Source organism: Cyanistes caeruleus, unplaced genomic scaffold (assembly GCF_971803275.1).
Source record: "Cyanistes caeruleus unplaced genomic scaffold, bCyaCae1.hap1.1 HAP1_SCAFFOLD_100, whole genome shotgun sequence".
In the NCBI taxonomy this organism is placed as follows: domain Eukaryota; kingdom Metazoa; phylum Chordata; class Aves; order Passeriformes; family Paridae; genus Cyanistes; species Cyanistes caeruleus.
In genome coordinates, this window is record NW_028255902.1 from 630256 (window position 1) to 907112 (window position 276857).

General features: G+C 53.1%; 13 protein-coding genes and 3 long non-coding RNA genes across 23 annotated transcripts in view; 8 read left to right on the top strand and 8 right to left on the bottom strand.

Annotated features, from left to right (window-relative positions):
* Positions 1-279: 279 nt before the first annotated feature.
* LOC147646381 (uncharacterized) lies at positions 280-7708 on the bottom strand. Of its 6 annotated transcripts, XM_086873535.1 has the most exons (13): positions 7479-7695; positions 7051-7122; positions 6891-6962; positions 6198-6311; positions 5472-5543; positions 5022-5093; positions 4748-4819; positions 4559-4660; positions 4006-4113; positions 3650-3721; positions 3490-3561; positions 2800-2880; positions 1106-2171 (listed from the first exon to the last, which is right to left on the bottom strand). In XM_086873535.1, exons 1-13 carry the CDS (start codon positions 7573-7575, stop codon positions 2005-2007), a joined length of 1173 nt encoding a protein of 390 aa, XP_086729661.1. In that variant the 5' UTR covers positions 7576-7695; the 3' UTR covers positions 1106-2004. The 6 variants fall into 6 exon arrangements, 5 of the variants coding, with proteins under 5 accessions (XP_086729662.1, XP_086729663.1, XP_086729664.1 ...); XM_086873536.1 differs by lacking the exon at positions 6891-6962 and having other exon boundaries at positions 280-2171; XM_086873537.1 differs by lacking the exon at positions 4006-4113 and having other exon boundaries at positions 280-2171.
* Positions 7709-15171: 7463 nt separating this feature from the next.
* On the bottom strand, positions 15172-34605 carry LOC147646382 (serine/threonine-protein kinase pim-1-like). The gene is made up of 6 exons (XM_086873514.1): positions 34579-34605; positions 26598-26801; positions 26437-26487; positions 25866-26232; positions 15574-15750; positions 15172-15275 (listed from the first exon to the last, which is right to left on the bottom strand). Exons 1-6 carry the CDS (start codon positions 34603-34605, stop codon positions 15172-15174), a joined length of 930 nt encoding a protein of 309 aa, XP_086729640.1.
* Positions 23186-23802, bottom strand: LOC147646383 (uncharacterized). Its single transcript, XR_015281890.1, has 2 exons — positions 23672-23802; positions 23186-23385 (listed from the first exon to the last, which is right to left on the bottom strand). It is a non-coding gene; the product is annotated as an uncharacterized LOC147646383 (long non-coding RNA).
* A 1425-nt stretch (positions 34606-36030) lies between the features above and the next one.
* On the bottom strand, positions 36031-38350 carry LOC147646384 (olfactory receptor 14J1-like). The gene is made up of 2 exons (XM_086873550.1): positions 38095-38350; positions 36031-37037 (listed from the first exon to the last, which is right to left on the bottom strand). Exons 1-2 carry the CDS (start codon positions 38123-38125, stop codon positions 36049-36051), a joined length of 1020 nt encoding a protein of 339 aa, XP_086729676.1. The 5' UTR covers positions 38126-38350; the 3' UTR covers positions 36031-36048.
* A 7165-nt stretch (positions 38351-45515) lies between these two features.
* Positions 45516-159926, bottom strand: LOC147646385 (uncharacterized). The gene is given in 5 exon segments (XM_086873515.1): positions 45516-45941; positions 68369-69329; positions 126125-126880; positions 158893-159688; positions 159875-159926. Coding segments are annotated over 5 exon segments (2991 nt in total).
* Positions 56777-59650, top strand: LOC147646386 (uncharacterized). Its single transcript, XM_086873573.1, has 5 exons — positions 56777-56997; positions 57354-57425; positions 57514-57585; positions 58165-58272; positions 58927-59650. Exons 1-5 carry the CDS (start codon positions 56901-56903, stop codon positions 59022-59024), a joined length of 447 nt encoding a protein of 148 aa, XP_086729699.1. The 5' UTR covers positions 56777-56900; the 3' UTR covers positions 59025-59650.
* Positions 94736-108209, bottom strand: LOC147646387 (uncharacterized). Its single transcript, XR_015281892.1, has 2 exons — positions 104337-108209; positions 94736-97729 (listed from the first exon to the last, which is right to left on the bottom strand). It is a non-coding gene; the product is annotated as an uncharacterized LOC147646387 (long non-coding RNA).
* Positions 100385-109638, top strand: LOC111944447 (serine/threonine-protein kinase pim-3-like). Of its 2 annotated transcripts, XM_086873566.1 has the most exons (3): positions 102939-106115; positions 106518-106694; positions 106993-109638. In XM_086873566.1, the coding sequence occupies exons 1-3, from the start codon at positions 106052-106054 to the stop codon at positions 107094-107096; spliced, it is 345 nt and encodes a 114-aa protein (XP_086729692.1). In that variant the 5' UTR covers positions 102939-106051; the 3' UTR covers positions 107097-109638. The 2 variants fall into 2 exon arrangements, with proteins under 2 accessions (XP_086729691.1, XP_086729692.1); XM_086873565.1 differs by having other exon boundaries at positions 100385-106694.
* LOC147646388 (uncharacterized) lies at positions 118806-122408 on the top strand. Its single transcript, XM_086873532.1, has 2 exons — positions 118806-118860; positions 120313-122408. Exon 2 carries the CDS (start codon positions 120340-120342, stop codon positions 121582-121584), a length of 1245 nt encoding a protein of 414 aa, XP_086729658.1. The 5' UTR covers positions 118806-118860; positions 120313-120339; the 3' UTR covers positions 121585-122408.
* LOC147646389 (olfactory receptor 14J1-like) lies at positions 149401-151655 on the bottom strand. Its single transcript, XM_086873553.1, has 2 exons — positions 151508-151655; positions 149401-150406 (listed from the first exon to the last, which is right to left on the bottom strand). The coding sequence occupies exons 1-2, from the start codon at positions 151536-151538 to the stop codon at positions 149430-149432; spliced, it is 1008 nt and encodes a 335-aa protein (XP_086729679.1). The 5' UTR covers positions 151539-151655; the 3' UTR covers positions 149401-149429.
* Positions 159927-173614: 13688 nt separating the features above from the next.
* On the top strand, positions 173615-174547 carry LOC147646390 (olfactory receptor 14J1-like). Its single transcript, XM_086873558.1, has one exon. The coding sequence runs from the start codon at positions 173615-173617 to the stop codon at positions 174545-174547; it is 933 nt and encodes a 310-aa protein (XP_086729684.1).
* Positions 174548-182491: 7944 nt separating this feature from the next.
* LOC147646391 (uncharacterized) lies at positions 182492-183742 on the bottom strand. The gene is made up of 3 exons (XR_015281894.1): positions 183581-183742; positions 183172-183391; positions 182492-182625 (listed from the first exon to the last, which is right to left on the bottom strand). It is a non-coding gene; the product is annotated as an uncharacterized LOC147646391 (long non-coding RNA).
* A 7976-nt stretch (positions 183743-191718) lies between these two features.
* The window catches only part of LOC147646392 (uncharacterized), a 139308-nt gene continuing 54169 nt past the window's right edge, over positions 191719-276857 (top strand). The window contains exon 1 of the mRNA XM_086873543.1: positions 191719-191819. The gene's annotated coding sequence lies outside the window, so the exon portion shown is untranslated. The remainder of the gene's footprint in view (positions 191820-276857) is intronic.
* Positions 200132-214575, top strand: LOC147646393 (uncharacterized). 2 transcript variants are annotated; one of them, XM_086873530.1, is made up of 4 exons: positions 200132-200212; positions 204998-205151; positions 209401-209479; positions 209666-214575. In XM_086873530.1, exons 1-4 carry the CDS (start codon positions 200166-200168, stop codon positions 210670-210672), a joined length of 1287 nt encoding a protein of 428 aa, XP_086729656.1. In that variant the 5' UTR covers positions 200132-200165; the 3' UTR covers positions 210673-214575. The 2 variants fall into 2 exon arrangements, with proteins under 2 accessions (XP_086729656.1, XP_086729657.1); XM_086873531.1 differs by lacking the exon at positions 200132-200212 and adding an exon at positions 203399-203705.
* LOC147646394 (uncharacterized) lies at positions 215933-225211 on the top strand. Its single transcript, XM_086873570.1, has 6 exons — positions 215933-216534; positions 218711-219054; positions 219339-219410; positions 223141-223218; positions 224243-224408; positions 224939-225211. The coding sequence occupies exons 2-6, from the start codon at positions 218949-218951 to the stop codon at positions 225057-225059; spliced, it is 543 nt and encodes a 180-aa protein (XP_086729696.1). The 5' UTR covers positions 215933-216534; positions 218711-218948; the 3' UTR covers positions 225060-225211.
* LOC147646395 (uncharacterized) lies at positions 261792-268921 on the top strand. Its single transcript, XM_086873559.1, has 4 exons — positions 261792-261945; positions 263163-263316; positions 266978-267041; positions 267228-268921. The coding sequence occupies exons 3-4, from the start codon at positions 267020-267022 to the stop codon at positions 268064-268066; spliced, it is 861 nt and encodes a 286-aa protein (XP_086729685.1). The 5' UTR covers positions 261792-261945; positions 263163-263316; positions 266978-267019; the 3' UTR covers positions 268067-268921.

A 276857-nucleotide genomic window follows, 5' to 3' on the forward strand; every position in this document is an offset into this window, starting at 1 on the left:
TAAAGGCTAAGGTAATTGGGGAAGACTGTATTCTACAAACTGGAAAAAGATATAGAACCCTGGTGGGGCGGATGGCATGCAAAAGATATCTTATAATGAAGAATCTAGGAATTAAATGAGTTCCCCAAGAGCCCAACCAATATTGGTCCTTAGACAAGAGGGAAAAAGGGTGCATTCATCATGAAGGATATAACCTTTACGAATGTGCAGAAAAGGGGATCAATCCCTTCTGGGGAATTAGAAGCCTATCAAAGCATTGTTTTATAAATGCAAAGGCAATTTCGGGTTATATAAAAGAGAAATTTATTATAAAACAATAATAAATTCGAACAACGAGAAAAAACAACAATAAAATAAGCAGCGCAGCGCTGGGTGGACAGGGTCTATACACAAGGTATAGGTGCTCCCAAATCCACGCCTGAGAGTCACTTGGCCTGGGTTTTTATAGGAAGTTTGTGTCCCGAGGCCAAATTCCAAGCAGGCACCCTTCGCTAAGAGGTTCTTGATTGTTCGAAGAATAGATTTCCTGGCACCGGAGAATAGAGTCAATAGACGCTGGGCAGAGGCTCCTCATATGTAAAGAGGTCCAGGATGTCTTTTTGATATCATTTTGGTCCGGGCCATTAGGGTGGAGTGGTGGGACCCATCCTGGAGCCGATGGCTATCTCGGCTGGCTCCTCTTCCTTTGTCTAGTTTTTTTTCCACTTCTCCAACACAGGCGGGCAGGGCGGAGGAGCTCAGGTCCGGCGATATCTCGTCCGGGCCCGTTCTTTTGTTTGTTCCATGGCCTGGGCTGATGTGCCTGCTTGTGATCGTTATCTGGGGGTTTGGCTGCAATCTGTTGCCTCACGGAGGAGAATCACGACCAGATCCGGAGAAGGACTTATTCCCACTACATGTTGTATTTTATGCCATTGGAATCACATATATATATATTTTATTTATACCCTTTACGAATTTTTACTCATAGATTAATTTATTACAGCATAGTATTAAAACAAAAACTACTTTAGTTTGTATAACCCAAAGACTGCAAAAGATAGCTGGAGATGCCCCCTACATTCAGAAACTACCTTATCCAGATGAAGACAGCAGTGACCAGAACTCTGGGGGAGGAATTTATTGCATTTCTGTTATCAGGGAATGTAAATCTCGTTGGCGCCAAGAAGATTGATCTATTGGGAAGGGGGCAAGAGAAAACTAAACAGAAGAACACCAAAGATCCTAAGAAGAATGTATGAATATGCATGAGAATTTATGGATATGTAGTAGGATTCTGTTTTTAAGGGACAATCCTTTGTTAGTAAGGTGTGCTCTCTTGGCTGAATGCAGAGACACCTGGCCGTATCTATGTACTTTATTTTTAGCTCCGAATCATCTTTTTATTAAACCTTTAAATTCTATAAGAAAAATATGTGAACCTCATTTTTCACAACACTGAGCTGTTTGGCCGGACATCTGAAGCTGCAGAGGCGCTCCTGTAGAGAAAGAAAGTGGCTGAGGCCCCCAGCTGCCGCTGGCACACAGGGACCCTCCTGCACAGCAGGGCCCAGAGCTGCCAAGGCTCCCCAGCACGGCTGGAGCTGCTGGCACAGCTTGGCCCAGCTGGACAGCTGCCCCTCAAGGCCCTGGAGAGCAGGGGATGGCTCTGGGCAGGGTCCCTGGCCAGGAGCGGGCCCCAGAGCACCTCTGCCTTACAAGGGCAATCTCGTCCCCGCTCTTTCTCCTGCCCACCTTGCTTTGCCTCTGCCCGCTGCTCCTGGGGCTGCTCTTGGCCAGGCAGCCTCAGTGGCAGCCAGCACTGGCTGCAGCCCCAGCGGGCTCCCCAGGACAAGGCCCAGCAATTAAGAGGCCAATGAAAGCCCTGGGCAGCAGCAGAACTCTCAGCAGAGTGTTTTGGGCAACCAAGGACTAGCCACAGGTCTACAGCAGCTTCACTGGGAATGTTTCTATTCTACAATAACTTTCAAAAGAAGCTGTTTGAGGGAAAAATGAACGAAACACTCACCGTTTTGTCTTCCAGACATACCAGATTCCAACACAGCATAAAATGAAGACAAGCACCAAACAAAGCAGGCCTGCCATTAATTCTAGCCAACAGCGTGTTCCTTGACAGAAACCTCTTCCGATGCCCTTCTGGAAATTGGGAACACGTGTTGTGCTGGCTGCATCTGTGGGAGCAATGGGCAGCGTGAGCCCGTGCTGTGCTCCACTGCTGAGCTGGCAGCACGGTGGGTATGTCCAGGATATTCCCTGTTTCCCACAGAGCTGGGGCCTGAAGGCACCTTGCCAGCCCTTGGCACAGGCTGTGCCACCCAATAAAACCCAGAAAGCTGAGAGGAGAACCCAGGGACAGCACAGCTGCTTGGGCAGTGGCTCCTTCCAGGGACACGGTCCAAACCCATCCCTGAGCAGCCACTGCCACCCCTGACCCTCCCTGCTCTGTGACAGCTCCCCCAGCCCAAGGGGACAGAGCCAGGCCCTGTCAGGGGCCAGTGCAGCCCCTGCCCAGTTGGGAGCCAGGGCTGGCTGTGGCTCTGGGGTCATGGCAGGGCTCCCGCTCAGGGCTGCTCCTGTGCCTTGGGCCTCTGGATGCTTAGGGCCAGCTCCAGGAGCAGCTGCAGTGGGATGGACACTGGTGCAGGAATCCCGATTCCAGGGACTGGGAATGAGCTCCAGAGGCCTGGAAGCCGAGGCACCTCCAGCTTTGGCTGCTGCTCAGCCATGCAAGGAGGGGCCCTGTGGGAAGAGCTGCTGGCACACAGCCCCACCAAGGGCTGAGCCCAGCACAGCAATTACCTCCTGTGCCTGGGCCCGTGCCTGCAATTGCCTCCCTTCCTTCAAGAAATGCCGCCTTCCATAGAGCTTCTCTGTCCATCCCTTGAGAAAGGAAGAGGCACAGCTGGATCAGATGGAACCATCACATAGCAGGGAAGTGGCCTCTTCAGGAGGCAGTGCTTGTCAAAGACATGGAAGAGGATCAGGAAAAGGCCCAGGCTCTCTCTTGTCCAAACCACCACCTCTCCTGATCTGCTCAGAGACCAGGAAGTTGCAGAGGATCTCAAGGTGTGCATGGGCCATGGTGCAGTTTGGGCAGCCTGCCTGCTGATGCCAAATGCCTTCCTGCAGAGGCTGGGGAGAAACTGCATCCAGGCCAGGCTGGGAAACAGCCCTGCAGGGCTTGAAAGCAGCAGCAGGGCAGCGAGGCTGCCATGGATCCCTTCCCATGGTGCAGGGCATGGCATGTCCAGAAAAAAACCCTGACTGCTGAGTCTCAGGAAAGGCTGAGGGACATGGACCCACCACGCCCTTTGAGCAGTTCCTTCTCTATTTCTTTCAGGATGTGGTGTGACTCAAGTGATTCTTTCTGTCCTGTGGCTTTGTTCTTCCCTCTCGGAGGACCTTAACAAAAAATAGTTCCATTTCCCAGGAATGGATCCCAGAAAAGCAATGCTCAGCCTGTGGGTACGGCAGGGACACACCACTCACCCCTGCGATGGGAGCCGGGCTTGCGGGCAGTGATCAGCAAAGGAGCTGGGAAAGTCCTCCCTGCAGACACACCTGTAACTCAACAGCCACAGAAGCTTCTGTCACCTGGTTCCTACCAGGATGTCAATGATTATTCCTTGATGGGACACTGAGAACATACCTGCAGGAGGCTCCAAGGGCTTCAAAACTTTATCCAGCCAATCTAATGGAGAATCCTTCCTGGGAACCTCATCTGGAAGGGAGCACAGATCAGAACCATTCCATGGTGTGCTGGGATCGCCCTTCTGCCTTAGGGAACTGGGCACTGCCAGGGGGTTGGGTAAGACCATGAGAGCCAGATGTCAATGGACATGGAGGAAGCTGTAGAGGGGCCTGAAATGCTCTGGGCTGGCTCCTGGTCACTCTCAACACTCTTCCCATGCCCTGTGCAACATCCCTGAAGGGTGGGCGCTCCCCAGCAGCAGAGATGGCAGCTCAAGCCTCAGCAGGGCTCAGGCCCAGAGGCACAGCAATTACCTCCTGGGACTGTGCCTGGCATGGCCTCCCTTCCTGCAGCAGAGGCTGCCCATGAGCCACTGCTTCCTCTGGGAAACGCTGCCTTCAGCACAGCCTCTCCATCCACTTCTGCAGAAAGGGACAGCTGGATCAGATGGCAGCATTCCCCACTGGGGAGGTGGCATCTTCAGGAGGCAATGCTTCTCAAAGACTTGGTTAAGGACCAGGATATCATATCAACTTTTGGGATTGGCCAGGGCCCTCCTTTCTCCAAACAGCTGCCATTTCTGATCTACCCGGAGACCAGAGAATTCTACAAGATCTCAGGCTGTGCATGGCCCATGGTGCAGTTTGGACTCCCTGTCAGCTGATACCAAATGCCTTCCTGCAGAGGCTGGGGAGAAGCTGCAGCCAGGCCAGGCTGGGAAACAGCCCTGCAGGGCTTGAAAGCAGCAGCAGGGCAGCAAGGCTGCCATGGATCCCATCCTGCTGTGTTGGGCACTGCATGTCCAGATGTGCAGAGAAAGCCCCCGGCTGCTGAGTCTCAGGAGAAGGCTGAGGGACATGGACCCACCTTGTCCTTCCTGCAGAATTTTCTTCAGCATTTGCCTCATGGGTTTGGATGGCTCATGGGGTTTCATAACTCCTGTAGCTTTGGTATTTCCTCTTGGAGGACCTTAGAGCAAAATAATTCCATTTCCCAGGAATGGATCCCAGAATGCCAATGCTCAGCCTGTGGGGTCAGCAGGGACACACCACTCACCCCTGTGATGGGAGCCAGGCTTGTGTGCAGCAACCAACCCAGGAGCTGGGAGAGTCCTCCCTGCAGACACACCTGTAACTCAACAGCCACAGAAGCTTCTGTCATCTCTTCTGATCTGAACAGGCAGCACTGAGCCACAGGAGCGGTGAGAGGATCACACAGGGCAAGGGCACACACGTGCATGGCTCTGTCCTGGCACCTGCAGCGATGCTCTCCTGGCCAAGCCTTGGGCTCTGAGCTGGCAGCTCTCCCAGGGGGAAAGGCCTTCACCTACCCTCACCATCTTCCAGAGCCTCAGTCCTGGGCGTGGGTTGAGAAGCCAGATCACCTTCAGCAAGAGGCTTGGCTGAAAAAAAAGGTAGGACAGAACAGCTCTCGTGGCTCTGTAGGAGACCCTCAGGCTCCCTGGGGCTGGCAAAGGAGCCATGCAAGGCACAGCCCCGGGGCACAGCCCTGGGCCTGGCCCCTTCCCTCTCTGCTCCTCTCCGTGGCTGCACAGAGCACATGGAAGGAGACACTGGCATTGTACACGGGAAGAAGATTGACAGCTAAATGCTCCTTCTTCCCACTGGTAGTGACCTGTGGGATCCCTCAGGGCTCTAGAAGGGAGCAGGGCGAGGTTTCCAGAACCCAACAAGCCTGAGATTATGTTAAGAGATATGGCAAATGCTCTTGCCACCTTGTCATTTTGTGTTCTGTCAGTAAAGGGAATAGAAGAACTTGCCTCCAGCATTCTCCAAGATATTCAAAGTATCATTCAGTAGCACTTCCGAATAATTGAGGTTGAGTTCCAAATCTAGAAGGGAGCACAGATCAGAACTGTTTCCATGGTGTGCTGAGATCCCCTTCTACCTTAGGGAACGGGGCAGTGCAAAGGAGCTGTGCTAAGGCTGTGGGTGCCAGATGTCAGTGGACATGGCCACAGCTGCAGAGGGGCCTGGGGGCTCTGGGCTGGCTCCTGGTCACTCTCCACCCTCTTTGCAGGCCCTGTGCAGCATCCCTGGGAGAGGTGGCTGGAGCAGCCCAGGCTCCACTGGGGCCCTCTCTCTGCCACAGCTGAAAGAATTGTAAAAGCAATGGGGAAGAACTACAGCAGGCAGTGCCACAACTGTCCCTCAGGCCCTCCCTCCCTCCTGCCCACGTTCTGCTGGGACAGCTCTCCCATCCCATAGGGACTGGGCCAGGCTCTTTCAGGATACAGTGGAGCCTTGCCCTCCCCCTCTGCCTATTCCCCACCATGGGCACCCCTTTGCAGCTGCTGCCAGGATTTGGGACCTGTCTCCCGTGGAGGGACCCCAGCAGGACTGCTCAGTAGCCAAGTGCCCTGAGCCTGCTGGGGATAATTCCACTGGGCTGTGCTGGTCGTGTCCGGGCTGTGCCTGCACTGCCCAGCAGCAGAGATGGCAGCTCAAGCCTCAGCAGGGCTCAGGCCCAGGGGCACAGCAATTACCTCCTGGGACTGTGACTGTGCCTGGCATGGCCTCCCTTCCTGCAGCAGAGGCTGCCCATGGGCCACTGCTTCCTCCGGGAAATGCTGCCTTCAGCACAGCCTCTCCTTCCGTCTCTGGAGAAAGGAAGAGGGATACATGCATCAGGTGGGGCTGTTTGTTCCCCAACATGAAGGTGGCATCTTCAGGAGGCAATAGTTGTCAAAGATATGGGTAAGTTTCAGGAAGGCATCCAAACTTTGGAGCCAGGCCAGCCACATCTACCACAAGACTGGGAAATTGCAGGGGATTTCAGGGTGTGCATGGCCCATGCTGCAGTTTGGGCTTCCTGTCAGCTGATGCCAAATGCCTTCCTGCTGAGGCTGGGGAGAAGCTGCAGCCAGGCCAGGCTGAGAAACAGCCCTGCAGGCTGGGAAGGCAGCAGAGGGGCAGTGAGGCTGCCATGGATCCCTTCCTGCTGTGCCGGGCACGGCGTGTCCAGATGTGCAGAGAAAGCCCCCGGCTGCTGAGTGTCAGGAGAAGGCTGAGGGACATGGACCCACCACGGCGTCTCTCCAGATCACTCAGCCTCTTGTCTCCTGTAGGTTTGTTCCTCCCTCTAGGAGGATCTTAACAGAAAGTATTTCCATTTCAGATGAATGGATCCCACAGAACCAGGGCTCAGCCTGTGGGATCAGCAGGGACACACCACTCACCCCTGTGATGGGAGCTGGGCTTGCGTGCAGCAACCAGAAAAGGAGCTTGAAATGTCCTCGCTGCAGACACACCTGTAACTCAACAGCCACAGCAGCTTCTGTCACCTGCTTCCTGCCAGGGTGTCAGTGTTTATTCCTTGTTGGGACAGTGAGAACATACCTGCATGGGGCTCCAGAGGCAGAAAATCTTCATGAAGCCAAGCTGCTGGAGAAGCCTTCCTACCACCCTCATCTGGAAGGAAGCACAGATCAGAACCATTCCATGGTGTGCTGGGAACCCCTTCTGCCTTAGGGAACTGGGCACTGCAAAGGGGTCAGGTAAGGCCATGGGAGCCAAATGTCAATGGACATGGCCAAAGCTGCAGAGGGGCCTGGGGAGCTCTGGGCTGGCTCTGGTCACTCTCCACCCTCTTTGCAGGCCCTGTGCAACATCCCTGGAAGGGCAGTGGGACCAGCCCAGGGCCCCTGAGGCCTCTGTCCCTCCCATAGAGAAAACCCTCCCTTAAGCCCTGGGGAAAACCATCCCCAACACTTCCCAGGGAGAAGGGAGCACTGTCCTGGGAAAGGGGACTGAGGCCGCCGGCTCACCTGCTCGCCCTGCTCGCCACGGAGCAGCCTGGACAGCCCTGTCAGGCAGGGCCACTGCCAGGAGGAGCAGGAGGAGGAGGCGCAGAGCAAAGGCCATGGTGCCTTGCCCACTGCCAGTCCTGCAGCTCTTGCTGCCACCACTGTCCTGACACCGCTGTCCCAATGTCAGCACCGCTGCTGCCGCCGCCGCTGCTGCCACAACAGTCGTGGTCAAGGACTGACTGCTCGGTCCTTGTGGTGCTGGGCAACCACGGGGCTCTGGGACCTCTGTGACCTCAGAGCCTGCTGTCACCTCAGCCTGCTGTCACCCCAGAGCCTTCTGTGACCTCATGGCCTTAGATGTCTGCCCCAAGTGTACTCCCATCTGTACTAGAGGACTGCTCTGACTGTGAATCTTTGACTTCATCAAAGGGTCATTGCTAAACAAAACCTTGGTTTTGCCTGCTGACATTGCTGGACAGGCAGTGTCCCAGGAGATGCTCTTGATGGTTGCCTCTTTTCCTGGGCATGGCATTGGAGGAGGTCCAGGCCCAGGTGATGCCACTGAAGGAAATGTGCCCTCATCCCAGGGATGCTCAACACAGACTCCCCCAGCCCCTCGGGGCCCTGCCTCTGGTCACAGCAGCTCCTGCCTGGCTCCTGCCTGCCCACACCGTGGTCAGCCCTGCCTGCTCCTGGACATGGAGCTCAGCCAGGGCTGGTGCTGTGTGGGCTTTGCTGGTGGTACCAGCCGGACACTGGGGTGAGAGCTCCATCTCTTTATTGGAAGAGAAGAGCTGTGCTGGGCCCTGCCCTGGCAGGAGAGACCCACCTTCAGTCCAGGCCACAGAGCAGGGCGGGTCCCTTCAGGGACACAGGGCCTTGCTGTGGGTGGTGGCAGCATCTGCACAGCAGCAAGCTGGTAATGCAGCTGTGACAGGGACATCACGTATGGGCATGGAGATGTGAAATGTGTGGTGCAGGTGTCCCTGAGGGAGGTGTTTGGCCTTTCCTGTGAAGCTGCAGAGGGGAGCCTGTTGAGAGAGGAGATGGCTGAGGCCCCAGCTGCAGCTGGCACACAGGGACCCTCCTGCACACTGGGAGATTCTCACTGTGCTCAAAGTCTCCCTCTGAAGACTAAGAGCTGAATGTGGATGGGCTTAGCAGCTGATCTGCAGGCCAAACAATTGAGGTAGCAAAAGAAGAAATTGAGAAAATACAAGTTTATCCATAGCAAGGAAGAAAGCAAGGCAGTTAGCATGGAAACTAATAAAAAGGGATATAAGGGGTATTTGCAGTTGTAATAAATGGAATTGGTTCGTGCTAACTAAATTGTAACTGTTATTAAAGTTCTTATTAAAAACAATCAAGAATCAGTGTTACAAAGCAGATGTACCCCTTTGCAGATGTTACATGTCAAAATTAAGGTACAGGATGTAGTTTAGAAGATAAATGGTGTCTCAAGACCAAAATTGCCTTGAGATGGACCAAAATTAGAACAAATTTAGGCATTGGGCCTAAAGATTAGTAAACATAAAGCTAATTAATAGACTTACATAACACAATGCTCAGTATGTATGCACAAACCTGTAAGGTTATCCAAAGGACAACAAGGAAGAAGAGAAGCCTTCGCCAAAAGACCACCGAAAGAAGACTGAAGACCCCCTAACAACAAGTGAGGCATGTGCCGTGAAGAAAAGTGATGTAAAGTCAGAAAAACTTGAAATAGGAGGGAACTTAGAGGAAACATTAAGGAATATGTATAAGGATACAGTATATAAGTTTAGCTTGAAGTGCTTTGTTTTGAACTTGAGGCAGGGTGGGAAGCCTCTGTACCCTGGTCAGTTTTGCTTATGCTTTAATCATACTTAATTACTAGCAGATTATATATATACATTTTTATTTTTATTAGACTGTAGTATTTTACTAAACTGTATTCTTTTATACCACATTACTATTCAATTTAGTAAATTGTATTCATTTTTAATTAAACTGCCATTAACCCAAGGGACCTAGTTGTCAAAATTCTAATTTCATTTATAACAGTATTTTAAAAAGAAGGCTGTTACAACAACATTGGTATTTACCAAACATGACACAACATGAGCTATATTAACAAAGAAGGCCCCTTACGGTGACAACATTCTACTGTTCAAACTGTAAAACATCTTTGTGTACTGATCAGGGGGTAACGATTTACTATTTACAATCCTGACGCTGAATGTCTCCTTAGGAGGTCTGGTCAGGGAGAAGAATGAGCCCCTTGTGGGCTGCCCCTGTTTGGACAACCTGCTCCTCACCCCGAGCCTCAGCATGTCTGACATCGCCCACCTGGGACTGACATCCCAAAACATTGAAAACATTTCTCTTTATAATTTTTCTTCATAACTAAAATCTAATTAATTAATAAAAATAAAATTTTATTTTTATAATACAATTATTCTGTATTTTTATAACCTAATTTTTATATTTATATAAAAGAATTGTTACATTTTTAGCAACTAAAAACATTATCGGTCCTTGGTTCAAAGTAGCACATTTCCGTTCATTAATTAATTGACCACTATTTCTCCCTCTTTATGCTAATTATTCCTATTTTTAGTCCTTTGATCATCATTTTTATCATTTTCTCAGACAGGGTAAAAGGGACCACTTTGGGGTCCATGGGGACTTTTCTGGGGAACATTTGGGGCAGTTTTGGGTCTGGGGAGGGAATTTAGAGACAACCTGGGGGTCTGGAGGACACATGGGGAGCCGGGAGGGCACTTGGAGCGGCATTTAGGGATTCTGTGAGACAATTCGGGGTTCGGGGGAGCACTTTGGGGTCCAGGGGTTCACTTGGAGGTCAGGGAGGGGAATCTGGGGGCCCTTCGGGATCCGGGCGGGCACTTGGGGGGCTGTAACGGGGAATCTCTGGGTCGCGGGGGATGATGGGAGTTGTAGGCGCCGGTCTAATGAGGCTTAATGGGGCCGCGGAGCATCACGGGAGTTGGAGGCTCAGCGCCAATAGGTTCCGGTAAGGCGCGGGGCATGACGGGAGATGCAGTCCCGGCTGGAATAGCGCTCTATGGGGGCCGCGGAGCATGATGGGAGCTGTAGTCCCGGAAGTGGCTCCGAAGGCGCGTTCGGCGGTGTGGGGAAGCGCTTGGAGAAGACTTCTGCGTCCGAGCTGCAGGTGCTCTGGGCGAATGTACACGGCTCGGGAGCACTTGGGGGGAACCTGGGGAGCTGTGACCGGGCTCTTTAGGGCGCGGGGCATGGCAGGAGGTTTGGGTGCGGAACTGTGTTGTGGGATGATGGGAGATGAATTCCCAGCAGTGGCTGGAAGGGGAATCTGTGGGGTCGGGAGCATTCAGGGATCCAGGGACGCTTTGGGGGGCCTCGAACGGGTGCTGAGGGGGCACTCGGGGATCCTGAAGGGTCTGGGGGACACATGGGACATATGGGGGGCGATCCCGGGGTTCTGGGGAGTGCAGGGCATATTTCCAGTTCCTCACAACCTGGTCTCAATTGCCCCCTGCAGGCTCCTACTCACTGCCACTCTGATCCCAGTATGATCCCAGTATGATGTCAGTACACAGCCAGTGCAATCTCAGCCACTGCCAGGATGATCCCAGTATAAACCAGTCTCTGCCAGTGCTGCCACTCCTGGGATCCCCCAGCGCTCTCTGTGTTCCCCCCTCCCACATCTCCCCAGAGGAGCCCCAAGGGCTGGCAGTCCCCAGCCAGGGTCCCCAGCCAGCCCCAGGTTGGATCTGCAGCCCCCAATTTTCCCAGTTTCCCTCTCCTTTTCCCCGGGCCGGGTTCCCCCCGTCCCCAGCGGGTGGGAGCAGCGGAGAGCCCCGCGCTGCCCATCCCGACCTGTCCCGGCTCCATCCCCGCTCCTGCCGTGGGCTGTGAGGGGTTTGGGAACGGGGCACCGAGGGTGTCACTGCTCCTGGGGGAGGAGGTGGAGGGATGGAAGAAGGAGAGAGAGAAGGGATGGAAGTAGGAGAAGGAGGTGGGGTTAGGGAGGAAGAGGAGGAGGAAGGATGGAAGGGGAGGAGAGGGAGAAAAAGGAGGGACAAAGGAGGATCAGGGAAAGGAGAAGGAACCATAAGGTTGAGCACTCCTTGAATTCATAGCCCCCTCCTGTGGGATCATCACCCACCATCCCACAGGTGATGGGGGAGTGGGAGCTTTGCCCGGATATCCTGGGGGGGTCCCTGGGTTGGGTTTATTTTGCGGGGGGGGAATGTTTGGAGAATGTGGAACTCCAAAGCTGAGTGGAAAATGCCCCTTGGGGGGACATTGGGGGGTCTCACCATCCCTAAGTGGGGAAATGGAAACAGGGGGAACTTTTTGGATTCCTGGCACTCCCAGCAGCCTGGGGATGGTAGGGACTGAGCAGACAGGTTGTCCCCAGTACAAGCTTGACTCCCAGCAGCTGGGACAGGCGGGAACCCTTGAACCTTCTCTCCTTGAAGACAGGGGAGACTAGAGATGGGGAACTCCTGGGAGGCATTTTCAGAGCTGAATATTGGTGTTTTTTAGAGGTTTTATGGACCCCAGATGTCCGGTGACTTCTAGAGATGAGCTTGGACAGAGGGACCTGCAAACTCAATGTCCTCATCCCTTGTATTTCCTCAAACCAGGATTTCCCATTCCCAAACCTTGGCTGGATGGAGGAGGAGGCTGTGGAGAAGAGGAAGATGCCCCAGGACACCCAGGCAGGTGAGGAGGAAGTCAGTGCCCCTTTCCCCCTCTCTCCTGCTCCATCTCCCAGCCCAGCCTGGCCGCCAGCTGCAGGACAACCCCGCTGCCGACGCCGTCCTGCCGGGGACGCACTGGGGGGATCTCCTTCCCCTTCCCTCTGCCATGGAGGCAAATCCCATCCTCTCCTTGTCCTTCCTCCCCCAGACAAGGAGCTGAGGATGGAGACCAGGGAGGACAAATCCCCACAGGAGAAGCTCATGGAAGAGGCCGTTCTGAGCAGCTCCACGGCACAGGAATCCAATGGGGAGGAAAATCCCCAGAGATCCCACAGGAGGAGGGGCTCCAAACGCTGCCTAGGGTGCTCTGAGGAGGAAAGACCCACCCTGTGCCGGGAAGGCGGCCGGAGATCCAGCCGGGGCTCTGAGCTGGTGGTCCATGAGCAGCTTCAGGATGGGGAGAAGCCCTACAAGTGCTTGGAGTGTGGGAAGAGCTTCAGCCAGAGCAACAGCCTGATCTGTCACCAGATGATCCACACTGGGGAATGGGCCTATGAGTGTGAGGAATGTGGGAAGGGCTTCAGCTGGAGCTCCCAACTCATCATCTACCAGCGCATCCACACTGGGGAGAGGCCCTACGAGTGTCCCCAGTGTGGGAAGAGGTTTCAGAGGAGCTCCACTCTCCTCAGGCACCAGCGGATTCACAGAGATGAGAGGCCCTTCTGCTGCCCTGACTGTGGGGAGGGCTTCAAGCAGAACTACACCCTCATCACCCACCGGCGCATCCACACTGGGGAGAGGCCCTATGAGTGTGGGGAATGTGGGAAGAGCTTCAGCCGGAACTCCAGCCTGATCTGCCACCAGAGGATCCACACCGGGGAACAGCCCTATGAGTGTGAGAAATGTGGGATGACCTTCAGCCGGAGGTCCCATCTGACCATCCACCAGATGATCCACACTGGGGAGAGGCCCTATGAGTGTCCCGAGTGTGGGAAGAGGTTTCAGACCAGCTCCCATCTCCTCGAGCACCAGCGGATTCACACAGATGAGAGGCCCTTCCGCTGCCCCGACTGCAGGAAGGGCTTCAAGCACAACTCCCACCTCATCACCCACCGGCGCATCCACACTGGGGAGAGGCCCTTTGAGTGTGGGGAATGTGGGAAGAGCTTCAGCCGCAGCTCCAGCCTCAACACCCACAAACGCCTCCACACTGGGGAGACACCCTACGAGTGTCCCCTGTGTGGGAAGAGCTTCACCTGGAGAACTAGCTTGACCCAACACCAACGGCAGCACCAGTAAGGGAAGCTCTGCAAATGCCCCAAAGTACAGGAAGAGCTTTGTGCACTGCTCCAGCTTCATCCCCCCTTGGAAAATTCAAGTTTGGCAGAGACCTGGTGATCCATGTTCCCTGTGATCCATGCTGGGGAGACACCTGTACCTTTTCCTGCCTATGGCAATGACATGATGTGGGATCAAAGAACATGAGGGTCTGGCCATGGCCCTTTTGTTATATTCAATCCCATCTCAGGTCATTGCCAGGGGCAGGTGTTTGTGGTTAGGTGTCTTTTTTTTTTTTAATTCCGGATTGCCTGTGGAATTTTTACCCATTAGTTGTGGGGACAGCCTAACTGTGGGTAATTGCTGGGTGATTGACAAAAGACAAAGAGCTTGGCCGGGCCCAGGGAGGGAAGGGGGGCAGGAAAAGAGGAGAGCGGGGACAGTTTGGGGGGCTTTCTTCAGCTTTGGAGAAGGACACTTTGGGTGCAGAGATGCTGCGGTGGGGAGAAGGGAATTTCGCCATCACTCACACGGAGCTGCTGCTGCTTCTCCTTCTCCCCTCTTTGTTGGTGGCCTCGCACCCCCTGTCCTGCCGGGACGTGTGGCAGTGCCAGGCACCGCCGCGGAGCTGCTGATCCACCTCAGCCACCGGCCCAGGATCTCAGCTCATCCCTGCTGTTCCAGCTGAGTGTTCCTCAGAGCCCTGCAGGAGCACCGGGACTGCCCGCCCGAGGGGGTTTGTGAAACAAAGCCTCTCCTCCATCCCTTCTCGTCTCAGCCGAGAAAGCTGTCACGGGGCCCCTGGTTCTGTTTTCCTGTTAATGCTGTAGTTATTGTTGTTTGTTTGCCTGGTTATAAATACTAATAAAGAACTGTCATTCCTATCCTCAGATCTCTGCCTGAAAGCCCCTTGATTTCAGAATTATAATAATATAGAGGGAGGGGGTCTACGTTTTCATTCCAGGGGAGGCCCCTGCCCTCCCTGGCAGACACCTGTCTTCCAAAACAAAGACAGATGGGGAGTTTCTCCATCCTCCTTACCCTTGTGGGGCCAGCAGTGCTCTTGGTTCCTCATGCTCTTTTTGTGGGGCCTTTTGTGTCTGTGCCCCTCCAACTTAGGGGGACAGGGGATATTTGCTGCCCCCTTTCTGCTTCTGGGAAGCCTGTGCGGGCTCTTTGTCCCTCTCTGATTTGGGGGTTGCCAGTGTTGTCACCATCCTGGCAGCCCCCGGCCGCTCTATGCCCTCTGCCAGGCCACGGGTGTTCTCTGTCCCCTTGCAATTTGTGGGGCTGGCACAGGCACAATTCCCCTCCTCTTTGGGGGGGCTGGCAGTCTCCTCTTCCCCCTCTGACTTGGGGGATGCTCTGGGCTACATCCATCTCTTACTTTGGGTTGCCAGGTATTTATCTCCCTTCAGTTTGGGGGGCCTGGGGATAGTCTCCATCCTCCTCCAGTTTTGAGGGGCCTAGGAGTAGTCTCTGTCTCCCACCGATTTGGGGGGACTGGTGCAGGCTCCACCCCCCTCTGATTTTGAGGGACAACCTGGAGGAAAGGCACCAAAATCTTGACAAAGGCTGAGGGGAACGCTCTGATTACCCCTTTTGCTAAGAGGTTCCCTTAGCTGAAGTTGCTAACCAGGACAAAACTTCCAGGCCCGCAGTGGGTTTTGGGTTGTTTTATTTCCTGGGCCCTCAGTCCTGCGTGGGACACGGGAACTGGGTGCTGCAGAGGCTGCGCCAAGGCATCAGAAATGCCCGCCCAACACCCAAGGGTGGTAGAAGATCTGCTCCAGCACCGGCCGGTCCATGGGGTGCTTGGACAAACACCAGCGGATCAGATGTTGGCACTCTGGGGAGAGAAGGCAGAAAGCGGCGCTCACTTGCAGAAGGCTCCTGCCCAGCTGCTCCCGGCGCCTGCAGAAGCCGGGCCACGCTGCGTGTGCTGGGAGCTGCCCTTGGCGGGAGAGCGGCACGGCAGGACAAGCGTCCCCTCCTTCAGCCAAGCGTGCCACACCCAGCCTGCCACGGGCCACCTGCTGCAGCCGGCCCTTGAGGGCACATGGACGTTCCGTGGAGCTGCAGGAGGGCCGGGCTGGGCTGCGCGGTGCCACCTGCCAAAGCCTGCCTGCTTCAGGCCGCGTACCAACCTGGAGAGACCTCCTGCGGGAAGAAGAGCTGCCCCAACACGATGTCACGCTCGTTCTCGAAGGGCAGGAACCCGCACACCATCTCCAACAGCAGCACGCCCAGGGACCAGATGGTCGCCCCATTGCCGTGGTAGCAGCGCAGGCCGATCCACTCGGGCGGGCAGTACGTGCGTGTTCCTAGGGGAGACGGGCGGCGCTGCTCAGGCGCAGGCTGCTGCCTTCCAGAACCTGGCGCCAGCCTCCTGCCAGAGGCAGGGACTGCAGCTGTGGCCACAACTTCCCCCCAAGGCCTGCCCGCCTCCCCCTGACAATGGGCCAAAGCCAAGAATCCATTCTGCAAGGCTGAGAACGCCAGCGGAGCAGCCCAAGGCCTTGTGGGCCTGCCAAGCCGAGGAGCCGGGGCCCGGCTTTTGCAGCCCCTTTCTGTCGGCAGGGCCGGCAGCCGGCTCCTGGGGCACAGCACCTGCCCCGTGCCACAGGGCAGCCGGCAGTCGGCTGAATGCCGCACCCCACGGCCCAGGAGGGAATGGGGCTGTGCAGTGCCTGGCACTGGGAGCAGGGCCCGTGCTCTGGGCTCACCGGCAAACTGTGTGAAGGCCCGCTCCTGGAGGAAGGTGCCGCAACCGAAGTCGATGAGCTTCAGGTCCCCAGTGTCTGGGTTGACGAGGAGGTTCTCTGGCTTGATGTCCCTGTGCAGGACGCCACAAGCCGTGCAGTGCCATACGGCCTCTCTGAGGGATGGAGGCTGTTAGAGATAGCGGAGGCTCCTGGCACCATGGACGTTCTCTGACCGCCTGAGCTTCTTGCATGGATGGCGGGTCTTCTCTGCTGTGCCATCCTTGCAAGGCTTGAGGCTCTCCCAAGGATGGTCAATCTTGCTGAGAGCATCCTCCTGAAGGGATGGCAGCTTCTGGAGAAGCTGGGCGAGCCACAGCAGGGCAGGTGGCCTCACCTCATCAGCTTCTCCAGTTCTTTCCACCACGCCAGCCACATCCCAAAGAAGAGTGGCACAGATGTCCCATTGTGTGCCCAGTGCCGGATCATCACTTCCTGCAGCTCTTGGGCCACTGCCATGCAGGGACCGCAGCTGCAGGAGCTCTCCAGAGGGCTTGTGGGAGCACCTGGCTGCCAGAGAGGGGTCACCCGAAGCCTGGAGAACCTGGGAGCTGCAGGGGCTGCTCGGTTCCTCCATGGGCCTCTGGGCCTAACCCTGGGGCGCTTCCTCATCTGCCGCCTCCGTGGTTTCCAGTGGCCACCGGCCCAGCAGACAGCCACAGCAGCCAGCAGCAGGACAAGGGCAGCCATCAGGACGCCACCGTCAGCCATGGCTACGGCACGTCCCATGGCGACTGCACTGGCAGCTGCGGGGGCTGGCCCGGTTTATATAGGGCTGGCGCGGTGATGTCACAGTGCTGTGGCCAGGACAGCTGTGTGACATCACGGCCCTGCATCACACCAGCGCTCAGCCCCTTTGTGACATCACGGCCCCACCCAATTCAGGGATCACAGCCCTGGCTCATCCCTGAAGATGAACATGGCCTGGAAAAGCCTGGAAATCAGAACCGGAGCTCAGCCCCTTGCAATGAATCCTCCCCTGGAGCAAGTGGCAGCACATCAGGAAGAGTGCTGCTACCATCTGTGTCAAGCCCCGGCTCCGAGGACTCTGCAGTGGCACCAACTTCAAACTACCACTACCCTGTGCCAGAGAACATCCCCCAGAGACAAAGGGAGGTGAAGTTCCTCTGTCTCTGGGGAGCTCTCCTGAAATGGCTGGCGGGGACTGCAAGAGTTTTCTCATAGCAGCTCACCAACTTCTGCAGAGCCTCCATTCTAAATAAATCCGGATATTCCAAAGAGCGCTCATGGTTGTCCCACTGCTCTGGTTTTGACTGCCATGGGGTTCCTCTCTTCCCAAGAGCTGGCACGTGCTGGGTTTGGATTCAAGATGGGAATGCTGTGGTTCAGTCAGGAGTGGTTTGGTTTCTGCTGAGCAGGGCTTGCCCTCTTCAAGGACTTTGCAGTGTCCCTTGGTACAATGCGTGTTTTCCTCTGGGAAGGGAGGGGTGAGTGTTGAAGACAGAGGCAATAAATGCATTAGAAAACCTGCACTGTGTCTGTGTCCATGTTTGTCAGGTGACCATCCACATCCTGGAAGGGGACGATGTAATTTCTATAATTTCTTTTTTTAATGTATTAACAAATCAGTTTTTATTGTGCCTCACATTTTTGGCCACCTTCGTCTCCAGCTGAGCTTTCAGTGCACCAAATTTCTTGCTGAAGTGGCAAGAAGCATCTCTGTATTCTTCTCCTGATCTTCATTCCTTGTCCTCTACCCATCCCATCCCACCCCAGGGAGCAGGGACCTTCCTGGGGCAGATCCAGGAAGATATCCAGGACCATCCCTGCCTGGGATGGGTGCCAAGGAGATCCAGGAGGGTTCAGTGTCCAGCTCTAAGTCCTGGGACACCCTGTGCCGTGCTCCCAACAGCCCCGATTTTCAGGAAGGAGCCTCAGCAGTCACCTGACCATCCATGGATTTTTCTTCCAGGAATTCACTGTGGAGCTTGCTTCTGTTTTCCTGCTCTTTCTGAGCTCCTGTCAACATGGCATGGAGCTGGAAGAGGTGGAGAGGAGAAACGTCAGGAAGGAGAAGACAGAAGGAAATTGCTGGGAAAAGGGAGACACACACCCCTAACGGTGGCTGCAGAAAGCTCCACACACTCCAGCCTGCCCCAAAACCAGGGACAGCCCTGGCTAAAATCCAGGAGAAACAGTGCTGAGGATCCAAGGAATCCGAGCCATGATCTGTGTGGAGAGTGTCCCTGACAGGAGGAACGTGAATGGAACCACACGAGGCTGGGGCAGGAGGGTCAGAGCGAGCAGAGAAGGGGGGCCCATCAACATCCTAATTTACTGCTCCAGAGAAAGAAAAATTCCCAGCTTTAATTCCAAGGAGGATAATTTAATATCTCCTTGGCATCTGCAGATCTATGACCTGAATCCAGTCATGAGTTTCCTTCAGGTCTCCACCCTCGGGACCAGTTAAACAGATAGTGGGGTTAAACTCTTTCCCACTTGTTAAATCTGGATCCTCCCATTCCATGAGGGACTTTTAATTGTGTCCCTCAGAGAATCCTTCTGGAGTAGAAGTGCTGGTGTGAAATGAACGGGGACAGGGAGTGTTGGGTGAAGAACAGACTAATGTGATATGGGAATGTGCCTCGCTGGGGATCCATGCCAGCCGAATTTCACCCAGATAAAAAAGAGGCATTAAGTTCAAGCCTTGGGAATCATTTGTTTAAGTTGTGGCAAAGAGAAAGGGCTTATGGCAGTTAATATGATAATTGACTCACCCCTTATAAGGTTATGTTTCTAGAATGTTCCCGGTTCTCTCCCCTGATTGGTTGTTATTTGTTGCAGTATTTTGCATATTTCTAACCCCAGTTTGTGGTTGGAACCATGCCCTCAGGCTCTGCCCTCAGGCCTACCCTATGTATTTTTGTGTCTGCCCGTAGTCCTGGTCTTTGCAGTTTGTCCCTATACTGCGCACGGTTTATGGGCGTTGTCCTTATTTTATTTCTCATAAAAAGTGTTAATTTTAGGCAGACACAAACTCCATCATACCCTTTCATTTTATTTGCACCTCAATTCCCTGAAGTCAGAGAAACCTAAAGTTTTAAAGGTACTGGTTTTCAATGGGATAGGATCCATTTAATTCCCAGAAAGAGGCACAGAATTAGATTTGAATCCAAGTTCGGATTCAGCATGGGAATGTAGTGGACAGCACACCGATGGTTTCCATGTTGCTGAGCAGGGCTTGTCCTGTCCATGGACTTTGCAATCCCCTATTGGACAATCCATGTCCCATGCTCTGCCAGCAAGGAGGTGACACCATCACCGTTCCCCTCCTCATCCCCGTGTCCTATTTAGACAAGAATCTTCCTTCTCCTCTGCTCCAGAGGGTGCTCGAGTGCCCACAGGGAGCCCCTTCCTCGCTCCCGTGGAACTGGTGAGGGCTGGGGTGACGCAGGGCCGTGATGTCACAAAGGGGTTAAGCTCTGGTGTGATGCAGGGCCGTGATGTCACACAGCTGTCCTGCCCACAGCACTGTGACATCACTGCGCCAGCCCTATATAAACCGGGCCAGCCCCCGCAGCTGCCAGTGCAGTCGCCATGGGACGTGCCGTAGCCATGGGTGACGGTGGCGTCCTGATGGCTGCCCTTGTCCTGCTGCTGGCCGCTGTGGCTGTCTGCTGGGCCGGTGGCCACTGGAAACCATGGAGGCAGCAGACGAGGAAGCTCCCCAGGGTTAGGCCCAGAGGCCCATGGAGGAACCGAGCAGCCCCTGAGGCTCCCAGGTTCTCCAGGCCTCGGGCCACCCCTCGCCGGCGGCCAGGTGCTCCCGCAAGCCCCCTGGAGAGCTCCTGCAGCTGCAGTCCCTGCATGGCAGTGGCCCAAGAGCTGCAGGAAGTGATGATCCGGCACTGGGCACACAATGGGACATCTGTGCCGCTCTACTTTGGGATGTGGCTGGCGTTGTGGAAAGAACTGGAGAAGCTGATGAGGTGAGGCCACCTGCCCTGTTGTGGCTCGCCCAGCTTCTCCAGAAGCCGCTATCCCTTCAGGAGGATGCTCCCAGCAAGATTGACCTTGGGAGAGCCTCAAGCTATGCAAGGATGGCACGGCAGAGAAGACCCGCCATCCGTGCAAGAAGCTCAGGCGGTCAGAGAACGTCCATGGTGCCAGGAGCCTCCACTATCTCTAACAGCCTCCATCCCTCAGAGAGGCCGTATGGCACTGCACGGCTTGCGGCGTCCTGCACCGGGACATCAAGCCAGAGAACCTCCTCGTCAACCCAGACACTGGGGACCTGAAGCTCATCGACTTCGGTTGCGGCACCTTCCTCCAGGAGAGGGCCTTTGCACAGTTTGCCGGTGAGCCCAGAGCGCGGGCCCTGCTCCCAGTGCCAGGCACTGCACAGCCCCATTCCCTCCTGGGCCACGGGGTGCGGCATTCAGCTGGCTGCCGGCTGCCCTGTGGCACGGGGCAGGTGCTGTGCCCCAGGAGCCGGCTGCTGGCCCTGCCGACAGAAAGGGGCTGCAAAAGCCGGGCCCCGGCTCCTCGGCTTGGCAGGCCCACAAGGCCTTGGGCTGCTCCACTGGAGTTCTCAGCCTTGCAGAATGGTTTCTGGGCTTTGGCCCATTGTCAGGGGGAGGCGGGCAGGCCTTGGGGGGAAGTTGTGGCCACGGCTGCAGCCCCTGCCTCTGGCAGGAGGCTGGCGCCAGGCTCTGGAAGGCAGCAGCCTGCGCCTGAGCAGCGCCGCCCGTCTCCCCTAGGAACACGCACGTACTGCCCGCCCGAGTGGATTGGCCTGCACTGCTACCACGGCGATGGGGCGACCATCTGGTCCCTGGGCGTGCTGCTGTTGGAGATGGTGTGCGGGTTCCTGCCCTTCGAGAACGAGTGTGACACCGTGTTGGGGCAGCTCTTCTTCCCGCAGGAGGTCTCTCCAGGTTGGTACGCGGCCTGAAGCAGGCAGGCTTTGGCAGGTGGCACCGCGCAGCCCAGCCCGTTCCTCCCGCAGCTGCGCGGGACGTCCATGTGCCCTCAAGGGCCGGCTGCAGCAGGTGGCCCGTGGCAGGCTGGGTGTGGCACGCTTGGCTGAAGGAGGGGACGCTTGTCCTGCCGTGCCGCTCTCCCGCCAAGGGCAGCTCCCAGCACACGCAGCGTGGCCCGGCTTCTGCAGGCGCCAGGAGCAGCTGGGCAGGAGCCTCCTGCAAGTGAGCGCCGCTTTCTGCCTTCTCTCCCCAGAGTGCCAACATCTGATCCGCTGCTGTTTGTCCAAGCACCCCATGGACCGGCCGGTGCTGGAGCAGATCTTCTACCACCCTTGGGTGCTGGGCGGGCATTTCTGATGCCTTGGCGCAGCCTCTGCAGCACCCAGTTCCCGTGTCCCACGCAGGACTGAGGGCCCAGGAAATAAAACAACCCAAAACCCACTGCGGGCCTGGAAGTTTTGTCCTGGTTAGCAACTTCAGCTAAGGGAACCTCTTAGCAAAAGGGGTAATCAGAGAGTTCCCCTCAGACTTTGTCAAGCTTTTGGTGCCTTTCCTCCAGGTTGTCCCTCAAAATCAGAGGGGGGTGGAGCCTGCACCAGTTCCCTGCAAATCGGTGGGAGACAGAGACTTCTCCCAGGCCCCTCAAAGCTGGAGGAGGATGGAGGCGATCCCCGGGCCCCCCAAACTGAAGGGAGATAAATACCTGCCCCCCCCAAACTAAGAGATGGATGTAGCCTAGAGCATCCCCCAAGTCAGAGGGGGAAGAGGAGACTGCCAGCCACCCCAAAGAGGAGGGGAACTGTGCCTGTGCCAGCCCCACAAATTGCAAGGGGACAGAGAACACCCCTGGCCTGGCAAAGGACAAAGAGCAGCCGGGGGCTGCCAGGATGGTGACAACACTGGCAACCCCCAAATCAGAGAGGGACTAAGAGCCCGCACAGGCTTCCCAGAAGCAGAAAGGGGGCAGCAAATATCCCCTGTCCCCCTAAGTCCGAGGGGCACAGACACAAAAGGCCCCACAAAAAGAGCATGAGGAACCAAGAGCACTGCTGGCCCCACAAGGGTAAGGAGGATGGAGAAACTCCCCATCTGTCTTTGTTTTGGAAGACAGGTGTCAGCTAGGGAGGGCAGGGGCCTCCCCTGGAATGAAAATGTAGACCCCCTCCCTCTGAATTATTATAATTCTGAAATCAAGGGGCTTTCAGGCAGAGATCTGAGGATAGGAATGACAGTTCTTTATTAGTATTTATAACCAGGCAAACAAACAACAATAACTACAGCATTAGCAAGAAAACAGAACCAGGGACCCCGTGACAGCTTTCTCGACTGAGATGGGATGGAGGAGAGGCTTTGTTTCACAAACCCCCTCGGGCGGGCAGTCCCGGTGCTCCTGCAGGGCTCTGAGGAACACTCAGCTGGAACAGCAGGGATGAGCTGAGATCCTGGGCCGGTGGCTGAGGTGGATCAGCAGCTCCACGGCGGTGCCTGGCACTGCCACACATCCCGGCAGGACAGGGGGTGCGAGGCCACCAACAAAGAGGGGAGGAGGAGAAGCAGCAGCAGCTCCGTCTGGATGATGGTGAAATTCCCTTCTCCCCACCACAACAACTCTGTGCCCGAAGTGTCCTTCTCCAAAACTGAAGAAAGCCCACCAAACTGTCGCCACCCTCCTTTTTTTCCTGCCCCCTTCCCTCCTTGGTCCCGGCCAAACTCTTTGTCTTTTTTCAAGCACCCACCAAGTACCCACAGTTAGGTTTTCCCCCCAACTAATGGGTAAAAATCCTATGGGCAAGCCAGAAATAAAAAAGAAAGACACCTAACCCCCACCAGTCCCTGAGACTGGGGCTTGGCCTTCCTCGTGGAGAGGGGCATCAAGGAAGGCTGCAGTGTGATGGAGACTGTGATGGGCTGGAACTCACTGGGGGAAAGGAGGGAGCAGTTGTGAAGAAAAAGGCAGGTGGGGGAGAGAAGTGTTCAGAGAAGAGCTGAGCTACAGCTTGAGCAAGCTGAAAAATGTCATTTGGAGTCATCCCAGATGGATTTCATTTCAGAAGTTATGGAACAAGTTTAATTTTTGGGGGGTGTCGTGTTTTCCCTTGGAGGTGGACACTGTGCAGACTTGAGCTGCATTGCCAGAATGCTCAAGTCTCTGCTGCAGGTCACAGCGTTTCTTCTTTGGCTGATCCCGGCCCGGTGCTGAGCCCAGCAGAGCCCTGGCAGAGCCCAGAGCAGCCTCAGCATCCGCAGAGCCCGGCTGCAAGGAGAGAAAGCAGAAACCGCCCGTCAGCTGAAGGCTCCTGTCCCCTTGTCCCAGCCAGCCGCGGTGCCCAGGCCATGCTGGCCGTGCTCAGAGCTGGGCCCAAAGCTGCCCATCACTGCTGCCTTGGGGAGCAGAGCAGGAGGGCAGGACATGTGCCCAGCCTGCAGCCAGCCACGGCAGATCCAGCCCCTCAGCAGCTGCCCAGAGCGGGATGCTCCTGTGCCCGCTGCCATCTCCCAAAAGCTCTTGTCCCAGCCATGCCAAGGAGATGAGGACCCACCTCACACCATCCGCTGCCACAAGAAGAGCTGGTCCCAAACGATGTCCTCAGTCTTCTCCAAGGGCACGGCCCATCCACGCCACAGCTGGTTCCAAGCACTTCCTGATCCAGACTGGACCCCACCTAGAACGCTTCCTTTAGAAAAACAAACAACAAATTAATGAAAATAGGTTACAGACAAAAAGGGGAAACAAGAAAAATAGTAAAAAATCCTATGTCTGTCAGGAGCTTGAGGAAGGCCCAACGCCTACATTCTGGGGAAAAACCCACCCATGGGTGAGGGAAGCCCATGCTTTCTCCCTTTCCCCCTGCACTGTCCCCCAAAATCACGGTGATCCCAAAGCAAAGCAGGGGAGTGGAGCAGCCCAAGCCCTTCCTTGCCTGCACAGCAAAGCAGCCGTGCTCAGGTTCTGGAGTCCCACCTGTGCTCCTGCCATGGGGGTTTGTTTGTGTTGGGCTGGCTGCCCCAGCCCCAGCCCGGGGCACGGTGGGTGCTGGGGGCTGTTGGCAGGGCCAGGATCCCACTCCCATTTTGTAACCACCCCAGCCCACGTCCCCAGCCCTGCCAAAAACCAGCTGGGCAGCCACTGAGGAATCAGTTGCATCTGCCCCAGCAAAGGGGAAACCTTTGGTTCCCGGCCAATGCACAAATCTGGGAGCATCCACCTGGGTCTGGACTTACCTGAAAATTCCCTGTGGAGCCTGGCTTTGAAGAAGGTGCCAGAATCAAAGTCCATCATCGCCAGCTCCCGCTGGCCAGGTGCAGGAAGAGGTTGTCATCCTTGCTGCTGTCCTCCATGTCTCCAGCAGCAGCAGCAGCCCCACCTGGTGCAGCTTCTCCAGGGCCTCCTTCTTCCCTGGGGTGACACCAGGCTGTCAGGGTTCTGCCCAGGGCCCGGCTGTCAGTGAACCAGGACAGGCAAAACCAGCTCAGATGGTGCCCACCAGTGCTGGGCAGAGCAGCTCAGCTCCAGCACAAGGGCTGTGTGTTCCCATTCCATGACCCCAGTGCAGTGACACAGGCAGGACAAAAAAGTCTGGGTTTCTTTGCTGCTGATTGCCAGGGCATGTGTGGAGCTGTAACTTACCAGGTCCCTGCATCACTGTGCCCGTGGCTCTCTCCCTTCTTCTAGGGCTGATGAATATCCTGCATCCAGGGATCACAGGACAGGTCTTCTAATGAGGGCCTGTCCAAGGAGTTCAGGGATAAACACCACCTGATCAGAATCTGGCAGTCTGGGGAGAGAAACCACAAACCACTGGTCAGTTGGAGAAGGCTCCTGTCTGCTTTGCCCCACTATTCCCGTGCCCAGGCCACGCTGGATGTGCTCAGAGCTGGGCCTAAACTTTCCCATCAATTCTTTGTTTTGGAGGAGAGCAGGAGAGCAGGACATGTGCCACCTCCTCAGCAGCTGCCAGAGCGGGATGCTCACGAGCCCGCTGCTGTCTCCCAACACTGGTGTTCCCCCCGTGCCCAGAGATGAGGATCCACCTTGGGAGAGCCGTTGTGGCAGCGGGAGCTGGCCCCATCTGATGTTCCTGCCCCTCCTGAAAGGGTGCTCCCCGCAGACCATCTCGTGCAGCAGGATGCCCAGGGACCAGACGGTCGCTGCCTCGCCATGGTACCAGCCGAAGTCGTTCCATTCCGGGGGGCTGTATGACGGTGTTCCTATGGAATATGGATGGAGCTCATCAGGGGGATGCTGCTGCTCCCAGAGCCTGGCCCCAGCATCCCTGGGCATGTGGGGGCTGCCCCAGTGGCACACGGGGTGACCTGCTGCCCTCTCGCCAGCACCTGGGACTTGGGTACAAACCTGGGGTTGGAAAAGAAGCCACTGGTGTTGGAAGAGGGCAGCAGAAACCCTGGCAAGGCCTGACCATGACACACAAAGAGAAATACCCACTCCGTGCTGGGGAAAAACCATACCCACATCCTCCCTGCTGGCATTGCCCAAAAAATATTTTGAACCAAGGTAAACCAGGTGAGCAGAGCAGTCCAAGCCCATTCTCACCTGTACACCAAACCAGCAGGTGCACAGGTTCTGGCTCCCCCTCTCTGCTATCCCCATCCACGGGGGTTTTGTCAGTCTGGCTGCCCCAGCCCCAGCCCCAGTCCTGGGAGAATCCCCGCTGCCACACCCAGGTTGGGCCAGGAGATGCCAGGACCAGGATCACCACCCCTGTGTGGGCTCACCTGCAAATTGAGTGTAGGCTGTGTCCTGCAGGTAGGTGCCACAGCCGAAGTCGATCAGTTTTGCCTCGCCGGTGTCCAGGTCTACCAAGACGTTCTCAGGTTTGATATCTCGGTGCAGGACCCCGCAGCTGGTGCAGTGCCGCACGGCCGCCAGCACCTGCTGGAACAGCTCCCGCGCCTCTTCCTCGGACAGGAACCTCCGTGCCCGAATGAAACGTCGCAGGTCCTGACACCGCTCCGGGCGCTCCAGCACCATCACGATGGTGTTGGGGAGCTCAAACCATTCCAGCAGCTGCACCACACCGGGGAAGCCTGTGGACACCTTGTCCAGCAGCACTATCTCCAGGGGTGCGCTGGTGCCGTCGGGCTGCGGGAGGAGCACGGTGCCGTCAGTGGGGCTGAGGCCGTGCCAGGGCTCGGGGAGCCCTCAGCCAGCCCGGGATGCTCTGTGCCCTCCGCTGGCCCCACGCCCGCTCTCCCTCCAGGTGTCCTGGCGGCTCCCAGCCTGCCGGGCCCCGGCTCATCCCCGCCCGGCACGGCCCGGCTTCTGCCGCTGGCCCCGCTCACTCACCAGCTCGCCCCAGTGCCGGACGCGGTTCCGTGGCACCTTTTTGATGGCCACCTGCAAGCCAAAGGGAACAGCGGATTCAGCTCACCGCCCACCGTGTCCAGCCCCATCCTCCTCCTCCGCCCCCTCCTCCTCCTCCGCCCGCCGCCGGCCCCTCTGCTCACCGGGAGTCCGTCCGAGAGCCGAGTGGCCGCAAAAACTCTGCCAAAGCCGCCGCGCCCCAGCAGTGAACCCACTCGGTAGCGCTGCTGCAGGGCCTGCTGCGCCTTCCCTGGGGAAGAGACGCGGCCGTCAGTGCTCGGCCCGGGGCCAGGAACGGCCCCCGAGCGCTCCCCGAGCTCCCCGGGCCGGGCACCCGCAGGCGTTCCCTCATTGGAACGCGACAGCGGCGGAGCTCGGGCCGGGGAAGCCGCAGCGGAGGCGGCGGCAGCGGCCGCACCGCCTGTGTCCTCCGCGGGCCCCGGGAGGAGCCGGGGCCGGGGCCGGGGCCGGGGCCGGGGCCGGGGCCGGGGCCGGGGTCGGGGTCGGGGCCGCGGGCCGGCCAGGCGGAGCCAAAGGGCGGCAATGCCGCCCCAGCCCCTGGCACTGATGCCCGCCCAGCACAGCCAGAGGCAGGCGAAGAGGAGACCTCGGCGGGATGGGCGGGGACGGGGCCGGGGCAGCCCCACCCGGGGCCGGGGGCGGACCGGGGGCATGGCCCGGGTGGGCACGGGGAGAGGGAACCTGGAAGAGGAGGGGACACAGGAAAAGGGAGACCGGGAGAAGATGAGGGACAGTGGGAGAGGGAGAAGAGAGAGAGAGAATTGATAAATTTTCTGCTGTCGCTGCTTTCGCTGCCGCCGCCGCTGCTGCTGCTGCTGCTGCTGCCGCCGCTGCCGCTGCAACTGAAGCACCGGGGCCGTTTGTCCCCGTGTCCGTTTGTCCGTTGCCCGCTCGGCCCCGCCCCGAGCCCCGCGCTCCCCGGGCAGCCCCTGAGCCTGGCCAAACACGGCAACTTTGCCCTGCTGAGCCAAGAGCCAGAGTCTGGACTCCTGCACAGGGGCACAGCAATGCCCTTGGCTGCTGCTGTGCCTTGTCCCTGCTGAGGCTCAGACACCGTCTGAGCACATTCCCTGAATGCAGAATTTGTACCTGAGCCAAGCACTGCACTTGTGTCTCCAGCATTGCTTTCCAAGGAAAACAGGGCAAGGCAAACTGGCTATAGCTCAGGGTATTTTACAGGGTCTAAAACTTGCCAAGTCTCAGATCTTAGAGGTGAGAGCCATTTGGAATGAATGGGATGGAGAAACAGTGCAAGATGGAAAAGGGGAACATAAAAATAAATAGAGAAAAATAGAAAATAACATATTGTTCATTTCTTTGGATTTTATTTTCATTTCTTAAAAAAGCTGTTTCAATTTTCCCAGAATCTTCTCCCCAGTCCCGTCTGTTCTTTCCAAAAACCTGTCCTGGAGAACAAGGTGCAGCTCCCATCACAAGATGTGCCCCCAGCTGCAGCTTCTCTTGGCTTCCCACACTGTGAGTGCAGCACAACTCTTGAAGCAAAGCAGGACAAATGTTTGAAGAACTTGACAACTTGTTCTTTCTTTTCCTTGTGCACAGGGGAGTTGTGCCATTGGTGAGGTTTTCATTGTTCCTCTTCTACCCAAAGAAAACATGATGGGCTACCAGGAATTGTTGGGGAATACAAGCCTGGCTGAATGTGGAGAAAGAATCTCCAGAGCCTGCAGCCAGCAGTGGAGAGCTCATCATTCCAACAGCCCCATGGACATCTGGAAAGTGACCTGGAACATGAAGATGGGCTGACAGAGGGAGTTTGTTTCTGTGTTCAGTTGAGATGATTCTACATCTCTTGCAGTGGGAGAAATCAAGAGCACAATCAGTTGATGATAAGCAGCAGAACATGATAAGCTGGAGCTCTCAGTGGGTGAGAGAAAGAATGTGAAAAGGAGAAATGCAGGGAATGACTTGGTGAACTTTGTGTGTAAGAAGGGTCATTTTTTCCTAATAATTCCCAATTCATTCCCCTTGCTTTTATCCTTTTAACAAGGCCAATTGCATCTCAGATTCCCCAGGAAATGGGAACCCTGACCTTGTGGAGCTGCCTGAAAGGTGCCCTGTTCCTTTTTCTTCTGCTGCTCAGAAGAAACAATGAAGCGAGTTGGGAAGTTCTGGTTTTTCTTTCTCCTGGTGGATTTTTTCATTTTATTTGCCACTGCAGAGGCAATTTCTGTGATGGCCTCTGTCAGTTGATTCTATTTCAGCAGCAGCAGCAGCAGCAACAGGGCTGTGTTTGAACACTGCAAATGTGACCTGTGTGGCTTTAATTCTCCTTGACTTAGTGCTGAGGGACTTGGGAGCATTTTGATCTCTACTGATCATGATGCCTGAAACAAAAATCCTGAGTTTCCTGTGACAAAGCACAGTGGGTAGCACTGATTGAAAGAGGCAATTGCAGCTGTACTGCTAAAATTCAAGTGGCAAGCAGAAGAAGGGCAAGAGCAGCCGGGATCTACACTTGCCAAGGCCAGGGCACCAACAGCCTCCTGCTGTCACCTCAGGGTGAGTAAAACAGGGCTGAAAACAGCGCTGGAACCCGATCCTTTCTTCCTCTGAGGGCTGGCTGAGGGCAGCAGAGGCGGGCCCTGAGGAATCAGGGCTGTTTGCGGGGGATTGTTGCTGTAGTCCAGCATTGCCCTGGCAAAAGCCCTGGGAAGCCGAGGCAGGAGCAGGTGGGAAGGGCCGGCGCTGCTGCTGCTCGTGGCCGGGAGCCCCGGCCGGGCCGGGCCTGCGCCCGCTGCGCTGCGGCTGCTGCTGCTGCCAGAGCCGGGCGGGACTCGGGGACAGGGAATGGACACGGGGGGACAGCAAAGGCCTTGGGGGCTGCAGGGATGTTGGTGCTGGGGCCAGCACCAGCACAGAGCTTCAGCCCGCAATGAACCCCGAGGGAAACGCTGGGGAAAGGCTCCATTCAGCCTTTCTTTACTCGGCGCTGTGAAGGGACCGAAATAAAAGGAGAGTGTGCAGGGCCCGACCCCTTCTCCTTTGGGAGGAGCCCCTGGGGCTGTGAGGGGCCGTGAGGGGAAATGAGAGGTTTTACGGGGCCATGAGAGGTTCTGTGGGGCCATGAGGGGCTGTGAGGGGAAATGAGGGGCCATGAAGGGACGTGAGGGGCTGTGAGAGGTTCTGTGGGGCCATGAGAGGTTCTGTGGGGCCATGAGGGGCTGTGAGGGGCCATGAGGGGCTGTGAGGGGCCAAGAGACGTTCTATGGGGCCATGAGAGGTTCTATGGGGCCATGAGGGGCTGTGAGGGGCCATGAGGAGCCTCAGCCCTGGCAGGAGGGGTCCCACCATGTCCCCAGGGCAGAGCAGCCGTGAGGGGCCGCGAGTGCAGATGTGGCAGCAGAGCGGGCTTGGGGCACTTCTGGGAAGGGATGAGACCCTTCCCCAGCTCCAAATCACACCAAACACACCATTAAAAGGATTTTCCATCTTTAGAATCCACTGGCAACTTGGAAATGACTGTACAGTTTAATCACAGTGGGAAAAGCAAGGGAATTTTCCCAGTGAGAGACATCCAGCCATTTTTATTCATGTCTAAGATTTAAAAGTCTTGACAGTGAAAAGTAATACTAATAAATAATAATAACAACAAGAACAAGAAATAAAGCCCTGAATCCCAACAATCAGCTCAGAAACATGTTTTTGTTTGTAATAGATTAGTAGTAAAGAAATAAATGAAATAGATTTCATTTGTAATTCAGACATGTTTCATCCTTTTCCCAGTTTCTGGTCCCCTTTCTCCAGGGTCATTTCCTTTACTCACCCACTTCTAATAGGTAGAAGGGAGTTAAGCACACTGGAAAAGACAACAGCTCCTGTTTCCAAGGGAAGCAGCCACCACTCCAGGGAACCTGAATTGCCCCCAGGCTCGTGTGTGCACTTGAAGGGTGAGCAGGTGTTGGGGACAGAGATCTCAAACTCCTTCTAAGGCTGTGAGAAACCCACCAGTGGCAAAGTATCATTGTGGGTCAGCTCCTGCTGAAATTCCATTCCCCCACACCCTCCAAATGGGCAGGCAGGGCTGGGCTCTGGCAGGGTTCAGTTCTGAGTGCCTTGTGCTCCCTGGCATGGAAGTGATCCTATGAACTCTGGTACTGATGGATTGTGGAATGGCTGCTGAAGGAGGAGGGGGAATCTCAGCAGACAGGAAAGTCTCTTCTTCTCCCTTCTCCCTGCAGAACCCCCTCTCCAAAGAGAAATGCCTGTGCTGGGTTTCCATGGCACCCCTTCCCTCAGCCCAGTGTCTGAGCCACTGTGTGCTCTGCAGGACCAAAGCCAGAGGAGTCCCAATATCAGTCACCCCACGGTCCCCACACAGCAGGAGAAAGCACTGCTTGCAGTGGGGCTGCTGATCTGTGACCCGTCCTGGTTCCATCCACCCCACTCCTCTCAGCCACAGGCACCAGAAGGATCCCAGGAAAGCCACAGTGCTCTACCAGATGCCAGGAACACTCCCTGCTGTGGCCTCAGGGATGCTGGGTGACCTCGTGGATGAGGATCTGTGGCTGGTGATGGAATGTGTGGATGGAGGCCCTTGACAGGAGGTTGTTGGAGACCCGTGTGGGGCTGAAGGAGAGATGGCAGCTGTCAGTGGGGAGGGCAGGGACCCCGCTTGTGAGTCCATTGCCTTGGACACCCTCAGCCACAAGATGTCCAAGGAGTCACACAAGGCTTTGGCACTCTCAGCCTTCTTTCCCCCAAGTTCCTGCTTTCTGTACATTGACAGTAGAGAACCTTGCTTGTTTCTAGAACTAGAACAAAGATCCCAGATGGAACAATCCTTGCTGGTTTTAGTCAGAAGCATCAGTGACCAAAAGTTGTCTTTCCTTTGGTTTGGTCACATCTTTGTTCCTTCTCAGTGTTCAGGCTGGGCTGTGGGGTGTCCTCATTTGCTGCATTTTCTGAGTTCCTCTTGGATCCTTTGAGCAATAGGTTGTGCCCTCTGAGGATCCTCTGTGCTCCTTGGTGACCCAGGAGAACCTTCCAGGCGGTTTCTGGGGGAGCTGCTGCTGTGATGTCACAGGAACGTTGCCGTGTCCTTGTGGTGTTCCCGTTGCTGTGGGGCACAGAGGCCTCAGTGTCAGAGCGGCTCTGGGCACCTGCTCATTGCCTGAGGATCCTCCTGCCCGAGGCATTCTCAGCAGCCAGCCCAGCCCCTGACGGGTGTCCTTCTGTCCTGGCAGGGGGACAGACAGTCTGCAGATGTGTGCAGCACAGGCAAAATGATCCAGCAAGTGGTTGCTGCAGTTTGCACTCTGCACTCTGGGGCTTCTGATGGGTATTTTTTAACCCACTGGGCCCCTAAGTCGAGGATTTCCCCAGGTGCACCATATGTGCCTTTGGGATTGCTGTGGGCTTTCTGTTCTTCCTTTGGAACTGAGGTGATTTTGAAAGAAAATTGCCATTAGGATGCCATTTATTTGGGAAAGCTCTTGCCAACAACTTCTTAGAAAGGGGTTGTTTTTGGCCAGCAGGGTGTGCACAGCATTTGGAATGGAGCCTGGGGGGGTTCTGTTCCCCAAGAGGAGAGTCTGTGGCAGTGAACCCTGGCATTCCTCCCTCTGTTTGCTGATCCAGCCAAAAACTGGACACAGCCTTGTATTTTGTGCTGTTCTCTTGCTTGCTGTGTGATCCAAAAGGACTGTGGCTCCAGGAGGGAAGTTGTGAAAGCAAAATGCTCTCTTGGCATTGACTTGTTGTGTGGGATTTTCCAGCAGAGGCAGCTTTTTCTCCTAACAGCATCTGGTTCAGGTGAAGGTCACCTCACACATGGATACTGCACAGCTCCTTCTTCAGTGAGCAGGAAAGGAACCTTTGGTGTTCAGAGATCCCAGTTGTTCCCTTTCAACACCATCATGAGCCCAGTACGCTCCAGTATGATCCTTGTCACAAGGCAGCACTCCCAGGATGGTCCCAGTTGCCTCTGGCTAGATCAACCCAGTCAGTCCCAGTATGATGCCATTGGCTCCCAGCATGCTCCCAGTTGCTCCCAGTCACCCCCAGTATGGGGGATGATGTGCATGGTGTGTTCCCAGTCATTCTCAGATACTCCCAGTATGAGTCCAGCTACTCCCAGTATGATCCAAAATTGGATTGCTGGGAGGCCTCATGGAATCCTGGAGACCATTGTGACACTCTAGGGCCCCATGGAACCGTGGTGACACCAGGTTGGCTGGGAGTGTTGATGTGCTGCAGGGTAGGAGGGCTCTGCACAGGGAGCTGGACAGGCTGGATCCAGGGCCCAAACCCAACAAGGTGAGGTTTAACAAGTCCAAGTGCCGGGTCCTGCACTTTGGCCACAACAACCCCTGCAGGGCTACAGGCTGGGGACAGAGTGGCTGGACAGCAGCCAGGCAGAAAGGGAGCTGGGGCACTGATGGACAGCAGGCTGGGCATGAGCCAGCAGTGTGCCCAGGTGGCCAAGAAGGCCAATGGTTCCTGGCCTGGATCAGGAACAGTGTGGCAAGCAGGAGCAGGGCAGGGATTCCTCCCCTCTACTCTGCACTGGTTGGGCAGCACCTCGAGTGCTGTGTCCAGTTCTGGGCCCCCAATTTAGGAAGGCCATGGATGGGCTGGAGCGTGTCCAGAGAAGGGCAACAAGGCTGGTGAGGGGTCTGGAGCACAAGTCCTGTGAGGAGGAGCAGAGTGAGCTGGGGTTGTTTGTCCTGCAGAAGAGGAGGCTCAGGGGAGACCTCATCACTCTCTAGGAGTCCCTGACAGGAGGGTGCAGCCAGGTGGAGGTCAGGCTCTTTTCCCAGGGAACAGGGACAGGACAAGAGGACACAGTCTCTTAAGCTGCACCAGGGGATGTTTAGGCTGGACATGAGGAAATATTCTTCACAAAAAGGGTTATTGGTCATTGGAATGTGCTGCCCAGGGAGGTGGGTGAGTCACTGTCCCTGGAAGTGTTCAAGGAAAGACTGGATGTGGCACTCAGTGCCATGGCCTGGGTGACAAGGTGGTGTTGGGTCACAGGTTGGACTTGATGCTCTCCAAGGTCTTTTCCAGCCTGGTTGATTCTCTGATGATTGTGACCCTGCAGGGCCCTGGGGAAGCAAGGGGCCACTGTGACACTGTGGGGCCTGGTGGAACTCAGAGGGCCACAGTGACCCTGTGTCCCACATGGCACCACAGAGCCAAGGGGCCATGGTGACACCATGGGGCTACATGGAAGCACAGAGTCCACGGTGACCGTCGGGGTCCTCATTGAACCACAGAGGCCCCTGTGAGACTGCAGGGCCTTGTGGAACCATGCAGAGCATTGTGACAGAGCAGGACCTCGTGTCATGATCGGGCCATTGGGACACTGCAGGGCACCATGGAACCAAGGGGACATTGTGACTCTGGGAGGCCTCATGGAATCCTGGAGACCATTGTGACACTCTAGGGCCCCATGGAACCGTGGTGACACCAGGTTGGCTGGGAGTGTTGATGTGCTGCAGGGTAGGAGGGCTCTGCACAGGGAGCTGGACAGGCTGGATCCAGGGCCCAAACCCAACAAGGTGAGGTTTAACAAGTCCAAGTTCCAGGTCCTGCACTTCGGCCCAAACAACCCCTGCAGTGCTCCAGGCTGGGGACAGAGTGGCTGGACAGCAGCCAGGCAGAAAGGGAGCTGGGGCACTGATGGACAGCAGGCTGGGCATGAGCCAGCAGTGTGCCCAGGTGGCCAAGGAGGCCAATGGCTCCTGGCCTGGATCAGGAACAGTGTGGCAAGCAGGAGCAGGGCAGGGATTCCTCCCCTCTACTCTGCACTGGTTGGGCAGCACCTCGAGTGCTGTGTCCAGTTCTGGGCCCCCAATTTAGGAAGGCCATGGAGGGGCTGGAGCGTGTCCAGAGAAGGGCAACAAGGCTGGTGAGGGGTCTGGAGCACAAGTCCTGTAAGGAGCAGCTGAGGGAGCTGGGGTTGTTTATCCTGGAGGCTCAGGGAAGACAAGGTGTGTCAGTGTACAATTCGGACTTGATGATCTCCAAGGTCTTTTCCAACCTTGCTGATTCTGTGATTCTCTCAAACCACCCTTGCAGCAGGTGCAGGATGAACCCTGGGCCTCCTCTTCACAAGGTCCAGCAGCCCAGGTCCCTCACCTTCTCCACACAGGCCCCAAAGCCCATCCTGTCAGTCCTGCAGAGCCTCTCCAGCTCCTCCTCATTGCCCAGAACAGGGAGCCCCAGAGCCAGACACAGCAGCCCAGATGTGCCCCCCTGGCCTGTGCTGCCTCTGGCAAGGGAGCAGCACGAGGCCCTGCAGGACCCTGCAGACAATTCCTGAAGCACTTGTAGGATGATCCTGCTCCCCAGGGGACATTCCCGTGGTGCCAACTGGGGAACTGAAATGGGGAGTATGGCCAAAGAGGAAAGGGCAAACAGGGATGGGCTGTTAGCAGGGCAGGGAACAGGGGTGGGCAACAGGAAGAAATCTGGAGCAGGGAAGAGTAAAGAAAGCAAAGGTGAAGCAAAGGAAATGCTCAGGGCAGTTTGGGGGTGGCTGCCAGGCAGCCCTGGCTCTGAGCAACAACATCTGCAGTGGCACAGGAAACTCACAGCTCATGGGAACAAACTTTCTGTGTGACTTCAGAGGCCACGACAAACCTGAGTGGTTTCCCTCCCGTCCCCCAGCCCTGCCTGGCCCCAGGGGCTGATGGCATTTGTGCTCCCTCAGGTTCATCTCCCCACAGCAGCACCATGGGGGTGCTGACGCCTGCTCTGGGCAGTGCAAACAGGGGCTCCTGAGCCAGTGCTGCCGTGTCTGTGCCTGCAAGGATGCGGCACCTCTCTGAGCTGGGGGAGAGGCCAGGGCTGCACAGGGGGGATGTTGTTGGCAGCTCCATGAGGACGCTCTGGGACGCTGCCCTGGGGTGTCCAGCGCAGTGGGGATGGATCAGCCCCTGCTCTGCTGCTCCTTCCCGTCTCCCCCAGGGACCTTGCAGAGCCCCAGCCATGCTGTTTGCCCCCAGCCTGCCCACGGCCACCCTGGGGCTGCTCACGGGGGTTTTCTGTGCTGAGCTTTGGCCTGGCCGTGTTCTTGAGAGAGCCTGGGCAAGGAGCCTGGAGCCGCCAGGCCCTGCCCTGAGGCGTCAGCGCTGCCCCAGCAGTGCCCATGGCCTGTCCCTGCTGCAGCCCCGGCACTGCCACCCCCAGGGCTGTGCCCGGCCCCGAGAGCACTCAGGCCCTGCAGCAACACCAGGGCCAGGAGGGCAGCGGGGCAGTGGCACGGGAGCAGCACTGGCAGCACCAAGTGCTGCTGCTCCTGGGCACAGCTGCTGTGCCAGCACTGATCTGCCCCAGCTCTGCACACAGACACTGCTGCTGCAGCTCCAGAGAGGGGAACAAAAGGGGCATCTCTGGAGAAAACTGCTGGGAGATCCTTTATTTCATTTAAAGCCACCAAGGGCACAGCCCCTTATTGGCACAGTCTGTGGCCACAGTGGAGGTGAAGAGAGAAATAAAATGAGAAATGGCACAAACAATAACATTTCATTGTGCACAATATTAGAAAGTAAATTGAAGAAAAAGAACCTCCAACATTAAAACAAGAAGTATCAAAGTTGACTTTTATTACAAGTGATTTACAGAAATTGGCCAGCAGTTTAATGTTTTTTTAAACCATCCAGTCATCAATGTCCACACTGCAGCCTTGAGCTCCTGGTTCCTCAGGCTGTAGATGAGGGGGTTCAGGGCTGGAGGCACCACCGAGTACAGAACAGACAGTGCCAGATCCAGGGATGGGGAGGAGATGGAGGGGGGCTTCAGGTGAGCAAATGAGGCGGTGCAAATGAACAGGGAGAGCACGGCCAGGTGAGGGAGGCAGGTGGAAAAGGCTTTGTGCCGTCCCTGCTCAGAGGGGATCCTCAGCACAGCCCTGAAGATCTGCACATAGGAGAAAACAATGAACATAAAACAGCCAAATACCAAACAGACACTAACAGCAAGAAGCCCCAGTTCCCTAAAATAAGATTTGGAACAGGAGAGCTTGAGGATCTGGGGCACCTCACAGAAGAACTGGCCCAGGGCATTGCCATGGCACAGGGGCAGGGAAAATGTATTGGCTGTGTGCAGCAGTGAATAGAGAAAGGCACTGGCCCAGGCAGCTGCTGCTATGTGGGCACAAGCTCTGCTGCCCAGGAGGGTCCCGTAGTGCAGGGGTTTGCAGATGGACACGTAGCGGTCGTAGCACATGATGGTCAGCAGGGCAAGCTCTGATCCAAGGAAGAAGATAATCAGAAAAACCTGTGCAACACATCCTGTGTAGGAGATGTGCCTGGTGTCCCAGAGGGAATTGTGCATGGCTTTGGGCACAGTGGTGCAGATGCAGCCCAGGTCAGTGAGGGCCAGGTTGAGCAGGAAGAAGAACATGGGGCTGTGCAGGTGGTGGCTGCAGGCTACGGCGCTGACGATGAGGCCGTTGCCCAGGAGGGCAGCCAGGGAGATGCCCAGGAAGAGGCAGAAGTGCAGGAGCTGCAGCTGCCGCGTGTCTGCCAATGCCAGCAGGAGGAAGTGGCTGATGGAGCTGCTGTTGGACATTTGCTGTGGCTGCACATGGGGACCTGTTCATGAAAAAAAAGAGCAGTGACAAATCAGGAGAGGCTGGGACTCGCCCACCCTTGTTCCTGCTCTGGGAAAATCTTCACCCAGGTCCCTGACTGCGCTCCAGCTGTGCTGTCTGAGTGTGCCAGGAGCAGCCAGGCCTGTGCCTGGGGACTCTCCAGGAGCCATCCCTGCCCTGCTGCCCTGGGTTTGTGGCCATGTGACAGAGGGATATTCAGGATTTGTCAGGGGAATCACTCCTAAAGCAGAAGGCCTTGTTGCCATGTTTACTCCCACTTCTAAAGATATTGAGAGCAGGAAGAAATTTTAGGCATTCTTTCCCTGCCCACAAACCATTCTTGGTTCTCTGAGGTCAGAAATCCCCAGCATTTCAGCTGCACTCAGAATTTCCCACTGAGAGATGTGAGAGGCAAAGGATTCCCTGTGGCTTAGGGAAGATGAGGGGCTGGATGGGCTTGTTCCCAACTGCCCTGGGTTTGCACCTTTGGCTGGAATCAGAGCACAATCACACTCCTGTGTCACCCTGGCATAAACCAGACCCTGCCCAGAGCAGAGGGATCCCTGAATGTCTCACCCTCTCTAAAGGTCTCTGGGCAAGGTCTCAGCACCCCCCTCTGCCAAGGACACTCACGGCTCCCTTGGCAGAGCCAACAGCATTTCCTCAGCTGTGGCATCTCTGCCCTTCCCTGTGGGACATTCAGGGAACTCTGAGAGGCTCTGGCACAGATTTGCAGCCAGGAGGGCAGCTCAGAGCTTGGAAGGACACAGCAAGGAGATCCCCAGGTGTGCCCATGATGGGATCTCAGGGAGGGGGCTCAGCTCATTCCCCTTTCCCATGGACTGCTTTGCCCACAGCCCCACAGGTCACAGGGAAGCTGGGACACCCCATTCCCATGGACACACCTGCCTGGCAGCAATCCCAAGGGCAGGGCCTGACTCAGCTGCTGCAGATGCCAGAGCCTCCCTGAGAGCCCCAGGTACCAATGACAATATCAGAGCAGTGCATTTAGGCTGTTTAGGAGCCTCCCAGCAGAGAGACTGAGCACCCAAACTTACAATTCTGGCATCTCTGTAAATGTTCCAACATAACTTTGCTGTTCCTGGTGTGTCACTTTCAACTCAGAATGTTCTGTGATTCTGGGATTACAATTCCTCTTCTGCTTCTCTCATCCTGCTGTTGTCTATAATCAAAAGAGAAAAAAAACCCAAACCTTTGCAACAGTGTTAGAACAGTAAAGTAAAAACCAGACCTTTATTGGAAACTTCCAGGTGTCCCAGTGGGGTTGAGGCACACCCGGCCCCTTATTTCAACAATTTATTAAGATTGATTAATTAGGATATTTAACAGAAACATTCAATAGGAGATTCAGCTGCCCCAGTTACACACCCCAGGGTCAACCCATTGGAGTAGGTCGAAGGGTTTCTATGCCCCACTTTTTGTTATGACTGCTCACATTCTGGTTAAAAAACAAAATGCTCTTCTTGTAGCTCCTCTCCCTGATAATAAGACAATACAGTATTTCAGAAATCTATTTAGAAGATCAGATTATTGTTCTAAAATGTAAGAGTAAGGTTAGGAAACATATTAGAGTTAATTAAGGATAATAGTTGTCCTTAATTATAATATAAATGTAATATAATATAATATAATAGTATAGTATAGTATAGTATACTATACTATACTATACTATACTATACTATAGAATAATAGTTTAATAGAGTTAATTAAGAATTAAAATTTTATAATTACATAATAATAGTTTACAGATCTAAAAATATATTAAAAATGCATAAAAAGCAAAAAACTTTTTGTCATCATCACAACTTTCCCACCCTGCTTAAAGCAAGACATTGAAAATAGTCTCAGGAAAGCTCCTGATCTTTACAGCAATCCCAGGCTCACCTTCTTTTGGGAAGTGTCCTCTGGAGCTGTGCCCAGGCAGGACTGGAGCTGGGAGCAGCCCTGCCCCACACAGCCCCTCTCAGCAGGAGCCCCTGCCCTGCTCAGGGTGGCTCCTTCCCCCCACAGCTTCTCCCCAGCGCTGGGAGCAGCTCCCCGGGCCGGCTGAGAGCTGTCCCTGGCAGGCAGCAGAGTCCCTGCCCCAGCACAGCGCCCTGGGCTGCAGGACCCTGCTCTGCAGGACAGCCCTGGGCACCCCTGGCTGCTCTGCACAAGGGACAGGCAGAGAATGTACTCACAGAGTCTGTAGGCACTGGCATGTTCCAGCTTGAGGAGATGCCTCCAGGAGCTGCAGCTGCATTGTCCTGCAGCCAGAGGCTTCCTGTGTCAAGGGCTGGCAGGGATTCTGCCCCAGGCACTTCTCAGCACCTTCCCAGCCCTGACTGATTGAAGCTCTCTGTGCCTCTGGGCTGTGCCCAGGGTGGCTGCAGGCAGTGCCCCAGCCCTGCTGGGCTGGCAGAAGAGCTGCTCAGCAAGAGAAATGTGCTTTTGAAGCTCTTCTTGGTTTCCAGGAGCTGCCTCTGTGCCAGGAGACTGGCCCAGCTCAGCAGCACAGACACAGCAGCAGGACTTTAATGAGCCTCTTGGGGCTTTGTGCTGAGGCCCTGAACATCAGTCCCTGACAGGGAGGGGAAGAAAGCTCTCAAGAACTCCAAGTCAGAATCACACTCCAAAGTTTCTTTTCCATTTAATGGGTCCCACTGAGGGACATGACTGAGCAAGTGTCCCCAGGTCCCAGGCAGAGCAGAGAACTGGAGGCACTGATGACAGCTGGGGACAAAGAGAAGCCAAGGCTTGGTGCCCTGGGCCACAGCAGCCAATGCTGTGCCAGCAAGGGCTGTGAGGAGACACCTTGTCCTGAGGCCCTGGGGCCTCCTGGCACAGCCCCAGCAAGGCTGGCCACTGTCACCCCCTTGGCCTGCCCGCAGCATCCCCCCTAGCCCACATGCCAGTGGCCTCAGGGATCTGCTGGAAGGAGTCCCTGGGGAGCCTTGCTCAGGAATGGCCCTGGGGGCTCCTTCATGCTCCCAGGGACTGCAGCTTTTTCAAAGGACTTTGGCTTTTGCCTTGGAGTCTCTGAGAGCTTTGTGCAATCCTGGCCTCCAATTATCTGCTGTAATTAGTCCCTTGAGAGCCTTTGTCAGTAACAACACTCAGTGGGGCTCATTAATGCTTCAAGGTACTTCAGGTTCTTAAGGTACTTTCCTTTTTCCTTCCCACCCTGAGTCTCTGATTAGTTTGTGCAATCCTGGCCCCAATTATCTGCTTTAACGAGTCCCTTGGGAGCTTTGCATTGACACTCAGTGGGGCTCATCAATACTTTGAGATACTCAGGGCTTTTTCAGCTACTTTGGATTTTCCTTCCCACACTGAGTCTCTGGGAGGTTTTTGTGCAATCCTGGCCTCCAGTTCTCTCCTCCAAGGAGTCCATGAGGAGCCTGTGTTGGGGATGGGCCTCAGTGGCACCCATTAATGCCTGGAGACACTTTGGGTGTTTCCTCTGACTTGGACTCCTGGAAAGGTTTGTGCAATCTCCTCTCAGGCCCTGAGATTCAAGGGCTCAGCTCCAAATGCACCACGGGGCTCATTAGGATCAAGCAAATCCTCAAAAACCATGGCTGTGCCTTGATTTCCCTCTGGTCTGGTGCAGTTCTTAGGAAAGTTTCCTACAACAGTTACGGAGAAATAGTTCAAACAGCTTCTAGGAAATATGTATTCCTATTTTAAAGGGTGTCTTTTTTTCCTGTTCTCTTTAGAGCAAAGGTGATTGCAGCATTCAGTGATGGATATTGATCCAGGGTCTCTCCTAAGGAGGTGTGGCCAGGTCAGAGAAGCTGTGCCTTGAGGTCTGACCCAGTGGGGACAACCTTGCTCCACATTCCCCAGCCCCATCCTGTCTCTCCTCACTCTCCTGGGACCTGCTTTGCTCACAGAACTGGCTGCACTCAGGCAAAGAGGGGTTTTCCTTCTTTGATTTTAGCAATCTAAAACTGCTGAGTTTCCCCATGGAAAACAGACACCCCCCTCAAGTGTGTGCCAAGCCCAAGGTGCCACCAAGGAGGTTCCCCTTCCCCAAGGCAGAACCACACAAGGAATGTTTCAGACACACAGGGAGTTCTACAATAAACACAGCCCCAGAGTTGGCTGAAGGCAGAATTCGAGCAGCTGCTGAAGGACAGACAAGCTTTGAACTCCTTGCAGCTGAAAGCACCAAGTGGGTTGTTGGGAGGTGTGTGAGTGAGGCAAGAGTGAGGGAAGGGAAATGCAGAGAGCCCTGGAAGTGTTTCTGTGCAGACAGGCTGCTGCAAGGGCAGGGTTGGACTTCTCTGGGGGGAACTGTGAGGGAGGTCGGGGCAGAGTGACCTCCCCAGTGACCTCGAGATGTCACACAGCCACCTGGGATGTCACAGCCCACTCAGTGGTGTCACACAACCTGCTCTGGGAAGTCACACCACCATTCTGTGATGTCACATCTCTTCCTATATGCCACAAAACCACCTCGTGATGTCACATATCCTCCTGTGATATCACACAGCAATATTTGATGTCATAGTTCACTCTGTGATGTCACAGTTGGCACTGTGATGCCATACAACCTGTCCTGAGATGTCACATGGCTCTTCTGTGATGTCACTGCCCACTCCTGGATTTCATATCACAACCATGTGGTGTCACAGTCTGCTCAGTGATGTCACAACCCTCTCTGTGATGTTGTACATCTAAACTCTGGTGTCACAACCCTCTCTGTGACATTCTTTGTCTAACCTCTGGTGTCATAGTCCTCTCTGTGATATCACCACCCACTAAGTGATATCACCCAGACCATGCTGTGATGTCATGCAGCTACACTGCGGTGTCACCCCCTGCTTTCTGATGTCACACAGTCCCCTCTGTGATACCGTAGCTGCTCAGTGACCTCACACAACAAACTCTGTGATGTCACAGCCTCATCTGTGACCTCACACAGCCCACTCGGAGCTGTCACACAGCCCCTTTCTGACATCACAGCTGCTCTGGGGCTCCAGGACACAGCCACAGAGGTGCTGCTGGGACACAGCCCCCTCTGGCACATCCCACAGCCCCTGCCAGTGCTGAGCCCCTGGCAGCTCTGTCTGGGCCTGCTCTCTGTGTCCCTGAGCTGCCCTGGCAGGGCCCCAGCCCTGCTGGGCTGTGCTCAGGAGCTGCTCCTGGCCAGAGCTGTCTCTCTGCAGCGCTGCCCTTGCCAGGAGCTGCCTCTGGGCCAGGAGCCCGGCCCAGCTCAGCAGCACAGACACAGCACCAGCACTTTCATCACCCTCTCGGGCCTTTGGGGCTCTTGGCATCACACTCACTCCCTCAGAGTGTGCTCCAGAAACTCCTCAAGAGCTCCAAGTCAGATGGAAACACTGAAGTTTCTTGTAGTTGAAATGAGAGACACGAGTGAGAAAGCGTCCCCAGGTTCCAGGCAGAGCAGAAGACTGGAGGCCCTGATGGCAGCTGGGGACAAGCAAGGGAAAGGTGTCTGTGGTGCTGAGCAAAGCTGGATGTGTTTCAGGAATGCCAAGGGCCAAGGGCTGAGCCCCAGCCCCTGGCAAGGCAGATGCTGTCCCTCCCTCATTGCTCAGGGCTCTTCCCGGGCCACTGGCATGTGGGGATGTGCAATGCCAAGGGCAGCACCATGGGGCGGCCCCTGCCAGGCTGCTGAGCAGGGACAAGGAGGCAATGAGGCCCCAGGGCTGCCAGGGTCACTTGTCCCCTGCTGGCCTCAGGCCCAGGGCCAGCAGCCATGGCCAAAGGGCTGCACAAGTTGCCTCTGGCAGGGCCTTGCAGCTTCACAGCCCAGGGCCCTCAGCCTCTACCTGCTGCTTATGTGATGAGACCTCCAAACCGCATCCTGGATTTTTAGGTCTTCTCCATGGTCTGTAAAAATGGAAACACTGGTCAAAGTTATTTTCTACCATGTCTTGCATTGACAGGGATCAATATCATTAAGCTGAACAAGAATGGATTTAGATTTGTTAGAAGGAAGAAATGTTTTACAATCAGAGTGGCACAAAAATGCAACTGCTTTTCCAGAGAAATGGATGCCCCATCCCAGAAATGCTCCATGAGCAGGAGCTCTGTGCAACCTGACACAGTGAAAGCCCCTCCCCAAGGATGGAATTGCTGTTGTGTGGGTTCTCTGATGTGCTGGGTGCCCTCACAACCCTCCTGGCCAGAATGTCTGCTGAGGGCCAGCCAGGCTGCTGCAGTGGCACTGACCTCACAGCCATCACCATTGCAGCCATGTCCCCTGGGCCTGGCTCTCCCCTTTCCTCTGCCCCTGCCTTGTCTCTGCTGCCATGAAGAGTTGTTTCATTATTATCTTGTCCCCAAGGTGCTGGGGCCAATTGCTTCCCAGTCAGGCTCCTGGAGCAGCAGTGGCTTTTCAGAGCCCAGCCAGAAATGAGCCCTGAAGCAGCAGCTCTGCAGTGCTGGCCACCAGGCCGGGGTGCCAAGGGAGCCTTCTGGCCATGGCCTGGAAGCAGCTGCTGCTGCCAAGGTGCCTTTGGTGCCTCAGGCTGTCCCTGGCACAGCTCCCAGCACGGCACTCTGCACTTGTGCCCGAGCCCTTCCCTGGCTTGGGGCTGGCCTGGGGTTTTTCCTGCAGCGGGATCTGCCCTGGGCATGGCACAGGAAAGGCAGTTCCTGCTGGAGCAGGAGGCTGTGCCTGGAATGGGCTCAAACAACTCCAGCAAAGCCCTGTTCACCTCAAAATTGCTCCCTAGAGCACTGTAGTCTAATGATTGTTATAGCTCCTATACTGTGGAGTAAATAACTCTTTTTCTTTATTTACTCTGTGGTGTAAATAAATCTGTCTAATCATGCCAGAATCAGTCACAGTGGCATTTGTATAATTACATCTGATATTCCATTGTTAATCCTGTGGGGAAAATTGCATTACGGTTCAATTCCACCTGTCCAGTCTTTACACATAAGCCTTTGACAAACTCTGGGGCTGGGACTGGATCCAGCTGCTCCCAGTCTCCTCTCTTAGAAAGAATTTAAAAGCCTAGGAAGCTTGGAGGGGTTTGAGGATCCGTGGTGGCTGTTGGGTGTCATTTCTCCACCTCATGACTCAGCAGGAGTTTCTCCAATAAAGAAATAAAGCTTTTGCCTGAAGCTCCCACTCTGCCCATGGCAGGAAGCCCTGGGAGTGTCTGTGACATCCCGGCTCTTTGGCAGCCTGGGGACTCCTGGGATGTCACCGTGGAGCCCCCAGGAGTGTCTGTGACAGAGCGGTGCCTTTGCAGCCCAGGGTCCCCTGGGATGTCACCATGGAATTGCTGTGACTGTGTCTGAGCACACGGCTCTTCAGCATCCCCAGAAATCCCTGGGAGGTCTCTGTGGAGCCCCTGTCTCTGCCTGTGACATTCCGGTTCTTGAACAGCCTGGAGACTCTTGGAATGTCCCCATGGAACCCCTCTGAAGGCCTGTAACAAATGTGATCCTTGGTAGGCAACCAACAGCATGACCTGTTGCTATGGTCTGTTTCCATGGCAACCATCACAGCCCCTGTTGCTATGGTCAGTCCCTTGGCAGCTCCCCATGCCAGGGATGGTTGCCATGGACACCAGCTCAGGCCTGGAGCCAGAGCCTGTTGCCATGGCAACCATTTGCAGTCCCATCCCCAGGCTCATGGGATCCCAGAGCCACAGAATTGGCTGAGTTGGGAGGGAGCCATGGGGATCCTCCAGTCCAACTGCTGGCCCTGCACAGGACACCCCAACAATCCCAGCCTGGGCCTGGCAGCGCTGGCCAAACGCTGCTGGAGCTCAGCCAGCCCTGGAGCTGGGAGCCTTCCCTGGGGAGCCTGTTCAGCGCCCCAGCAGCCTCGTGGGAAGAACATTTTCTTCACATCCAGCCTAAACCTGCCCGCCTCAGCTCCAGCCACTCCCTCCACTCCTGTCCCTGGACACCAGAGGGAAGAGGTTCCCGCAGCCCCCAGCCAGGGACCCGCTCCCAAGGCTGCTGCCATGGCAACCAGGCCTGGCACCAGCTGGGATGCTCGGTTTCCACGGGCTGGGCTTCAGGAATGGCATTCCCAAAGATCCCAGGCTGGGATAAGAACAATTTATTGAGAACAGCAACAAGATAAGGCAAAAACAGGAACAGAAAAAATTTTGGTAACAGAAAGGATAAGACAAACCATTCACAGGGAAAACTAAAATACCACCATCTGACTCTTCCTGGACACGTATTTCCTCCTGCCTGGAAAGGACACCCTTCTCTGGTGAGAGAGAGGTAGTCCTTTTCCTGCCCCTGGCAATGACCTGAGATGGGATTAAATATAATGGACCATGATTACAGTCTCACATTCTTTGATCCCACATCATGACATTGCCATGGGCAGGAAAAGGTACAGGTGTCTTCCCAGCATGGATCACAGGGAACATGGATCACCAGGTCTCTTCCCAACATGGATCCTCCAAGGGTGGATGACGCTGGAGCAGTGCACAAAGCACTTCCTGCACTAGGGGCACTTGCAGGGCTTCCCTTACCGGTGCCTCCGTTGGTGTTTGGTCAAGTTAGAGCTCTGGGTGAAGCTCTTCCCACACTGGGTACACTTGTAGGGCCTCTCCCCAGTGTGGATGCGCCGGTGGGTGATGAGGGTGGAGTTGTATTTGAAGCCCTCCCCACAGTCAGGGCAGCGGAAGGGCCTCTCATCCGTGTGAATCCGCTGGTGCCTGAGGAGAGTGGAGCTGCTGTGAAACCTATTCCCACACTCAGGACACTCATAGGGCCTCTCCCCAGTGTGGATGCTCTGGTGGATGATGAGTTGGGAGCTGCAGCTGAAGCCCTTCCCACATTCCCCACACTCATAGGCCCATTCCCCAGTGTGGATCATCTGGTGGCGGATCAGGCTGTTGCTCTGGCTGAAGCTCTTCCCACACTCCAAGCACTTGTAGGGCTTCTCCCCATCCTGAAGCTGCTCATGGAGCACCAGCTCAGAGCCCCGGCTGGATCTCCAGCCGCCTTCCCGGCACAGGGTGGGTCTTTCCTCCTCAGAGCACCCTGGGATGGGTTTGGAGCCCCTCCTCCTGCGGGATCTCTGGGGATTTTCCTCCCCATTGGATTCCTGCACTGTGGAGCCGCTCAAAACAGCCTCTTCCATGAGGTTCTGCCGTGGGGATTTCTCCTCCCTGGTCTCCATCCTCAGCTCCTTGTCTGGGGGAGGAAGGACAAGGAGAGGATGGGATTTGCCTCCGTGCCAGAGGGAAGGGGAAGGAGATCCCCCCAGTGCGTCCCCGGCAGGACGGCTTCGGCAGCGGGGTTGTCCTGCAGCCAGGGGCCAGGCTGGGCTGGGAGATGGAGCAGGAGAGAGGGGGAAAGGGGCACTGACTTCCTCCTCACCTGCCTGGGTGTCCTGGGGCATCTTCCTCTTCCTCACAGCCTCCTTCTCCATCCAGCCAAGGTTTGGGATTGGGAAATCCTGGTTTGGGGAAAACAAGGAATGAGCACGTTGAGTTTGATGGTCCCTCTGTCCAAGCCCATCTCTAGAAGTCACCCGGGCTTCTGACGTGATTTAGTTTGAAAAGAGTTTGCTAAGGAAGGCAGAAATCACCACTGAAATAGATAAAAAATATAAGTATCCCATCCCCTCCGAATTATTATAATCTTGAAACCAAAGTGCTCTCAGGTAACAATATGGGAAAAGGAATATAAGTTCTTTACTAAAGAAAAGAAAATGAAAATGCAGCAGTACAAAAAAACCCCAACAAAACGAACAAAAAGCAACGCACCAACAGAGTCAGGACCTTACAGCCCATTTGTCAGGGTGCTGGTAGCAGTCTGATTAAATGGTGGCTGCAGTCCTCCTGGAGAAACAGATGTGGTTCTGTTGAAGCAATGATCCCATAGAAGATTGTAGCTTACCTCAGAAGTTCTGGTGCTGTAGATGGGTCTGGTCTCTCCTCTGGGAATCCAGTGGAGAAAGACTGCCTCTGGTGTTCTTATTCCATGATTATATCCAGTCAGGAATGCTTGGCTCCTCCCCCTGGCTGGAGCATCTCACAATGGGATGATGTCATTTTATCAGTCCTGCAGTGAGACTCAATGGCCCATTGACAGAAGATATCCCCCAGTTATGATGGATGGGTGGTGGAAGAGATAAAGAACACTGCCCCACCTGGTTTTAACAGCTGGCATTTACATTTACAGAATTTACAGAATTTACATTTTTTAGCATTTACAGAAGATATCCCCCAATTATGAGGGATGGGTGATGAAAGAGATAAAGAAAACTGCTCTACCTGGTTTTAACAGATGGTGATAGAATACATACTTTTGGTTACAACTTGCATTGCAACCCAAGATATGGGGTCCATATAAACCTCCCAAACACCAGGACTTAGCCCTGAAAATGCCTCCCAGGATTTCCCCATCTCTGGTCTCCCTCCTTTGGTGTTCAGGGGTTCCTCCCTGTCCCAGCTGCTGGGGTTCATGCTTGTACTGGGGATCCCCTGTCTACTCGGTCCCTGATCTCTTCAGGCTCCTGGGAGTGCCAGGAATCCAAAAAGTTCCCCCATTTTCACTCAGCTTTGGAGTTCTTCATTCTTCAAACATCCCCCCAAAAAAAACCCAATCCAGGGACACCCCAGAATATCTGGGCTGAGCTCCCCCTCCCCGGGCACTTCTGGGATGGGGGGTGATGATCCCACAGGTGGGGGCCTGTGAATTCAGGGAGTGCTTGACCTTGTGGTTCTTTCTCCTTTCCCTGATCCTCCTATGTCCCTCCTTCAGGCTGAAGAAGCTGCTCAAGGAGTCAGAAGCAAAACTCCAAGTCCCTTGGAGCTTCAATCAGCCCCACTGAGGGCAGGGACTGCCAAAGGCTCCCCAGGGACTGGTGAGAGCAGATCCTGGAGGCCAGGATTGCCGAGAGCCAAAGGCTCTGAGCAGGGAACTGCAATGCTGAGCCAGCCCTGGCTGGGTTGGTGGAAGCAGAAAGGCCAAGCCCTGAGCCCAGGCCTGGCCCAGCAGGGCCTGTCCCTCACGGGTGGCTCGGGGCTCTTTGTGGGGCAGTGAGATGTGAGGGGCAGCAAGGACAAATGCCATAAACCTGTGTGACACTCCAGATCCTTATGGAACCAAGGGGCCAGTGTGACACTATGGGAAGTTGTGAAACCAAGGGGATCGTTGTGGCACTCTTGGGCCCATGGAACCAAGGGACCATTGGGACAGTCTGAAGCCTTATGGAAACAAGAGGCCACTGTGAGCCTGCAGGGCTGTAACACCCCAGAACACTTCAATGCTGGTGGTAACCAAAGGTTCCTCTGCTTGAGTTTGGTGCACAAGAGAAACACCAACCAGATCTTCTCAACATGGACAGATGTAAAGAATATTCTTGGTAGGAAGGGACCCACAAGGACCATCAAGTCCAGCTCTTAAGATAATGGCCCACACAAGGATTGAACCCACAAACTCGGTGATGCTGGCACCATGCTCTGACCAACTGAGCTAAGAGGTCAAAATGACACAAAATTTAACTGACGAAATTCAGACAATCAAGGAACTATGGCAAAGGGTTTAATACAACATCCAACTGCACAAAGAACTCTTACCATAGCCTTAACTTTGCAATCTTAGCTCATTTAACCTAAAAAGTGTTAACCCTTAAGATTTTGGGTAACATTAAGATATCCAAAAATATTTCAGGTACGTAGGATAGGAAGGAGAATAAAAAGAGACCAGAAAGACAGAAGATCTACAGAAAAACACTTCCAGAATGATCCCAGTCACTCCCACTACAATCTCAGTCACCCCCAGTATGAGCTGTTGCACCCAGCCACCCCCAGTATGGTTCCAGTCACAGCCAGGCCCTCCCAGCATGATTCCAGTCATGGCCAGAGCGACTCCCTGTCACTCCCAGGATGGGCCCAGTTGTTCCCAGTCACCTCCAGCATGGTTCCAGTCCCAGCCAGCCCCTTTTCAGTCACTCCCAGTATGATCCCAGGTAGTTCCAGTAGGATCCCAGTATGGCCCAGCATGGGCACAGCTGCTTCCAGGATTATCCACTGTGGTTCCAGTTGTTCCCATTTACCTGCACTGTGGTTTCAGTCTCTCCCAGTCTATCCCAGTTGCTCTCAATCACTCCTCAGGTGTTTCCAGCCTGATCCCAGTTGCTCCCAGCCACTCCCAGTCACGCTGAGTGCAGTCCCAGTTGCTGCCAGTATGGTCCCAGTATTGCCCAGCATGGCCCAACTGCTCCCACTGTGATCCCAGTAGGATGCCAGTTACCCTCAGGATGGTTCCAGTTGCTCCCCGTTCCTCCCAGCGTGATTCCAGTTGCACCCAGTTGGCCCCAGTATAGTTCCAGTTGCTCCCCAGATGATCCCAGCTGCTCCCTGCATGGTCCCAGTCATGCCCAGCTGGAGTTGCCCCCAGTGTAGACCCAGTCACTCCCAGTTGCTCCCAGTTGTCCCCAGCATGGTTCCCATTGTTCCCAGTGTGTTCCCAGTCATCCCCAGTATGATCACAGACACTCCCAGTATATCCCAGCTGCCCTCAGCATGTCCATAGCCATTCCCAGACACTCCTAGTAATCCCAGTTAGGTGCTTGTTATCCCAGTATGATCTCAGGCCCAGTATATCCCAGTCGAACTGGGATTCACTCCCTGAATTCACAGCCCCCTCCCACCCGTGGGATCATCAGCCCCCCATCCCAAAGGTGACGAGGGAGGGGGAGCCCAGCCCAGATATCCTGGGGGGATCCCTGGGTTGGGTTTTTGGGGGTGATGATTAGAGAATGAAGAAAACCAAAGCTGAAAAGAAAATGCCCTTTGGGGGGACATTTGGGGTTCCCAGTGGCAGCTGCTGGCAGAGGCAGCCTGGAGGAGCAGAGCCCTGTGTCCCTGAGGACCCCAAAGTGGGGAGCCCAGAGAGGAGGAGCGCCATGATTCGAGGAACCCTCAATTGCATAGAGAGGGGCAGGGGGGACTCCTTGGTCCCCCTGCACCCCCAAGAAGGGAATAAGAGGAGCAGGGACCCTGGGACCCCAAAACCTTCCAGCATCCCTAAGTGGGGAGATCGAAATGGGAAGAACTTTTCAAATTCCTGGCACTCCCAGCAGCCTGAAGAGGTCAGGGACCGAGTAGAAGTGTGACCCCCAGTACAAGCATGACCCCCAGCAGCTGGGACAGGGGGGAACCCCTGAACACCAAAAGGGAGAGAACAGAAATGGAAAACTTCTGGAAAGCATTTTCAGGGCCAATTTTTGGTGGTGTACAATTTTTATGTACCCCATGTCTTGGGTTGCAATGCAAGATGTAACCAAAAGTATGTATTCTATCACCATGTTAAAAACTAGAGGAGCAGTTTTCTTTATCTCTTTCATCACCCATCCCTCATAACTGGGGGGATGTCATCTGTTAATGGGCCAGCTGTTAAAACCAGGTGAGGCAATGTTCTTTATCTCTTCCACCACCCATCCTTCCTCCAGGGGGATATCTTCTGTTAATGGGCCATTGAGTCTCACTGCAGGACTGATAAAATGACATCATCCCATTGTGAGATGCTCCAGCCAGGGGGAGGAACCAAGCATCCCAGTGACTCCCAGTCACTCCCACTACAATCTCAGTCACCCCCAGTATGAGCTGTTGTACCAGCCACCCCCAGTATGGTTCCAGTCACTCCCATATCCTTCCAGCATGATTCCAGTCATGGCCAGAGTGACTCCCTCTCACTCCCAAGATGGGCCCAGTTGTTCCCAGTCACCTCCAGCATGGTTCCAATCCCAGCCAGCACCTTTGCAGTCACCCCCAGTATGATCCCAGCTAGTTCCAGTAGGATCCCAGTATGACCCCAGCATGGGCACAGCTGCTCCCAGGATTATCCAGCATGGTTCCAGTTGTTCCCATTTACCTGCACTGTGGCTTCAGTCTCTCCCAGTCTATCCCAGTTGCTCTCAATCACTCCTCAGGTGTTTCCAGCCTGATCCCAGTTGCTCCCAGCCACTCCCAGTCACGCTGAGTGCAGTCCCAGTTGCTGCCAGTATGGTCCCAGTCTTGCCCAGCATGGCCCAGCTGCTGCCACTGTGATCCCAGTAGAATGCCAGTTACCCTCAGGATGGTTCCAGTTGCTCCCCGTTCCTCCCAGCGTGATTCCAGTTGCACCCAGTTGCCCCTAGTATAGTCTCAGTCACTTCCCAGATGATCCCAGCTGCTCCCAGCAAGGTTGCAGTCATGCCCAGCTGCCCCCAGTGTAGACCCAGTCACTCCCAGTTGCTCCCAGTTGTCCCCAGCATGGTTCCCATTGTTCCCAGTGTGTTCCCAGTCATCCCCAGTATGATCACAGACACTCCCAGTATATCCCAGCTGCCCTCAACATGTCCATAGCCATTCCCAGACAGTCCTTGTAATCCCAGTTAGGTGCTTGTTATCCCAGTATGATCTCAGGCCCAGCATATCCCAGTCAAGCTGGGATTCACTCCCTGAATTCACAGCCCCCCCCATCCATGGGATCAACACCCCCCTATCCCACAGGTTACGAGGGAGGGGGAGCTCGGCCCAGATATCCTGGGGGCTTCCTGGGTTGGGTTTTTGGGGATGATGATTGGAGAATGAAGAACACCAAGGCTGAGAAGAAAATGTCCTTTAGGGGGACATTTGGGGTTCCCAGTGGCAGCTGCCAGCAGCGGCAGCCTGGAGGAGCAGAGCCCTGTGTCCCTAAGGACCCCAAAGTGGGGAGCCCAGAGAGGAGGAGCGCCATGATTCGTGGGACCCTCAATTGCATAGAGAGGGGCAGGGGGGACTCCTTGGTCCCCCTGCACCCCCAAGAAGGGAATAAGAGGAGCAGGGACCCTGGGACCCCAAAAACTTCCTGCATCCCTAAGTGGGGAGATGGAAATGGGAGGAAGTTTTCAAATTCCTGGCACTCACAGCAGCAAGAAGAGGTCAGGGACCGAGTAGACAGGGGACCCACAGTACAAGTGTGACCCCCAGCAGCTGGGACAGGGGTGAAAGCCTGAACACCAAAAGGGAGAGACCAGAGATGGAACTGGAACTCCTGGGAGGCATTTTCAGGGCCAGATTTTGGTGGTGTAAAATTTTTATGGACCCCATGTCCTGGGTTGCAATGCAAGATGTAACCAAAAGTATGTATTCTATCACCATCTTTTAAAAACTAGTGGAGCAGTTTTCATTATCTCCTACATGACACATCCCTCATAACTGGGGGATGTCTTCTGTTAATGGGCCAGCTGTTAAAACCAGGTGGGGCAATGTTCTTTATCTCTTCCACCACCCATCCTTCCTCCAGGGAGATATCTTCTGTTAATGGGCCATTGAGTCTCACTGCAGGACTGATAAAATGACATCATCCCATTGTGAGATGCTCCAGCCAGGGGGAGGAGCCAAGCATTCCTGCATGAATATAATCAGAGCATCAAAGCACCACAGGCAGTCTTTCTCCACTAGATTCCAAGAGGAGAGACCAGACCCATCTACAGCACCAGAACTTCTGAGGTAAGCTACAATCTTCTATGGGATCATTGCTTCAACAGAACCACATCAGTCACTCCAGGAGGAATGCAGCCACCATTTAATCAGACTGCTACCAGCACCCTGACCAACAGGGTATCAGGTTGTATTCTGACTCTCTCAGAGTGCTGGTTTTTTGGTTTTTTTCTTTTGTACTGCTGCATTTTCATTTTTCTTCCTTTAGTAAAGAACTATTATTTCTATTCCTATATCTTTATCTGAGAGCATTTTGGTTTCAAGATTATAATAATTTGGAGAGGGTTGTTTCTTGAATTTTTATCAATTTCAATGGTGGTTTCTGCCTTCCTTAGCAAACACCTTTCCTTTCAAACCAAGACCCCCCAGATACCCAGCGACTTCTAGAGAGGGTCTTGGACAGAGGGACCTTCAAACTCAACGTGCTCATTCCTTGTTTTCTCCTAAACCAGGATTTCCCAATCTCAAATCTTGGCTGGATGGATGAGAAGGCTGCAAGGAAGAGGAAGATGCCCCAGAACACCCAGGCAGGTGAGGAGGAAGTCAGTGCCCCTTTCCCTCTCTCTCCTGCTCCATCTCCCAGCCCAGCCTGGCCCCCGGCTGCAGGACAACCCCGTTGCCGACGCCGTCCTGCCGGGGACGCACTGGGGGGATCTCCTTCCCCTTCCCTCTGGCACGGAGGCAAATCCCATCCTCTCCTTGTCCTTCCTCCCCCAGACAAGGAGCTGAGGATGGAGACCAGGGAGGACAAATCCCCACGGCAGAACCTCGTGGAAGTGGCCGCTTTGAGCAGCTCCACGGCACAGGAGTCAAGGAGGAAGGAAAAGTTTCAGAGATCCCGCAGGAGGAGGGGATCCAAACCCATCCCAGGGTGCTCTGAGGAGGAAAGACCCACCCTGTGCCGGGAAGGCGGGCAGAGATCCAGCCAGGGCTCTGAGCTGGTGGTCCATGAGCAGCTTCAGGATGGGGAGAAGCGCTACAAGTGCTTGGAGTGTGGGAAGAGCTTCAGCCAGAGCAACAGCCTAATCTGCCACCAGATGATCCACACTGGGGAATGGGCCTACGAGTGTGAGGAATGTGGGAAGGGCTTCAGCTGCAGCTCCCACCTCATCATCCACCAGCGCATCCACACTGGGGAGAGGCCCTATGAGTGTCCTGAGTGTGGGAAGAGGTTTCACAGCAGCTCCAATCTCCTCAGGCACCAGCGGATTCACACGGATGAGAGGCCCTTCCGCTGCCCTGACTGTGGGGAGGGCTTCAATCGAAACTCCACCCTCATCACCCACCGGCGCATCCACACTGGGGAGAGACCCTACAAGTGTGGGGAATGTGGGAAGAGCTTCAGCTGCAGCTCCCGCCTCAATACCCATAAACGTATCCACACTGGGGACAGGCCCTACGAGTGTCCCGAGTGTGGGAAGAGCTTTTCAGACAGGTCTAACTTGACCAGACACCAACGGAGGCACCAGTAAGGAAAGTCCAGCGAGTGCCCCAAGTGCAGGAAAAGCATTCCCCACAGCTCCAGCCTCATCCCCCCTTGGAGGACCGAGGTTAGGAGGAGACCTGGTGATCCATGTTCCCTGTGATCCATGCTGGGAAGACACCTGTACCTTTTCCTGCCCATGGCAAGGACATGGTGTGAGATTAAAGAACTTGAGAGTCTGACCATGGCCCTGTCATTATATTCAATCCCATTTCAGGTCATTACCAGGGGCAGGAAAAGGATTCCCTCTCTCTCACCAGAGGAGAAGGGTGTCCTTTCTTGGCAGGAGGAAATAAGTGGCAGGGAAGAGGGCATCCAGTAGTGTTGTCGTTTTCCCTGTAAATAGTTTGGTTTATCTCTTCTGTTACCAAAATTTTTCCTGTTCCTCTTTGTTCTTTATCCCGTTGTTGTTCTCAATAAAAAGTTCTTATCCCAGCCTGGGATCTTTGCCTTTTGTGCTTTCCATGGGAGGCGGGAGGGAAGGGAGCAGCAGCGCGGTTTTAGCAGGAGCAGGAAATTGGGGAATGCCATTCCTGAAGCCCAGCCCGTGGAAACCGAGCATCCCAGCTGGTGCCAGGCCTGGTTGCCATGGCAGCAGCCTTGGGAGCGGGTCCCTGGCTGGGGGCTGCAGGAACCTCTTCCCTCTGGTGCCCAGGGCCAGGAGTGGAGGGAGCGGCTGGAGCTGAGGCGGTGTCATGGGGTGACTTTACCTTTAAGGTTGTTTTGAGAGCTAAGGAAGTTGAAGTTGCTAGGGACTGATGGGAGCCTTTTGTCCTGACCAATTATTGGTCATTACTGGAATTGACAGCAGTTTTGACCATTGAAAAGTGAGATCAACTTGTGAACGCTACCTGAAGATGTAAAGCCAGAGTACTCTTGTCTCTCTTTGTTTTCTGGCTGTGAAAGGTAACAGAGCTCCAGGCCTCCCGTTCCCTGCCCGCCCATGCGGCTGGGTGGGGGCTGGGCTGAGCTGCCATGTCTCCCGGTCAGGAGATGGGGCCTGCGGGGCTTGCCCTGGGCTCTGGCCGGGCCAGGCCGGTTCCTGGCTCAGCTGCAGGTTTTGCTGTGACTGAATTCACCAGGGACTGCCGAGTGAAGAAAGAAAGGGGCTCTGAACCTGCGGCGAGCTGAGGCGGTGACTACACTTTCCAGAGCAGCCATGAGGAATCTTCTATCGAAGACAACTCCAGCCGCTGCTCCAGCAGAGATCACAGAACCACTTACAAAAGCCTGGGCAAGATTTTAACCCTTTCATTACCCAGATGAGACTTGCAGATTAATTTTTTTTATCCAGAGAAAGAAAAAGAGAGTAATCAACATGTAAAGAGACTTTATAAAACTATCGGAGACAGTAAAGAAAAGAATTAAGTTTCAGAAGGGGTAGAGAATAAGAAAATGCTTTGTGAGCTGAAATACCTTTCTCTTGAGGCTATGGGAATGGACAATAAGGTCTTGAAAAAACTCCTTCAATTCATGACACAGTATATGGGCAGGAATGGAGTGTTCAAAGTGTGAATTTTGAATAAAAAGTAGAGTGATTGTGGTGCGGTGAGGTGCTGGAACAGTGTGAAGCGAAAATTTGAGGCCTTGAGAGCCAATGAGAAAACTGTTTTCCAGTAGAGCTCACAAGGACAGATGAAGAAGACTTTTGCCTTTGAATAACTCATCCTTTAAATGCCATCCCTAGACTCATGGCCCATACACACCTCAGAGTGATGTGAAATGGGAGGAGTGAGCTCTGATAGCAGCATTTCTGGGCAGCTGACATCAGGGCAACAGAAAACTATAGCAGAAATAGTTTTCTTGTGAGAAACTCTATAGATTAGCAGAAAGAGACTTCTGTTTCTCTACAAAGACTGATAAAAAGACTCTAGCGAAAATAGGGACTGTTCTGGACACCAAAGTTCCAAGGTTCTTTGGTCTCTGTGTTGTCATGTGAACAAAAGAATGGTGGGTAGTAGGGGATAAAAGGAGTTTTATGGAAGTTTATTCTGGTGTTCTTATTCTTATATTTTGTCAATAAACTTTCTTTATTCCTTTTAAGTTTTAAGCCTGTTTTGCTCTTGTTCTAATCCGTATCTCACCGCAAAAAAGAAGTAATTTTTTTGTTAGTTTCTGGTTTAAAACCACGACACTGCATTACCAGCTTGCTGCTGTGCAGATGCTGCCACCACCCAAAGCAAGGCCCTGTGTCCCTGAAGGGACCCGCCCTGCTCTGTGGCCTGGACTGAAGGTGGGTCCCTCCTGCCAGGGCAGGGCCCAGCACAGCTCTTCTGTTCCAATAAAGAGATGGAGCTCTCACCCCAGTGTCTGGCTGGTACCACCAGCAAAGCCCACACAGCACCAGCCCTGGCTGAGCTCCATGTCCAGGAGCAGGCAGGGCTGACCACAGTGTGGGCAGGCAGGAGCCAGGCAGGGGCTGCTGTGACCAGAGGCAGGGCCCTGAGGGGCTGGGGGAGTCTGTGTTGAGCATCCCTGGGATGAGGGCACATTTCCTTCAGTGGCATCACCTGGGCCTGGACCTCCTCCAGTGCCATGCCCAGGAAAAGAGGCAACCATCAAGAGCATCTCCTGGGACAGCGCCTGACCAGCAATGTCAGCAGGCAAAACCAAGGTTTTGTTTAGCAATGACCTTTTGATGAAGTCAAAGATTCACAGTCAGAGCAGTCCTCTAGTACAGATGGGAGTACACTTGGGGCAGACATCTAAGGCCATGAGGTCACAGCAGCCTGTGGGGTGACAGCAGGCTGAGGTGACAGCAGGCTCTGAGGTCACAGAGGTCCCAGAGCCCCGTGGTTGCCCAGCACCACAAGGACCGAGCAGTCAGTCCTTGACCACGACTGTTGTGGCAGCAGCGGCGGCGGCAGCAGCGGTGCTGACATTGGGACAGCGGTGTCAGGACAGTGGTGGCAGCAAGAGCTGCAGGACTGGCAGTGGGCAAGGCACCATGGCCTTTGCTCTGCGCCTCCTCCTCCTGCTCCTCCTGGCAGTGGCCCTGCCTGACAGGGCTGCCCAGGCTGCTCCGTGGCGAGCAGGGCGAGCAGGTGAGCCGGCAGCCTCAGTCCCCTTTCCCGGGACAGTGCTCCCTTCTCCCTGGGAAGTGTTGGGGATGGTTTTCCCCAGGGCTTTAGGGATGGTTTTCTCTGTGGGAGGGACAGAGGCCTCAGGGGCCCTTGGCTGGTCCCACTGCCCTTCCAAGGATGTTGCACAGGGCCTGCAAAGAGGGTGGAGAGTGACCAGAGCCAGCCCAGAGCTCCCCAGGCCCCTCTGCAGCTTTGGCCATGTCCATTGACATCTGGCTCCCATGGCCTTCCCTGACCCCCTTGCAGTGCCCAGTTCCCTAAGGCAGAAGGGGGTCCCAGCACACCATGGAATGGTTCTGATTTGTGCTCCCTTCCAGATGAGGGTGGTAGGAAGGCTTCTCCAGCAGCTTGGCTTCATGAAGATTTCCTGCCTCTGGAGCCCCATGCAGGTATGTTCTCACTGTCCCAACAAGGAATAATCATTGACAACGTGGCAGGAACCAGGTGACAGAAGCTTCTGTGGCTGTTGAGTTACAGGTGTGTCTGCAGCGAGGACATTTCAAGCTCCTTTTCTGGTTGCTGCACGCAAGCCCAGCTCCCATCACAGGGGTGAGTGGTGTGTCCCTGCTGATCCCACAGGCTGAGCCCTGGTTCTGTGGGATCCATTCATCTGAAATGGAAATACTTTCCGTTAAGGTCCTCCTAGAGGGAGGAACAAACCTACAGGAGACAAGAGGCTGAGTAATCTGGAGAGACACCGTGGTGGGTCCATGTCCCTCAGCCTTCTCCTGAGACTCAGCAGCCAGGGGCTTTCTCTGCACATCTGGACATGCTGTGCCCGGCACAGCAGGAAGGGATCCATTTCAGACTCACTGCCCCTCTGCTGCTTTCACAGCCTGCAGGGCTGTTTCTCAGCCTGGCCTGGCTGCAGCTTCTCCCCAGCCTCTGCAGGAAGGCATTTGGCATCAGCTGACAGGAAGCCCAAACTGCAGCATGGGCCATGCACACCCTGAAATCCCCTGCAATTTCCCAGTCTTGTGGTAGATGTGGCTGGCCTGGCTCCAAAGTTTGGATGCCTTCCTGAAACTTATCCATATCTTTGACAACTATTGCCTCCTGAAGATGCCACCTTCATGTTGGGGAACAAATAGCCCCACCTGATGCATGTATCCCTCTTCCTTTCTCCAGAGACGGAAGGAGAGGCTGTGCTGAAGGCAGCGGTTCCCGGAGGAAGCAGTGGCTCATGGGCAGCCTCTGCTGCAGGAAGGGAGGCCATGCCAGGCACAGACCCAGGAGGTAATTGCTGTGCCCCTGGGCCTGAGCCCTGCTGAGGCTTGAGCTGCCATCTCTGCTGCTTGGCAGTGCAGGCACAGCCCGGACAAGACCAGCACAGCCCAGTGGAATTATCCCCAGCAGGTTCAGGGCACTTGGCTACTGAGCAGTCCTGCTGGGGTCCCTCCACGGGAGACAGGTCCCAAATCCTGGCAGCAGCTGCAAAGGGGTGCCCATGGTGGGGAATAGGCAGAGGGGGAGGGCAAGGCTCCACTGTATCCTGAAAGAGCCTGGCCCAGTCCCTATGGGATGGGAGAGCTGTCCCAGCAGAACGTGGGCAGGAGGGAGGGAGGGCCTGAGGGACAGTTGTGGCACTGCCTGCTGTAGATCTTCCCCACTGCTTTTACAGTTCTTTCAGCTGTGGCAGAGAGAGGGCCCCAGTGGGGCCTGGGCTGCTCCAGCCACCTCTCCCAGGGATGCTGCACAGGGCCTGCAAAGAGGGTGGAGAGTGACCAGGAGCCAGCCCAGAGCCCCCAGGCCCCTCTGCAGCTGTGGCCATGTCCACTGACATCTGGCACCCACAGCCTTAGCGCGACTCCCTTGCACTGCCCCGTTCCCTAAGGTAGAAGGGGATCTCGGAACACCATGGAAACAGTTCTGATCTGTGCTCCCTTCTAGATTTGGAACTCAACCTCAATTATTTGGAAGTGCTACTGAATGATACTTTGAATATCTTGGAGAATGCTGGAGGCAAGTTCTTCTATTCCCTTTACTGACAGAACACAAAATGACAAGGTGGCAAGAGCATTTGCCATATCTCTTAACATAATCTCAGGCTTGTTGGGTTCTGGAAACCTCGCCCTGCTCCCTTCTAGAGCCCTGAGGGATCCCACAGGTCACTACCAGTGGGAAGAAGGAGCATTTAGCTGTCAATCTTCTTCCCGTGTGTAATATCAGTGTCTCCTTCCATGTGCTCTGTGCAGCCACGGAGAGGAGCAGAGAGGGAAGGGGCCGGGCCCAGGGCTGTGCCCCGGGGCTGTGCCTTGCATGGCTCCTTTGCCAGCCCCAGGGAGCCTGAGGGTCTCCTACAGAGCCACGGGAGCTGTTCTGTCCTACCTTTTTTTTCAGCCAAGCCTCTTGCTGAAGGTGATCTGGCTTCTCAACCCACACCCAGGACTGAGGCTCTGGAAGATGGTGAGGGTAGGTGAAGGCCTTTCCCCCTGGGAGAGCTGCCAGCTCAGAGCCCAAGGCTTGGCCAGGAGAGCATCGCTGCAGGTGCCAGGACAGAGCCATGCACATGTGTGCCCTCGCCCTGTGTGATCCTCTCACCACTCCTGAGGCTCAGTGCTGCCTGTTCAGATCAGAAGAGATGACAGAAGCTTCTGTGGCTGTTGAGTTACAGGTGTGTCTGCAGGGAGGACTTTCCCAGCTCCTGGGTTGGTTGCTGCACACAAGCCTGACTCCCATCACAGGGGTGAGTGGTGTGTCCCTGCTGACCCCACAGGCTGAGCACTGGTTTTCTGGGATCCATTCCTGGGAAATGGAATTATTTTCCTCTAAGGTCCTCCAAGAGGAAATACCAAAGCTACAGGAGTTATGAAACCCCATGAGCCATCCAAACCCATGAGGCAAATGCTGAAGAAAATTCTGCAAGAAGGACAAGGTGGGTCCATGTCCCTCAGCCTTCTCCTGAGACTCAGCAGCCGGGGGCTTTCTCTGCATATCTGGACACGCTGTGCCCAACACAGCAGGAAGGGATCCATGGCAGCCTTGCTGCCCTGCTGCTGCTTTCATGCCCTGCAGGGCTGTTTCCCAGCCTGTCCTGGCTGCAGCTTCTCCCCAGCCTCAGCAGGAAGGCATTTGGTATCAGCTGACAGGGAGCCCAAACTGCACCATGGGCCATGCACACCCTGAGATCCCCTGCAATTTCCTGGTCTCAGGCTGGATCAGGTGTAGGGCCTGCTTGGAGGAGGGAGGGCCCTGGCCAGCCCCAATAACCTGGGTGTTTTCCTTGTCCTTATCCATGACTTTGACAAATATTGCCTCTTGAACATGCCACCTCCCCTGTGGGGAATGGTTCCATTTGATCCAGCTGTGGCTCTTCCTTTCTCCAGAGATGAACCCAAAGGCTGTGCTGAAGGCAGCGTTTCCCGGAGGAAGCAGTGGCTCATGGGCAGCCTCTGCTGCAGGAAGGGAGGCCATGCCAGGCACAGACCCAGGAGGTAATTGCTGTGTCTCTGGGCCTGAGCCCTGCTGAGGCTTGAGCTGCCATCTCTGCTGCTTGGCAGTGCCTGCCTTTCAGGGATTTTGCACAGAGCATGGAAAAGGTGTTGAGAATGTCCAGAGCCAATCCAGAGCTTTCCTCAGGCTCCTCTGCAGCTTTGGCCATATCCACTGACATCTGGCTCCCACAGCCTTACCTGACCCCCTTGCAGTGCCCCGTTCCCTAAGGCAGAAGGGGATCCCAGCACACCATGGAATGGTTCTGATCTGTGCTCCCTTCTAGATTTGGATCGTGACATGGAACATCTGGAAGTGGTGGTAGATGGTGGTTTGAAGACCTTGCCAGATGCTGGAGGCAAGTTCTCAATGTCCCTTTCTGCACAGAACAATCAGTGTCAAGGTGGCAAGAGCTCACTCACGTGCCATTTCCCTTGAGAGTCTGAAGGTTGATGGATTCTGGAAACCTCGCCCTGTCGTTCCGATTCGGAACGGCTTTAAAGAATGACAATGGACTCTCAAGGGAGTCACCACACGAGAATTCCTTAGTTTATTGCTTCAGCTCTGTCTTATAGACAGATACGTGGAAAAGTACAGAAAGGAAACTCTTATTGGTTAGCAAAGTATTACATCACTATCATTGGTCAGGGGCACTTTGCCCCCCTTGACTGTCTCCTGCAAGGAGAAACAACAGGCTGCAAAACAACACCTGCAAGGCTGTTTAGTATCTCTGAGAATTGTTTTAATTCTTTCTCATATTTTTCCCAGGCTATTTTCTCAGGCAGCCTGAGGAGCCATGCGGCCTGCAATTGTACAGGCACTGTGGTTCAGATTTAGCATCCATAACTCACCCTTTTCTGTTAAATAAAAAAGCAGTGTTTGTTCTATATTTTACTGGGCCCTTGTAGAATAAAGAACGAACACAGCTCAAGAAGTTTTTTGCTAGAACTTTGAATGGATGCTGATCTAGAATTAATTTAGAATTTTGGTTTATGTTTTGGTATTTAGGATTTGTTCTCTTTGCAAGGACTTGATGGTTGAGTCTAATATTTCTAATTCAGTGAATTAATACACACACTATACAAAACTATATACAACATTGTTAGTCTGTTCGAATTGACAGTCTAACATGTCAATAGAGTAGTTTGAAAGAACACCAAAGTGATAAAAACAATGCACAATGCAATTTATATGCAATTTATGCTGCTTTGATCCCCTCTTCTTATCCCGCTTTTTTTTTTTTTTTTTTTTTTTTTTTTTTTTTTTTTTCCAAATACAATTGAGGGATTTTTGAGGGATTTATAAAGTTTACATGGTTGCTGTTGTTGTTCATCGGGTTTGAACAGTAGTTCATGAATTTCAGGAAGGTTTAGGGAATTTGAAGTTACTATCTCTTCGTGGCTGGTTGTCAGTTTCGTAAACACAAAACTTGTCAGTTCTGTAAACACAAAACTTAAAAGATACAAACTGAGTGAGTAAATTTGGGTCCCGCAGGGACTGCAGGACGCTGGCACGGCTCAGGCCGCTGGAGTTGACAGACTTTGTCAAGGTATTTCTTTGGGTTGGTGCAGAAGGTCCCGGTGGAGTGGCCCGCCGTTGTCTTTCTTTCCCCCCGCCACTTTTATGGGTGCAGGGGGGCCGCTGCTAGAGTTCAGATCGGGAGCGCAGCACGGCAAGCGCTCTCTCTCTCTCCCGCGCCTCCCCGCTGGAGCGTGGGGGGAGCGCAGTGGGCGCAGGGCTAGCGCCTCCCGTGCACGCGCGGGGCGAGCGAGGTTCGCCGGCCCCCCCCGCGCTTTCTCGCGGGTGCTTCGGACGCGCAGGGGGGGCAATGCCTGCCACGGGCCTGGCCCCGGCCCCAGATTTGGGCTTGAGTTCGGGTTTTTTGGGGTTCTCGCGGCCGGCGGCGGCGGGCAGGCGCAGGGGGAAGGCGAGGCCGCTGCCTCCCCTCTCCCCGCCGCTCTTCCGCCCTCGGTCGGCCAGCGGCCGGCCGGACCACGGCTGGTGGCGGCGGGCAGGCGCAGGGGGAACGCGGTTGCTGTTTCCCCTCCCCCCGCCTCAGCGGCGGCAGCAGCCCGCCGCGCTCTGGATCCGCGCCTGGACTCCTTGGCGGCGGCGGCCCGCGCGCCGGGCGCGGGGGAGTTGAGCGCTGACTCTCTCTCTCTCCCCCGCCGCGCTGACGGGCCGCTGCGGGGATGTCTGCGTTTCTGTTTGCGGCACAGAAGGAAGAAGCTCGGACAGCGCGGAGGCGCTGGAGAAAGCAGGTTCTGCGGCGGCCGGCGGTGGCGCTTTTGGCGCCGGTGGAGGCTTTGCGGGTGGCACAGGCGGAGGCGGGCAGTCTCTGCTTTCCTGCCGCTTTCCCGTTGGCAAAGCTCGCGTGCCGAGCTCCGCGGATGGCGGCCGCTCAAACCTCTCTGGAGAGGGAGATCTCTGGGCCGCAGATTGCTCTCGCTCGCCGCTAAAGTCCTCCGAGGGTCCGGGCAGAGTTAAAAGAGCACTATGCAGCTCATCCACGGTTTCATCTCTCGGTCCCTTATCTTGTACAACGGAGGAACTTTCGGCATCAAAGTTTCTCCTCCCGGTTTCACTGTCCTCAGACTGGCTCCGTTTCAGCGCTTTAAAAAGCACTCCCCAAGTGGCTGCTAGGCTACACACGCTGATATCTCCGTTAATGAATTCTGACCATAAATGGTGCTCTATCGACAGCCAAAGTTCGAGATCAAAGGCATTGTCCATAGTTATATCAAAACCTTGCTCTTTCACCCACTGAAATAAAGCACGCATGGCATCTTCAGAAACACTGAGTCCCATGCGGGGCAGGGCATCTTGCCATGCAAGGTAGGCAAGCTGTTCATCAGCTGAAGTACAGTCCTTCATTATGAGGACTTTATCTTGGCGGCTCCACGAATGCAATTATGCACACGCTAACGGCTCGGACCCGGGAATTTTGAGCTCTGCTTCACCAAGATGGCCGTTCCAAACCCACTCACAGGCAGGCTCCACTATCCCGTTGGTTTTCAGAACCAGCTTCCTCTTGGAAAGCCCGGGAGAATTCCACTTACCCCTCTAGGGGGAAGGGCTGGCTTTTTCCCGCTCGCTGCTTACCCTCAGGGGATTAGCAGATCACGTCGGTTGCCTTCTGACCTCAGGGGTCGGCTGCAGTTTATGTCGGGTTACCGGACCTCAGGGGTCGGTTCACATCACGTCGGGGTCACCAGATGTCGTTCCGATTGGGAACGGCTTTAAAGAACGACAATGGACTCTCAAGGGAGTCACAACAGGAGAAATCCTTAGTTTATTGCTTCTGCTCTGTCTTATAGACAGATACGTGGAAAGTACAGAAAAGAAACTCTTATTGGTTAACAAAGTACTACATCACCATCATTGGTCAGGGGCACTTTGCCCCCCCGACTCTCTCCTGCAAGGAGAAACAACAGGCTGCAAAACAACACCTGCAAGGCTGTTTAGTATCTCTGAGAATTGTTTTAATTACTTCTCATTAATTTCTCAGGCTAGCCTTCAATCAGGCCTGAGAGCTATGTGGCCTGTAATAACTACAGGCACTCTGGTTCAGATTTAGCATCCATATTTGGTCACTCAGGAGCTGGTCTGGGGGCTCCAGAGGTGGGTGAGGAGCATTGCCTTTGGTGTGCCAGGGACTGGCAGACACTGCAGGGCTGGGATACAGGCTCTGGGGGGATTTGGGTTCCAGGGCAGTGCAGTGCTGGGGTTACAGGGCAGGACAAGGCTGGACCTGACCCTTCCTCCCCTTTGAAACACAAAATGTTTCCAGCCAACAATCTTCTCCAGTCTCTCACAACAGTCTCTCCTCCAGTCTCTCACAACAGGCAAAGCTGGAGGTGGAATCCCTATTTTGGTCATGGGCACCTGGCTGAGAAGGACAATGCTTTTCCATAGGAAGGAAAGAGGCACAGGGTTTGGAAAGCAAGTGAGAGCTGGACATCAGGAGGCCAAGGCTAGCCCAATTTGTCAGTAATGGCAGATTTTGTCTGGGAGCAGTCTTTGGATATAGCAGTCATTGGAATGTTGGAGGTGGAATCAAAATTTTGGCCATGGATGCTTGGAGAAGCAGGACAGTTTTTTCCTGTAGGAAGGAATTCACAGTACCTTAGTGAATTTAGTGTTTTAATAGCAGATGAGAAGAGACCCTCAACATGTCAAGGTCAGTTGGACCAGTCAGGAGGCCCCTGGGAGGCCAAAGCAGCCAGACCTGTTCTGTGTTCCCTTGATTTTATGAATCTCCATGGAGTCACAATGGACCCTTACTTCCATGGGGCCCTGGAGTGTCATAATGGTGCTGTGATTCCATGGGATCCTGCAGTGTCATAGTGGAGCATTGATTATAAGAAGACCTGCAGTGTCACAGTGGACTCTTGATTCCATGGAGTTCCACAGTGTCACAATGGCCTCAGGATCCATCAGGCCCTGCAGTGTCACAATGGTCCCAGCGATTCCATGAGGCCTTGCAGTGTCACAATGGTCTCTGTGGTCCCACAGGCCCCTCAATGTCACGTGACTCCTCTGTCCCATGAGGCCTGAAATGTCACAATGGACCTTGGCGGTTTGCAGTGTCACAAAGGTCTCCTCTGGCTCCACAGTGTCACCCTGGACCTTTGGTTCCATGCAGCCCTGCAGTGTCACAAAGGCCTCTTGGTTTCACGAGGCCCCACAGGATCCCAATGGTCCTCTTGGTTCTGTGGGGACCACAATGGTCTCACTGGTTCCATGAGGTCTCACAGTGTCACAATGCTTTGTTTATTTCATGGTGCCCCACAGTGTCACAGATGTCCCTTGGTTCCATGGGGCCCTGTGCTGGTGCATTCCCCCCTCCCCTTCTCAGGCCGCCCTGCCAGCTGAGAAATGCTCCTTGGGCCTGGGCCTTGGCCAACAGCCCCTGGGCTCAGCTCCTCTGCAGCTCATCAGAAACACTGTCTGCTCCCAGGCACTGCTGCTGCCCAAGCAGCTCCTGCTTGCTTCAGGAGCAGCCCTGGGAACTGTTTCTGTTCCCTCCGTGGCACAACATCCCTGTTCTCAGCCTTGCAAAGAAAGCTGTTGATGCCAAGTGCGGCCAGGATGAAACATTGCTGTGCCTGAAGCCCCTCTCTTGGGGCCCTACAAACAGCGCTCCAAAAGGAGCCCCTTGCAGCTCTCCTGGGCCAGCCACCTCCCTCGGAGTGGGGCCTCTGTGAGCCGGGAACTCTCCCGTTTGCTGCACTCGGGGCATCCCCGAACAAGGACGGAGCCTGGGCCGATCCCCCCACTCCTCCAGGCTCAGCCCTTGGCCCGCTGGGGAGATGCCAAAGCATCGGCAGGGAGCATTTCCCTGCTCTGCAGGGGAATTTCTCACAGCTGCCTTGCACTGCCTCTTTGTGTCTGTGTGCACACACCAGTGCTGTGCCCTGGCAAATGTGGCAGAAATGCTGCTCTGGGAGGGGCTGGAGTGCCTTGGAGATCTGAGTCAGGCAGGCCTGTGAGTGAGGGTAAGTCATGAGGTATAAGCTAAGTTAAATGCTGCGTAGTGTTCTTCTTTTGCTCCATTGTTATGTTTAATATAAATGATAAGCTAATTTAAATACTGTTTAGTATTATTCCTCTGCAAATTTGCTAAGTCATAGGTTATAAATTAGGTTAAATACAGTAAATGCTGTTGTTTTGCTAAATTGTGACATTTGAGGTTTCATTTAAGGTTAAGGTATAACTGAAGTCCTGTTAAGTTTGTGCTCTGTTAAGTGAGCCAACTCTGGGATGTTATCATGTGTTGCCATACAGCGGTACTGTGATGTCACAGAAGACTGTGATGTCAAAAATTCAACCCGTGATGTCACAGTCTGTTCTGTGATGTCACATGCTGGTCTGTCATTTCACAGAGCCACCTTCGATGATGGCAGTCTCTGCTCAATGGTCTCACACCATCCTTTATGATGCCAGAGTCAACTTCGTGATGTCATAACCCCATCAGTGATGTCACACAACCATCTCTGTGATGTCAGATACCCTGTAATGTCACAGCACATACTTTGACCTCACAACCAGGTCCATGATATCATACAGCCATGTCATGATGTCACAGCCTGATTACTGATGTCACAGAATCCCTTCTATGATGCCATAGCTGCTCAGTGACCTCACACAACAAACTCTGTGATGTCACAGCCCCATCTGTGACTTCACACAACCCACTCGGAACTGTCACACAGCCCCTTTCTGACATCACAGCTGCTCTGGGGCTCCAGGACACAGCCACAGAGGTGCTGCTGGGACACAGCCCCCTCTGGCACATCCCACAGCCCCTGCCAGTGCTGAGCCCCTGGCAGCTCTGTCTGGGCCTGCTCTCTGTGTCCCTGAGCTGCCCTGGCAGGGCCCCAGCCCTGCTGGGCTGTGCTCAGGAGCTGCTCCTGACCAGAGCTGTCTCCCTGCTGTGGTCTGTTCCCATGGCAACATCTGCCCCATTGTTATGGTCTGTTTCCATGACAACCATCACAACCCCTGTTGCTATGGTCAGTCCCTTGGCAGCTCCATGGAGACCCCATGCCAGGGGTGGTTGCCATGGATACCAGCTCAGGCCTGGAGCCAGAGCCCATTGCCATGGCAACCATTTGCAGTCCCATCCCCAGGCTCATGGGATCCCAGAGCCACAGAATTGGCTGAGTTGGGAGGGAGCCATGGGGATCTTCCAGTCCAACTGCTGTCCCTGCACAGGACACCCCAACAATCCCAGCCCGGGCCTGGCAGCGCTGGCCAAACGCTGCTGGAGCTCAGCCAGCCCTGGAGCTGGGAGCCTTCCCTGGGGAGCCTGTTCAGTGCCCCAGCAGCCTCGCGGGAAAAACCTTTTCCTCACATCCAGCCTAAACCTGCCCGCCTCAGCTCCAGCCACTCCCTCCACTCCTGTCCCTGGGCACCAGAGGGAAGAGGTTCCTGCAGCCCCCAGCCAGGGACCCGCTCCCAAGGCTGCTGCCATGGCAACCAGGCCTGGCACCAGCTGGGATGCTCGGTTTCCCCGGGCTGGGCTTCAGGAATGGCATTCCCCAATTTCCTGCTCCTGCTGAAACCGCGCTGCTGCTTGCTTCCCTCCCACCTCCCATGGAAAGCACAAAAGGCAAAGATCCCAGGCTGGGATAAGAACAATTTATTGAGAACAGCAACGGGATAAGGAACAAACAGACACAGAAACAATTTTGGTAACAGAAAGGATAAGACCATTCACAGGGAAAACTAAAACACCACTGACTCTTCCTGGACACGTATTTCCTCCTGCCAAGAAAGGACACCCTTCTCTGGTGAGAGAGAGAGTCCTTTTCCTGCTCCTGGCAATGACCTGAGATGGGACTGAATATAATGACAGGGTGTCATGGGGTAGCTTTACCTTTAAGACAGCTTGGAGGGAGAGGAAGTTGAAGCTGCTGGTGGCTGATGGGAGTTTTTCCTCCTGACCAATTATCGGTCATTTCCAAGAATTGACAGCAGATCTGACCATTAAAAAGTGAATTCAACTTGTAAACACCCCCTTAAGAAGTACAGACAGAATTCTCTTGCCCTCTCTGGTTTCCGGCATTTGAAGAGGTAACAAGGCTCTGTCTCGGCCTCCTCCCCCCTCTCCAGGCCGACCAGGCCGCGGTGGAGGGGGGAGGGGGAAGAGAAGCAGCGCTGGTCAGCCAAGTGTGGTTTTCAGTTTTTGTTGCATGGCCAGACCCTCACATTCTTTGATCCCACATTATGTCATTGCCACAGGCAGGAAAAGGTACAGGTGTCTTCCCAGTATGGATCACAGGGAACATGGATCACCAGGTCTCTGCCCAACGTCGGTCCTCCAAGGGGGGATGAAACTGGAGCAATGCACAAAGCTCTTCCTGCACTTGGGGCATTTACAGGGCTTCCCTTACTGGTGCCTCCGTTGGTGTCTGGCCAAGCTAGATTTGTCTGAGAAGCTCTTCCCACATTCCCCACACTTGTAGGGCCTCTCCCCAGTGTGGATGCGCCGGTGGGTGATGAGGGTGGAGTTTCGCTTGAAGCCCTCCCCACAGTCAGGGCAGCGGAAAGGCCTCTCATCCGTGTGAATCCGCTGGTGCAGGAGGAGAGTGAAGCTGGTCTGAAACCTCTTCCCACACTGGAGACACTCGTAGGGCCTCTCCCCTGTGTGGATGCGCTCGTGGATGATGAGGTGGGACCTCCGGCTGAAGGTCATCCCACATTGCCCACACTCATAGGGCCGATCTCCGGTGTGGATCCTCTGGTGGCTGATCAGGCTGGAGCTCTGGCTGAAGCTTTTCCCACATTCCCCACACTCATAGGGCCTCTCCCCAGTGTGGATGCGCCGGTGCCTGATGAGGTGGGAGTTTTGCTTGAAGCCCTCCCCACAGTCAGGGCAGCGGAAGGGCCTCTCATCCGTGTGAATCCGCTGGTGCACGAGGAGAGTGGAGCTGGTCTGAAACCTCTTCCCACACTCGGAACACTCGTAGGGCCTCTCCCCAGTGTGGATGTGCCAGTGCCTGAAGAGGTGGGAATTTTGCTTGAAGCCTTTCCTGCACTTGGGGCAGCGGAAGGGCCTCTCATCCGTGTGAATCCGCTGGTGCCTGAGGAGATGGGAGCTCCTCTGAAACCTCTTCCCACACTCGGGACACTCGTAGGGCCTCTCCCCAGTGTGGATGCGCTGGTGACGGATGAGTTGCGAGTTAAAGCTGAAGCCCTTCCCACATTCCCCACACTCGTAGGCCCATTCCCCAGTGTGGATCATCTGGTGGCAGATCAGTTTGGTGCTCGACCTGAAGCTCTTCCCACACTCCAAGCACTTGTAGGGCTTCTCCCCATCCTGAAGCTGCTCATGGACCACCAGCTCAGAGCCCTGGCTGGATCTCCGGCCACCTTCCCGGCACAGGGTGGGTCTTTCCTCCTCAGAGCACCCTGGGATGGGTTTGGAGCCCCTCCTCCGGCGGGATCTCCAGGGATTTTCCTCCCCATTGGGTTCCTGTGGTGTGGAGCTGCTCAAAATGGCCTCTTCCATGAGGTTCTGCCGTGGGGATTTGTCCTCCCTGGTCTCCATCCTCAGCTCCTTGTCTGGGGGAGCAAGGACAAGGAGAGGATGAGATTTGCCTCCGTGCCAGAGGGAAGGGGAAGGAGATCCCCCCAGCGCGTCCCCGGCAGGACGGCGTCGGCAGCGGGGTTGTCCTGCAGCCGGGGGCCAGGCTGGGCTGGGAGATGGAGCAGGAGAGAGGGGGAAAGGGGCACTGACTTCCTCCTCACCTGCCTGGGTGTCCTGGGGCATCTTCCTCTTCATCCCAGCTGCCCTCTCCATCTGGCCAAGGTTTGGGAATGAGAAATCCTTGTTTCCGGAAATATACAATGCATGAGTACATTGGGTTAGGGTGTTCCTCGTGATCAAGTTCATCTCTAGAAGTCACCGGGCATCTGGGGCCCATAAAAACCCCCCAAACACCAAAATTCAGCCCTGAAAATGCCTCCCAGGAGTTCCCCATCTCTGTTCTCTCCCAGTTGCGGTTTGGGGATTCCCCCCGTCCCAGCTGCTGGGGGTCAAGCTTGCACTGGGGTTCCTTTGTCTGCTCGGTCCCTGCCTACCCCAGGTTGCTGGGAGTGCCTGGAATCCAAAACGTTCCCCCCGTTTCCATCTCCTCATTTAGGAATGATGGGGCTTTTTGGATTCCTATGGTCCCTTATCCCCTTACTCTCTGCTTTGGGGTGCAGAAGGTCCAAGGAGTCCCCCCTGCCCCACTCCAGGCTGTTGAGGGTCCTTTGAATTGTGGCGCTCCCCCTCTCTGGGCTCCCCACTTTGGGGTCCTGGGAGTCACAGGGCTCTGCTCCCCCAGGCTGCCTCTGAGAGCAGCCGCCACCAGGACCCCCCAATGTCCCCCCAAGGGGCATTTTCTGCTTAGCTTTGGAGTTCTTCATTCTCCAAACATTCCCCCAGAAAAACTCAACCCAGGCACCCCCCAGGATATCTGGATCAAGCTCCCCCTCCCTGGTCATTGCTGGGATAGGGGGTGATGATCCCACGGGTGGGATCCCATGGGTGACAAGGGGCTGTGAATTCAGGGAGTGCTCGTCCTCATGTTTCCTCCTCCTTTCCATGATCCTCCTTTGTCCCTCCTCTTCTTCTTCCTCCCTAACGCCAGCTTCTTCTCCTACTTCCATCCCTTCTCTCTCTCCTTCTTCATCCCTCCTTTTCCATCCCTCTTCCTCCTCCCCCAGGAGCAGTGACACCCTCGGTGCCCCGTTCCCAAACCCCTCACAGCCCACGGCAGGAGCGGGGATGGAGCCGGGACAGGTCGGGATGGGCAGCGCGGGGCTCTCCGCTGCTCCCACCCGCTGGGGACGGGGGGAACCCGGCCCGGGGAAAAGGAGAGGGAAACTGGGAAAATTGGGGGCTGCAGATCCAACCTGGGGCTGGCTGGGGACCCTGGATGGGGACTGCCAGCCCTTGGGGCTCCTCTGGGGAGATGTGGGAGGGGGGAACACAGAGAGGGCTGGGGGATCCCAGGAGTGGCAGCACTGGCAGGAACTGGTTTGGACTGGGATCATCCTGTGATCACACTGGCAATGACTGGAACTGTATTGGATGTGTACTGACATCTGTATGATGTCACAACTTTATGATGTGTATTGACATCATACTGGGATCATACTGGGAGCAGCTGGGCCCATGCTGGGGGGGACTGGGATCCCACTGAGGGGACTGGAATCATACTGGGATTGACTGGGAGTGGCTGTGAACAACTGGGATCATGCTGAGAGCAACTGGGAGGAGCTGGGAATGACTGGGAGCGTGCTGGGGCTGACTGGGATATACTGGGAGAGACAGGGAGTCCCAGGGATCACACTGGAGGCTACTGGGGTCACACTGGCACTGCCAGGGAGCAACTGGGGGCCACTGGCCTCATACTGGGAGTGACTGGGATTAGACTGGGAGTGTGAAGGAAACTGGAAAATTGGGGAAAAAACGAAAAAAACCCCAGGATAAATTCAAGGAAAATGGAAGGGAAAATTCAGGGAAAAACCAGAAAAATATCAGGGTGAAATCCAAAAACATCAGGGGAAAATCAGGAAAAAATTGGGAAAAATTTGGGAAAAATGGGAAAATTTGAAAAAATTGGGGAAAACCAGGAAAAATTTGGGGGGGAAAAAAAGAGAAAACTCAAGGAAAAAATGGGGAAAAATTGGGGAAAAAAGTCAGGAAAAGAAAGTGGAAAAAAATTTGGGAAAAATCAGAAAAAATGGGGGAAAAATCAGGAAAAACCAGGGAAAATTGGAAAGAATATTGGGGAAATCAGGAAAAAAACTGGGAAAGAACTTGGAAAAATTGGGGAAGATCCATAAAAGAAAGAGGAATAAAATCTGGAAAGAAATAGGAAAAATCACAGGAAAAATCAGGTAAAAACTAGGAAAATTTGAGAAGAAATTGGGAAAAAGCTAGAAATGAATTGGAAAAGGAAAATAGAAAAATCAGAAAAAAGTGGGAAATACATGAAAAAAATTGTGAAAAATTGTGAGAAATCAAGGAAAATATCAGGAAAAGAAAGCCGAAAAGACCCTGGGAAAAATCAGGAAAAAATTAGGAAAAATACTGGAAAAATGAAGGAAAAACCAAAAATATTTGAGAAAAAAAATTGCAAAAAAATCTGGAAAATAATTGGGAAAAAATCAGAGAAAAAATGTGGAAAAAAAGGAAAATCACGGGAAAATCAGGGAAATGAAATGGAAAAGGATAAAAATATCTGGAAAAATCAGAAAAAAAATAATGAAAAAAAATCAGGAAAGAATTGAGGAAAACCAGAAAAATTAGGGAAAGGATAAGGGAAAAATCTGGAAAAAAATGGGAAAAAAAGGAAAAAACACAAAAATCAAGGAAAAGTTTGAGGAAAAAAAATGGGAAAAAATTGCAAAAAAAATCAGGAAAATAAAAAAAATTCATTGAAAATATTATGAAAAAAAATAAGGGAAAATCAGGAAAAATATTGAGAAAAAATTGGGTAAAATCAAGAAAAGAGAGGGAAGAAACCTGGAAAAAATCAGGAAAAATCAGTAAAAAAATTAGGAAATACAGGGAAAAATCAGGGACAAATTGTGAAAAAAATTGGGGAACGATGAGGAATAAATTGCGAAAAGAAGAGGGAAAAGTCAGGAAAAAATGGGGAAAAATCAAGAAAAAAATTTAGGAAAAGAATTGGGAAAAAACAGGGAAAAACCAGAAAAAGAAAGAGGAAGAAGACTGGGAAAAAACTGGGAAAAATCAAGGAAACAAATCAAGTTAAAAATCAGGAAAAGAAAGTGAGGGAAAAAACTTTGGAAAAATGGGAAAAAAATTGGGAAAAAACCAAGAAATATCAAGGAAACAAACAGGAAAAAATCAGGAAAAATTAGGAAAAAAAAGGGGAAATATTGGGACAAATCAGAGGGAAAAATCAGGAAAAAAATTTTAAAAATATTCGAGAAAAATTGTTTGAAAAATGAGGAAAAAAATCAGGAAAAGAAAAAGGGAATAAAACCTGAAAAAAATCAGGGAAAAAAATAAAAAAAAAAAAAAAATTGCAGGAAAATCAGGAAAAAAAAATGGGTAAAACAGGGGAAAAAATCGTGAAAAAAATGGGAAAAACCAGAAAAATTACAGAAAAATTGGAGAAAAAGTTGGGAAAAAGACAGAAAACTTTGGGAAAAGAAGAGGAAAAAATCAGGAAAAAATGGGGAAAAAATGGGAAAAATTCAGGGGGAAATGAGGGAAAAATCAGGAAAAAATAAGAAAAAAAACAAAGAGAGAAAAAAATTGGGGAAAATCAGGAAAAGAACAGGATGAAATCCCCCTATCCCATTTTTCCATGGAATTTTGGGAATTGCCTACCGCGGAGGTTGTAGAAGAATTTCCAGATCTGGGAATCCAGGGAGAGGCGAAAGGTGGAATTTCAGATGAGTTGGTCAAAATTTTTGGGAAGGTTGATAGCCTGGTCCTATTCCAGCTTCCAGAATGTTCAGATGAATCCCACACCTCCTTCCAGCTGGAAAGCATGGAAAAATCACGGGAAAGCTGTGATTCAAATTCATGGAGTTTTGCCCCCAAAGCACCCTTTTTTCCCACCAAAATTTCTATTTTTCCCCCAAATTTCAATTTTTGAGATAATTAAATGGCGAAGATAATGGGAAATGGGGAAAAATAAGATAGAAATTGAGGAAGAATGGGGAAAAGTTGGGGAAAATTAGAAAAATATGGGGGAAAAGTGAGAAAAATGGGAGGAAAAATGGAGCAAAATAGAGGAAAATGGGGAAAAATGGGGAAAAAATAGGGAAAAAATGGGATAAAAATAGGAAAAATTTGAGGAAAATGAGATGGAAATGGAGGAAAAATTGGGAAAAATGGGAGAAAGAAAGGGAAGAAAATTAGGATAAAATTGTGGAAAAATGAGATAAAACCAGGATAAAAATGGGGGGGGGGAATAAGGAAAACTGGGATAAAAATGGGAATAAAAATGGTAAAGACGAGGCAAAAATGGGGGAAAAATGGAAGAAAATGGGGAAAATAGGAGAGAACATGGGGAAAAAACTGGGAGGAAATGGAGCAAAAATAGGGTAAAATGGGGAAATAATAGATTAAAAACAGAAAAAAAAATGGGAAAAATAGGAAAACATGGGGAACGATTTGAGGAAAAATGGAGGAAAAATAGGAAAAAAATCAGAAAAACTGGGAAAAAATGAGGACAAATGAGATAAAAAAAGGGAAATTGAGGGAAAAAGGAAAAAAAAAGGGGAAAATTGGGGAAAAATAAAAAATAGGATAAAAATTGGGAAAATTGTTATGAAAATGGGATAAAATTAGAAAAAATAGAGCAAAAATGGGATAAAACTGTGGAAAATGGGATAAAATGGAGACAAATTGTACTCTAATAGGGAATGACTGGGAGTGATTTGGCTTATCGTGGGGGGCACAGGAAACTGGAGCCACACGGGGTGAGCAACTGGGCAATGCTGGGAGCAGCCACTGCCGGCACCGGGAGCCCCGAACCCCTTTCCCGGCCATGCCGGACCCGCATCCCCCCGGCCCCTTTGCCGGGGCTCTGCCGCCACCGCCACCGGGACCCCCCAAAAACACCTCCCGGGGACCCCCGGGGTGCCCCCGAGGGGCATCTGCGGCTCGGCTCTGGAGCCCTGCCATCCCCAAACATCCCCCCCAAAAACCCCAAAGCCAGGGAGCCCCGGGGTATTTGGGGCGAGCTCCCCCTCCCCGGGCACCTGCGGGATGGGGGGCGATGGTCCCGAAGGAGCTGCAGATGCAGAGAGCGGGGAGCGCAGGTGGAGCCTCCTCTGCCTGCTCCAGCTCTTCCTCCTCCTCTGTCCCTCCTCTTCCTCCTCCTCTGTCCCTCCTCTTCCTCCTCCTCTGTCCCTCCTCTGTCCCTGGGCGTGGTTCGGAGCCCTCGGGTGAGCGGGGCCGGGCCGGGACACGATGGGAAAGGGCTGGGTCCCCCCCAAACCGAGCTGGGGGCAGCGGAGCTTTGGGGGAACGATGGGAACGGGGCGGGACAGGGGAACAGGGGGAGGTGGGAGCACTGAGGGTCCCCCAGTTCACCCCAGGAGCCCCAAGCCCCGTCCCAGCCCCCCCAGTTCCCCCCGCAGCCCCGGCTGAGGGGGGCTCAGCCCAGGAGCCGCCGTCGTTCGGGGCTCCCCCGAGTGCAGGAACGGGAGAGTTCCCGGCTCGGGGAGGCCCCAGCACAGGAGGGGATCTTGTCCCTCTTCCAGGGCCTTTCAGGGTCTTCAGGCCCCTCTCAAGAGGAGTTTTTCTCTTTTTCAGGTTTTTTGGGGGGATCCCACCACTACAGGGGTGTTTTTTCCTCCCCATTTTAGGGTGTTTGTGCGGCCGCAGCCCCACAAGCCCCTTTTGAGGGGGGATCATGACGGCTTTAAGTGACATTTTTAGGGGTGTCCCCACCCCAAGCCCCTGTAGGGGATGTTTTGTCCCCCAGGGTGGATTTTGGGGGTTCTCTCTACCATGGCCGCTTTAAGGGCCCCCGGTGTTGTCGGGTCCCACTGTAACTCCTCTTAAAAGGGCAACACCGCTCCCGTTGGTTCCGGCAGTGGAGCCCGGGAGGGGTTGGGGGTCCCGGGAGGGGTTTGGGGGTACCTGGGTGATGCCGATGAAGGTGATGGGGTCCCCATGCTGGGTATAAACCTTGGTGAGGGGTTCCTGGGGATTTTCAGAAGTTCTGGGTGTTTTTGGGGCCACGGTGGTTTTTGGGGGGTTCCCAAGAGGGTTTACAGGAGTCCTGATGGGGGAATTTGGGCGATCCTGGGAGTGGAATTGGGGATCTCAAGGCTGTTTTGGGGAACCTGCTGGTAATGGACATGGGGACCCCATGCCAGGTATGAACCTTCTCAATATCTCTATGGGGTTTTGCTGTTTTGGGGAGTTTTTGGAGCATCCAGGAATGTGTTTGGGATCAGGGGAGGTTGGGGTGTCCCGGGGGCTTTGGGGGTTCTCGGCAGGTTTGGGGGTACCTGGGCAATGCGGGTGGCAGTGCTGGGGACCCCGTGCCGGGTTTGAACCTTCTCACTGCCCATGGGCAGCGTCAGCGTGTTCAGGGAGATCCTGGGGGGCCCGGGGGGTCACCCCAAATCCCAGGGACCCCAAATGCTGAGGGACCCCCCGAACTGCCCTCACCGCTGGATCTGCTGCAGGCAGGGGGGCACCAGCACTCGGCCCCCACCCTCCACCATCACAGGGGGGCTGTGGAAGAAATCTGGGGGTGCACGGACAGGTCGGGTGGGACCCCCAAAGTCCTGGGGGAGGGGATACGGGGGGACTTCCAGGAATTCCAGTTATCGGGGGATGAGAGGGGACCCAGGAAGAGTTTAGGGGGGCTGGATGGGTCCTGGGGGGGACCCCCAGGAGTCCTGTGGGGGGTGGGGAGGGCAAGGAACAGGGCAACCCCCAGGATGGGTTTGGAGAGGAACCGGATTGGGGCTCTCATGGCAGTGGGATGGGGAGATCTGCCCATGGAATTCTATGGGAATGGCATGGCAGTGAGATCCATCCACAGAATTCCCATGGGAATGGGACAGCAGCGGGATCCATCCATGGAGGTCCCGTGGGAATGGGATGATGTCTGAGATCCATCCATGGAATTTCCATGGGAATTCCCACATTCCCAAATTTTGCCTACCGAAATCCCACATTCCCATTCCCATATTCCCATGGGAATTCTGCCCTCCCCACCTTTACACTCCAGCGCCTCCCGCCCATATCTGACATATTTCTGGAGACATTCCCTGCAGCTGTGAGCCAGGGAATTTGTTAATCCCTCAGCCTGGATCGCAGGGATCCCCATGGCGATGCCACAGTTGCCATCGCAGCCCCACAGATCCCCCAGCCCCGGCTCCCCCCGCTCAGCCCCGCTCTGGCTGTGCCGCTGCTGCAGCATCTGCAGCTCCCCGCTGGCCCCGCCATTGGCGCCGCTCTTTGCTGCCCGCCAGTGGCAGCCCGAGGCTGCAGTGACGTCACCGGTCGCCGGGCAGATCCCGGCGGCGCAGGGCGGCCAAGGCGGAAGCGAAAGTGCCCGAGGGAGCGCGGGGGGAGGGGACGGGGCAATTCCAGGGAATTCCCCTGGATCCCCTCCCGGGATCCCCCGGGACCCTCCTCGGCCGCGCACTGCGGGACCCCCGGGACAAACTGGGCTGAACTCCCGGGCCCTGCGCCCAAACTCTGCCTGGAACCCGCCGGCTTCGGCCCAAAGCGGGGGAAGCCCCGGCATCCGCGGATCCCATTTTTCCTGCGGCTGCGGCTCCTCAGCCCCGGCGGAGCAGGAGCGGGCGCTGGGAGCCCGAGCCCCGATTCCCAATCTCCTTCTCGCTCTCTCTGCTGCTCTCTCCCTCTCCTCTGGGTGATCAGAAATGCCAGAGCGGCTGGAGAGCCCCGTGCCCAGCTCGGCTTTCCCTGGAAAGGGAGGCCTGGGGGTGCGGTGCCCCGGGATGGCCGGGAATGGGGCTCCGGGGGTCCCCGGGCTGACGGAACCGGGGGATCCAGGGGCTGCCAGGGGAGGATCCCCGGGAAAGGGGGTGCAGGGCGCTGTTGGTGCAGGAGAAGGGGGTGCAGGGGGCCCCGGAGCTGGGGAAGGAGATGCGGGGGGGTCCCAGGGCCCAGGAATGGGGATCCAAGGGGGTCCCAGGGGGGCTCCCCAAAGCCCCTCCCAGGGCACAGCAGGAGCTGGGTCAGGAGCTCTGGCAGAGACAAAAGGGGGTGAGCCCCACATGGGGGGGACATGGGGGAGTCACAGGCGCTCCCAGGGGGGGACACGACCCCCGGGGACCCCTCCTCACCTTCTCCCACGCACCCCAACAGAGCCCCTAAATGGATGAGCAGAGCTCGGTGACTGCAGTATGAAACTTGTTCAGTGGCACAGGAGGATTTAGAATTGAGGACAGGGGAAGGGTTTAATCCAGCCTCCTGTTTGAACAGCCTGGAGAGGGGGCTGGGAAGAAACCCATGCCTGCATTGAATTGAGAGAGATCCAGACCCGGGCTGGGAGAGATTTGAGACACACCCACCTTTGGACTTTGCTGTCCACAACACCCTGTCACATAAAGGTAAATCCTTACAAAAGAAAGGACTTGGAAAATCATGGTTTAGGACTTGTTATGTGGGCTTAGTGTAGCTAGCAGCTGGCCTGATAAGTTCCCAGGCAAAAACATCTTGAGAATGGAAAGTTTGTTAACATAACAAGCTATTCTTGGGGAGAAAAACAAGTGCACCTGTAGTAACAAGGGATCTGTCCCATGGGAATCAGTAGAAAAAGTATGAAAACATTGTTAGAGAGAAAAGTTTGGACTGACGTGTACACTCACCATTACCAACCAGTGAACTGAGTTCCCAACCAACTGGAATTAAGCACGGTGCCTTCTGATAACCATGTAAATATAAGCTGTGTGCAATAAAGCTTTGGCTATGGTGGAAGAAGAAACAGGTGTCATTGTCCATCTCTACTGCGACACACCCAAGCAGGACATCGGGTCCTGCCGAAGCAGTGGAAAGAAGCAGCTCTGGTGGCCAAGTGGCACGGCCCATTCCAAGTGTCCCTGAGCACAGAAACAGCCCCAGCACAGCTGAACACGGGGGGACCCCTCAGCCTCGGCTCAAGGGCTCTGCAGCCCCGCAGATTTGGATTTCCCGGCTGCAGCAGGAGGATGGGAGCCGCCCCTGAGCCTGCACTGAAGGCAAGGCAGCAGCAGCCAGGGCTCCCCAGCGGGGGAAGCCCCTGGGCCTGCCCACAGATCCTCTGCTGAAATCCTCGGCCTGGGCACCCTCCTTTGGCATCTCCAGCCCCTGCGGGACAATTCTGGCTGGCACTGCTGGAGCTTCAGGGCTTTCTGTGCCTGCCCTCGCCACAGCTGCTGGGGAAGGCACCGGGAGAATTCCACTCTGGCTCTCAATTACACTCACACTCTGGGCTGGCTGGGATTAGAGTATTGGAAAATAGACCAAGTATAAAATTATTTTTTATTTGATTTCTCCAGTCAGGCTTGGTTTGCATTTGCCTTGGGGAAAGGAATTTTCAAGGATTTTTTTACAGGATGTTCCACCACTCAGCAGAGATGAGCTTAACATCTCAACAGACTGGGAACAGCCCAAAAGATTCCCACAAAGACAACGACAATCAACAAAACATCAATACCCAGCAGCAAACATCAACCAACAAGTTGCACCTGACACTACCCCAGACACTGCCCTGGCACAGCTGGAGACACCTGGTCTGGAAAAGGCTGAGCAGGAAATCCAGGAGTGCAGACCTAATTCACATCAGAGACACAGAAATCCGGGTGCAACAGGAAACCAAACACTAAGGACTCCACAACTTGGAGACAATGAACACTAAATCAATGGATTTCTATGGGTTCAGACTGAATAAAGTTTAGGAAACATCTAGTAAAACTCACATGTCATGGAATGATTTTCTCTGCACATGCAGACTGTGTGTGGCTGAAATGATTCTGTTCAGAATCAAGTAATGCTTTATTTCTCTAATGATATTTTGGAGAGTTTTTGCTTTTCACAGTTTCAGTGAAAGGATTACACCATTAGAAGAATTTTTCGTAATAATTCTACTTTTCTGTTGTCAGTTCTGTTTGAGCCAGGGGTGTGATAATCAGTTTTTAGTCAGAGGAGAAGAAAAAGAAAATACTTGATTTCTTTCTAATTTTTGTTTTTATGTTTGTGTATGGCTCGTAGTGATGGCAACATTATGATATGGGTTTTTCCATGTTCACCTTTAAGCTGCATTTTGAAAAGTAGAAGAGTTTGAAAGGTGGCCCTTTAAAATGTAAAGAGTTAATAGAAAATTGTTAAAAAAAACCAACAAAGAAACAGCAGATGGGGGAGGGAGCCCTCCATGTGAGTCATCCCATGGCTGCCCTGGAAGAGAAGCTTCATTCCAGGCAGCCAGCAGAGGAGCTTTAGAAATGCAAATTAACACCCCTGGGGCAAAGCCTGGACAATGTACCAGGGTGTTCCTGCCTGGGGGAGGAATTGGGCTGAATTCCTCTGCCCCTCAGCCCAAGCTCTGCCTGCTGGCACAGATGGAATTTGCACAGCTAAAGGCAGAGCCAATAGTGAGGATATCTGACTCTGCAGCAGAAATTGGTTAAGCTAAAAAGGAAAACAGCTAATTGAGAATGTTGTGAAAACTTCACTATAAAAAATGGGGGAAAGTCATCCCAGTCCCCACCTTAACTTGTGCTCTCAATTTCTGTGTTATCTAGGGTGAATTAGAGCACTGGGGTTTTTTTGCTCCAAGTTAAGGGAAATTCGTTGGGAATCCAAGTATGTGCTGAATTAATTAGAGAAAAGCCAAAAATTGATGCAACCCTGGCTGGAGGGAGCACCCAAAAATGGGGAAAAGATGAATGGCCACCAGAACAAATCCTGCAACACCATGGACCAGGCCATGGGAACCCTAACAAATTCATATCAGGAGCCAGAGAACTAATTTATCCTTTCCATGGTATAATTAGATTACATGATGTCCTCAAAATAATACCCAACCAGACAGCTCCAGTTCCTGATTTTCTTCCCAACCAATCCACCCAGATGAGGAACACAACATTTCACCATGGGATGGGGTCAGATTATCTTTTAGCAGGAAAAGAAGGCAGAGTTTGTGGAAAGTTAAATGACTCAAACTGCTGTTGGCAAATAGATCACAAAGGAAAAGTGGAGAAACAGATAACAAAGGATATAAGAAAAGAGCTCATGTACTGGTCCAAACGTGGAAAGGATGGGCATGGGCAACATTTCTGTGGTTCCCTGGCAGACCATGGGTTAAACAAATGCAGTTTCTCCTCTTACGTTCTACAGCAACTCTCATCTTTTCACCATGCACACACCTTGCTGAGTGCAGCTCATTCAGCAGCTGAGCAAGGGGATGCAGGGGGCAGCCAGGCCTCCTGAGCCACAAACGGCTACAAAAGGACAGCGAATGAGGGCACTGAGAGCAATCCCAAAATCAAAGAACACCCAGGAAGAAAAAACAGAGCCAATGAGTGAATCTGCTTGCAGATAGGGCCAGGGACTTGTACATAAGGAAGCAATGGGAGAAAGCATCAGTTTCAGAAAATGTTACTAATTGACAAGGACCGCTGCTCTGACAAAGTCCCGCTAAATTCCTGAACTTCCAGAAGAGCAAAGACTTAACAGAGCCATCAATATCGGATGTTATACAAAAGTGGGGGGTACATATTAACCGGGACATGCAGGAGGCAGATGGGGAAGTCTGAACCTTCCGAGCACCTCCGCCAGTGGGGAAAGGGACAGGGACACGCGGCCGGGAAAATCAGGACAAAAACGAGGCCGCGTCCTCCAGCAGCTGGAGAGAGCGCACGGCAAATGCCCCATGGCCTCTCCCTTTGGGCAGCAATAAAGTCACTCTCACACCGCTCCTCGGGCTCCTTTGGCCACACAAACCTCTGGCGCCGGGAATTTTCCCGCCCAGCCCCGGGCACAGCGCAGCCACCTCCGGGCTACCGACACGAACCGGGACGAGCCAGCGCTGCTCCGGCACCGGCTCCTGCCGAGGCCCCAGCGGGAAGGAGACCGCGGGCAGCCGCTCCCGCAGCGCCCTCACGCCAGGGCCAACACGGGCCGGCCACGGCACAACCCACCCGCCACAGCCCCCTGCCGCTCCCTCCCGGGCCCGCAGCGAGCCCCGAGCCCCCGCAGAACCGAGCGCGGCTCCCACCTGCGATGGCTGGGGCCGCCTCCGAGCTCCGCCGCCGCCTCACCGGGCTCCGGCCGCTGCCGCCGCTGCCGGGCCCGCACAGACGCTCCGGCAATGGCGGCTCTCCTGTCCCACGGCCGCCCTGGGGGCGCCAGCGGGGCCGGGCTTGTCCCCGCTCTGCCCAATCAGCGCGCGACAGAGCCACGAGTGACGGCAGAAGCAGCCAATCGCAGCCAGCGGCGGGCTCTGCACACGGCACAGCCCCGCCCCGCGCTCTCAGGGCCCGCCCCGGGCTGTGTGAGGGGAAGGGCGGAGATGAGGAACAGGCCTGGAACGGGCCCGGCCCGAGCCGCCATTGAGCTCCAAACACAAAGTTCTCCGCAGCTCCCGGCCCGCCTTTCCCTGCCCTGGGTGTTCGGTGGCTCCGGCTCAGCGGGAAGCCCTGGAGCCTCACTTCTCTCACCTCTAATTAGGTGCCTCAGTGCATGGCTCGGATTTCCCCCAAAAAGGGAAAACTGCCTGAAGCCCCTGTGGATGAGTGGGGGAGGAGAGAGATTTCTGGCAGAAAACTCCAAAAACTCCGAGCAGGATCATGAGAAGTAAAGGAAGACCCTTAAAACCAGCTTCCCCACCCCTCCCTCCTCCCAGCTGTGCCTCCTCCCCCGGCAGTGCAGGGACACAGGGAATGGGGCCATGGTCACTTCATCCCCCGGGGCTTTTCCCGCTGCTCAGGGACAGGAGTCGTTCCCCTGCTGCACCCTGGGCTCTCTCCCACCGGAGACTTCTCCAGGAACTTCTCCAAGCTGAGTCCATCCCATGGGGAACAGCCCCTCACAGTGCTGCAGCGTGGGTCACTCTGCCGTGGGGTCAGTCCTTCTGAAAAGAACAGGCAAGGAGAGCAGCTCCTTTTTAATGCCTTTATTGAGGGCAGCTCTAGGTGGGGGATCTCGACCACTGCTGCTCCCAATGGATGACCCAGAGGAGGAGATGTTCAGCTTTGCCACATGGCAGAACTGGGGGTTCTGCCTTCAGGAGAGTCTCTAGGAACAACCTGCCTCATTGCAAATCTAGTGTAGTCATGCATAGCAAATGTTCTCTAGTTACAGCGATGAGGTCCGGAACATCAGTCAGCTGCTCAATGTTCTCCCTTGCTCCTCAGTGTAGTTTGGAGTCCTGTTTGTGCCCTGGCTCGCTGATTCTAGGGGTCTTTGAATGTTAATCCCACTTCCCCTGGGTGCTACCCCCATGGGAGTTGGGCTCATCTACACACTGGGTGCTGTCATCGGTGCCATGGGGGGTGCCGGGAGCAGCAGAGGCAATAGACAAGGCCAGGTGGCATTAACAAGGCTGGTACAACAACATTGGTATTTACCAAACATGACACAACATGAGCTATATTAACAAAGAAGGCCCCTTACGGTGACAACATTCTACTGTTCAAACTGTAAAACATCTTTGTGTACTGATCAGGAGGTCACGATTTGCTCTTTACAATCCTGATGCTGAATGTCTCCTGAGGAGGTCTGGTCAGGGAGAAGAATGAGCCCCTTGTGGGCTGCCCCTGTTTGGACAACCTGCTCCTCACCCCGAGCCTCAGCATGTCTGACATGGCCCAGCTGGGACTGACATCCCAAAGCATTGAGAACATTTATCAATTTTTGTTTATCATTAAAATCTAATTAATTTATAAAAATAAAATTTTACTTTTTATAATAATATTATTCTGTATTCTTATAACCTTGTTTTTGCATTTATATAAAAGAATTGATACCTTTTCAGGAACAAAAAACATTATTGTTCTCTGGCTCTAAGTACCACAATTGCCTTCATTAATTAACTGACTTCTATTTCTCCCTCTTTATGCCAATTACTCCTATTTTTAGCCCGTTAATCATAATTTTGAAATTATTCTCAGACAGGGTAAAAGGGGGCACTTTGGGGTCCATGGAGACTTTTCTGGGGAACATTTGGGGCAGCTTTGTGTCTGGGGAGGGAATTTAGAGAGAACTTGGGGGTCTGGAGGACACTTAGGGGAATCGAGTGCGCACTTGGAGGGGCATTTAGGGATTCTGTGGGACAATTCGGGGTCAGGGGGACACTTGGGGGTCAAGGGGGGGGAATCTGGGGACCCTTCAGGGTCCGAGCGGGCACTCGGGGGGCTGTAACAGGGAATCTGTGGGCCGCGGGGGATGATGGGAGCTGTAGGCGCCGGTATAATACGGTTTAAAGGTGCCGCGGAGCATCACGGGAGTTGTAGGCGCACCTCCAAAATCCCACAAAATTGTTCGTATGTCCTCAAAATCCCTCAAAATTAAAAAAAAACCCACAGAATTTCTTGAAAATTCTCAAAACCCTACGAAATCCAGAAACATCCCACAAAATCTCCACAAATTTCTACAAAATCTGAGAAAAATCCCTCTAAATTCTTCAAGTCTCCTCAATATCCCACAAAATTCCACAAAAATCCCACAAAATTCCAGAAACATCCCAAAAATTTCCCTAAATCTTCTTAAAACCCTACCAAATTCCAGAAACGTCCCACAAAAACTCCACAAATTTCCACACAATCTAAGAAAAATCTTTCAAAATTCTTCAAGTCTTCTCAAAATCCCACAAAATCCCAGAAAATTCCACAAACATCCCTCGAAATTCCACAAACATCCCACAAAATCTCCTCCAATTTTCATACAATCTACGAAAAATCTTTCAAAATTCTTCAAGTCTCCTCAAAATCCCTCAAAATTCCAGAATCATCCCTCAAAATTCCAGAAAAATACCACAAAATACCACAATCATCCTAACAAACTCTCTAAATCTTCTCAAAACCCTACCAAATTCCACAAACATCCCACAAAATTCCAGAAAAATCTTCTCAAAACCCTACCAAATTCCAGAAACTTCCCACAAAATCTTCACAAATTCAAACACAATCTAAGGAAATCTTCGCAAAATTCTTCTAGTATCCACAATTTCTCACCAAATTCCAGTATATTCCACAACATTCCAAAAAAACACACAAAATTCCAGAAACGTCCCACAAAATTCTTTACATGTCTCAAAATCCCACAGAATTCCAGAAAAGCATCACGAAATTGTGAAAAAACCCTCAAAATTCCCTTAACCTTCTCAAAACACTACCAAATTCCAGAAACATCCCACAAAATCTTTACAAATTTCCACACAATCTACGAAAAATCCCCCAAAATTCTTCATGTCTCCTCAAAATCCTTCAAAATTCCATGAAAATCCCACAAAATTCCACAAAAATCCCACAAAATTCCAGAAACATCCCACAAAATCTTTTCCAATTTCCATACAATCTAGGAAAAATTCCTCAAAATTCTTCAAGTCTCCTCAGTATCCCAAAAAAATCCTGAATCATCCCATAAAATTCTTTAAATTTTCTCAAAATCCCACAAAATTCTTGAAAAGCATCACAAAATAGTGAAAAAATCCCACAAAACGCCCTAAATCTTCTCAAACCCTACCAAATTCCAGAAAAATCCCACAAAATCTCCTCAAATTCCCCATATTTAAGAAAAATCCCTCAAAATTTTTCAAGTCTCCTCAATATCCCACAAATTTTCCAGGAAAAATCCCTCAAAATTCCCAAAACATCCCACAAAATCTCCACAAATTTCCACACAGTCTCGAAAAATAACTCAAAATTCTTCATATCGCCTCAAAACCCCTCAAAGTCTTAGAAAAATCTAACAAAATTATTTAAATTTTCTCAAAATCCCACAATATTCCAGAAACATCTCACAAAATCTCAACAAACTTCCACAAAATCCCAGAAAAATCCCTCAAAATTTTTCAAGTCTCTTCAAAATCCCACAAAAGTCTAGAGAATTCCACAACATTCCAAAAAAATCCCACAAAATTCCAGAAAAATCCCAGAAAAATGTTTACATTTTCTCAACATCCCACAAAATTCAATAAAAATCCCTCAAAATTCAAGATAATCCCAGAAAATTCAAGAAAAATCCCTTAAAATTACTTAAATTTTCTCAAAATCCCATTAAATTTCAGCAAAATTTCACGAAATTGCTGAAAAATTAAAAAAAACCCTAAATATTTTTAAAATCCTACCAAATTCCAGAAACATCTCACAAAATACCCTCAATATCCTGCAAAATTCCACAAAAATTCCATAAAATTCCACAAATATCTCACAAAATTCCAGTAAAATCTGATGAAATGGTTAGTGTTCAGGAACACACATAATCACGAATGATCATATGCAGGTGCTTTATTAAGAGATCTGGGTGTCAGGGGTACACATACCCAAATCTGACCCATCTTGGTTTTGGACTGAACATGTTTTATACTCTATCATTATATAACTCACATATTAATTACTAAACTTACATTGTTCTATTGTAAGCATTGTTTTTACCTAAGCATGGATTTCTCGTGATCCCCCCCAGCCCCCTAACATTGTTCCTCATGTTCTTTAAACAATAATTATATCCAATCACATCTAACAATTGTATCATGATCATCTACTGATTACACAGGTGCAGTTTGACCTGATCTTTAGCAAGTACAAGGCCTAACATTTCCCAGGGCCTACTTTTCCAAGGCCTTTCCAAACCTAACTTCCTTTCTAAGTCCCCGAATTTTCTAACATTTTGAGACCTTTTACTATCACTTACAGGACTTGTGCTCCAGACCCCTCACCAGCCTTGTTGCCCTTCTCTGGACACGCTCCAGCCCCTCCATGGCCTTCCTAAATTGGGGGCCCAGAACTGGACACAGCACTCGAGGTGCTGCCCAACCAGTGCAGAGTAGAGGGGAGGAATCCCTGCCCTGCTCCTGCTGGCCACATCATTCCTGATCCAGGCCAGGAGCCATTGGCCTCCTTGGCCACCTGGGCACACTGCTGGCTCATGCCCAGCCTGCTGTCCATCAGTGCCCCAGCTCCCTTTCTGCCTGGCTGCTGTCCAGCCACTCTGTCCCCAGCCTGTGACACTGCAGGGGTTGTTGTGGCCAAAGTGCAGGACCTGGAACTTGGACTTGTTAAACCTCACCTGGTTGGGTTTGGGCCCTGGATCCAGCCTGTCCAGCTCCCTGTGCAGAGCCCTCCTACCCTGCAGCACATCAACACTCCCAGGCAACCTGGTGTCACCACGGTTCCATGGGGCCCTAGAGTGTCACAATGGTCTCCAGGATTCCATGAGGCCTCCCAGCAACCCAATTTTGGATCATACTGGGAGTGACTGGACTCATACTGGGAGTATCTGAGAATGACTGGGAACACACCATGCACATCATCCCCCATACTGGGGGTGACTGGGAGCAACTGGGAGCACGCTGGGAGCCAATGGCATCATACTGGGACTGACTGGGTTGATCTAGCCAGAGGCAACTGGGACCATCCTGGGAGTGCTGCCATGTGACAAGGATCATACTGGAGCTTACTGGGCTCATGATGGTGTTGAAAGGGAACAGCTGGGATCTCTGAACACCAAAGGTTCCTTTCCTGCTCACTGAAGAAGGAGCTTCCCAGTATCCATGTGTGAGGTGACCTTCACCTGAACCAGATGCTGTTAGGAGAAAAAGCTGCCTCTGCTGGAAAATCCCACACAACAAGTCAATGCCAACAGAGCATTTTGCTTTCACAACTTCCCTCCATGAGCCACAGTCCTTTTGGATCACACAGCAAGCAAGAGAACAGCACAAAATACAAGGCTGTGTCCAGTTTTTGGCTGGATCAGCAAACAGAGGGAATGCCAGGTTTCACTGCCACAGACTCTCTTCTTGGGGAACAGAACCCCCCCAGGCTCCATTCCAAATACTGTGCACACCTTGCTGGCTACAAACAACCCCTTTTTTAAGAAGTTGTTGGCAGGAGCTTTCCCAAATAAATGGCATCTTAATGGCAATTTTCTTTCAAAATCACCTCAGTTCCAAAGGAAGAACAGAAAGCCCACAGCAATCCCAAAGGCACATATGGTGCACCTGGGGAAATCCTCGACTTAGGGGCCCAGTGGGTTAAAAAATACCCATCAGAAGCCACAGCGTGCAGAGTGCAAACTGCAGCAACCACTTGCTGGATCATTTTGGCTGTGCTGCACACATCTGCAGACTGTCTGTCCCCCTGCCAGGACAGAAGGACACCCATCAGGGGCTGGGCTGGCTGCTGAGAATGCCTCGGGCAGGAGGATCCTCAGGCAATGAGCAGGTGCCCAGAGCCGCTCTGACACTGAGGCCTCTGTGCCCCACAGCAACGGGAACACCACAAGGACACGGCAACGTTCCTGTGACATCACAGCAGCAGCTCCCCCAAAAACCGCCTGGAAGGTTCTCCTGGGTCACCAAGGAGCACAAAGGATCCTCCGAGGGCACAACCTATTGCTCAAGGGATCCAAGAGGAGCTCAGAAAATGCAGCAAATGAGGACACCCCACAGCCCAGCCTGAACACTGAGAAGGAACAAAGATGTGACCAAACCAATGGAAACACAACTTTTGGTCACTGATGCTTCTGACTAAAACCAGCAAGGCTTGTTCCATCTGGGACCTTTATTCTAGTTCTAGAAACAAGTAAGGTTCTCTACTGTCAATGTCCAGAAAGCAGGAACTTGGGGGAAAGAAGGCTGAGAGTGCCAAAGCCTTGTGTGACTCCTTGGACATCTTGTGGCTGAGGGTGTCCAAGGCAATGGACTCACAAGCGGGGTCCCTGCCCTCCCCACTGACAGCTGCCATCTCTCCTTCAGCCCCACACGTGTCTCCAACTACCTCCTGTCAAGGGCCTCCATCCACACATTCCATCAGCAGCCACAGATCCTCATCCACGAGGTCACCCAGCATCCCTGAGGCCACAGCAGGGAGTGCTCCTGGCATCTGGGAGAGCACTGTGGCTTTCCTGGGATCCTTCTGGTGCCTGTGGCTGAGAGGAGTGGGGTGGATGGAACCAGGACGGGTCACAGATCAGCAGCCCCACTGCAAGCAGTGCTTTCTCCTGCTGTGTGGGGACCGTGGGGTGACTGATATTGGGACTCCTCTGGCTTTGGTCCTGCAGAGCACACAGTGGCTCAGACACTGGGCTGAGGGAAGGGGTGCCATGGAAACCCAGCACAGGCATTTCTCTTTGGAGAGGGGGTTCTGCAGGGAGAAGGGAGAAGAAGAGACTTTCCTGTCTGCTGAGATTCCCCCTCCTCCTTCAGCAGCCATTCCACAATCCATCAGTACCAGAGTTCATAGGATCACTTCCATGCCAGGGAGCACAAGGCACTCAAAACTGAACCCTGCCAGAGCCCAGCCCTGCCTGCCCATTTGGAGGGTGTGGGGGAATGGAATTTCAGCAGGAGTTGACCCACAATGATACTTTGCCACTTGTGGGTTTCTCACAGCCTTAGAAGGAGTTTGAGATCTCTGTCCCCAACACCTGCTCACCCTTCAAGTGCACACACGAGCCTGGGGGCAATTCAGGTTCCCTGGAGTGGTGGCTGCTTCCCTTGGAAACAGGAGCTGTTGTCTTTTCCAGTGTGCTTAACTCCCTTCTACCTATTAGAAAGTGGGTGAGTAAAGGAAATTACCCTGGAGAAAGGGGACCAGAAACTGGGAAAAATGAAACATATCTAATTACAAATGACATCTCTTTCATTTATTTCTTTAGTACTAATCTATTACTACAAACAAAAACTTGTTTCTGAGGTGATTGTTGGGATTTGGGGCTTTATTTCTTTTTCTTGTTGTTATTATTATTTATTAGTATTACTTTTCATTGTTAAGACTTTTAAATCTTAGACATTAATAACAATGACTGGATGTCACTCACTGGGAAACTTCCCTTGCTTTTCTCACTGGGATTAAACTCTACAATCAACTCCAAGTTGCCAGTGGATTCTAAAGACAGGAAATCCTGTTAATGCTGGGTTTGGTGTGGTTTGGAGCTGGGGAAGGATCTCATCCCTTCCCAGAGGTGCCCCAAGCCCGCTCTGCTGCCACATCTGCACTTGTGGCCCCTCACGGCTGCTCTGCCCTGGGGACATGGTGGGACCCCTCCTGCCAGGGCTGAGGCTCCTCATGGCCCCTCACAGCCCCTCATGGCCCCATAGAACCTCTCATGGCCCCATAGAACCTCTCATGGCCCCATAGAACGTCTCTTGGCCCCTCACAGCCCCTCATGGCCCCTCACTACCCCTCATGGCCCCACAGAACCTCTCATGGCCCCACAGAACCTCTCATGGCCCCATAGAACCTCTCACAGCCCCTCATGTCCCTTCATGGCCCCTCATTTCCCCTCACAGCCCCACATGGCCCCATAGAACCTCTCATGGCCCCATAGAACCTCTCATGGCCCCATAGAACCTCTCATTTCCCCTCACGGCCCCTCACAGCCCCAGGGGCTCCTCCCAAAGGAGAAGGGGTCGGGCCCTGCTCACTCTCCTTTTATTTCGGTCCCTACACAGCGCCGAGTAAAGAAAGGCTGAATGGAGCCTTTCCCCAGCGTTTCCCTCGGGGTTCATTGCGGGCTGAAGCTCTGTGCTGGCGCTGGCCCCAGCACCAACATCCCTGCAGCCCCCAAGGCCTTTGCTGTCCCCCCGTGTCCATTCCCTGTCCCCGAGTCCCGCCCGGCTCTGGCAGCAGCAGCAGCCGCAGCGCAGCGGGCGCAGGCCCGGCCCGGCCGGGGCTCCCGGCCAGGAGCAGCAGCAGCGCCGGCCCTTCCCACCTGCTCCTGCCTCGGCTTCCCAGGGCTTTTGCCAGGGCAATGCTGGACTACAGCAACAATCCCCCGCAAACAGCCCTGATTCCTCAGGCCCGCCTCTGCTGCCCTCAGCCAGCCCTCAGAGGAAGAAAGGATCGGGTTCCAGCGCTGTTTTCAGCCCTGTTTTACTCACCCTGAGGTGACAGCAGGAGGCTGTTGGTGCCCTGGCCTTGGCAAGTGTAGATCCCAGCTGCTCTTCCCCTCTTCTGCTTGCCACTTGAATTTTAGCAGTACAGCTGCAATTGCCTCTTTCAATCAGTGCTACCCACTGTGCTTTTGTCACAGGGAACTCAGGATTTTTGTTTCAGGCATCATGATCAGTACAGATCAAAATGCTCCCAAGTCCCTGAGCACTAAGTCGAGGGGAATTAAAGCCACACAGGTCACATTTGCAGTGCTCAAACACAGCCCTGTTGCTGCTGCTGCTGCTGAAATAGAATCAACTGACAGAGGCCATCACAGAAATTGCCTCTGCAGTGGCAAATAAAATGAAAAAATCCACCAGGAGAAAGAAAAACCAGAACTTCCCAACTCGCTTCATTGTTTCTTCTGAGCAGCAGAAGAAAAAGGAACAGGGCACCTTTCAGGCAGCTCCACAAGCTCAGGGTTCTCATTTCCTGGGGAATCTGAGATGCAATTGGCCTTGTTAAAAGGATAAAAGCAAAGGGAATGAATTGGGAATTATTAGGAAAAAATGACCCTTCTTACACACAAAGTTCACCAAGTCATTCCCTGCATTTCTCCTTTTCACATTCTTTCTCTCATCCACTGAGAGCTCCAGCTCTGTGTGAGTAGGTGTCCAAGAGCTGAAGGGAACAGCATTTAGAAGCAGTTTCAGGATTTCTAGGCAGGAAAGGGAGCTGACAACCATCCACATAACTCACCATATTCGTCGGGATGGGCTGCTGGTTCTTTAGGAATATGGCACAATGGAGACATGAGACTTGGGATAATCCCAGCTCTCTGTGGATCTGTGCAAAGGTGGAGCAGCAGAAACACCTTGTGTCTTCTTTGGGAACACAAGGCCCAAGGAGCTGGGGTGGCAGAGCGTGGCCTGGGCTGGTGGCAGGTGAAGTCCCATTTCATGACATCCCGGAGTGGCACAGGACAAAGCTCCAAGCACCCACAGCCCCACGGAGGAAGTCCTTGGAGTGCTGCACATCCCATAGGAAAAGCTGCATTCACTCAGTCCATTGGCATTTATCACTTCCATTTGCAACACTTTAGGTCCAAGTTTCAAACTGCAAAATTTTTACACTCAAGATACAGTCATGAAGAACATGTATTTCAATTTCCTATTCCTTTAACTGCAGTGTAAAATATCTTGATATTGGAAATCATCCATAAAATCTGTAAAGGAAAGCAGCTAATGGATCCTTTCCACTAGCACGTGTACAAACTAAGGAACTAAAATCAAAGCTGAGTTCTCTTTTTCAAAAGATCAGTTACCTCTTTTGTACTCTAGAGTTATAGAAGATTTTTCACTACACATTTGGGGGTAATTTTTATCTTTTTTTTTTTTTCTTTTTTTCTTTTTTTCTTTTTTTTTTTTTGTTTGTTTGTTTACAGAAAGCATGTCCTAGAAAAGGCACGTCCTTTGCTCCTGGTTCCCGTGTGGAGCAGCTCCCTTCCCGCTGGCTGAGCTGCTCAGGCAGAGCCCGGCAGCTCCTGGCCCTGCAGGGCTGAGGCTTTTCCCCGTTGCTGGGCACAGACTGATGGAGCAGCACTGCTGAACACGGGCACACGCAGAGGGAGCAGAGCAGCTGCCTTTGCCCACCTGAAGCTCCAAGGCCAAACTCTGAGCAGGCATGGCTGCAAGAAACTCGCAGGCTCCCTGTTGGCTCTGCTGCCCCACTTGTGCCCGGCCCAGCTCTGCGGGAGGCAGAGGGAGAACAAGGGGCAGCTCCCTCCCAGCCCCAGCCCAGGGACCCCTCGAGGCAGCCCCGGGCCTTGGGCCACTGTCAGCACCCGCTGCTCCAGCCACCGCTTCTGCTGGCACTGACAGCAACAACCAAGCTGGGGCTGGTCCCCAGGGAGCAGCAGCAGTGCCTGGATCTGATCCCTCAGCCTGGGGCAGCCCCCTGGGGGAACAGAGGGCACAGCAAGAGGGACAAAACCAGGCAGGGGCAGAGACTGGGAAGAGCCAGAGCTGGGAGCAGCAACAGCTGCTTCATTGCACTCCTGGAGAAAGCTCTTGGCTGGCTCAAAGCACTGAAAGGTGTGAAAGGCAGAGAGGAGGCCACACCAAACAATGCTCCTGTTTTCACACCCTCCTGTAATAAATGGAAATGAACTAAATTATAACTATTTGGAAAGTTGTTATTATTAGAAGCAATCAAGGGAATTGGTGTTACAAGGCAGATGTACCCCTCTACAGATGTTACATGTTAAAATTAAGGTACTGAATGTAGTTTTGAGATAAGAAATGTCCTAAGACAAAATCGACCTTGACGTGGATAAAGTTGGAATGACTTTAGGTATAGGGCCCGAAAATTATAAAATATAAGACTAATTAGTGGAGCACAATGCTCACTTACATAACACAACACTTAGTACACACACGCAGCCTGTGAGGTTATCCAGAGGACAACGAGGATGAGTGTAAGCCTTCGTCCAAAAGACCACCAAATGAAGACTTAAGACCCCTTAGCACCAAGTGAAGCATGCACCATGAAGAATAGTGATGTAGAATTAAAGAATCAGAAATACGATGAGACTTACTGGAAACATGAATGAATATGTATAAGTATACAGTATATAAGTTTAGTTTGAATTGCTTTATTTCATATGTGAGGGGGTTGAGAAGCCCTCTCCATACCCCAGTCAGTTTTGCTTATGCTTTAATCATAATTACTGGCAAGCTATATTCATATATATATTCATATATATATATGCATATGTATATATATATATATATATATATATATATATGAATATATTCACTAAATTGTACTCTTTTACTAAATTGTATTCCTTCTGTATAAAATTGCTATTCAATCCACTAAATTGTATTCTTTTATTAAATTGGATTCTTGTATTCAATTCCCTAAACTGTATCATTTTTTTTTCTTGTTATTAAACTGCTGTTAACACAATAGCCCTAGCTGTCCAAATTTCAATTTCATTTATGACACTGCCCTTGGGTGAGTTACAGCCACAGCGAGAGGGAGGAGGAGATGATCCCACCCATGGCTGCTGCTGGCTCCAGACATTTGCTGAGATAAAGCTGAGCCAGAGCTTCAGCATCTCCCCCAAAATCACAGAATCACAGAATGCCTTGGCTTGGAAGAGACCTTAAAGTTCATCTCATTCCATCCCCTGCCATGGCAGGGACACCTTCCACTATCCCAGGCTGCTCCAAGCCCCATCCAACCTGGCCTTGGACACTTCCAGGGATCCAGGGGCAGCCACAGCTTCTCTGGGCAAGCTCTGATCTCTGCCCAGGTGAGCAGGGACAGGAGCCGAGGGAACGGCTGGAGCTGGGCCAGGGCAGGGCTGGGCTGGAGATGAGCAAAAGCTTCTTCCCCCGCAGGCGGCTGGGGCAGTGCCCAGGCTCCCCAGGGAATGGGCACGGCCCCGAGGCTGCCGCAGCTCCAGGAGCCTTTGGCCAGCGCTGCCAGGGATGCACAGGCTGCGATTGTTGGGGTGTCTGTGCAGGGCCGGGGGCTGCACTCCATGGTCCCAATGGGTCCCAGATGCCAGCTCAGCCCCTTGAGCAACTCTCACCCTTTGGCTCAGCCTTTGTGTCCCCTGGAGGCGCTGGCAGAGCTGATGGGGTGGGGCAGGAGCGGGGCAGCCCCAGCGTTCCCCTGGCAGTGACAGCACAGCCGGGCCAGCAGCCCCAGCGTTCCCCTGGCAGTGACAGCACAGCCGGGCCAGCAGCCCCAGCGTTCCCCTGGCAGTGACAGCACAGCCGGGCCAGCAGCCCCAGCGTTCCCCTGGCAGTGACAGCACAGCCGGGCCAGCAGCCCCAGCGTTCCCCTGGCAGTGACAGCACAGCCGGGCCAGCAGCCCCAGCGTTCCCCTGGCAGTGACAGCACAGCCGGGCCAGCAGCCCCAGCGTTCCCTCCCTGGAGACGCTCCAAGGGAAGCGGCCAGAGCCGCGTCCAGTCAGCGGAACTGAGCGGCCACTGAGCACCCCCGGCCTGGGCTGCTGTGGATTCCTCTGCACACAGCTCGGGGAAGGTGCCCTTGGCCACCCCCACAGTGCCACAGACAAGTGTCACACACAGTTACACAGCTCTGCCCACAGCTCACAGGGGGAGTTAATTTAAAGAAACAAACAAGCACAGCGCCGGGAAGGTCTTTGTGCACCTGTGATAAACATGCCAGGAGACCAGCTCCTTTTAAAAAGGCCTTTATTAAGCAGCACAGCTCTGGGGTGGGGGCCCGAGGGGTCGCGCACACCGCCACTGCTCCCACTGGACACCGCAGAAGAGGAGGATCCGTGCAGCTCTGTCACTAGGGCAGAGCTGGGCCTTCCTTCCTCACGGGAGTCCCCAGGAAGACTCGTTCTTTTGGGCTCGTAGTCTAGGCTGTCATCCCAGTTGAGTCTCCTCGAGGTTATGTCAGCCCCTGGAAAGAAGCCAGGGGACTCCTCTGGGTCTTCCTTGTTAGATGGTGCTGGTTTTATTCCTTCCCTTTTGCGTGGCTCGTTGTTTTGGGGTTTTTTCCAGTCTGGGTGCATCCCATAAGTCTCTGGTCTCTCTCGTTTGCATAAAAGTCAGTATGTCATCTTCCTCCTCAGGACGGTACAGCAACTCAGGGCAGGGGTACAATGCTGGCATGTGGGAGTCTAGGAGCAGTGGGGGCAGTGCCTGGCTGAACACAGAACAAGAAACACAGGGTACAGCAACTTGGGAGAGGGGGCAGGGCCTGGCTGAACAAGGAACAAGAAATATGGGGTACAGCAATTTGCAACAGGGGTACAAGGGTAAGTAAACCTGGGACAGGGGTACAAGGTAAGTAAGGGGTTTAGAAACAGCAACTGTAACATATTATTCTTAACAATATCCCCCCTCTTATATTTTGATCGGGCTCTAGCCCGCATCAACCATTAACTTCTGGCTCTTGGGAATATTTATCTCTTAATTCTCGATATTGCTCATATATTTCCCTGGCAGTTTTGTGCTCTCGATCCTGACTTTGAGTCTCCATTAACATGATCCTGGCCTGCTTCTTATCTTTTATTTCAGGGATCTGGATGCTTGCTTGTGACTACTGTGGTAGTCACTGTCTTGATTAGGCAGGGGAGTAAACAGGGTAGGAACAAGAAACTTGCAAATGCACAAACAGCAATAAAGACTATTTTTTTTTCCACCACCCTCCCTTGAAGGACCAAAGGTCATTCCACCAGTCTGAGTTCACCAGAGGAGTCCATTCCTGGGTGCCCACATAAGCTATCTTTCGTATTTCTTTCGAGATATTTTTGATTACCTCACTCTTATCATCTATCTCCAGGCAACATTCAGAGGAATTAAACTTTCCACAAATGCCTCCTTCATCTGCCAATAGGTAGTCCACCGCCAGCCGAATCTGATAGACTACAGCCCTGGTTTGTGCCAATTGTGTGCTGATGTGGTCTAAAGCAAGGGCAGTTCTGTTTGACACCACTTCTAATACTGCCTGGAGACGGATGATTCGGTTTAACATATAGACTGGGGTACGATACCCCCAGGATCCATCCTGGGCCCACGTGGCCGGTCCATATGTCTTAATTATTTCCTCAGGGGTCCAGATCTTCCCCTTCCATTTCTGATTGCTTCCTAGGTCCATTACATGCCTCCTCTTTCGACTGCCTTTTTTTAAGTCATCATACAAGGGGACTCCCAAGTATGACCCTGATTCCTTAGGTAGGAGGAAAAAAGCAGGCTTTATTATCCCTATTGTGCAGCTTCCTGCCCAATCTCCTGGGAGGTGGGTATAGGCAGTGCTCCCACAAATCCAAAATAAATACTCAGGGGCCTTCCAGAAAGTGTCCTGTGTGTCTGTAGGATGTTCCCAGTATTTTGAGAGTTCTCTTAACCCCCAAAAAGGGTTTATTCCTTTTTCTGCGCACTCATACAGTTTGTACCCCTCATGATAAATACACCCCCTTTCCTTTCTCCCAGTGGCCCAGTACCTGTTTGGTTCTTGGGGGATCCACCTGCTACCTGAGTCTTTCACCGTCAGGTATCTTTTGCAGGCCATTTTTCCCACAGGGGTTTTGTATCTTCTTCCTGTCCTTTTAATGCATTCTTCCCCAATCACTCTTGCTTTCAGATCCCATTGTTCCTGTCCCCTGTTCCCTGTCTGGGGTTTTTGCTCAGTTAATTTCCACCTTAGAATGTCTAAAGGTGCCAGGCTGATCCCTTCCCAGGGCCAAATATCTGACATCTGGGTGTTCCCACATACCCAACAATTGGTTAAGTTTAACTCTCTGCTGATTCTCTCCATCAGGTCAATGAATAGGTTCTTACCTCGTGTTTCATCCAGATCACCTTTCCTTATCTTCAATTGTTTTTCTTTTATTACATCATTCAGTCCCTCCTGTTCAAAGCAGAGCCAGGATTCTCCTACAGGGCATTCTCCAAGCAGACGTTGCCTAAATGAGGCAGTATTTCTAGTAATCCAATGTCTTTCCTTCCTCCTGACAGGTTTCCAATTTGGTGTGATCAAAACAGGTGGGATTGATGTTTGTGTGGACCCTCATCAGTGATCCTAGATCCTCTCCATCATATAGGGGATAGTAGCACTTTGTACATGCTTCTCCACTGTCCCCTATCCCAAGGCTCACCAGCTGGACCAACATCAGTCCACCTAAGAGTCCGGTATGAGCTAGTTTTGTTTTAGGGAGCTTCATGGCTCACCTTCCCTGTTAGCCTCGCCCGGTCTTGCCTCTTAGGTTTTTTTTTGGGGGATCAGGAGAGATGGTATGGTCCTTCTCCTCCCACCTTCTTCTTTAATTTAGTTGCCTTTTTGGAGAATGTCCTGTGGGAGAAGTTAATGGGTGGGGTTTTCATTCAACCAACTTTGCTAACATCAAAATATTTTACAGCAACAACCACAAGAACTTTAAGAACACTCCCACTTAAACCAACTCACTCAGCAGAGTTCTGCAGTCTGTGTTTATATTCTTTCTCTCTCAGTCTGTTTCTGGCTGCCTCTTAAGAGTCACTCTTAGACTGGTAGGATCTGTAATGGCAGTCCACTTGGGAGAATTCGTGGGGGATTTTTCTGTGCCTTGTCCACAGTCAGGAGGAGGTGATACCGGTCCTTTTACACGTGAGACGTGAGTCCACCCCTTTTCTTGGGTCCGAATAGCAGCGTGGGTCACCAGCAGAACCTGGAAGGGACCTTCAAATTTCGGGGTTAAGGGGGTGTCTTTCCAGGATTTAATCAATACCCAATCCCCCGGATTGATCTGGTGGATGTTTGTGTCAAGTGGGAAGGTTTGGGGGAGATATCCTCTCTTTCTTAGGTTATTTAGGGTCCTTCCAATTGTCTCTAGGTACTTTTTAGCTATTTCTTCCCCTTCTATATAATCTCCAGTGCTGTAAGGGGTCATTAGAAAGGGGAGCCCAAACATCATTTCATATGGGGAGGCACCAAGGTCAGATCGTGGCCTGGTTCTGATTCTCAGGAGGGCGAGAGGCAAACACTTTAACCAGTTCATCTGGGTCTCAGCTATTAGTTTTGTTAACACATTTTTCAATGTCTTGTTCATACGTTCCACCCAACCCGAACTCTGGGGGTGCCATGGAGTGTGCAGTCTCCACTTTATTCCTAGAGCCTTTACAATGGCCTGTAAGGCTTGGGAGGTGAAATGGGATCCCCTGTCTGAGTCAATGGTATTCACTAGCCCATATCTGGGGATAATACTTTCCAGTATTACCCGGGCGACTTCTTCTGCTGTCTCTTTTTTTGTGGGGAATGCCTCTACCCAATGGGTTAGATGGTCAACTATCACCAATAGGTGTTTATATCCTTGTATAGGAGGCATTTCTGTGAAGTCTACTTGCACACTCTGGAATGGTCTCATGGCTAACTCTCTTCCCCCAGGTTCAGCCTTTCTCATTACTTTCTGGTTTACCTTCTGGCATATTACACACCCCTTTGTTATGGCCTTTGCTAGATCATAAACTCCCAAGCATAGGTTTTCCCTCAGAAAATGATCACACAACCCTTGGGTTCCCCAATGAGTCAGTTCATGTATCTCATTTAATATTTTCCGGGCTAAGGCCTTGTTCAGAAACTTTCGCCCATCTGAGGTTAACATTCCCCTTGTTCCCCTTGAGACAGTTCTAATTTTTTTATTACTTCCCACTCTTTCTTGGTAAATATTGGTTCCTTCTTTCCGTCCTCTTCAGTTACTACCTCATCTAGTTTAAAAACTTTTACTGATTCCTTTGGATCTAAGGCCACTTCTTTAGCTGCTTGGTCAGCAAGTCGGTTCCCTCTGCTTTCTAAGGAGTCTCCCTTCTGATGCCCCTTCGTGTGGACCACTGCAATCTCTGTGGGTTTGGTCAAGGACTCTAATACTGATTTAATCAGCCCTTCATGTGCCAGGTTCTTCCCTTTGGAGTTCAGGTAGCCTCTCTCCTCCCAGATCTTACCAAAGGTATGGACTATCCCAAAGGCATACTTTGAATCTGTATAGATGGTTCCTTTTTCTCTCTCTAGCAAGTCCAGACCCCTCTTTAGAGCATGAACCTCACAGCACTGAGCTGACCAACTGGGGGGTAGTCTCCCTTTTTCTAGGACCTCTAGTTTTCCTTCCCCTACCTCTATGACCACTGCATTCCCTGAATATCTTTTCCCCTCCACCACCCTGGAGGAACCATCAGTAAATAGTACCTTCCCATAGGGCAGGGGTACATCTCCCAGATCCTCCCTCACTTTCGTTTGGAGATTTACCAATTCTAAGCAGTCATGTTCTAATTCAGGCAGAGGCTCCCGTGACAAAAATTGTGCCGGGTTCAGGCCCTTGGAGGTTACTAGCTCCAAATTGCTAGTATCCATTAGGATGACTTCATATTTTAATATCCTGGCATTTGTCAGCCACTGCTGAGCCTTTCGGCTCAGGATTGTTTTTAAGTCATGTGGCGTGTGGACTCTGATCTTACCCTGTAGGGTTAGCTTTTGGGCCTCTTCTATTAAAATGGCAGCAGCAGCTATTGATTGCACGCAGGTGGGCCACCCACGAGCTACTGGGTCCAGCAGTTTGGATAGATAGGCTATGGGCTTACGACATCCTCCCCATTCCTGGGTCAGAACCCCATATACAGTCCCTTCTTCAGAGTTGACAAACAAATCAAATTCTTTCTTTAGGTCAGGCAGGCTTAAAACTGGTGCTGTGGACAGCTTAACCTTCAGCTGATTTAATTGCACTTCATCTTCAGCTGTCTACCTTATGGGTTCACAATCAACTAGCTTTTCATAAAGAAACTTGATGCTCTGGGTATATTGTTCTATCCATAGTTTGCAATATCCAAAAAGGCCTAAGAGTTTTCTTATGTCTCTCTTTGTTTTTGGTGCAGGTATGGCTAGAATGCCTGATACTCTCTCTGGGCTCAGTTCCTTACTGCCCTGTCTTATTATGTGTCCCAAGTAAATGACTTTGGGCTCTACAAACTGTAATTTATTCCGGGACACCCTTAACCCTTTGGTCCCCAAGAAGTTTAACAGCCGCACACTGGTTTTTCTTACCCTGTCTTGATCTTCCCCTGATATCAAGAGATCATCAACATATTGTAAAATTTGGATGTCACCTTCGGGATCAAATTGGCTCAGTAATTCTTCTAACGCTTGCCCAAAAAGGTTCGGAGACTCTGTAAAGCCTTGAGGCAACCGAGTCCACCTTAGCTGTTGTTTTCTTTTCTTTTCAGGATATTCCCATTCAAAGGCAAACCAATCACGGCATTCTTCTGCTAGGGGACATGCCCAGAATGCATCCTTTAGATCGATAACTGTGAACCAAACATGTTCATTGGGTACTTGACTCAGGAGGGTGTATGGATTCGACACCACTGGGTGCCTGGTAACAGTCCTCTTATTCACTTCCCTCAGGTCTTGGACTAACCGGTACTTCCCTTCTGCTTTTTTAACAGCCAAAATCGGGGTGTTATGGGGGGACATGCATGGCTCTAAAATGCCTTCTGCCAGCAGGTGATCAATAACTGGGGCCAATCCTTTTCTGCTCTCTAGGGACATTGGGTACTGCCTGATCCTGATAGGAGGGGTTTTCTTCTGGATTTCAATCTTTATTGGGGAAATATCTAAATATCCAAACTTCCCTTCTTCCGCCCAAACCTCAGAGTTATTCTCTTCTATATCTTTGGTTGTTAGCTTCATCATATGGACCACCATTTTTCCGTTCACTGGTATTACTCCCACTCCCAGTTGTACCTGCAAGTCTCTTCCCAGCAAGTTAGTCTCTAAGTCTGGTAGGTACACAAAGTCTGCATAGCACTGCCGAGAATTTCCTTTCACTTCAACATTTTTTATCACAGGAGCCATGAAGGGTTTTCCCTCAGCTCCTGACACTTCACAAACTTTGTTGCTTAAAAACATTCCAGTTGGGAGCTTGTTCAAACTTGAACGGTCTGCTCCCGTGTCTGCTAAAAATTCTACTTCCTCACTCTGGGGACCTACCTCAAGGTTTACCAGGGGCTCTTCTCGGTGTTTCATCGGGTCCCCTATTACATATAGCCCCTGACACCCCTAATCACGACTTTCCTCTCCCCTTAAGATTTTCTCCATGACATCCTGCTCTCTAGCTATTTCCTCATCCAGGGATAATTTCTTGCAGTCTCTTTTGAGATGTCCAGTCTCTCCACAGTAGTAACACCTCCCACTCACTCGAGAGTTCCTAGGGTTGGTCCATGGAGACATAACCGATTTCTTCCTATCTCCCTCAAACTGGGACTTTGGCTTTCCATCACTTTGTTGATTCCTATCTGTCTGATCCTTGTCTGCCCTAACAATCTCCCGGGCCACCGCCACCGTGAGCTTTGTCCTTGTCTTCGTCTTCTCCTCTTCTCTCCTCAAGTAGACTTTTAGAGCTTCTTTTAATAGCTCATTGATCCCCTTTTCTTGCCAGTCCTCTAGTTTTTCAAGCTTCCTCCTGATATCAGGCCAGGACTTAGTCACAAACTGCACTTTTAATAACACCTGGCCCTCAGGGCTGTCAGGGTCTATGTTTGAATACAGCTGAAAATTTCTCCTCAACCTATTCAACCAGGTGGCTGGAGTCTCGTCCTTCTCCTGGGTCCCATCAAAGGCTAGTTTTGTGTTATTACCCCGGGGAACTGATTCCTTAATACCCTTCACTATTAGGGACCTGTAGTCCCTCATGTTCCGCCTTCCCTCCTCCCTGTTAGGATCCCACCCTGGATCTACTTGTGGGAGTTTATATTCTCCTGGGAGTCCTGATCTATTCTCCCTTTCCCAGATTCGTATCCCCGCAGTACGGATCATGGCTACCTCTTCAGGGTTAAATAAGATGTTTAAAATAGAGTTTAACTCCCCCCAGGTGTAAGTATTTGGACCCAGGAACTGGTCTACCTGGTTGGCTATCCCTACTGGGTCTTCAACTAAGTTCCCTAGCTCTTTCTTGAATCCCCGGACTTCTGAAGCTGTCAATGGGGCATTGACAGACCCTACCCCTCCAGCTACTCCTCCCATAGGGACTTCTCTCAGGGGAAGGAGCTTAGTTGTCTTAGATCGTGTGTGACAGTAGGGTCCATCTCCAAAATCTTGTTCTTGACTAGGGGTGGGAGTCCTAGGGAGCTGCTGGTTGTTAGGAGGAGGAGGATTGGTATTAAATTTGGGGGTACTCAGCTCCCAGTTGGGAGGGGGCAAAGGGACAGTACTAGGCGAGGGAGAAGAAACTTGGTCTGATGTAGGGGTTTCTGGAGGTAAGGGGGAGATAGGAAGTAGATTAGAAAGGACTGGGGCCACCAACGGTGGTGGGATTGAGGAAAAGGGTATCGGGATAGTAGAGGAAGCTGAAGATGTGGAGGGGGATTGGTTTGGGCAGAAAGGGTTTGAATCGGGTGTACAAGGGTTTTGTGGGGGTGATGCAGAAGGGGAAAAGGTCGGGGAATTGGGTGAAGAAGTCTGGGGTGCTGTTGGGTATGTAGGAGGAGGGGGTAGATGATCTAGGGGGTCCCATTTACTACCTGTTTCGCTAGCTTCTTTTTCTTGCTTCTTACTTTCTTTCCCTTCCCCCTTCTCTTCCTTCAACTTACATACTTTCACCATCTCTGTGTCTGCTCTTTGTTTCAGCCACAAGGCTGCATAACTGATCTCTTCTGGACTTGAGCCTCTTCTGGTTTTCAGATACTGGTACAGTTGGGAGCACATCCAAGGATCTTTAGTACCATACCAAGGCCACTGTCCTTGTATCTCTAGTTTGGGCCAGACCTCTATACAGTAATGGATCATCTTGATCCGGTCCAGGCCCTTGGTGGCCTCTTGTGCATCCCAGCAATTTAACATTTGCCCTAGTGGGCTATCGGGGGGAATGGTTCTGGTGGCCTCTTCATTCCCCTTGGGACTTACTCTCTTACTTAAACACTGTCCCATTGCTCCTCCTACCTCTGGACCTTCACTTAAAACTTACGGTGCCTTTTCCCGAATAAAACTGGAACTGACAGACAACACAACTTCCAACCAACTTAAAACTGGCTCTTACTTAAATTAAACTTTATAAAGGTGCTCCTACTCAAACTGAAAATTTCTAATGACGGACAACTAACCTTTCAAACCTCAACAAAAACTCACACTCTAGGAACTCACTCTCTCCTCCTTTCACACTAGGGAATGCACTCAATCTTCTCACACAAGAATCCACACCCTTTCTTACACTCGGCCGGCCTTCCACTCACACTTTGAATTTTCTGGGGCTTGCAGTCTCCGCTTGCCCCGGGGGTTAGGTCCCAGCGGGGCTTGCAGGTTCCGCTTGCCCCTCCCTACACCCCAATCCCGTTCCCCTCGCGCCTCGCCTCCCTGACCCCCTTGCCAGCGAAGACTATGAGCACTCCTGGGTCGACGTCGAGGGGACCCTAGCACTAGACGCTCCTGGGACCTTCCCCCGTCCCTGTCTCAGTGCCGTCCACAAGATTTGGTCAGCAGGGCTCACCCCAGAACCCCCTGCCCCTCCGCTCCCTGACTATCCCCCTTCCCCAGTGAGAATAGCTTCTGCGCGAGGGCTGACTGTAAGTGAGTGGTGGGAGAATTCCCCCTTGCCTCCTAGCCACTCCGCCCACCAGGGAATGGCTTCGGCTAAGGGATGCGTGAGTGTATTACTCTAGCTGCCTCGCCCGCCCGCGCAGACTACCTGCCCCTGTGCTCTCCGGCAGCAGGTTAACGACCTCCCTTCTCAGGAACCCCCTGAGCCGAGACTGAGCCGCGACAACTAGAGCCTTTCAGCACGTCCTGTATCACAGACCCTGGGAAGCGAGGGCCCTTCGCTGACCGCCTGGTGCCGGTAGGGCCTGGGGACCCCCAATTCCAATTCCCCGGTCAGGTCGTCTGAGTACCCAAGCGGGGGGGGTGTGTTCACTCACACCGAACCTAGGCACCCCCACACACCACCCCGGGAGTTACCTAGATTGCCTGCGTGTGACTCTCACTCACCTAGGCCTTCCACACGCCCGGAGCAGCCTAGGCCGTTTAGCCCTTTTCAGTAGAGGGGCCTACCCCTATGTGCGCCACTCACTCTCTTAGGTACCCTCTGCGCACTCAGAGGGGGGCTTTTATCCCCAGGAGACGCCTCACTCGTTTCTCTGGGCCCAAGTGAGCCTCTTTCGCTTCCTGCCGTTCCCGGCCAGCCCCCTCGCGGGAGTCCGGAACCGCGGTACTGGGCAGTCCGCACTCGCCCCGGGGGTCTGAGCTGCCAGCCCCCGTCTCACTCACACATCCACTCACTCGCCTCCTACTCCCGCCACCGGTGGCTTACCCAATCCGGCGCTCTTCTGCGATGTCAATCCCAGGCTGTTCTTCTGGGTCCGGTATAGCCAGCTGTCCCCCGGAGGCCCAATAGGGTGGGCGGCCGTCCCGTCCCTGGTCCTCTTCAGGGCGTGGCTATCCCGGACGAGCCCCCAAGCTGTGATAAACGGGCCAGGAGACCAGCTCCTTTTAAAAAGGCCTTTATTAAGCAGCACAGCTCTGGGGTGGGGGCCCGAGGGGTCGCGCACACCGCCACTGCTCCCACTGGACACCGCAGAAGAGGAGGATCCGTGCAGCTCTGTCACTAGGGCAGAGCTGGGCCTTCCTTCCTCACGGGAGTCCCCGGGAAGACTCATTCCTTAGGGCTCGTAGTCTAGGCTGTCATCCCAGTCGAGTCTCCTTGAGGTTATGTCGGCCCCTGGAAAGAAGCCAGGGGACTCCTCTGGGTCTTCCTTGTTAGATGGTGCTGGTTCTATTCCTTCCCTTTTGCGTGGCTCGTTGTTTTGGGGTTTTTTCCAGTCTGGGTGCATCCCATAAGTCTCTGGTCTCTCTTGTTTGCATAAAAGTCAGTATGTCATCTTCCTCCTCAGGACTGTACAGCAACTCGGGAAAGGGATACAGTGTTGGCATGTGGGAGTCTAGGGGCAGTGGGGGCAGTGCCTGGCTGAACAAGGAACAAGAAATACGGGGTACAGCAATTTGCGACAGGGGTACAAGGTAAGTAAACCTGGGACAGGGGTACAAGGTAAGTAAGGAGTTTACAAACAACAACTGTAACATATTATTCTTAACACTTCTCCTCTGCTCCAGAGGGTGCTCGAGTGCCCACAGGGAGCCCCTTCCTGGATCCCATGGAACGGGTGAGGGCTGGGGTGATGCAGGGCCGTGATGTCACAAAGGGGTTAAGCTCTGGTGTGATGCAGGGCCGTGATGTCACACAGCTGTCCTGGCCACAGCACTGTGACATCACCACGCCAGCCCTATATAAACCGGGCCAGCCCCCACAGCTGCCAGTGCAGTCGCCATGGGACGTGCCGTAGCCATGGGTGACGGTGGTGTCCTGATGCCTGCCCTTGTCCTGCTGCTGGCCGCTGTGGCTGGCTGCTGGGCCGGTGGCCACTGGCAACCACGGAGGCGGCAGACGAGGAAGCGCCCCAGGGTTAGGCCCAGAGGCCCATGGAGGAACCGAGCAGCCCCTGAGGCTCCCAGGTTCTCCAGGCCTCGGGCCACCCCTCGCCGGTGGCCAGGTGCTCCCGCAAGCCCTCTGGAGAGCTCCTGCAGCTGCGGTCCCTGCATGGCAGTGGCCCAAGAGCTGCAGGAAGGGATGATCCGGCACTGGGCACACAATGGGACATCTGTACCGCTCTACTTTGGGATGTGGCTGGTGTTGTGGAAAGAACTGGAGAAGCTGATGAGGTGAGGCCACCTGCCCTGCTGTGGCTCGCCCAGCTTCTCCAGAAGCCGCCATCCCTTCAGGAGCCTGCTCCCAGCAAGATTGACCATCCTTGGGAGAGCCTCAAGCCTTGCAAGGATGGCACAGCAGAGAAGACCCGCCGTCCGTGCAAGAAGCTCAGGCGGTCAGAGAACGTCCATGGTGCCAGAAGCCTCCACTATCTCTGACAGCCTCCATCCCTAAGAGAGGCCGTATGGCACTGCACAGCTTGCGGCGTCCTGCACCGGGACATCAAGCCAGAGAACCTCCTCGTCAACCCAGAGACTGGCGACATGAAGCTGATCGACTTCGGTTGCGGCACCTTCCTCCAGGAGCGGGCCTTCACACAGTGTGCCAGTGAGCCCAGAGCGCGGGCCCTGCTCCCAGTGCCAGGCACTGCACAGCCCCATTCCCTCCTGGGCCGCGGGGTGCGGCATTCAGCCGGCTGCCGGCTGCCCTGTGGCACGGGGCAGGTGCTGTGCCCCAGGAGCCGGCTGCCGGCCCTGCCGACAGAAAGGGGCTGCAAAAGCCGGGCCCTGGGTCCTCGGCTTGGCAGGCCCACACGGCCTTGGGCTGCTCCACTGGCGTTCTCAGCCTTGCAGAATGGATTCTTGGCTTTGGCCCATTGTCAGGGGGAGGCGGGCAGGCCTTGGGGGGAAGTTGTGGCCACGGCTGCAGCCCCTGCCTCTGGCAGGAGGCTGGCACCAGGCTCTGGAAGGCAGCAGCCTGCGCCTGAGCAGCGCCGCCCGTCTCCCCTAGGAACATGCACGTACTGCCCGCCCGAGTGGATTGGCCTGCGCTGCTACCACGGCGATGGGGCGACCATCTGGTCCCTGGGCGTGCTGCTGTTGGAGATGGTGTGCGGGTTCCTGCCCTTCGAGAACGAGCGTGACACCGTGTTGGGGCAGCTCTTCTTCCCGCAGGAGGTCTCTCCAGGTTGGTACGTGGCCTGAAGCAGGCAGGCTTTGGCAGGTGGCACCGCGCAGCCCAGCCCGGCCCTCCCGCAGCTGCGCGGGACGTCCATGTGCCCTCAAGGGCCGGCTGCAGCAGGTGGCCCGTGGCAGGCTGGGTGTGGCACGCTTGGCTGAAGGAGGGGACGCTTGTCCTGCCGTGCCGCTCTCCCGCCAAGGGCAGCTCCCAGCACACGCAGCGTGGCCCGGCTTCTGCAGGCACTGAGAGCAGCTGGGCAGGAGCCTTCTGCAAGTGAGCGCCGCTTTCTGCTTTCTCTCCCCAGAGTGCCAACATCTGATCCGCTGCTGTTTGTCCAAGCACCCCATGGACCGGCCGGTGCTGGAGCAGATCTTCTACCACCCTTGGGTGTTGGGCGGGCATTTCTGATGCCTTGGCGCAGCCTCTGCAGCACCCAGTTCCCGTGTCCCACGCAGGACTGAGGGCCCAGGAAATAAAACAACCCAAAACCCACTGCAGGCTGGCGAGTCTGGTCCTTGTTGGCAACTTCAGCTAAGGGAACCTCTTGGCAAAAGGGGTAATCAGAGTGTTCTCTTCAGCCTTTGTCAAGATTTTGGTGTCTTTCCTCCAGGTTGTCCCTCAAAATCAGAGGGGGGTGGAGCCTGCACCAGTCCCCCCAAATCGGTGGGAGGCAGAGACTTCTCCCAGGCCCCTCAAAACTGGAGGAGGATGGAGACAATCCCCGGGCCCCCCAAACTGAAGGGAGATAAATACCTGGCAACCCAAAATAAGAGATGGATGGAGCACACAGCATCCCCCAAGTCAGAGGGGGAAGGGGAGACTGCCAGGCCCCCCAAAGAGGAGGGGAATTGTGCCTGTGCCAGCCCCACAAATTGCAAGGGGACAGAGAACACCCCTGGCCTGGCAAAGGGCAAAGTGCGGCCGGGGGCTGGCGGGATGGTGACAACACTGGCACCCCCCAAATCAGAGAGGGACTAAGAGCCCACACAGGCTTCCCAGAAGCAGAAAGGGGGCAGCAAATATCCCCTGTCCCCCTAAGTCGGAGGGGCACAGACACAAATGGCTCCACAAAAAGAGCATGAGGAACCAAGAGCACTGCTGGCCCCACAAGGGTAAGGAGGATGGAGAAACTCCCCATCTGTCTTTGTTTTGGAAGACAGGTGTCTGCTAGGGAGGGCAGGGGCCTCCCCTGGAATGAAAATGTAGACCCCCTCCCTTGGAATTATTATAATTCTGATATCAAGGGGCTTTCAGGAAGAGATCTGGGGATAGGAATAACAGTTCTTTATTAGTATTTATAACCAGGCAAACAAACAACAATAACTTCAGCATTAACAAGAAAACTGAACCAGGGGGCCCTGTTACAACCTTCTCAGCTGAGACGGGAAGGGATGGAGGAGAGGCTTTGTTTTCACAAACCCCCTCGGGCGGGCAGTCCCGGTGCTCCTGCAGGGCTCTGAGGAACACTCAGCTGGAACAGCAGGGATGAGCTGAGATCCTGGGCCGGTGGCTGAGGTGGATCAGCAGCTCTGCGGCGGTGCCTGGCACTGCCACACGTCCCGGCAGGACAGGGGGTGTGAGGTCACCAACAAAGAGGGAAGAAGGAGAAGAAGCAGCAGCTCTTTGTGGGTGATGGCGAAATTCCCTTCTCCCCACCGCAGCAGCTCTGCACCCAATGTGTCCTTCTCTGAAGCTGAAGAAAGCCCCCCAAACTGTCCCCACCCTCTATTTTTCCTGCCCCCTTCCCCTCCTGGGCCTGGCCAAACTCTTTGTCTTTTGCCAAGCACCCACCAAATACCCACAGTTAGTGTCTTAATCCCTCTTAGCATAAACATTACCAATTAAATAAATGCAACTTCATGTTTAATTGCAGAAGTGGAAAAAATGTTCCAGAATTCTAAAACTACTTTGAAAAATATGTTATTAATATGGAAAAAGGGAAGAAACATTTGGGGATTACTTCCTACTAAAAATAATTCTAAATATTTCAAAAAATTTCTAATTTTTAAAAATAAAAAATAAAGATAACAAGGTGGGTTCCCCAAGCCCGGCTGCTGCCTGCCCAGCCAAGGCTGTGGCCAGCCAAGCAGCTGTGCCAGTGCTGGTGGTACCAGCCAGACCCCAGAGCAGAAGCCCAAAGGTGTTGCTCAAGCTCTGCCTTGGCAGGAGGGTCCTGCCTTCAGTCCTGTCCAGACACCAGGGCCAGCACTTTCAGGGACAGAGGGTCCTGGTCTGGGTGGTGGCCGCACAGCAATAAGCTGATAACGCAGCTTTGGCAAGGAAAACAGACACGGGCTTGGAGATGCAGGAAGAGAGGTGCAGTTCTCCCTGACTGAGTGTAGTGATTAACATTCACACTGTTATAAATGCATATCATATTATTGGCTTTTTGCAAATATTATAAGGAATGTTATATGTATAAGATTAGAAAATCTAGCTGTATTAATATGGTTTCCTTTATTTCTGTTATTGATGAAACCTAGAAATAATGGTATAATACATATATGTTAAGCTTTGGCATAGTATTAAAACAAAAACTACTTTAGTTTGTATAACCCAAAGACTGCAAAAGATAGCTGGAGATGCCCCCTACATTCAGAAACTATCTTATCCAGATGAAGACAGCAGTGACCAGAACTCTGGGGGAGGAATTTATTGCATTTCTGTTATCAGGAAATGTAAATCTCATTGGCGCAAAGAAGATTGATCTATTGGGAAGGGGGCAAGAGAAAACTAAACAGAAGAACACCAAAGATCCTAAGAAGAATGTATGAATATGCATGAGAATATATGGATATGTAGTAGGATTCTGTTTTTAAGGGACAATTCTTTGCCAGTAAGGTGTGCTCTCTTGGCTGAATGCAGAGACACCCAGCTGTATCTGTATACTTTACTTTATTTTTAGCTTCTAGTTATCTTTTCATTAAACCTTTAAATTCTATAAGAAAAATACGTGAACCTCATTTTTCACAACACTGAGCTGTTTGGCCGGACATCTGGAGGTGCAGAGGCGCTCCTGTGGAGAGAAGAGGTGGCTGAGGCCCCCAGCTGCCGCTGGCACACAGGGACCCTCCTGCACAGCAGGGCCCAGAGCTGCCAAGGCTCCCCAGCACGGCTGGAGCTGCTGGCACAGCTTGGCCCAGCTGGACAGCTGCCCCTCAAGGCCCTGGAGAGCAGGGGATGGCTCTGGGCAGGGTCCCTGGCCAGGAGCGGGCCCCAGAGCACCTCTGCCTGTCAAGGGCAATCTCGTCCCCGCTCTTTCTCCTGCCCACCTTGCTTTGCCTCTGCCCGCTGCTCCTGGGGCTGCTCTTGGCCAGGCAGCCTCAGTGGCAGCCAGCACTGGCTGCAGCCCCAGCGGGCTCCCCAGGACATGGCCCAGCAATTAAGAGGCCAATGGAAGGCCTGGGCAGCAGCAGAACTCTCAGCAGAGTTATTTGGACAACCAAGGACTATCCACAGGTCTACAGCAGCCTCACTGGGAATATTTCTATTCTACAATAACTTTCAAAAGAAGCTGTTTGAGGGAAAGATGAACGAAACACTCACTGTTTTCTCTTGCAGGCATACCAGATTCCAACACCGCATAAAATGAAGAAATGCACCAAACAAAGCAGGCCTGCCATTAATTCTAGCCAACAGCGTGTTCCTTGACAGAAACCTCTTCTGATGCCCTTCTGGGAATTGGGAACACGTGTTGTGCCAGCTGCATCTGTGGGAGCAATGGGCAGCGTGAGGCCTGTGCTGTGCTCCACGGCTGAGCTGCAGCACGGTGGGTATGTCCAGGATATTCCCTGTTTCCCCCAGAGCTGGGGCCTGCAGGCACCTTGTCAGCCCTTGGCACAGGCTGTGCCACCCAATAAAACCCAGAAAGCTGAGAGGAGAACCCAGGGACAGCACAGCTGCTTGGGCAGTGGCTCCTTCCAGGGACACGGTCCAAACCCATCCCTGAGCAGCCACTGCCACCCCTGACCCTCCCTGCTCTGTGACAGCTCCCCCAGCCCAAGGGGACAGAGCCAGGCCCTGTCAGGGGCCAGTGCAGCCCCTGCCCAGTTGGGAGCCAGGGCTGGCTGTGGCCCTGGGATCGCAGCAGGGCTCCCACTTGGGGCTGCTCCTGTGCCTTGGGCCTCTGGATGCTTAGGGCCAACTCTGGGAGCAGCTGCAGTGGGATGGACACTGGTGCACGAGTCCCATTTCCCAGGGGCTGGGAATGAGCTCCAGAGGCCTGGAAGCCGAGGCACCTCCAGCTTTGGCTGCTGCCAGGCTCTGCAAGGAGAGGCCCTGTGGGAAGAGCTGCTGGCACACAGCCCCACCGAGGGCTGAGCCCAGCACAGCAATTACCTCCTGTGCCTGGGCCCGTGCCTGCAATTGCCTCCCTTCCTTCAGGAAATGCCGCCTTCCATAGAGCCTCTCTGTCCATCCCTTGAGAAAGGAAGAGGCACAGCTGGATCAGATGGAACCATTACATAGCAGGGAAGTGGCCTCTTCAGGAGGCAGTGCTTGTCAAAGACATGGAAGAGAATCAGGAAAAGGCCCAGGCTCTCTCTTGTCCAAACCACCACCTCTCCTGATCTGCTCAGAGACCAGGAAGTTGCAGAGGATCTCAAGGTGTGCATGGGCCATGGTGCAGTTTGGGCAGCCTGTCTGCTGATGCCAAATGCCTTCCTGCAGAGGCTGGGCAGAAACTGCATCCAGGCCAGGCTGGGAAACAGCCCTGCAGGGCTTGAAAGCAGCAGCAGGGCAGCGAGGCTGCCATGGATCCCTTCCCATGGTGCAGGGCATGGCATGTCCAGAGAAAGCCCCTGACTGCAGAGTCTCAGGAAAGGCTGAGGGAAATGCACCCACCACGCCCTTTGAGCAGTTCCTTCTCTATTTCTTTCAGGATGTGGTGTGACTCAAGTGGTTCTTTCTGTCCTGTGGCTCTGTTCTTCCCTCTCGGAGGACCTTAACAAAAAATAGTTCCATTTCCCAGGAATGGATCCCAGAAAAGCAATGCTCAGCCTGTGGGTACGGCAGAGACACACCACTCACCCCTGAGATGGGAGCCGGGCTTGCGGGCAGTGATCAGCAAAGGATCTGGGAAAGTCCTCCCTGCAGACACACCTGTAACTCAACAGCCACAGAAGCTTCTGTCACCTGGTTCCTACCAGGTTGTCAATGATTATTCCTCGATGGGACACTGAGAACATACCTGCAGGAGGCTCCAAGGGCTTCAAAACTTTATGCAGCCAATCTAATGGAGAAACCTTTCTAGGAACCTCATCTGGAAGGGAACAGAGATGAGAACCTTTTTCAGGGTGTGCTGGGATCGCCCTTCTGCCTTAGGGGACTGGGCACTGCCAGGGGGTTGGGTAAGACCCTGGAAGCCAGATGTCAGTGGACATGGAGGAAGCTGTAGAGGGGCCTGAAATGCTCTGGGCTGGCTCCTGGTCACTCTCAACACTCTTCCCATGCCCTGTGCAACATCCCTCAAGGGTGGGCACTCCCCAGTAGCAGAGATGGCTGCTCAAGCCTCAGCAGGGCTCAGGCCCAGAAACACAGCAATTACCTCCTGGGACTGTGCCTGGCATGGCCTCCCTTCCTGCAGCAGAGGCTGCCCATGAGCCACTGCTTCCTCTGGGAAATGCTGCCTTCAGCACAGCCTCTCCATCCACTTCTGCAGAAAGGGACAGCTGGATCAGATGGCAGCATTCCCCACTGGGGAGGTGGCATCTTCAGGAGGCAATGCTTCTCAAAGACTTGGTTAAGGGCCAGGAAATCATATCAACTTTTGGGATTGGCCAGGGCCCTCCCTTCTCCAAACAGCTGCCATTTTTGGTCTACCCAGACACTGGGGAATCCTACAAGATCTCAGTGTGGGCATGGCCCGTGCTGCACTTTGGGCTGCCTGTCAGCTGATGCCAAATGCCTTCCTGCAGAGGCTGGGGAGAAGCTGCAGCCAGGCCAGGCTGGGAAACAGCCCTGCAGGGCTTGAAAGCAGTAGCGGGGCAGTGAGGCTGCCATGGATCCCTTCCCGCTGTGTTGGGCACTGCGTGTCCAGATGTGCAGAGAAAGCCCCTGGCTGCTGAGTGTCAGGAGAAGGCTGAGGGACATGGACCCACCTTGTCCTTCCTGCAGAATTTTCTTCAGCATTTGCCTCATGGGTTTGGATGGCTCATGGGGTTTCATAACTCCTGTAGCTTTGGTATTGCCTCTTGAAGGACCTTAGAGGAAAATAATTCCATTTCACAGGAATGGATCCCAGAATGCCAATGCTCAGCCTGTGGGGTCAGGAGGGACACACCACTCACCCCTGTGATGGGAGCCAGGCTTGTGTGCAGCAACCAGCCCAGGAGCTGGGAGAGTCCTCCCTGCAGACACACCTGTAACTCAACAGCCACAGAAGCTTCTGTCATCTCTTCTGATCTGAACAGGCAGCACTGAGCCTCAGGAGTGGTGAGAGGATCACACAGGGCGAGGGCACACATATGCATGGCTCTGTCCTGGCACCTGCAGCGATGCTCTCCTGGCCAAGCCTTGGGCTCTGAGCTGGCAGCTCTCCCAGGGGGAAAGGCCTTCACCTACCCTCACCATCTTCCAGAGCCTCAGTCCTGGGTGTGGGTTGGGAAGCCAGATCACCTTCAGCAAGAGGCTTGGCTGAAAAAAGAGGTAGGACAGAACAGCTCTCGTGGCTCTGTAGGAGACCCTCAGGCTCCCTGGGGCTGGCAAAGGAGCCATGCAAGGCACAGCCCCGGGACACAGCCCTGGGCCTGGCCCCTTCCCTCTCTGCTCTTCTCCGTGGCTGCACAGAGCACATGGAAGGAGACACTGGCATTGCACACGGGAAGAAGATTGACAGCTAAATGCTCCTTCTTCCCACTGGTAGTGACCTGTGGGATCACTCAGGGCTCTAGAAGGGAGCAGGGCGAGGTTTCTAGAACCCAACAAGCCTGAGATTATTTTAAGAGATATGGCATATGAGTGAGCTCTTGCCACCTTGTCATTTTGTGTTCTGTCAGTAAAGGGAATAGAAGAACTTGCCTCCAGCATTCTCCAAGATATTCAAAGTATCATTCAGTAGCACTTCCAAATAATTGAGGTTGAGTTCCAAATCTAGAAGGGAGCACAGATCAGAACAGTTTCCATGGTGTGCTGAGATCCCCTTCTACCTTAGGGAACCGGGCAGTGCAAAGGAGTCATGCTAAGGCTGTGGGTGCCAGATGTCAGTGGACATGGCCACAGCTGCAGAGGGGCCTGGGGGCTCTGGGCTGGCTCCTGGTCACTCTCCACCCTCTTTGCAGGCCCTGTGCAGCATTCCTGGGAGAGGTGGCTGGAGCAGCCCAGGCCCCACTGGGGCCCTCTCTCTGCCACAGCTGAAAGAATTGTAAAAGCAATGGGGAAGAACTACAGCAGGCAGTGGCACAACTGTCCCTCAGGCCCTCCCTCCCTCCTGCCCACGTTCTGCTGGGACAGCTCTCCCATCCCATAGGGACTGGGCCAGGCTCTTTCAGGATACAGTGGAGCCTTGCCCTCCCCCTCTGCCTATTCCCCACCATGGGCACCCCTTTGCAGCTGCTGCCAGGTTTTGGGACCTGTCTCCCATGGAGGGACCCCAGCAGGACTGCTCAGTAGCCAAGTGCCCTGAGCCTGCTGCGGATAATTCCACTGGGCTGTGCCGGTCTTGTCTGGGCTGTGCCTGCACTGCCAAGCAGCAGAGATGGCAGCTCAAGCCTCAGCAGGGCTCAGGCCCAGGGGCACAGCAATTACCTCCTGGGTCTGTGCCTGGCATGGCCTCCCTTCCTGCAGCAGAGGCTGCCCATGAGCCACTGCTTCCTCCGGGAAACGCTGCCTTCAGCACAGCCTTTGGGTTCATCTCTGGAGAAAGGAAGAGGGATACATGCATCAGGTGGGGCTGTTTGTTCCCCAGCATGAAGGTGGCATCTTCAGGAGGCAATAGTTGTCAAAGATATGGATAAGTTTCAGGAAGGCATCCAAACTTTGGAGCCAGGCCAGCCACATCTACCACAAGACTGGGAAATTGCAGGGGATTTCAGGGTGTGCATGGCCCGTGCTGCAGTTTGGGCTCCCTGTCAGCTGATGCCAAATGCCTTCCTGCAGAGGCTGGGGAGAAGCTGCAGCCAGGCCAGGCTGGGAAACAGCCCTGCAGGCTGTGAAAGCAGCAGAGGGGCAGCAAGGCTGCCATGGATCCCTTCCTGCTGTGCCGGGCACAGCGTGTCCAGATGTGCAGAGAAAGCCCCCGGCTGCTGAGTCTCAGGAGGAGGCTGAGGGACAGGGACCTACCACGGCGTCTCTCCAGATCACTCAGCCTCTTGTCTCCTGTAGGTTTGTTCTCCCCTCTAGGAGGACCTTAACAGAAAGCATTTCCATTTCAGATGAATGGATCCCACAGAACCAGGGCTCAGCCTGTGGGATCAGCAGGGACACACCACTCACCCCTGTGATGGGAGCTGGGCTTGCGTGCAGCAACCAGAAAAGGAGCTGGAAACATTCTCGCTGCAGACACACCTGTAACTCAACAGCCACAGCAGCTTCTGTCACCTGCTTCCTGCCAGGGTGTCAGTGTTTATTCCTTGTTGGGACAGTGAGAACATACCTGCATGGGGCTCCAGAGGCAGAAAATCTTCATGAAGCCAAGCTGCTGGAGAAGCCTTCCTACCACCCTCATCTGGAAGGGAGCACAGATCAGAACCATTCCATGGTGTGCTGGGACCCCCTTCTGCCTTAGGGAACTGGGCACTGCAAGGGGGTTGGGGAAGGCCATGGGAGCCAGATGTCAATGGACATGGCCAAAGCTGCAGAGGGGCCTGGGGAGCTCTGGGCTGGCTCTGGTCACTCTCCACCCTCTTTGCAGGCCCTGTGCAACATCCCTGGAAGGGCAGTGGGACCAGCCCAGGGCCCCTGAGGCCTCTGTCCCTCCCATAGAGAAAACCCTCCCTTAAGCCCTGGGGAAAACCATCCCCAACACTTCCCAGGGAGAAGGGAGCACTGTCCTGGGAAAGGGGACCGAGGCTGCCGGCTCACCTGCTCGCCCTGCTCGCCATGGAGCAGCCTGGGCAGCCCTGTCAGGCAGGGCCACTGCCAGGAGGAGCAGGAGGAGGAGGCGCAGTGCAAAGGCCATGGTGCCTTGCCTACTGCCAGTCCTGCAGCTCTTGCTGCCACCACTGTCCTGACACCGCTGTCCCAATGTCAGCACCGCTGCTGCCGCCGCCGCTGCTACCACAACAGTCGTGGTCAAGGACTGACTGCTCGGTCCTTGTGGTGCTGGGCAACCACGGGGCTCTGGGACCTCTGTGACCTCAGAGCCTGCTGTCACCTCAGCCTGCTGTCACCCCAGAGCCTTCTGTGACCTCATGGCCTTAAGTGTCCGCCCCAAGTGTACTCCCATCTGTACTAGAGGACTGCTCTGACTGTGAATCTTTGACTTCATCAAAGGGTCATTGCTAAACAAAACCTTGGTTTTGCCTGCTGACATTGCTGGACAGGCAGTGTCCCAGGAGATGCTCTTGATGGTTGCCTCTTTTCCTGGGCATGGCATTGGAGGAGGTCCAGGCCCAGGTGATGCCACTGAAGGAAATGTGCCCTCAGCCCAGGGATGCTCAACACAGACTCCCCCAGCCCCTCGGGGCCCTGCCTCTGGTCACAGCAGCCCCTGCCTGGCTCCTGCCTGCCCACACCGTGGTCAGCCCTGCCTGCTCCTGGACATGGAGCTCAGCCAGGGCTGGTGCTGTGTGGGCTTTGCTGGTGGTACCAGCCAGACACTGGGGTGAGAGCTCCATCTCTTTATTGGAACAGAAGAGCTGTGCTGGGCCCTGCCCTGGCAGGAGGGACCCACCTTCAGTCCAGGCCACAGAGCAGGGCGGGTCCCTTCAGGGACACAGGGCCTTGCTTTGGGTGGTGGCAGCATCTGCACAGCAGCAAGCTGGTAATGCAGCTGTGACAGGGACATCACGTACGGGCATGGAGATGTGAAATGTGTGGTGCAGGTGTCCCTGAGGGAGGTGTTGGCCTTTCCTGTGAAGCTGCAGAGGGGAACCTGTTGAGAGAGGAGATGGCTGAGGCCCCAGCTGCAGCTGGCACACAGGGACCCTCCTGCACACTGCGAGATTCTCACTGTGCTCAAAGTTTCCCTCTGAAGACTAAGAGCTGAATGTGGATGGGCTTAGCAGCTGATCTGCAGGCCAAACAATTGAGGTAGCAAAAGAAGAAATTGAGAAAATACAAGTTTATCCATAGCAAGGAAGAAAGCAAGGCAGTTAGCATGGAAACCAATAAAAAGGGATGTAAGGGGTATTTGCAGTTGTAATAAATGGAATTGGTTCGTGCTAACTAAATTGTAACTGTTATTAAAGTTCTTATTAGAAACAATCAAGAATCAGTGTTACAAAGCAGATGTACCCCTTTGTAGATGTTACATGTCAAAATTAAGGTACAGGATGTAGTTTAGAAGATAAATGGTGTCTCAAGACCAAAATTGCCTTGAGATGGACCAAAATTAGAACAAATTTAGGCATTGGGCCTAAAGATTAGTAAACATAAGGCTAATTAATAGACTTACATAACACAATGCTCAGTATGTATGCACAAACCTGTAAGGTTATCCAAAGGACAATCAGGAAGAAGAGAAGCCTTCGCCAAAAGACCACCAAAAGAAGACTGAAGACCCCCTAACAACAACTGAGGCATGTGCCGTGAAGAAAAGTGATGTAAAGTCAGAAAAACTTGAGATAGGAGGGAACTTAGAGGAAACATTAAGGAATATGTATAAGGATACAGTATATAAGTTTAGCTTGAAGTGCTTTGTTTTGAATGTGAGGCAGGGTGGGAAGCCTCTGTACCCTGTCCGGTTTTGCTTATGCTTTAATCATACTTAATTACTAGCAGATTATTTATATAAATTTTAATTTTTATTAAACTGTATTATTTTACTAAACTGTATTCTTTTATAACACATTACTATTCAATTTAGTAAATTGTATTCATTTTTAATTAAACTGCCATTAACCCAAGGGACCTAGTTGTCAAAATTCTAATTTCATTTATAACAATATTTTAACAAAGAAGGCTGTTACAACAACATTTGTATTTACCAAACATGACACAACATGAGCTATATTAACAAAGAAGGCCCCTTACGGTGACAACATTCTACTGCTCAAACTGTAAAACATCTTTGTGTACTGATCAGGGGGTAACGATTTACTCTTTACAATCCTGATGCTGAATGTCTCCTGAGGAGGTCTGGTCACAGAGAAGAACGAGCCCCTTGTGGGCTGCCCCTGTTTGGACAACCTGCTCCTCACCCCGAGCCTCAGCATGTCTGACATCGCCCACCTGGGACTGACATCCCAAAACATTGAGAACATTTCTCTTTATAATTTTTCTTTATAATTAAAATCTAATTAATTAATAAAAATAAAATTTTATTTTTATAATACTATTATTCTGTATTTTTATAACCTAATTTTTATATTTATATAAAAGAATTGCTACGTTTTTAGCAACTAAAAACATTATCGGTCCTTGGTTCAAAGTAGCACATTTCCTTTCATTAATTAATTGACCACTATTTCTCCCTCTTTATGCTAATTACACATATTTTTAGTCCTTTGATCATCATTTTTATCATTTTCTCAGACAGGGTAAAAGGGGCCACTTTGGGGTCCATGGGGACTTTTCTGAGGAACATTTGGGGCAGTTCTGGGTCGGGGGACGGAACTTAGAGAGAACTTGGGGGTCTGGAGGACACATGGGGAGCCGGGAGGGCATTTGGAGCGGCATTTAGGGATTCTGTGAGACAATTCGGCGTTCGGGGGAGCACTTGGAGGTCCAGGGGGGCACTTGGAGGCCAGGGAGGGGAATCTGGGGGCCCTTCGGGGTCCGGGCGGGCACTTGCGGGGCTGTAACGGGGAATCTCTGGGTCGCGGGGGATGATGGGAGTTGTAGGCGCCGGTATAATGAGGCTTAATGGCGCCGCGGAGCATCACGGGAGTTATAGGCGCAGCTCCAATAGGTTCCGGTAAGGCGCGGGGCATGACGGGAGATGAAGTCCCGCCCGGAATAGCGCTCTATGGGCGCCGCGGAGCATGATGGGAGCTGTAGTCCCGGAAGTGGCTCGGAAGGCGCGTTCGGCGGTGTGGGGAAGCGCTTGGAGAAGACTTCTGCGTCCGAGCTGCAGGTGCTCTGGGGCAATGTACACGGCTCGGGAGCACTTGGGGGGAACCTGGGGAGCTGTGACCGGGCTCTTTAGGTCGCGGGGCACGGCAGGAGGTTTGGGCGCGGAACTGTGTTGTGGGATGATGGGAGATGAATTCCCAGGAGTGGCTGGAAGGGGAATCTGTGGGGTCGGGAGCATTCAGCGATCCAGGGACACTTTGGGGGACCTCGAACGGGCGCTGAGGGGGCACTCGGGGATCCTGAAGGGTCTGGGGGACACATGGGACCTATGGGGGGCGATCCCGGGGTTCTGGGGAGTGCAGGGCATATTCGCAGTTCCTCACAGCCTGGTCTCAATTGCCCCCTGGAGGCTCCTACTGACTGCCAGTCTGATCCCAGTCTGATCCCAGTATGATCCCAGTATGATGTCAGTACACAGCCAGTGCAATCTCAGCCACTGCCAGGATGATCCCAGTACAAACCAGTCCCTGCCAGTGCTGCCACTCCTGGGATCCCCCAGCGCTCTCTGTGTTCCCCCCTCCCACATCTCCCCAGAGGAGCCCCAAGGGCTGGCAGTCCCCAGCCAGGGTCCCCAGCCAGCCCCAGGTTGGATCTGCAGCCCCCAATTTTCCCAGTTTCCCTCTCCTTTTCCCCGGGCCGGGTTCCCCCCGTCCCCAGCGGGTGGGAGCAGCGGAGAGCCCCGCGCTGCCCATCCCGACCTGTCCTGGCTCCATCCCCGCTCCTGCCGTGGGCTGTGAGGGGTTTGGGAACAGGGCACCGAGGGTGTCACTGCTCCTGGGGGAGGAGGGGGAGGGATGGAAGAGGAGGGATGAAGAAGGAGAGTGAGAGGGGATGGAAGTAGGAGCACGAGGTGGGGTTAGGGAGGAGGCGGATGAGGAGGGATGGAAGAGGAGGGACAAAGGAAGATCATAGAAAGGAGGAGGAAGCACGAGGTTGAGCACTCCCTGAATTCACAGCCCCCCAACCGTGGGATCATCACCCCCCATCCCAGAAATGACAGGAGAGGGGGAGCTTGGCCCAGATAACCTGGAGGGTTCCTGGGTTGGGTTTTTTCGTGGGTGATGTTTGAAGAATGAAGAACTAAAAAGCTGAGTGGAAAATGCCCCTTGGGGGGACACTGGGGGGTCCCAGCATCCCTAAGTGGGGAGGTCGAAACGGGAGGAACTTTTTGGATTCCTGGCACTTTCAGCAGGCTGGGGAGGGAAGGGACCGAGTAAACGGGGAACCCCCAGTACAAGCGTGACCCCCAGCAGCTGGGACAGGGGGGAACCCCTGAACACCAAAGGGGAGAGAGCAGAGACAGGGAACTCCTGGGAGATATTTTCAGGGCTGAATCTTGGTGTTTGAGGGGTTTATATGGGCACCAGCTGCCTAGTGACTTCTAAAGGTGGACTTGGAGAGAAGAAACCCCTTAATCGTATGTGCTTATGAATTGTATTTTTCCCCAAACCAGGATTTCCCATTCCCAGACCTTGGCCAGATGGAGAAGGAGGCTGTGAGGAAGAGGAAGATGCACCAGGACACCCCGACAGATGAGGAGGAAGTCAGTGCCTCTTTCCCCCTCTCTCCTGCTCCATCTCCCAGCCCAGCCTGGCCCCCGGCTGCAGGACAACCCCGCTGCCGACGCCGTCCTGCCGGGGACGCATTGGGGGGATCTCCTTCCCCTTCCCTCTGGCACGGAGGCAAATCCCATCCTCTCCTTGTCCTTCCTCCCCCAGACAAGGAGCTGAGGATGGAGACCAGGGAGGACAAATCCCCACGGCAGAACCTCATGGAAGAGGCCACTGTGAGCAGCTCTACGGTGCCGGAATCCAATGGGGAGGAAAATCCCCGGAGATCCCACAGGAGGAGGGGCTCCAAACCCATCCCAGGGTGCTCTGAGGAGGAAAGACCCACCCTGTGCCGGGAAGGCGGCCAGAGATCCAGCCAGGGCTCTGAGCTGGTGGTCCATGAGCAGCTTCAGGATGGGGAGAAGCCCTACAAGTGCTTGGAGTGTGGGAAGAGCTTCAGCCAGAGCAACAGCCTGATCCGCCACCAGATGATCCACACTGGGGAATGGGCCTACGAGTGTGGGCAATGTGGGAAGGGCTTCTACTGCAGCTCCAATCTCGTCCGTCACCAGCGCATCCACACTGGGGAGAGGCCCTACGAGTGTCCTGAGTGTGGGAAGAGTTTTCACAGCAGCTCCAAACTTGTCCTGCACCAGCGGATTCACACGGATGAGAGGCCCTTCTGCTGCCCCGACTGTGGGGAAGGCTTCAAGCAAAACTCCAACCTCATCACCCACCGGCGCATCCACACTGGGGAGAGGCCCTACAAGTGTGGGGAATGTGGGAAGAGCTTCAGAAACAGCTCTAACTTGATCATCCACCAGAGGATCCACACTGGGGAACGTCCCTATGAGTGTGGGGAGTGTGGAATGACCTTCAGCCAGAGGTCCCATCTGACCAAGCACCAGATGATCCACACTGGGGTGAGGCCCTATGAGTGTCCTGAGTGTGGGAAGAGGTTTCAGACCAGCTCAGATCTCCTCGTGCACCAGCGGATTCACACGGATGAGAGGCCCTTCCGCTGCCCCGACTGTGGGGAGGGCTTCAAGCACAACTCCACCCTCATCAGGCACCAGCGCATCCACACTGGGGAGAGGCCCTACGAGTGTCCCCAGTGTGGGAAGAGCTTCACCCAGAGCTCTCACTTGACCCAGCACCAACAGAGGCACCGGTAAGGGAAGCCCTGCGAGTGCCCCAAGTGCAGGAAGAGCTTCGTGCACTGCCCCAGCTCCATCCCCATCAGAGGACCCACGTTGGGCAGAGCTCTGATGACCCACGTTCCCAGTGATCTGTGTTGGGAACACACTGGGCTGGTGGTCATTTTATTTTAGTTCTGTCTCTTGATTCATCTTCATCCCTATAAAAGAGACAAAATTTGGGTAGAAGTCTACAAATTCGTCAAAGGCATCTAAAGCCTCACTTTTTACCAGTGCTTTAAGGGAATTTGGGATTCAAGTAGATACTTGGGAGGACTTGGGGATTGTGGGGGTATCTGTTGTAGTTTTCTCCATTTCTTGTCACTCAAAATGATGAGAGGGTTCAATCTGTCACCTCAAAACCACTCAATGCCACTGAATTCTACTCATTCCCACCCAGAATTCCTGGATTCCACAGCTTTTCAGGGTATGATGTCTTAAGTTTTAGCTTTCATATTTTTCATATTCTGCACTGCCTTGGATTGTAGTTTTGAACTTCCTATTAAGTGTTAGTGAGCTCTCTTCACAGAGTAGGTAGACAAAACAATTCCTTTTCTAGCTTCATACCAAGGACAATTGTTACAAGTTCCATGCCCAAGAGCATGAACAAGGGTGGACTGAAGAGAGAAAACAGGAAGGATGTGACTTCATCATCTGAAGCTGTAACTGGACAATGAACCCAAATATGCAGATGGACCTAAACTTCTGAAAATGTGAGACCTTGTGATCGCTTGTCCTGGCCTGGCTCTTGTACTGCCTATGGTGTATTTAAATCCTTCTAATAAACTTTATTCTTAACTCTCTTTGGGCTGTTCTAGGCCAGCCTTCTGAAGGCATCAGGTGGAATGGGGTTGGAAGGGGATTGGGTGAAGTGGGATGCAGATCAGGAGGGGTGAGATGGGCATTGGGTGGGGCAGGATGGGTGGGATGGAATTTAGGAGGTGTGAAATGTGGGAAATAGAGCTTGGGAAGACATTTTGCTGTCCAGCAGGGATGGGATGGGTTGGGGTTGGGATTGGGGAGGTGGGGTGCGGTCTGCAAATGAGACAGCCGAAATTTGGGGATGAGAAATGGACAGGGTGCCCATTACTGAGTGAGGTTTTGTGTGAGGTGCCCCTGCCCAGGGAGGCAAGGATTGAGTTTCAAATGAACACTATTAAAGTGAGAGGTGTGGGCAAGAGTGAATTCCATCCCTCTGCCTCAGAGGATGGGCCCTGTGAGCCCAGGAAGAAACTCCACCCTGGACCCCTCGTGGGGTGGCAGCCCAGGGATTTCTAATTGGGTTTGGGCCCCTGGGGTTTCTCCCTTGCTGTGTTCCCAGTGGTTCCTGACCTTGAACTCCACCCTGGTTCTCAAACCCCATCTCCCTGCCTCTGTTTGGGGCTGTCTCTGGATCTGAGTTTGTTCCTGAGCTGAATAAATGGTTTCCTGAGCAGAATCCCGTCTTGTTGGTGTCCCATGCCTGTTCCTGGCAACTGTGGCTTCCCTGGACATGATCCTGCAGCCTGGCCCCAGAATGCAAGACCTCACAAAATCAAGACCCCCCAGACCCCCCCAAAAATCAAAAAATTCCCTAAAATTTGCCAAATCCCCCGAAATTCCCTTAATTTCCATAAAATGCCCTTCTATTCACCCTCCGCTGCCTCCGCAGACGGTGCCTTGGGGACACCTCAAGGAATTTAGAGGGGGTCTCTCCTCCCCCGCCACCCCGAAAAACCTGCTGCTTTTGGGAAAAAAATTCCCCAAAATCCTTTGGATTTGTCATGGGGTAGCTTTACCTTTAAGACAGCTTAGAAAGAGGGGAAGTTGAAGCTGCTGGTGGCTGATGCGAGTTTTTCCTCCTGACCAATTATCAGTCATTTCCAAAAATTGACAGCAGATCTGACCATTAAAAAGTGAATTCAGCTTGTAAACACCCCCTTAAGAAGTACAGACAGAATTCTCTTGCTCTCTTTGGTTTCTGGCGTTTGAAGAGGTAACAGGCTCTGTCTCGGCCTCCTCCCCCCCTCTCCAGGCCGACCAGGCCGCGGGGTGGAGGGGGGGAGGGGGAACAGAAGCAGCGCTGGTCAGCCGAGCTTGGTTTTCAGTTTTTGCTGCTAGACTGAAACTTAACACCATGAACTCTTGCAGTTTTCTTAAAGCTTTTAATTCTTTTACTACCTGGATAAACATACAGATTACTCCTTTTCTCAGAAAGACAGAGAGAGAGACAATCAACATAGAGGAGACATCATAGAACTACCAAAAACAGTGAAGAAAAGAGTTAAGTTTAAATAAGAAAGAGAGAATAAGGAGATGCTTTACAGCTGAAATATCTTTCTGTTAAAGCTATGGAGATGGACAATAATAGTATAAAAGACTCCTTTAATTCATGATAAGAGTATTAGGAGGAATGAGATATTCAAAGTGTAACTTTTGAGCAAAAGAGAGAGAGTACTTGTGATACTGTGAGTTGCTGGAATTGAGTGAAGATTTTGAAGCTTTGGGGGGCAAAGAGAAAACTGTTTTCCAGGAAGGCTCACAGAGACAAATGAAGAAGACTTCTGCCTTTGAATAACTTATCCTTAAAAATAAGATTCCTAAACTCTGTGACCCATACACACCTCGGAGATGTGAAATGGGAGGAGAAGATCTAATGACAGATTTCCGGGCAGCTGGCATTAGAGAAATAGAAAACTATGACAAAAAATAGTTTTCTCGTGAGAAACTCTGTAAGTTAACAGAAAGAGACTTCTGTTTCTCTACAAAGACTGATGAAAAGACTGTAACCAGAATTGAGACTGTTTTTAACCACCAAAGTTCTAAAGTTATTTGTCTCTATGTTGTCATGTGTACAGAGAAATAGTTAAGATGTGGAAGATAAGGAGATTTTCTGAAAGTTTATTCTGGTGTTCTTATTCGTGTAGTTTGTTAATAAACTGTCTTTATTCCTTTTAAGTTTTAAGCCTGTTTTGCTCTTGTCCTAATCCATATCTCACAACAAGAAATAAGTAATTTTTTTAGTTACTGGTTTAAAACCACGACACAGGGCCAGGCTGCAGGATCATGACCAGGGAAGCCACAGTTACCAGGAACAGGCATGGGACACCAACAAGATGGGATTCTGCTCAGGAAACCATTTATTCAGCTCAGGAACAAAGTCAGATCCAGAGACAGCCCCAAACAGAGGCAGGGAGATGGGGTTTGACAACCAGGGTGGAGTTCAAGGTCAGGAACCACTGGGAACACAGCAAGGGAGAAACCCCAGGGGCCCAAACCCAATCAGAAATCCCTGGGCTGCCACCCCACAAGGGGTCCAGGGTGGAGTTTCTTCCTGGGCTCACAGGGCCCATCCTCTGAGGCAGAGGGATGGAATTCCCTCTTGCCCACACCTCTCACTTTAATGATATTCATTTGAAACTCAATCCTTGCCTCCCTGGGCAGGGGCACCTCACAGAAAAACTCACTCAGTAATGGGCACCCTGTCCATTTCTCATCCCCAGATTTCGGCTGTCTCATTTGTAGACCCCACCCCACCTCCCCAGTCCCAACCCCAACCCATCCCATCCCTGCTGGACATCAAGACCCCCTTCCCAAGCTCTATTTCCCACATTTCACACCTCCCAAACTCCATCCCACCCATCCTGCCCCACCCAATGCCCATCTCACCCCTCCTGATTTGCATCCCACTTCACCCAATCCCCTTCCAACCCCATTCCACCTGATGCCTTCAGAAGGCTGGCCTAGAACAGCCCAAAGAGAGTTAAGAATAAAGTTTATTAGAAGGATTTAAATACACCATGGGCAGTAAAAGAGCCAGGCCAGGACAAGCGATCACAAGGTCTCACATTTTTAGAAGTTTAGGTCCATCTGGATATTGGGGTTCATTGTCCCGTTACAGCTTCAGATGATGAAGTCACATCCTTCTTGTTTTCTCTCTTCAGTCCACCCTTGTTCATGCTTTTGGGCTTGAAACTTCTAACAAGTGTCCTTGGTATCAAGCTAGAAAAGGAATTGTTTTGTCTACCTACCCTGTGAAGAGAGCTCACTAACACTTAATAGGAAGTTCAAAACTAAAATCCAAGGCAGTGCAGAATATGAAAAATATGAAAGTTAAAACTTAAGACATCATACCCTGAGGAGCTGTGGAATCCAAGAATTCTGGGTGGGAATGAGTAGTTTTCAGTGGCATTGAGTGCTTTTGAGGTGAGATTGAACCCTCTCATCTCTTTGAGTGACAAGAAATGGAGAAAACTACAACAGATACCCCCACAATCCCCAAGTCCTCCCAAGTATCTACTTGAATCCCGAATTCCCTTAAAGCACTGGTAAAAAGTGAGGCTTTAGATGCCTTTGATGAATTTGTAGACTTTTACCCCAATTTTGTCTCTTTTATAGGGATGAAGATGAATCAAGAGATAGAACCAAAATAAAATGACCACCAGCCCAGTGTGTTCCCAACACAGATCACTGGGAACGTGGGTCATCAGAGCTCTGCCCAACGTGGGTCCTCTGATGGGGGATGGAGCTGGGGCAGTGCACGAAGCTCTTCCTGCACTGGGGGCACTCACAGGGCTCCGCTTACCGGTGCCTCTGCTGGTGTTCGGTCATGTGAGATCTCTGGGTGAAGCTCTTCCCACACTGGGGACACTCGTAGGGCCTCTCCCCAGTGTGGATGCGCCGGTGCCTGATGAGGGTGGAGTTTCGGTTGAAGCCCTTCCTGCACTCAGGGCAGCGGAAGGGCCTCTCATCCGTGTGAATCCGCTGGTGCACGAGGAGATCTGAGCTGGTCTGAAACCTCTTCCCACACTCAGGACACTCATAGGGCCTCTCCCCAGTGTGGATCATCTGGTGGTTGGTCAGATGGGACCTCTGGCTGAAGGTCATCCCACATTCCCCACACTCATAGGGACGCTCCCCAGTGTGGATCCTCTGGTGGATGATCAAGTTAGAGCTGTTTCTGAAGCTCTTCCCACATTCCCAACACTCATAGGGCTTCTCCCCAGTGTGGATGCGCAGATGGGTGACGAGGGCGGAGTTTTGCTTGAAGCCCTCCCCACAGTCAGGGCAGCGGAAGGGCCTCTCATCTGTGTGAATCCGCTGGTGCAGGACGAGATTGGAGCTGCTGTGAAACCTCTTCCCACACTCGGGACACTCATAGGCCCATTCCCCAGTGTGGATCATCTGGTGGCGGATCAGGCTGTTGCTCTGGCTGAAGCTCTTCCCACACTCCAAGCACTTGTAGGGCTTCTCCCCATCCTGAAGCTGCTCATGGACCACCAGCTCAGAGCCCTGGCTGGATCTCTGGCCGCCTTCCCGGCACAGGGTGGGTCTTTCCTCCTCAGAGCACCCTGGGATGGGTTTGGAGCCCCTCCTCCTGCAGGATCTCCTGGGATTTTCCTCCCCATTGGATTCCTGCATTGTGGTGCTGCTCAAAACGGCCTCTTCCACGAGGTTCTGCCGTGGGGATTTGTCCTCCCTGGTCTCCATCCTCAGCTCCTTGTCTGGGGGAGGAAGGACAAGGAGAGGATGGGATTTGCCTCCGTGCCAGAGGGAAGGGGAAGGAGATCCCCCCAGTGCGTCCCCGGCAGGACGGCGTCGGCAGCGGGGTTGTCCTGCAGCCGGGGGCCAGGCTGGGCTGGGAGATGGAGCAGGAGAGAGGGGGAAAGGGGCACTGACTTCCTCCTCACCTGCCTGGGTGTCCTGGGACATCTTCCTCTTCCTCACAGCCTCCTTCTCCATCTGGCCAAGGTCTGGGAATGGGAAATCCTGGTTTGGGGAAAAATACAATTCATAAGCACATACGATTAAGGGGTTTCCTCTCTCCAAGTCCACCTTTAGAAGTCACTAGGCAGCTGGTGCCCATATAAACCCCTCAAACACCAAGATTCACCCCTGTAAATGTCTCCCAGGAGTTCCCCATCTCTGCTCTCTCCCCTTTGGTGTTCAGGGGTTCCCCCCTGTCCCAGCTGCTGGGGGTCACACTTGTACTGGGGGTTCCCCGTTTACTCAGTCCCTTCCCTCCCCAGCCTGCTGGAAGTGCCAGGAATCCAAAAAGTTCCTCCCGTTTCGATCTCCCCACTTAGGGATGCTGGGACCTCCCAGTGTCCCCCCAAGGGGCATTTGCTGCTCAGCTTTGGAGTTCTTCATTCTCCAAACATCCCCCCAAAAAACCCAACCCAGGCACCCCCCAGGATATCTGGGCCGAGCTCCCCCTCCCTGGGCACCTGTGGGATGGGGGGTGGATGATCCCACGGGTGGGGGGCTCTGAATTCAGGGAGTGCTGGACTGGGATATACTGGGCATGACTGAGGTCATACTGAGATAACAAGCACCTGACTGGGATCACTGGGAGTGTCTGGGAATGCCTATGGACATGCTGAGGGCAACTGGGATATACTGGGAGTGTCTGTAACCATACTTGGGATGACTGGGAACACACTGGGAACAACAGGAACCATGCTGGGGACAACTGGGAGCGAGTGGGAGTGACTGGGACTAAACTGGGGGCAACTGGGAGGAACAGGGAGCAACTGGAATCATCCTGAGGGTAACTGGGATCACAGTGGCAGCAGCTGGGCCATGCTGGGCAAGACTGGGAGCATACTGGCAACAACTGGGACTGCACTCAGGGTGACTGGGAGTGGCTGGAAGCAACTGGGATCAGGCTGGAAGCACCTGAGGAGTGACTGAGAGCAACTGGGATATACTGGGAGAGACTGAAACCACAGTGCAGGTAAATGGGAGCAACTGGAACCACACTGGATAATCCTGGGAGCAGCTGTGCCCATGCTGGGTCATACTGGGATCCTACTGGAACTAGCTGGGATCATACTGGGGGTGACTGCAAAGGGGCTGGCTGTGACTGGAACCATACTGGAGGTGACTGGGAGCAACTGGGCCCATCCTGGGAGTGACAGGGAGTCACTCTGGCCATGACTGGAATCATGCTGGAAGGATCTGGGAGTGACTGGAACCATACTGGGGGTGGCTGGGTGCAACAGCTCATACTGGGAGTGACTGAGATTGTAGTGGGAGTGACTGGGATCATCCTGGAAGTGACTGGAACCATACTGGGAGTGACAATGGCTCCTACAGGGATAGCACTGGGAACCACTGGGATTACAGTGGGTGTGAATGGAACCTGACTGGGGGTTACTGGGAGCTACTGGGCCCATGCTGGGAGGAAAATGTGGACACATTGGGAGCAACTGGGATCAACTGGAAGGTACTGGAACCATGCTGAGGTGACTGAGACCACAGCTGGGATCATACTGGGAGGAAGTGGGAAAGACTGGGATCATTCTGAGGTAACCAGAACCTTACTGGGGCAACTGGGATATACTGGGAGTGTCTATAACCATACTGGGAACAACTGGAACCACAGTGGGAGAAACTGGGAGTGGGACTGTGCTGAGATGGACTGGGACTATTCCAGGGACAACTGGGATCATACTGATAGGAACTGGGAACAATTACAACCATTCTGGGATCACACTCAACTGGGATCATACTGGGATCCCAGTGGGAGCAGCTGGGTCCATGCTGGCTGAGACTGCGATCCCACTGAGGGTGACTGGAATCATACTGGGATTGACTGGGAGTGGCTGGGAACAACTGGGATCATGCTGAGAGCAACTGGGAGGAGCTGGGAATGACTGGGAGCGTGCTGGGGCTGACTGGGATATACTGGGAGAGACAGGGAGTCCCAGGGATCACACTGGAGGCTACTGGGGTCACACTGGCACTGCCAGGGAGCAACTGGGGGCCACTGGCCTCATACTGGGAGTGACTGGGATCAGACTGGGAGTGACTGGGATCAGACTGGGAGTTACTGGGATTAGACTGGGAGTTACTGGGATGATACTGGGAGTGGGAAAGAAACTGGAAAATTGGGGAAAAATGGAAAAAAACCCAGGATAAATTCAAGGAAAATGGAAGGGAAAATTCAGGGAAAAAGAAAAATATCAAGGTGAAATCAAAAAAAATTAAGGAAAAATCAGGAAAAAATTGGGAAAAATTTGGGAAAAACGGGAAAATTTGACAAAAAATTGGGGAAAACCAGGAAAAATTTGGGAAAAAAAAAGAGGAAACTGAAGAAAAAATTGTGAAAAATCAAGGAAAAAAAACAAGAAAAGAAAGTGCAAAAAAATGGGAAAAATCAGAAAAAAAATCAGGAAAAAATGGGGAAAAATCAGGAAAAAATAGGAAAATAAGGAAAAATCTGGAAAACACAGGAAAAATATAGGAAAAATATGGGGAAAACCAGGAATAAAACTGGGAAATAACTGGGAAAGGTCAGGAAAAAAATCAAGAAAACAAAGAGGAATAAAATCTAGGAAAAAATGGGAAATAATTAAAAAAAATTGGAAAAAAAACAGGAAAAAGCAGGGAAATTTGAGAAGAAATTGGGAGAACGCTAGGAAAAATTTGAGAAAAGAAGAGGGAAATATCAGGAAAAAGAAGGAAAAAATGGGAAAAGCATGAAAAAAATTGGGGAAAATTTGATAAAAATAAGGGAAAATATCAGGAAAAGAAAGACAAAAATCCCTGGGAAAAAAATCAGGAAAAAATTTGGAAAAATCAAAGAACAAACAGAAATACTTGAGAAAAATGTTGGAAAAAATCAGAAAAAAATTGTGAAAAAAGAAGAAAAATCAAAGGAAATAAGGGAAAAAAATCTGGAACAAAAAAAATCATAAAAAAACAATGAAAAAGAATCAGGAAAAAACTGGGAAAACCAGAAAAATTTGGGAAAGGAAAAGGGAAAAATCAGGGGGAAAAATGGGCAAAAAAACGGGAAAAACTGCAAAAATCAAGGAAAATTTTGAGAAAAGATTGGGAAAAAACTGAAAAAAAAATCAGGAAAAGAAAGAGAAAATATCAGGAAAAAAATCAGGAAAAATCAGGAACAAAATCTGAAAAATTGAGAAGTAAGAGGAAAGAAACCTAAAAAAATCATGAAAAATCAGTAAAAAAACTAGAAAATACAGGGAAATAATCAGGGAAAAACTATAAAAAAATTGGGGACTAACCAGGAAACAATTGGGAAAAGAAGAGGGGAAATCAGGAAAAAATGGGGGAAGAAATAGGGAAAAAATGGGTAAAAATGTGGAAAAAAAAGAGGAAGAAGACTGGGAAAAATTTGGGAAAAATTAAGGAAAAAATCAGGGAAAAAATGAGGAAAAGAGAATAGGGAAAAAAAACCCCACAGATAAATGGGAAAAAACTGGGAAAAAGCCAGGAAATATTTAGAAAAAAAAGGCAAAAGTCAGGAAAAATTAGAAAAAAATGGGGGGAAATTGGGACAAATCAGAGGGAAAATTCAGGAAAAAAATGGGAAAAAAATTTGAAAAAAATTATGAAAAATGAGAGAAAGATCAGGAAAAGAAAAAGTAAATGAAAACTGGAAAAATCAGAAAAAATAATGAAAAAAATTGTGGGAAAATCAGGGAAAAATTTGGGAAAAATCAGGGGAAAAAACAGAAAATGAGGGAAAAATTTAAGAAAAAGTAGGGGAAAATCCAGAAAAATTTGGGAAAAGAAGAGGGAAAAATCAAGGGAAATCAGGAAAAAATCAGGAAAATTTGAGAAAGAACTGGAAAAAAAACCAGGAAAAAAATTGGGAAAAAAAGAGGGGAAAATCAGGAAAAATGGGAAAAAAAGGAAAGAAAAAATTGGGAAAAAATTGGGAAAATATTAGGAAAATATTGGGAAAAATCGGGGGAAAAGTGAGGAATATAAAGAGGAAAATAATCTGGAAAGATCAGGAAAAAACAGGAAAAAAGGGGACAAAAACTGGGAAAAAAATAGGAAAAATCAGGAAAAAACCAGGATGGAATCCAACTATCCCATTTTTCCATGGAATTTTGGGAATTGCCTGCCTGGGAGGTTATGGAAGAATTTCCAGACCTGAGAATCCGGGGAGTGGGGAAAGGTGGAATTGCACCTTTGAGTGCTCCAGGTTTTTTGGAAGACTGATGGCTTGGTCCTCTTCCAGCTTCCAGAATATTGGAATGAATCCCACACCTCCTTCTGGCTGGAAATCATGGAAAAATCATGGAAAAATCATGGGAAAGCTGTGATTTAAATTCATGGAATTTTGCCACCAAAGCACCTTTTTTCCCACCAAAATTTCTATTTTTTTTCCCCAAATTTCAATTTTTGGGATAATTAAATGGGGAAGATAGGGAGAAATCGAGAAAAATAGGATAGAAATGGAGGAAGAATGTGGAAAAGTCGGGGGAAACTACAAAAATATGGGGGAAAACTGAGAAAAATGACAGGAAAAATGGAGCAAAAATGGGGGAAAATGGAGCCAAAATTAGGGAAAAAATTGGAAAAAAATAGGGAAAAATTGGGGAAAATGGGATGGAAATGGAGAAAAAATTGGGAAAAATGGGAGAAAGAAATGGAAAAAAACTGGGATAAAATTGTGGAAAAATGAGATAAAACCAGGATAAAAATGGGGAAAATAATGGGGAAAACTGAGGTAAAAACAGGAATAAAAATGGTAAAAATATTGCAAGAATGGTGGAAAATATGGAAGAAAATGGGAAAAACAGGAGAGAACATGGGGAAAAATGGAGCAAAAATATGGTAAAATGGGGAAATGGGAAAAAAAAATAGATTAAAAATAGAAAAAAATTGGGGGGAAAATAGGAAAACATGGGGAAAAAACTGAATAAGAGTGGAGGAAAAATAGGAAAAAAAAAAGGAAAAAATAGAGAAAACTGCGGAAAAATGAGATAAAAAAGGCAGAAATGGAGGAAAAAGGAAAAAAAATGAGGGAAAAGTTGGTGAAAAATAAAAAATAGGATAAAAATGACGAAAACTATATGGAAATAGGATAAAAATTAGGAAAATAGAGCAAAAATGGGATAAAAATGGGGAAAATTGGATAAAAATGTGGAAAAATGTGATAAAATGGAGACAAATTGTACTCTAATAGGGAATGACTGGGAGTGATTTGGCTTATCGTGGGGCGCAGAGGAAACTGGAGCCACACGGGGTGAGCAACTGGGCAATGCTGGGAGCAGCCACTGCCGGCACCGGGAGCCCCGAACCCCTTTCCCGGCCATGCCGGACCCGCATCCCCCCGGCCCCTTTGCCGGGGCTCTGCCGCCACCGCCACCGGGACCCCCCAAAAACACCTCCCGGGGACCCCCGGGGTGCCCCCGAGGGGCATCTGCGGCTCGGCTCTGGAGCCCTGCCATCCCCAAACATCCCCCCCAAAAACCCCAAAGCCAGGGAGCCCCGGGGTATTTGGGGCGAGCTCCCCCTCCCCGGGCACCTGCGGGATGGGGGGCGATGGTCCCGAAGGAGCTGCAGATGCAGAGAGCGGGGAGCGCAGGTGGAGCCTCCTCTGCCTGCTCCAGCTCTTCCTCCTCCTGCTCCTCCTCTTCCTCCTCCTCTGTCCCTCCTCTTCCTCCCCCTCTGTCCCTCCTCTGTCCCTGGGCGTGGTTCGGAGCCCTCGGGTGAGCGGGACCGGGCCGGGACACGATGGGAAAGGGCTGGGTCCCCCCCAAACCGAGCTGGGGACAGCGGAGGTTTGGGGGAACAATGGGAACGGGGCGGGACAGGGGAACAGGGGGAGGTGGGAGCACTGAGGGTCCCCCAGTTCACCCCAGGAGCCCCAAGCCCCGTCCCAGCCCCCCCAGTTCCCCCCGCAGCCCCGGCTGAGGGGGGCTCAGCCCAGGAGCCGCCGTCGTTCGGGGCTCCCCCGAGTGCAGGAACGGGAGAGTTCCCGGCTCGGGGAGGCCCCAGCACAGGAGGGGATCTTGTCCCTCTTCCAGGGCCCTTCAGGGTCTTCAGGCCCCTCTCAAGAGGAGTTTTTCTCTTTTTCAGGTTTTTTTGGGGGGGATCCCACCACTACAGGGGTGTTTTTTCCTCCCCATTTTAGGGTGTTTGTGCGGCCGCAGCCCCACAAGCCCCTTTTGAGGGGGGATCATGACGGCTTTAAGTGACATTTTTAGGGGTGTCCCCACCCCAAGCCCCTGTAGGGGATGTTTTGTCCCCCAGGGTGGATTTTGGGGGTTCTCTCTACCATGGCCGCTTTAAGGGCCCCCGGTGTTGTCGGGTCCCACTGTAACTCCTCTTAAAAGGGCAACACCGCTCCCGTTGGTTCCGGCAGTGGAGCCCGGGAGGGGTTGGGGGTCCCGGGAGGGGTTTGGGGGTACCTGGGTGATGCCGATGAAGGTGATGGGGTCCTCATGCTGGGTGCAAACCTTTGTGAGGGGTTCCTGGGGATTTTCAGAAGTTCTGGGTGTTTTTGGGGCCATGGTGGTTTTTTGGGAGTTCTCAAGGGGGTTTACAGGGGTCCTGATGGGGGAATTTGGGCGATCCCAGGGATGAAATTGGGGATCTCAAGGCTGTTTTGGGGAACCTGCTGGTGATGGACATGGGGAGCACATGCCAGGTATGAACCTTCTCAATGTCTGTATGGGGTTTTGCGGTTTTGGGGAGTTTTTGGAGCATCCAGGAATGTGTTTGGGATCAGGGGAGGTTGGGGCGTCCCGGGGGGTTTGGGGGTTCTCGGCAGGTTTGGGGGTACCTGGGCAATGCAGGTGGCAGTGCTGGGGACCCCGTGCCGGGTTTGAACCTTCTCACTGCCCATGGGCAGCGTCAGCGTGTTCAGGGAGATCCTGGGGGGCCCGGGGGGTCACCCCAAATCCCAGGGACCCCAAATGCTGAGGGACCCCCCGAACTGCCCTCACCGCTGGATCTGCTGCAGGCAGGGGGGCACCAGCACTCGGCCCCCACCCTCCACCATCACAGGGGGGCTGTGGAAGAAATCTGGGGGTGCAGGGACAGGTCGGGTGGGACCCCCAAAGTCCTGGGGGAGGGGACACGAGGGGACTCCCTTAAATTCCCATTGTGAGGGAATGAGGGGGAACCCAGGAAGAGTTTGGGGGGGGCTGAGTGGGTCATGGGGAGACCTCCCAAAAGTCTTGTAGGGGGTGGGAATGGCAAAGAACAGGGTGATCCCCAGGATGGGGTTGGGGGGAAACCAGACTGGGGCTCTCATGGCAATGGGATGGGAAGATCTGCCCATGGAATTCCATGGGAATGGCATGGCAGTGAGATACATCTACAGAGGTCCCATGGGAATGGGATGTCTGAGATCCATCCATGGAATTTCCATGGGAATTCCCACGTTCCCAAAATTTGTCCTCCCCGATCCCACATTCCCATTCCCATATTCCCATGGGAATTCTGCCCTCCCCACCTTTACACTCCAGCGCCACCCACCCATATCTGACATAGTTCCGGAGACATTCCCTGCAGCTGTGAGCCAGGGAATTTGTTAATCCCTCAGCCTGGATCTCAGGGATCCCCATGGCGGTGCCACCGTTGCCATCGCAGCCCCACAGATCCCCCAGCCCCGGCTCCCCCCGCTCAGCCCCGCTCTGGCTGTGCCGCTGCTGCAGCATCTGCAGCTCCCCGCTGGCCCCGTGCCGGTGCCGCTCCTTGTGCCGGCCCTGGCTATCCCAATATCCCAGCCCTGGCTATCCCAATATCCCAGCCCTGGCTATCCCAATATCCCAGCCCTGGCTATCCCAATATCCCAGCCCTGGCTATCCCAGTATCCCAGCCCTGGCTATCCCAATATCCCGGCCCTGGCTATCCCAATATCCCGGCCCTGGCTATCCCAATATCCCAGCCCTGGCTATCCCAATATCCCAGCCCTGGCTATCCCAAGATCCCAGCCCTGGCTAGCCCAAGATCCCAGCCCTGGCTATCCCAAGATCCCAGCCCTGGCTAGCCCAAGATCCCAGCCCTGGCTATCTCAATATCCCAGCCCTGGCTATCCCAATATCCCAGCCCTGGCTATCCCAAGATCCCAGCCCTGGCTATCCCAAGATCCCGGCTCGGCTCCGCCCGGCCCCGCTCGCTGCGGCGGCGCTGGAAGGGGATCCCAGCCAGGGACCCCATGGACATGGACTGCGGGAAGCCCGGGCCGGGCTCCGACAGCGCCGCGTGCAGGGAACGCAGGGAGAGGAGAACTGGGGGGACATTTGGAGATTTGGGATCGGGGGGTCACGGCTGAAGGAAAGGGGGAACGGGGAGAGCCGGGAAGGGCATTTGGGGATGCCAGGAGTGACAAGAGGGGAGGCTAGGGCTGGCTAGATGTGGCATGGCTGGAGTTCAGGGCGTTCCTGTACCCAGGAAAGGGAGCTCCAAGGGTCCCCGCTGTCCCCATTGCCAGGACAGGGCAGGGAAAGCCGGGATGGCTGGGAATAGGGGTCCCGGGTGTCCTGAGTGCTGAGGAAAGGAGGGGCTGGCTGCTGGGAGAGGCAGGAATAGGGGTCCGGGGGGTAAATGGGTCAAGGAGAAGGGGGCTCTGGGGGCTGCCAGAGGCGGGATGGCCGGGAAAGGGGTGCAGGCGTTCCTGGTGCCGGATAAGGGGGTGCAGGGTGGGACCCACGGCCGGGAATGGGGGTTCGGTGGGATGGCGGCGCCCAGGAATGGGGGTTTAGGGGCCCCTCGGCGCTCCGGAATGGGCGATCAAAGAGTCCCGGTGCCGGGGTCCCCCTCACCTCTCGCCGCCCCCCCGGGTGCGCCCCCGGCCCCAGCGCTGGAGCCATCGCGCTGCTCCGCTGCGGCCCCGCCCACAGCCCCGGCCCCGCCCCCAGAGCCGCCTCCGGCCCCGCCATTGGCGCCGCTCTTTGCTGCCCGCCAGTGGCAGCCCGAGGCTGCAGTGACGTCACCGGTCGCCGGGCAGATCCCGGCGGCGCAGGGCGGCCAAGGCGGAAGCGAAAGTGCCCGAGGGAGCGCGGGGGGAGGGGACGCGGCAATTCCAGGGAATTCCCCTGGATCCCCTCCCGGGATCCCCCGGGACCCTCCTCGGCCGCGCACTGCGGGACCCCCGGGACAAACTGGGCTGAACTCCCGGGCCCTGCGCCCAAACTCTGCCTGGAACCCGCCGGCTCCGGCCCAAAGCGGGGGAAGCCCCGGGATCCGCGGATCCCATTTTTCCTGCGGCTGCGGCTCCCCAGCCCCGGCGGAGCAGGAGCGGGCGCTGGGAGCCCGAGCCCCGATTCCCGATCTCCTTCTCTCTCTCTCTCTGCTGCTCTCTCCCTCTCCTTTGGGTGATCAGAAATGCCAGAGCGGCTGGAGAGCCCCGTGCCCAGCTCGGCTTTCCCTGGAAAGGGAGGCCTGGGGGTGCGGTGCCCCGGGATGGCCGGGAATGGGGCTCCGGGGGTCCCCGGGCTGACGGAACCGGGGGATCCAGGGGCTGCCAGGGGAGGATCCCCGGGAAAGGGGGTGCAGGGCGCTGTTGGTGCAGGAGAAGGGGGTGCAGGGGGTCCCGGAGCTGGGCAAGGAGATGCGGGGGGGTCCCAGGGCCCAGGAATGGGGATCCAAGGGGGTCCCAGGGGGGCTCCCCAAAGCCCCTCCCAGGGCACAGCAGGAGCTGGGTCAGGAGCTCTGGCAGAGACAAAAGGGGGTGAGCCCCGCATGGGGGGGACATGGGGGCGTCACAGGCGCTCCTGGGGGGGGACACGACCCCCGGGGACCCCTCCTCACCTTCTCCCACGCACCCCAACAGAGCCCCTAAATGGATGAGCAGAGCTCGGTGACTGCAGTATGAAACTTGTTCAGTGGCACAGGAGGATTTAGAATTGAGGACAGGGGAAGGGTTTAACCCAGCCTCCTGTTTGAACAGCCTGGAGAGGGGGCTGGGGAGAAACCCATGCCTGCATTGAATTGAGAGAGATCCAGACCCGGGCTGGGAGAGATTTGAGACACACCCACCTTTGGACTTTGCTGTCCACAACACCCTGTCACATAAAGGTAAAACCTTACAAAAGAAAGGACTTGGAAAATCATGGTTTAGGACTTGTTACGTGGGCTTAGTGTAGCTAGCAGCTGGCCTGATAAGTTCCCAGGCAAAAACATCTTGAGAATGAAAAGTTTGTTAACATAACAAACTATTCTTGGGGAGAAAAACAAGTGCACCTGTAGTAACAAGGGATCTGTCCCATGGGAATCAGTAGAAAAAGTATGTAAACATTGTTAGAGAGAAAAGTTTGGATTGACGTGTACACTCACCATTACCAACCAGTGAACTGAGTTCCCAACCAACTGGAATTAAGCACGGAGCCTTCTGATAACCATGTAAATATAAGCTGTGTGCAATAAAGCTTTGGCTATGGTGGAAGAAGAAACAGGTGTCATTGTCCATCTCTACTGCGACACACCCAAGCAGGACATCGGGTCCTGCCGAAGCAGTGGAAAGAAGCAGCTCTGGTGGCCAAGTGGCACGGCCCATTCCAAGTGTCCCTGAGCACAGAAACAGCCCCAGCACAGCTGAACACGGGGGGACCCCTCAGCCTCGGCTCAAGGGCTCTGCAGCCCCGCAGATTTGGATTTCCCGGCTGCAGCAGGAGGATGGGAGCCGCCCCTGAGCCTGCACTGAAGGCAAGGCAGCAGCAGCCAGGGCTCCCCAGCGGGGGAAGCCCCTGGGGCTGCCCACAGATCCTCTGCTGAAATCCTCGGCCTGGGCACCCTCCTTTGGCATCTCCAGCCCCTGCGGGACAATCCTGGCTGGCACTGCTGGAGCTTCAGGGCTTTCTGTGCCTGCCCTCGCCACAGCTGCTGGGGAAGGCACCGTGAGAATTCCACTCTGGCTCTCAATTACACTCACACTCTGGGCTGGCTGGGATTAGACTATTGGAAAATACACCAGGTGTAAAATTATTTTTTATTTGATTTCTCCAGTCAGGCTTGGTTTGCATTTGCCTTGGGAAAAGCAATTTTAAAGGGTTTTTCTTTTAAGGGATGTTCCACCTCTCAGCAGAGATGAACTTAACATCTCAACAGACTGGGAACAGCCCAAAAGATTCCCACAAAGACAACGACCATCAACAAAACATCAAGACCCCACAGCAAACATCAACCAACATCTACCCCAGACACTGCCCTGGCACAGCTGGAGACACCTGGTCTGGAAAAGGCTGAGCAGGAAATCCAGGAGTGCAGACCTAATTCACATCAGAGACACAGAAATCCGGGTGCAACAGGAAACCAAACACTAAGGACTCCACAACTTGGAAACAATGAACACTAAACCAATGAATTTCTATGGGTTCAGACTGCTTAAAGTTCAGGAAACATCTAGTAAAACTCACATGTCATGGAATGATTTTCTCTGCACATGCAGACTATGTGTGGTTGAAATGATTCTGTTCAGAATCAAGTCATGCCTTATTTCTCTAAAGACATTGTTGGAGAGTTTTTGCTTTTCACAGTTTCAGTGAAAGGATTACACCCTTAGAAGAATTTTTCGTAATAATTCTACTTTTCTATTGTCAGTTCTGTTTGGGCCAGGGGTGTGAGAATCAGTTTTTAGTCAGAGGAGAAGAAAACACTTGATTTCTTTCTAATTTTTGTTTTTATGATTGTGCGTGGCTCGTAGTGATGGCAACATTATGGTATGGGTTTTTCCATGTTCACCTTTAAGCTGCATTTTGAAAACCAGAAGACCTTGAAAGGAGGCCCTTTAAAATGTAAACAGTTAATAGAAAATTGTTTAAAAAAAACAACAAAGAAACAGCAGATGGGGGAGGGAGCCCTCCATGTGAGTCATCCCATGGCTGCCCTGGAAGAGAAGCTTCATTCCAGGCAGCCAGCAGAGGAGCTTTAGAAATGCAAATTAACACCTCTGGGGCAAAGCCTGGACAATGTACCAGGGTGTTCCTGCCTGGGGGAGGAATTGGGCTGAATTCCTCTGCCCCTCACCCCAAGCTCTGCCTGGGGGCACAGATGGAATTTGCACAGCTAAAGGCAGAGCCCATGGTGAGGATATCTGACTGCAGCAGAAATTGGTTAAGCTAAAAAGGAAAACTGCAAATGGACAATGTTGTGAAAATTCCACTATAAAAAATGGGGGAGAATCATCCCACTCCCCACCTCAACTTGTGCTCTCACTTTCTGTGTTATCTAGGGTGAATTAGAGCACTGGGGTTTTTTTGCTACCCCAAGCGAAATCAGTTGGGAATCCAAGTATGTGCTGATTTAATTAGAGAAAAGCCCTAAATTGATGCTGCCCTGACTGGAGGGAGCACCAAAAAATGGGGAAAAGATGAATGGCCACCAGAACAAATCCTGCAACACCATGGGCCAGCCCCTGGGAACCCTAATGAATTCATATCAGGAGCCAGAGAACCCATTTATCATTTCCATGGCATAATTAGATTACAGGATGTCTTCAAAATAATACCCAACCAGACAGCTCCAGTTCCTGACCTCCCAACCAATCCGCTCAGATGAGGAACACAACATTTCACCATGGGATGGGGTCACATTATCTTTTAGCAGGAAAAGGAGGCAGAGTTTGTGGAAAGTTAAATGACTCAAACTGCTGTTGGCAAACAGATCACGGAGGAAAAGTGGAGAAACAGATAACAAAGGATATAAGAAAAATGTAATGTACCGGTCCAAATGTGGAAAGGATGGGCATGGGCAACTTTTTTGTGGTTCCCTGGCAGACCATGGGTTAAACGAATGCAGTTTCTCCTCTTATGTTCTACAGCAACTCTCATCTTTTCACCATGCACACACCTTGCTGAGTGCAGCTCATTCAGCAGCTGAGCAAGGGGATGCAGGGGGCAGCCAGGCCTCCTGAGCCACAAACGGCTACAAAAGGACAGCGAATGAGGGCACTGAGAGCAATCCCAAAATCAAAGAACACCCAGGAAGAAAAAACAGAGTCAATGAGTGAATCTGCTTGCAGATAGGGCCAGGGACTTGCACATAAGGAAGCAATGGGAGAAAGCCTCAGTTTCAGAAAATGTTACTAATTGACAAGGACCGCTGCTCTGACAAAGTCCCGCTAAATTCCTGAACTTCCAGAAGAACAAAGACTTAACAGAGCCATCAATATCGGATGTTCTACAAAAGTGGTGGGTACATATTAACCGGGACATGCAGGAGGCAGATGGGGAAGTCTGAACCTTCCAAGCACCTCCGCCAGTGGGGAAAGGGACAGGGACACGCGGCCGGGAAAATCAGGACAAAAACGAGGCCGCGTCCTCCAGCAGCTGGAGAGAGCGCATGGCAAATGCCCCACGGCCTCTCCCTTTGGGCAGCAATAAAGTCACTCTCACACCGCTCCTCGGGCTCCTTTGGCCACACAAACCTCTGGCGCCGGGAATTTTCCCGCCCAGCCCCGGGCACAGCGCAGCCACCTCCGGGCTACCGACACGAAGCGGGACGAGCCAGCGCTGCTCCGGCACCGGCTCCTGCCGAGGCCCCAGCGGGAAGGAGACCGCGGGCAGCCGCTCCCGCAGCGCCCTCACGCCAGGGCCAACACGGGCCGGCCACGGCACAAGCCACCCGCCACAGCCCCCTGCCGCCCCCTCCCGGGCCCGCAGCGAGCCCCGAGCCCCCGCAGAACCGAGCGCGGCTCCCACCTGCGATGGCTGGGGCCGCCTCCGAGCTCCGCCGCCGCCTCACCGGGCTCCGGCCGCTGCCGCCGCTGTCCGGCCCGCACAGACGCTCCGGCAATGGCGGCTCTCCTGCCCCACGGCCGCCCTGGGGGCGCCAGCGGGGCCGGGCTTGTTCCCCCTCTGCCCAATCAGCGATCGCCAGAGCCACGAGTGACGGCAGCAGCAGCCAATCGCAGCCAGCGGCGGGCTCTGCACACGGCACAGCCCCGCCCCACGCTCTCAGGGCCCCCCGGGCTGTGTGAGGGGAAGGGCGGAGATGAGGAACAGGCCTGGAACGGGCCCGGCCCGAGCCGCCATGGAGCTCCAAACACAAACAAAGTTCTCCGCAGCTCCCGGCTCGCCTTTCCCTGCCCTGGGTGTTCGGTGGCTCCGGCTCAGCGGGAAGCCCTGGAGCCGCACTTCTCCCACCTCTAATTAGGTGCCTCAGTGCATCGCTCGGATTTCTCCCAAAAAGGAGAAAACTGCCCCAAATACCTGTGGATGAGTGGGGGAGGAGAGAGATTTCTGGCAGAAAATTCCAAAAACTCAGTGAAGGATCATGAGAAGTAAATTAATACCCCTAAAACCAGCTTCCCCCCACCCCTCCCTCCTCCCAGCTGTGCCTCCTACCCCGGCACTGCAGGTGCGGTGAATTAAAGGGCCAGGAGACCTTCTGCTCCCATTAACAAGCCTTTATTAGAGAGAACTGGGCCTAGAGGTGGGGACTCGGGGTGCACGCCGCCACTGCTCCCTGTGATCGATGTCGAGGATCACACAGGCCTGTTGTCATCCGCTGTCAGCAGGACCAGAGCCTCTGTCCCCGCCAGGATCACCCAGAGACTCTGTCTCAGGCTCGAAAGTCCAGGGGTGTCTTCCCTCTCAAGTCCTGCCCAGGTCATGGCAACCAGCTTGCTGGACTGGGATTGGCGCACCCTGTCTCCCCAGGTCCCCGCTGCCTCCACAGTGGGGTCCTGCAGATGTTCCCTGAGCGTGGCTCGTTGTCCAGGGCTGTCTTTGCTCCCAGGTGGTAATATGATTTTAATATGCACCCATGTGCAAGTCTTTATGGGAAATGGGGAAGTTCATCCTGGGCAGCAGCGGCTAAATTGCCTGACGGGTTGGAAGAGAATAAGGGATGGGGATACAAATGCAAGGATAAAACAAGTACGGACTTCTTAAGAGTGAACCTTTTTGGGACTTACAACACCAAAACCCCTTATCCAGGGACCTAAACTGGGATTGAAACATGAACATACAATTTGAACATTGGGATTTTTATTTATAACAATATCCCCCCTCTTTTAATTTGACCAGGCATCAGCCTGCGTCAACTTGTTGTTTCAGGCTCCTCGTAGTGAAACTTCTTTAGTCTTTGGTATTGGTCATATACCCTTTTTGCTGCTTTCCGCTCTGAACTTTCTAACATTAGGATCTTAGTTTTTCCCTTCTCTTGGGTTATTTCTAATGAGTTGTAGATCGTGCTGCTAGACTGTATTACTGAGGTAATCATTCTGATCAAACACAGGATGACACAGGGAAGAAACAACAGTCCTGCTAGTCCCGCTATACCAATGAATGCCATCTTTTTCCACCAGCCTGATTGGGGACTTTAGTCTCTGGGTTTCCTTCTTAAGGTTATTTTCAAGTCCTTGGTGTTGGGGACAACAGTCCAGTTAGAGAGATCTTTTTCAGAGTTGACTTCCCCATCTGGTGGTGCCACTGGTCCTTTAACTCGAGTCACGTGTGTCCACCCTTTTTCCCGGGTTCTCACAGCCGTATGTGTGGTGAGTTGAAATTGGTAGGGTCCTTCAAACTTTGGAGTGAGAGGAGAGTTAGCCCAAGATTTTACCAATACCCAATCCCCGGGGTTAATATGGTGTGTGTCTACCTCAAAGGGAGGAGTTTGAGGGAGATACCCTTTTTTCCTGAGGTTTTCTAAAGTTTTAACAACAGTTTCCAAATACCTCCTTGAGGTTTCTTCCCCTTCAGTATACTGGGCAGTGCGGTAAGGAGTAATTAGGAAGGGGAGTCCAAATAGCATTTCATAGGGGGATACCCATAAATCTGCTCGAGGTCGGGTTCTTATCTGTAATAAAGCCAGAGGAAGACATTTTATCCAATCTAATTTAGTCTCCAGAGTCAGCTTGGTTAAGGTCGTTTTTATGGTCTTATTCATCCGTTCTACCCGACCGGAGCTCTGGGGATGCCATGGGGTGTGTAACCTCCACTTTATCCCCAGGGCTTCAGTGGTTTCCTGGAGAACACGGGCAGTGAAATGGGGGCCTTGGTCCGAGTCTATGTTATTGATTAACCCATACCTGGGGACAATATGTTCCAAAAGTATTTTGACTACTACTCTCGCTGTTTCATTCCAAGTGGGAAAAGCCTCTGGCCAATGGGTCAGGTGATCTACGATCACTAGCAGGTGTTTGTATCCCTGTCCTAGAGGCATTTCTGTGAAATCAATTTACACATTTTGGAAGGGTCTCTCTGCTAGTTCCCTCCCCCCTGGTACGGGTTTCGTCATCACTCGTTGGTTTACCCTTTGACACGTTACACAGCCCTGAGTGATGGCCTTTGCTATATCATAAACCCCTATGCAGATGTTCTCCCTCAAGAAATGGTCACATAGACCCTGCGTCCCCCACTGTGTCAATTTGTGTATTTCATCCAATACCCTGCTGTTGCAGACCGCAACTCCAGGATCTCGTCCAGAGAAGCAGCAGGATTCTGGGGACCAGCATCAAACACCAACCGAGGTGGGCTCCCGTTCATGAAACCATTTATTCAGCATGGGAACAAAGTCAGGTCCAGAACAGAGAGCCCTGAACAGAGGCACAGCAGGGGTTTTTGAGGGACAGAACCCCCGAGGGTTTCCACCTTTGAGGGTGGAGTTCAGGGTCAGGGACCAGTAGAAGCACACCAAGGGAGAACCCTGCAGGGATTCAAACCCAATCAGAACACCTGGGCTGCCCTTCTCAAGGGGTTTGGGGTAGGACAATGTAACTCTTTGTCTCCCTGAGGCCGCTGCCACACCACTATAATATTTTTTTCCCCTGATCTATCATGCTGAGCACCATGCAAGGCTGTAGAGAGGTCAGGACAACCTCTGTTTTTAAAACTCTGCCCTGCAGCTATTCCTTACGGTGCTGTCAGCAGGGAAGACATTTTGTCTTCTAAAACCTTACTTCTGATAGTTTTTCCCATCTGAAAACTATCTGGGCCAGGGGCAGCACCCAGGGACCTGCCCTGCCTGGGGGAACTTATACCTGGATCTTATAACTAAGTATCAGAAACAAGGGCACACACTCTGTATTCCAGACTCCAACATTTTCTTCTTATTCTTAATTTTCCATGTTTTAAGTACTACTACGTCTTCATCTACTTCAGCTTCTACCTCTTCTTCCTAATATTCCTATTCTTATTCTTTATCATTTATTTGTTTCTGGAGGGTCTTATGCAGGTTTTGGGGGGGGGAGGGGTGTTGGGGTTTGGGGTTTTTTTCTTTTCTACTACTACTTCCTAAACACAACTTTCTTTTCTTTTGTTAGAACTGTGTGTGTTGCAGTCCAGCAGGCCGCCGTCGTGTCCTGGGAGCAACACCTCCTGTCTGTGTCCATTCCTCATGGCCAAAGTGCCCCAGGATCAGCATGGAGTCCTTTCCGGAGGAGAGGAAATGGCCTTGGAGTCCAGCAGGGAGGAGCTGGAGCCAGTGTCCCTGCAAAGGGCCAAGAGCCGTGTGGCTGTGGCCCTCGGGGACCCGGTGCAGGGGTGCCGCTGGCGGTGCCAGGCTGCCGCTGGGAGCCGATGACTTTCCAGGTGCCTTCCCGGCCGGACGATGGGCCGGGATGCGGCGCTGAGCCCCGGCAGCGAGGGTCCCCCTTCGGGTGCCGCTTTGGGCTGCCGTGTGCCCTCGGGGAGCTGCCCTGGGGGTGCCGCAGAGCGGCCGGGGCCGACTCGGCCCGCAGGGCCAGCGCAGGCCGGGGCAGCCCGTGCGGCTCCCTTGGGGCGCCGGGCAGGCCGCGGGGCAGCCGCCATCTGCAGCCCTGCACTGCTGGCAGCGGGCGCTGATCCTGTGGCTGTGCCGCCAGGCAGGGGCAGCGGAACAGCCCCCGCAGCCCCTGCAGCCCCCGCAGCGCCTGCAGTGCCCGCAGCTCCAACAGTGCCTGCCTCAAGAGCGAGCGGCCTTTCCTGTGGGGAAGCGGCTGCCCAGGAGAAGAGACATCTTCCACCGTGGCTTGGGCTGCCAGAGGGCCAGGCCCGGCACAGAGTTGCTCTTGCGGGCACAGCTCGGGCTCCTGGCACTCCACCCAAGCTTCTCGAGGGACAGGCAGCAGGATTCCCTCTTGGGCTAAATCTGCCAGTCTCTGCTGCCTGGCCTCTTCTCCTTCCTCGTGCAGCTCCAGGATGCTCACCTCATCCCAGTCATCGTCCTCCCGCTGCCAGGCCTTGAGCTGGCTGCACAGGATGTCGCAGTATTCCCTGCTGTCCTGAGCCAGCTCTCCATCACTGTCATCATTCCAGCTGGACCTGGAGGATTTTCTCTTTGCTTTGCCTCCAGTCACCTCCTGGCCATCCTGGCACAGCTCTTGCTTGCGGCAAGCTTCCCAGCCCAAGAGTGCCCGGCGGCTCGTGCCTTCTCCTGGGGACAGCCGCTGCTCAGGAGATTCTTCCCAATCTGAGAATTCCTGACAATGATCGCTGTCCGCCTGCCACGGCTCCTGCTCCCTGCACTCGTCCCAGTCGGAGACAACTGGGGAGGGCTCTTGCTCCCTGCCCTCATCCCAGTCCCGGAAATGCCAGTAGCTCCCCCATACTTGGACCAGCTCTTGCTCAAGGCCTTCATCCCACGCAGAGAGCTCCTGGCAGCTCTGGGCTTCTCCTGGGGACAGCTGTGGCTCAGTGCAGGCTTCCCCTGGAGTCCCTTGCTGGAACTTGTTCATTTCTCCTCGGCAGAGCTCTGTCTCTTCCTCAGCGCAGGACTCCACGGCTCCTCTCCTCCCTCTGCTTGCCCTCTCAGCCTCCTCCTGCTGCTCCCTCAAGGCCTGGGCTCTCTGTGAGCCGGGCCAGGGCCTGTGGGGCTGGGACTTGGGCTTCGCCTTCTCCTCCTCCGTGCCTGCAGTCCTCTGGCACACACAGGTACCTGGACACAGCCACTGTCCTGGGACTGACCCAGGCCCCACAAGCCCTTTATATACCCCCCAGCCGGGGCGGGGCTCTGCCATGTCACAATGGACTTTGGGCACCGCAAGGTCCCGCGTCACCACGGCCCCTGACGCACTGTGCCTGTGTCACAAAGGCCACCCCAGCACCCTGTGCCTGTGTCACAAAGGCCACCCCGGCACCCCGTGCCTGTGTCACAAAGGCCACCCCGGCACCCCATGCCTGTGTCACAAAGGCCACCCCGGCATCCCGTGCCTGTGTCACAAAGGCCACCCCGGCACCCCGTGCCTGTGTCCCAAAGCCACCCCAGCACCCCGTGCCTGTGTCACAAAGGCCACCCCGGCACCCCGTGCCTGTGTCACAAAGGCCACCCCGGCACCCCTTCAACAGCCCAAGGCACCAGGAGCGGCCTGGAGCAGCCCAGGCCTTGGGGGATTGCAGCCCCTTCTTCTGAGCCGCTCCTTCAAATGATCAGGAGTGGCTGGGGCCAAGTGAAGGTGCAAAAGGAGACCGTGTGTGTCTTCGTTTGAAAGACAGGGGCCTGCTAAGGGAGGCAGGAGGCTCCTTTGCAATGGAAAATGTAAACCCCCTCGCTCCCAATTATTATCCCTTTGAAAGGCACTCTCTGGCAAAGATAGGAGGACAGGAAGAACAGTTTGTGCTGCTTTTGCATGAATTGCTATTTGGTGAGCAGGGAAGAAGTCCCCATGGAAATGATTTTCCTGAGAGGAGCTGCTAAGCGAGAGCTGCCCCTGTGCCAAGCAAAATCCAAGAGCTGGCTAGCTGTGGGAACTGACTACCTATTAAAGCATTTAAAAAGCTGCATCCACCTCGGTGAGACTGACATTTTGCAGACAGGCAAGCCAGGGAAATCTCTCTTTTGCTTCCACCTTTGAGGAGGTACCCGGCTGCTGGTCGGGCCGGGCCCCGCTGCACTGCGGCCCTTGCAGTCGTGCTGACAGTGGCCACAACAATCCTTAAAGCTTCAGGGTCCCCTGATACCCGGGCAACCGAGGAGGAAATTAAAGGAGCGGGTTCGCTGGAGTCCCCAAAACCAACTGGAATAGGAAAATCAAGTAGGGATGAGACCCATAAAGCCTGCGCAGCACAGGAGCGAAGTGCAAAGACCAGGCCTAGGGGCAGACACAACAATATCTAGGGGAGGTGTGAGGGCGCAGTCTGAGGGCATGGGTCCAGACACAGACTGGGGTTAGAAAGATGCAAAATACTGTGACAAATTGCAACCAATCGGGGGAGAGATACAGGAAGATTCTAGAAACATAACTTTCAGTGGGGTGACTTGATGAACGTATGAATTGCCATCAAGCCTTTGGCAAGTGCTTCCCAAGGCTTGAACTCAAAGCCTGCTGCTTCAGGGCTGAAGTCTTTCTGGCCCTGTGTCCCAGAAGGGCTGAATCACACAGGCTCGGCCTGGCGGGGCCGGGCTGGCCCCAGCAGTGACCGGGTGGGGACGGGAGGCTGTGGGACCCCGGCTGAGGCTGGGCCGGACCACGGCTGCTCACACCTTGCCGAGCCTAAGCCGTGCCCCGCTGCCGGCCCCCGCTGAGCTGGAGTCCGCTGGGCTCCGGGAGGAGCTCCGGGTGGGTCCAGGCCCCCTCGGCCATGGCCTGTGCGGCACACGGTAATTGAAAGAAATTGTCCAGGAGACAAAACTCCTGTTTGATGCCTTTATTAGGATTCAGCTCTTGGGGTGGCGGGGGCCTGAGGGGTTGTTTGCATCACTGCCATTCCCACACTGTCAGCTCCAAGGAGGAGACACAATTCACCTTTGCAGCACACACTGCAGAGCTGGGGCTTCCGTCCTCATGAGAGTAGCCAGGGACCTGTCGTCCTGGTTTGCTGTCCAGGGCTGTCAGTCCTTTCCAGTCCTCTTAGGTCATGGTGATGCAGGAAGGTGGTTTCTAAGCAGGTTTAGTTGATGCAGGGAGATGATCTTGCATCATAGCTTGCTCGAATATGTTTCCTTGTCCTTTTATTCCTCTGTTAGCTCATTGTTTTGGTGTCCTGCATGACTTAGTTTGCATATTACTCGGTTACACAGCTTCCTGGGAGTTTCTTTGTTCTAGTGTGGCACAGTGACCATGGGAGTTGTCTGGTCCTGTGGCACACCTTTCTAATGGGTTGCTTTTGTTAGTTGGATTTAGCCCCCATGGGAGCAGCTCTGTTACAAGGTAGCAGGGAAGTAAGGGGAAAGGGTACAGGAATGTCTCATAAGAACCTTTAAAACACTTCAGAAACTGGTAAGTAATTAATTACAAATTAATTAATTAATTAATAAGTAATTACTAATAACCATCGGAGTAAACAAGGGGTACAAGGTTTACAAATGGGATAAGAATATTAACTGTACATAACTAAACACAGTATTTTATCCGGGGTGGATTTCTTGAGAGATTTTATTCATGACATGTGCCTGCAAGGATGCAGCACCTCTCTGAGCTGGGGGAGAGGCCAGGGCTGCACAGGGGGATGTTGTTGACAGCTCCATGAGGACGCTCTGGGACGCTGCCCTGGGGTGTCCAGCACAGTGGGGATGGATCAGCCCCTGCTCTGCTGCTCCTTCCCATCTCCCCCAGGGACCTTGCAGAGCCCCAGCCATGCTGTTTGCCCCCAGCCTGCCCACGGCCACCCTGGGGCTGCTGACGGGGGTTTTCTGTGCTGAGCTTTGGCCTGGCCGTGTTCTTGAGAGAGCCTGGGCAAGGAGCCTGGAGCCCCCAGGCCCTGCCCTGAGGCGTCAGCGCTGCCCCAGCAGTGCCCATGGCCTGTCCCTGCTGCAGCCCCAGCACTGCCACCCCCAGGGCTGTGCCCGGCCCCGAGAGCACTCAGGCCCTGCAGCAACACCAGGGCCAGGAGGGCAGCGGGGCAGTGGCACGGGAGCAGCACTGGCAACACCAAGTGCTGCTGCTCCTGGGCACAGCTGCTGTGCCAGCACTGATCTGCCCCCAGCTCTGCACACAGACACTGCTGCTGCAGCTCCAGAGAAGGGAACAAAAGGGGCATCTCTGGAGAAAACTTTGCTGGGAGATTCTTTAGTTCATTTAAAGCCAGCAAGAGCACAGCTTCTCATTGACACAGTCTGTGGCCTCAGGGAAGGTGAAGAGAAACAAAATGAGAAATGGCACAAAACAATGACATTTTATCGAAGACAATTTTAAAACATAAAACTAAGAAAAAGAACCTCCTAAATGAAACCACCAAGAAGTATCAAAGATAAGTTTTATTACAAGTTATTTACAGGAATTGGCCAGCAGTTAAATGTTTCTGAAACCATCCAGTCATCATTCTCCACACTGCAGCCTTGAGCTCCTGGTTCCTCAGGCTGTAGATGAGGGGGTTCAGGGCTGGAGGCACCACCGAGTACAGAACAGACACTGCCAGATCCAGGGATGGGGAGGAGATGGAGGGGGGCTTCAGGTGAGCAAATGTACCAGTGCTGATGAACAGGGAGACCACAGCCAGGTGAGGGAGGCAGGTGGAAAAGGCTTTGTGCCGTCCCTGCTCAGAGGGGATCCTCAGCACAGCCCTGAAGATCTGCACATAGGAGAAAATAATGAACAAAAAACAGACAAATACCAAACAGACACTGATTGCAATGAGCCCAAGTTCCCTAAGGTAGGCGTTTGAGCAGGAGAGCTTGAGGATCTGTGGGATTTCACAGAAGAACTGGCCCAGGGCATTGCCATGGCACAGGGGCAGGGAAAATGTATTGGCTGTTTGCATGAGAGCATTGAGAAAGCCACTGGCCCAGGCAGCTGCTGCCATGTGGGCACAAGCTCTGCTGCCCAGGAGGGTCCCGCAGTGCAGGGGTTTGCAGATGGACACGTAGCGGTCGTAGCACATGATGGTCAGGAGGGAAAACTCTGCTCCAAGGAAGAAGAGAAAGAAAAAGAGCTGTGCAGCACATCCTGTGTAGGAGATGTGTCTGGTGTCCCAGAGGGAATTGTGCATGGCTTTGGGCACAGTGGTGCAGATGGAGCCCAGGTCAGTGAGGGCCAGGTTGAGCAGGAAGAAGAACATGGGGCTGTGCAGGTGGTGGCTGCAGGCTACGGCGCTGATGATGAGGCCGTTGCCCAGGAGGGCAGCCAGGGAGATGCCCAGGAAGAGGCAGAAGTGCAGGAGCTGCAGCTGCCGCGTGTCTGCCAATGCCAGCAGGAGGAAGTGGCTGATGGAGCTGCTGTTGGACATTTGCTGTGGCTGCACATGGGGACCTGTTCATGGACAAAGGACAGTGGCAAGTCAGGAGAGGCTGCTTTGAGTCAAACCTGGGCCATTCCCTGTACACTGTCTAGCTGGGATTCACCCACTCTTGTTTCTGCTCTGGGAAAATCTTCACCCAGGTCCCTGACTGAGCTCCAGCTGTGCTGTCTGAGTGTGCCAGGAGCAGCCAGGCCTGTGTCTGGGGGCTCTCCAGGAGCCATCCCTGCCCTGCTGCCCTGGGTTTGTGGCCATGTGACAGAGGGAAAAAGCTGGATATTCAGGATTTGTCAGGGGAATCACTCCTAAAGCAGAAGGGCTTGGTAGCATCTGCACACACTTCTAAAGTATAGCAGGAGTTGGTTTTAGGAATTGTTTTACTGCCCACAAATCATTCCTGGTTCTCTGAGGTCAGAAATCCCCAGCATTTATGCTGCACTCAGAATTTCCCACTGAGAGATGTGAGAGGCAAAGGATTCCCTGTGGCTTAGGGAAGGTGAGGGGCTGGATGGGCTTGTTCCCAACTGCCCTGGGTTTGCACCTTTGGCTGGAATCAGAGCACAATCACACTCCTGTGTCACCCTGGCATAAACCAGACCCTGCCCAGAGCAGAGGGATCCCTGAATGTCTCACCCTCTCTAAAGGTCTGTGGGCAAGGTCTCAGCACCCCCCTCTGCCAAGGACACTCACAGCTCCCTTGGCAGAGCCAACAGCATTTCCTCAGCTGTGGCATCTCTGCCCTTCCCCGTGGGACATTCAGGGAACTCTGAGAGGCTCTGGCACAGATTTGCAGCCAGGAGGGCAGCTCAGAGCTTGGAAGGACACAGCAAGGAGATCCCCAGGTGTGCCCATGATGGGATCTCAGGGAGGGGGCTCAGCTCATTCCCCTTTGCCATGGACTGCTTTGCCCACAGCCCCACAGGTCACAGGGAAGCTGGGACACCCCATTCCCATGGACACACCTGCCTGGCAGCAATCCCAAGGGCAGGGCCTGACTCAGCTGCTGCAGATGCCAGAGCCTCCCTGAGAGCCCCAGATACCAATGACAATATCAGAGCAGTGCATTTAGACTGTTTAGGAGGCTCCCAGCAGAGAGACTGAGCACCCAAACTTACAATTCTGGCATCTCTGTAAATGTTCCAACATTACTTTGCTGATCCTGGTGTGTCCCCTTCAACTCAGAATGTTCTGTGATTCTGGGATTACAATTCCTCTTCTGCTTCTCTCATCCTGCTGTTGTCTATAATCAAAAGAGAAAAAAAACCCCAAACCTTTGCAACAGTGTTGGAACAGTAAAGTAAAAACCAGACCTTTATTGGAAACTTCCAGGTGTCCCAGTGGGGTTGAGGCACACCCGGCCCCTTATTTCAACAATTTATTAAGATTGATTAATTAGGATATTTAACAGAAACATTCAATAGGAGATTCAGCTGCCCCAGTTACACACCCCTGAGTCAACCCATTGGAGTAGGTCCAAGGGTGTCTTTGCCCCACTTTCTGTTATGACTGTTCATATTCTGGTTAAAAAACAAAATGTTCTTCTTGTAGCTCCTCTCCCTGATGATAAGACAATACAGTATTTCAGAAATCTACTTAGAAGATGAGATTATAGTTCTAAAATCTAAGAGTAAGGTTAGGAAACATATTAGAGTTAATTAAGAATAATAGTTGTCCTTAATTATAATATAAATGTAATATAATATAATATAATAGTATAGTATAGTATAGTATAGTATACTATACTATACTATACTATACTATACTATACAATACTATAGAATAATAGTTTAATAGAGTTAATTAAGAAAAAAAATTTATAATTACATGATAATAGTTTACTGATCTAAAAATATATTAAAAATGCATAAAAAGCAAAAAACTTTTTGCTATCATCTCAACTTTCCCACCCTGCTTAAAGAGAGAAATTGAACACAGTCTCAGGAAAGCTCCTGATCTTTACATCAATCCCAGGCTCACCTTCTTTTGGGAAGTGTCCTCTGGAGCTGTGCCCAGGCAGGACTGGAGCTGGGAGCAGCCCTGCCCCACACAGCCCCTCTCAGCAGCAGCCCCTGCCCTGCTCAGGGTGGCTCCTTCCCCCCACAGCTTCTCCCCAGCGCTGGGAGCAGCTCCCCGGGCCAGCTGAGAGCTGTCCCTGGCAGGCAGCAGAGTCCCTGCCCCAGCACAGCGCCCTGGGCTGCAGGACCCTGCTCTGCAGGACAGCCCTGGGCACCCCTGGCTGCTCTGCACAAGGGACAGGCAGAGAATGTACTCACAGAGTCTGTAGGCACTGGCATGTTCCAGCTTGAGGAGATGCCTCCAGGAGCTGCAGCTGCATTGTCCTGCAGCCAGAGGCTTCCTGTGCCAAGGGCTGGCAGGGATTCTGCCCCAGGCACTTCTCAGCACCTTCCCAGCCCTGACTGAATGAAGCTCTCTGTGCCTCTGGGCTGTGCCCAGGGTGGCTGCAGGCAGTGCCCCAGCCCTGCTGGGCTGGCAGAAGAGCTGCTCAGCAAGAGAAATGCGCTTTTGAAGCTCTTCTTGGTTTCCAGCAGCTGCCTCTGTGCCAGGAGCCCGGCCCAGCTCAGCAGCACAGACACAGCAGCAGGACTTTAATGAGCCTCTTGGGGCTTTGTGCTGAGGCCCTGAACATCAGTCCCTGACAGGGAGGGGAAGAAAGCTCTCAAGAACTCCAAGTCAGAATCCAACTCCAAAGTTTCTTTCAGTTTTAATGGGTCCCACTGAGGGATGTGACTGAGAAAGTGTCCCCAGGCCCCAGGCAGAGCAGAGAACTGGAGGCACTGATGACAGCTGGGGACAAAGAGAAGCCAAGGCTTGGTGCCCTGGGCCACAGCAGCCAAAGCTGTGCCAGCAAGGGCTGTGAGGAGACACCTTGTCCTGAGGCCCTGGGGCCTCCTGGCACAGCCCCAGCAAGGCTGGCCACTGTCACCCCCTTGGCCTGCCCTCAGCATCCCCCCTAGCCCACATGCCAGTGGCCTCAGGGATCTGCTGGAAGGAGTCCCTGGGGAGCCTTGCTCAGGAATGGCCCTGGGGGCTCCTTCATGCTCCAGGGACTGCAGCTTTTTCAAAGGACTTTGGCTTTTGCCTTGGAGTCTCTGAGAGCTTTGTGCAATCCTGGCCTCCAATTATCTGCTGTAATTAGTCCCTTGAGAGCCTTTGTCAGTAACAGCACTCAGTGGGGCTCATTAATGCTTCAAGGTACTTCAGTTATTTTAAGATACTTGCTATCTCCTTTTGATACAGACTCTAAAAGAAGTTTGTGCAATCCTGGCTCCAATTATCTGCTTTAACGAGTCCCTTGGGAGCTTTGCATTGACACTCAGTGGGGCTCATCAATACTTTGAGATACTCAGGGCTTTTTCAGCTACTTTGGATTTTCCTTCCCACACTGAGTCTCTGGGAGGTTTTTGTGCAATCCTGGCCTCCAGTTCTCTCCTCCAAGGAGTCCATGAGGAGCCTGTGTTGGGGATGGACCTCAGTGGGACCCATTAATGCCTCAAGAAACTTTGGGTTTTTCCTCTGACTTGGGCTCCTGGAAAGGTTTGTGCAATCTCCTCTCAGGCCCTGAGGTTCAAGGGCTCAGCTCCAAATGCACCCCGGGGCTCATTAGGATCAAGCAAATCCTAACAAACCATGGCTGTGCCTTGATTTCCCTCTGGTCTGGTGCAGTTCTTAGGAAAGTTTCCTACAACAGTTATGGAGAAATAGTTCAAAGAACTTCTAAGAAATAGGTATTCCTATTTTAAAGGTGTCTTTTTTTTTACTGTTCTCTTTAGAGCAGAGGTGATTGCAGCATTCAGTGATGGATATTGATCCAGGGTCTCTCCTAAGGAGGTCTGGCCAGGTCAGAGAAGCTGTGCCTTGAGGTCTGACCCAGTGGGGACAACCTTGCTCCACATTCCCCAGCCCCATCCTGTCTCTCCTCACTCCCCTGGGACCTGCTTTGCTCACAGAACTGGCTGCACTCAGGCAAAGAGGGGTTTTCCTTCTTTGATTTTAGCAATCTAAAACTGCTGAGTTTCCCCATGGAAAACAGACACCCTCCTCAAGTGTGTGCCAAGCCCAAGGTGCCACCAAGGAGGTTCCCCTTCCCCAAGGCAGAACCACACAAGGAATGTTTCAGACACACAGGGAGTTCCACAATAAACACAACCCCAGAGTTGGCTGAAGGCAGAATTAGAGCAGCTGCTGAAGGACAGACAAGCTTTGAACTCCTTGCAGCTGAAAGCACCAAGTGGGTTGTTGGGAGGTGTGTGAGTGAGGCAAGAGTGAGGGAAGGGAAATGCAGAGAGCCCTGGAAGTGTTTCTGTGCAGACAGGCTGCTGCAAGAGCAGTGTTGGACTTCTCTGGGGGGAACTGTGAAGGAGGTTGGGGCAGAGTGACCTCCCCAGTGACCTCGAGATGTCACACAGCCAACTGGGATGTCACAGCCCACTCAGTGATGTCACACAACCTGCCCTGGGATGTCACACCACCATTCTGTGATGTCACATCTCTTCCTATATGCCACAAAAACACCTTGTGATGTCACATAGCGTTCTGTGATGTCAAACAGCCACATTTGATGTCATTGTTCACTCTGTGATGTCACAGTTGGCACTTTGATGTCATACAACCTGTCCTGAGATGTCACATGGCTCTTCTATGATGTCACCGCCCACTCTAGGATTTCATATCACCACCATGTGGTGTCACAGTCTGCTCAGTGATGTCACAACCCTCTCTGTGATATTCTCTATCTAACCTCTGGTGTCACAGCCCTCTCTGTGATGTCACAACCCACTAAGTGATATCACCCAGACCACACTGTGATGTCATGCAGCCACACTGCGGTGTCACACCCTGCACTGTGATGTCACAGATCTCCTCTATGATACCGTAGCTGCTCTATGACCTCACACAACAAACTCTGGGATGTCACAGCCCCCTCTGTGACCTCACACAACCCACTCGGAGCTGTCACACAGCCCCTTTCTGACATCACAGCTGCTCTGGGGCTCCAGGACACAGCCACAGAGGTGCTGCTGTGACACAGCCCCCTCTGGCACATCCCACAGCCCCTGCCAGTGCTGAGCCCCTGGCAGCTCTGTCTGGGCCTGCTCTCTGTGTCCCTGAGCTGCCCTGGCAGGGCCCCAGCCCTGCTGGGCTGTGCTCAGGAGCTGCTCCTGGCCAGAGCTGTCTCTCTGCAGCGCTGCCCTTGCCAGGAGCTGCCTCTGGGCCAGGAGCCCGGCCCAGCTCAGCAGCACAGACACAGCACCAGCACTTTCATCACCCTCTTGGGCCTTTGGGGCTCTTGGCATCACACTCAGTCCCTCAGAGTGTGCTCCAGAAACTCCTCAGGAGCTCCAAGTCAGATGGAAACACTGAAGTTTCTTGTAGTTGAAATGAGAGACACGAGTGAGAAAGCGTCCCCAGGTTCCAGGCAGAGCAGAAGACTGGAGGCCCTGATGGCAGCTGGGGACAAGCAAGGGAAAGGTGTCTGTGGTGCTGAGCAAAGCTGGATGTGTTTCAGGAATGGCAAGGGCCAAGGGCTGAGCCCCAGCCCCTGGCAAGGCAGATGCTGTCCCTCCCTCATTGCTCAGGGCTCTTCCCGGGCCACTGGCATGTGGGGATGTGCAATGCCAAGGGCAGCACCATGGGGCGGCCCCTGCCAGGCTGCTGAGCAGGGACAAGGAGGCAATGAGGCCCCAGGGCTGCCAGGGTCACTTGTCCCCTGCTGGCCTCAGGCCCAGGGCCAGCAGCCATGGCCAAAGGGCTGCACAAGTTGCCTCTGGCAGGGCCTTGCAGCTGCACAGCCCAGAGCCCTCAGCCTCTACCTGCTGCTTATGTGATGAGGCCTCCAGACCCCATCCTGGGAGATTTTGGGTCTTCTCCATGGTCTGTGAAAATGGAAACACTGGTCAAAGTTATTTTCTACCAAATCTTGCATTGACAAGGATCAATATAATTAAACTGAAGGAGAATGGATTTAGATTTGTTAGAAGGAGAAAATATTTTACAATCAGAGCAGCACAAAACTGCAACTGCTTTTCCAGAGAAGTGGATGCCACATCCCAGGACTGCTCCAAGAGCAGGAGCTCTGTGCAACCTGACACAGTGAAAGCCTCTCCCCTCCCCAAGGATGGAATTGCTGTTGTGTGGGTTCTCTGATGTGCTGGGTGCCCTCACAACCCTCCTGGCCAGAATGTCTGCTGAGGGCCAGCCAGGCTGCTGCAGTGGCACTGACCTCACAGCCATCACCATTGCAGCCATGTCCCCTGGGCCTGGCTCTCCCCTTTCCTCTGCCCCTGCCTTGTCTCTGCTGCCATGAAGAGTTGTTTCATTATTATCCTGTCCCCAAGGTGCTGGGGCCAATTGCTTCCCAGTCAGGCTCCTGGAGCAGCAGTGGCTTTTCAGAGCCCAGCCAGAAATGAGCCCTGAAGCAGCAGCTCTGCAGCGCTGGCCACCAGGCCGGGGTGCCAAGGGAGCCCTCTGGCCATGGCCTGGAAGCAGCTGCTGCTGCCAAGGTGCCTTTGGTGCCTCAGGCTGTCCCTGGCACAGCTCCCAGCACGGCACTCTGCACTTGTGCCTGAGCCCTTCCCTGGCTTGGGGCTGGCCTGGGGCTTTTCCTGCAGCAGGATCTGCCCTGGCCATGGCACAGGAAAGGCAGTTCCTGCTGGAGCAGGAGGCTGTGCCTGGAATGGGCTCAAACAACTCCAGCAAAGCCCTGTTCACTTCAAAATTGTTTCCTAGGGCGCTATAGTCTAATAATTGTTATAGCTCCTGTCTGTCTAATCATTCCAGAATCAGTGACAGTAGTATTTGTATAAATATATCTGATATTCCATTGTTAATCCTGTGGGGAAAATTGCATTACGGTTCAATTCCACCTGTCCAATATTTACACATAAACCTTTAACAAACTCTGGGGCTGGGTTTGGATACAGCTGCTCCCAGTCTCCTCTCATAGAAAGAATTTCAAAGTCTAGGCAGCCTGAAGGGGTTTGAGGATCCATGGTGGCTGTTGGGTGTCATTTTTCCACCTCATGACACAGCAGGAGTTTCTCCAATAAAGAAATAAAGCTTTTGCCTGAAGCTCTCACTCTGCCCATGACAGGAAGCCCTGGGAGTGTCTGTGACATCCCGGCTCTTTGGCAGCCTGGGGACTCCTGGGATGTCACCGTGGAGCCCCCGGGAGTGTCTGTGGCAGAGCAGTGCCTTTGCAGCCCAGGGTCCCCTGGAATGTCACCATGGAATTGCTGTGACTGCGTCTGACCACACGGCTCTTCAGCATCCCCAGAAACCCCTGGGAGGTCTCTGTGGAGCCCCTGTCTCTGCCTGTGACATTCCAGCTCCTTAACAGCCTGGAGACTCTTGGAATGTCCCCATGGCGCCCTCTGAGGGCCTGTAACAAATCTGATCCTTGGTAGGCAACCATCACCAGCCCCTTGTTGTTATGTTCTGTTTCCATGGCAACCATCACCGGCCCCCTGTTGCTATGGTCAGTCCCTTGGCAGCTCCATGGAGACCCCATGCCATGGGTGGTTGCCATGGACACCAGCTCAGGCCTGGAGCCAGAGCCCGTTGCCATGGCAACCATTTACAGTCCCATCCCCAGGCTCATGGGATCCCAGAGCCACACAATTGGCTGAGTTGGGAGGGAGCCATGGGGATCCTCCAGTCCAACTGCTGGCCCTGCACAGGACACCCCAACAATCCCAGCCTGGGCCTGGCAGCGCTGGCCAAACACTGCTGGAGCTCAGCCAGCCCTGGAGCTGGGAGCCTTCCCTGGGGAGCCTGTTCAGTGCCCCAGCAGCCTCGGGGAAAAACCTTTTCCTCACATCCAGCCTAAACCTGCCCGCCTCAGCTCCAGCCGCTGCCTCCACTCCTGGCCCTGGGCACCAGAGGGAAGAGGTTCCCGCAGCCCCCAGCCAGGGACCCGCTCCCAAGGCTGCTGCCATGGCAACCAGGCCTGGCACCAGCTGGGATGCTCGGTTTCCATGGGCTGGGCTTCAGGAATGGCATTCCCCAATTTCCTGCTCCTGCTGAAACCGCGCTGCTGCTCGCTTCCCTCCCACCTGCCATGGAAAGCACAAAAGGCAAAGATCCCATGCTGGAATAAGAACAATTTATTGAGAACAGCAATGAGATAAGGCAAAAACAGGAACAGAAACAATTTTGGTAACAGAAAGGATAAGACAAACCATTCACAGGGAAAACTCAAACACCACCGACTGTTTCTTCCTGGACATGCATTTCCTCCTGCCAAGAAAGGACACTCTTCTCCTCTGGTCAGAGAGAGGGAGTCCTTTTCCGGCCCCTGGCAATGACCTGAGATGGGATTGAATATAATGACAGGGCCATGGCCAGACCCTCGCGTTCTTTGATCTCAAATCATGTCATTGCCATGAGCAGGTGTCTTCCCAGCATGGATCACAGGGAACATGGATCACCAGGTCTCTTCCCAATGTGGATTTTCCAAGGGTGGATGAAGCTGGAGCAGTGCACAAAGCTCTTCCTGCACTTAGGGCACTCGTAGGGCTTCCCTTACTGGTGCCTCCGTTGGTGCCTGGTCAAGTGAGATCTCTGGGTGAAGCTCTACCCACACTCGGGACACTCGTAGGGCCTCTCCCCAGTGTGGACACGTTTGTGGGTATTGAGGTTGGATCTCTGGCTGAAGCTCTTCCCACATTCCCCACACTCATAGGGCCTCTCCCCAGTGTGGATGCGCCGGTGCCTGATGAGGTCACAGTTTCGCTTGAATCCCTCCCCGCAGTCAGGGCGGCGGAAGGGCTTCTCATCCATGTGAATCGGCTGGTGACGGACGAGATTGGAGCTGCTGTGAAACCTCTTCCCACACTCAGAACATTCATAGGGCCTCTCCCCAGTGTGGATGCGCTGGTGGGTGATGAGTTGGGACTTCCAGGTGAAGCCCTTCCCACATTCCCCACACTCGTAGGCCCATTCCCCAGTGTGGATCATCTGGTGGCAGATCAGGCTGTTGCTCCGGCTGAAGCTCTTCCCACACTCCAAGCACTTGTAGGGCTTCTCCCCATTCTGAAGCTGCTCATGGACCACCAGCTCAGAGCCCCGGCTGGATCTCCGGCCGCCTTCCCGGCACAGGGTGGGTCTTTCCTCCTCAGAGCACCCTGGGATGGGTTTGGAGCCCCTCCTCCTGTGGGATCTCTGGGGATTTTCCTCCTCGTTGGATTCCTCCACTGTGGAGCTGCTCACAATGGCCTCTTCCACCAGGTTCTGCTGTGAGGATTTGTCCTCCCTGGTCTCCATCCTCAGCTCCTTGTCTGGGGGAGCAAGGACAAGGAGAGGATGGGATTTGCCTCCGTGCCAGAGGGAAGGGGAAGGAGATCCCCCCAGTGCGTCCCCGGCAGGAGGGCGTCGGCAGCGGGGTTGTCCTGCAGCCGGGGGCCCTGCTGGGCTGGGAGATGGAGCAGGAGAGAGGGGGAAAGGGGCACTGACTTCTTCCTCACCTGCCTGGGTGTTCTGGGGCATCTTCCTCTTCCTTGCAGCCTTCTCATCCATCCAGCCAAGGTTTGGGATGGGGAAATCCTGGTTCGGGAGAGAACAATGAATGAGCATGTTGAGTTTGAAGGTCCCTCTGTCTAAGTCCCTCTCTAGAACTCCCTGGGTATCTGGGAGGTCTTGGTTTGAAAGGAAAGGTGTTTGCTAAGGAAGGCAGAAACCACCATTGAAATTGATAAAAATTCAAGAAACAACCCTCTCCAAATTATTATAATCTTGAAATCAAAGTGCTCTCCGATAAAGATATAGGAATAGAAATAATAGTTCTTTACTAAAGGAAGAAAAATGAAAATGCAGCAGTACAAATGAAAAAAAAACCAAAAAAACAGCACTCTGAGAGAGTCAGAAAACAACCTGATATCCTGTTGGTCAGGGTGCTGGTAGCAGTCTGATTAAATGGTGGCTGCAGTCCTCCTGGAGAAACAGATGTGGTTCTGTTGAAGCAGTGATCCCATAGAAGATTGTAGCTTACCTCAAAAGTTCTGGTGCTGTCGATGGGTCTGGTCTCTCCTCTGGGAATCCAGTGGAGAAAGACTGCCTCTGGTGTTCTGATTCCCAGATTATATTCATGCAGGAATGCTTGGCTCCTCCCCCTGGGTGCAGCATCTCACAATGGGATGATGTCATTTTATCAGTCCTGCACTGAGACTCAATGGCCCATTACCAGAAGATATCCCCCTGGAGGGAGGATGCGTGGTGGAAGAGATAAAGAACATTGCCCCACCTGGTTTTAACAGCTGGCCCATTAACAGAAGATATCCCCCAGTTATGAGGGATGGGTGATGAAAGAGATAAAGAAAACTGCTCCTCTAGTTTTTAACAGATGGTGATAGAATACATGCTTTTGGTTGAATCTTGCATTGCAACCCAGGACATGGGGTACATAAAAATTTTACACCACCAAAATCTGGCCCTGAAAATGCCTCCCAGGAGTTCTAGTTCCATCTCTGTTCTCTCCCTTTTGGTGTTCAGGCTTTCACCCCTGTCCCAGCTCTGGGGGTCACACTTGTACTGTGGGTCCCCTGTCTACTCGGTCCCTGACCTCTTCTTGCTGCTGTGAGTGCCAGGAATTTGAAAACTTCCTCCCATTTCCATCTCCCCACTTAGGGATGCAGGAAGTTTTTGGGGTCCCATGGTCCCTGCTCCCCTTATTCCCTTCTTGGGGTTGCAGGGGGACCAAGGAGTCCCCCCTGCCCCTCTCTATGCAATTGAGGGTCCCATGAATCATGGTGCTCCTCCTCTCTGGGCTCCCCACTTTGGGGTCCTGGGGGACACAGGGCTCTGCTCCTCCAGGCTGCCTCTGCCAGCAGCTGCCACTGGGAACCCCAAATGTCCCCCTAAAGGACATTTTCTTCTCAGCCTTGGTGTTCTTCATTCTCCAATCATCACCCCCAAAAACCCAACCCAGGAAGCTCCCAGGATATCTGGGCTGAGCTCCCCCTCCCTGGTAACCTGTGGGATAGGGGGGGTGTTGATCCCATGGATGGGGGGGCTGTGAATTCAGGGAGTGAATCCCAGCTTGACTGGGATATGCTGGACCTGAGATCATACTGGGAGAACAAGCACCTAACTGGGATTACTAGGACTGTCTGGGAATGGCTATGGACATGTTGAGGGCAGCTAGGATATACTGGGAGTGTCTGTGATCATACTGGGGATGACTGAAAACACACTGGGAACAATGGGAACCATGCTGGGGACAACTGGGAACAACTGGGAGTGACTGGGTCTACACTGGAGGCAGCTGGGAATGACTGCAACCTTGCTGGGAGCAGCTGGGATCATCTGGGAAGCGACTGAGACTATACTAGGGGCAACTGGGTGCAACTGGAATCACGCTGGGAGGAACAGGGAGCAACTGGAACCATCCTGAGGGTAACTGGCATCCTACTGGGATCACAGTGGGAGCAGTTGGCCCATGCTGGGCAAAACTGGGACCATACTGGCAGCAACTGGGACTGGGAGTGTCTGGGAGCAACTGGGATCAGGCTGGAAGCACCTGAGGAGTGACTAGGAGGAACTGGGATAGACTGGAAGAAACTGAAACCACAGTGCAGGTAAATGGGAGCAACTGGAACCATGCTGGATAATCCTGGGAGCAGCTGTGCCCATGCTGGGGTCATACTGGGATCCTACTGGAACTAGCTGGGATCATACTGGGGGTGACTGCAAAGGTGCTGGCTGGGATTGGAACCATGCTGGAGGTGACTGGGAACAACTGGGCCCATCCTGGGAGTGACAGGGAGTCACTCTGGCCATGACTGGAATCATGCTGGAAGGATATGGGAGTGATTGGAACCATACTGGGGGTGACTGGGTGTAACAGCAAATACTGGAAGTGACTGAGATTGTAGTGGGAGTGACTGGGAGTCACTGGGATGCTTGGTTCCTCCCCCTGGGTGGAGCATCTCACAATGGGATGATGTCATTTTATCAGTCCTGCAGTGAGACTCAATGGCCCATTAACAGAAGATATCCCCCTGGAGGAAGGATGGGTGGTGGAAGAGATAAAGAACACTGCCCCACCTGGTTTTAACAGCTGGCCCATTAACAGAAGATATCCCCCCAGTTATCAGGGATGGGTGATGAAAGAGATAAAGAAAACTGCTCCTCTAGTTTTTAACATGGTGATAGAATACATACTTTTGGTTACATCTTGCATTGCAACCCAGGACATGGGGTCCATAAAAATTGTACACCACCAAAAATTGCCCCTGAAAATGCTTTCCAGAAGTTTTCCATTTCTGTTCTCTCCCTTTTGGTGTTCAGGGGTTCCCCCCTGTCCCAGCTGCTGGGGGGCATGCTTGTACTGGGGGTCACACTTCTACTCGGTCCCTGACCTCTTCAGGCTGCTGGGAGTGCCAGGTATTTGAAAAGTTCTTCCCATTTCGATCTCCCCACTTAGGGATGCAGGAAGTTTTTGGGGTCCCAGGGTCCCTACTCCCCTTATTCCCTTCTTGGGGGTGCAGGGGGACCAAGGAGTCCCCCCTGCCCCTCTCTATTTAATTGAGGGTCCCACGAATCATGGCGCTCCCCCTCTCTGGGCTCCCCACTTTGGGGTCCTCGGGGACACAGGGCTCTGCTCGTCCAGGCTGCCTCTGCCAGCAGCTGCCACTGGGAACCCCAAATGTCCCCCCAAAGGGCATTTTCTTTTCAGCTTTGGTTTTCTTCATTCTCTAATCATCACCCCCAAAAACCCAACCCAGGGACCCCCCCAGGATATCTGGGCCGGGGTTCCCCTCCCTCGTCACCTGTGGGATGGGGGGGTGATGATCCCATGGGTGGGAGGGGGCTGTGAATTCAGGGAGTGAATCCCAGTTTGACTGGGATATACTGGGCCTGAGATCATACTGGGATAGCAAGCACCTAACTGGGATTACTAGGAGTGTCTGGGAATGGCTATGGACATGCTGAGGGCAGCTGGCATATACTGGGAATGTCTGTGATCATACTGGGGATGACTGAAAACACACTGGGAACAATGGGAACCATGCTGGGGACAACTGGGAGCAACTGGGAGTGACAGGGTCTACACTGGGGGCAACTCCAGCTGGGCATAACTGGGACCATGATGGAAGCAGCTGGGATCATCTGGGGAGCAACTGGAACTATACTGGGGCCAACTGGGTGCAACTGGAATCACACTGGGAGGAACAGGGAGCAACTGGAACCATCCTGAGGGTAACTGGCATCCTACTGGGATCACAGTGGGAGCAGTTGGGCCATGCTGGGCAAGACTGGGACCATACTGGCAGCAACTGGGACTGCACTCAGCGTGACTGGGAGTGGCTGGGAGCAACTGGGATCAGGCTGGAAGCACCTGAGGAGTGATTGAGAGCAACTGGGATATACTGGGAGAGACTGAAACCACAGTGCAGGTAAATGGGAGCAACTGGAACCATGCTGGATAATCCTGGAAGCAGCTGTGCCCATGCTGGGGTCATACTGGGATCCTACTGGAACTAGCTGGGATCATACTGGAAGTGACCACAAAGGTGCTGGCTGGGACTGGAACCATACTGGAGGTGACTGGGAGCAACTGGCCCCATCCTGGGAGTGACAGGGAGTCACTCTGGCCATGACTGGAATCATACTGGGAGGGCCTGGGTGTGACTGGAACCATACTAGGGGTGGCTGGGTGCAACAGCTCATACTGGGGGTGACTGAGATTGTAGTGGGAGTGACTGGGATCATTCTGGAAGTGTTTTTCTGTAGATCTTCTGTCTTTCTGGTCTCTTTTTATTCTCCTTCCTATCCTACGTACCTGGAATATTTTTGGATATCTTAATGTTACCCGAAATCTTAAGGGTTAACACTTTTTAGGTTAAATGAGCTAAGTTTGCAAAGTTAAGGCTATGGTAAGAGTTCTTTGTGCAGTTGGATGTTGTATTAAACCCTTTGCCATAGTTCCTTGATTGTCTGTATTTCGTCAGTTAAATTTTGTGTCATTTTGACCTTTTAGCTCAGTTGGTCAGAGCATGGTGCCAGCATCACCGAGGTTGTGGGTTCAATCCTTGTGGGGCCATTATCTTAAGAGCTGGACTTGATGGTCCTTGTGGGTCCCTTCCTACCAAGAATATTCTTTGCATCTGTCCATGTTGAGAAGATCTGGTTGTTGTTTCTCCTGTGCACCAAATTCAAGCACAGGAACCTTTGGTTACCACCAGCATTGAAGTGTTCTGGGGTGTTACAGCCCTGCAGGCTCACAGTGGCCTCTTGTTTCCATAAGGACCCACAGTGTCCCACTGGTCCCTTGGTTCCATGGGCCCAAGAGTACCACAACGATCCCCTTGGTTCCACAACTTCCCACGGTGTCTCACTGACCCCTGGAGCCAAGGATCTGGAGTGTCACACAGGTTTATAGCATTTGTCCTTGCTGCCCCTCACATCCCACTGCCCCACAAAGAGCCCCGAGCCACCCCTGAGGGACAGGCCCTGCTGGGCCAGGCCTGGGCTCAGGGCTTGGCCTTTCTGCTTCCTCCAACCCAGCCAGGGCTTGCTCAGCATTGCAGTTCCCTGCTCAGAGCCTTTGGCTCTCGGCAATCCTGGCCTCCAGGATCTGCTCTCACCAGTCCCTGGGGAGCCTTTGGCAGTCCCTGCCCTCAGTGGGGCTGATTGATGCTCCAAGGGACTTGGAGTTTTGCTTCTGACTCCTTGAGCAGCTTCATCAGTTTGAAGGAGGGACAGAGGAGGATCAGGAAAAGGAGAAAGAACCACGAGGTCAAGCACTCCCTGAATTCACAGCCCCCCCAACTCTGGGATCATCACCCCCCATCCCACAGGTGACCGGGGAGGGGGAGATCAGACCAGATATCCTGGGGGGTCCCTGGGTTGGGTTTTTTTTAGGGGATGTTTGGAGAATGAAGAACTCCAAATATGAGTGGAAAATGCTCCTTGTGTGGATACTGGGGGGTCCCAGCATCCCTACGTGGGGTGATGGAATAGGGGGAACATTTCAAATTCCTGGCACTCCCAACAGTCTGAAGAGGTCAAGGACTGAGTAGACAGGGGACCCCCAGTACAAGCAGAACCCCAGAAGCTGGGACAGGAAGGAACCCCTGAACACCAAATGAGGGAGACCAGAGATGGGGAAATCCTAGGAGGCATTTTCAGGGCTAAATCTTGGTGTTTGGGAGGTTTTTATGGACCCCATGTCTTGGGTAGCAATGCAAGATGTAACCAAAAGTATGTATTCTATCACCATCTGTTAAAACCTGGTAGAGCAGTTTTCTTTATCTCTTTCATCACCCATCCCTCATAACTGGGGGATATCTTCTGTTAATGGGCCAGCTGTTAAAACCAGGTGGGGCAGTGTTCTTTATCTCTTCCACCACCCATCCTTCCTCCAGGGGGATATCTTGTTAATGGGCCATTGAGTCTCAGTGCAGGACTGATAAAATGACATCATCCCATTGTGAGATGCACCACCCAGGGGGAGGAGCCAAGCATTCCTGCATGGATATAATCTGGGAATCAGAACACCAGAGGCAGTCTTTCTCCATTGGATTCCCAGAGGAGAGACCATACCCATCTACAGCACGGGAACTTCTGAGGTAAGCTACAATCTCCTATGGGATCATTGCTTCAACAGAACCACATCAGTCACTCCAGGAGGACTGCAGCCACCATTTAATCAGACTGCTACCAGCACCCTGACCAACAGGGTGTCAGGTTGTATTCTGACTCTGTTGGTGGGTTGTTTATTTGTTGGGGTTTTTTTTGTACTGCTGCATTTTCATTTTCCTTTCTTTAGTAAAGAACTATTATTCCTGTTCCCAGATCATTACCTGAGAGCACTTTGATTTCAAGATTATAATAATTCGGAGGGGATGGGATGTTTACATTTTTATCAATTTAAATGGAGGTTTCTGCTTTCCTTAGCAAACACCTTTCCTTTCAAACCAAGGCACCGCAGATGCCCCGATGATTTCTAAATATGGACTTGGTAAGAAGTACCATCAGAGTCCATGTGCTCATTCCTTGTTTTCTCCTAAACCAGGATTTTCCAATCGCAAACCTTGGCTGGATGGAGAAGGAGGCTGTGAGGAAGAGGAAGATGCTCCAGGACACCCAGGCAGGTGAGGAGGAAGTCAGTGCCCCTTTCCCCCTCTCTCCTGCTCCATCTCCCAGCCCAGCCTGGCCCCCGGCTGCAGGACAACCCCGCTGCCGACGCCGTCCTGCCGGGGACGCACTGGGGGGATCTCCTTCCCCTTCCCTCTGGCACGGAGGCAAATCCCATCCTCTCCTTGTCCTTCCTCCCCCAGACCAGGAGCTGAGGATGGAGACCAGGGAGGACAAATCCCCACAGCAGAACCTCATGGACAAGGCTGTTTTGCACGGCTCCACAGCGCAGGAGTCAAGCATGGACGAAAATCCCCAGAGATCCCGCAGGAGGAGGGGCTCCAAACCCATCCCAGGGTGCTCTGAGGAGGAAAGACCCACCCTGTGCCAGGAAGGCGGCCGGAGATCCAGCCGGGGCTCTGAGCTGGTGGTCCATGAGAAGCTTCAGGATGGGGAGAAGCCCTACAAGTGCTTGGAGTGTGGGAAGAGCTTCAGCCAGAGCAACAGCCTGATCTGTCAACAGATGATCCACACTGGGGAATGGCCCTACGAGTGTGGGGAATGTGGGAAGGGCTTCAGCTGCAGCTCCCAACTCATCATCCACCAGCGCATCCACACTGGGGAGAGGCCCTACGAGTGTCCCGAGTGTGGGAAGAGGTTTCAGAGGAGCTCCGATGTTGTCCTGCAGCAGCTGATTCACACGGATGAGAAGCCCTTCCGCTGCCCCGACTGTGGGGAGGGCTTCAAGTACAACACCCACCTCATCAGGCACCGGCGCATCCACACTGGGGAGAGGCCCTACACATGTGCACAGTGTGGGAAGAGCTTCACCCGGAGCTCTAACTTGACCAGACCAACGGAAGCACCGGTTAGGGAAGCCCTGCGATTGGTTCAAGTGCAGGAAGAGCTTTGTGCACTGCTCCAGCTTCATCTCACATTGGAAGACTGACATTGGGAAGAGACGTGGTGATCCATGTTCCCTGTGATCCATGCTGGGAACACACCTGTACCTTTTCCTGCCCGTGGTAATGACATGATGTGGGATTAAAGAACATGAGAGTCTGGCCATGGTCCTGTCATTATATTCAATCCCATCTCAGGTCATTGCCAGGGGCAGGAAAAGGACTCCCTCTCTCTCACCAGAGTAGAAGGGTATCCTTTCTTGGCAGGAGGAAATGCATGTTCAGGAAGAAACAGTCAGTGGTGTGTTAGTTTTCCCTGTGAATGGTTTGTCTTATCCTTTCTGTTACAAAATTGTTTCTGTGTCTGTTTGTTCCTTATCCCGTTGCTGTTCTCAATAAATTGTTCTTATCCCAGCCTGGGATCTTTGCCTTTTCTGCTTTCCATGGGAGGTGGGAGGGAAGAGAGCAGCAGTGCGGTTTCAGCAGGAGAAGGAAATTGGGGAATGCCATTCCTGAAGCCCAGCCCGTGGAAACCGAGCATCCCAGCTGGTGCCAGGCCTGGTTGCCATGGCAGCAGCCTTGGGAGCGGGTCCCTGGCTGGGGGCTGCGGGAACCTCTTCCCTCTGGTGCCCAGGGACAGGAGTGGAGGGAGCGGCTGGAGCTGAGGCGGGCAGGTTTAGGCTGGATGTGAGGAAAAGGTTTTTCCCGCGAGGCTGCTGGGGCACTGAACAGGCTCCCCAGGGAAGGCTCCCAGCTCCAGGGCTGGCTGAGCTCCAGCAGCGTTTGGCCAGCGCTGCCAGGCCCAGGCTGGGATTGTTGGCGTGTCCTGTGCAGGGCCAGCAGTTGGACTGGAGGATCCCCATGGCTCCCTCCCAACTCAGCCAATTCTGTGGCTCTGGGATCCCATGAGCCTGGGGATGGGACTGCAAATGGTTGCCATGGCAACGGGCTCAGGCTCCAGGCCTGAGCTGGTGTCCATGGCAACCACCCCTGGCATGGGGTCTCCATGGAGCTGCCAAGGGACTGACCATAGCAACAGGGGCTGTGATGGTTGTCATGGAAACAGACCATAACAATGGGTCAGATGTTGCCATGGGAACAGACCACAGCAGGGAGACAGCTCTGGCCAGGAGCAGCTCCTGAGCACAGCCCAGCAGGGCTGGGGCCCTGCCAGGGCAGCTCAGGGACACAGAGAGCAGGCCCAGACAGAGCAGCCAGGGGCTCAGCACTGGCAGGGGCTGTGGGATGTGCCAGAGGGGGCTGTGTCACAGCAGCACCTCTGTGGCTGTGTCCTGGAGCCCCAGAGCAGCTGGGATGTCAGAAAGGGGCTGTGTGACAGCTCCGAGTGGGCTGTGTGAGGTCACAGAGGGGGCTGTGACATCACAGAGTTTGTTGTGTGAGGTCACTGAGCAGCTACGGTATCATAGAGTTGATCTGTGACATCACAGTGCAGGTTGTGATATTGTAGTGTGGCTGCATGACATCACAGCATGGTCTGGGTGATATCACTTAGTGGGTGGTGATATCAGAGAGAGGACTATGACACTAGAGGTTAGATAGAGAATATCACAGAGAGGGTTGTGACATCACTGAGCAGACTGTGACACCACATGGTTGTGATATGAAATCCAGGAGTGGGCAGTGACATCACAGAAGAGCCATGTGACATCTCAGGACAGGTTGTATGACATCACAGTGCTGACTGTGACATCACAGAGTGAACAATGACATCAAATGTTGCTGTGTGATATCACAGGAAGATATGTGACATCACAAGGTGGTTTTGTGGCATATAGGAAGAGATGTGACATCACATAAATGTGGTGTGACATCCCAGAGCAGGTTGTGTGACACCACTGAGTGGGCTGTGACATCACAGGTGGCTGTGTGACATCTCGAGGTCACTGGGGAGGTCACTCTGCCCCAACCTCCTTCACAGTTCCCCCCAGAGAAGTTCAACGCTGCCCTTGCAGCAGCCTGTCTGCACAGAAACACTTCCAGGGCTCTCTGCATTTCCCTTCCCTCACTCTTGCCTCACTCACACACCTCCCAACAACCCACTTGGTGCTTTCAGCTGCAAGGAGTTCAAAGCTTGTCTGTCCTTCAGCAGCTGCTCTAATTCTGCCTTCAGCCAACTCTGGGGTTGTGTTTATTGTAGAACTCCCTGTGTGTCTGAAACATTCCTTGTGTGGTTCTGCCTTGGGGAAGGGGAACCTCCTTGGTGGCACCTTGGCCTTGGCACACACTTGAGGAGGGTGTCTGTTTTCCATAGGGAAACTCAGCAGTTTTAGATTGCTAAAATCAAAGAAGGAAAACCCCTCTTTGCCTGAGTGCAGCCAGTTCTGTGAGCAAAGCAGGTCCCAGGAGAGTGAGGAGAGACAGGATGGGGCTGGGGAATGTGGAGCAAGGTTGTCCCCACTGGGTCAGCCCTCAAGGCACAGCTTCTCTGACCTGGCCAGACCTCCTTAGGAGAGACCCTGGATCAATATCCATCACTGAATGCTGCAATCACCTCTGCTCTAAAAAGAACAGTAAAAAAAAAGACACCTTTAAAATAGGAATACATATTTCTTAGAAGTTCTTTGAACTATTTCTCCATAAGTATTGTAGGAAACTTTCCTAAGAACTGCACCAGACCAGAGGGAAATCAAGGCACAGCCATGGTTTGTTAGGATTTGCTTGATCCTAATGAGCCCCGTGGTGCATTTGGAGCTGAGCCCTTGAATGTCAGGGCCTGAGAGGAGATTGCACAAACCTTTCCAAGAGTCAAGGTCAAGGAAAGACCCAAAGTGTCTCCAAGCATTAATGGGTGCCACTGAGGCCCATCCCCAGCACAGGCTCCTCATGGACTCCTTGGAGGAGAGAACTGGAGGCCAGGATTGCACAAAAACCTCCCAGAGACTCAGTGTGGGAAGGAAAATCCAAAGTAGCTGAAAAAGCCCTGAGTATCTCAAAGTATTGATGAGCCCCACTGAGTGTCAATGCAAAGCTCCCAAGGGACTCGTTAAAGCAGATAATTGGGGCCATGATTGCACAAACTTCTCTTAGAGTCTGTATCAAAAGGAGATAGCAAGTATCTTAAAATAATTGAAGTACCTTGAAGCCTTAATGAGCCCCACTGAGTGTTGTTACTGACAAAGCCTCTCAAGGGACTAATTACAGCAGATAATTGGAGGCCAGGATTGCACAAAGCTCTCAGAGACTTCAAAGCAAAAGCCAAAGTCCTTTGAAAAAGCTGCAGTCCCTGGGAGCATGAAGGAGCCCCCAGGGCCATTCTTGAGCAAGGCTCCCCAGGGACTCCTTCCAGCAGATCCCTGAGGCCACTGGCATGTGGGCTAGGGGGGATGCTGAGGGCAGGCCAAGGGGGTGACAGTGGCCAGCCTTGCTGGGGCTGTGCCAGGAGGCCCCAGGGCCTCAGGACAAGGTGTCTCCTCACAGCCCTTGCTGGCACAGCATTGGCTGCTGTGGCCCAGGGCACCAAGGCTTGGCTTCTCTTTGTCCCCAGCTGTCATCAGTGCCTCCAGTTCTCTGCTCTGCCTGGGGCCTGGGGACACTTTCTCAGTCACGTCCCTCAGTGGGACCCATTAAAAGTGAAAGAAACTTTGGAGTTGGATTCTGACTTGGAGTTCTTGAGAGCTTTCTTCCCCTCCCTGTCAGGGACTGATGTTCAGGGCCTCAGCACAAAGCCCCAAGAGGCTCATTAAAGTCCTGCTGCTGTGTCTGTGCTGCTGAGCTGGGCCACACTCCTGGCACAGAGGCAGCTCCTGGAAACCAAGAAGAGCTTCAAAAGCACATTTCTCTTGCTGAGCAGCTCTTCTGCCAGCCCAGCAGGGCTGGGGCACTGCCTGCAGCCACCCTGGGCACAGCCCAGAGGCACAGAGAGCTTCAATCAGTCAGGGCTGGGAAGGTGCTGAGAAGTGCCTGGGGCAGAATCCCTGCCAGCCCTTGGCACAGGAAGCCTCTGGCTGCAGGACAATGCAGCTGCAGCTCCTGGAGGCATCTCCTCAAGCTGGAACATGCCAGTGCCTACAGACTCTGTGAGTACATTCTCTGCCTGTCCCTTGTGCAGAGCAGCCAGGGGTGCCCAGGGCTGTCCTGCAGAGCAGGGTCCTGCAGCCCAGGGCGCTGTGCTGGGGCAGGGACTCTGCTGCCTGCCAGGGACAGCTCTCAGCCGGCCCGGGGAGCTGCTCCCAGCGCTGGGGAGAAGCTGTGGGGGGAAGGAGCCACCCTGAGCAGGGCAGGGGCTGCTGCTGAGAGGGGCTGTGTGGGGCAGGGCTGCTCCCAGCTCCAGACCTGCCTGGGCACAGCTCCAGAGGACACTTCCCAAAAGAAGGTGAGCCTGGGATTGATGTAAAGATCAGGAGCTTTCCTGAGACTATTTTCAATTTCTTTCTTCAAACAGGGTGGAAAAGTTGAGATGATGACAAAAAGATTTTTGCTTTTTATACATTTTTTTAACACATTTTTAGATCTGTAAACTATTATTATATAGTTACAAAATTTTAATCCTTTATTAACTCTATAAAATTACTAGTACATACTTATATAACTATTATCCTTAATTAAATCTAGCATGTTTCCTATATTTTCTCTTAGATTTTAGAACAATAATCTGATCTTCTAAATACATTTCTGAAATACTGTATTGTCTTATCATCAGGGACAGAAGCTACAAGAAGAGCATTTTGTTTTCTAACCAGAATGTGAGCAGTCATAACAAAAAGTGGGGCAAAGAAATCCTTGGACCTACTCCAATGGGTTGACTCAGGGGTGTGTAACTGGGGCAGCTGAATCTCCTATTGAATGTTTCTGTTAAATATCCTAATTAATCAACCTTAATAAATTGTTGAAATAAGGGGCCGGGTGTGCCTCAACCCCACTGGGACACCTGGAAGTTTCCAATAAAGGTCTGTTTCTTACTTTACTGTTCTAACACTGTTGCAAAGGTTTGGGGTTTTTTTCTCTTTTGATTATAGACAAGAGAGGGATGAGAGAAGCAGAAGAGGAATTGTAATCCCAGAATCACAGAACATTCTGAGTTGAAAGGGACACACCAGGAACAGCAAAGTAATGTTGGAACATTTACAGAGATGTCAGAATTGTAAGTTTGGGTGCTCAGTCTCTCTGCTAGGAGGCTCCTAAACAGCCTAAATGCACTGCTCTGATATTGTCATTGGTATCTGGGGCTCTCAGGGAGGCTCTGGCATCTGCAGCAGCTGAGTCAGGCCCTGCCCTTGGGATTGCTGCCAGGCAGGTGTGTCCATGGGAATGGGGTGTCCCAGCTTCCCTGTGACCTGTGGGGCTGTGGGCAAAGCAGTCCATGGCAAAGGGGAATGAGCTGAGCCCCTCCCTGAGATCCCATCATGGGCACACCTGGGGATCTCCTTGCTGTGTCCTTCCAAGCTCTGAGCTGCCCTCCTGGCTGCAAATCTGTGCCAGAGCCTCTCAGAGTTCCCTGAATGTCCCACGGGGAAGGGCAGAGATGCCACAGCTGAGGAAATGCTGTTGGCTCTGCCAAGGGAGCCGTGAGTGTCCTTGGCAGAGGGGGGTGCTGAGACCTTGCCCACAGACCTTTAGAGAGGGTGAGACATTCAGGGATCCCTCTGCTCTGGGCAGGGTCTGGTTTATGCCAGGGTGACAAAGGAGTGTGACTGTGCTCTGATTCCAGCCAAAGGTGCAAACCCAGGGCAGTTGGGAACAAGCCCATCCAGCCCCTCACCTTCCCTAAGCCACAGGGAATCCTTTGCCTCTCACATCTCTCAGTGGGAAATTCTGAGTGCAGCAGAAATGCTGGGGATTTCTGACCTCAGAGAACCAGGAATGATCTCTGGGCAGTAAAACAATTCCTAAAACCAACTCCTGCTATACTTTAGAAGTGTGTGTGCAGATGGCAACAAGCCCTTCTGCATTAGGAGTGATTCTTCTGACAAATCCTGAATTTCCAGCCTTGTCCCTCTCCTGCATGGCCACAAACCCAGGGCAGCAGGGCAGGGATGGCTCCTGGAGAGCCCCCAGGAACAGGCCTGGCTGCCCCCGGCACACTCAGACAGCACAGCTGGAGCTCAGTCAGGGACCTGGGTGAAGTTTTCCCAGAGCAGAAACAAGGGTGGGTGAGTCCTAGCGGGATAATCTACAGGGAATGGCCCAAGTTTGGCTCAAAGCAGCCTCTCCTGACTTGCCACTGTCCTTTGTCCATGAACAGGCCCCCAGGTGCAGCCACAGCAAATGTCCAACAGCAGCTCCAGCAGCCACTTCCTCCTGCTGGCATTGGCAGACACGCGGCAGCTGCAGCTCCTGCACTTCTGCCTCTTCCTGGGCATCTCCCTGGCTGCCCTCCTGGGCAACGGCCTCATCATCAGCGCCGTAGCCTGCAGCCACCACCTGCACAGCCCCATGTTCTTCTTCCTGCTCAACCTGGCCCTCACTGACCTGGGCTCCATCTGCACCACTGTGCCCAAAGCCATGCACAATTCCCTCTGGGACACCAGACACATCTCCTACACAGGATGTGCTGCACAAGTCTTTTTCTTTTTGTTCTTCATCTCAGCAGAATATTTCCTCCTGACCATCATGTGCTACGACCGCTACGTGTCCATCTGCAGACCCCTGCACTACGGGACCCTCCTGGGCAGCAGAGCTTGTGCCCACATGGCAGCAGCTGCCTGGGCCAGTGGCTTTCTCAATGCTCTCATGCACACAGCCAATACATTTTCCCTGCCCCTGTGCCAGGGCAATACCCTGGGCCAGTTCTTCTGTGAAATCCCACAGATCCTCAAGCTCTCCTGTTCACAATCAAACCTCCATGAACTTGAGCTCATTGCAGTTAGTTCCTGTTTAGCACTTGGCTGTTTTGTGTTCATTGTTTTCTCCTATGTGCAGATCTTCAGGGCTGTGCTGAGGATCCCCTCTGAGCAGGGACGACACAAAGCCTTTTCTACCTGCCTCCCTCACCTGGCCGTGCTCTCCCTGTTCCTCAGCACTGCCATATTTGCCTACCTGAAGCCCCCCTCCATCTCTTCCCCATCCCTGGATCTGGCAGTGTCAGTTCTGTACTCGGTGGTGCCTCCAGCCCTGAACCCCCTCATCTACAGCCTGAGGAACCAGGAGCTCAAGGCTGCAGTGTGGACACTGATGACTGGATGGTTTCAGAAACATTAAACTGCTGGCCAATTTCTGCAAATCACTTTTAATAAAAGTCATCTTGGAAAATTTCATTTTGGAAGTTCTTTTCCTTGTTTTCCTTGTTTTTACTTCCTTTATATTGTCCACAACAAAATATCATTATTTGTGCCATTTCTCATTTTGATTCTCTCTACCTTCCCTAGGGCTACAGACTGTGTCAATGAGGAGCTATGCTCTTGGTGTAAAGTTCCTGTAAAGGAACTAAAGGATCTCCCAGCAAAGTTTTCTCCAGAGAAAACTTTTTTCCCTTTTGTTCCCTTCTCTGGAGCTGCAGCAGCAGTGTCTGTGTGCAGAGCTGGGGGCAGATCAGTGCTGGCACAGCAGCTGTGCCCAGGAGCAGCAGCACTTGGTGTTGCCAGTGCTGCTCCCGTGCCACTGCCCCGCTGCCCTCCTGGCCCTGGTGTTGCTGCAGGGCCTGAGTGCTCTCGGGGCCGGGCACAGCCCTGGGGGTGGCAGTGCCGGGGCTGCAGCAGGGACAGGCCATGGGCACTGCTGGGGCAGCGCTGACGCCTCAGGGCAGGGCCTGGGGGCTCCAGGCTCCTTGCCCAGGCTCTCTCAAGAACACGGCCAGGCCAAAGCTCAGCACAGAAAACCCCCGTGAGCAGCCCAACCAGTGCTGAGCACAGGGGAAGAATCATTGCCCTGATCTTGCTGGCCACACTGTTCCTGATCCAGGCCAGGAGCCATTGGCCTCCTTGGCCACCTGGGCACACTGCTGGCTCATGCTCAGCCTGCTGTCCATCAGTGCCCCAGCTCCCTTTCTGCCTGGCTGCTGTCCAGCCACTCTGTCCCCAGCCTGTAGTACTGCAGGGGTTGTTGTGGACAAAATGCAGGACCTGGAACTTGGACTTGTTAAACCTCACCTTGTTGGGTTTGGGCCCTGGATCCAGCCTGTCCAGCTCCCTGTGCAGAGCCCTCCTACCCTGCAGCACATCAACACTCCCAGCCAACCTGGTGTCACCACGGTTCCATGGGGCCCTAGAGTGTCACAATGGTCTCCAGGATTCCATGAGGCCTCCCAGGGTCACAGTGTCCCTTTGGTTCCATGGAACCCCTTGGCATCACAAAGTCCCTTGGATCCTTGGGCCCCACAGTGTCACAATGGATCCTTGGTTCCCCAAGGCCCTGCAGTGTCTCAGTGGATCCTTGGTTCCATGAGGTCTCACAGTGCAGCAATGCTCTCCTTGGTTCCACAGTGTTACCATGGCCTCTTGGTCCCAAGGGCACCACAGTGTCAAACATGTTTCCTTCATTCCATGAGTCCCTGAGGAGCAACACTGTCCCCTTGGTTCCATGGGGCCCTGCAGTGTCCCAAGGGCCCCATCATGACACGAGGTCCTGCTCTGTCACAATGCTCTGCATGGTTCCACAAGGCCCTGCAGTGTCACAGGGGCCTCTTGGTTCCATGAGCCCAAGGAAGAGGTGGCCTCTGGAGTAGCAAAATTCATTAGCATTCTCCAGGTGGCTGAGGATCCGTCCTCCTTAGAACAGGAATGAACAGAAATGGGCACAGCTTTCTGGCTATCCCAGCTTTGGGATGGGCCCTGGGCCTGGAGCAGGAGCAGCTCCTGAGAGCCCCAAGACCGGGGCACTTGTGCTGTCCTGGGCAGATGAGATGGCAGGAGGGGCTGCAGAGCTCTCGGCACCTCAGGGAGAGGGGAGCAGGGCACCCAGGGAGCCTCCTTTTCCCTTGGCCAAGCACCTTCCCCCATGGCTGGGGCTGAGGCCTCTCTGAGCTGCAGCTGCTGCTGTGCCCTGCAGAGGGGCTGAGGCCGTGGGGCAGTGCCCAGAGCAGCCTGCCCTGAGCAGAGCTGTGGGGCCAGAGCCGGCTGGGCTGTGCTGGGGAGAGGCCCTGGCTGCTGCTGAGAGCTCAGGGCAGCTGGGACAGCTTGGAGGGAGCTGGGCTGGGCTCAGAGAGCCTGCCAGAGAAACCAGCAGTGTCCATCTCAGCCTGTGTGAGCGTGCAGGGGCAGGACTCAGCCCAGGCCTTGTGGGGCAGGGACAGCGCCTGCAGGGCAAGGGATTGAAAATAGGCAAGTGGCTGAGAGAGGAGGCTGCTCTGTGCCCTTGGTGGCATGAGCAGAGCAGGGAGGGGACCCAGGGCATTTGTCACCACCAGGTTCTGTCCCCAGGTGTTGGCAGCCCTGGCTGCTGACCCCAGGTTTGGCTTGTGCTGAGTTTGGCCGTGGCCCAGCTCCATCCTCCTGTGGGCTCAGGGCCTGTTGCTGGCCATGGCCAGCCCTGCCCAGCCTCTGTGCTGGCCCAGAGCCCGGCAGAGCCCGGGGCAGGGCTGTGTGTGCAGGCCCACAGGTGCCACGGGCTCTGCAGGAGCTGGGAGAGGCTGCCCAGCAGGGAGGCCATGGGGCACAGAGCCCCAGGGCTGCTGTGGGCACCACGGCACAGGGGCCGTGCCCACCTGCAGTGCTCCTGCCCTGGGCTGGGTCTGCACAGGGGCTGGGGCACCATGGCTGGGCCAGCGGGGCACAAAGGGGCCACGGAGCCGCTGCCAGGGCTGGCAGCAAGGCCAGGCACAGAAAAGGAATTGCTGTGCATGGCCTGTGCTGGCCAGGGCTGGCTGTGCCAAAGGCAGGGCTAAGCCTCTCTTGGTGCCTGCAGGAAAAGTCCAGAGCCCAAAGAGCCTCCATGGCTGTGCTGGAGACCAAGACCAGAGGAGGAAAATGCAGGGCTGCCACCAAGCAGTACCCTCGTCACCCAGACAACTCTCTCAAGGAGACATTTAAAAAGAATTACAATTTTTTGTGTCTTCTGAGTTGGATGCACTGCAGAAATACCAGCAAGAGATTCTGAGGAGCTCAAAACAACAACACAGCCTTTACTGGCAACTATAGAAAATCAGAGAAACTTTGACAAATGGTTTAATATGACAGTCAATAAACAAAAAACTTCTCAAAGCATTAACTTGGCCCATTCAACTCCACAAACTCTAAGCCTGTTCATTTTAAGTTTCTCAAAGTTTGCAAGAGGACAGAAATAGGAAACACAAAATGAAAGAAAGACAAAAAAGCCTTAGAGAAACACACACAGAGATACCAACTCCTGGATTCCAGCAGCATTCAGATAGAAATTCCAAGAGGAGGTAGGCTCAAGATGTGTGTTTGCCTTGTAGTCAGCCTTAAGTTCCCCTTGGTCTTCCTGGGCCCTTTCCCCAGGTGGGATTTCCGGTCATTTGGTCACTCAGGAGCTGGGCTGGGGGCTCCAGAGGTGGGTGTGGAGCATTGCCTTTGGTGTGCCAGGGACTGGCAGACACTGCAGGGCTGGGATAGAGGCTCTGGGGGGATTGGGGTTCCAGGGCAGTGCAGTGCTGGGGTTACAGGGCACGACAAGGCTGGACCTGACCCTTCCTCCCCTTTGAAACACAAATTGTTTCGAGCCAACAATCTCCTCCAGTGTCTCACAATAGGCAAAGCTGGAGGTGGAATTCCAATTTTGGTCATGGGCACCTGGCTGAGATGGACAATATTTTTCCATAGGAAGGAAAGCACAGAGACCCAGTGTCATGGAGTTACTTTACCTTTAAGGGAGTTGGAGTTGCTGGGAAGTGCTTGGAGTCTTTTCTCCTGACCAATTATCGGTCATTGCTGAGAATTGACAGCAGTTTAGGCCATTGAAAAGTGGGATCAACTTGTGAACCCTACTTTAAAATGTAAAAGCAGAGCTCTCTGGGTTCTCTTTGTTTCCTGGCTGTGGAGGGTGGCGGAGCTCCAGGCCTCCCGTCCCTGCCCAGGCCATGCGGCCGGGCGGGGATGGGGCCGGGCCTGCCCCGTCTCCCGGCCGGGAGATGGGGGGGCCTGGGGAAGGTTTTCTCCGGGCCAGGCCGAGCCGATCTCTGGCTCGGCTGCAGGTTTTGCTGTAACTAATTCACTAGAAACTGCCCAGTGAAGAAAGAGACAGGCCCTGGACTTGCAGCTGGTTAGAACAGCGACCACACGTTCTAGAGCAGCCATGAGGAACTTCCCATCGCAGACGGCTCCAGCTCCTGTTCGGCAGAGATCCCCAAACCATCTACAAAAGCCTGGGCAAGATTTTAACTCTTTCATTACCCAGATGAGACTTGCGGATTAATCTTTTTATCCAGAGAGAGAGAGAGAGTGATCAACATGAAAAGAGACTTTATAAACTACCAGTGACAGGAAAGAAAAGAAGCTTCAGGAAAGGTAGAGAATTAAGAAGATGCTTTAATTAAGCTGAAATATCTCCCTGTTAAAACTATGGAGATGGACAATGAAGTCTTGAAAAGAACTCCTTTAATTCATGATATAGGATCTAGAGAGGAATAGTGTTCAAAGTGTAAATTTGAGTAAAGAGTAATTATAGTATAGTGAAGTGCTGGGAGATTTGAAGCCTTGAGAGGCAATGAGAAAATGTTTTCTGGTGAAGCTCACAGAAACAGATGAAAAAGACTTTTTTTTTTTTTTTTTTGCCTTTGAATAACTTATCCTTAAAAATGCTATCTCTAGACTCATGGCCCATGCACACTTCAGAGTGATGTGAAAATGAGAGGAGTGAACTCTAATAATAGCAGCTCTGAGCAGCTAACATTAGGGCAATAGAAAACTATAACAAAAATAGTTTTCTTGTGAGAAATTCCATAAATTAACAGGAAGAAACTTCTGTTTCTCTATAAAGACTGGTGAAAAGACTAGCAAGAATTGAGACTGTTTTAACCATCAAAGTTCCAGAGTTTTTGTCTCTGTTGTCATGTGAATGGGGAAGTGGTGGGTAGATAGGGGATGGAAAGGTTTTTCTGGAGGTTTATTCTGGTGTTCTTATTATTGTGGTTTGTCAATAAACTTTCTTTTTTTTCCCTTTTAAGTTGTATGCCTGTTTTGCTCTTGTTCTAATCCATATCTCACAGCAAGAAGTAAGTAATTTTCTTAGTTATTGGTTTAAAACCACGACACTGTTCTTCATGGTGCATGCTTCACTTGTTGCTCAGGGGTCTTCAGTCTTCATTTGGTGGTCTTTTGACGAAGGCTTACACTCATCCTCGTTGTCCTCTGGATAACATCACAGGCTGTGCGTGTGTACTAAGTGTTGTGTTATGTAAGTAAGCATTGTACTCTACTAATTAGTCTTATATTTTATAATTTTCAGGCCCTATGCCTAAAGTTGTTCCAACTTTATCCATCTCAAGGTCGATTTTGTCTTAGGACATTCCTTATCTCAAAACTACATTCTGTACCTTAATTTTAACATGTAACATCTGTAGAGGGGTACATCTGCCTTGTAACACCAATTCCCTTGATTGCTTCTAATAAAAACTTTCCAAATAGTTATAATTTAGTTAGCATGAATCATTTCCATTTATTACAGGAGGGTGTGAAAACAGGAGCATTGTTTGGTGTGGCCTCCTCTCTGCCTTTGACACCTTTCAGTGCTTTGAGCCAGCCAAGAGCTTTCTCCAGGAGTGCAATGAAGCAGCTGTTGCTGCTCCCAGCTCTGGCTCTTCCCAGTCTCTGCCCCTGCCTGGTTTTGTCCCTCTTGCTGTGCCCTCTGTTCCCCCAGGGGGCTGCCCCAGGCTGAGGGATCAGATGCAGGCACTGCTGCTGCTCCCTGGGGACCAGCCCCAGTTTGGTTGTTGCTGTCAGTGCCAGCAGAAGCGGTGGCTGGAGCAGCGGGTGCTGACAGTGGCCCAAGGCCCGGGGCTGGAGGGGTCCCTGGGCTGGGGCTGGGAGGGAGCTGCCCCTTGTTCTCCCTCTGCCTCCCGCAGAGCTGGGCCGGGCACAAGTGGGGCAGCAGAGCCAACAGGGAGCCTGCGAGTCTCTTGCAGCCGTGCCTGCTCAGAGTTTGGCCTTGGAGCTTCAGGTGGGCAAAGGCAGCTGCTCTGCTCCCTCTGTGTGTGCCCGTGTTCAGCAGTGCTGCTCCATCAGTCTGTGCCCAGCAACGGGGAAAAGCCTCAGCCCTGCAGGGCCAGGAGCTGCCGGGCTCTGCCTGAGCAGCTCAGCCAGCGGGAAGGGAGCTGCTCCACACGGGAACCAGGAGCAAAGGACGTGCCTTTTCTAGGACATGCTTTCTGTAAAAAAACAACAACAACAACAACAAAAAAAACCAAAACAAAAACCTAAAAACCAGAAAAGAAAACATAAAAAAGAAATGAAAGATAAAAATTACCCTCAAATGTGTAGTGAAAAATCATCTATAACTCTGGAGTAATAAAGAGGTAACTGATCTTCTGAAAAAGAGAACTCAGCTTTGATTTTAGTTCCTTAGTTTGTACACGTGCTGGTGGAAAGGATCCATTAGCTGCCTTCCTTGACAGATTTGATGGATGTTTTCCAATATCAAGATATTTTACACTGCAATTAAAGGAATAGGAAATTGAAATACATGTTCTTCATGACTGTGTCTTGAGTGTAGAAATTTTGCAGTTTGAAACTTGGACCTAAAGTGTTGCAAATGGAAGTGATAAATCCCAATGGACTGAGTGAATGCAGCTTTTCCTATGGGATGTGCAGCACTCCAAGGACTTCCTCAGTGGGGCTGTGGCTGCTTGGAGCTTTGTCCTGTGCCACTCCGGGATGTCATGAAATGGGACTTCACCTGCCACCAGCCCAGGTCACGCTCTGCCACCCCAGCTCCTTGGACCTTGTGTTCCCAAAGAAGACACAAGATGTTTCTGCTGCTCCCCCTTTGCACAGATCCACAGAGAGCTGGGATTATCCCAAGTCTTGTGTCTCCATTGTGCCATATTCCTAAAGAACCAGCAGCCCATCCCGACGAATATGGTGAGTTATGTGGATGGTTGTCAGCTCCCTTTCCTGCCTAGAAATCCTGAAACTGCTTCTAAATGCTGTTCCCTTCAGCTCTTGGACACCTACTGACACAGAGCTGGGAAAAAAATGCCCTGGCCATGGCTTACAAGGTGAGTTCTGCCAAAGTTAGAGCTCTATCCATCCCTATCCTTTTAATATATCTCTACGTGGAGGTGTGCATGGATGTGTCTTGGATGGAAAGGAAGGAGTGTGCAAACAACGTGACTGACACTTTCACTCTCTGTGTTCATTCCATACTCATGGGTAGAAAGATATTATGGAAATCTTTGCAAGGACAGAGCTTCTGTCCATGGATACAGAGACATCCAAGAGCCCCTGGCACAGACAGACCCTTCTGTCCATGGATACAGAGACATCCAAGAGCCCCTGGCACAGACAGACATTGCTGTTCTTCAGCCAGTGACAGGATGAGTCCCTGAGACTGGGGCTTGGCCTTCCTCGTGGTGAGGGGCATCAAGGAAGGCTGCAGTGTGATGGAGACTGTGATGGGCTGAGAACTCACTGGGGGAAAGGAGGGAGCAGTTGTGAAGTAAAAGGCAGGTGTGGGGGACAGAACTGTTCAGAGAAGGGCTGAGCTACAGCTTGAGCAAGCTGAAAAATGTCATTTGGGGTCATCCCAGATGGATTTCATTTCAGAAGTTATGGAACAAGTTTAATTTTTGGGGGGTGTCATGTTTTCCCTTGGAGGTGGACACTGTGCAGACTTGAGCTGCATTGCCAAAATGCTCAAGTCTCTGCTGCAGGTCACAGCGTTTCTTCTTTGGCTGATCCCTGCCCGGTGCTGAGCCCAGCAGAGCCCTGGCAGAGCCCAGAGCAGCCTCAGCATCCGCAGAGCCCGGCTGCAAGGAGAGAAAGCAGAAACCGCCCGTCAGCTGAAGGCTCCTGTCCCCTTGTCCCAGCCAGCCGCGGTGCCCAGGCCATGCTGGCCGTGCTCAGAGCTGGGCCCAGAGCTGCCCATCACTGCTGCCTTGGGGAGCAGAGCAGGAGGGCAGGACATGTGCCCAGCCTGCAGCCAGCCACGGCAGATCCAGCCCCTCAGCAGCTGCCCAGAGCGGGATGCTCCTGTGCCCGCTGCCATCTCCCAAAAGCTCTTGTCCCAGCCATGCCAAGGAGATGAGGACCCACCTCACACCATCCGCTGCCACAAGAAAAGCTGGTCCCAAACGATGTCCTCAGTCTTCTCCAAGGGCACGGCCCATCCACGCCACAGCTGGTCCCAAGCACTTCCTGATCCAGACTGGACCCCACCTAGAACGCTTCCTTTAGAAAAACAAACAACAAATTAATGAAAATAGGTTACAGACAAAAAGGGGAAACAAGAAAAATGGTAAAAAATCTTATGTCTGTCAGGAGCTTGAGGAAGGCCCAACCCCTACATTCTAGGGAAAAACCCACCCATGGGTGAGAGAAGCCCATGCTTTCTCCCTTCCCCCTGCACTCTCCCCCAAAATCACGGTGATCCCAAAGCAAAGCAGGGGAGTGGAGCAGCCCAAGCCCTTCCTTGCCTGCACAGCAAAGCAGCCGTGCTCAGGTTCTGGAGTCCCACCTGTGCTCCTGCCATGGGGGTTTGTTTGTGTCGGGCTGGCTGCCCCAGCCCCAGCCTGGGGCACGGTGGGTGCTGGGGGCTGTTGGCAGGGCCAGGATCCCACTCCCATTTCGTAACCACCCCAGCCCACGTCCCCAGCCCTGCCAAAAACCAGCTGGGCAGCCACTGAGGAATCAGCTGCATCTGCCCCAGCAAAGGGGAAACCTTTGGTTGCCGGCCAATGCACAACTCTGGGAGCATCCCCCTGGGTCTGGACTTACCTGAAAATTCCCTGTGGAGCCTGGCTTTGAAGAAGGTGCCAGAATCAAAGTCCATCATCGCCAGCTCCCGCTGGCCAGGTGCAGGAAGAGGTTGTCATCCTTGCTGCTGTCCTCCATGTCTCCAGCAGCAGCAGCAGCAGCCCCACCTGGTACAGCTTCTCCAGGGGCTCCTTCTTCCCTGGGGTGACACCAGGCTGTCAGGATTCTGCCCAGGGCCCGGCTGTCAGTGAAGCAGGACAAGCAAAACCAGCTCAGATGGTGCCCACCAGTGCTGGGCAGAGCAGCTCAGCTCCAGCACAAGGGCTGTGTGTTCCCATTCCATGACCCCAGTGCAGTGACACAGGCAGGACAAAAAAGTCTGGGTTTCTTTGCTGCTGATTGCCAGGGCATGTGTGGAGCTGTAACTTACCAGGTCCCTGCATCACTGTGCCCGTGGCTCTCTCCCTTCTTCTAGGGCTGATGAATATCCTGCATCCAGGGATCACAGGACAGGTCTTCTAATGAGGGCCTGTCCAAGGAGTTCAGGGATAAACACCACCTGATCAGAATCTGGCAGTCTGGGGAGAGAAACCACAAACCACTGGTCAGTTGGAGAAGGCTCCTGTCTGCTTTGCCCCACTATTCCCATGCCCAGGCCACGCTGGATGTGCTCAGAGCTGGGCCTAAACTTTCCCATCAATTCTTTGTTTTGGAGGAGAGCAGGAGAGCAGGACATGTGCCACCTCCTCAGCAGCTGCCAGAGCGGGATGCTCACGAGCCCGCTGCTGTCTCCCAACACTGGTGTTCCCCCCGTGCCCAGAGATGAGCATCCACCTTGGGAGAGCCGTTGTGGCAGCGGGAGCTGGCCCCATCTGATGTTCCTGCCCCTCCTGAAAGGGTGCTCCCCGCAGACCATCTCGTGCAGCAGGATGCCCAGGGACCAGACGGTCGCTGCCTCGCCATGGTACCAGCCGAAGTCGTTCCATTCCGGGGGGCTGTATGACGGTGTTCCTATGGAATATGGATGGAGCTCATCAGGGGGATGCTGCTGCTCCCAGAGCCTGGCCCCAGCATCCCTGGGCATGTGGGGGCTGCCCCAGTGGCACACGGGGTGACCTGCTGCCCTCTCGCCAGCACCTGGGACTTGGGTACAAACCTGGGGTTGGAAAAGAAGCCACTGGTGCTGGAAGAGGGCAGCAGAAACCCTGGCAAGGCCCGACCATGACACACAAAGGGAAATACCCACTCAGTGCTGGGGAAAAACCATACCCACATCCTCCCTGCTGGCATTGCCCAAAAAATATCTTGAACCAAGACAAACCAGGTGAGCAGAGCAGTCCAAGCCCATTCTCACCTGTACACCAAACCAGCTGGTGCACAGGTTCTGGCTCCCCCTCTCTGCTACCCCCAACCATGGGGGTTTTGTCAGGCTGGCTGCCCCATCCCCAGCCCCAGTCCTGGGCAGAGTGGCAGGCAAAGGCTGCCAGCAGGGCTGGAAGATGGGTCCTCACCCAGCTCTGCTCAGAAGCAACTTGGCTGAAGACTCAGTGCTGTGACTGGCAGCCAAAGGGAGAATCCCTGCTGCCACACCCAGGTTGGGCCAGGAGATGCCAGGACCGGGAGCCTGCCCCTGTGTGGGCTCACCTGCAAATTGAGTGTAGGCTGTGTCCTGCAGGTAGGTGCCACAGCCGAAGTCAATCAGTTTTGCCTGGCCGGTGTCCAGGTCTACCAAGATGTTCTCAGGTTTTATATCTCGGTGCAGGACCCCGCAGCTGGTGCAGTGCCGCACGGCCGCCAGCACCTGCTGGAACAGCTCCCGCGCCTCTTCCTCGGACAGGAACCTCCGTGCCCGAATGAAACGTCGCAGGTCCTGACACCGCTCCGGGCGCTCCAGCACCATCACGATGGTGTTGGGGAGCTCAAACCATTCCAGCAGCTGCACCACACCGGGGAAGCCTGTGGACACCTTGTCCAGCAGCACTATCTCCAGGGGTGCGCTGGTGCCGTCGGGCTGCGGGAGGAGCACGGTGCCGTCAGTGGGGCTGAGGCCGTGCCAGGGCTCGGGAAGCCCTCAGCCAGCCCGGGATGCTCTGTGCCCTCCGCTGGCCCCACGCCCGCTCTCCCTGCAGGTGTCCTGGCGGCTCCCACCCTGCCGGGCCCCGGCTCATCCCCGCCCGGCACGGCCCGGCTTCTGCCGCTGGCCCCGCTCACTCACCAGCTCGCCCCAGTGCCGGACGCGGTTCCGTGGCACCTTTTTGATGGCCACCTGCAAGCCAAAGGGAACAGCGGATTCAGCTCACCGCCCACCGTGTCCAGCCCCATCCTCCTCCTCCGCCCCCTCCTCCTCCTCCGCCCGCCGCCGGCCCCTCTGCTCACCGGGAGTCCGTCCGAGAGCCGAGTGGCCGCAAAAACTCTGCCAAAGCCGCCGCGCCCCAGCAGTGAACCCACTCGGTAGCGCTGCTGCAGGGCCTGCTGCGCCTTCCCTGGGGAAGAGACGCGGCCGTCAGTGCTCGGCCCGGGGCCAGGAACGGCCCCCGAGCGCTCCCCGAGCTCCCCGGGCCGGGCACCCGCAGGCGTTCCCTCATTGGAACGCGACAGCGGCGGAGCTCGGGCCGGGGAAGCCGCAGCGGAGGCGGCGGCAGCGGCCGCACCGCCTGTGTCCTCCGCGGGCCCCGGGAGGAGCCGGGGCCGGGGCCGGGGCCGGGGCCGGGGCCGGGGCCGGGGCCGGGGCCGGGGCCGGGGCCGGGGCCGGGGTCGGGGCCGGGGTCGGGGTCGGGCCAGGCGGAGCCAAAGGGCAGCGATGCCGCCCCAGCCCCAGGCAATGATGCCCGCCCAGCAGCGCCAGCGCCAGCACAGCCAGAGCTGGGCGGAGGCGAGACCGCGGAGGGACGGCCGGGGACGGGGACGGGGCCGGGGCCGGGGCAGCCCCGCCCGGGGCCGGGGGCGGGCTGGGGGCATGGCCCGGGTGGGCACGGGGAGAGGGAACCTGGAAAAGAAGGGGACACAGGAAAAGGGAGATCAGGAGAGGATGCGGGACAGTGGGAGAGGGAGAGGAGAGACAGAAATCGATTAATTCTCTGCTTTCGCTGCTGCCGCCGCTGCCGCTGCTGCTGCTGCTGCCGCCGCTGCCGCTGCAACTGAAGCACCGGGGCCGTTTGTCCCCGTGTCCGTTTGTCCGTTGCCCGCTCGGCCCCGGCCCGAGCCCCGCGCTCCCCGGGCAGCCCCTGAGCCTGGCCAAACACGGCAACTTTGCCCTGCTGAGCCAAGAGCCAGAGTCTGGACTCCTGCACAGGGGCACAGCAATGCCCTTGGCTGCTGCTGTGCCTTGTCCCTGCTGAGGCTCAGACACCGTCTGAGCACATTCCCTGAATGCAGAATTTGTACCTGAGCCAAGCACTGCACTTGTGTCTCCAGCATTGCTGTCCAAGGAAAACAGGGCAAGGCAAACTGGCTATAGCTCAGGGTATTTTACAGTGTCTAAAACTTGCCAAGTCTCAGATCTTAGAGGTGAGAGCCATTTGGAATGAATGGGATGGAGAAACAGCGCAAGATGGAAAAGGGGAACATAAAAATAGAGAATAGAGAAAAAAAATAGAGAAAAATAGAAAAAAACATACTGTTCATTTCTTTGGATTTTATTTTCATTTCTTAAAAAAGCTGTTTCCATTTTCCCAGAATCTTCTCCCCAGTCCCGTCTGTTCTTTCCAAAAACCTGTCCTGGAGAACAAGGCGCAGCTCCTGTCACAAGATGTGCCCCCAGCTGCAGCTTCTCTTGGCTTCCCACACTGTGAGTGCAGCACAACTCTTGTAGCAAAGCAGGACAAATGTTTGAAGAACTTGACAACTTGTTCTTTCTTTTCCTTGTGCACAGGGGAGTTGTGCCATTGGTGAGGTTTTCATTGTTCCTCTTCTACCCAAAGAAAACATGATGGGCTACCAGGAATTGTTGGGGAATACAAGCCTGGCTGAATGTGGAGAAAGAATCTCCAGAGCCTGCAGCCAGCAGTGGAGAGCTCATCATTCCAACAGCCCCATGGACATCTGGAAAGTGATCTGGAACATGAAGATGGGCTGACAGAGGGAGTTTGTTTCTGTGTTCAGTTGAGATGATTCTACATCTCTTGCAGTGGGAGAAATCAAGAGCACAATCAGTTGATGATAAGCAGCAGAACATGATAAGCTGGAGCTCTCAGTGGATGAGAGAAAGAATGTGAAAAGGAGAAATGCAGGGAATGACTTGGTGAACTTTGTGTGTAAGAAGGGTCATTTTTTCCTAATAATTCCCAATTCATTCCCTTTGCTTTTATCCTTTTAACAAGGACAATTGCATCTCAGAATCCCAATGAAATGAGAACCCTGAGCTTGTGGAGCTGCCTGAAAGGTGCCCTGTTCCTTTTTCTTCTGCTGCTCAGAAGAAACAATGAAGCGAGTTGGGAAGTTCTGGTTTTTCTTTCTCCTGGTGGATTTTTTCATTTTATTTGCCACTGCAGAGGCAATTTCTGTGATGGCCTCTGTCAGTTGATTCTATTTCAGCAGCAGTAGCAGCAGCAACAGGGCTGTGTTTGGGCACTGCAAATGTGACCTGTGTGGCTTTAATTCCCCTTGACTTAGTGCTCAGGGACTTTGGAGCATTTTGATCTCTAGTGATCATGATGCCTGAAACAAAAATCCTGAGTTCCCTGTGACAAAGCACAGTGGGTAGCACTGATTGAAAGAGGCAATTGCAGCTGTACTGCTAAAATTCAAGTGGCAAGCAGAAGAAGGGCAAGAGCAGCCGGGATCTACAATTGCCAAGGCCAGGGCACCAACAGCCTCCTGCTGTCACCTCAGGGTGAGTAAAACAGGGCTGAAAACAGCGCTGGAACCCGATCCTTTCTTCCTCTGAGGGCTGGCTGAGGGCAGCAGAGGCGGGCCCTGAGGAATCAGGGCTGTTTGTGGGGGATTGTTGCTGTAGTCCAGCATTGCCCTGGCAAAAGCCCTGGGAAGCCGAGGCAGGAGCAGGTGGGAAGGGCCGGCGCTGCTGCTGCTCCTGGCCGGGAGCCCCGGCCGGGCCGGGCCTGCGCCCGCTGCGCTGCGGCTGCTGCTGCTGCCAGAGCCGGGCGGGACTCGGGGACAGGGAATGGACACGGGGGGACAGCAAAGGCCTTGGGGGCTGCAGGGATGTTAGTGCTGGGGCCAGCGCCAGCACAGAGCTTCAGCCCGCAATGAACCCCGAGGGAAACGCTGGCGAAAGGCTCCATTCAGCCTTTCTTTACTCGGCGCTGTGAAGGGACCGAAATAAAAGGAGAGTGAGCAGGGCCCGAGCCCTTCTCCTTTGGGAGGAGCCCCTGGGGCTGTGAGGGGCCGTGAGGGGAAATGAGAGGTTCTATGGGGCCATGAGAGGTTCTATGGGGCCATGTGGGGCTGTGAGGGGAAATGAGGGGCCATGAAGGGACATGAGGGGCTGTGAGGGGTTCTATGAGGCCATGAGAGGTTCTGTGGGGCCATGAGGGGTAGTGAGGGGCCATGAGGGGCTGTGAGGGGCCAAGAGATGTTCTATGGGGCCATGAGAGGTTCTGTGGGGTCATGAGGGGCTGTGAGGGGCCATGAGGGGCTGTGAGGGGCCAAGAAATGTTCTATGGGGCCATGAGAGGTTCTATGGGGCCATGAGGGGCTGTGAGGGGCCACGAGGAGCCTCAGCCCTGGCAGGAGGGGGTCCCACCATGTCCCCAGGGCAGAGCAGCCGTGAGGGGCCATGAGTGCAGATGTGGCAGCAGAGCGGGCTTGGGGCACCTCTGGGAAGGGATGAGACCCTTCCCCAGCTCCAAACCACACTAAACCCACCATTAAAAGGATTTCCTGTCTTTAGAATCCACTGGCAACTTGGAGTTGATTGTAGAGTTTAATCCCAGTGAGAAAAGCAAGGGAAGTTTCTCAGTGAGTGACATCCAGCCATTGTTATTAATGTCTAAGATTTAAAAGTCTTGACAGTGAAAAGTAATACTAATAAATAATAATAACAACAAGAACAAGAAATAAAGCCCTGAATCCCAACAATCAGCTCAGAAACATGTTTTTGTTTGTAATAGATTAGTACTAAAGAAATAAATGAAATAGATTTTATTTGTAATTCAGACATGTTTCATCTTTTTCAAAGGCTCTGGTCCCCTTCCTCCAGGGTCATTTCCTTTACTCACCCACTTTCTAATAGGTAGAAGGGAGTTAAGCACACTGGAAAAGACAACAGCTCCTGTTTCCAAGGGAAGCAGCCACCACTCCAGGGAACCTGAATTGCCCCCAGGCACGTGTGTGCACTTGAAGGGTGAGCAGGTGTTGGGGACAGAAATCTCAAACTCCTTCTAAGGCTGTGAGAAACCCACAAGTGGCAAAGTATCATTGTGAGTCAACTCCTGCTGAAATTCCATTCCCCCACACCCTCCAAATGGGCAGGCAGGGCTGGGCTCTGGCAGGGTTCAGTTTTGAGTGCCTTGTGCTCCCTGGCATGGAAGTGATCCTATGAACTCTGGTACTGATGGATTGTGGAATGGCTGCTGAAGGAGGAGGGGGAATCTCAGCAGACAGGAAAGTGTCTTCTTCTCCTTTCTCCCTGCAGAACCCCTCTCCAAAGAGAAATGCCTGTGCTGGGTTTCCATGGCACCCCTTCCCTCAGCCCAGTGTCTGAGCCACTGTGTGCTCTGCAGGAGCCAAAGCCAGAGGAGTCCCAATATCAGTCACCCCACGGTCCCCACACAGCAGGAGAAAGCACTGCTTGCAGTGGGGCTGCTGATCTGTGACCCGTCCTGGTTCCATCCACCCCACTCCTCTCAGCCACAGGCACCAGAAGGATCCCAGGAAAGCCACAGTGCTCTACCAGATGCCAGGAGCACTCCCTGCTGTGGCCTCAGGGATGCTGGGTGACCTCGTGGATGAGGATCTGTGGCTGCTGATGGAATGTGTGGATGGAGGCCCTTGACAGGAGGTTGTTGGAGACACGTGTGGGGCTGAAGGAGAGATGGCAGCTGTCAGTGGGGAGGGCAGGGACCCCGCTTGTGAGTCCATTGCCTTGGACACCCTCAGCCACAGGATGTCCAAGGAGTCACACAAGGCTTTGGCACTCTCAGCCTTCTTTCCCCCAAGTTCCTGCTTTCTGTACATTGACAGTAGAGAACCTTGCTTGTTTCTACAACTAGAACTAAGATCCCAGATGGAACAAGCCTTGCTGGTTTTAGTCAGAAGCATCAGTGACCAAAACTTGTGTTTCCTTTGGTTTGGTCACATCTTTGTTCCTTCTCAGTGTTCAGGCTGGGCTGTGGGGTGTCCTCATTTGCTGCATTTTCTGAGTTCCTCTTGGATCCCTTGAGCAATAGGTTGTGCCCTCGGAGGATCCTTTGTGCTCCTTGGTGACCCAGGAGAACCTTGCAGGCGGTTTTTGGGGGAGCTGCTGCTGTGATGTCACAGGAACGTTGCCGTGTCCTTGTGGTGTTCCCGTTGCTGTGGGGCACAGAGGCCTCAGTGTCAGAGCGGCTCTGGGCACCTGCTCATTGCCTGAGGATCCTCCTGCCCGAGGCATTCTCAGCAGCCAGCCCAGCCCCTGACGGGTGTCCTTCTGTCCTGGCAGGGGGACAGACAGTCTGCAGATGTGTGCAGCACAGGCAAAATGATCCAGCAAGTGGGTGCTGCAGGTTGCACTCTGCACTCTGGGGCTTCTGATGGGTATTTTTTAACTACTGGGCCCCTAAGTCGAGGATTTCCTCAGGTGCACCATATGTGCCTTTGGGATTGCTGTGGGCTTTCTGTTCTTCCTTTGGAACTGAGGTGATTTTGAAAGAAAATTGCCATTAAGATGCCATTTATTTGGGAGAGCTCCTGTCAACAACTTCTTAAAGAAGGGGTTGTTTGTAGCCAGCAGGGTGTGCACAGCATTTGAAATGGAGCCTGGGGGGGTTCTGTTCCCCAAGAGGAGAGTCTGTGGCAGTGAACCCTGGCATTCCTCCCTCCGTTTGCTGGTCCAGCCAAAAACTGGACACAGCCTTGTATTTTGTGCTGTTCTCTTGCTTGCTGTGTGATCCAAAAGGACTGTGGCTCCAGGAGGGAAGTTGTGAAAGCAAAATGCTCTCTTGGCATTGACTTGTTGTGTGGGATTTTCTAGCAGAGGCAGCTTTTTCTCCTAACAGCATCTGGTTCAGGTGAAGGTCCCCTCACACATGGATACTGGGAAGCTCCTTCTTCAGTGAGCAGGAAAGGAACCTTTGGTGTTCAGAGATCCCAGTTGTTCCCTTTCAACACCATCATGAGCCCAGTAAGCTCCAGTATGATCCTTGTCACAGGGCAGCACTCCCAGGATGGTCCCAGTTGCCTCTGGCTAGATCAACCCAGTCAGTCCCAGTATGATGCCATTGGCTCCCAGCATGCTCCCAGTTGCTCCCAGTCACCCCCAGTATGGGGGATGATGTGCATGGTGTGTTCCCAGTCATTCTCAGATACTCCCAGTATGAGTCCAGTCACTCCCAGTATGATCCAAAATTGGATTGCTGGGAGGCCTCATGGAATCCTGGAGACCATTGTGACACTCTAGGGCCCCATGGAACCGTGGTGACACCAGGTTGGCTGGGAGTGTTGATGTGCTGCAGGGTAGGAGGGCTCTGCACAGGGAGCTGGACAGGCTGGATCCAGGGCCCAAACCCAACAAGGTGAGGTTTAACAAGTCCAAGTTCCAGGTCCTGCACTTTGGCCCCAACAACCCCTGCAGTGCTACAGGCTGGGGACAGAGTGGCTGGACAGCAGCCAGGCAGAAATGGAGCTGGGGCACTGATGGACAGCAGGCTGGGCATGAGCCAGCAGTGTGCCCAGGTGGCCAAGGAGGCCAATGGCTCCTGGCCTGGATCAGGAATGATGTGGCCAGCAGGAGCAGGGCAGGGATTCCTCCCCTCTACTCTGCACTGGTTGGGCAGCACCTCGAGTGCTGTGTCCAGTTCTGGGCTCCCAATTTAGGAAGGCCATGGAGGGGCTGGAGCATGTCCAGAGAAGGGCAACAAGGCTGGTGAGGGGTCTGGAGCACAAGTCCTGTAAGTGACAGTAAAAGGTCTCAAAATGTTAGAAGATTCGGGGACTTAGAAAGGAAGTTAGGTTTGGAAAGGCCTTGGAAAAGTAGGCCCTGGGAAATGTTAGGCCTTGTACTTGCTAAAGATCAGGTGAAACTGCACCTGTGTAATCAGTATATGATCATGATACAATTGTTAGATATGATTGGATATAATTATTGTTTAAAGAACATGAGGAACAATGTTAGGGGGCTGGGGGGGATCACGAGAAATCCATGCTTAGGTAAAAACAATGCTTACAATAGAACAATGTAAATTTAGTAATTAATATGTGAGTTATATAATGATAGAGTATAAAAGATGTTCAGTCCAAAACCAAGATGGGTCAGATTTGGGTCTGTGTACCCCTGACACCCAGAGCTCTTAATAAAGCACCTGCATATGATCATTCGTGATTATGTGTGTTCCTGAACGCTAACCATTTCATCAGATTTTACTGGAATTTTGTGAGATATTTGTGGAATTTTATGGAATTTTTGTGGAATTTTGCAGGATATTGAGGGCATTTTGTGAGATGTTTCTGGAATTTGGTAGGATTTTGAAAATATTTAGGGTTTTTTTTTTAATTTTTCAGCAATTTCGTGAAATTTTGCTGAAATTTAATGGGATTTTGAGAAAATTTAAGTAATTTTAAGGGATTTTTCTTGAATTTTCTGGGATTATCTTGAAATTTGAGGGATTTTTATTGAATTTAGTGGGATGTTGAGAAAATGTAAACATTTTTTGGGGATTTTTCTGGAATTTTGTGGGATTTTTTTTGGAATGTTGTGGAATTCTCTGGACTTTTGTGGGATTTTGAAGAGACTTGAAAAATTTTGAGGGATTTTTCTGGGATTTTGTGGAAATTTGTTGAGATTTTGTGAGATGTTTCTGGAATATTGTGGGATTTTGAAAAAATTTAAATAATTTTGTTAGATTTTTCTAAGACTTTGATGGGTTTTGAGGAGATATGAAGAATTTTGAGTTATTTTTCGAGACTGTGTGGAAATTTGTGGAAATTTTGTGGGATGTTTTGGGAATTTTGAGGGATTTTTCTTGGAAAATTTGTGGGATATTGAGGAGACTTGAAAAATTTTGAGGGGTTTTTCTTAAATATGGGGAATTTGAGGAGATTTTGTGGGATTTTTCTGGAATTTGGTAGGGTTTTGAGAAGATTTAGGGCGTTTTGTGGGATTTTTTCACTATTTTGTGATGCTTTTCAAGAATTTTGTGGGATTTTGAGAAAATTTAAAGAATTTTATGGGATGTTTCAGGATTTTTTTGGGATATTGAGGAGACTTGAAGAATTTTGAGGAATTTATCCTAGATTGTATGGAAATTGGAAAAGATTTTGTGGGATGTTTCTGGAATTTGGTAGGGTTTTGAGAAGATTTAGGGAATTTTGTGGGATGTTTCTGGAATTCTGTGGGATGACTCTGGAATTTTGTGGGATTTTTGTGGAATTTTGTGGCATTTTCATGGAATTTTGAAGGATTTTGAAGAGACATGAAGAATTTTGGGGGATTTTTCGTAGATTGTGTGGAAATTTGTAAAGATTTTGTGGGATGTTTCTGGAATTTGGTAGTGTTTTGAGAAGGTTTAGGGAATTTTGAGGGTTTTTCCACAATTTCATGATGCTTTTCTGGAATTTTGTGGGATTTTGAGACATGTAAAAATTTTGTGGGACGTTTCTGGAATTTTGTGTGTTTTTTTGGAATGTTGTGGAATATTCTGGAATTTGGTGAGAAATTGTGGATACTTGAAGAATTTTGCGAAGATTTCCTTAGATTGTGTTTAAATTTGTAAAGATTTTGTGGGAAGTTTCTGGAATTTGGTAGGGTTTTGAGAAGATTTTTCTGGAATTTTGTGGGATGTTTGTGGAATTTGGTAGGGTTTTGAGAAGATTTAGAGAGTTTGTTAGGATGATTGTGGTATTTTGTGGTATTTTTCTGGAATTTTGAGGGATGATTCTGGAATTTTGAGGGATTTTGAGGAGATTTGAAGAATTTTGAAAGATTTTTCATAGATTGTATGAAAATTGGAGGAGATTTTGTGGGATGTTTGTGGAATTTCGAGGGATGTTTGTGGAATTTTCTGGGATTTTGTGGGATTTTGAGAAGACTTTTGAAGAAGAATTTTGAAAGATTTTTCTTAGATTGTGTGGATATTTGTGGAGTTTTTGTGGGACGTTTCTGGAATTTGGTAGGGTTTTAAGAAGATTTAGGGAAATTTTTGGAATGTTTCTGGAATTTTGTGGGATTTTTGTGGAATTTTGTGGGATATTGAGGAGACTTGAAGAATTTAGAGGGATTATTCTCAGATTTTGTAGAAATTTGTGGAGATTTTGTGGGATGTTTCTGGATTTCGTAGGGTTTGAGAAGTTTCAATAAATTCTGTGGGGTTTTTTTTAATTTTGAGGGATTTTGAAGACATACGAACAATTTTGTGGGATTTTGGAGGTGCGCCTACAACTCCCGTGATGCTCCGCGGCACCTTTAAACCGTATTGTACCGGCGCCTACAGCTCCCATCATCCCCCGCGGCCCACAGATTCCCTGTTACAGCCCCCCGAGTGCCCGCCCGGACCCCAAAGGGTCCCCAGATTTCCCCCCCTTGACCCCCAAGTGTCCCCCTGACCCCGAATTGTCCCACAGAATCCCTAAATGCCCCTCCAAGTGCACACTCGATTCCCCTAAGTGTCCTCCAGACCCCCAAGTTCTCTCTAAATTCCCTCCCCAGACACAAAGCTGCCCCAAATGTTCCCCAGAAAAGTCTCCATGGACCCCAAAGTGCCCCCTTTTATCCCGTCTGAGAATAATTTCAAAATTATGATTAACGGGCTAAAAATAGGAGTAATTGGCATAAAGAGGGAGAAATAGAAGTGAGTTAATTAATGAAGGGAATTGTGGTACTTAGAGCCAGAGAACAATAATGTTTTTTGTTCCTGAAAAGGTATCAATTCTTTTATATAAATGCAAAATCAAGGTTATAAGAATACAGAATAATATTATTATAAAAAGTAAAATTTTATTTTTATAAATTAATTAGATTTTAATGATAAACAAAAATTGATAAATGTTCTCAATGCTTTGGGATGTCAGTCCCAGGTGGGCGATGTCAGACATGCTGAGGCTCGGGGTGAGGAGCAGGTTGTCCAAACAGGGGCAGCCAAAAGGGGCTCATTCTTCTCCCTGACCAGACCTCCTCAGGAGACATTCAGCATCAGGATTGTAAAGAGCAAATCGTGACCTCCTGATCAGTACACAAATATGTTTTACAGTTTGAACAGTAGAATGTTGTCACCGTAAGGGGCCTTCTTTGTTAATATAGCTCATGTTGTGTCATGTTTGGTAAATACCAATGTTGTTGTACCAGCCTTGTTAATGCCACCTGGCCTTGTCTATTGCCTCTGCTGCTCCCGGCACCCCCCATGGCACCGATGACAGCACCCAGTGTGTAGATGAGCCCAACTCCCATGGGGGTAGCGCCCAGGGGAAGTGGGATTAACATTCAAAGACCCCTAGAATCAGCGAGCCAGGGCACAAACTGGACTCCAAACTACACTGAGGAGCAAGGGAGAACATTGAGCAGCTGACTGATGTTTCGGACTTTGTCACCATAACTAAACAACATTTGCTCTCCACGACTACCCAAGATTTACAGTAAACCAGAGTCCTTCTAGAGGCTCACCTGAAGGCAGAATCCCCAGCTCTGCCCTGTGGCAATATTGAACATTTTTTCCTCTGGGTCATCCATTTGGAACAGCAGTGGTTGAGCTTCCCCCACCTAGAGCTGCCCTCAATAAAGGCATTAAAAAGGAGCTGCTTTCCTTGCCTGTTCTTTTCAGAAGGACTGACCCCGTGGCAGAGTGACCCACGCTGCAGCACTGTGAGGGGCTGTTCTCCATGGGATGGACTCAGCTTGGAGAAGTTCCTGGAGAAGTCTCCCGTGGGAGAGAGCCCAGGGTGCAGCAGGGGAACGACTCCTGTCCCTGAGCAGCGGGAAAAGCCCCGGGGGATGGAGTGACCATGGCCCCATTCCCTGTGTCCCTGCACTGCCGGGGGAGGAGGCACAGCTGGGAGGAGGGAGGGGTGGGGGAAGCTGGTTTTAAGGGTCTTCCTTTACTTCTCATGATCCTGCTCGGAGTTTTTGGAGTTTTCTGCCAGAAATCTCTCTCCTCCCCCACTCATCCACAGGGGCTTCAGGCAGTTTTCCCTTTTTGGGGGAAATCCGAGCTATGCACTGAGGCACCTAATTAGAGGTGAGAGAAGTGAGGCTCCAGGGCTTCCCGCTGAGCCGGAGCCACCGAACACCCAGGGCAGGGAAAGGCGGACCGGGAGCTGCGGAGAACTTTGTTTGTGTTGGGAGCTCAATGGCGGCTCGGGCCGGGCCCGTTCCAGGCCTGTTCCTCATCTCCGCCCTTCCCCTCACACAGCCCGGGGGGCCCTGAGAGCGTGGGGCGGGGCTGTGCCGTGTGCAGAGCCCGCCACTGTCTGCGATTGGCTGCTGCTGCCGTCACTCGTGGCTCTGGCGATCGCTGATTGGGCAGAGCGGGGACAAGCCCGGCCCCGCTGGCGCCCCCAGGGCGGCCGTGGGGCAGGAGAGCCGCCATTGCCGGAGCGTCTGTTCGGGCCCGGCAGCGGCGGCAGCGGCCGGAGCCCGGTGAGGCGGCGGCGGAGCTCGGAGGCGGCCCCAGCCATCGCAGGTGGGAGCCGCGCTCGGTTCTACGGGGGCTCGGGGCTCGCTGCGGGCCCGGGAGGGGGCGGCGGGGGGCTGTGGCGGGTGGCTTGTGCCGTGGCCGGCCCGTGTTGGCCCTGGCGTGAGGGCGCTGCGGGAGCGGCTGCCCGCGGTCTCCTTCCCGCTGGGGCCTCGGCAGGAGCCGGTGCCGGAGCAGCGCTGGCTCGTCCCGCTTCGTGTCGGTAGCCCGGAGGTGGCTGCGCTGTGCCCGGGGCTGGGCGGGAAAATTCCCGGCGCCAGAGGTTTGTGTGGCCAAAGGAGCCCGAGGAGCGGTGTGAGAGTGACTTTATTGCTGCCCAAAGGGAGAGGCCGTGGGGCATTTGCCATGCGCTCTCTCCAGCTGCTGGAGGACGCGGCCTCGTTTTTGTCCTGATTTTCCCGGCCGCGTGTCCCTGTCCCTTTCCCCACTAGCGGAGGTGCTTGGAAGGTTCAGACTTCCCCATCTGCCTCCTGCATGTCCCGGTTAATATGTACCCCCCCACTTTTGTGTAACATCCGATATTGATGGCTCTGTTAAGTCTTTGTTCTTCTGGAAGTTCACGAATTTAGCGGGACTTTGTCAGAGCAGCGGTCCTTGTCAATTAGTAACATTTTCTGAAACTGATGCTTTCTCCTATTGTTTCCTTATGTGCAAGTCCCTGGCCCTATCTGCAAGCAGATTCACTTATTGGCTCTGTTTTTTCTTCCTGGGTGTTCTTTGATTTTGGGATTGCTCTCGGTGCCCTCATTCGCTGTCCTTTTGTAGCCGTTTGTGGCTCAGGAGGCCTGGCTGCCCCCTGCATCCCCTTGCTCAGCTGCTGAATGAGCTGCACTCAGCAAGGTGTGTGCATGGTGAAAAGATGAGAGTTGCTGTAGAACATAAGAGGAGAAACTGCATTCGTTTAACCCATGGTCTGCCAGGGAACCACAAAAAGTTGCCCATTCCCATCCTTTCCACATTTGGACTGGTACATGAGGTGCTTTCTTCTATACTTTGTTATCTGTTTCTCCACTTTTCCTCTGTGATCTATTTGCCAGCAGCAGTTTGAGTCATTTAATTTTCCACAAACTCTGCGTCCTTTTCCTGCTAAAAGATAATGTGACTCTATCCCATGGTGAAATGTTGTGTTCCTCATCTGGGTGGATTGATTGGGAAGTCAGGAACTGGAGCTGTCTGGTTGGGTATTATTTTGAAGACATCCTGTAATCTAATTATGCCATGGAAATGATAAATGGGTTCTCTGGCACCTGATATGAATTCATTAGGGTTCCCAGGGGCTGGCCCATGGTGTTGCAGGATTTGTTCTGGTGGCCATTCATCTTTTCCCCATTTTTTGGTGCTCCCTCCAGTCAGGGCAGCATCAATTTAGGGCTTTTCTCTAATTAAATCAGCACATACTTGGATTCCCAACTGATTTCGCTTGGGGTAGCAAAAAAACCCCAGTGCTCTAATTCACCCTGGATAACATAGAAAGTGAGAACACAAGTTGGGGTGGGGAGTGGGATGATTCTCCCCCATTTTTTATAGTGAAGTTTTCACAACATTGTCCATTTGCAGTTTTCCTTTGCAGCTTAACCAATTTCTGCTGCAGAGTCAGATATCCTCACCATGGGCTCTGCCTTTAGCTGTGCAAATTCCATCTGTGCCCCCAGGCAGAGCTTGGGGTGAGGGGCAGAGGAATTCAGCCCAATTCCTCCCCCAGGCAGGAACACCCTGGTACATTGTCCAGGCTTTGCCCCAGGGGTGTTAATTTGCATTTCTAAAGCTCCTCTGCTGGCTGCCTGGAATGAAGCTTCTCTTCCAGGGCAGCCATGGGATGACTCACATGGAGGGCTCCCTCCCCCATCTGCTGTTTCTTTGTTGTTTTTTTTAAACAATTTTCTATTAACTGTTTACATTTTAAAGGGCCTCCTTTCAAGGTCTTCTAGTTTTCAAAATGCAGCTTAAAGGTGAACATGGAAAAACCCATACCATAATGTTGCCATCCCAAAGAGCCATGCACAAACATAAAAAAAATTAGAAAGAAATCAAGTATTTTCTTTTTCTTCTCTGACTAAAAACTGATTCTCACACCCCTGGGCCAAGCAGAACTGACAACAGAAAAGTAGAATTATTGCAAAAAATTCTTCTAATGGTGTGATCCTTTCACTGAAACTGTGAAAAGCAAAAACTCTCCAACAATGTCTCCAGAGAAATAAGGTATGACTTGATTCTGAACAGAATCATTTCAACCACACACAGTCTGCATGTGCAGAGAAAATCATTCCATGACATGTGAGTTTTCCTAGATGTTTCCTGAACTTTATACAGTCTGAACCCATAGAAATTCATTGGTTTAGTGTTCATTGTTTCCAAGGTGTGGAGTCCTTAGTGTTTGGTTTCCTGTTGCATCCGGATTTCTGTGTCTCTGATGTGAATTAGGTCTGCACTCCTGGATTTCCTGCTCAGCCTTTTCCAGACCCCCTTGGATCCCCATTCCTGGGCCCTGGGACCCCCCCGCATCTCCTTCCCCAGCTCCGGGACCCCCTGCAGCCCCTTCTCCTGCACCAACAGTGCCCTGCACCCCCTTTCCCGGGGATCCTCCCCTGGCAGCCCCTGGATCCCCCGGTTCCGTCAGCCCGGGGACCTCCGGAGCCCCATTCCCGGCCATCCCGGGGCACCGCACCCCCAGGCCTCCCTTTCCAGGGAAAGCCGAGCTGGGCACGGGGCTCTCCAGCCGCTCTGGCATTTCTGATCACCCAAAGGAGAGGGAGAGAGCAGCAGAGAGAGAGGGAAGAAGATCGGGAATCGGGGCTCGGGCTCCCAGCGCCCGCTCCTGCTCCGCCGGGGCTGGGGAGCCGCAGCCGCAGGAAAAATGGGATCCGCGGATGCCGGGGCTTCCCCCGCTTTGGGCCGAAGCCGGCGGGTTGCAGGCAGAGTTTGGGCGCAGGGCCCGGGAGTTCAGCCCAGTTTGTCCCGGGGGTCCCGCAGTGCGCGGCCGAGGAGGGTCCCGGGGGATCCCGGGAGGGGATCCAGGGGAATTCCCTGGAATTGCCCCGTCCCCTCCCCCCGCGCTCCCTCGGGCACTTTCGCTTCCGCCTTGGCCGCCCTGCGCCGCCGGGATCTGCCCGGCGACCGGTGACGTCACTGCAGCCTCGGGCTGCCACTGGCGGGCAGCAAAGAGCGGCGCCAATGGCGGGGCCGGAGGCGGCTCTGGGGGCGGGGCCGGGGCTGTGGGCGGGGCCGCAGCGGAGCAGCGCGATGGCTCCAGCGCTGGGGCCGGGGGCGCTCCCGGGGGGCGGCGAGAGGTGAGGGGGACCCCGGCACCGGGACTCTTTGATCGCCCATTCCGGAGCGCCGAGGGGCCCCTAAACCCCCATTCCTGGCCGCCGCCATTCCACCGAACCCCCATTCCCGGCCGTGGGTCCCACCCTGCACCCCCTTATCCGGCACCAGGAACGCCTGCACCCCTTTCCCGGCCATCCCGCCTCCCGCAGCCCCCAGAGCCCCCTTCTCCTTGACCCATTTACCCCCCGGACCCCTATTCCTGCCTCTCCCAGCAGCCAGCCCCTCCTTTCCTCAGCACTCAGGACACCCGGGACCCCTATTCCCAGCCATCCCGGCTTTCCCTGCCCTGTCCTGGCAATGGGGACAGCGGGGACCCTTGGAGCTCCCTTTCCTGGGTACAGGAACGCCCTGAACTCCAGCCATGCCACATCTAGCCAGCCCTAGCCTCCCCTCTTGTCACTCCTGGCATCCCCCAATGCCCTTCCCGGCTCTCCCCGTTCCCCCTTTCCTTCAGCCGTGACCCCCCCGATCCCAAATCTCCAAATGTCCCCCCAGTTCTCCTCTCCCTGCGTTCCCTGCACGCGGCGCTGTCGGAGCCCGGCCCGGGCTTCCCGCAGTCCATGTCCATGGGGTCCCTGGCTGGGATCCCCTTCCAGCGCCGCCGCAGCGAGCGGGGCCGGGCGGAGCCGAGCCGGGATCTTGGGATAGCCAGGGCTGGGATCTTGGGATAGCCAGGGCTGGGATCTTGGGATAGCCAGAGCTGGGATATTGGGATAGCCAGGGCTGGGATATTGGGATAGCCAGGGCTGGGATGTTGGGATAGCCAGAGCTGGGATGTTGGGATAGCCAGGGCTGGGATATTGGGATAGCCAGGGCTGGGATCTTGGGATAGCCAGAGCTGGGATATTGGGATAGCCAGAGCTGGGATATTGGGATAGCCAGGGCTGGGATATTGGGATAGCCAGGGCTGGGATATTGGGATAGCCAGAGCTGGGATATTGGGATAGCCAGGGCTGGGATATTGGGATAGCCAGGGCTGGGATATTGGGATAGCCAGAGCTGGGATATTGGGATAGCCAGGGCTGGGATACTGGGATAGCCAGGGCTGGGATATTGGGATAGCCAGAGCTGGGATGTTGGGATAGCCAGGGCTGGGATATTGGGATAGCCAGGGCTGGGATCTTGGGATAGCCAGAGCTGGGATATTGGGATAGCCAGAGCTGGGATATTGGGATAGCCAGGGCTGGGATACTGGGATAGCCAGGGCTGGGATATTGGGATAGCCAGGGCTGGGATATTGGGATAGCCAGGGCTGGGATATTGGGATAGCCAGGGCCGGCACAAGGAGCGGCACCGGCACGGGGCCAGCGCGGAGCTGCAGATGCTGCAGCAGCGGCACAGCCAGAGCGGGGCTGAGCGGGGGGAGCCGGGGCTGGGGGATCTGTGGGGCTGCGATGGCAACTGTGGCACCGCCATGGGGATCCCTGAGATCCAGGCTGAGGGATTAACAAATTCCCTGGCTCACAGCTGCAGGGAATGTCTCCGGAAATATGTCAGACATGGGCGGGAGGTGCTGGAGTGTAAAGATGGGGAGGGCAGAATTGCCATGGGAATATGGGAATTGAGAATGCAGGATTTGGGAGGGCAAAATTTGGGAACGTGAGAATTCTCATGCAAATTCCATGGATGGATTTCAGACATCTCATTCCCGTGAGATCTCCATGGATGGATCTCACTGCGATGCCATTCCCATGGAATTCTTTGGGCAGATTTCCCCATCCCGCAGCCATGGGAGCTCCAGTCCGGTTCCCCCCCAACCCCATCCTTGGGATCACCCTGTTCCTTGCCATCCCCACCCCCACAAGACTCTTGGGGGTCCTCACCATGACCCACCAAGCCACCCCCAAACTCTTCCTGGTCCCTCTTCTTTCCCCCATAACAGGAATTCTTGGATGTCCCCCTGTGTCCCCTCCCCAAGGACTTTGGGGGTCCCACCCGACCTGTCCGTGCACCCCCAGATTTCTTCCACAGCCCCCCGTGATGGTGGAGGGTGGGGGCCGAGTGCTGGTGCCCCCCTGCCTGCAGCAGATCCAGCGGTGAGGGCAGTTCGGGGGGTCCCTCAGCATTTGGGGTCCCTGGGATTTGGGGTGACCCCCCGGGCCCCCCAGGATATCCCTGAACACGCTGACGCTGCCCATGGGCAGTGAGAAGGTTCAAACCCGGCACGGGGTCCCCAGCACTGCCACCCGCATTGCCCAGGTACCCCCAAACCTGCCGAGAAGGCCCAAAGCCCCCGGGACACCCCAACCTCCCCTGATCCCAAACACAGCCCTGGATGCTCCAAAAACCCCCCAAGACAACAAAACCCCATACAGACGTTGAGAAGGTTCATACCTGGCATGGGGTCCCCATGTCCATCACCAGCAGGTTCCCCAAAACAGCCTTGGGACCCCCAATTCCACCCCCGGGATCGCCCAAATTCCCCCATCGGGACCCCTGTAAACCCCCTTGGGAACCCCCCAAAAACCACCGTGGCCCCAAAACCACCCAGGACTTCTGAAAATCCCCAGGAAACATTCACAAAGGTTTATACCCAGCATGAGGACCCCATCACCTTCATCGGCATCACCCAGGTACCCCCAAACCCCTCCCGGGACCCCCAACCCCTCCCGGGCTCCACTGCCGGAACCAACGGGAGCGGTGTTGCCCTTTTAAGAGCAGTTACAGTGGGACCCGACAACACCGGGGACCCTTAAAGCGGCCATGGTAGAGAGAACCCCCAAAATCCACCCTGGGGGACAAAACATCCTCTACAGGGGCTTGGGGTGGGGACACCCCTGAAAATGTCACTTAAAGCCGTCATGATCCCCCCTCAAAAGGGGCTTGTGGGGCTGCGGCCGCACACCCTAAAATGGGGAGGAAAAAACACCCCTGTAGTGGTGGGATCCCCCCAGAAAACCTGAAAAAGAGAAAAACTCCTCTTGAGAGGGGCCTGAAGACCCTGAAGGGCCCTGGAAGAGGGACAAGATCCCCTCCTGTGCTGGGGCCTCCCCGAGCCGGGAACTCTCCCGTTCCTGCACTTGGGGGTGCCCCGAACGACGGCGGCTCCTGGGCTGAGCCCCCCTCAGCCGGGGCTGCGGGGGGAACTGGGGGGGCTGGGACGGGGCTTGGGGCTCCTGGGGTGAACTGGGGGACCCTCAGTGCTCCCACCTCCCCCTGTTCCCCTGTCCCGCCCCGTTCCCATTGTTCCCCCAAAGCTCCGCTGCCCCCAGCTCGGTTTGGGGGGGACCCAGCCCTTTCCCATCGTGTCCCGGCCCGGCCCCGCTCACCCGAGGGCTCCGAACCACGCCCAGGGACAGAGGAGGGACAGAGGAGGAGGAAGAGGAGGGACAGAGCAGGAGGAAGAGGAGGAGCAGGAGGAGGAAGAGCTGGAGCAGGCAGAGGAGGCTCCACCTGCGCTCCCCGCTCTCTGCATCTGCAGCTCCTTCGGGACCATCGCCCCCCATCCCGCAGGTGCCCGGGGAGGGGGAGCTCGCCCCAAATACCCCGGGGCTCCCTGGCTTTGGGGTTTTTGGGGGGGATGTTTGGGGATGGCAGGGCTCCAGAGCCGAGCCGCAGATGCCCCTCGGGGACACCCCGGGGGTCCCCGGGAGGTGTTTTTGGGGGGTCCCGGTGGCGGTGGCGGCAGAGCCCCGGCAAAGGGGCCGGGGGGATGCGGGTCCGGCATGGCCGGGAAAGGGGTTCGGGGCTCCCGGTGCCGGCAGTGGCTGCTCCCAGCATTGCCCAGTTGCTCACCCCGTGTGGCTCCAGTTTCCTCTGCGCCCCACGATAAGCCAAATCACTCCCGGTCATTCCCTATTAGAGTACAATTTGTCTCCATTTTATCCCATTTTTCCACATTTCTATCCAACTTTCCCGCATTTTTATCCCATTTCTTTCCCATTTTTGCTCAATTTTTTCTAATTTTTATCCCATTTTCATACCATTTCCCCCATTTTTATCCTATTTTTTATTTTTCCCCAATCTTTTCCCCATTTTTTTTCCCTCAATTTTTCCCTTTTTTATCTCATTTTCCTCCTTTTTTACCATTTTTTCTGATTTTTTTCTTATTTTTCTTCCATTTTTACTCAAATCGTTCCCCATGCTTTCCTATTTTTTCCCACTTTTTTCCTTTTTTAATCTATTTATTCCACATTTCTCCATTTTATCTCTTTTTGCTCCATTTTCTCCCAGTTTTTTCCCCATGTTGTCTCCTCTTTTCCCCATTTTCTTCCATTTTTTCCCCCATGTTTTCCTCATTTTTACCATTTTTATTCCCATTTTTCTCCCAGTTTCCTCCATTATTTTCTCCTATTTTAATTCTGGTTTTATCTCATTTTCCCACAGTTTTATCCCCATTTTCTTCCATTTCTTTCTCCCATTTTTCCCAATTTTTCCTCCATTTCCATCACATTTTCCCCAATTTTTTCCCTATTTTTATCTTATTTTTTCCCTATTTTTATCTCATTTTTTCCCTATTTTTATCCCATTTTGGCTTGATTTTCCCCCATTTTTCCTTTCGTTTTTCTCTCTTTTCCCCCATTTTTTTCTAGTTTTTCCCAACTTTTCCCCATTTTTCCTCCATTTCCCCCTATCTTCCCCATTTAATTATCCCAAAAATTGAAATTTGTTGGGGGGAGATTTGAAATTTTGGGGGGGGGGAAATAGAAATTTTGGCAGGAAAAAAGGGTGTTTTGGGGGCAAAACTCCATGAATTTGAATCACAGCTTTCCCATGATTTTCCATGATATTTCCATGATCTCCAGCTGGAAGGAGGCGTGGGATTCATCTGAACATTCTGGAAGCTGGAAGAGGACCAGGCCATCAACCTTCCTGAAAATCTGGACCAGCTCATCTGCAATTCCACCTTTCTCCACTCCCCGGATTCCCAGGTCTGGAAATTCTTCTACAACCTCCCAGGTAGGCAATTCCCAAAATTCCATAGAAAAATGGGATAGGGGTATTTCATCCTGTTTTTTTCCTGATTTTTCCCAGTTTTTTTCCCCATTTTTTCCCTGCTTTTTCCTGATTTATCCAGATTATTTTTCTCTTTCTTTTCCTCACTTTGTCCCTGATTTTTCCCATTTTTTCCCTAATATTTTTTCCAATTTTTTCACTCTTTTTTCCCCCATTTTTTCCTTATTTTTTCTGTTTTTTCTTGTTTTTTTCTGGGTTTTTTTTCTGATTTTTTCCCTTCTTTCTTTTGCCAATTTTTTCTTTTTTTTTTTTTCCCAGTTTTTGCTCAAAATTCCCTGACTTTCCCAGGATTTTTCCCACATTTTCCCTCTTCTTTTTCCCAAAATTTTCTGTCTTTTTCCCAACTTTTTCTCCCATTTTTCCCTGATTTTTCCCATTTTTCCCCTGATTTTTCCCAATTTTTTCCCTGATTTTCCCCCAATTCTTTTTCTTTTTTCTGATATTTTTCTGATTTTTTCCCAGTTTTATTCTTTTTTTCTTTTCCTGATTTTTCCCTCATTGTTCACCATTTTTTTCGCATATTTTTCACATTTTTTTTCCTGATTTGCCCCAATTTTTCCCCATTTTTTTTCCTAATTTTTCCTGATTTTTGCCTGTTCATTTCCTAAATATTTTCTGGCTTTTTCCCAATTTTTTTCCATTTTTCCAAGGTTTTTTCCCCCAGTTTCTTTTCATCATTTTTCCCTTGTTTTACCTTTTTTTTCCCAATTTTTTCCTCCATTTTTTTTCCTGATTTCCCACATTTTTTCCTGATATTTCACTCTTCTTTTCACAATCTTTTCCTGTTTATTCCCCAATTGTTTCATAATTTTCCCCTGATTTTTACATGTATTTCCTATTTTTTTTTACTGATTTTTCCTGATTTTTTCCAGGTTTCTTTCCTCTCTCTTTGCTCAAATTTTCCCAATTTTTTCCCAAATTTTTTCCTGATTTTACCCTTTTTCATTCCAAAGTTTTTCTGGTTTTCCCCTTTTTTTTTTTCCTGATTTTTTCATTATTTTTTTCTGATATTTTCCAGACTTTATCTTTTTCCATGATTTCCCCTGATCTTTCTTTTTTTTCACATTTTTTTCTAATTTTTTCCCAATGCTTTTCCTGATTTTTTTGCAAGCTTTCTCAAACATTTCTGGTTTTTCCTTGATTTTTACAATTTTCTTCCCAATTTTTTCCTGATTTTTCCCGATTTTTCACAATTTTTTTAATGCCTATCCCATTTTTTCTGATTTTTCTCTCTTCCTTTCCCAAATTTTTTCTAGCTTTTTCCCAACTTCTTCTCAAATGTCCCTAATTGTTTGCCTTATTTTCCCACAATTTTTTCACAATTTTTTCCCATTTTTTTTAGATTTTATTTATCTTTTTTTTCCTGTTTTTCCCTGATTTTTCCAATTTCTTTCCCAGTTTTTCTTCTGATTTTCTCGGGCTTTTTCCCTGATTTTTTTCCCCTTTTTTCCTGATTTTTCCTTCTTTTCCTATTTTTTCCTGATTTTTTTCCCCATTTTTCCTGATTTTTCCCAATTTTTTCCACTTTCTTTTCCTTGAGTTTACTCTTTGTTTTTCCCCAAATTTTTCCTGGTTTTCCCAAATTTTTTGTCAAATTTTTCTGGTTTTCCCCAAATTTTTCCCAATTTTTTCATGATTTTTATGCCATTATTTTGATTTCACCGTGATTTTTTTTTTCTGTTTTTTTCCCTGATTTTTCCCTGATGTTTTCCTTTAATTTATCCTGGTTTTTTCCCCCATTTTTTCCCCAATTTTCCAGTTTCCTTCATACTCCCAGTCTAATCCCAGGAACTCCCAGTCACTTACAGTCTAATCCCAGTCACTCCCAGGATGAGGCCAGTGGCCCCCAGTTGCTCCCTGGCAGTGCCAGTGTGACCCCAGTAGCCTCCAGTGTGATCCCTGGGACTCCCTGTCTCTCCCAGTATATCCCAGTCAGCCCCAGCATGCTCCCAGTCATTCCCACTTCCTCCCAGTCGCTTTCAGCATGATTCCAGTTGTTCCCAGCCACTCCCAGTGAATCCCAGTATGATTCCAGTTACCCTCAGTGGGATCCCAGTCTCAGCCAGCAGGGACCCAGCTGCTCCCACTGTGATCCCAGTATGTTCCCAGTTGCTGCTAGAATAGTTCCAGTTGTTCCTAGTTCCTACCAGTGTGATCCCAGTTGTCCCTAGAATAGTCCCAGTCCATCTCAGCATGGTCCCACTCACACCCAGTTTCTCCCAGGGTGGTCCCAGCTCTTCCCAATGTGGATCCATTAACCCCACTATGATTGCAGACCTTCCAGTATATCCCAGTTGCCCCTGTAAGGTTTTAGTTACTTCAGAATGATCCCTGTCTTTCCCAGTGGCTCCCTGTTTCTCCCACTGTGATCCCAGTTGTGGTCTCAGTTCCCTCAGCATGGTTCCAGTACCTTCCAGTTGATCCCAGTTGCTCCCAATGTGTCCACATTTTCCTCCCAACATGGGCCCAATAGCTCCCAGTAACCCCCAGTCGGGTTCCATTCACACCCACTGTAATCCCAGTGGTTCCCAGTGCTATCCCTGTAGGAGCCATTGTCACTCCCAGTATGGTTCCAGTCACTTCCAGGATGATCCCAGTCACTCCCACTACAATCGCAGTCACTCCCAGTATGAGCTGTTGTACCAGACACTTCCAGTATAGTTCCAGTCACTTCCAGATCATCCCAGTATGGTTCCAGTTATGGCCAGAGTGACTCCCTGTCTCTCCCAGGGTTGGCCCAGTTGCTCCCATTCATCTCCAGCATGGTTCCAGTCCCAGCCAGCACCTTTGTAGTCACCCCCAGTATGATCCCAGCTAGTTCCAGTAGGATCCCAGTATGACCCCAGCATGGGCACAGCTGTTGCCATGATTATCCACTGTAGTTCCCATTGCTGCCATTTACCTGCACTTGTCTCTCTCCCAGTCTATCCCAGTTGCTCACAGTCACTCCCAGTCACTCTGATGCAGTCCCAGTTGCTGCCAGTGTGGTCCCAGTCTTACCCAGCATGGCCCAGTTGCTCCCACTGTGATCCCAGTAGGATCCCAGCTGTCCCCAGCATGGTTCCTATTGTTCCCAGTGTTATTTCAATCCCCCCAGTATGGTCACAGACACCCCCAGTATATCTCAGCTACCATCAGCATGCGTCTTGTGCTCATTCCCAAGGATTCCCAGTTGCCCCAGTAAGGTTCCAGTATCATTCCAGTACAAACCAGTCCCTGCCAGTGCTGCAACTCCTGGGATCCCCCAGCCCTCTCTGTGTTCCCCGGTCCCACATCTCCCCAGAGGAGCCCCAAGGGCTGGCAGTCCCCAGCCAGGGTCCCCAGCCAGCCCCAGGTTGGATCTGCAGCCCCCAATTTTCCCAGTTTCCCTCTCCTTTTCCCCGGGCCGGGTTCCCCCCGTCCCCAGCGGGTGGGAGCAGCGGAGAGCCCCGCGCTGCCCATCCCGACCTGTCCCGGCTCCATCCCCGCTCCTGCCGTGGGCTGTGAGGGGTTTGGGAACGGGGCACCGAGGGTGTCACTGCTCCTGGGGGAGGAGGAGGAGGGATGGAAGAGGAGGGATGAAGAAGGAGAGCAAGAAGAAATGGCAGTAGGAGAAGAAGGTGGGGATAGGGAGGAGGAACGGGAGGAAGAGGAGGAACAAAGGAAGATCAAGGAAAGGAGAAGGAACCACGAGGTCGAGCACTCCCTGAATTCACAGCCCCCACCTGTGAGATCATCACCCCCATCCCACAGGTGCCTGGGGAGTGGGAGCTCGGCCCAGATATCCTGGGGGATCCCTGGGTTGGGTTATTTCCTGGAAGATGTTTGGAGAATGAAGAACTCCAAAGCTGGGTGGAAAATCCCTCTTGGGGGCACTTAAGGGGGTCCAGCATCCCTAAGTGGGGAGATGGGAACAGGAAGAACTTTTCAGATTCCTGGCACTCCCAGCAGCCTGGGGAGGGCAAGGACTGAGCAGACAGGGGGACCTCTTGTACAAGCGTGACCCCAAGCAGCTGGGATAGGGAGGAACCCCTGAACAGCAAAGGGGAGAGACCAGAGTTGGGGAACTCCTGGGAGACATTTTCAGGACTGAATCTTGGTGTTTGGGGGATTTATATGGGCACCAGCTGCCTAGTGACTTCTAAAGGTGGACTTGGAGAGAGGAAACCCCTTAATCCAATGTCCTCATGCATTATATTTTTCCCCAAACCAGGATTTCCCATTCCCAAATCTTGGCTGGATGGAGAAGGAGGCTGTGAGGAAGAGGAAGATGCCCCAGGACACCCAGGCAGGTGAGGAGGAAGTCAGTGCCCCTTTCCCCCTCTCTCCTGCTCCATCTCCCAGCCCAGCCTGGCCCCTGGCTGCAGGACAACCCCGCTGCCGACGCCGTCCTGCCGGGGACGCACTGGGGGGATCTCCTTCCCCTTCCCTCTGGCACGGAGGCAAATCCCATCCTCTCCTTGTCCTTCCTCCCCCAGACAAGGAGCTGAGGATGGAGACCAGGAAGAACAAATCCCCACAGCAGAACCTCATGGAAGAGGCCATTTTGAGTGGCTCCACGGCACAGGAATCCAACGGGGAGGAAAAGCCATGGAGTTCCCACAGGAGGAGAGGCTCCAAACCCATCCCAGGGTGCTCTGAGGAGGAAAGACCCACCCTGTGCCGGGAAGGTGGCCGGGGATCCAGCCAGGGCTCTGAGCTGGTGGTCCATGAGCAGCTTCAGGATGGGGAGAAGCCCTACAAGTGCTTGGAGTGTGGGAAGAGCTTCAGCTTCAACTCCCAACTCATCATCCACCAGCGCATCCACACTGGGGAGAGGCCCTACGAGTGTCCTCAGTGTGAGAAGAAATTTCAGACCAGCTCCCATCTCCTCAAGCACCAGCGGATTCACAGTGAGGAGAGGCCCTTCCGCTGCCCTGACTGTGGGGAGGGATTCAAGCGAAACTTCACCCTCATCACCCACCGGCGCATCCACACTGGGGAGAGGCCCTATGAGTGTGGGGAATGTGGGAAGAGCTTCAGCCACAGGTCCAGCCTCATCTGCCACCAGAGGACCCACACTGGTGAACGGCCCTATCAGTGTGGGGAGTGTGCAATGACCTTCAACCGGAGGTTCCAATTGACCATCCACCAGATGATCCACACTGGGGAGAGGCCCTATGAGTGCTCCGAGTGCGGGAAGAGGTTTCAGACCAGTTCAAATCTCCTCAAGCACCAGCGGATTCACACGGATGAGAGGCCCTTCTGCTGCCCTGACTGTGGGGAGGGCTTCAAGCGCAAGTTCACCCTCATCACCCACCAGCGCATCCACACAGGGGAGAGGCCCTACGAGTGTGGGGAATGTGGGAAGAGCTTCAGCCAGAGCTCCAGCCTCATTACCCACAAACGCATCCACACTGGGGAGAGGCCCTACGAGTGTCCCCAGTGTGGGAAGAGCTTCTCCAGGAGCTCTCACTTGACCAGACACCAACAGAAGCACCAGTAAGGGAAGCCCTGTGAGTGCCCCAAGTGCAGAAAGAGCTTCGTGTGGTGCTCCAGCTTTATTCCCCATCAGAGGACCCACGTTGGGCAGAGCCCTGATGACCTCTGTTTCCACTGATCTGCATTGGGAAGACACTGGGCTGGTGGTGCTTTTGTTTCAGTCCTAATTTTCTTTTAATTCATCTTCATCCCTTTAAAATAGACAAAATCGGGGTAAAAATGAGCAAATTCATCCAAGACCTTTAAAGCCTTTCTTTTTACTAGAGCTTCAAGGGAAACTGGGGTTCAAGGATATACTTGGGAGGATTTGGGGTTTGTGGGGGTATTTGGTGTAGTTGTCTCCATTTCTTAGCACTCATAGAGATGAGAGGCTTCAATGTCACCTCAAAACCACTCAGTGCCACTGAATGCTACTCAATCCCACCCCAAAATTATTCAATTCCACAGCCCCTCAGGGTGTGATGCCTTAAGTTTTAGCTTTCATATTTTTCATATTCTGAATTACGTAGGTTAGGAGTTTTGAACTTCATATTAATTGTTAGTGTCAGGAAAATTAATCCATGAACACCGGAGGTTTATGTCCAAAAAGGAGACTGGGGAGTCCTTTTACTTCATTCAAATAAAGAGAGAGGCCATGGGGCATTCCCCTGGGGTCTCTCCAATTTTTGGAGGGCGCAGCCTCCCTGTTATCCTAATTCCCGGCCATATGTCCCTTCTCTGTTTCCCCATAGGCTGAGGGACTTGAGAGGTACAGACTTCCCGGAACGTCTGATGCCTGGGATAGCACCACCCCCCCCACCCCGCCAATGCATAATCCTCTTCTTAATTCTTAACCATTGTGGAATTTGATGGTGTTTCCCCAGTGTTTCTTTCATCTTTCAGTTGAATCCATCCCATTGTTTCTGTTCTCTCTCAGTGATAGTTTCATTTTATCAGCAGACCCCCAGCTTGTTTGTAAAGCCAAATGTTGCGCTATTGGGAACGGCGAGAAGCACAGCACAGACTCTCTTGTGAGCTGTACAGGAAAGCCTAAGGTGTATTACCTCAGATCTTCTTTAATAGACTGATACATGAAAGTACAGAAAGGTAAAACTCTTATTGGTCTTACTGGAACTAACACATCACCATCATTGGTCATTGGGGTTCACCACCCATCGATCTTCTTTCGCAAGAAAGCAAGAAACTGACAAACAGCACCTGCAAGGCTGTCTTCTATCTCTGAGGATTGTTTTAATTCCTTCTTAGGATTTCTCAGGCGACACTGAGAAAATTATGCAGCCTGCTTTTCTGCAGGCACTGTGCTCCCTGTTTGTGCTCATATTTAACATGCATAATTCCCTCTTTTTGTTTTAAAAATAAAAAGCAGTGTTTGTAATCTCCTGCTGGGCCCCTGCAGGAAAGAGAACAAACACAGCACAAGAGGTCTCCTTTTTGTTTTAAAAATAAAAAGCAGTGTTTGTAATCTCCTGCTGGGCCCCTGCAGGAAAGAGAACAAACATAGCACAAGAGGTCTCCTTTTTGTTTTAAAAATAAAAAGCAGTGTTTGTAATCTCCTGCTGGGCCCCTGCAGGAAAGAGAGCAAACACAGCACAAGAGGTCTCCTTTCAGTTACCAACAGAACATTGAATGGACACTGATTTAGAATGATCAGGGAGATTTTCTGGCATGTTACCGAATTCTTGATAAGTATTGTTTTTCTTGCAAAGAACTGATGGTTGACTCTAATACAACTAGTTAACACACAGCAAACAAAACGTCGTCAGTCTGCTCAGAACTGACAGTCATAGGGAAGAATGCTCACTCTCTGCTTGTAGAAGGACCATCTGAATGATCATTGGTACCTTGATCATCATCCAAGGGCCACCTGTTGGCTGCTTTCTGCCCTTGGTGTTGCACATCAGAGCCAATGCACCTTGCAGGTATCCACTGTATCCCAGTATCTGTGGAAACGCATGCATACCCATGACCCCAGGTGATGAGCTCACACAGGCCTTGCCACTTGTTAGTGGTTAGGTGTCTCACCCAAACTTTCGCTCGAGGCAGGTGCACCTCGCCTGAGGATTGCAGTGAAAGAAAATGATTCAAAATGACAGGATTATCAGAATATTTTTGCACTGTGAGATTATTGATTATATAAATGTTAGCGTTCAGGAACACACATAATCATGAAGGATTATATGAAGGTGCTTTATTAAAGAGCTCTGGGTGTCAGGGGTACACATACCCAAATCTGACCCGACCCGATTTTGAGTTGAACATCTTTTATACTCTATCATTATATAACTTACGTATTAATTGTTAAACTTACATTGTTTTATTGTATGCATTGTTTTTACCCAAGCATGGATTTCTTGTGATCCCCCCCAGCCCCCTAACATTGTTCCTCATGTTCTTTAAACAATAATTATATCTAATCATATCTAACAATTGTATCATGAACATCTACTGATTACACAGGTGCAGTTTGACCTGATCTTTAGCAAGCACAAGGCTTAACATTTCCCAGGGCCTACTTTTCCCAGGCTTGCCAAACCTAACTTTCTTTCTAAGTCCCTGTCATGAGGTGACTTTACCTTTAAGGTGGTTGTGAGAGCTAAGGAAGTTGAAGTTGCTGGGGACTGAAAGGAGTCCCTTCTCCTGACCAATTATTGGTCATTACTGGGAATTGACAGCAATTTTAATCATTGAAAAGGGAGATCAACTTGTGAACCCTACCTTAAGATGTAAAGTCAGAGCACTCTTAGGCTCTTTGTTTCCTGGCTGTGAAAGGTAACAGAACTCCAGGCCTCCCGTTCCCTGCCTGCCCATGCGGCCGGGCGGGGGCTGGGCTGAGCTGCCATGTCTCCCGGTCAGGAGATGGGGGCTTGTGGGGAGCTTTCCCTGGGCTCTGGCCGGGCCAAGCCAATCTCTGGCTCAGCTGCAGGTTTTGCTGTAACTAAATTTACTAGAGACTGCCGAGTGAAGAAAGAAAGGGGCTCTGAACCTGCAGCGGGCTAAAGCGGCGACTACACTCTCCAGAACAGCCATGAGGAATCTTCTATCAAAGACAGTTCCAGCTCCTGCACCGGCAGAAGTCACAGAACCATCTACAAAAGCCTGGGCAAGATTTTAACCCTTTCATTACCCAGATGAGACTTGCAGATTAATCTTTTTATCCAGAGAAAGAAAAAGAGAGTAATCAACATGTAAAGAGACTTCATAAAACTATCGGAGACAGTAAGAAAATAATTAAGTTTCAGAAGGGGTAGAGAATAAGAAAATGCTTTATGAGCTGAAATACCTTTCTCTTGAGGCTATGGGAATGGACAATAAGGTCTTGAAAAAACTACTTCAATTCATGACACAGTATATGGGCAGGAATGGAGTGTTCAAAGTGTGAATTTTGAGTAAAAAGTAGAGTGATTGTGGTGCGGTGAGGTGCTGGAACAGGGTGAAGCGAAAATTTGAGGCCTCGAGAGCCAATGAGAAAACTGTTTTCCAGTAGAGCTCACAAGGACAGATGAAGAAGACTTTTGCCTTTGAATAACTCATCCTTTAAATGCCATCCCTAGACTCATGGCCCATACACACCTCAGAGTGATGTGAAATGGGAGGAGTGAGCTCTGATAGCAGCATTTCTGGGCAGCTGACATCAGGGCAATAGAAAACTATAGCAGAAATAGTTTTCTTGTGAGAAACTCTATAGATTAGCAGAAAGAGACTTCTGTTTCTCTACAAAGACTGATAAAAAGACTCTAGCGAGAATAGGGACTGTTCTGGACACCAAAGTTCCAAGGTTCTTTGGTCTCTGTGTTGTCATGTGAACAAAAGAATGGTGGGTAGTAGGGGATAAAAGGAGTTTTCTGGAAGTTTATTCTGGTGTTCTTATTCTTATATTTTGTCAATAAACTTTCTTTATTCCTTTTAAGTTTTAAGCCTGTTTTGCTCTTGTTCTAATCCGTATCTCACCGCAAAAAATAAGTAATTTTTTTGTTAGTTTCTGGTTTAAAACCACGACACTGCATTACCAGCTTGCTGCTGTGCAGATGCTGCCACCACCCAAAGCAAGGCCCTGTGTCCCTGAAGGGACCCGCCCTGCTCTGTGGCCTGGACTGAAGGTGGGTCCCTCCTGCCAGGGCAGGGCCCAGCACAGCTCTTCTGTTCCAATAAAGAGATGGAGCTCTCACCCCAGTGTCTGGCTGGTACCACCAGCAAAGCCCACACAGCACCAGCCCTGGCTGAGCTCCATGTCCAGGAGCAGGCAGGGCTGACCACGGTGTGGGCAGGCAGGAGCCAGGCAGGGGCTGCTGTGACCAGAGGCAGGGCCCCGAGGGGCTGGGGGAGTCTGTGTTGAGCATCCCTGGGCTGAGGGCACATTTCCTTCAGTGGCATCACCTGGGCCTGGACCTCCTCCAGTGCCGTGCCCAGGAAAAGAGGCAACCATCAAGAGCATCTCCTGGGACACCGTCTGACCAGCAATGTCAGCAGGCAAAACCAAGGTTTTGTTTAGCAATGACCCTTTGATGAAGTCAAAGATTCACAGTCAGAGCAGTCCTCTAGTACAGATGGGAGTACACTTGGAGCAGACATCTAAGGCCATGAGGTCACAGAAGGCTCTGGGGTGACAGCAGGCTGAGGTGACAGCAGGCTCTGAGGTCACAGAGGTCCCAGAGCCCCGTGGTTGCCCAGCACCACAAGGACCGAGCAGTCAGTCCTTGACCACGACTGTTGTGGCAGCAGCGGCGGCGGCAGCAGCGGTGCTGACATTGGGACAGCGGTGTCAGGACAGTGGTGGCAGCAAGAGCTGCAGGACTGGCAGTAGGCAAGGCACCATGGCCTTTGCTCTGCGCCTCCTCCTCCTGCTCCTCCTGGCAGTGGCCCTGCCTGACAGGGCTGCCCAGGCTGCTCCGTGGCGAGCACGGCGAGCAGGTGAGCCGGCGGCCTCAGTCCCCTTTCCCAGGACAGTGCTCCCTTCTCCCTGGGAGGTGTTGGGGATGGTTTTCCCCAGGGCTTTAGGGAGGGTTTTCTCTGTGGGAGGGACAGAGGCCTCAGGGGCCCTGGGCTGGTCCCACTGCCCCTCCAGGGATGTTGCACAGGGCCTGCAAAGAGGGTGGAGAGTGACCAGAGCCAGCCCAGAGCTCCCCAGGCCCCTCTGCAGCTTTGGCCATGTCCACTGACATCTGGCTCCCATGGCCTTACCTGAGCCCCTTGCAGTGCCCAGTTCCCTAAGGCAGAAGGGGGTCCCAGCACACCATGGAATGGTTCTGACTTGTGCTCCCTTCCAGATGAGGGTGGTAGGAAGGCTTCTCCAGCAGCTTGGCTTCATGAAGATTTTCTGCCTCTGGAGCCCCATGCAGGTATGTTCTCACTGTCACAACAAGGAATAATCATTGACAACGTGGCAGGAACCAGGTGACAGAAGCTTCTGTGGCTGTTGAATTACAGGTGTGTCTGCAGCGAGGACATTTCAAGCTCCTTTTCTGGTTGCTACACGCAAGCCCAGCTCCCATCGCAGGGGTGAGTGGTGTGTCCCTGCTGATCCCACAGGCTGAGCCCTGGTTCTGTGGGATCCATTCATCTGAAATGGAAATACTTTCTGTTAAGATCCTCCTAGAGGGAGGGACAAACCTACAGGAGACAAGAGGCTGAGTGATGTGGAGAGACACCGTGGTGGGTCCATGTCCCTCAGCCTTCTCCTGAGACTCAGCAGCCGGGGGCTTTCTCTGCACATCTGGACACGCTGTGCCCGGCACAGCAGGAAGGGATCCATGGCAGCCTTGCTGCCCTGCTGCTGCTTTCACAGCCTGCAGGGCTGTTTCCCAGCCTGGCCTGGCTGCAGCTTCTCCCCAGCCTCTGCAGGAAGGCATTTGGCATCAGCTGACAGGGAGCCCAAACTGCACCATGGGCCATGCACACCCTGAAATCCTCTGCAATTTCCCAGTCTTGTGGTAGATGTGGCTGGCCTGGCTCCAAAGTTTGGATGCCTTCCTGAAACTTATCCATATCTTTGACAACTATTGCCTCCTGAAGATGCCACCTTCATGTTGGGGAACAAACAGCCTCACCTGATGCATGTATCCCTCTTCCTTTCTCCAGAGACGGAAGGAGAGGCTGCGCTGAAGGCAGCATTTCCCGGAGGAAGCAGTGGCCCATGGGCAGCCTCTGCTGCAGGAAGGGAGGCCATGCCAGGCACAGTCACAGTCCCAGGAGGTAATTGCTGTGTCTCTGGGCCTGAGCCCTGCTGAGGCTTGAGCTGCCATCTCTGCTGCTGGGCAGTGCAGGCACAGCCCGGACAAGACCGGCACAGCCCAGTGGAATTATCCCCAGCAGGCTCAGGGCACTTGGCTACTGAGCAGTCCTGCTGGGGTCCCTCCATGGGAGACAGGTCCCAAAACCTGGCAGCAGCTGCAGAGGGGTGCCCATGGTGGGGAATAGGCAGAGGGGGAGGGCAAGGCTCCACTGTATCCTGAAAGAGCCTGGCTCTGTCCCTATGGGATGGGAGAGCTGTCCCAGCAGAACGTGGGCAGGAGGGAGGGAGGGCCTGAGGGACAGTTGTGGCACTGCCTGCTGTAGTTCTTCCCCATTGCTTTTACAATTCTTTCAGCTGTGGCAGAGAGAGGGCCCCAGTGGGGCCTGGGCTGCTCCAGCCACCTCTCCCAGGGATGCTGCACAGGGCCTGCAAAGAGGGTGGAGAGTGACCAGGAGCCAGCCCAGAGCCCCCAGGCCCCTCTGCAGCTGTGGCCATGTCCACTGACATCTGGCACCCACAGCCTTAGCGCGACTCCCTTGCACTGCCTGGTTCCCTAAGGTAGAAGGGGATCTCGGAACACCATGGAAACTGTTCTGATCTGTGCTCCCTTCTAGATTTGGAACTCAACCTCAATTATTTGGAAGTGCTACTGAATGATACTTTGAATATCTTGGAGAATGCTGGAGGCAAGTTCTTCTATTCCCTTTACTGACAGAACACAAAATGACAAGGTGGCAAGAGCATTTGCCATATCTCTTAACATAATCTCAGGCTTGTTGGGTTCTGGAAACCTCACCCTGCTCCTTTCTAGAGCCCTGAGGGATCCCACAGGTCACTACCAGTGGGAAGAAGGAGCATTTAGCTGTCAATCTTCTTCCCGTGTGTAATATCAGTGTCTCCTTCCATGTGCTCTGTGCAGCCACGGAGAGGAGCAGAGAGGGAAGGGGCCGGGCCCAGGGCTGTGTCCCGGGGCTGTGCCTTGTGTGGCTCCTTTGCCAGCCCCAGGGAGCCTGAGGGTCTCCTACAGAGCCACGGGAGCTGTTCTGTCCTACCTTTTTTTTCAGCCAAGCCTCTTGCTGAAGGTGATCTGGCTTCCCAACCCACACCCAGGACTGAGGCTCTGGAAGATGGTGAGGGTAGGTGAAGGCCTTTCCCCCTGGGAGAGCTGCCAGCTCAGAGCCCAAGGCTTGGCCAGGAGAGCATCGCTGCAGGTGCCAGGACAGAGCCATGCACATGTGTGCCCTCGCCCTGCGTGATCCTCTCACCACTCCTGAGGCTCAGTGCTGCCTGTTCAGATCAGAAGAGATGACAGAAGCTTCTGTGGCTGTTGAGTTACAGGTGTGTCTGCAGGGAGGACTTTCCCAGCTCCTGGGTTGGTTGCTGCACATAAGCCTGACTCCCATCGCAGGGGTGAGTGGTGTGTCCCTGCTGACCCCACAGGCTGAGCATTGGCATTCTGGGATCCATTCCTGTGAAATGGAATTATTTTGCTCTAAGGTCCTCCAAGAGGAAATACCAAAGCTACAGGAGTTATGAAACCCCATGAGCCATCCAAACCCATGAGGCAAATGCTGAAGAAAATTCTGCAAGAAGGACAAGGTGGGTCCATGTCCCTCAGCCTTCTCCTGAGACTCAGCAGCCGGGGGCTTTCTCTGCATATCTGGACACGCAGTGCCCAACACAGCAGGAAGGGATCCATGGCAGCCTTGCTGCCCCGCTACTGCTTTCAAGCCCTGCAGGGCTGTTTCCCAGCCTGGCCTGGCTGCAGCTTCTCCCCAGCCTCAGTAGGAAGGCATTTGGTATCAGCTGACAGGGAGCCAAACTGCACCATGGGCCATGCACACCCTGAGATCCCCTGCAATTTCCTGGTCTCAGGCTGGATCAGGTGTAGGGGCTGCTTGGAGGAGGGAGGACCCTGGCCAGCCCCAATAACCTGGGTGCTTTCCTTGTCCTTATCCATGACTTTGACAAATATTGCCTCTTGAACATGCCACCTCCCCAGTGGGGAATGGTTCCATTTGATCCAGCTGTGGCTCTTCCTTTCTCCAGAGATGAACCCAAAGGCTGTGCTGAAGGCAGCGTTTCCCGGAGGAAGCAGTGGCTCATGGGCAGCCTCTGCTGCAGGAAGGGAGGCCATGCCAGGCACAGTCCCAGGAGGTAATTGCTGTGCCTCTGGGCCTGAGCCCTGCTGAGGCTTGAGCTGCCATCTCTGCTGCTTGGCAGTGCCTGCCTTTCAGGGATTTTGCACAGAGCATGGAAAAGGTGTTGAGAATGTCCAGAGCCAATCCAGAGCTTTCCTCAGGCTCCTCTGCAGCTTTGGCCATGTCCATTGACATCTGGCTCCCACAGCCTTACCTGACCCCCTTGCAGTGCCCAGTTCCCTAAGGCAGAAGGGGATCCCAGCACACCATGGAATGGTTCTGATCTGTGCTCCCTTCTAGATTTGGATCGTGACATGGAACATCTGGAAGTGGTGGTAGATGGTGGTTTGAAGACCTTGCCAGATGCTGGAGGCAAGTTCTCAATGTCCCTTTCTGCACAGAACAATCAGTGTCAAGGTGGCAAGAGCTCACTCACGTGCCATTTCCCTTGAGAGTCTGAAGGTTGATGGATTCTGGAAACCTCGCCCTGTCGTTCCGATTGGGAACGGCTTTAAAGAACGACAATGGACTCTCAAGGGAGTCACCACACGAGAATTCCTTAGTTTATTGCTTCAGCTCTGTCTTATAGACAGATACGTGGAAAAGTACAGAAAGGAAACTCTTATTGGTTAGCAAAGTATTACATCACTATCATTGGTCAGGGGCACTTTGCCCCCCTTGACTCTCTCCTGCAAGGAGAAACAACAGGCTGCAAAACAACACCTGCAAGGCTGTTTAGCATCTCTGAGAATTGTTTTAATTCTTTCTCATATTTTTCCCAGGCTATTTTCTCAGGCAGCCTGAGGAGCCATGCGGCCTGCAATTGTACAGGCACTGTGGTTCAGATTTAGCATCCATAACTCACCCTTTTCTGTTAAATAAAAAAGAAGTGTTTGTTCTATATTTTACTGGGCCCTTGTAGAATAAAGAACGAACACAGCTCAAGAAGTTTTTTGCTAGAACTTTGAATGGATGCTGATCTAGAATTAATTTAGAATTTTGGTTTATGTTTTGGTATTTAGGATTTGTTCTCTTTGTAAGGACTTGATGGTTGAGTCTAATATTTCTAATTCAGTGAATTAATACACACACTATACAAAACTATATACAACATTGTTAGTCTGTTCGAATTGACAGTCTAACATGTCAATAGAGTAGTTTGAAAGAACACCAAAGTGATAAAAACAATGCACAATGCAATTTATATGCAATTTATGCTGCTTTGATCCCCTCTTCTTATCCCGCTTTTTTTTTTTTTTTTTTTTTTTTTTCAAATACAATTGAGGGATTTTTTAGGGATTTATAAAGTTTACATGGTTGCTGTTGTTGTTCATCGGGTTTGAACAGTAGTTCATGAATTTCAGGAAGGTTTAGGGAATTTGAAGTTACTATCTCTTCGTGGCTGGTTGTCAGTTTCGTAAACACAAAACTTGTCAGTTCTGTAAACACAAAACTTAAAAGATACAAACTGAGTGAGTAAATTTGGGTCCCGCAGGGACTGCAGGATGCTGGCACGGCTCAGGCCGCTGGAGTTGACAGACTTTGTCAAGGTATTTCTTTGGGTTGGTGCAGAAGGTCCCGGTGGAGTGGCCCGCCGTTGTCTTTCTTTCCCCCCGCCACTTTTATGGGTGCGGGGGGGCCGCTGCTAGAGTTCAGATCGGGAGCGCAGCACGGCAAGCGCTCTCTCTCTCTCCCGCGCCTCCCCGCTGGAGCGCGGGGGGAGCGCAGTGGGCGCAGGACTAGCGCCTCCCGCGCACGCGCGGGGCGAGTGAGGTTCGCCGGCCCACCCCGCGCTTTCTCGCCGGTGCTTCGGACACGCAGGGGGGGCAATGCCTGCCACGGGCCTGGCCCCGGCCCCAGATTTGGGCTTGAGTTCGGGTTTTTTGGGGTTCTCGCGGCCGGCGGCGGCGGGCAGGCGCAGGGGGAAGGCGAGGCCGCTGCCTCCCCTCTCCCCGCCGCTCTTCCGCCCTCGGTCAGCCGGCGGCCGGCCGGACCACGGCTGGTGGCGGCGGGCAGGCGCAGGGGGAACGCGGTTGCTGTTTCCCCTCCCCCCGCCTCGGCGGCGGCGGCGGCCCGCCGCGCTCTGGATCCGCGCCTGGACTCCTCGGCGGCGGCGGCCCGCGCGCCAGGCGCGGGGGAGTTGAGCGCTGACTCTCTCTCTCTCCCCCGCCGCGCTGACGGGCCGCAGCGGGGATGTCTGCGTTTCTGTTTGCGGCACAGAAGGAAGAAGCTCGGACAGCGCGGAGGCGCTGGAGAAAGCAGGTTCTGCGGCGGCCGGCGGTGGCGCTTTTGGCGCCGGCGGAGGCTTTGCGGGTGGCACAGGCGGAGGCGGGCAGTCTCTGCTTTCCTGCCGCTTTCCCGTTGGCAAAGCTCGCGTGCCGAGCTCCGCGGATGGCGGCCGCTCAAACCTCTCTGGAGAGGGAGATCTCTGGGCCGCAGATTGCTCTCGCTCGCCGCTAAAGTCCTCCGAGGGTCTGGGCAGAGCTAAAAGAGCACTATGCAGCTCATCTACGGTTTCATCTCCCGGTCTCTTATCTTGTACAACGGAGGAACTTTCAGCATCAAAGTTTCTCCTCCCGGTTTCACTGTCCTCAGACTGGCTCCGTTTCAGCGTTTTAAAAAGCACTCCCCAGGTAGCTGCTAGGCTACACACGCTGATATCTCCGTTAATGAATTCTGACCATAAATGGTGCTCTATCGACAGCCAAAGTTCGAGATCAAAGGCATTGTCCATAGTTATATCAAAACCTTGCTCTTTCACCCACTGAAATAAAGCACGCATGGCATCTTCAGAAACACTGAGTCCCATGCGGGGCAGGGCATCCTGCATGCAAGGTAGGCAAGCTGTTCATCAGCTGAAGTACAGTCCTTCATTATGAGGACTTTATCTTGGCGGCTCCACGAATGCAATTATGCACACGCTAACGGCTCGGACCCGGGAATTTTGAGCTCTGCTTCACCAAGATGGCCGTTCCAAACCCACTCACAGGCAGGCTCCACTATCCCGTTGGTTTTCAGAACCAGCTTCCTCTTGGAAAGCCCGGGAGAATTCCACTTACCCCTCTAGGGGGAAGGGCTGGCTTTTTCCCGCTCGCTGCTTACCCTCAGGGGATTAGCAGATCACGTCGGTTGCCTTCTGACCTCAGGGGTCGGCTGCAGTTTATGTCGGGTTACCGGACCTCAGGGGTCGGTGTAGCATCACGTCGGGGTCACCAGATGTCGTTCCGATTGGGAACGGCTTTAAAGAACGACAATGGACTCTCAAGGGAGTCACCACACGAGAATTCCTTAGTTTATTGCTTCAGCTCTGTCTTATAGACAGATACGTGGAAAAGTACAGAAAGGAAACTCTTATTGGTTAGCAAAGTATTACATCACTATCATTGGTCAGGGGCACTTTGCCCCCCTTGACTCTCTCCTGCAAGGAGAAACAACAGGCTGCAAAACAACACCTGCAAGGCTGTTTAGCATCTCTGAGAATTGTTTTAATTCTTTCTCATATTTTTCCCAGGCTATTTTCTCAGGCAGCCTGAGGAGCCATGCGGCCTGCAATTGTACAGGCACTGTGGTTCAGATTTAGCATCCATACTCGCCCTGCTCCCTTCTGGAGCCCTGAGAGATCCCACAGCATTGCTGTCAGTGGGAGGAAGGAGCATTTAGCTGTCAATCTTCTTCCTGTGTGCAATGCCAATGTCACCTTCCGTGTGCGCTGTGCAGCCATGGAAAAGAGCAGAGAGGGAAGGGCCAGGCCCAGGGCTGTGCCCCAGGGCTGTGCCTTGTGTGGCTCATTTCTGGCCCCAGGGAACCTGAGATGCTCCAGCTGCCGCTGCCAAGCCCTGGCCCTGCCTGGGGCTCAGTTCAGAGCTGCTGGCAGCTCCAGGGAGTCCTTTCTCCCCTGACTTCCATTCAAGGGGCTCCTTCCATCCCAGTGTGAGGCCACTGCAGGCACGTGGTCCCCCTACCCCTGCTCCTGAGTGGAAGGTGGAGATGAGGGAGTGCCTTGGAGGGCACCAATCACCCAGGTGCACTCACTGCCACTCCAGCATGAAGAAGAATCTTCAGCAGTGTCACAGGAGCTGTTCTGTCCTGCCTTTCTTTGCAGATGAACCTGATGATGAGGATGATCTGGATTCCCCGTCCATATCAGTTACTGAGCCTGATGATGAGGAAGATTATGAGGGTAAGTGAAGGCCTTTCCCCCTGGGAGAGCTGCCAGCTCAAGGCTTGGCCAGGGCGGCATCGCTGCAGGTGCCAGGACAGAGCCGTGCATGTGTGTGCCCTCGTCCTGCGTGATCCTCTCACTGCTCCTGTGGCTCAGTGCTGCCTGTACAGCAGAGATGAGAGAAGCTTCTGTGGCTGTTGAGTCACAGGTGTGTCTGCAGGGAGGACTTTCCCAGCTCCTGAGCTGGATTCTGCAAGCAAGCCCAGCTCCCATCACAGGGGTGTGGTGTGTCCCTGCTGATCCCACAGGCTGAGCACTGGTTGTGTGGGATCCATTCCTGGGAAATGGAAATACTTTATATTATGTTCCCCTGAGGAAGAAGAACAAACCTATAGGAGATAGTAATGTAGCAGTGGGGGAACTCAAATATCTGGACATAATTCTGAATGATCTGGAGGGACACTGTGGTGGGTCCATGTCCCTCAGCCTTCTCCTGAGACTCAGCGGCCGGGGGCTTTCTCTGCACATCTGGACACACCATGCCCGGCACAGCAGGAAGGGATCCATGTCAGCCTCACTGCCCCACTGCTGCTTTCACGGCCTGCAGGGCTGTTTCCCAGCCTGGCCTGGCTGCAGCTTCTCCCCAGCCTCTGCAGGAAGGCATTTGGAATCAGCTGACAGGAGCCCAAACTGCAGCACAGGCCATGCACACCCTGAGATCCCCTGAGATTTCCTGGTATCGGGGTAGTTCAGGTTTAGGGTCTGTTTGGAAGAGGGAGGGCCCTGGAGCATTTCCAAAACCCTAGGAATTTTCCTGATCCTTATCTATGTCTTTGACAAGTATTGCCTGGAGAAGACCAGCACAGCACAGAGAAATTGTGCATTCAAGCTCAGGGGGTTGAGCAGTCTTGTACCAAGGGGTGGCAAGGTGCCTGCAGGCCCCAGCTCTGGGGGAAACAGAGAATGTCCTGGCTATATCCAGCGTGCTGCCAGATCAGCAGTGGAGCACAGCACAGGCTCACGCTGCCCATTGCCCCCACAGATGCAGCTGGCACCACAGCACATGCTCAGAATATCTGGGAAAGCATGAGAAGAGTTTTCTACCAGGGAACACATGGTTTGATTAAGTTAATGGCCATTGTGGCTGGTGGAGCACTTTTCCTGATGGCGTGCTGTGCCGGAATCTGGTATTGCTGGAAGACAAAACGGTGAGTGTTTTCCTGATCTCGGCCTCCAACAGCTTCTTGAAAGGCTGCTCATAGTCAGGAGACATTCCCAGTGAGGCTGCTGTGGACTTGTGGCTAGTCCTTGGTTGCCCAAAACACTCTGCTGAGAGTTCTGCTGCTGCCCAGACCTTTCATTGGCCTCTTAATTGCTGGGCCTTGTCCTGGGGAGCCCGCTGGGGCTGCAGCCAGTGCTGGCTGCCACTGAGGCTGCCTGGCCAAGAGCAGCCCCAGGAGCAGCGGGCAGAGGCAAAGCAAGGTGGGCAGGAGAAAGAGCAGGGACAAGATTGCCCTTGAAAGGCAGAGGTGCTCTGGGGCCCGCTCCTGGCCAGGGACCCTGCCCAGAGCCATCCCCTGCTCTCCAGGGCCTTGAGGGGCAGCTGTCCAGCTGGGCCAAGCTGTGCCAGCAGCTCCAGCCATGCTGGAGAGCCTTGGCAGCTCTGGGCCCTGCTGTGCAGGAGGGTCTCTGTGTGCCAGCAGCAGCTGCGGGCCTCAGCCACCTCCTCTCTCCACAGGAGCACCTCTGCAGCTTCAGAAGACTGGCGAAAGACTTTGGTCACTGAGAAGCTGCATCTGTCATCCCCGCTCTTCACATCTGTCCCCATGTGCCAAGCTACATCTGCATCCCCATCTTGAGGGCATCCCAAGACCCCCACCTCCCATGCGAGACCCTCTGCCCCTGACTCCCCTGGCCCTGGTCCCTGCCAGGACTGAAACTGGGCAGCCCCTGTGCACCAGAGCAGGGGTTGGCCCATGCTTTTTGTTCTAATAAAGAGATGGAGCTGTCACCCCAGTGTCTGGCTGGTACCACCAGCACAGCCCACACAGCACCAGCCCTGGCTGAGCTCCATGTCCAGGAACAGCCGGGGGTGCCCACGGTGTGGGCAGGCAGGAGCCAGGCAGGGGCTGCTGTGACCAGCGGTGGGGCCCTGAGGGGCTGGGGGAGCCCATGCTGAGCGTCCCTGGGCTGTGAGGGCACATTTCCTTCAGTGGCATCACCTGGGCCTGCACCTCATGAGACACACAGGGAAAATTTGGGCTCTCTCCTGAGGTGTGCAGGGATCCCCCATGAGGAGTGCAGCAGGGTTAAATTGAGAGGGTTTTTTACTCTTCTCAGCAAAGGGGACACTCTTGGCTGAGGTTTTGCAAAGCTGGGAGGAAGCCTCTTGTGAGCCCTGGGGCCCGGCCTGTGGGCACAGCGGGCAGGTGGAGCCCATCCCTTGAGGCCAGTCCGGGCTGCTCAGGCCAGGCCGGGCCAGGTGAGCTGGGCCATTCTCTGGGGCACAGGAGGCACCCAGGGCTATAACTGAGGCTGTGGCTTCTCACCCTGAAGGGAGACTGGCTCTGTTGGTTCAGAGGGCACAGCTTAGATCCCAGTTCCCTTTGTAAACCTGCTGGCAAAGTGTCTCCGTTCTAGAAGACAGGTGTCTGCTAGGGAGGGCAGGGGCCTCCCCTGGAATGAAAGTGTAGACCCCCTCCCTCTGAATTATTATAATTCTGAAATCAAGGGGCTTTCAGGCAGAGATCTGGGGATAGGAATGACAGTTCTTTATTAGTATTTATAACCAGGCAAATAAATAACATTAACTACAGCATTAGCAAGAAAACAGAACCAGGGACCCCATGACAGCTTTCTTGGCTGAGATGGGATGGAGGAGAGCCTTTGTTTTCACAAACCCCTCGGGCGGGCAGTCCCGGTGCTCCTGCAGGGCTCTGAGGAACACTCAGCTGGAACAGCAGGGATGAGCTGAGATCCTGGGCCGGTGGCTGAGGTGGATCAGCAGCTGCACGGCGGTGCCTGGCACTGCCACACGTCCCGGCAGGACAGGGGGTGTGAGGTCACCAACAAAGAGGGGAGAAGGAGAAGCAGCAGCAGCTCCGTCTGGGTGATGGCAAAATTCCCTTCTCCCCACCGCAGCAGCTCCGTGCCCAAATATGTCTTTCCCCAAAGCTGAAGAAAGCCAGTCAAACTGTCCTCACCCTCCTTTTTTTCCTGCCCCCCTTCCCTCCCTGGGCCCGGCCACTGTTTGTCTTTTGTCGACCACCCACCAAGTATCCACAGTTAGATTGTACCAGCAACTAATGGGTAAAAATTCCACGGGCAAGCCAGAACTAAAAAAAAAGGACACCTAACCCCCAACACCATGACAGGAAGCCCTGGGAGTGTCTGTGACATCCCAGCTCTTTGGCAGCCTGGGGACTCCTGGGATGTCACCGCGGAGCCCCCAGGAGTGCCTGTGACAGAGCGGTGCTTTTGCAGCCCAGGGTCCCCTGGGATGTCACCATGGAATTGCTGGGACTGCGTCTGACCACACGGCTCTTCAGCATCCCCAGAAACACCTGGGAGGTCTCTGTGGAGCCCCTGTCTCTGCCTGTGACATTCCAGCTCTTGAACAGCCTGGAGTCTATTAGAATGTCTCTATGGAGCCCCTCTGAGGGTCTGTAACAAATCTGATCCTTAGCAGGCAACCATCACCAGCCCCTGTTGCTATGGTCAGTCCCTTGGCAGCTCCATGGAGACCCCATGCCAGGGGTGGTTGCCATGGACACCAGCTCAGGCCTGGAGCCAGAGCCCGTTGCCATGGCAACCATTTGCAGTCTCATCCCCAGGCTCATGGGATCCCAGAGCCACACAATTGGCTGAGTTGGGAGGGAGCCATGGGGATCCTCCAGTCCAACTGCTGGCCCTGCACAGGACACCCCAACAATCCCAGCCTGGGCCTGGCAGCGCTGGCCAAACGCTGCTGGAGCTCAGCCAGCCCTGGAGCTGGGAGCCTTCCCTGGGGAGCCTGTTCAGTGCCCCAGCAGCCTCGCGGGAAAAACCTTTTCCTCACATCCAGCCTAAACCTGCCCGCCTCAGCTCCAGCCGCTGCCTCCACTCCTGGCCCTGGGCACCAGAGGGAAGAGGTTCCCGCAGCCCCCAGCCAGGGACCCGCTCCCAAGGCTGCTGCCATGGCAACCAGGCCTGGCACCAGCTGGGATGCTCGGTTTCCACGGGCTGGGCTTCAGGAATGGCATTCCCCAATTTCCTGCTCCTGCTGAAACCGCGCTGCCACTCGCTTCCCTCCCACCTCCCATGGAAAGCACAAAAGGCAAAGATCCCAGGCTGGGATAAGAACAATTTATTGAGAACAGCAATGAGATGATGAATTAACACCATCAGAAATAATTCTGGTAACAGAAGGGATAAGACCAATTATTTACAGGGAAAACTAAAATGCCACCGACTGGTTCTTCCTGGCCATGTATTTCCTCCTGCCAAGAAAGGACACTCTTCTCCTCTGGTGAGTGAGAGGGAGTCCTTTTCCTGCCCCTGGCAATGACCTGAGATGGGATTGAATATACTGACAGGGCCGTGGACAGACCCTCATGTTCTTTAATCCCACATCATGACATTGCCATGGGCAGGAAAAGGTACAGGTGTCTTCCCAGCATGGATCCCAGGGAACATGGATCATCAGGTCTCTTACCAATGTCGGTCCTCCAAGGTGGGATGAAGCTGGAGCTGTGGAGAAAGCTCTTCCTGCACTTGGGGCACTCACAGAGCTTCCCTTAGTGGTGCCTCCGTTGGTGTTGGGCCAAGTTAGACCTGTCTGAGAAACTCTTCCCACACAGGGGACACTTGTAGGGCCTCTCCCCAGTGTGGATGCGCCGGTGGGTGATGAGGTGGGAGTTTCGCTTGAAGCCCTTCCTGCAGTAGGGGCAGCGGAAGGGCCTCTCATCCGTGTGAATCTGCTGGTGCCTGAGGAGATGGGAGCTGCTCTGAAACCTCTTCTCACACTCAGGACACTCGTAGGGCCTCTCCCCAGTGTGGATGCGCTGGTGGATGATGAGTTGAGAGCTGAAGCTGAAGCCCTTCCCACATTCCCCACACTCATAAGCCCATTCCCCAGTGTGGATCATCTGGTGGTGGATCAGGCTGTTGCTCTTGCTGAAGCTCTTCCCACACTCCAAGCACTTGTAGGGCTTCTCCCCATCCTGAAGCTGCTCATGGACCACCAGCTCAGAGCCCCGGCTGGATCTCCGGCCGCCTTCCCGGCACAGGGTGGGTCTTTCCTCCTCAGAGCACCCCGGGCTGGGTTTGGAGCCCCTCCTCCTGCGGGATCTCTGGGGATTTTCCTCCCTGTTGGATTCCTGTGCTGTGGAGCTGCTCAAATCAGCCTCTTCCATGAGGTTCTGCCGTGGGGATTTGTCCTCCGTGGTCTCCATCCTCAGCTCCTTGTCTGTTGGAGGAAGGACAAGGAGAGGATGGGATTTGCCTCCGTGCCAGAGGGAAGGGGAAGGAGATCCCCCCAGTGCGTCCCCGGCAGGACGGCGTCGGCAGCGGGGTTGTCCTGCAGCCGGGGGCCAGGCTGGGCTGGGAGATGGAGCAGGAGAGAGGGGGAAAGGGGCACTGACTTCCTCCTCACGTGCCTGGGTGTCCTGGAGCATCTTCCTCTTCCTCACAGCCTCCTTCTCCATCCAGCCAAGGTTTGGGATTGGAAAATCCTGGTTTAGGAGAAAACTAGGAATGAGGACATGGACTTTGATGGTACTTCTTACCAAGTCCATATTTAGAAATCATCGGGGCATCTGCGGTGTCTTGGTTTGAAAGGAAAGATGTTTGCTAAGGAAAGCAGAAACCACCATTGAAATTGATAAAAACGTAAACATCCCATCTCCTCCGAATTCTTTTAATCTTGAAATCAAAGTGCTCTCAGGTAATGATCTGGGAACAGGAATAATAGTTCTTTACTAAAGAAAGGAAAATGAAAATGCAGCAGTACAAAAAAAAAACCCAACAAATAAACAACCCACCAACAGAGTCAGAATACAACCTGACACCCTGTTGGTCAGAGTGCTGGTAGCAGTCTGATTAAATGATGGCTGCAGTCCTCCTGGAGTATCAGATGTGGTTCTAATGAAGCAATGATCCCATAGAAGATTGCAGCTTACCTCAGAAGTTCTGGTGCTGTAGATGCGTCTGGTCTCTCCTCTGGGAATCCAGTGGAGAAAGACTGCCTCTGGTGTTCTGATTATCAGATTATATCCATGCAGGAATGCTTGGCTCCTCCCCCTGGGTGGAGCATCTCACAATGGGATGATGTCATTTTATCATTCCTGCACTGAGACTCAATGGCCCATTAACAGAAAATATCCCCCTGGAGGAAAGATGGGTGGTGGAAGAGATAAAGAACACTGCCCCACCTGGTTTTAACAGCTGGCCCATTAACAGAAGATATCCCCCAGTTATGAGGGATGGGTCATGGAGGAGATAAAGAAAACTGCTCTACCAGGTTTTAACAGATGGTGATAGAATACATACTTTTGGTTACATCTTGCATTGCAACCCAAGACATGGGGTCCATAAAAATTGTACACCACCAAAATTTGGCCCTGAAAATGCTTTCCAGAAGTTCCCCATTTCTGTTCTCTCCCTTTTGGTGTTCAGGCTTTCACCCCTGTCCCAGCTGCTGGGGGTCACGCTTGTACTGGTGGTCCCCAGTCTACTCAGTCCCTGACCTCTTCAGGCTGCTGGGAGTGCCAGGAATATGAAAAGTTCCCCCTGTTTCCATCTCCTCACGTAGGGATGCTGAGACACCCCAGTATCCCCTCAAGGGGCATTTTCCATTCAGCTTTCAAGTTCTTCATTCTCCAAACATCCCCCCCCAAAAAGCAGAACCCAAGAAGGACCCCCCACGATATCTGGGCCACATTCCCCCTCCCCGGTCACCTGTGGGATGGGGGGTGATGATCCCATAGGTGGGGGGGCTGTGAATTCAGGGAGTGCTTGACCTCGTGGTTCCTTCTCCTTTTCCTGATCCTCCTTTGTCCCTCCTTCAAACTGATGAAGCTGCTCAAGGCGTCAGAAGCAAAACTCCAAGTCCCTTGGAGCATCAATCAGCCCCACTGAGGGCAGGGACTGCCCAAGGCTCCCCAGGGACTGGTGAGAACAGATCCTGGAGGCCAGGATTGCCGGGAACCAAAGGCTCTGAGCAGGGAACTGCAATGCTGAGCAAGCCCTGGCTGGGTTGGAGGAAGCAGAAAGGCCAAGCCCTGAGCCCAGGCCTGGCCCAGCAGGGCCTGTCCCTCACGGGTGGCTCGGGGCTCTTTGTGGGGCAGTGGGATGTGAGGGGCAGCAAGGACAAATGCCATAAACCTGTGTGACACTCCAGATCCTTATGGAACCAAGGGGCCAGTGTGACACCATGGGAAGTTGTGGAACCAAGGGGATCGTTGTGGCACTCTTGGGTACATGGAAGCAAGGGACCAGTGGGACACTCTGGGGCCTTATGGAAACAAGAGGTCACTGTTAGCCTGCGGGGCTGTAACACCCCAGAACACTTCAATGCTGGTGGTAACCAAAGGTTCCTGTGCTTGAATTTGGTGCACAGGAGAAACAACAACCAGATCTTCTCAGCATGGACAGATGCAAAGAATATTCTTGGTAGGAAGGGACCCACAAGGACCATCAAGTCCAACTCTTAATATAATGGCCCACACAAGGATTGAACCCACAAACTCGGTGATACTGGCACCATGCTCTGACCAACTGAGCTAAGAGGTCAAAATGACACAAAATTTAACTGACGAAATACAGACAATCAAGGAACTATGGCAAAGGGTTTAATACAACATCCAACTGCACAAAGAACTCTTACCATAGCCTTAACTTTGCAAACTTAGCTCATTTAACCTAAAAAGTGTTAACCCTTAAGATTTTGGGTAACATTAAGATATCCAAAAATATTCCAGGTACGTAGGATAGGAAGGAGAATAAAAAGAGACCAGAAAGACAGAAGATCTACAGAAAAACACTTCCAGAATGATCCCAGTCACTCCCACTACAATCTCAGTCACCCCCAGTATGAGCTGTTGCACCCAGCCACCCCCAGTATGGTTCCAGTCACACCCAGGCCCTCCCAGTATGATGCCAGTCATGGCCAGAGTGACTCCCTGTCACTCCCAGGATGGGCCCAGTTGTTCCCAGTCACCTCCAGTATGGTTCCAGTCCCAGCCAGCCCCTTTGCAGTCACTCCCAGTATGATCCCAGCTAGTTCCAGTAGGATCCCAGTATGACCCAGCATGGGCACAGCTGCTCCCACAATTATCCAGCATGGTTCCAGTTGTTCCCATTTACCTGCACTGTGGTTTCAGTCTCTTCCAGTATATCCCAGTTGCTCTCAATCACTCCTCAGGTGTTTCCAGCCTGATCCCAGTTGCTCCCAGCCACTCCCAGTCACGCTGAGTGCAGTCCCAGTTGCTGCCAGTATGGTCCCAGTCTTGCCCAGCATGGCCCAACTGCTCCCACTGTGATCCCAGTAGGATGCCAGTTACCCTCAGGATGGTTCCAGTTGCTCCCTGTTCCTCCCAGTGTGATTCCAGTTGCACCCAGTTGGCCCCAGTATAGTTCCAGTTGCTCCCCAGATGATCCCAGCTGCTCCCTGCAAAGTCCCAGTCATGCCCAGCTGGAGTTGCCCCCAGTGTAGACCCTGTCACTCCCAGTTGCTCCCAGTTGTCCCCAGCATGGTTCCCATCGTTCCCAGTGTGTTTTCAGTCATCCCCAGTATGATCACAGACACTCCCAGTATATCTCAGCTGCTCTCAACATGTCCATAGCCATTCCCAGACACTCCTAGTAATCCCAGTTAGGTGCTTGTTATCCCAGTATGATCTCAGGCCCAGTATATCCCAGTCAAGCTGGGATTCACTCCCTGAATTCACAGCCCCCTCCCAGCCGTGGGATCATCACCCCCCCATCCCACAGGTGACGAGGGAGGGGGAGCCCGGCCCAGATATCCTGGGGGGGTCCCTGGGTTGGGTTTTTGGGGGTGATGATTAGAGAATGAAGAAAACCAAAGCTGAAAAGAAAATGCCCTTTAGGGGGACATTTGGGGTTCCCAGTGGCAGCTGCTGGCAGAGGCAGCCTGGAGGAGCAGAGCCCTGTGTCCCCCAGGACCCCAAAGTGGGGAGCCCAGAGAGGGGGAGTGCCATGATTCGAGGAACCATCAATTAAATAGAGAGGGGCAGGGGGGTCTCCTTGGTCCCCCTGCACGCCCAAGAAGGGAATAAGGGGAGCAGGGACCCTGGGACCCCAAAAACTTCCTGCATCCCTAAGTGGGGAGAGTGAAATGGGAAGAACTTTTCAAATTCCTGGCACTCACAGCATCCAGAAGAGGTCAGGGACCAAGTAGACAGGGGACCCACAGTACAAGCGTGACCCCCAGCAGCTGGGACAGGGGTGAAACCCTGAACACCAAAAGGGAGAGAACATAAATGGAAAACTTCTGGAAAGCATTTTCAGGGCCAAATTTTGGTGGTGTACAATTTTTATGTACCCCATGTCTTGGGTTGCAATGCAAGATGTAACCAAAACTATGTAGTCTATCACCATGTTAAAAACCAGAGGAGCAGTTTTCTTTATCTCTTTCATGACCCATCCCTCATAACTGGGGGATATCTTCTGTTAATGGGCCAGCTGTTAAAACCAGGTGGGGCAGTGTTCTTTATCTCTTCCACCACCCATCCTTCCTCCAGGGGGATATCTTCTGTTAATGGGCCATTGAGTCTCAGTACAGGACTGATAAAATGACATCATCCCATTGTGAGATGCTCCACCCAGGGGGAGGAACCAAGCATCCCAGTGACTCCCAGTCACTCCCACTACAATCTCAGTCACTTCCAGTATTTGCTGTTACACCCAGCCACCCCCAGTATGGTTCCAATCACTCCCATATCCTTCCAGCATGATTCCAGTCATGGCCAGAGTGACTCCCTGTCACTCCCAGGATGGGCCCAGTTGCTCCCAGTCACCTCCAGCATGGTTCCAGTCCCAGCCAGCACCTTTTCAGTCACTCCCAGTATGATCCCAGCTAGTTCCAGTAGGATCCCAGTATGACCCCAGCATGGGCACAGCTGCTCCCAGGATGATCCAGCATGGTTCCAGTTGTTCCCATTTACCTGCACTGTGGTTTCAGTCTCTCCCAGTCTATCCCAGTTGCTCCTAGTTACTCCTCAGGTGCTTCCAGCCTGATCCCAGTTGCTCCCAGCCACTCCCAGTCACGCTGAGTGCAGTCCCAGCTGCTGCCAGTATGGTCCCAGTCTTGCCCAGCATGGCCCAACTGCTCCCACTGTGATCCCAGTAGGATGCCAGTTACCCTCAGGATGGTTCCAGTTGCTCCCTGTTCCTCCCAGTGTGATTCCAGTTGCACCCAGTTGGCCCCAGTATAGTTCCAGTTGCTCCCCAGATGATCCCAGCTGCTCCCTGCAAAGTCCCAGTCATGCCCAGCTGCCCCCAGTGCAGACCCTGTCACTCCCAGTTGTTCCCAGTTGTCCCCAGCATGGTTCCCATTGTTCCCAGTGTGTTTTCAGTCATCCCCAGTATGATCACAGACACTCCCAGTATATGCCAGCTGCCCTCAGCATGTCCATAGACATTCCCAGACACTCCTAGTAATCCCAGTTAGGTGCTTGTTATCCCAGTATGATCTCAGGCCCAGTATATCCCAGTCAAGCTGGGATTCACTCCCTGAATTCACAGCCCCCCCATCCATGGGATCAACACCCCCCCTATCCCACAGGTTACGAGGGAGGGGGAGCTCGGCCCAGATATCCTGGGGGCTTCCTGGGTTGGTTTTTTGGGGGTGATTGTTGGAGAATGAAGAACACCAAGGCTGAGAAGAAAATGTCCTTTAGGGGGACATTTGGGGTTCCCAGTGGCAGCTGCTGGCAGAGGCAGCCTGGAGGAGCAGAGCCCTGTGTCCCCCAGGACCCCAAAGTGGGGAGCCCAGAGAGGAGGAGCGCCATGATTCGTGGAACCCTCAATTGCATAGAGAGGGGCAGGGGGGACTCCTTGGTCCCCCTGCACCCCCAAGAAGGGAATAAGGGGAGCAGGGACCATGGGACCCCAAAAACTTCCAGCATCCCTAAGTGGGGAGATGGAAATGGGAGGAAGTTTTCAAATTCCTGGCACTCCAAGCAAGAGGTCAGGGACCGAGTAGACAGGGGACCCACAGTACAAGTGTGACCCCCAGCAGCTGGGACAGGGGTGAAAGCCTGAACACCAAAAGGGAGAGAACAGAGATGGAACTAGAACTCCTGGGAGGCATTTTCAGGGCCAGATTTTGGTGGTGTAAAATTTTTATGTACCCCATGTCTTGGGTTGCAATGCAAGATGTAACCAAAAGTATGTATTCTATCACTATCTGTTAAAACCTTGTAGGGCAGTTTTCTTTATCTCTTTCATGACCCATCCCTCATAACTGGGGGATGTCTCCTGTTAATGGGCCAGCTGTTAAAACCAGGTGGGGCAGTGTTCTTTATCTCTTCCACCACCCATCCTCCCTCCAGGGGGATATCTTCTGTTAATGGGCCATTGAGTCTCACTGGAGGAATGATAAAATGACATCATCCCATTGTGAGATGCTCCACCCAGGGGGAGGAGCCAAGTATTCCTGCAAGAATAGAATCAGAGCATCAAAGCACCACAGGCAGTCTTTGTCCACTGGATTCCCAGAGGAGAGACCAGACCCATCTACAGCACCGGAACTTCAGAGGTAAGCTACAATATTCTACAGGATCACTGCTTCAACAGAACCACATCAGTCACTCCAGGAGGAATGCAGCCACCATTTAATCAGACTGCTACCAGCACCCTGACCAACAGGGTGTCAGGTTGTATTCTGACTCTCTCAGAGTGCTGTTTTTTTGTTGTTTTTTTTCTTTTGTATTGCTGCATTTTCATTTTTCTTCCTTTAGTAAAGAACTATTATTTCTATTCCTATATCTTTATCTGAGAGCACTTTGATATCAAGATTATAATAATTTGGAGAGGGTTGTTGCTTACATTTTTATCAATTTCAATGGTGGTTTCTGCCTTCCTTAGCAAACACCTTTCCTTTCAAACCAAGACCCCCCAGATACCCAGGGACTTCTAGAGAGGGACTTGGACAGAGGGACCTTCAAATTCAACGTGCTCATTCATTGTTCTCTCCCGAACCAGAATTTCCCATTCCCAAACCTTGGCTGGATGGAGAAGGAGGCTGCGAGAAAGAGGAAGATGCAACAGGACACCCAGGCAGGTGAGGAGGAAGTCAGTGCCCCTTTCCCCCTCTCTCCTGCTCCATCTCCCAGCCCAGCCTGGCCCCCGGCTGCAGGACAACCCCGCTGCCGACGCCGTCCTGCCAGGGACGCACTGGGGGGATCTCCTTCCCCTTCCCTCTGGCACGGAGGCAAATGCCATCCTCTCCTTGTCCTTCCTCCCCCAGACAAGGAGCTGAGGATGGAGACCAGGGAGGAGAAATCCCCGCAGCAGAACCTCGTGGAAGAGGCCATTTTGAGCAGCTCCACAGTGCAGGAATCCAACAGGGAGGAAAAGCCCCAGAGATCCCGCAGGAGGAGGGGCTCCAAACCCATCCCAGGGTGCTCTGAGGAGGAAAGACCCACCCTGTGCCGGGAAGGCGGCCGGAGATCCAGCCGGGGCTCTGAGCTGGTGGTCCATGAGCAGCTTCAGAATGGGGAGAAGCCCTACAAGTGCTTGGAGTGTGGGAAGAGCTTCAGACAGAGGAAAACCCTGATCCGCCACCAGATGATTCACACTGGGGAATGGACCTACGAGTGTGAGGAATGTGGGAAGGGCTTCAGCTGCAGCTCCCACCTCATCATCCACCAGCGCATCCACACTGGGGAGAGGCCCTACGAGTGTTCTGAGTGTGGGAAGAGGTTTCACAGCAGCTCCAATCTTGTCCTGCACCAGCGAATTCACACGGATGAGAGGCCCTTCCGCTGCCCCGACTGTGGGGAGGGCTTCAAGCAAAACTCCAACCTCATCACCCACCGGCGCATCCACACTGGGGAGAGGCCCTACGAGTGTGGGGAATGTGGGAAGAGCTTCAGCCACAGATCCAACCTCAATACCCACAAACACATCCACACTGGGGAGAGGCCTTACAAGTGTCCCCAGTGTGGGAAGAGCTTCTCAGACAGGTCTAACTTTGGCAGACACCAACGGAGGCACCGGTAAGGGAAGCCCTGCAAGTGCCTCAAAATACAGGAAGAGCTTTGTGCACTGCTCCAGCTTCATCCGCCCATGGAGGATCCACATTGGGAAGAGACCTGGTGATCCATGTTCCCTGGGATCCATGCTGGGAAGACACCTGTACCTTTTCCTGCCCATGGCAATGTCATGATGTGGGATCAAGGAATGTGAGACTGTGATCATGGTCCATTATATTCAATCCCATCTCAGGTCATTGCCAGGGGCAGGAAAAGGACTCCCTCTCTCTCACCAGAGGAGAAGAGTGTCCTTTCTTGGCAGGAGGAAATACGTGGCCAGGAAGAGTCAGTTGGTGGTATTTTAGTTTTCCCTGTGAATGGTTTGTCTTATCCTTTCTGTTACCAAAATTGTTTCTGTTCCTGTTTTTGCCTTATCTCGTTGCTGTTCTCAATAAACTGTTCTTATCCCAGCCTGGGATCTTTGCCTTTTCTGCTTTCCATGGGAGGTGGGAGGGAAGCGAGCGGCAGCGCGGTTTCAGCAGGAGCAGGAAATTGGGGAATGCCATTCCTGAAGCCCAGCCCATGGAAACCGAGCATCCCAGCTGGTGCCAGGCCTGGTTGCCATGGCAGCAGCCTTGGGAGCGGGTCCCTGGCTGGGGGCTGCGGGAACCTCTTCCCTCTGATGCCCAGGGCCAGGAGTGGAGGGAGCGGCTGGAGCTGAGGCGGGCAGGTTTAGGCTGGATGTGAGGAAAAGGTTTTTCCCGCGAGGCTGCTGGGGCACTGAACAGGCTCCCCAGGGAAGGCTCCCAGCTCCAGGGCTGGCTGAGCTCCAGCAGCGTTTGGCCAGCGCTGCCAGGCCCAGGCTGGGATTGTTGGGGTGTCCTGTGCAGGGCCAGCAGTTGGACTGGAGGATCCCCATGGCTCCCTCCCAACTCAGCCAATTCTGTGGCTCTGGGATCCCATGAGCCTGGGGATGGGCCTGCAAATGGTTGCCATGGCAACGGGCTCTGGCTCCAGGTCTGAGCTGGTGTCCATGGCAACCACCCCTGGCATGGGGTCTCCATGGAGCTGCCAAGGGACTGACCATAGCAACAGGGGCTGTGATGGTTGTCATGGAAACAGACCATAACAATGGGGCAGATGTTGCCATGGGAACAGACCACAGCAGGGAGACAGCTCTGGCCAGGAGCAGCTCCTGAGCACAGCCCAGCAGGGCTGGGGCCCTGCCAGGGCAGCTCAGGGACACAGAGAGCAGGCCCAGACAGAGCTGCCAGGGGCTCAGCACTGGCAGGGGCTGTGGGATGTGCCAGAGGGGGCTGTGTCCCAGCAGCACCTCTGTGGCTGTGTCCTGAAGCCCCAGAGCAGCTGTGATGTCAGAAAGGGGCTGTGTGACAGCTCCGAGTGGGCTGTGTGAGGTCACAGATGGGACTGTGACATCACAGAGTTTGTTGTGTGAGGTCACTGAGCAGCTACGGTATCATAGAGGAGATCTGTGACATCACAGTGCAGGTTGTGACATTGTAGTGTGGCTGCATGACATCACAGCGTGGTCTGGGTGATATCACTTAGTGGGTGGTGATATCAGAGAGAGGACTATGACACTAGAGGTTAGATAAAGAATATCACAGAGAGGGTTGTGACATCACTGAGCAGACTGTGACACCACATGGTGGTGATATGAAATCCTAAAGTGGGCAGTGACATCATAGAAGAGCCATGTGACATCTCAGGACAGGTTGTATGACATCACAATACTGACTGTGACATCACAGAGTGAACTATGACATCAAATGTTGCTGTGTGATATCACAGGAGGATATGTGATATCACGAGGTGGTTTTGTGGCATATAGGAAGAGATGTGACATCACAGAATGGTGGTGTGACATCCCAGAGCAGGTTGTGTGACACCACTGAGTGGGCTGTGACATCCCAGGTGGCTGTGTGACATCTCGAGGTCACTGGGGAGGTCACTCTGCCCCAACCTCCCTCACAGTTTCCCCCAGAGAAGTCCAACGCTGCCCTTGCAGCAGCCTGTCTGCACAGAAACACTTCCAGGGCTCTCTGCATTTCCCTTCCCTCACTCTTGCCTCACTCACACACCTCCCAACAACCCACTTGCTGCTTTCAGCTGCAAGGAGTTCAAAGCTTGTCTGTCCTTCAGCAGCTGCTCTAATTCTGCCTTCAGCCAGCTCTGGGGCTGTGTTTATTGTAGAACTCCCTGTGTGTCTGAAACATTCCTTGTGTGGCTCTGCCTTGGGGAAGGGGAACCTCCTTGGTGGCACCTTGGGCTTGGCACACACTTGAGGAGGGTGTCTGTTTGCCATGGGGAAACTCAGCAGTTTTAGATTGCTAAAATCAAAGAAGGAAAACCCCTCTTTGCCTGAGTGCAGCCAGTTCTGCGAGCAAAGCAGGTCCCAGGGGAGTGAGGAGAGACAGGATGGGGCTGGGGAATGTGGAGCAAGGTTGTCCCCACTGGGTCAGACCTCAAGGCACAGCTTCTCTGAGCTGGCCAGACCTCCTTAGGAGAGACCCTGGATCAATATCCATCACTGAATGCTGCAATCACCTCTGCTCTAAAGAGAACAGGAATAAAAGACACCCTTTATAATAGGAATACATATTTCTTAGAAGCTCTTTGAACTATTTCTCCATAACTGTTGTAGGAAACTTTCCTAAGAACTGCACCAGACCAGAGGGAAATCAAGGCACAGCCATGGTTTGTTAGGATTTGCTTGATCCTAATGAGTCCCGTGGTGCATTTGGAGCTGAGCCCTTGAACCTCAGGGCCTGAGAGGAGATTGCACAAACCTTTCCAGGAGCCCAAGTCAGAGGAAACACCCAAAGTGTCTCCAGGCATTAATGGATCCCACTGAGGTCCATCCCCAACACAGGCTCCTCATGGACTCCTTGGAGGAGAGAACTGGAAGCCAGGATTGCACAAAAACCTCCCAGAGACTAAGTGTGGGAAGGAAAATCCAAAGTAGCTGAAAAAGCCCTGAGTATCTCAAAGTATTGATGAGCCCCACTGAGTGTCAATGCAAAGCTCCCAAGGGACTCGTTAAAGCAGATAATTGGGGCCAGGATTGCACAAACTTCTCAGAGACTCAGTGTGGGAAGGAAAAAGGAAAGTACCTTAAGAACCTGAAGTACCTTGAAGCATTAATGAGCCCCACTGAGTGTTGTTACTGACAAAGGCTCTCAAGGGACTAATTACAGCAGATAATTGGAGGCCAGGATTGCACAAAGCTCTCAGAGACTCCAAGGCAAAAGCCAAAGTCCTTTGAAAAAGCTGCAGTCCCTGGAGCATGAAGGAGCCCCCAGGGCCATTCCTGAGCAAGGCTCCTCAGGGACTCCTTCCAGCAGATCCCTGAGGCCACTGGCATGTGGGCTAGGGGGGATGCTGAGGGCAGGCCAAGGGGGTGACAGTGGCCAGCCTTGCTGGGGCTGTGCCAGGAGGCCCCAGGGCCTCAGGACAAGGTGTCTCCTCACAGCCCTTGCTGGCACAGCATTGGCTGCTGTGGCCCAGGGCACCAAGCCTTGGCTTCTCTTTGTCCCCAGCTGTCATCAGTGCCTCCAGTTCTCTGCTCTGCCTGGGGCCTGGGGACACTTTCTCAGTCACATCCCTCAGTGGGACCCATTAAAAGTGAAAGAAACTTTAGAGTTGGATTCTGACTTGGAGTTCTTGAGAGCTTTCTTCCCCTCCCTGTCAGGGACTGATGTTCAGGGCCTCAGCACAAAGCCCCAAGAGGCTCATTAAAGTCCTGCTGCTGTGTCTGTGCTGCTGAGCTGGGCCGGGCTCCTGGCACAGAGGCAGCTCCTGGAAACCAAGAAGAGCTTCAAAAGCACATTTCTCTTGCTGAGCAGCTCTTCTGCCAGCCCAGCAGGGCTGGGGCACTGCCTGCAGCCACCCTGGGCACAGCCCAGAGGCACAGAGAGCTTCAATCAGTTAGGGCTGGGAAGGTGCTGAGAAGTGCCTGGGGCAGAATCCCTGCCAGCCCTTGACACAGGAAGCCTCTGGCTGCAGGACAATGCAGCGGCAGCTCCTGGAGGCATCTCCTAAAGCTGGAACATGCCAGTGCCTACAGACTCTGTGAGTACAGCTCTGAGTATTTCTGGTGGAGGGAAGGTGAATGCTCCTGAAGCTCTGAACTGCTGATGGTTTCTGATCTGTCAAGGAATATTTCCAAGGCAAGGATTTTGATAAAAATGAGGAAATTTCCTAAGACTTTGTATTCAGTTTCCTACTATTTCAGAATGGCAGGGAGGAGGAGGATAAATATTAAATTATTTTATAATAATTTATTATTATTGTTTCTTTTTATTTCTTAATTTTAAAATATTAAAGGTATTCTGAATTATAAAGGTAATACAAATTTTGACAAGTCCCTGAGACACTTTTAGTGATCAGTAGGTTCACAGGAGATTGCTAATGTGCTTTCAGCCATTCTGCCCATGGACTACACCAAGTAAATTATACAGGGGCTGCATAAAAGGGAAGTTTGTGCTTTTTTAATCTAGTGCTCTGGGTTGCCTGGATGGGAAATTGCACATTGATATTCAGCTCTCATTTCATTTCTCTATTCAACCTCTTGTGACAGGTTGCAATAAATTAAAAAAAGAAAATTCTCAGATCTTAAACAGGCACTGACAGAAATCAGCACAGGGTCCCTTACAGGCAGCATCAGTGTCCTTTTCCAGCCTCCTCAGGGTTGCTCTGCCATTGCCATCAGAGCCTGCAGAGCCAGAGCTGCCCCTGGGCAGTGCCCTGAGCTGGGAGGGCTCTGCAGGGCAGAGCTGAGCCCCCAGGGCTGGGCTGGGCTGGGGCAGTGCTGGCAGGGCCCAGCCCTGGGCACAGGGCAGCAGCTGCTGGCAGGGACAGCTCCAGGCAGCAGAGCCCTGGGCAGGCAGTGGGGGGAAAGTGCCACAAAGCTGTGCTGGGATGTTTAAAGTCTTCTCCCAACCTAACTATTCCATGATTACTCTTTTACAGATCCCCATGCCAAGACACATGTCTCAATGCAAATGTCTCAATGCAAATACCTGAGGGTGATTGTCCTGCACTGGTGCTGCCTGGCAGGGGCTGGGCAGGGCTGGGCAAGGAAAGGCTTTTCCTCAGGGCCTGGCTCTCTCTCCTTGCCTTGCCCAGGTGCTCCTGGCATTGCTGACAGCTCTCTGGGAATGGCAGCTCCAGCTGAAGGGCAGGCCCAGCCCTTGGGCTCCTCCTATGCAGGCTGGGCACAGCAATGGGATGTCCCAGCTCCCTCTGCCCCAGGAGCTCTGGGCAGGGCAGGCTGGGAGGCTGGGAATGACCCGACTCTCCTCCAGCAGTGCCATGGACAGGACCCTTGGTGTGTCCTTGGGATGCCACCCAAGCTGTCAGCTGTCTCCAGGGGACACTGGGGACAAGAGTGTCCTTGGCCAGGAGTGGGGCTGAGACTCTGAGAAAGGCTGAACCAGTTTGCTGTGCTGTGGGTCCCTCTGCTCTCAGCTGTGTCAGGCTGATTTTCAGGGAAACACAGTGCCTGCCTTCAGTCTCAGAAAGGGCATCTGGGGACAGATGGAGTGACAGAGCAGCTCCCTGCACCCTCCACTGAGTTACAGCCAATGCTCCTGCATTGCACATTTCTCTCTGATCTCTCTGGGCACACCCAAACCCTCTCAAACGGCCTTTGGCCATCACCATTCCTGACCCCTGGGACAGGAGATGCTGCCAGGCTCCTCTGCCTCAGGAGCAGTTTGGGCTGATGCAGTCCAACCCCAGGACTGGCCCCTGACCCCGTTCCCAAGACCCCACTGCTGCAGAACAGAGCTGACTCCTCAATGTCCATGGGCAGAGCCCCTGCTCATCACAGCAATGGGGCCAGATCCCAGCAGAGCTCCAGGCACGGGGCTGAAGGAAGGGCTCTGAGAAAAGGAAAATTGGAGCAGGGCTGGGAGAAGGGACATGGACATTGCTCAGCAAAGTCTCTCCTGACTTGTCACTGTCTCCTCCTTCAACAGCACTCCATGGCCAGAGTGAAGAAATGTCCAACTGCAGCTCCATCAGCCACTTCCTCCTGCTGGCATTGGCAGACACGTGGCAGCTGCAGCTCCTGCACTTCTGCCTCTTCCTGGGCATCTCCCTGGCTGCCCTCCTGGGCAACGGCCTCATCATCAGCGCCGTAGCCTGCAGCCACCACCTGCACAGCCCCATGTTCTTCTTCCTGCTCAACCTGGCCCTCACTGACCTGGGCTCCATCTGCACCACTGTGCCCAAAGCCATGCACAATTCCCTCTGGGACACCAGACACATCTCCTATGCAGGATGCGCAGTCCAACTATTTTTTTTTTTGTTTTTCGTCTCAGCAGAGTTTTATCTCCTGACCATCATGTGCTACGACCGCTACGTGTCCATCTGCAAACCCCTGCACTACGGGACCCTCCTGGGCAGCAGAGCTTGTGCCCACATGGCAGCAGCTGCCTGGGCCAGTGGCTTTCTCACTGCTCTGCTGCACACAGCCAGTACATTTTCCCTGCCCCTGTGCCAGGGCAATGCCCTGGGCCAGTTCTTCTGTGAAATCCCACAGATTCTCAAGCTCTCCTGCTCCAAATCCTACCTCAGGTAACTTGGGCTTCTTGCTGTTAGTGTCTGTTTAGCACTTGGCTGTTTTGTGTTCATTGTTTTCTCCTATGTGCAGATCTTCAGGGCTGTGCTGAGGATCCCCTCTGAGCAGGGACGGCACAAAGCCTTTTCCACCTGCCTCCCTCACCTGGCTGTGGTCTCCCTGTTCCTCAGCACTGGCACGTTTGCTCACCTGAAGCCCCCCTCCATCTCCTTCCCATCCCTGGATCTGGCACTGTCTGTTCTGTACTCGGTGGTGCCTCCAGCCCTGAACCCCCTCATCTACAGCCTGAGGAACCAGGAGCTCAAGGCTGCAGTGTGGACACTGATGACTGGATCATTTCAGAAACATTAAACTGTTGGCCACTTTCTGCAAATCACTTGTAATAAAAGTAATCTTTGATACTTCTTGGTGGTTTCATTTTGGAGGTTCTTTTTCTTTGTTTTACTTTTCAATATTGTCCACAAAGAAATGTCATTGTTTGTGCCATTTCTCATTTTGTTTCTCTTCACCTTCCCTGTGCCCACACACTTTGTCAATAAGGAGCTGAGGTCTTGGTGGCTTTAAAGGAACTAAAGGATCTCCCAGCAAAGTTTTCTCCAGAGATGTCCCTTTTGTTCCCTTCTCTGGAAATGCAGCAGCAGTGTCTGTGTGCAGAGCTGGGGCAGATCAGTGCTGGCACAGCAGCTGTGGCCAGGAGCAGCAGCACTTGGTGTTGCCAGTGCTGCTCCCGTGCCACTGCCCCGCTGCCCTCCTGGCCCTGGTGTTGCTGCAGGGCCTGAGTGCTCTCGGGGCCGGGCACAGCCCTGGGGGTGGCAGTGCCGGGGCTGCAGCAGGGACAGGCCATGGGCACTGCTGGGGCAGCGCTGACGCCTCAGGGCAGGGCCTGGGGGCTCCAGGCTCCTTGCCCAGGCTCTCTCAAGAACACGGCCAGGCCAAAGCTCAGCACAGAAAACCCCCGTGAGCAGCCCCAGGCTGGCCGTGGGCAGGCTGGGGGCAAACAGCATGGCTGGGGCTCTGCAAGGTCCCTGGGGGATACGGGAAGGAGCAGCAGAGCAGGGGCTGATCCATCCCCACTGCGCTGGACACCCCAAGGCAGCGTCCCAGAGCGTCCTCATGGAGCTGCCAACAACATCCCCCCTGTGCAGCCCTGGCCTCTCCCCCAGCTCAGAGAGGTGCCGCATCCTTGCAGGCACATGTCATGAATAAAATCTCTGAAGAAATCCACCCCGGATAAAATACTGTGTTTAGTTAGGTACAGTTAATGTTCTTATCCCATTTGTAAACCTTGTACCCCTTGTTTACTCGGATGGTTATTAGTAATGTTAATTACTTACCAGTTTCTGAAGTGCTTTAAAGGTTCTTATGAGACATTCTTGTACCCTTTCCCCTTACTTCCCTGCTACCTTGTAACAGAGCTGCTCCCATGGGGGCTAAATCCAACTAACAAAAGCAACCCATTAGAAAGGTGTGCCACAGAATGAGGCAACTCCCATGGTCGCTGTGCCACACTAGAACAAAGAAACTCCCAGGAAGCTGTGTAACCGAGTAAAATGCAAACTAAGGCATGCAGGACACCAAAACAATGAGCTAACAGAGGAATAAAAGGACAAGGAAACATATTTGAGCAAGCTATGATGCGAGATCATCTCCCTGCATCACCTAAGCCTGCTTAGAAACCATCTTCCTGCATCACCATGACCTAAAGAGGACTGGAAAGGACTGACAGCCCTAGACAGTGAACCAGGATGACAGGTCCCTGGCTACTCTCATGAGGATGGAAGCCCCAGCTCTGCAGTGTGTGCTGCAAAGCTGAATTGTGTCTCCTCTTTGGAGCTGACAGTGTGGGAATGGCCGTGGTGCAAACAACCCCTTGGGCCCCCGCCACCCCAAGAGCTGAATCCTAATAAAGGCATCAAACAGGAGTCTTGTCTCCTGGCCAATTTCTTTCAATTACCGTGTGCTGCACAGGCCATGGCCAAGTGGGCCTGGACCCACCCGGAGCTCCTCCCGGAGCCCAGCGGACTCCAGCTCAGCAGGGGCCGGCAGCGGGGCACGGCTTAGGCTCGGCAAGGTGTGAGCAGCCGTGGTCCAGCCCAGCCTCAACCGGGGTCCCACAGCCTCCCGTCCCCACCCGGTCACTGCTGGGGCCAGCCCGGCCCCGCCAGGCCGAGCCTGTGCGATTCAGCCCTTCTGGGACACAGGGCCAGAAAGACTTCAGCCCTGAAGCAGCAGGCTTTGAGTTCAAGCCTTGGGAAGCACTTGCCAAAGGCTTGATGGCAATTCATGTGTTCATCAAGTCACCCCACTGAAAGTTATGTTTCTAGAATCTTCCCGTATGTCTCCCCCAATTGGTTGCAATTCGTCGCAGTATTTTGCATCTTTCTAACCCCAGTCTGTGTCTGGACCCATGCCCTCAGACTGCGCCCTCACACCTCCCCTAGATATTGTTGTGTCTGCCCCTAGGCCTGGTCTTTGCACTTTGCTCCTGTGCTGCGCAGGCTTTATGGGCCTCATCCCTACTTGATTTTCCTATTCCAGTTGGTTCTGGGGACTCCAGCGAACCCCCTCCTTTAATTTCCTCCTCGGTTGCCCGGGTGTCAGGGGACCCTGAAGCTTTAAGGATTGTTGTGGCCACTGTCAGCACGACTGCAAGGGCCGCAGTGCAGCGGGGCCCGGCCCGACCGGCAGCCGGGTACCTCCTCAAAGGTGGAAGCAAGAGAGAGATTTCCCGGGCTTGCCTGTCTGCAAAATGTCAATCTCACTGAGGTGGATGCAGCTTTTTAAATGCTTTAATAGGTAGTCAGTTCCCACAGCTAGCCAGCTCTTGGATTTTGCTTGGCACAGGGGCAGCTCTCGCTTAGCAGCTCCTCTCAGTAAAATCATTTCCATGGGGGGCTTCTTCCCTGCTCACCAAATAGCAATTCATGCAAAAGCAGCACAAACTGTTCTTCCTGTCCTCCTATCTTTGCCAGAGAGTGCCTTTCAAAGGGATAATAATTGGGAGGGAGGGGGTTTACATTTTCCATTGCAAAGGAGCCTCCTGCCTCCCTTAGCAGGCCCCTGTCTTTCAAACGAAGACACACACGGTCTCCTTTTGCACCTTCACTTGGCCCCAGCCACTCCTGATCATCTGAAGGAGCGGCTCAGAAGAAGGGGCTGCAATCCCCCAAGGCCTGGGCCGCTCCAGGCCGCTCCTGGTGCCTTGGGCTGTTGAAGAGGTGTGGGGTGGCCTTTGTGACACAGGCACGGGGTGCTGGGGTGCCCTTTGTGACACAGGCACGGTGTGTCAGGGTGGCCTTTGTGACACAGGCACAGGGTGCCGGGGTGGCCTTTGTGACACAGGCACAGGGTGCCGGGGTGGCCTTTGTGACACAGGCACGGTGTGTCAGGGTGGCCTTTGTGACACAGGCACAGGGTGCCAGGGTGGCCTTTGTGACACAGGCACGGTGTGTCAGGGTGGCCTTTGTGACACAGGCACAGGGTGCCGGGGTGGCCTTTGTGACACAGGCACGGTGTGTCAGGGCCCGTGGTGACGCGGGACCTTGCATTGCCCAATGTCCATTGTGACATGGCAGAGCCCCGCCCCGGCTGGGGGGTATATAAAGGGCTTGTGGGGCCTGGGTCAGTCCCAGGACAGTGGCTGTGTCCAGGTACCTGTGTGTGCCAGAGGACTGCAGGCACGGAGGAGGAGAAGGCGAAGCCCAAGTCCCAGCCCCCCAGGCCCTGGCCCAGCTCACAGAGAGCCCAGGCCTTGAGGGAGCAGCAGGAGGAGGCTGAGAGGGCAAGCAGAGGGAGGAGAGGAGCCGTGGAGTCCTGCGCTGAGGAAGAGCCAGAGCTCTGCCGAGGAGAAATGAACAAGTTCCAGCAAGGGACTCCAGGGGAAGCCTGCACTGAGCCACAGCTGTCCCCAGGAGAAGCCCAGAGCTGCCAGGAGCTCTCTGAGTGGGATGAAGGCCTTGAGCAAGAGCTGGTCCAAGTATGGGGGAGCTACTGGCATTTCTGGGACTGGGATGAGGGCAGGGAGCAAGAGCCCTCCCCAGTTGTCTCCGAGTGGGGCGAGTGCAGGGAGCAGGAGCCGTGGCAGGCGGACAGCGATCACTGTCAGGAATTCTCAGATTGGGAAGAATCTCCTGAGCAGCAGCTGTCCCCAGGAGAAGGCACGAGCCGCCGGGCACTCTTGGACTGGGAAGTTTGCCGCAAGCAAGAGCTGTGCCAGGATGGCCAGGAGGTGACTGGAGGCAAAGCAAAGAGAAAATCCTTCAGGTCCAGCTGGGATGATGACAGTGATGGAGAGCTGGCTCAGGACAGCAGGGAATACTGCGACATCCTGTGCAGCCAGCTCAAGGCCTGGCAGCGGGAGGACGATGACTGGGATGAGGTGAGCGTCCTGGAGCTGCACGAGGAAGGAGAAGAGGCCAGGCAGCAGAGACTGGCAGATTTAGCCCAAGAGGGAATCCTGCTGCCTGTCCCTCGAGAAGCTTGGGTGGAGTGCCAGGAGCCCGAGCTGTGCCCGCAAGAGCAACTCTGTGCCGGGCCTGGCCCTCTGGCAGCCCAAGCCACGGTGGAAGATGTCTCTTCTCCTGGGCAGCCGCTTCCCCACAGGAAAGGCCGCTCGCTCTTGAGGCGGGCACTGTGGGGGCTGCAGGGGCTGCGGGGGCTGTTCCGCTGCCCCTGCCTGGCGGCACAGCCACAGGATCAGCGCCCGCTGCCAGCAGTGCTGGGCTGCAGATGGCGGCTGCCCCGCGGCCTGCCCGGCGCCCCGAGGGAGCCGCACGGGCTGCCCCGGCCTGCGCTGGCCCTGCGGGCTGAGCCGGCCCCGGCCGCTCTGCGGCATCCCCGGGGCGGCTCCCCAAGGGCACACGGCAGCCCAAAGCGGCACCCGAAGGGGGACCCTCGCTGCCGGGGCTCAGCGCCGCATCCCGGCCCATCGTCCGGCCGGGAAGGCACCTGGAAAGTCATCGGCTCCCAGCGGCAGCCTGGCACCGCCAGCAGCACCCCTGCACCGGGTCCCCGAGGGCCACAGCCACACGGCTCTTGGCCCTTTGCAGGGACACTGGCTCCAGCTCCTCCCTGCTGGACTCCAAGGCCATTTCCTCTCCTCAGGAAAGGACTCCATGCTGATCCTGGGGCACTTTGGCCATGAGGAATGGACACAGACAGGAGGTGTTGCTCCCAGGACACGACGGCGGCCTGCTGGACTGCAACACACACAATTCTAACAAAAGAAAAGAAAGTTGTTTTTAGGAAGTAGTAATAGCAAAGAAAAAAACCCAACACCCCTCCCCCCCCACTAAAACCTGCATAAGACCCTCCAGAGACCAAAAAATGATAAAGAATAAGAATAGGAATATTAGGAAGAAGAGGTAGAAGCTGAAGTAGATGAAGACGTAGTAGTACTTAAAACATGGAAAATTAAGAATAAGAATAAAACGTTGGAGTCTGGAATACAGAGTGTGTGCCCTTGTTTCTGATACTTAGTTATAAGATCCAGGTATAGGTTCCCCCAGGCAGGGCAGGTCCCTGGGTGCTGCCCCTGGCCCAGATAGTTTTCAGATGGAAAAACTATCAGAGGTAAGGTTTTAGAAGACAAAATGTCTTCCCTGCTGACAGCACCATAAGGAATAGCTGCAGGGCAGAGTTTTAAAAACAGAGGTTCTCTTGACCTCTCTACAGCCTTGCATGGTGCTCAGCATGATAGATCAGGGGAAAAAATATTATAGTGGTGTGGTAGCAGCCTCAGGGAGACAAAGAGTTACATTGTCCCACCCCAAATCCCTTGTGAAGGGCGGCCCAGGAGTTCTGATTGGGTTTGAGTCCCTGAGGGGCTCTCCCTTGGTGTGCTTCTACTGGTCCCTGACCCTGAACTCCACCCTCAAAGGTGGAAACCCTCGGGGGTTCTGTCCGTCAAAAATCCCTGCTGTGCCTCTGTTCAGAGCTCTCTGTTCTGGACCTGACTTTGTTCCCATGCTGAATAAATGGTTTCATGAACGGGAGCCCATCTCGGTTGGTGTTTGATGCTGGTCCCCAGAATCCTGCTGCTTCCCTGGATGAGATCCTGGAGCTGCAGACTGCAACAGCAGGGTATTGGATGAAATACACAAATTGACACATTGGGGGACGCAGGGTCTATGTGACCACTCCTTGAGGGAGAACATCTGCATAGGGGTTTATGATATAGCAAAGGCCATCACTCAGGGCTGTGTAACGTGTCAAAGGGTAAACCAACGAGTGATGACGAAACCCGTACCAGGGGGGAGGGAACTAGCGGAGAGACCCTTCCAAAATGTGCAAATTGATTTCACAGAAATGCCTCTAGCACAGGGACACAAACACCTGCTAGTGATTGTAGATCACCTGACCCATTGGCCAGAGGCTTTTCCCACTTGGAATGAAACAGCGAGAGTAGTAGTCAAAATACTTTTGGAACATATTGTCCCCAGGTATGGGTTAATCAATAACATAGACTTGGACCAAGGCCCCCATTTTACTGCCCGTGTCCTCCAGGAAACCACTGAAGCCCTGGGGATAAAGTGGAGGTTACACACCCCATGGCATCCCCAGAGCTCCGGTCGGGTAGAACGGATGAATAAGACCATAAAAACGACCTTAACCAAGCTGACTCTGGAGACTAAATTAGATTGGATAAAATGTCTCCCTTTGGCTTTATTACAGATAAGAACCCGACCTCGAGCAGATTTAGGGGTATCCCCCTATGAAATGTTATTTGGACTCCCCTTCCTAATTACTCCTTACAGCACTGCCCAGTATACGGAAGGGGAAGAAACCTCAAGGAGGTATTTGGAAACTGTTGTTATAACTTTAGAAAACCTCAGGAAAAAAGGGTATCTCCCTCAAACTCCTCCCTTTGAGGTAGACACACACCATATCAACCCTGGGGATTGGGTATTGGTAAAATCTTGGGCTAACTCTCCTCTCACTCCAAAGTTTGAAGGATCCTACCAAGTTCAACTCACCACACATACGGCTGTGAGAACCCGGGAAAAAGGGTGGACACACGTGACTCGAGTTAAAGGACCAGTGGCACCACCAGATGGGGAAGTAAACTCTGAAAAAGATCCCTCTAACTGGACTGTTGTCCCCAACACCAAGGACTTGAAAATAACCTTAAGAAGGAAACCCAGAGACTAAAGTCCCCATCCAGGAACTGGAATTACAACAGTTGTTGTTAAGTGTTCTCTTGGCTGCTACATTTGTGGTTAAGTGTTTCTTTAAAGTTTGTGAACTCATGTTAAAGTGTTTTCCAGTTGTGCTTAACTTGTAACTATATTATTATTATTATTATTATTATTTTAAAAAGTAAAATAACCCTCCCCTCCCCCCCGAATAAGGCTCCAATTTCCTAGCCAAGACTATATCCCTCCCTGGGCAGCTTTTCCCAAGACCAAAACCGACAACAGTAAAAAGGAGAAGGACAAAAAAAATAATAAAGCTGTAAGCCTTGGACCCAGACTCCCAAAAAAGTGTGAGGAAAACCCCAAGAGGCAAGACCAGGGGAGATCAAACATGGTTCCTGCTGGACTCTTGGGAGTCACGGACTGCAGGGAGCCTAAAAGGATCATCACAAGGCTCATGGTAGGTCTGGTGATAGCAATGCACCTCACCAATGCCATGGGGACAGACTCTTGCATGAAACGTTATTATCCCTTGTATGATGGGGAAAATCTAGGGTCCCTGGTAAGGGTCCACACAAACTTGAGTCCTTCTTGTTACAACAAATCACAATTAGAAGAATGCCAGGAAAACGGAAAAACATATTGGATTACCAGAAATACGGCCACTTTTAGAGAACGTCTTTTGGGAGACTGTCCCATGAGGGATACTTGGCTGTGCTTTGAAAAGAACGAACCAGTAAAAGGTGAACCTGATATAGTAAAGGAGAAAAGAGTGGACATGAGGGTGGGAAATGAAGAATGGGAAAATTTGAGTGGGAAGAACTTGTTCATTGATTTAGTTGAAAACATCAGCAAGGAATTAAATATAACTGATTGTTGGGTATGTGGGAGTACTAAAATGTCTGATATTTGGCCCTGGGAGGGAATTAGCTTGAAACCTCGAGAAATTTTAAGCATAAAATGAACTGGGGACGGCCAAAGCACACCAGGGTATAGGAGAAGAGAAAAATGGGAATTAAAGGCTAAGGTAATTGGGGAAGACTGTATTCTACATACTGGAAAAAGATATAGAACCCTGGTGGGGCGGATGGCATGCAAAAGATATAACGAAGAATCTAGGAACTAAATGGGTTCCCCAAGAGCCCAACCAATATTGATCCTTAGAGAAAAGGGAAGAAGGGTGCATTCATCACAAAGGATATAACCCTTATGAATGTGCAGAAAAAGGGATCAATCCCTTCTGGGGAATTAGAAGCCTATCAAAGCATTGGGAGTACCCCTATGAAGACAGGGAGGGTTTTTGGGAAGCCCCAGATGATTTCTTTTGGATCTGCGGGGATGCAGCTTATACACATCTACCAGGAGACTGGTCAGGTAGCTGCACGATTGGGGTGATAAAGCCAGCTTTCTTCCTGCTCCCAAAAGAGATTAGCTCAGAGCTTGGAGTACCACTATATGACAACCTAAAGAGGCCCCTAAAAAGGAAGAAGAGGAGTGTAATAAGCACAGGAGGGACCCAGAATTGGAAAGGAACAGTCTGGACCCTGGAGGAAATAATAAGAACTTATGGGCCAGCGACCTGGGCCCAGGATGGGTCCTGGGGATATAGGACCCCAATATACATGTTAAACAGAATAATCAGGCTCCAAGCTGTAATTGAAATAACATGGAACAAAACAGCCCCAGCCTTGATCATATAAGTGACCACCTCTCCCAGACCTGATGTACCTGGTGTACCAACTCCGACTGGCAGTAGATTACCTTCTCGCTGATGAGGGGGGAATCTGTGGGAAGTTCAACACCTCTGAATGCTGCCTAGAAATAGATGATAAAAGTGAAGTAATCTGGAACATTTCTAAAGAGATCAGAAAAATCTCCTACGTAGGGAACCAAGAATGGATGCCGATCCTGAATACTGATTGGTGGGATAGTTTCTGGTCCTTTAAGGGCTGGTGGGAAAAGGTGGCATTCATTGGTATAGCAGGACTAGCAGGACTGTTATTTCTTCCCTGCATCATCCTGTGTTTGATCAGAATGATTACCTCAGTAATACAGTCTAGCAGCACGATCTACAACTCATTAGAAATAACCCAAGAGAATGGAAAAACTAAGATCCTAATATTAGAAAGTTCAGAGCGGAAAGCAGCAAAAAGGGTATATGACCAATATCAAAGACTAAAGAAGTTTCACTACCAGGAGCCTGAAACAACAAATTGACACAGGCTGATGCCTGGTCAAATTAAAAGAGGGGAGATATTGTTATAAATAAAAATCCCAATGTTCAAATTATATGTTCATGTTTCAATCCCAGTTTGGGTCCCTGGATAAGGGGTTTTGGTGTTGTAAGTCCCCAAAAGGTTCACTGTTAAGGAGTTCATATTTGTTTTATTTCTTTTTGGTGTTGCAAGCCCTAAAAGGGCCCACTGTCAAGAAGTTTGTACTTGTTTTATCCTTGCATTTGTATCCCCATCCCTTATTCTCTTCCAACCCGTCAGGCAATTTAGCCGCTGCTGCCCAGGATGAACTTCCCCATTTCCCATAAAGACTTGCACATGGGTGCATATTAAAATCATATTACCACCTGGGAGCAAAGACAGCCCTGGACAACGAGCCACGCTCAGGGAACATCTGGAGGACCACACTGTGGAGGCAGCGGGGACCTGGGGAGACTGGGTGCGCCAATCTCAGTCTGGCAAGCTGGTTGCCATGACCTGGGCAGGACTTGAGAGGGAAGACACCCCTAGACCTTCGAGCCTGAAACAGAGCCTCCAGGCAATCCTAGCGAGGATAGAGGCTCCAGTCCTGCTGACAGTGGATGACGACAGGCCTGTGTGATCCTCCTCCTCCACATCGACCGCAGCGGCAGCGTGCACCCCGAGCCCCCACCTCTAGGCCCAGTTCTCTCTAATAAAGGCTTGTTAAAGGGAGCAGAAGGTCTCCTGGCCCTTTAATTCACCGCACCTGCACTGCCGGGGGAGGAGGCACAGCTGGGAGGAGGGAGGGGTGGGGGGAAGCTGGTTTTAGGGGTATTAATTTACCTCTCATGATCCTTTTCTGAGTTTTCTGCCAGAAATCTCTCTCCTCCCCCACTCATCCACAGGGATTTGGGGCAGTTTTCCCTTTTTGGGAGAAATACGAGCGATGCACTGATGCTCCTAATTAGAGGTGGGAGAAGTGAGGCTCCAGGGCTTCCCGCTGAGCCGGAGCCACCGAACACCCAGGGCAGGGAAAGGCGGGCTGGGAGCTGCGGAGAACTTTGTTTGTGTTCGGAGCTCAATGGCGGCTCGGGCCGAGCCCGTTCCAGGCCTGTTCCTCATCTCCGCCCTTCCCCTCACACAGCCCGGGGCGGGCCCTGAGAGCGTGGGGCGGGGCTGTGCCGTGTGCAGAGCCCGCCGCTGGCTGCGATTGGCTGCTGCTGCCGTCACTCGTGGCTCTGGCGCGCGCTGATTGGGCAGAGCGGGGACAACCCCGGCCCCGCTGGCGCCCCCAGGGCGGCCGTGGGACAGGAGAGCCGCCATTGCCGGAGCGTCTGTGCGGGCCCGGCAGCGGCGGCAGCGGCCGGAGCCCGGTGAGGCGGCGGCGGAGCTCGGAGGCGGCCCCAGCCATCGCAGGTGGGAGCCGCGCTCGGTTCTGCGGGGGCTCGGGGCTCGCTGCGGGCCCGGGAGGGGGCGGCGGGGGGCTGTGGCGGGTGGGTTGTGCCCTGGCCGGCCCGTGTTGGCCCTGGCGTGAGGGCGCTGCGGGAGCGGCTGCCCGCGGTCTCCTTCCCGCTGGGGCCTCGGCAGGAGCCGGTGCCGGAGCAGCGCTGGCTCGTCCCGCTTCGTGTCGGTAGCCCGGAGGTGGCTGCGCTGTGCCCGGGGCTGGGCGGGAAAATTCCCGGCGCCAGAGGTTTGTGTGGCCAAAGGAGCCCGAGGAGCGGTGTGAGAGTGACTTTATTGCTGCCCAAAGGGAGAGGCCGTGGGGCATTTGCCGTGCGCTCTCTCCAGCTGCTGGAGGACGCGGCCTCGTTTTTGTCCTGATTTTCCCGGCCGCGTGTCCCTGTCCCTTTCCCCACTGGCGGAGGTGCTGGGAAGGTTCAGACTTCCCCATCTGCCTCCTGCATGTCCCGGTTAATATGTACCCACCACTTTTGTATAACATCCGATATTGATGGCTCTGTTAAGTCTTTGTTCTTCTGGAAGTTCAGGAATTTAGCGGGACTTTGTCAGAGCAGCGGTCCTTGTCAATTAGTAACATTTTCTGAAACTGAGGCTTTTTCCCATTGCTTCCTTATGTGCAAGTCCGTGGCCCTATCTGCAAGCAGATTCACTCATTGGCTCTGTTTTTTCTTCCTGGGTGTTCTTTGATTTTGGGATTGCTCTCGGTGCCCTCATTCGCTGTCCTTTTGTATCCGTTTGTGGCTCAGGAGGCCTGGCTGCCCCCTGCATCCCCTTGCTCAGCTGCTGAATGAGCTGCACTCAGCAAGGTGTGTGCATGGTGAAAAGATGAGAGTTGCTGTAGAACATAAGAGGAGAAACTGCATTCGTTTAACCCATGGTCTGCCAGGGAACCACAAAAATGTTGCCTGTTCCCATCCTTTCCACATTTGGACCGGTACATGAGCTTTTTTCTTATATCCTTTGTTATCTGTTTCTCCACTTTTCCTCTGTGATCTATTGCCAACAGCAGTTTGAGACATTTAACTTTCCACAAACTCTGCCTCCTTTTCCTGCTAAAAGATAATGTGACTCCATCCCATGGTGAAATGTTGTATTCCTGATCTGGGTGGATTGGTTGGGAAGAAAGTCAGAAGCTTGAGCTGTCTGGTTGGGGATTATTTTGAGGACATCCTGTAATCTAATTATGCCATGGAAATGATAAATGGATTCTCTGGCTCCTGATATGAATTCATTAGGGTTCCCCGGGGCTGGCCCATGGTGTTGCAGGATTTGTTCTGGTGGCTGTTCATATTTTCCCCATTTTTGGGTGCTCCCTCCAGCCAGGTCTGCATCAATTTTTGGCTTTTCTCTAATTAAATCAGCACATGTTTGCATTCCCAACTGTTTTCCCTGAACTTGTGGTAGCAAAAAACCCCCAGTGCTCTAATTCACCCTATATAACATAGAAAGTGAGAGCACAATTTGAGGTGGGGAGCGGGATGATTCCCACTCATTTTTTATAGTGAAGTTTTCACAACAATCTCCATTTTCTGTTTTCCTTTTCAGCTTAACCAATTTCTGCTGCAGAGTCAGATATCCTCACCATGGGATCTGCCTTTAGCTGTGCAAATTCTGCCTGTGCCCCCAGGCAGAGCTTGGGGTGAGGGGCAGAGGAATTCAGGCCAATTCCTCCCCCAGGCAGGAACACCCTGGTACATTGTCCAGGCTTTGCCCCAGGGGTGTTAATTTGCATTTCTAAAGCTCCTCTGCTGGCTGCCTGGAATGAAGCTTCTCCTCTTCCAGGGAAAGCATGGGATGACTCACATGGAGGTCTCCCTCCCCCATCTGGTTGTTTGTGTTTTTTGGTTTTTTTTAACAATTTTCTACTAACTGTTTCTATTTTAAAGGGACTCCTTTCAAGGTCTTCTGGTTTTCAAAATGCAGCTTAAAGGTGAACATGGAAAAACCCATACCATAATGTTGCCATCACTAAGAGCCACACACAAACATAAAAACAAAAATTAGAAAGAAATCAAGTATTTTCTTTTTCTTCTCTTCTGACTAAAAACTGATTCTCACACCCCTGGACCAAACAGAACTGACAATATAAAAGTAGAATTATTATGAAAAATTCTTCTAATGGTGTAATCCTTTCACTGAAACTGTGAAAAGCAAAAACTCTCCAACAGTGTCTTTAGAGAAATAAAGCATTCCTTGATTCTGAACAGAATCATTTCAGCCACACATAGTCTGCATGTGCAGAGAAAATCATTCCATGACATGTGAGTTTCACTAGATCTTTCCTAAACTTTATACAGTCTGAACCCATAGAAATTCATTAGTTTAGTGTTCATTGTTTCCAAGTTGTGGAGTCCTTAGTGTTTGGTTTCCTGTTGCACCCGGATTTCTGTGTCTCTGATGTGAATTAGGTCTGCACTCCTGGATTTCCTGCTCAGCCTTTTCCAGACCAGGTGTCTCCAGCTGTGCCAGGGCAGTGTCTGGGGTAGATGTTGGTTGATGTTTGCTGCTGGGCCTTGATGTTTTGTTGATGGTCGTTGTCTTTGTGGGAATCTTTTGGGCTCTTCCCAGTCTGTTGAGATGTTAAGTTCATCTCTGCTGAGTGGTGGAACATCCCTTAAAAAACCCTTTAAAATTCCGTTCCCCAAGGCAAATGCGAACCAAGTCTGACTGGAGAAATCAGATAAAAAATAATTTTACACTTGGTATATTTTCCAATACTCTAATCCCAGGCAGCCCAGAGTGTGAGTGTAATTGAGAGCCAGAGTGGAATTCTCCCGGTGCCTTCCCCAGCAGCTGTGGCGAGGGCAGGCACAGAAAGCCCTGAAGCTCCAGCAGTGCCAGCCAGGATTGTCCCGCAGGGGCTGGAGATGCCAAAGGAGGGTGCCCAGGCCGAGGATTTCAGCAGAGGATCTGTGGGCAGCCCCAGGGGCTTCCCCCGCTGGGGAGTCCTGGCTGCTGCTGCCTTGCCTTCAGTGCAGGCTCAGGGGCGGCTCCCATCCTCCTGCTGCAGCCGGGAAATCCAAATCTGCGGGGCTGCAGAGCCCTTGAGCCGAGGCTGAGGGGTCCCCCCGTGTTCAGCTGTGCTGGGGCTGTTTCTGTGCTCAGGGACACTTGGAATGGGCCGTGCCACTTGGCCACCAGAGCTGCTTCTTTCCTCTGCTTCGGCAGGACCCGATGTCCTGCTTGGGTGTGTCGCAGTAGAGATGGACAATGACACCTGTTTCTTCTTCCACCATAGCCAAAGCTTTATTGCACACAGCTTATATTTACATGGTTATCAGAAGGCACCGTGCTTAATTCCAGTTGGTTGGGAACTCAGTTCACTGGTTGGTAATGGTGAGTGTACACGTCAATCCAAACTTTTCCCTCTAACAATGTTTTCATACTTTTTCTACTGATTCCCATGGGACAGATCCCTTGTTACTACAGGTGCACTTGTTTTTCTCCCCAAGAATAGTTTGTTATGTTAACAAACTTTTCATCTTCAAGATGTTTTTGCCTGGGAACTTATCAGGCCAGCTGCTAGCTACACTAAGCCCACGTAACAAATCCTAAACCATGATTTTCCAAGTCCTTTCTTTTGTAAGGTTTTACCTTTATGTGACAGGGTGTTGTGGACAGCAAAGTCCAAAGGTGGGTGTGTCTCAAATCTCTCCCAGCCCGGGTCTGGATCTGTCTCAATTCAATGCAGGCATGGGTTTCTCCCCAGCCCCCTCTCCAGGCTGTTCAAACAGGAGGCTGGGTTAAACCCTTCCCCTGTCCTCAATTCTAAATCCTCCTGTGCCACTGAACAAGTTTCATACTGCAGTCACCGAGCTCTGCTCATCCATTTAGGGGCTCTGTTGGGGTACGTGGGAGAAGATGAGGAGGGGTCCCTGGGGTCATGTCCCCCCCCAGGAGCGCCTGTGACTCCCCCATGTCCCCCCCATGCCGGGCTCACCCCCTTTTGTCTCTGCCAGAGCTCCTGACCCAGCTCCTGCTGTGCCCTGGGAGGGGCTTTGGGGAGCCCCCCTGGGACCCCCTTGGATCCCCATTCCTGGGCCCTGGGACCCCCCCGCATCTCCTTCCCCAGCTCCGGGACCCCCTGCACCCCCTTCTCCTGCACCAACAGCGCCCTGCACCCCCTTTCCCGGGGATCCTCCCCTGGCAGCCCCTGGATCCCCCGGTTCCGTCAGCCCGGGGACCCCCGGAGCCCCATTCTCGGCCATCCCGGGGCACCGCACCCCCAGGCCTCCCTTTCCAGGGAAAGCCGAGCTGGGCACGGGGCTCTCCAGCCGCTCTGGCATTTCTGATCACCCAAAGGAGAGGGAGAGAGCAGCAGAGAGAGAGAAGGAGATTGGGAATCGGGGCTCGGACTCCCAGCGCCCGCTCCTGCTCCGCCGGGGCTGGGGAGCCGCAGCCGCAGGAAAAATGGGATCCGCGGATGCCGGGGCTTCCCCCGCTTTGGGCCGAAGCCGGCGGGTTCCAGGCAGAGTTTGAGCGCAGGGCCCGGGAGTTCAGCCCAGTTTGTCCCGGGGGTCCCGCAGTGCGCGGCCGAGGAGGGTCCCGGGGGATCCCGGGAGGGGATCCAGGGGAATTCCCTGGAATTGCCCCGTCCCCTCCCCCCGCGCTCCCTCGGGCACTTTCGCTTCCGCCTTGGCCGCCCTGCGCCGCCGGGATCTGCCCGGCGACCGGTGACGTCACTGCAGCCTCGGACTGCCACTGGCGGGCAGCAAAGAGCGGCGCCAATGGCGGGGCCGGAGGCGGCTCTGGGGGCGGGGCCGGGGCTGTGGGCGGGGCCACAGCGGAGCAGCGCGATGGCTCCAGCGCTGGGGCCGGGGGCGCTCCCGGTGGGCGGCGAGAAGTGAGGGGGACCCCCGGCACCGGGACTCTTTGATCGCCCATTGTGGAGCGCCGAGGGGCCCCTAAACCCCCATTCCTGGGCACCGCCATCCCACCGAACCCCCATTCCCGGCCGTGGGTCCCACCCTGCACCCCCTTATCCGGCACCAGGAACGCCTGCACCCCTTTCCCGGTCATCCCGCCTCTCGCAGCCCCCAGAGCCCCCTTCTCCTTGACCCATTTACCCCCCGGACCCCTATTCCTGCCTCTCCCAGCAGCCAGCCCCTCCTTTCCTCAGCACTGAGGACACCCGGGACCCCTATTCCCAGCCATCCCGGCTTTCCCTGCCCTGTCCTGGCAATGGGGACAGCGGGGACCCTTGGAGCTCCCTTTCCTGGGTACAGGAACGCCCTGAACTCCAGCCATGCCACATCTAGCCAGCCCTAGCCTCCCCTCTTGTCACTCCTGGCATCCCCAAATGCCCTTCCCGGCTCTCCCCATTCCCCCTTTCCTTCACCCGTGACCCCCCCAATCCCAAATCTCCAAATGTCCCCCCAATTCTCCTCTCCCTGCGTTCCCTGCACGCGGCGCTGTCGGAGCCCGGCCCGGGCTTCCCGCAGTCCATGTCCATGGGGTCCCTGGCTGGGATCCCCTTCCAGCGCCGGCGCAGCGAGCGGGGCCGGGCGGAGCCGAGCCGGGATCTTGGGATAGCCAGGGCTGGGATCTTGGGATAGCCAGGGCTGGGATATTGGGATAGCCAGGGCTGGGATATTGGGATAGCCAGGGCTGGGATCTTGGGATAGCCAGGGCTGGGATACTGGGATAGCCAGGGCTGGGATCTTGGGATAGCCAGGGCTGGGATCTTGGGATAGCCAGGGCTGGGATCTTGGGATAGCCAGAGCCGGGATCTTGGGATAGCCAGGGCCGGGATCTTGGGATAGCCAGGGCTGGGATCTTGGGATAGCCAGAGCTGGGATATTGGGATAGCCAGAGCTGGGATATTTGGATAGCCAGAGCTGGGATATTGGGATAGCCAGGGCTGGGATATTGGGATAGCCAGGGCTGGGATATTGGGATAGCCAGGGCTGGGATATTGGGATAGCCAGGGCCGGCACAAGGAGCGGCACCGGCACGGGGCCAGCGGGGAGCTGCAGATGCTGCAGCAGCGGCACAGCCAGAGCGGGGCTGAGCGGGGGGAGCCGGGGCTGGGGGATCTGTGGGGCTGCGATGGCAACTGTGGCACCGCCATGGGGATCCCTGAGATCCAGGCTGAGGGATTAACAAATTCCCTGGCTCACAGCTGCAGGGAATGTCTCCGGAAATATGTCAGATATGGGCGGGAGGCGCTGGAGTGTAAAGGTGGGGAGGGCAGAATTCCCATGGGAATATGGGAATGGGAATGTGGGATTTAGGAGGGCAAAATTTTGGAACCTGGAAATTTCCACGGAAAGTCCATGGATGGATCTCAGACATCATCCCATTGCCGTGAGACCTCCATGGATGGATCCCACTGCTGTCCCATTCCCAAGGGAATTCTGTAGATGGATCTCACTGCCATTCCATTCCCATGGAATTCCATGGGCAGATCTCCCCATCCCGCAGCCATGGGAGCTCCAGTCCGGTTCCCCCCCAACCCCATCCTGGGGATCACCCTGTTCCTTGCCATCCCCACCCCCACAAGACTCTTGGGGGTCCCCACCATGACCCACCAAGCCACCCCCAAACTCTTCCTGGTCCCTCTTCTTTCCCTCATAACGGGAATTCCTGGCTGTCCCCCTGTGTCCCCTCCCCCAGGACTTTGGGGGTCCCACCCGACCTGTCCCTGCACCCCCAGATTTCTTCCACAGCCCCCCTGTGATGGTGGAGGGTGGGGGCCGAGTGCTGGGCCCCCCTGCCTGCAGCAGATCCAGCGGCGAGGGCAGTTCGGGGGGTCCCTCAGCATTTGGGGTCCCTGGGATTTGGGGTGACCCCCCGGGCCCCCCAGGATCTCCCTGAACATGCTGACGCTGCCCGTGCGCAGTGAGAAGGTTCAAACCCGGCACGGGGTCCCCAGCACTGCCACCCGCATTGCCCAGGTACCCCCAAACCTGCCGAGAACCCCCAAAGCCCCCGGGACACCCCAACCCCCCTGATCCCAAACACAGCCCTGGATGCTCCAAAAACCCCCCAAGACAGCAAAACCCCATACAGACGTTGAGAAGGTTCATACCTGGCATGGGGTCCCCATCTCCATCACCAGCAGGTTCCCCAAAACAGCCTTGGGACCCCCAATTCCACTCCCGGGATCGCCCAAATTCCCCCATCGGGACCCCTGTAAACCCCGTTGAGAACCCCCAAAAAACAACCATGGCCCCAAAAACACCCAGAACTTCTGAAAATCCCCAGGAACCCCTCACGAAGGTTTGCACCCAGCATGGGGACCCCATCGCCTTCATCGGCATCACCCAGGTACCCCCAAACCCCTCCCGGGACCCCCAACCCCTCCCGGGCTCCACTGCCGGAACCAACGGGAGCGGTGTTGCCCTTTTAAGAGGAGTTACAGTGGGACCCGACAACACCGGGGGCCCTTAAAGCGGCCATGGTAGAGAGAACCCCCAAAATTCATCCTGGGGGACAAAACATCCCCTACAGGGGCTTGGGGTGTGGACACCCCTAAAAATGTCACTTAAAGCCGTCATGATCCCCCCTCAAAAGGGGCTTGTGGGGCTGCGGCCGCACAAACACCCTAAAATGGGGAGGAAAAAACACCCCTGTAGTGGTGGGATCCCCCCAGAAAACCTGAAAAAGAGAAAAACTCCTCTTGAGAGGGGCCTGAAGATCCTGAAAGGCCCTGGAAGAGGGACAAGATCCCCTCCTGTGCTGGGGCCTCCCCGAGCCGGGAACTCTCCCGTTCCTGCACTCGGGGGAGCCCCGAACGACGGCGGCTCCTGGGCTGAGCCCCCCTCAGCCGGGGCTGCGGGGGGAACTGGGGGGGCTGGGACGGGGCTTGGGGCTCCTGGGGTGAACTGGGGGACCCTCAGTGCTCCCACCTCCCCCTGTTCCCCTGTCCCGCCCCGTTCCCATTGTTCCCCCAAAGCTCCGCTGCCCCCAGCTCGGTTTGGGGGGGACCCAGCCCTTTCCCATCGTGTCCCGGCCCGGCCCCGCTCACCCGAGGGCTCCGAACCGCGCACAGGGACAGAGGAGGGACAGAGGAGGAGGAAGAGGAGGGACAGAGGAGGAGGAAGAGGAGGAGCAGGAGGAGGAAGAGCTGGAGCAGGCAGAGGAGGCTCCACCTGCGCTCCCCGCTCTCTGCATCTGCAGCTCCTTCGGGACCATCGCCCCCCATCCCGCAGGTGCCCGGGGAGGGGGAGCTCGCCCCAAATCCCCCGGGGCTCCCTGGCTTTGGGGTTTTTGGGGGGGATGTTTGGGGATGGCAGGGCTCCAGAGCCGAGCCGCAGATGCCCCTCGGGGGCACCCCGGGGGTCCCCGGGAGGTGTTTTTGGGGGGTCCCGGTGGCGGTGGCGGCAGAGCCCCGGCAAAGGGGCCGGGGGGATGCGGGTCCGGCATGGCCGGGAAAGGGGTTCGGGGCTCCCGGTGCCGGCAGTGGCTGCTCCCAGCATTGCCCAGTTGCTCACCCCGTGTGGCTCCAGTTTCCTCGGCAGCAGGAAGAGCCCTGTCTCTCCCAGTCATTTCCTATTGGGGTACAACTTGTCTCCATTTTTCCCAAATGTTATCCCCATTTTCCCACATTTTTATCCCATTTATCCCAAATTTTTCCCCATTTTTTATCCTGGTTTTGTCCCACTTTTTTCCATTTTTCCTCATTTTATCCCGTTTTCATATATTTTTTCCCCATTATTATCCTATTTCTATATTTTTTCCCTAGTTTTCACCCATTTTTCTCCTTTTTTCCTCCATTTCCCCCCCTTTTTAACTCATTTTTCCTCAATTTTTTCTTATTTTTTCTGATTTTTTTCTATTTTTTTCTGCATTTTTACTCCATTTTTTCTCCATTTTGTCCTAATTTTTCCCATTTTTTTCCCATTTTTAATCTATTTTTTCCCCATTTCTCCATTTTACCCTCTTTTTGCTCCATTTTCCCCCAGTTTCTTCCCCATGTTCTCTCCTGTTTTCCCCATTTTCTTCCATTTTTCTCCCACTTTCACTTCATTTTTACCATTTTTATTCCCATTTTCCCTTCATTTTTCTCCCAGTTTCCCTCAATTTTTTTCCCCATTTTTATTCTGGTTTTATCTCATTTTTCCATCATTTTATCCCCATCTTCTTCCATTCCTTTCTCCCATTTTTCCCAATTTTTCCTTCATTTCTATCCCATTTTTCCCTAATTTTATCCCATTTTTCCCTATTATTTTCCCACGTTGGCTCCAATTTCCCCCATTTTTCCTCCATTTCCATCCTATTTTTCCCTATTTCCCCCTAATCTTTTCCGTTTAATTATTCAAAAAAATTAATATTTTCACGGGAAAAAAGGGTGCTTTGGGGGCAAAACTTCATGAATTTGAATCACAGCTTTCCCATAATTTTTCCATGATTTTTCCATGATTTCTAGCTGGAAGGAGGAGTGGGATTCATCTGAACATTCTGGAAGCTGGAATAGGACCAGGCCATCTACCTTCCCAAAAATCTGGACCAGTTCATCCGCAATTCCACCTTTCCCCACTCCCCGGATTCCCAGGTCTGGAAATTCTTCTGCAACCTCCCAGGTAGGCAATTCCCAAAATTCCATGGAAAAATGGGATAGGGGGATTTTATCCTGTTTTTTTCCTGATTTTCCTGATTTTCCCCAATCTTTTTCTCTCTTTTTTTTTTTTTCTTTTTTTTTTCTTATTTTTCCCTGAATTTTTCCCAGTTTTTTCGCCATTTTTTTCCTGATATTTTTGTTTTTCCTGATTTTTCCCTCTTCTCAAAATTTTTTGTCTTTTCCCCAACTTTTTCTCTAATTTTTCCATAATTTTTCTGTTTTTTCCCATTTTTTCCCAATTTTTTTCCCTTGTTTTTCCCATTTTTTTCCCTGATTTTCCCCCCATTTTTTTCATTTTTTTTCTGATTTTTTTCTCTGATTTTTTTCCAGGTTTTATTCCCTTTTTCTTATTTTTCTGCATTTGTCACAATTTTTTTCACAATTTTTTTCACATATTTTTCAATTTTTTTTCCTGATTTTTCCCTCTGATTTGTCCAAATATTTCCCTTTTTTCCTAATTTTTCCTGATTTTTTCCTGTTTGTTTCCTTGATATTTCCTAGTTTTTTCCCAATTTTTTTCCCAATTTTACAAAGTTTTTTTCCCCACTTTCTTGTACTCTTTTTTTTTTCCCCTTGATTTTTCCCATTTTTTTCCCAGTCTTCTTCCTCTTTCTTTTCCTGATTTTTCCCTGTTTTTTCCCAAATTTTTTCCTAAATTTTTTTCTTGATTTTCCCCCACTTTTTCCTGATTTTTCCTCTTCTTTTTGCAATTTCTTCCTGGTTATTCCCCATTTTTTTTCACAATTTGTCCCTGATTTTTCCCTGTATTTCCTAATTTTTTTACTGATTTTTTCCTGATTTTTTCCAGGTTTCTTCTCTCTCTTTTCTTGATTTTACCCAATATTTGCTCAATATTTTTCCAGATTTTCCCCATTTTTTCCAGATTTTTCCAGATTTTTTTAATATTTTTTTTTAGATTTTTTTCATTATTTTTTTATTTTTCTGATTTTTTTTCATTTTTTCCCCATTTTTTTCTTAAACTTTTTCTTGATTTTTGTACTTTTTCCTGTTTTAATCCCATTTTTTTCCCTGATTTTTCCCTTTTTCTTTCCCTAATCTTTCTGGTTTTCCCCAATTCTTTCCTGATTTTTTTATTTTTTTCTGATTTTCCCAGATTTTTTTATCCTTTTCCTGTTTGTTTCCCTGATTTTCCGCTGATTCTCTTTTTTTTTCCACATTTTTTCTCTGATTTTTTCCGAATTATTTTCCAGATTTTTTTGCAATTTTTTCTCAAATATTTCTGGTTTTTTCTTCATTTTTCCAATATTTTCCCGATTTTTCCTGATTTTTCCTGATTTTTCCCAGGGTCTTTTTGGGTTTTTTTTCCTGATATTTTCTCTGATTTCTCACAATTTTTCACAATTTTTTTCATGTATTTCCCATTTTTTCCTGATTCTTCTCTCTTCCTTTCCCAAATTTTTTCCGGCTTTTTCCCAATTTCTTCTCAAATTTCCCTAGTTTTTACCTGATTTTTCCTGGTTTTTTTCCTATTACTTTTCAGATTTATTCCTCTTTCTTTTCTGGATTTTCCCCAATTTTTCCAAGTTCTTTCCCAGTTTTTTTCCTGATTTCCCAAATATTCTTTCCAATTTTCCCTGGTTTTTCATGACTTTTCCTTCTTTTCCTATTTTTTCTGATTTTTTCCCCATTTTTTCTGACTTTTCCTGATTTTTCACAGATTTTTTCCACTGTCTTTTCCTGATTTTTCCCCATTTTTTTTACATTTTTTTCCTTAAGTTTTCTCTTTTTTTCCCCCAAACTTTTCCTGGTTTTCCCCAATTTTTTGTCAGATTTTCCCGTTTTTTCCAAATTTTTCCCAATTTTTTCCTGATTTTTCCCTGATTTTTTTGGATTTCACCCTGATATTTTTGGGTTTTCCCCGAATTTTCCCTTCCATTTTCCTTGAATTTATCCTGGGCTTTTTTCCATTTTTTCCCCAATTTTCCAGTTTCCTTCACACTCCCAGTCTCATCCCAGTCACAATCTAATCCCAGTAACACCCAGTCTGATCCCAGTCACTCCCAGTCTGATCCCAGTCACTCCCAGTCTGATCCCAGTCACTCCCAGTATGAGGCCAGTGGCCCCCAGTTGCTCCCTGGCAGTGCCAGTGTGACCCCAGTAGCCTCCAGTGTGATCCCTGGGACTCCCTGTCTCTCCCAGTATATCCCAGTCAGCCCCAGCACGCTCCCAGTCATTCCCAGCTCCTCCCAGTTGCTCTCAGCATGATTCCAGTTGTTCCCAGCCACTCCCAGTCAATCCCAGTATGATTCCAGTCACCCTCAGTGGGATCCCAGTCTCAGCCAGCAGGGACCCAGCTGCTCCCACTGTGATCCCAGTATGATCCCAGTTGAGTGTGATCCCAGAATGGTTGTAATTCTTCCCAGTTCCTCCCGGTATGATCCCAGTTGTCCCTGGAATAGTCCCAGTCCATCTCAGCATGGTCCCACTCACTCCCAGTTTCTCCCAGTGTGGTTCCAGCTGTTCCCAGTATGGTCACAGATGCTCCCAGTATATCCCAGCTGCCCTCAGCATGCTTGTGCTCATTCCCAAGGATTCCCAGTTGCCCCAGTAAGGTTCCAGTTACCCCAGTCCAAACCAGTCCCTGCCAGTGCTGCCACTCCTGGGATCCCCCAGCCCTCTCTGCGTTCCCCCCTCCCACATCTCCCCAGAGGAGCCCCAAGGGCTGGCAGTCCCCAGCCAGGGTCCCCAGCCAGCCCCAGGTTAGATCTGCAGCCCCCAATTTTCCCAGTTTCCCTCTCCTTTTCCCCGGGCCGGGTTCCCCCCGTCCCCAGCGGGTGGGAGCAGCGGAGAGCCCCGCGCTGCCCATCCCGACCTGTCCCGGCTCCATCCCCGCTCCTGCCGTGGGCTGTGAGGGGTTTGGGAACGGGGCACCGAGGGTGTCACTGCTCCTGGGGGAGGAGGAGGAGGGATGGAGGAGGAGGGATGAAGAAGGAGAGTGAGAAGGGATGGGAGTAGGAGAAGGAGTTGGCGTTAGGGAGGAAGAGGAGGAGAAAGGATGGAAGGGGAGGAGATGGAGGAAGAGGAGGGACAAATGAAGATCAGGGAAAGGAGAAGGAACCACGAGGGCTAGCACTCCCTGAATTCACAGCCCCTCACCCATGGGATCATCATCCCCCATCCCACAGGTGCCCCAAGACAGGGAGCTCAGCCCAGATATCCTGGGGCATCCCTGGGTTGGGATTGGGGGGGGGGGGGGGGCGCGATATTTAGGTATTAAGGACTGCAAAGCTGAGTGGAAAATGCCCGTTGTGGAGACACTGGGGTTCCCAGCATCTGTTAGTGAGAAGATGGAAAAGGTGAGAACTTTTCAGATTCCTGGCACTCCCAGCAGCCTGAGGAGGGCAGGGATCGAGTAGACAGAGGACCCCCAGTACATGCGTGACCCCCCAGCAGCTGGGACAGGGGGGAACCCCTGAACAGCAAAGGGGAGAGACCAGAGATGGGGAACTCCTGGGAGGCATTTTAGGGGATGAATCTTGGTGTTTGGGAGGTTTTTATGGATAGCTTGTGATTTCTAGAGATGGACTTGGGCAGGAGGAACCCCCTATTCCATTGTGCTCGTGAATTGTATTTCTCCCCAAACATGGATTTCTCATTCCCAGACTGTTGGCCCAAGGGAGGAAGAGGCTGTGAGGAAGAGGAAGATGCCCCAGGACACCCAGGCAGGTGAGGAGGAAGTCAGTGCCCCTTTCCCCCTCTCTCCTGCTCCATCTCCCAGCCCAGCCTGGCCCCCGGCTGCAGGACAACCCCGCTGCCGACGCCGTCCTGCCGGGGACGCACTGGGGGGATCTCCTTCCCCTTCCCTCTGGCACGGAGGCAAATCCCATCCTCTCCTTGTCCTTCCTCCCCCAGACCAGGAGCTGAGGATGGAGACCAGGGAGGACAAATCCCCACGGCAGAACCTCGTGGAAGAGGCTGATTTGAGCAGCTCCACAGTGCAGGAATCCAACAGGGAGGAAAATCCCCAGAGATCCCGCAGGAGGAGGGGCTCCAAACCCATCCCAGGGTGCTCTGAGGAGGAAAGACCCACCCTGTGCCGGGAAGGCGGCCGGAGATCCAGCCAGGGCTCTGAGCTGGTGGTCCATGAGCAGCTTAAGGATGGGGAGAAGCCCTACAAGTGCTTGGAGTGTGGGAAGAGCTTCAGGTTGAGCAACAAACTGATCTGCCACCAGATGATCCACACTGGGGAATGGGCCTACGAGTGTGGGGAGTGTGGGAAGGGCTTCAGCTGCAGCTCCCAACTCATCATCCACCAGCGCATCCACACTGGGGAGAGGCCCTATGAGTGTCCTGAGTGTGGGAAGAGGTTTCAGACCAGCTCCCATCTCCTCAGGCACCAGCGGATTCACACGGATGAGAGGCCCTTCTGCTGCCCTGACTGTGGGGAGGGCTTCAAGCAAAACTCCCACCTTGTTAGGCACCGGCACATCCACACTGGGGAGAGGCCCTATGAGTGTCCCGAGTGTGGGAAGAGGTTTCAGAGCAGCTCCCATCTCCTCCAGCACCAGCGGATTCACACGGATGAGAGGCCCTTCCGCTGCCCTGACTGCAGGAAGGGCTTCAAACACAACTCCCACCTCATCAGGCACCGGCGCATCCACACTGGGGAGAGGCCCTATGAGTGTCCCCAGTGTGGGAAGAGCTTCTCCAGGAGCTCTCACTTGGCCAGACACCAACGGAGGCACCAGTAAGGGAAGCCCTGTGAGTGCCCCAAGTGCAGGAGGAGCTTCGTGTGCTGCCTCAGCTCCATCCCCCATCAGAGGACCCACGTTGGGCAGGACCTGATGACCCACGTTCCCAGTGATCTGTGTTGGGAACACACTGGGCTGGTGGTCATTTTGATTTGGCCCTGATATTCTTTTAATTCATCTTCATCCCTTTAAAATAGACAAAATTGGGGTAAAAAGTCAAGAAATTCATCAAAGGCATCTAAAGCCTCACTTTTTACTAGTGCTTGAAGGGATTCTGGTATTCAGGGAGGTAATGGGGAGGGTTTTGGGGGTATTTGGTTTATTTGTCTCCATCTCTTGGCACTCAAGGAGATGAGCGAGTTCTATCTGTCACCTCAAAAGCACTCAGTGCCATTGAAATCTACTCAATCCCACCCAAAATTCCTGGATTCCACAGCCCCTCAGGGTGTGATGTCTTAAGTTTTAGCTTTCCTATTTTTCATATTCTGCACTGCCTAGGTTTGTAGTTTTGAACTTCCTATTAAGTGTTAGTGAGCTCTCTTCACAGAGTAGGTAGACAAAGCAATTCCTTTTCTAGCTTGATACCAAGGACAGTCGTTACAAGTTCCAGGCCCAAAAGCATGAAGAAGGGTGGACTGAAGAGAGAAAACAAGAAGGATGGGACTTCATCATCTGAAGCTTTAACTGGAAGATGAGCCCAAATATGCAGATGGACTTAAAATTCTAAAAATGTGAGACCTCGTGATCATTTTTGTGACCATTTTTGGTCCATCTTGGGTGTAGCCCTGGCCAGGTTCTTGTACTGCCCAAGGTGTATCCTTTAAGGCCTTTTAATAAACTTTATTCTTAACTCTGTCCAGCCTCTGTTCTAGGTCAGCCTTCTGAAGGCATCAGGTGGAATGGGGTTGGAAGGGGATTGGGTGAAGTGGGATGCAGATCAGGAGGGGTGAGATGGGCATTGGGTGGGGCAGGATGGGTGGGATGGAGTTTGGGAGGTGTGAAATGGTGGAAATAGAGCTTGGGAAGGGGGTCTTGATGTCCAGCAGGGATGGGGTGGGTTGAGGTTGGGATTGGGGAGGTGAGGTGGGGTCTGCAATGAGACAGCCAAAGTTTGGGGGTGATGAAGGGAGCAGGAGGCCATTACTGAGTTTTTCTGTGAGATTCCCCTGCCCAGGGATGCAAAGATTTAGTTTCAAATGAACACTGTTAAAGTGAGAGGCGTGGGCAAGAGTGAATTCCATCCCTCTGCCTCAGAGGATGGGCCCTGCGAGCCCAGGAAGAAACTCCACCCTGGACCCCTCGTGGGGTGGCAGCCCAGGGATTTCTGATTGGGTTTGGGCCCCTGGGGTTTCTCCCTTGCTGTGTTCCCAGTGGTTCCTGACCTTGAACTCCACCCTGGTTCTCAAACCCCATCTCCCTGCCTCTGTTTGGGGCTGTCTCTGGATCTGAGTTTGTTCCTGAGCTGAATAAATGGTTTCCTGAGCAGAATCCCATCTCGTTGGTGTCCCATGCCTGTTCCTGGTAACTCTGGCTGCCCTGGACATGATCCTGCAGCCCTGGAATGCAAGGCTCTGCAAACTGGAGACTCGCCCTTGACCCCCCAAAATTCCCTAAAATTCACCCAAATCCCTCAAAATTCCCTTAACTTCCCTAAACTGGCCTTTTTGTTCCCTCCACTGCCTCCACAGACGGTGTCTTGGGGACACCCCCAGGAATTTGCAGGGGGTCTCTCCTCCCCTGCCACCCCCAAAAAACCCACTGCTTCTGGGAAAAAAATTCCCCCAAATCCCTTTGATTCAAGGGGGAGTTCCCCCATTTTTTACACATTTTTTGGGGGTTCTCCCCCAAATTTTTCAGGTTTTTTTGCCTTTTTTTGCCAGTTTGTTTTTTTGGTTTTGGCATTTTCAAAGTGAAATTTTTTTTGGGGGGGGGTTCCCCCAGTTTTTTTGGGGGGGTCCCTCAATTATTTCCTGGGAATTCGACCCCTCCCTCGATATATCCTTTGTCCCCCTCCCCCCAAATTGGGTTGAGGGTATTTTTATTTTCTTTTTTTTATTTTTTTTTCTGTTTTTCTTTATTTTTACCTTTCCCCCCCTCTTTTTTTTCTTTTTTCCTCTTTTAATTTATTTGCATTTAATTGGGGGGGCTGAGGGGCAGGAATTTTGGGGAGGGGTCGCCTGGGGGGGGGCCTAGAAAATTTGGGGAGACACCCATTCCTTCAAAAAACAGGAAAAATCACAGGAATTCTGGTGTTTTCCCCCCATCCCAAGGTGTGAAAAATATGAAATAAAAAATTTACGTTCTCAACTTTTATGGTGATTTTTGGGGAGAGAGTTGCGATTTTGGGGGGGGTTGGGGAGGAGTTGCTGTTTTTTTGCAGGGGAGTCTCCCAGGTTTTGGAGTGGAATTTGGGATTTTGGGGGGAATTTGGAGGTTTGGGGGGAAATTTGGGGTGTTGGGGAGAAACTTTGAGGGTCCTGGGGGAATTTCAAGGTTTTAGGGCAGAAATTTTAGGGGTTTTTTTGTAACATTTGGGTGTAGGTGGAGGAAATTTGGGGTTTTAGGGAGAACTTTGGGGTTCTTAGGGGGAGGATTTGGGGTTTTGTGAAAGAAATTGGGGTTTGGGGGGGAAATTTGGTGGTTTTGGGGGAAATTTGGGGGGGTGGGGAAATTTTGGGGGTTTTGATGAATTCTGGGGTTTTGAAGGGAAATTTGGGTTTGGGAGGAAATTTGGAGTTTTGGGGTGGGATTTTGAGTCTTAGGTGGATTTGGGACTTTGGGGGGAGTATGGGGGTTTTGGGGTTTTTGGGGTGATTTGTGAGGAATTTTGGTATTTTTGGGGAGGAATTTGGTGGTTTTTGGGGGAATCTCAGGGGTCCTGGGGGGGGTTCTGATTTTGGTAAAGGGGATTTGGGGAGAATTTTTTGGGTTTTGGGGGAATTTCCATTGATGGGGATGGGTCCTGATCCCATTGAGAAGGGGCATTTTGGGGAGGCCTGAATTTGGGGGGGGGTCTCAGGGAGGATTCCCCATTTTGGGGCAGGGTTTGGGGTGGATTTAGGAGGATTTTCCAGTGATGGGGAGGCATCTTGGGGGTGGGATTTGGGGAGGGGTCTCATCAGAGCCCAATCCTGAGCTGGAAGTGGGGGGGATGTTGGGAGTAGAATTTGGGGAGGATCTGGGGGGAGATTTTCCAGCCATGAGGAAGGGTCCAGATCCTGGGGCAGTTCCTGAATTTGGGGAGCAGTCTGGAATTTGGGAGGGGTCTCATTGGGGCAGCAGGAGGGGCTGGAAGGGGGACAGGATGTTGGCACAGCCGCTCTCCAGGGGGGCCGTGGGCAGCTCCTCGGGGGGTGCCGGGGGTCGCGGCCACAGGCGCTGCAGCAGCGAGGTCAGGAACAGGAACAGCTCTGCCCGCACCAGCGCCTCCCCCAGGCACAGCCGCTGCCCTGTGGGGAGGGGGCGTCAGCACCGCCCCACCACAAAGGGTCGGGGGTCCCAAAAGGGGTGGGGGTCTCCAGAGAGTCTGGGGGTCCCAAAGGGATGGGGGTCTCTAGAGGCTCTGGGGTCCCAAAGGGGGCTGGGAGTTCCAAAAGGGGCTGGGGGTTTCAGGGATTGGGGATTCAAAAAGGGCCAAGGGGATTCCAAAGGGTCTGGGGACTTTGGGGGCTATGGGATCCCAAAAGGGTCTGGGGTCCCAAGAGGGTCTGGGCTACCCCAAAAAGGGTCTGGGGGGGTCCCTAATGGGTCTGGGAGCTTTGGGATTGGGGTCCAAAAATGGTCTGGGTGTTTCAGGGGTGGGGGTCCCAAATGGGTCTGGAGTACCCACCCCGAGGAATTTTGGGATTCCAAAAGAATGTAGGGCCACACCCCAAAGGAATTTGGGGATTTTTGGGATTCCAGAAGGATTTAGGACTTCACCCCAAGGATTTATGGGATTTTTGGGGTGCCGAGAAGGGCACAAAGGCCTCATTGCACTGGAACTGACCCTGCTCATCCAGGATGTTCCCAGGGTCAAATTTTGAGGATTTTTGAAGGATTTGGGGTTGTATAGGACTGAGCTCAGCAGGGGGTAAATGTCTGTGTCCTGTGGGGTCAGGTGTGTGGCCAGAAGTGTCATTTGGGGTCAGGTGTGGGGTCAGAGGAGTCCTTTAGAGTAATATGGGGTTATTTGTGGTAATTTGGGTTCATTGGTGTCATTTGGGGTTACTAGGGTGTAAGAGACAGTCTGAAGTTACCCTCATCTGCCTCACAACCATCACAAGAACAGAGACCGAGACCCTGAAGACCCCAAGGGACTTTGTGCAGGGGTTCTGGCCTGGTTGAGGTGGAAGCTTGCCAGGTGATGGTTTGCAGGTGTGCTTGTTGTGCTGTCAAGGTACACTGCCTTCATTCCTGCTGCTGAGCAGGGACTTGTAAGGAGCGGCCTGTTCTGTACCTTACAGCTGCTTCCCAGAGCAAGGGGTCTCATCACAATAGCCTGGGAATTTCCCCACCTCTTGGCCAGCTGCCCCTTGCTTTGAAACAGACTGTAAAAGTGACTTTTCCAAGTTACTTTCTTTGAGAGGGATCTCCCCATTGAAGAAGACACCGGCGACCCTGTCTCGTCTGTTGGTAACTATAACCCCCTCTTTTCTCTCTTTACATTGGCTCTTTACCCCTCTCTCCCTCTATCTCTCCCTCTCTCCTTCTCTCCCCCTCTCATCTATCACATAACCCTTGCTGCTGGCACTAAAATAAAGATGCATTATTGCTGTTGTGATTTAAACTGAAATCCCCTGGTGTCCTTTTTGCACTCTGAGCTCAAACGAACCTCTCACGACTCCCACTTGTGTTAGGGGATCGTGACACTCGGCAGCGGGGTGACCCAAGGTGCGGCTTAGAGCAAATGCTCCACGGCACAAGGATATTGGTAGGCACATGGTGGAGACAAGGATGAGGAGGAGACCTCCAGTATGGGTTCCAAAGGCTTTTACTCCACTGGAGGGCCCAGGGACTGAAGACTGAGAACACAACTGTGTGTGGGGGTTTTTATATGGGGGAGGCCAGAGGGAGGGTACAAAATTTTAACCAATAGGAAGAAGCTGTGGGAGGAGTGGAAGGTTCCATTCAACAATACAATAGGGGAAACAAGGGGAGCAGAGTGGGTCACATGGGCCAATGGGGCATTGGAGATCAGGGGATTTCCAGAGGGGTGGCTCAGGTAGGAGGCTGGCCTAAGGGAAGACTGACAAATGGGTGTAATGACAGATGGGGAACATTCGAAAACAAGGGGTGGGCTTGAGGCAGGATTGATAGGTGGGTAGGAGGATACAAACTAGGAGCAAACCAATGACTTAGGGGAATAATGGGAGAAACCACTCAAACAAAACACACCACAACAATAGAACTGTTAACCATTACAGGAGGTGGCATCTTCAGGAGGCAACGGATGTGAGTGAGCCCTTGCCACATTGACACTGATTGTTCTGTGTGGAAAGGGACACTGAGAACTTGCCTCCAGCATTCTCCATGGATCTCAAACTGCCATGTGCCAGGGCTTCCAGATAATCCATGTTCTGATCTCAATCTAGAAGGGAGCACAGATCAGAACCCTTTCCATGGTGCCCCCAGCAGAGCTGCGTCCGCCTTTGTCCGGCAGGAAAAGGGATGCAGGAAAAGCGGGCAGGTGCCACCCTGCTCTATTTGTGTGCCAGGCCTGAGCTTCAACTGTTTCAGGTTTCTTAGCTAATTTCTTCCTGGCTCCTCTTTAACATGAGCAAAAGAATAGCATCGCACAGTCCAGTTTGGCAAATAAGGCTTGTGAACAACTGAGTGCTTCCACTAAATTAAAAACCCAATGTGCTTGAAAGCCAACCTTCTGTTCACTCAGGCCTTCTCACCTTTGTAGATTGGGTGAGTTTATAATGCAGGTATGTGGGTTTTAGGAGTATGTGGGTTTTTATCTGTGATAGAGACGAGGAAGTGTTGAACTCGTTCCAATGAGCTGCCAAAAGCAGTGACTTTAGTCTCTCTTTGGCTGGGGAGTAGCACTTGCCTTGTTGAACGCCGGCAGCAGCACAAGCAGGACTCCTCCAGCAGCAGGGACATGCCACGAGCCAGGAGCGGACCATGGCACCAGAGGGGACTGTGGCACCAGAGAGGACCGTGGCACCAGAGGGGACCGTGGCACCAGAGGGGACCGTGGCACCAGAGGGGACCGTGGCACCAGCCATGCCCAAGGTCTGAACAGGGTGGCAAAGTCAGGTGGTGCTACCCGGCTGCATGAACAGCCCAGGCAAGGCGTGGTGAGGAGCCAGGTCTGGGGGCCATCCAAGGAGTCCTGTCAAGAGCAAATGGTTCTAATATTCTCTCTGGGACAAAAAAGGAGCAGTCTTTAGGGTGAACTCGTGCTAATAAATATTTGCTCACATATGGTGGGGTTTCTCTGTAAATGGGCTTTGATGGGAAATTTCTGACCACATTTAGTTTTACTCTTTAAGTCGAGCACCTGAGTAGCTTTGTTAAGGAATGGAGAATTGTTTGTAGCTCAGTATTTTCTCAGGAGGAGCCTTACATTTTAGCACAGGAGGAAGGTAAGGCAAAGTTTAAAAGCTTTCCCCTCCTGAAGTGACACACTTTCTGAGGAGTCTGTGAGGAGAATTCCCCTCAGCCACTGCCAGGGCTGTTTGCCTCCTCTGCAGGCTCAGGATTCTGGGAGTTCCACGAGCCTCAGCTCCCACAGTATTTTCCTCTGAATATTTCTTGTTTTGCAGTACACAGGGAGAATATTTTGTGCTAGATTCTCTTCTGGGTTTTGAGGTGAATCTTAGTAATTCTGTTGATTTTCCTGTCCAGACGAACTTTTGGTAGATAGGAAGGAAAAGGGAAGAAGTACCATGGAAAATCAATTGCTCAAAATCTGAGAGGCTCAACCACAGTAAAAATGAAGTCTAAATTGAGGAATTTTTTTATTTTTTTTTTTCCCTTGCTAGGTGGGGTAAAACATGAAGTGTTAATAAAGTTCTTTGAAAAGATTCAGCAAGCACCTAGCTATATGAAAATCAAAAGAATGAAGGATGAGACGAGGCATGGGAAGAATCTTCAGCCCTTCCCTGTTGAAAGTAAAACAGTAGGAAAACTGCCTCTGGCTGTTACCCACAGGTAACGTGTTATCTGTAGCCAAGAGCAGATGGCCCAAGCTGTTGGTGGCCCAAGCCCTGCTGTGACTGGCCCACTTTCAGTCCTAACTGGACCAGGGTGGCCGGCTCGGGAGGGGAGGAGGTGGGGGGATCTCAGGGGGCTTCTGCTTCACAGCCGGGCTGGGGGGCCGTGGAGGAGGCACGGAGTGCTGGTGTTCTGCTTTCTGGAACGATTCCTCCTTCTGAGGCCACGTCTGAGAGCTGTCAAACCGGACAGTCTTTGGGCTCCCTGGGGGCGAGGGAGAGTCGCGCCTTCTTGGCCGGGAAGCTGGAGCTGCAGCAGGGCGACTGTGGAGAGAAGAGGTGGCTGAGGCCCCCAGCTGCCGCTGGCACACAGAGACCCTCCTGCACAGCAGGGCCCAGAGTGGCCAAGGCTCCCCAGCACGGCTGGAGCTGCTGGCACAGCTTGGCCCAGCTGGACAGCTGCCCCTCAAGGCCCTGGAGAGCAGGGGATGGCTCTGGGCAGGGTCCCTGGCCAGGAGCGGGCCCCAGAGCACCTCTGCCTTTCAAGGGCAATCTCGTCCCCGCTCTTTCTCCTGCCCACCTTGCTTTGCCTCTGCCCGCTGCTCCTGGGGCTGCTCTTGGCCAGGCAGCCTCAGTGGCAGCCAGCACTGGCTGCAGCCCCAGCGGGCTCCCCAGGACAAGGCCCAGCAATTAGAGGCCAATGAAAGGCCTGGGCAGCAGCAGAACTCTCAGCAGAGTGTTTTGGGCAACCAAGGACTATCCACAAGTCCACAGCAGCCTCACTGGGAATGTTTCCTGTCTACAAAAGACTTTAAAAAGAAGCTGTTTGAGGGAAAGATGAATGAAACACTCACCGTTTTCTCTTGCAGGCATACCAGATTCCAACACCGCATAAAACGAAGAAATGCACCAAACAAAGCAGGCCTGCCATTAATTCTAGCCAACAGCGTGTTCCTTGACAGAAACCTCTTCCGATGCCCTTCTGGGAATTGGGAACACGTGTTGTGCCGGCTGCATCTGTGGGAGCAATGGGCAGCGTGAGGCCTGTGCTGTGCTCCACTGCTGAGCTGGCAGCACGGTGGGTATGTCCAGGATGTTCTGTTCCCCCAAAGCTGGGGCCTGCAGGCACCTTGCTGTCCCTTGGCACAGGCTGTGCCACCCAACAAAGCCCAGAAAGCTGAGAGGAGAACCCAGGGACAGCACAGCTGCTTGGGCAGTGGCTCCTTCCAGGGACACGGGCCAAACCCATCCCTGAGCAGCCACTGCCACCCCTGACCCTCCCTGCTCTGTGACAGCTCCCCCAGCCCAAGGGGACAGAGCCAGGCCCTGTCAGGGGCCAGTGCAGCCCCTGCCCAGTTGGGAGCCAGGGCTGGCTGTGGCCCTGGGCTCACAGCAGGGCTCCCACTCAGGACTGCTCCTGTGCCTTGGGCCTCTGGATGCTTAGGGCCAGCTCCAGGAGCAGCTGCAGTGGGATGGACATTGGTACAGGAATCCCGATTCCCAGGGGCTGGGAATGAGCTCCAGAGGCCTGGAAGCCGAGGCAACTCCAGCTTTGGCTGCTCCCGGGCTGTGCAAAGAGAGTCCCTGTGGGAAGAGCTGCTGGCACACAGCTCCACCAAGGGCTGAGCCCAGCACAGCAATTACCT

What these genes read in the sequence shown, in the direction of transcription:
- LOC147646394 (XM_086873570.1), top strand. Translation starts at nt 218,949, where the DNA reads ATGAACCCAAAGGCTGTGCTGAAGGCAGCGTTTCCCGGAGGAAGCAGT. An exon ending in TGATGAGGAAGATTATGAGG is followed by an intron (nt 223,219 to 224,242) that starts GTAAGTGAAGGC and finishes TTGCCCCCACAG; the next exon opens with ATGCAGCTGGCACCACAGCA. An exon ending in TATTGCTGGAAGACAAAACG is followed by an intron (nt 224,409 to 224,938) that starts GTGAGTGTTTTC and finishes CTCTCTCCACAG; the next exon opens with GAGCACCTCTGCAGCTTCAG.
- LOC147646393 (XM_086873530.1), top strand. Translation starts at nt 200,166, where the DNA reads ATGGCTCCAGCGCTGGGGCCGGGGGCGCTCCCGGGGGGCGGCGAGAG. An exon ending in ATTCTTCTACAACCTCCCAG is followed by an intron (nt 205,152 to 209,400) that starts GTAGGCAATTCC and finishes TCCCCAAACCAG; the next exon opens with GATTTCCCATTCCCAAATCT. An exon ending in GCCCCAGGACACCCAGGCAG is followed by an intron (nt 209,480 to 209,665) that starts GTGAGGAGGAAG and finishes TTCCTCCCCCAG; the next exon opens with ACAAGGAGCTGAGGATGGAG.
- LOC147646395 (XM_086873559.1), top strand. Translation starts at nt 267,020, where the DNA reads ATGCCCCAGGACACCCAGGCAG. An exon ending in GCCCCAGGACACCCAGGCAG is followed by an intron (nt 267,042 to 267,227) that starts GTGAGGAGGAAG and finishes TTCCTCCCCCAG; the next exon opens with ACCAGGAGCTGAGGATGGAG.
- LOC147646389 (XM_086873553.1), bottom strand. Translation starts at nt 151,538, where the DNA reads ATGTTGGAACATTTACAGAGATGCCAGAATT. An exon ending in TTTACAGAGATGCCAGAATT is followed by an intron (nt 150,407 to 151,507) that starts GTAAGTTTGGGT and finishes GTCCATGAACAG; the next exon opens with GTCCCCATGTGCAGCCACAG.
- LOC147646386 (XM_086873573.1), top strand. Translation starts at nt 56,901, where the DNA reads ATGGCCTTTGCTCTGCGCCTCCTCCTCCTGCTCCTCCTGGCAGTGGCC. An exon ending in GCCTCTGGAGCCCCATGCAG is followed by an intron (nt 57,426 to 57,513) that starts GTATGTTCTCAC and finishes GTTGAGTTACAG; the next exon opens with GTGTGTCTGCAGCGAGGACA. An exon ending in GCCAGGCACAGACCCAGGAG is followed by an intron (nt 58,273 to 58,926) that starts GTAATTGCTGTG and finishes GCTCCCTTCTAG; the next exon opens with ATTTGGAACTCAACCTCAAT.
- LOC111944447 (XM_086873565.1), top strand. Translation starts at nt 106,052, where the DNA reads ATGAAGCTGATCGACTTCGGTTGCGGCACCTTCCTCCAGGAGCGGGCC. An exon ending in CCCGCAGGAGGTCTCTCCAG is followed by an intron (nt 106,695 to 106,992) that starts GTTGGTACGTGG and finishes TTCTCTCCCCAG; the next exon opens with AGTGCCAACATCTGATCCGC.
- LOC147646382 (XM_086873514.1), bottom strand. Translation starts at nt 34,605, where the DNA reads ATGGGCTTTGGGGCCTGTGTGGAGAAG. An exon ending in TTGGGGCCTGTGTGGAGAAG is followed by an intron (nt 26,802 to 34,578) that starts GTGAGGGACCTG and finishes CGTTCCAATGAG; the next exon opens with GGAACGCCTGCGGGTGCCCG. An exon ending in GGCTCTCGGACGGACTCCCG is followed by an intron (nt 26,488 to 26,597) that starts GTGAGCAGAGGG and finishes TTTGGCTTGCAG; the next exon opens with GTGGCCATCAAAAAGGTGCC.
- LOC147646381 (XM_086873535.1), bottom strand. Translation starts at nt 7,575, where the DNA reads ATGGCCTTTGCTCTGCGCCTCCTCCTCCTGCTCCTCCTGGCAGTGGCC. An exon ending in CACAGTCACAGTCCCAGGAG is followed by an intron (nt 5,544 to 6,197) that starts GTAATTGCTGTG and finishes GCTCCCTTCTAG; the next exon opens with ATTTGGAACTCAACCTCAAT. An exon ending in TATCTTGGAGAATGCTGGAG is followed by an intron (nt 5,094 to 5,471) that starts GCAAGTTCTTCT and finishes CTTTTTTTTCAG; the next exon opens with CCAAGCCTCTTGCTGAAGGT.
- LOC147646388 (XM_086873532.1), top strand. Translation starts at nt 120,340, where the DNA reads ATGGAGAAGGAGGCTGTGAGGAAGAGGAAGATGCACCAGGACACCCCG.
- LOC147646390 (XM_086873558.1), top strand. Translation starts at nt 173,615, where the DNA reads ATGTCCAACAGCAGCTCCAGCAGCCACTTCCTCCTGCTGGCATTGGCA.
- LOC147646384 (XM_086873550.1), bottom strand. Translation starts at nt 38,125, where the DNA reads ATGTTGGAACATTTACAGAGATGCCAGAATT. An exon ending in TTTACAGAGATGCCAGAATT is followed by an intron (nt 37,038 to 38,094) that starts GTAAGTTTGGGT and finishes TTTCATGAACAG; the next exon opens with GTCCCCATGTGCAGCCACAG.